Here is a 288358-nt window from a genome sequence, read left to right on the forward strand (position 1 = left end):
CTAAGGCAAGGAAATGTGCAATACATGAAATGTGAACAGCATAATGGCTTGGGAAATTTATGAAAAAACACATGAGATTCTTAGCACAAGATTTGGCCAAAAGTTGTGAGCCCATCCACCAAACGTCAAGGTAATCTCAAAACGGATGGGTACCTGAGCCGACTGCCTAGTGTGAACACTTACCTATGGCTAATAACATGGTAAAGCCTGCTTTAGGTAAGTGATGGGGTGATGGAATGGCAGCTAGATGGTATACCTTCCCACAGGTGAAGTATGTCCCCAGGGCTTCCCAGATGTGTAGGTGGTGATGATGGATGATGTAAGACGTGATGAATAACGAGGACACAAAGGTTGCAGTCTCTTTACCTTTTACTGAAGACCTCAGGGTCCACAGTCCAGAGTACCATCCACAGGGCAGGCAGAGTCCGGCCGGTCCAAAGGCACATCCATAGTTCCCTTATCCAGGTGGAAATCAGTAGCCTTCCTACTAGCACCTGTGTGTTGTAGTATCTCCCTGCTGAGCACCACGGGATAGTCCTCACAACTTTCGTGGATGTTTCTGATGTTCTCTCTCTCTGTCCCCCAGATGGTATGGATAGGGCAACCCGTATGACGGGGTAGGCCTGGAGCTTATTTATAGGGACCCTAGAGACGCCCCTCTCCGACAATTTGCCTCCGTGTCTTCTTAGGTATTTAGGTCGGGCAGCTAACTTGGAATTAACTGTCCTGCCGGTCTCTAAAGTAATACGTAGAGTCAATTACTCCCTCGGTGTTCCGGCCACCGGCTACATGCCTCGGAAGGAGGCTGCCGATCTCGGGGCAGGACTCCTCCCGGTATTATCTCCTTGTGCTGTGACTTCGTTGCTCACTCTCCACAATATACTTTCCTTTGTGTCCTTTCTTAGGATGCTGCCGCACTGGAGTGCAGGTGCAGCTCCGTAACGCTCTATCTCGTGCTTGACCTCTGTCTGCAGCTCAGATGTTCCTCCTCCTTCCCCTGTCTGCCTGACAGGTCCTATCTGGGTCTAACCCAGGTAGCTTCCGTGTGTGAGGAGTGCCCTAATAGATAGAAGCAATGCTCCCCCTGGTGGACTGGAGTGTGAAGTGTAGTGTGTGACTGTGATACCTGGCAAGGTGAACTCCTTTAGTACCATCAGACGTAATGTCACTCCCCCTGGTGGACGAGTGACATTACTGCAACGACCAGGACTTTGGGGCGCTGCACTCCCCCCTCGTTAAATCCAGTACTCCGGGACTGGGAAAAGAAGAACAACAATACAATACATGTTAGCAAAAGACATGCAAATTTTTGGAATGCTGTAAACAAATTAATTTAACAGTGCTTCCCTTTTTGGAAGGTGAGGACACTTGAACGTTGCAAACAAGAACATATTTTCATTGTGCAAAAGGCAAATTTGCAAACAGTTGCTATCTATCCATATAACCAATTACCCATACAGGTATTCTATCTGCTAAGTACAAGTACGAAACAGTATTTTTCCTTTAAGGGCGAGTACCCTCTAAAGGTATACTATAAAACTTCAAAGTGCAAATCAACATGCTATTCCTCTTTCACTTTCACGTGTGCAGGACTATCTGTCTACCCCTACAGGCCTACTGCATTTCTTTTTGTCTATTCTGTCAAACCTAATAATTACTTTAACTTCAATTTTATTCAAGGTACATCATTAAACATTTGCTATGCTTGGCTACATACTATCACTATGTAAGAACATTATTACTATCTAACTTTCTAAGGCAACATTATTACTTTTAGGCGAAGTGCAACAACTAACATTCCCTTTAAGAGGAAACCAAGTCTTTTCTGAGGTAGTGCAAACAATCAGTTTGCAAGTCAGTTTAAAGCAAGAACTTTCACGCTGTAATCAGGAACAGCCTCTTCAAAAAGCTCTTCTTTGTAAAACCAGTAGAGGGCACCTTTAAGAAGGTGTAAACTATGTACAAGCAGTTTGTAATCATGTGACTGTTCATGATCCAAATTGTTATGACCCCAATGGCAGAGGGTCTCAGGAATAATTGCTAAGTCTGCAAACACAGAAAACCAGCTCATAGGGCAGTGGTAACTGGGCTGACCATATATCTAATCCTAGCACCACAAATACCAGCAGCCGGGGAACGTGCCTACGTTGATTCTAGACGTCTCGCGCCAGCCGGAGAACTAACTAACCCTAGAAGGGAAAAGAAAGACCTTTCTTGCCTCGAGAGAATAGACCCCAAAAGTTGGATACAAGCCCCCAACAAATAATAACGGTGAGGTAAGAGGAAAAGACAAACATAAGAATGAGCTAGGTATTTAGCAAAGAGAGGCCCACTAGCTAATAGCAGAATATAGAAAGATAACTTATATGGTCAGCAAAAACCCTATCAAAAATATCCACACTGGAAATTCAAGAACCCCCGAACCGTCTAACGGCCCGGGGGGAGAACACCAGCCCCCTAGAGCTTCCAGCAAGGTCAGGAATCACATTTAGTACAAGCTGGACAAAAATGAGAGCAAGCAAATAACCCAAAAAACAAAGAAGCAGGACTTAGCTTAATTTTGCACGAACCAGGACCAGCAGATAGGAGCAAACAGAATGTGTCTGATTACAACGATGCCAGGCACTGGACTAAGGATCCAGGAGGTTTATATAGCAACACCCCTGAACTAACGACCCAGCTGGGTGCAAACTGAGGGAAGAAAATCCCAGAGTCATATCACTAGTAACCACAAGAGGGAGCCAAAAAGTCTAATTCACAACACCAAATGTTCTTTAGCAAAACAGTGATGAACTGGTGCAAAACTAGAAACAATAGGGATCCCGGGTACACAAAGGGATCCCTTTAAGTGTTAACCCGTGACGGGTTTTAAGCAGCGGGAAGCAAACAGTTAACTATTTACATTCCTTCTTCAGGATTTCGAGGTTTATTAGTGCTCTGTGGGTGGTACCGGTGGAGGCCGCCCGGCTGGGTTTCGGCTACCACTAGGTACCACGTAGAGTGCATCTGCACTCCGGATAGGGGTCTGCGTATGCACAGTTCTTTGCTCCACTAAGGCACCAGCACATCTAGAGCACAGAACATCAGGTGCTCTTTCAGGAATGGCGGCTGTTGTTTCCCTCGCCAGGCCAGATGAGGGCGCTGTTGGGCAATGTGGAGCCTCTGGTGACAACGACTCCGAGTCTCTAGGTGGCGATGGCAGGGAGTCGATGGGCACTAGGAGGGTCTCGTCGGTGGCCGGGGCAGGTTTGGATCGCTTACCTGCCGCTGCGGCGTCTCTGGTGCCGGTCTCCTCCACTGCAGGCTGCGGCTCCGTCGGCTGGCTGTGCTGCTGCTCCTGGATGCTGGCAGCTGCGCGGTACCAGGATTTCCAGAGTTGGCGGCACAGCTCCTCAACTTCCGCGCCGAGGACCTCCGGGTTCATACATGGCGGCGGGGCCTCTTCAGCTTCCGGTTGGTGAACAGCACTGCAGGTATTCTCCCCCTCCTCCTCTTCTGGAGGGCGGTTCCTTCTTCCTCCACCATCCCAGACTAGGAGGTGGATTCCTTTGGTTGATGGGCACATTTTTCTGACGTAGTAGTATCTGTGAGGGGCTGGCTCCACTTTTGCGCCGTTCTTCCAGGCTACGCCCATGATGACACTCCCCACTCCTCCTGCATGCCGCATGTCGCGATAATGGCGGCGGTTCTGGTGGGAATTTTTGGCGGTGTTTTGCAATACGCAGTCCTTAAGCAAATCACAGTTCCAACACAGTTCTTAGGCACACATGACCTGATTCTTCAGGCTTAAGTAGATCCTGTTCATGACGCCAAGATTTGGAGCGCGCCCACGTTAAGGGCAATGGGGTACTTGATACCGGGTCTATCTCTCTCTCTCGGTTCTGGGGATGTCACGGTGGCCCGACCCGGTCCGTGGCCCTTCTGAGGGGCATCCAATTAAAGGTGTAGTTTGTACGGTGTTTGTGACGCCACCTGTGGTATTCGGTCAGGGTGACCGACGCTGCTTAGGGGTCCGCTGGGGTGATGGAATGGCAGCTAGATGGTATACCTTCCCACAGGTGAAGTATGTCCCCAGGGCTTCCCAGATGTGTAGGTGGTGATGATGGATGATGTAAGACGCGATGAATAACGAGGACACAAAGGTTGCAGTCTCTTTACCTTTTACTGAAGACCTCAGGGTCCACAGTCCAGAGTACCGTCCACAGGGCCGGCAGAGTCCGGCCGGTCCGAAGGCACATCCAGAGTTCCCTTATCCAGGTGGAAATCAGTAGCCTTCCTACTAGTGCCTGTGTGTTGTAGTACCTCCCTGCTGAGCACCACGGGATAGTCCTCACAACTTTCGTGGATGTTTCTGATGTTCTCTCCCTCTGTCCCCCAGATAGTATGGATAGGACAACCCGTATGACGGGGTAGGCCTGGAGCTTATTTAAAGGGACCCTAGAGACGCCCCTCTCCCACAATTTGCCTCTGTGTCTTCTTAGGTATTTAGGTCGGGCAGCTAACTTGGAATTAACTGTCCTGCCGGTCTCTGAAGTAATACGTAGAGTCAATTACTCCCTCGGTGTTCCGGCCACCGGCTACGCGCCTCGGAAGGATGCTGCCGATCTCAGGGCAGGACTCCTCCCGGTATTATCTCCTTGTGCTGTGACTTTGTTGCTCACTCTCCACAATATACTTCGCTTCGAGTCCTTTCTTAGGATGCTGCCGCAATGGAGTGTAGGTGCAGCTCTGTAACGCTCTATCTCGTGCTTGACCTCTGTCTGCAGCTCAGATGTTCCTCCTCCTTCCCCTGTCTGCCTGACAGGTCCTATCTGGGTCTAACCCAGGTAGCTTCCGACTCGATGTTATCGGGTCGAAACCCAGTCTGCTTCTCTCTGACTTCCTATCCAACCCACCAGTTTTACCCGTGTGTGAGAAGTGCCCTAATAGATAGAAGCAAGGCTCCCCCTGGTGGACTGGAGTGTGAAGTGTAGTGTGTGACTGTGATACCTGGCAAGGTGAACTCCTTTAGTACCATCAGACGTAATATCACTCCCCCTGGTGGACGAGCGACATTACTGCAACGACCAGGACTCTGGGGCGCTGCACGCTGGCACCAGGAGTGATGGCGTCACTGTGATCTCTAGGCACAGGACCATTACGTTCTGTCATCGGGCACGCTCTCACTAGTGTATATTCTCTTGTGCGAGAGAATCCGGCCAATTATTCTAATGACACTCGACGCAAACTCTCATCAGAGTTTAAACATAGTGTCAGTTCACTGAGACCACAGGTGTGCAGAAGACGGAGAACTTAAGTTCTCCATCTTCTCCATTGTCTCTGTGTCCGTACATCGGGTTGCGCTAGGGTAACTGTTGTGAAATTGGATTTTGGGCTCCCCCGGTGGCCACTGGTGGAATTGAACTGGTGTGCATCATCCTCTCTGTTCACCTGTTTCCATCAGGATGTGGGAGTCGCTATTTAGCCTTGCTCCTCTGTCACTTCCATGCCGGTCAACATTGTAATCAGAAGCCTTTCTGTGCATGTTCCTGCTGCTAGACAACTCCCAGCTAAGTTGGACTTAGTCCTTGTTTGTTTTTGCATTTTGTTCCAGTTCACTGCTGTAGTTTCGATTCTGTGTCTGGAAAGCTCTTGTGATCTGAAATTGCCACTCTGATGTTATGAGTTAATACTAGAGTCTTAAAGTAATTTCAGGATGGTATTTTGATAGGGTTTTCAGCTGACCATGAAAGTGCCCTTTCTGTCTTCCTGCTATCTAGTAAGCGGACCTCAATTTTGCTAAACCTATTTTCATACTACGTTTGTCATTTCATCTAAAATCACCGCCAATATTTGTGGGGGCCTCTGTCTGCCTTTCGGGGAAATTTCTCTAGAGGTGAGCCAGGACTATATTTTCCTCTGCCAGGATTAGTTAGTCCTCCGGCCGGCGCTGGGCGTCTAGGGATAAACGCAGGCTACGCTACCCGGCTACTGTTAGTTGTGCGGCAGGTTTAGTTCATGGTCAGTTTAGTTTCCATCCTTCCAAGAGCTAGTTCGTATGTTTGCTGGGCTATGTTCTCTTGCCATTGAGAACCATAACAGTTTGACCGGCCTAAAAGGGTTAAATTAATTGACAGAGAAAGGAGAGAAAAGAGAAGTCTGCTGAAGATTTTTTTTTTTTTCTTTTCTCAGTTCTGAGTGTGCTTGTAATTGAATCTCTTGCAAGTCTGCCTATATTGCAGCCTTTCTCTCTCTCTCTCCTTCTAATCCTGGAATGGCTCTGTGTTCACCTGTTTAAAATGGATATTCAGAGTTTAGCTGCAGGTTTGAATAATCTCACCACGAAAGTTCAAAACTTACAAGATTTTGTTGTTCATGTTCCTATATCTGAACCTAGAATTCCTTTGCCTGAATTTTTCTCGGGGAATAGATCTTGCTTTCAAAATTTCAAAAATAATTGCAAGTTGTTTTTGTCCCTGAAATCTCGCTCTGCTGGAGATCCTGCTCAGCAGGTCAGGATTGTGATTTCTCTGCTCCGGGGCGACCCTCAGGATTGGGCTTTTGCATTGGCTCCAGGGGATCCTGCGTTGCTCAATGTGGATGCGTTTTTTCTGGCCTTGGGGTTGCTTTATGAGGAACCTCAGTTAGAACTTCAGGCGGAAAAGGCCTTGATGTCCCTATCTCAGGGGCAAGACGAAGCTGAAATATACTGCCAGAAATTCCGTAAATGGGCTGTGCTTACTCAGTGGAATGAGTGCGCCCTGGCGGCGAATTTCAGAGAGGGTCTCTCTGATGCCATTAAGGATGTTATGGTGGGGTTCCCTGTGCCTGCGGGTCTGAATGAGTCCATGACAATGGCTATCCAGATCGATAGGCGTCTGCGGGAGCGCAAACCTGTGCACCATTTGGCGGTGTCTACTGAGAAGACGCCAGAGAATATGCAATGTGATAGAATTCTGTCCAGAAGTGAACGGCAGAATTTTAGACGAAAAAATGGGTTGTGCTTCTATTGCGGTGATTCAACTCATGTTATATCAGCATGCTCTAAGCGTACTAAGAAGCTTGATAAGTCTGTTTCAATTGGCACTTTACAGTCTAAGTTTATTCTATCTGTGACCCTGATTTGTTCTTTATCATCTATTACCGCGGATGCCTATGTCGACTCTGGCGCCGCTTTGAGTCTTATGGATTGGTCCTTTGCCAAACGCTGTGGGTATGATTTGGAGCCTCTTGAAACTCCTATACCCCTGAAGGGGATTGACTCCACCCCATTGGCTAGCAATAAACCACAATACTGGACACAAGTAACTATGCGGATTAATCCGGATCACCAGGAGATTATTCGCTTTCTTGTGCTGTATAACCTACATGATGTGTTGGTGCTTGGATTGCCATGGCTGCAATCTCATAACCCAGTCCTTGACTGGAAAGCTATGTCTGTGTTAAGCTGGGGATGTAAGGGGACGCATGGGGACGTACCTGTGGTTTCCATTTCATCATCTATTCCCTCTGAGATTCCTGAATTCTTGACTGAATATCGTGACGTTTTTGAAGAACCTAAGCTTGGTTCATTACCTCCGCACCGGGAGTGCGATTGTGCCATAGATTTGATTCCGGGTAGTAAATACCCTAAGGGTCGTTTATTTAATCTGTCTGTGCCTGAACATGCTGCTATGCGAGAATATATAAAGGAGTCCTTGGAAAAGGGACATATTCGTCCTTCGTCATCTCCCTTAGGAGCCGGTTTTTTCTTTGTGGCTAAGAAAGATGGCTCTTTGAGGCCGTGCATTGATTATCGGCTTTTGAATAAAATCACGGTTAAATATCAATATCCGTTGCCACTGCTGACTGATTTGTTTGCTCGCATAAAGGGGGCCAAGTGGTTCTCTAAGATAGATCTTCGTGGGGCGTATAATTTGGTGCGAATTAAGCAGGGGGATGAGTGGAAAACCGCATTTAATACGCCCGAGGGCCACTTTGAGTATTTGGTGATGCCTTTTGGTCTTTCAAATGCCCCTTCAGTCTTTCAGTCCTTTATGCATGACATTTTCCGTGATTATTTGGATAAATTTATGATTGTGTATCTGGATGATATTTTGATTTTTTCGGATGACTGGGACTCTCATGTCCAGCAGGTCAGGAGGGTTTTTCAGGTTTTGCGGTCTAATTCCTTGTGTGTGAAGGGTTCTAAGTGCGTTTTTGGGGTTCAAAAGATTTCCTTTTTGGGATATATTTTTTCCCCCTCTTCCATCGAGATGGATCCTGTCAAGGTTCAGGCTATTTGTGATTGGACGCAACCCTCTTCTCTTAAGAGTCTTCAGAAATTTTTGGGCTTTGCTAACTTTTATCGTCGATTTATTGCTGGTTTTTCTGATGTTGTAAAACCATTGACTGATTTGACTAAGAAGGGTGCTGATGTTGCTGATTGGTCCCCTGCTGCTGTGGAGGCCTTTCGGGAGCTTAAGCGCCGCTTTTCTTCCGCCCCTGTGTTGCGTCAGCCTGATGTTGCTCTTCCTTTTCAGGTTGAGGTCGACGCTTCTGAAATCGGAGCTGGGGCGGTTTTGTCGCAGAGAAGTTCCGATTGCTCCGTGATGAGACCTTGTGCTTTTTTCTCGTGTAAATTTTCGCCCGCCGAGCGGAATTATGATGTTGGGAATCGGGAGCTTTTGGCCATGAAGTGGGCTTTTGAGGAGTGGCGTCATTGGCTTGAGGGGGCTAGACATCAGGTGGTGGTATTGACTGACCACAAAAATCTAATTTATCTTGAGTCCGCCAGACGCCTGAATCCTAGACAGGCGCGCTGGTCGTTGTTTTTCTCTCGGTTTAATTTTGTGGTGTCCTACCTGCCGGGTTCTAAGAATGTTAAGGCGGATGCCCTTTCTAGGAGTTTTGAGCCTGACTCCCCTGGTAATTCTGAACCTACAGGTATCCTTAAGGATGGAGTGATATTGTCTGCCGTTTCTCCAGACCTGCGGCGGGCCTTGCAGGAGTTTCAGGCGGATAGACCTGATCGTTGCCCACCTGGTAGACTGTTTGTTCCTGATGATTGGACCAGTAAAGTCATTTCTGAGGTTCATTCTTCTGCGTTGGCAGGTCATCCTGGAATCTTTGGTACCAGGGATTTGGTGGCAAGGTCCTTCTGGTGGCCTTCCCTGTCTCGAGATGTGCGAGGCTTCGTGCAGTCTTGTGACGTTTGTGCTCGGGCCAAGCCTTGTTGTTCTCGGGCTAGTGGATTGTTGTTGCCCTTGCCTATCCCGAAGAGGCCCTGGACGCACATCTCGATGGATTTTATTTCGGATCTTCCTGTTTCTCAGAAGATGTCTGTCATCTGGGTGGTGTGTGATCGTTTCTCTAAGATGGTCCATTTGGTTCCCCTGCCTAAGTTGCCTTCTTCTTCCGAGTTGGTTCCTCTGTTTTTTCAAAATGTGGTCCGTTTGCATGGTATTCCGGAGAATATCGTTTCTGACAGAGGTACCCAATTCGTGTCTAGATTTTGGCGAGCATTCTGTGCTAGGATGGGCATAGATTTGTCTTTCTCGTCTGCTTTCCATCCTCAGACTAATGGCCAGACCGAGCGGACGAATCAGACCTTGGAGACATATTTGAGGTGTTTTGTGTCTGCAGATCAGGATGATTGGGTTGCTTTTTTGCCTTTAGCGGAGTTTGCCCTCAATAATCGGGCCAGTTCTGCCACCTTGGTGTCTCCCTTTTTCTGTAATTCGGGGTTTCATCCTCGATTTTCTTCTGGTCAGGTGGAATCTTCGGATTGTCCTGGAGTGGATGCTGTGGTGGAGAGGTTGCATCAGATTTGGGGGCAGGTAGTGGACAATTTGAAGTTGTCCCAGGAGAAGACTCAGCTTTTTGCCAACCGCCGGCGTCGGGTTGGTCCTCGGCTTTGTGTTGGGGACTTGGTGTGGTTGTCTTCTCGTTTTGTCCCTATGAGGGTTTCTTCTCCCAAGTTTAAGCCTCGGTTCATCGGCCCGTACAAGATATTGGAGATTCTTAACCCTGTGTCCTTCCGTTTGGACCTCCCTGCATCTTTTTCTATTCATAATGTTTTTCATCGGTCATTATTGCGCAGGTATGAGGTACCGGTTGTGCCTTCCGTTGAGCCTCCTGCTCCGGTGTTGGTTGAGGGCGAGTTGGAGTACGTTGTGGAAAAAATCTTGGACTCCCGTGTTTCCAGACGGAAACTCCAGTATCTGGTCAAATGGAAGGGATACGGTCAGGAGGATAATTCTTGGGTGACTGCCTCTGATGTTCATGCCTCCGATTTGGTCCGTGCCTTTCATAGGGCTCATCCTGATCGCCCTGGTGGTTCTGGTGAGGGTTCGGTGCCCCCTCCTTGAGGGGGGGGTACTGTTGTGAAATTGGATTTTGGGCTCCCCCGGTGGCCACTGGTGGAATTGAACTGGTGTGCATCATCCTCTCTGTTCACCTGTTTCCATCAGGATGTGGGAGTCGCTATTTAGCCTTGCTCCTCTGTCACTTCCATGCCGGTCAACATTGTAATCAGAAGCCTTTCTGTGCATGTTCCTGCTGCTAGACAACTCCCAGCTAAGTTGGACTTAGTCCTTGTTTGTTTTTGCATTTTGTTCCAGTTCACTGCTGTAGTTTCGTTTCTGTGTCTGGAAAGCTCTTGTGATCTGAAATTGCCACTCTGATGTTATGAGTTAATACTAGAGTCTTAAAGTAATTTCAGGATGGTATTTTGATAGGGTTTTCAGCTGACCATGAAAGTGCCCTTTCTGTCTTCCTGCTATCTAGTAAGCGGACCTCAATTTTGCTAAACCTATTTTCATACTACGTTTGTCATTTCATCTAAAATCACCGCCAATATTTGTGGGGGCCTCTGTCTGCCTTTCGGGGAAATTTCTCTAGAGGTGAGCCAGGACTATATTTTCCTCTGCCAGGATTAGTTAGTCCTCCGGCCGGCGCTGGGCGTCTAGGGATAAACGCAGGCTACGCTACCCGGCTACTGTTAGTTGTGCGGCAGGTTTAGTTCATGGTCAGTTTAGTTTCCATCCTTCCAAGAGCTAGTTCGTATGTTTGCTGGGCTATGTTCTCTTGCCATTGAGAACCATAACAGGTAACATCTGAGTCCAGCCCGATGTCTTACATTCACTTATAGACTTGTATAGGTGCATATGGTCTGATTTGCGGAGCCACTTGCAGCATGCTGCGATTGTTTTCTCATGCCGAATTGCAGATCTTCACTACAAAATAGGTCGAGTGCTATCCAATGAAACATCACATAGCACTCGGCCATGTTATACGCTAATGTGAGCGAGCACATAAGCTGCATCTGTCAAGTGACTTGTACGATGTATCATTGTATGTTTTTCTGATGGCATACCAGGCCGCAGCTGCCCCAGAATTGGAGTATCACATTCGATGCGCCAATTCTGGTGCTTTGCTCTCCTCTTCCCTATTGTCCTGGTGCGGTGTCAATCAGGGTAACGGGGTTTGAGATTGATGTCAGCTGTGATGTCTCAAAAATCACAGCTGGCCTCTAGCTCTGGTGTTAGTAATGGAGAGGTGTCTATCAAACACCCCCATTACTAACCCAGTAACCAAAAATAAAAACACCCTCCTGCTCCCATCATTCCCCCTCTGTGTCTGACGTTTCAGCTCAGCGGGCATGATGATGGCACTTCATCACGACATGCTGTTCTGGGCAGTAGAGCTGCTGAGGAGACACGCTGTTGAGATCAGAGCAGCAGGGGAGAGGTGAGCACAGGTTTTCATTTTTTTTAAAATCAGTGACGATGTGGTGGCCATATTACTGGAGGACAATCGAGGCTGCATTATACTATATGGAACTGGAGGACTATGGGGGCTGCATTATACTATATGTACTATATGGAGCATGGATGACTATGGGGATTGCATTATACTATATGCACTATATGGAGCTTGACAACTATGGGGGCTGCATTATACTATATGGAACTGGAGGACTGTAGGGGCTGCATTATACTATATGGAACTGGAGGACTATGAGGGCCGCATTATACTATATAGATCTGCAGGACTATGGAGGCTGTATCATACTATATGTACTATATGGAACTGGAGGACAATAGGGGCTGCATTATACTATATGTACATACTATATGTACTATATGGAACTGGAGGATAATGGGTGTTGCTTTATGCTATGTGTACAATATGGAGCTGGATAACTATGGGGCTGTATCATACTATATTTACTATATGGAACTGGAGGACAATAGGGGTTGCATTATACTATATGTACTATATGAAACTGGAGGACTATGGGGGCTGCATTATACTAAATGTACTATATGGAGCTGGAGGGCTATGGCGGATGCATCATACTATATGCACTATATGGAAATGGAGGACAATGGGGGCTGCATTATACTATATGTACTATATGGAATTGAAGGACTAAGGCGTGCATTATACTGTATGGAGTACTATGAGGAGTGCATTATACTATATGGAAGAGTATGAGGAGTGCATTATACTATATGGAGGACTATGGGATGTGCATTATACTATAAGGAGGACTATAGGGCAGATTATACTCTATGAAGGACTATGGGGTGCATTATAGTATATGGAGGACTATGGGGAGTGCATTCTACTATATGAAGGACTCTGGGTGTGCATTATACTCTATGGAGGAGTATGGGGTGTGCATTATACTATATGGGGACTATGGGGCACATTATTCTATATGGAGGCCTATGTGAAGGTATTATACTATATGGAGGACTATACAGTGTACATTATACTGTTTGGAGGACTATGGGGAGTGCATTATACTACATGGGAGGATTATAGGGTATGCACTATACTGTATGGAGGATTATGGAGGTGCATTATACTATATGGAGGACTATGAGGGTGCATTATACTATATGCAGGACTAATGGGTGTATTATAGTTTATGGAGGACTATAGTGAGTGGATTATCTGTATGGAGGACTATGGAGGTGCATTATGCTATATGCAGGACTTTTAGGTGCATTATAATCTTACAGAACTATGGGGGTGCAATATGCTGCCTATTCATCGGGTGATTGAATTGTTCATGATAGAACAAAAATCATTGTTCTCGGCAGTACATTGCCCGGTGAAAACTGCACGTAAGCTCCTGATAACATCTGCTAGTGATCGTTCTGTCCCCATCATTCTTTGTCATCCTGTGTAAAGAGACTGGGAAACATGCATCGAATGACTTCAATATTGTAAATCCCGTGTGGTTTAGGGCATATGCACACGTTGCAGATTTGGCTGCGGATCCGCAGCAGTTTTCCATGCGGTGTACAGTACCATGCAAACCTATGGACAACCAAATCAGCTGTGCCCATGCTGCGGAAAATTCCGCGCAGAAACGCTGCGGTTTATTTTCCGCAGCATGTCAATTCTTTGTGCGGAATCCGCAGCATTTTCCACCAATTCCATTATAGGAATCCGCAGTTGTAAAAAGGCAGGCGAAATCCGCAGGTAAAATGCAGGTCATTTTACCTGCGGATTCTGCAGAATCCATGTGGAAAAATCCGCAATGGAATCCGCAACATGTGCGCATACCCTATACATTCTGAACTCAGCCCATGTACACTAAATGCAACCGAAATGTTTCTGTGTGATGGTGTAATATGTTAGCATTTGGGACCCCACTTTAAACTTTTGCCCAGAGACCCACTTTGTCTAAAACCAACCTTTAGAGCAAAAGGACCTTTTGTTCCCCCCAGGCTCCAGGATATGGATGCAAATGCAACCTCTTCACCTAGTGTAGTTATGCCACTGCCTTTAAGAGACTCAGTAACCATATTGCCTTTCTATGAACTGTTTTCTTTGCACATTTGTATTCCTTCCCTCTTCCTGAGTAGGGACCCCAGAATCCATTTTTACACCAAAGGCCCCCTGTATCATATATTTGCAGGCACACAGCTGTCAGATCTTCAGGAACTCCTAGAGTGAACCCACAGTACCACGACAACGAGCCTCCCAAGGGTGAGCTAATCAGGTGGACCACCCCCAATACAGGGAGCGTTAGGGGCAGGCCCGAGGGAGACTATTGCCGCTGAAGTTGATACTCGGGGACAGAAAGTAGGAGCGGGAAAGAGGCTGGATAAGCAGGGTAAAAAGAGGACAAAGAGCATGCTGAGTACGGTGGGAATACAGGACTGGCAGACTAAGGCGTAGGCACAGAGTAGTCTGGTTATGGCGGAGACACAGGGCAGAGAGGCTATGGCGAAGACACAGGCAGACTAACTATGGCGGAGAAACAAGGCAGACTAACTATGGCAGAGACACGGGGCAGACTGACAAGGGCAGAGACACAAGGCAGACTAACTATGGCGGAGACACAAGGCAGACTAACTATGATGGAGACATGGGGCAGACTGGCAATGGCGGAGACACAAGGCAGACTAACTAAGGCGAAGACGCAGAGCAAAGAGGAGACCTGGGTCAAATGAAGGCAAATGACAATCAGGCATGGAGTAGAGGGAGAGGCTACCTGATATAGGGCGAATGGCGAAGAACTTCCGTGTCAGGTAACCTCCAGGATCATGACAGACGACCAGCCAGTGGGAGTGCGCATGCGTGGTCAGAGCAGGGAGCAGGGAACCAGAATCCAGCGAGGAAGCAGGAAGCGAGGAGCCGAACACACATGCCGGAAGCCGGAAGAAGACCCAGAAGAAGCGGCAGCAGAAGCAGCGTGTCGGGACAGGTGAGTATGTAAAATTCCAGGTGCGGGAGGCGTGACAACAGCACACAGATAACATTTGCACACTACTGTGCTTTCTTTGTTACTTGTATATTGAATCTTCTAAAACAGGCATTCTCAAACTTTCACCACTTGGCTCTTCTTCACTAGACTGACCAGGGTGATGCATGGGCTTTTCATCATGGGAGGTGGAAGTTCATGCCAAAAAATATTGCCCAATTTGAAAAATAAAAAAAATTACCTAATTTACTTTTCATTTTTCTCTTGAAAGTTGTAAAAACAAAATATGTACAAATTGAGTCACTTATGTTTCCAACCCAATAATTACTGCAGGCAGAGAATGAATTGTGCAGCTTTTAATAATTTCTATGACAATTGTATAAATTTAGTGAACACTTGACAAATTAAATTGTAACCCAAACTGAACAATTAGGAGAACACACAAAGGCATAGAGTCACATAGTCTATAAATATGATGCAGGTACCAGTTTTAGATTCATATCTTCTGTATGCGAAAAAAAAAATCTGTATCTGTTTTTATAATTATGCCTCATTCTTTTTAAATTCTCTAAATAGCTCTTTTTATAGTATATTACATTTTTTTCTGAATTCTTCTCATTACAAAACATTTTGTTTGTGCAAGAAAATTGTACTAAGTGTCATTATGAATTTCCTTTGCTTTTTTTCTATTCTTCTAAATAAAATTACATTTGTGTTCAGTTGAATAAATATGTAAATTTTCATTGCGCTGCAGAGAAACAACCGAATATTGTTATGAAAGCAACTATTGCTTGTCAAAATTTGGCTTAGTTCTAAACATTTCACAAATATAAAGAAATAACCAAACAAATTATTAAATTGTTGTTCCAGCCATGTGCTATAAATACATTTCCTTGAATTTTTTCTTATTTTCCATAGGTTGAAGATCTTAAACTGAATTTCTACCCTTTTATCATCATGCAGTTTTAAGGGCTAAAATTCTATGTGGATTTAATGTTTAATGTATCTTCATAGTAATCAGTAATTTTTTTTGCTGATACAGCTCCAATTCCTTTACATAAGCATACAGAAAACTTAAAGGGAATCTGTCAACAGGTTTTTGCTACCTCTTCTGAGAGCAGCATAATGTAGAGATATAGACCCTGATTCTAACAATGTGCCACTTAGTTTACTGTGTGAAGCAGATGTGACACAATCAGAATTTTTAGACGTAGCATGTAACAGAGCTTAGAAAGCTGACCCAACCTACACCAGGCTCTCTATGTACATTGTATATTGACAGTGAGCTGCTTATAAGAGGAGGGGGCGTGGTCAGACCAAGGCTCGCTGGAGCTGTAGTTCAGGCAGTGATAATCTTCTGGTGATAAAACATTATTTGTATGGAAACCACCGCACACAGCCTAATAAGTGACAAATCACTAAATTCAGTATCTTAAGCCCCACATCATGCTGTCCTCAGATTACATAGAAAAAAACTGCAAACAAATTCCCTTTAAAACATCACCATTTAGCCTCCAGTTAGAACAAGAAGTAGAATAGAATAAATGAATAAATGGGTCTAGGAGAAGGGAAAACCTATGCCCCGCTACATCAAGAGTAGTGTTTTGCATGCTAAACTTAATGAATACTAATATGGTATGCATTATAATATTAACCCCTTTCTGACATCAGACGTAGCAATCTGTCCATGTGACCTGGGCCTGTTTGACCAAGGATGGATTATTAAGTCCGCACAATCGCTTGAGCACATGAGGGGGGGGGGGTGTAGGCAATCGCCACCGGGTGTCAGCTGATTCTGACCACTCCCGGCACTTTAACCCCTGAAATGCTGCAATCAAACACGATCGCAGCATTTCAGGAGCCGGCAGAGGGCTGACAGCCCCTCTGCCTTTGGATCGGAGACCTCGAGGTGTGATGCATGGTCCCAATTGTTGCCATGGTGACTGTGTAAGGAGGTGAAACACAAGAAGAGTCCGGGGGCGGTTACCTTCTCTGCTCCGTGCCTGGAACCATTGAGCTGTGCTACAGGTTCCCCGGGGGGCAGACTTACAGACCAGGACAGGAAGGAAGCCGGGCAGAGAGCGGGAAAAGTGCTCGCAGGTGGCAGAGCAGCGTGTGCAGCGGTCAGAGCAGGATGCAGCTGCACTCTGGGGAGGAGAGAGGGCTCCCGGTCAGAGGACAAATGCAGGGAGATTGCCCACAAAGACTGCATCTTGTGAGTACATGAAAGCAGACTCTGCTGTGACTGGAGAGGGGTGCCTTGACACCAATGCAGAGACAGTGACCCGTACAGAGACAGTGGCCCGTGCAGAGACTGTGACCCCTGGTACCCACAGTATCAGTGCAGAGCCCTTGATTCCTGTTAAGAGACTTAATAATAGACTGAGCATCATTCTCCCGGGAGAGGCTGTGCTGTTAAAGCTAAAGACTCAGAGCCAAGGGGACGCCGTTTGCCTAGCAGCCCCTCTGTCTATCACATTAACTCCCAAAACCCCAGGCTGCGGGTTCCTAGAGACTACACAGCTCACGGATAACAGAGGGATGACAAGTGCCGCTGTTTCTCGGCGCCTACGTTGGAGAAGACAACCCTACAAGCAAGTCCTCATCAGACTGATAAGTGTTTTCTCAAGAAATTCCGTTTACTACTGCTATACTGCTTCCCATATATTTTGCACCGTTATTTTATCAGTTTATATTCTACTGTTTTCTCCCTGCGAGGAGAATATTGTCCCTGTTAATAAATCCCCCTCAACAGTTGGTCTGTCTGTTCCATGGTGACATACTCTACCCTGTACTCTATTACACTTGGCGTAGTCGGCAGGATGTCACACGGTAACGTGGAAAGGGCAGACCAAGCAGTTGGGGAAGGCCCCAGGTCTAGCATCTCCCTGGGAGCCATGTTGGTTAACCTGCCAAAATTCTCGGGGAGCAATGTCATGTTGTGGAGTTGGACGGAGCACATCCGAGGGATGATGCGGATGCATCCTATGATGGCGGCTCTGCAGGTGGAAATAGCTGTGATGGCCCTAGAGGGGGATGCACGGGACTCTGTTATGCTCACACCCCCAGGTGAGAGATACCCTGGACAAAGTATTACGTATTCTTGAGGAGAGGTGTGGGATCAATTGACGTTGTGCTGCGAGACCAACTGGTGACAGGCTTGCGAGATGTTTTGATGAAACAGGGCCTATGAGAGCGCATGCGAGTAAAGCCAGATATGATCTTCTCTGAGGTCGGGAGTGAGGCACGCACGCGCGAGCAAGAGCAAGGGGTGATAGTGCCAGTGGGGAAGGTCTGGAGCAGGGAGGTAACTGCCCCTCAATGGTAGAAGACTTGAAGACAGAGGGTCCGTGAGGAAGTGGCTGAATATAAGAAGACCCCTGCTGCAGAGTACAGCCCTCCGGTGAGAGAAAGAGAGACCACTCCCAAAGTGAGACTAGTGCCACTCGGCGAAGAAGACTGCCTACATGCTACAATTGCGGAACACCCAGTCAAAATGAAGAGGAGGCGATATGGACCCGAGATTCACAGCTGAAGATAAGAAGAATTTGGGAGGAGATTGAGAGTCTGGGGAGATCCCTTACTGCCGTTTTGGGGGCCTGCGGCATATCCCGAGGCAATGTGGGGAAGCAGCCAGAGGGAAATAGAGGAGAAGCGTGCAGCATGAAGAAGGGTTCAGTGGTGGCTCCAGAGTGTCACTCCGTATCCTGGGGTGAAGAGCAACCGCAGATGAGAGATGTCTCCCACCGAGATCGACAATCCAGACCAAAGCGTTCTCCAGACAGACGCAGATGTGAGTGCTGGGCATGCAGAAGGGTGAGACACCTGTCCAGAAATTGCCCTACCCAAGAAAAGCAGTGGCAGAGATCTGTTCATCCCTCTGAGGGTCCTGCTAACTGGAGGGAACATTGCCCCTGTAGGGAATGGTACGGCAGGAAGAGAAGAGTTCCACCTAGGACAAAACAGTACCACAATGTTGGACGCCTAGGAGAGATGGAGAAGGTGTCATGAATCTCTGGAGGAATTACTGCGCTGTCCCGATGCGTGAAGGCGAGCCTGGTGGAACTCCAGCCTGGGTCTGAAGGTTTTGTCTGTGAGACTCAGCCAGGAGGAAAGAAAGGGACGTCCACTCGAGAAGACCACCGAAGTGCTTTACTACCTTGCCCAGCACGAGTTCCCAAAGAAGGAGAGAAAGTGCCAAGTGTTCCTGTGACGCTCGTTTTTGAGGTCCTCGTCGATGAGAAGGAGGAACCACTAATATTGTCCCCTGAGATGAAGAGTGTGCTGGCTGTCAGCTCACAAGATCCTGATCGGACGGAGGACATGGGACAGCTGTGTGAGACAGGGTGTGTGGTTGAGAAGCCCTGGGAAGTGATGCCCGCAGAGCCCGGCGCAGATGACAAAGAATCCGGCTTGCATGGTCTTAATTCATCTGATTCTAGTTTGGACAAGAATGCTCCTGTCAAAGAGAGGGGGAGCTATGGAGAAGAATTACTTGTACTAAGCCCCCAAACTGAGGAGCTCAAGCAAGAGGCCCCTAGAGTTTCCGATAACGACAAGGAAAAGGATGAATCATCTATGCAGACATCTGCTAGCGGCAAAGCTAAGAAGAAGAAGAAAAAGAGGACAGCAGTTGTCGATGAAGTAGAGGTGCTGTTCATGAGTCAGGTTGAGATATGCCTCCTCTACTTCATCGACAACTGCTGTCCTCTTCCTCTTTTTCTTCTTCTTCTTCTTAGCTTTGCCGCTAGCAGATGTCTGCTGTTTGGCGCCGCAGCTGCATGTGACACGGCTGTGTGACAGTTACAACACTTGTATGCAGAGCCTATTTGTTGGGTTGTCCATGCATATGTTGTGACTGTCACACAGCAGCGACGGCGCCCAACAGCTGATTATCGGGGGCGCTCCAGGTATCCGTGTTCCCAATGCAGCTATTCGGGAAGTGCTATATTCTGATAAGGACTAATCTGAAGCTATTCGCTCATCCCTACTCCCAATATCGGAAGTAGGGCTTGCATCTATCCTGAGGATAGGGGAACAATGACATTATGGCATGTTTCTGTCAGTGGACTATACATTTATTTGTGTAGGGTTCTGACAATTCCTGAGCAAGTACATTTGTGAGTTCAGTCTTATTTACTAAAACTTCAACTCCAGGATCCTTTTAAACATAAATTCAAGAGAAACTAATACAGTGTAAGTTAAAGTTGAAGTAAAATTTAATTACGCTCCTTTTTTAAGAAACGTATAATGTTGGTGATTCTGGTGAATATTTATTGCTGAGTGAACTGTTTTGTAAATTATGTTCAGTTATCTAAATATGGTAACAGTAAAAAATACTTTGATATATTGGTATGATAACATGTTTGTAGACATTTTTCTGTGTATCTTTCTGCTGGTGGTACGGAAAGAACCTTAGGGACTTCTACGCTCGTCCTAGAATTGCAGGGTAGTGTGGGATTTCTAAAGAACTTTTAAAGAAGAATAAAGAAGTCATCTAAGAGGATTTACAAACATAGACCAACCAAGATGAAACAACTCCAACTGCAAAGAGGGAGAACAGAGTTGGTCTTTGAAGATCCCTTACTGCCTTCAACTCATCCACTGAGCAATATTTCATGTATATTTCTATGTTAAGTAGTTCCAATATCTCCCCTTAGATGTTACCCCTCCTGGGTGATCTTGTTCCCTTTTATCTCCCTCTCCTTTTCCCTTATGTAGCTCTTCTTCACTCCAGTTTTCCCACAAAAGAGACAGAGAAAGTATTCTTTACTCATCCGATCACTGAATCACACGTAATATACTTCATTCAATGTTCTCAAACTTAGCACATTCATGAAGTAGGCCATTTTTTTAGGTTCTGCAGCTGGGCAGGAAATAATGTACTGTTGTACTGCTTCATATTTGTGTGGGTGTTGTGGCAAACAGCGATCATCAGTTGCAATGTAAACAGCGCAGATGGGAAATAAATGTGTGAAAAGCAAAACTGCTGAGATTTTCATTTGTTTGAAGGCAACTGCTAATACAAAAATCTGAAACCTTTACTATTCCATAAATATTCATTAAGCACGCTCCATGTTGTTCCTTGTAGACACCTTTAACCCTATAATGTCCAGGATATTTTTCATTTGTGCTCTTAGTTGTTTTCTGCCCCTTGATCCAAGAGCCACAACTTTTCAATTTTTTTTTAACTTAGCCATATGAGTAGAGATAAGCAAATCAATTTGACACATTTGAATTAGTATAGAATTCTACTCAATTTCATTGGTCAAGATGAATTCAAACAATTTGCGATTTGATTTTCATGAAACACGCACCCCCAAAAATGCAGCCAAAGTTTTTTATGCATTATAGATTACCTTAGCTACAGAAGGCTCACATGTCCTCAGATGCAATGCAGGCTTCCTCATAATGCTTTGCAGCTATCTCATCCCATGATACAATTCCAAAAATCAGAAGATACTGTCATAGGCCTGTTTCACACATCAGTGGCTCCGATACATGTAGTGACAGTTTTCTCACGTACCAGAGACACTGACACATGTAGACCCATTAAAATGAATTGGTCTGTGCACATGTCAGCGTGTTTTCACGGACCGTGTGTCCATGTGCAAAACACGCAGACATGTCAGTTTTTATCTGGACACACAGCCCGCAAAACGTGCCACACACGTGCACATAGAGAACAGTGTATACTGTCCTCCGCGTGCACAGATGGCCGCGAGGGAAGCAGCGATACTGTAAGCCGCTGTTCCCCTGTGTGTGGTGCTGAAGCTGGCTCTCATCCATTGTCCCCTGCTCTGCTGGTGAGCAGCGCGAGCAGGGGAGAATGAATGAAAGAAAAAAACGACATGGGGTCCCCCCTATATTTTACAACCAACCCGGCAAAACTCATAGGTGCGGGCTGCTGTTCTCAGGCTGGTAAGGGGCCATGGATATTGGCCCCCCCAGCCTAAAAAAAAGCAGCCCACAGCTGCCCAGAAAAAGCGTAACTATTAGATGCACCAATTCTGGAGCTTTGCCTGGTTCTTCCCACTGCCCTGTTGCAGTGGCATATGGGGTAATGAGGGGTTAATGTCACTTTCCTATTGTAAGCTGACATTAAGCAGGCTTAGTAATGGAGAGGTGTCAATAAGACACCTCTCCATTACTAATACTACAGTTATTAAAGGGTTAATAAAACACACACAGTAAGAAAAAAGTCTTCTAATGAAATAAAACAATTCACACACTTTTTCCATCTTTATTCTTCTGCTATGCCAAGCAAATCCATCATTCTCTTGTAATAAATAATAAAATAAAAAAACAATAATATACCTATACCTGTCCACCGTACAGTCAAGTCCCATGCAGTAATCCATATCCGGGGGCATTTACATTTTACAACCAGGAGCGCTGCTAATGCAACCACTCCTGGCTGTAAATGACTGGGGAATTAATGAAATCATTGGAGCGCCACCGATGCTGCGCCCCCTGGCGGCATGAACTCAAATGAACTCTTCAATGTGGGAAAATCATTTGAGTTCATGCCGCCAGGGGCGCAGCTTCGGTGATGTCACTGCTGTTCACCGATGCTCTGCTCCAATCATTTCATTCAGGAATGTAGACACTTAACTGTGAATGTATTTTTTTCACACAAGTTTTACTAATACAATTTGACTACGGTATGCACCACAACTATATTGCAGCCTGCTGCCATATTTTACTTTTGGTATAAATACAGTATCTACCTACTTAGCATTTCTTGTTATGTCTTTTGGCAAGGGTTAAATAACTGAAGTTGACAAGAGTTAATTACAATTTTGTGCAAAATGAATGGTAAAAGAAAAAGTTGCAATAACAATAGATGGGGTATAGAAAAAACCCTCATCACAGCTAAGAATATGAGAGCTGCAAGCTGCAGCAGAAGCATCACCACTGGCACCAGCTGGCTGGGCAGTAGTACTACCAATTGCAGGCTACAATATACTGCCCAATACTCACTAGTGAGAAACTCGGATGAGTCTTGCATGTCAATACCCGGCACTGCACCCGGCACTCAGATCGGAGGGGGCTGCCGGGTATTGACGAGCGAGACTCATCAGAGTTTCTCGCAGGTGAACATGAGCCCTTTGTCTACTGCTAGCGTAATATCGAGGAGGAAGCTGAGGGCGTAATTGAATAGATTGCACGTCACTGATCTTAAGGATGATGTTACCTCTGTCAGCTACACCATCAGTTTGAGTCAGTGTTATACCCAGAATGGTCTGCATGATCATAAATGACTAAGGGATTATTTTTGTGTTATGGTTTAATTTAAAAAATAAATAAAAAATATAATATGTTAGTGCACTGTGTTATTGCCACATCCCAACTGAAAGATTTTTTCCATTCAAACCATTCATGTTACCATTCAATATGTTTGTGTTTTAGGTTTTGTTTTAGTGGTGCTCATTGTGCAGCAAAAAATACCTGGAAATTTGATTATTTTGCCTCAAAGGGATTGGATATAGTTGTCCAAGACATCAAAGTGTTACACATGTGTTTTCACTGTAATTAAAGGCTTTCGGCAGTATTCTAATTACATTGAAATTGATTTACTGCTTGTCAAATTTTTGGGAAGAAATTGTCAAACCTGACAAATTTAAATAAAAAAAATGTGATCATCTCTTTTCTTTTTTTTTTGCAGGATGAGTTTCAATTTTGAATAGCACTGTTCATATTAATCTGCAATGTATTGGAAAAAAGAAAAATTCCAAGTTGTGGGTCAACTGCAAGAAAACAAAAACGCAAGTTTTTGGGGTTTTGTTTTTGCAGCATTGTGTTGCAAAAATGACATTGCAACATGATTAAGGTCAGAACTATTCTGGTAATACCAAACTTGTCCTGTTTATTTATTATTGTAGTGAAGAAAACAAAATTCAGAAATTTATGAAAAAACTTAAAATTTGTTTGTGTCACCAGTTTCTAAAAAACAGAACTTTTTCATTTTTACTTTTATGGAGCGGTTTGTGGACTTGATTTTTTTGTTTAGCTGTGCTGACATTTTTATTTATACCAATTTTAAGTACATATGGTATTTTGTTGGCTTTGTAATGCATTTGCTTTGGCAAGTTCTAACACATTTCTTCAAAAGATATGCAATTTTTTTTCTCTGAATGGAGACTGTATTGGTTAGCTAGAAAAGCTGAGCAGCCTGTGTGTTGGAGCTAAAGAGAAACATGTGGAAGCTGGAGCCTATTGAGTATGAACTCTACATGGAGTTGAACACTTCTTTTTGCTACTAGAATCTGCTGGAGCTCAGGCTGAAGGTGATGCTGAGACTAGTACGGCTGTATGTCTTGCTTGTGTAAAGTTTTCTCTGGGAGAGGACTGTTCAGGTGAGCTCCCACTGACATATATTTGCCTTCTGAATGAACTGATTATTTGCTATTACCGTATTTTCCGACCTTTTAACCCCTGAAAATCTTCTTAAAAGTCAGGGGTCATCTTATATGCCGGGTGTCGTCTTTATAGGGTGGGTGCGGACCAATGTGCATATGGCGGGGGGGAGTGGTCCCCATGACGAAGAGAAGGGCCGTCTCACAGGGAAGGTGTAAGCGGAGTATCCCCCTATTGCCTCATTGTGCCAGCGATGCTCTCTGTGGGTCTCTTTGCTGGGGGGCGGCAGCGGCGGCTCCTCTTTATGCAGCATGGGGGTTCTGTGCTGGGGCGGCGGCAGCTCTTTGTGCAGCGTCGGGGCTTCGCTGGCATTTCCTCAAAGTCCGGAGGCCCCGGCAGCTCTATTACTGCGATGCGGTGGCCTCTGGGAAAATGGCCGCTGGAGACGGCGCATGCTCAGATTCAGATCTTGTCCCGAGCAATGAGTATACTCGCTCATCACTAATGACCACCCGTTGGACCTTATTCTCTGAATCTGCCTGTAAATACTGTACATTCTGCCATTCACCAAATAAAGGTTTGGTTTTTATGAACCTCGTATCTCCTGGATTAATTGCTGTTCTAGTTCCAGAAGAATTATTCCTGGAGTCAGAAGAGGCTTGTAGTAGTAAGTGAGAAGCATCACATACTCAGTAGCGCACCAGGTCTGGGACACACCTTGTCTTTAGGATGCTAGAGCGAGTAGGGACCGAAGCTCGCCCACGACTACCAAGCTTGGGCATTTTACACGAACACCCAATTGAAGCACCTTTAAATCATGTAAGTAGTGAACAGCCTGAATTGCAAAAGTAGCTCTGAGTGCTGAAAGTCTTTAATTTTCATTGAGCCTTAGAACAACATGAAAATATTATAATCTTACCATGTATACTTTATAGTATTGTCCTTTGTAGTTTGTAGATTCTCTTGAGGAGAATTTGTAGTCTTTTATTCACTGTATATCTGGTCCACAGACCAGGAAGGTAGTTTAAGTAGTTGTATACTTAGAGTTGCAGCCCGGTCATGGGCTCTGTTTTTTTACAAGTTAGCTAGCTTTCTCTGCTACACTCTTCTTTCCTCACTTCTTTAGGCCGGTTTCAAACGTCAGTGGCTCCGGTACGTGTGGTGACAGTTTCCTCATGTACCGGAGACACTGACACACGTAGACACATTAAAATGAATGTGTCTCTGCACATGTCAGCGTGTTTTCACGGACCGTGTGTCCGTGTGCAAAACACAGGGACATGTCAGTGTTCATGGGAGCGCACGGATCACACGGAGCCATTAAAGTCAATGGGTGCGTGTAAACCTGTACCACACACGGATGCCGTCTCTGTGCGTTTTTAAAGTCATAGGGTTAAAATTGAAACAAATTGTTTCAAAACACGGACAGCACACGGACAGCACACGGATGACACATGGATGACACGCGGATGGCCTAAGTGCACACCCGGACACATGGACACGGATAGCTCCGGGACTGTTTCTTCACGTACCGGAAAAATCTGGAAGTGTGAGACTGGCCTTATACGAGAGAGAAAGAGAGATAACTGAAAGAAGACTAAAATAGCTCTGAATACCAAAGAAGATGTTGGTAAGTGAGTATATATTAACAAACTACATTATATACACATACTGTATACACACATTTAGGGAGTGCTTCTTTAAGGGGGACCTAGACTTTCAAGTAACTTTTCAGAACAAGCTGTCATTTGTGTTTATATAAGGAGTAACACTATTTCTGGTATTTATATGACGATTATCTAATTTGTAATTGACTCTGAGTAGATTGGTGGAGACTAGCTGCCATGATGTTTCCCACACACTAATGACACAGGAGAGATTCCTGCTCTTTTTCTCTTTGGTATATTAGCTGTGGATCCAATAATAGATAGGCTACATAGCTGGAATCTCCACGATTCTCACATTGTACCTCCTTCCTCCCAACACCTCATCCCTCTCCATAAACTTCCATAAAGGGAACCTGTCACCTGAATTTGGTGGGACCAGTTTTGGGTCATATGGGCGGGGTTTTCGGGTGTTTGATTCACCCTTTCCTTACCCGCTGGCTGCATGCTGGCCGCAATATTGGATTGAAGTTCATTCTCTGTCCTCCGGAGTACACAGGCAATATTGGTGTACTGACCGGGGTCAGATTGGAGAGAGAGACATTGCGTCTGGGCACCTATGAGGCCAAGGGGTGTCCAGGAACCCGTAAAAGTTGCCAACGGGTAACGGTCTGAAAACCGTGTATTATACTGACCGGGGTCAGTGAGAAATTGTGTTTGGCCTGTAAAGCCGGGTGTGTAACGGTCTGAAAACTGTGTATTATGCTGACCGGGATCAGTGAGAAATTGTGTTTGGGCTGTAAAGCCGGGTGTGTAACAGACCGGAGTCTGTGTTGTTCTGACCGGGGTCAGTGAGAGACTGTGTTTTTCTATAAATCACGTGTGCAGGTGCTTGCTGTGGACCGGCGAGTCCATGTATTTCTTTTTTTTTGTCTTTGATCAACTTGCTGTGGCTCGGCGGGGCCACGAAGACTGAAGGCGTCTGGTGGTAACTCGGCGGGGTTACGAAGTTTGCTGTGGATCGGCGGGTCCACGAAGGTGACAAGCGGCTTGCTGTGGATCGGCGGGTCCACGAAGTCTGCGGTTGAGCCGTGCAGCGCGGTTGCAGCGAGGGGTTCCGCAGTGGCAGGAGCTGCAGTGGCGGTGGCAGCAGCTTGTGATCGGCACCCGGAGGTGTCGGAGATTTGTGTCTGCAGCAGGAGCTGTAGCAGTGCCGGCAGGAGCTGGTGAAGTTTTGAAAAACAAAAACAAAACATTATTTGTGCTCCAGGTTGTGCAGACTCTTAAAGGGCTAGTGCAAGCCCAGAGACATTCTGGTGCACGCTGCGAACTGGGGTCTGATAGTACTGTTGGGTGTACCCCAGGGAAAGGGCGGTAACCCGAACAGGGGTAGTAGCCCAAAAAGGGGCGGCAATCAGTGAGGAGTCACAACTGTGTCCTTTTTGGCTTGATGGAGAGTGTGTGCGGGGGTTGATAGACCCGGGGAGAGAAGCGTCTTTGCTGGGAACCCTTCCAGGAAATTCTGTGTCACCTGGGGACACTAAATGTCTTCAGGTAGCCATTCTCTACATTGTCGCAGCTAATGTTTCCACATACCATGAGGTGGCTGTAGTCCCGAATTTGCCGTGTCCTATGGTAATAGGACAGGATTTGGAAGCACTGTGGGACTGGTGGAAAAAGGGTGAAGTGTCTGTGGAATTGATGTGTATAAAAATTAATGCAGAGAATGCACCCCCTATAGTTGACAGTCCTAAGTCAGGCATGACCAAGGAAAATGGTGGAGGGTCCCAACTTACGGACATGACGTCACCTAATGTGTGCCACAATATGACTGTTAGTGGTGTGATGGATAAAATGTGTGGAGCTGACTCCCGGAAAGAGTGTGACTTGGGGGTTCACCATACTGTGGGGTATGACACAGACTATGCTGGTGACTGTGACTCTGAGGAAGTAAGGGAGTACAGTAAAGAAGAGCCCCACCAGAAGGAAAAGTCCTCCCGTCGCCGGAGACGTAAAGGATGCAAAGAAGTGGTACCAGTTGCACCTTGTGAAGAGCTGGAGGGGGCCACCAATGGAATGGGGCCTGAAGTAGATACCACCTCACGTGATGAAAGCTCAGCCAATCCAGAGGATGGAGGGAGCGAGCTAAGCATGGTCCAAGAGGCTGTGGATACCCGTTTGAAGCAAGAGGAGCTTTGGAGATAGGCTGCTGAGTGCCGTGTGAGAGCCTAATAGAAGAAAGTCATTGGAAGGAATGGTCATGCCATGCAAGAGATGGTGGATACATCTGGAAGCTGGTGATGTTCAGAGGAAGTTGGCTCTGAAAGCTGAACAAAATGGGTGTCTAGTGACAGCTGAAGAGAAGGAGAGTTCCTTGTTCAGATGTACGATAGACGTACCTGAGGACCTGAGAGAGGCCTGTGCCAGGAAGTCTATGCATGAAGAGTTCAGGAAGGCTGTGGGGGCATGTGGGGTGAATTGGTCCCCAGAGACTAATCAGTCCATTATGCTGTCCACAGCTTATGTCACAGCTAAGAGGGTAGCTACCCTGAGTGATTTGCATCGGAGACCCGGTAGCGGACGTGATGACAAAGAGTCAGTCCAGACAGGTTGTATGGGTGTAAGGGGATTGTGACGCCAGATTGACCATGTTGCCCAAATCCGACTGACACGAGATGACAAGGTGTCGTCTTTATTAAAGGGTGTGACGTAAATGGTTGACGAATGCCGATGAAAGGGTTCAGTAACAGGCCCTGACTTTGACAGACAGTTTGACTGTCAGGGACGACAGAGAAGGATCTCTGGTCGGGTAATAGAAAGTGCCAAGCCCCACGGCTTTAGGCAGAGGGGGGGAATATGTGGCATAGCGACTGGTCATGTGATTGATGGACAGTAGGTATCGCAGAGGTGGGGGGCCCTGTGATGGAAGCCTGGGTATGTTTTGCTCAAGCAGATCTACTGCTGAGGGATTTGTTTACGTTGGGAGGCTTCCAGGTGATTGGAGAGATGGGTGGGTTCAGTCACCTACAAACCCACCCAAAGAGGCGTGTCTGAACACGTAAGATGGTTTTGTGTGTAAGGACCTGTGGTGATGTCACGCTCACCTGACTAGCCATGTGACAGGTACCTGGGTGTGGTTACACCTATGTAAAGAGGTGTGTGTAGCACATGGAGAGAGTGTGTGGGTGTGTGTCAGGGTGGACACACTTCCAGGTGTCTTGGCTGGACACTGCAGAGTGGCCTGTGTGTTGGACGGTTCCATGTGGGGACAGACGTCCTGAACAACACACAGAGACCATCTTTAGGCTGGAGAGCCTACGTGCTGGACATAGCACGGTCTGTGTGCCCACAGACGTGAGAGAGCGGAGCTCTACTATGGACATTGGGGAATCACCTGTCTGACATAAGACTGTTTACCTGTTGTTCCTGTTGCAATGTGGTTTATGGAGCAATAAACCCTGTGAACTTTTAAGGAAATGTGTCTCCTGAGTGTCATCCGCCGCACCTAAGCGAGTGTCCCCTAGACCCGTAGCGGGTGAAATGCTACAATTCCCTATCAGTTTGTCTTGGAAATGTGGGAAGAAAACAGAGAACCCAGAGGAAACCCACGCAAACACTGGGAGAACATACAAACTTCTTGCAGATGTTGTACTTGATGGGATTTGAACCCAGGACCCCAGCGCTGCAAGGCTGCAGTGATAACCACTGAGCCACTTTTCTCTGCATTTTTCAATATGCCGGGTGTCGAGAAAAATTGCACATTTTGTTCAAAAATATTGTGTATCTGGGATTTAAACTGCTCTTGGAATAAATTGATTTTTATAACTTCAGGCCACTTTTTTCATATGCGAGAGCAATCTGATAACAAATGTTTCCCAATCGTGCCCTGCAGGCCCTATCAGCAGGATGCAAGTCCCATGTACAGAAAGCTATATCCTACAATGTGAACACAGATTAACATGACCTCCTGATGGGTGTTACATTATGTTGCTGCCGCTGTAGAAAGATGTATAGTAGAATCAATGCACTAAATCTCTGGCTGGTTTTTGCCTAGATACGAACCTTTAATGTTAAATATCTATATATATATAATCGTCTAAGGGTCACTTCTGTCAGTCTGTTTGTCTGTCTGTCACGGAAATCCGGTGTCACTGATTGGTCGCGGCCGGCGGCTGGCTCGCGACGCTCCGAGCCATGCATTGCGGTCTCACGAGATGATGACGTAGCGGTCTCGCGAGACCGCTACATCATCATCTCGCGAGACCGCAATGCATTCTTGGGACCGGAGCGTTGCGAGGAACATCGCTAAGCGTCTCGCCTGGATCCGGGAGCCGCCGGAAGGTGAGTGTATAACTATTTTTTATTTTACTTCTTTTTTTTAACAGGGATATGGTGCCCACATTGCTATATACTACGTGGGCTGTGTTATATACTGCATGGGCTGTGTTATATACTATGTCTCTGTGCTATATACTACATGGGCTGTGCTATATACTACATCGCTGTGCTATATATTACGTGGGTTGTGTTATATACTGCATGAGCTGTGTTATATACTGCGTCTCTGTGCTATATACTAAGTGGGCTGTGCAATATATTACGTAGCTGGGCAATATACTACACGGCTGTGTTATATACTGCGTGAGCTGTGCTATATACTACGTGAGCTGTGCTATATACTACGTGAGCTGTGCTATATACTACGTGAGCTGTGCTATATACTATGTGAGCTGTGCTATATACTACGTAGCTGTGCAATATACATGGCTGGGCATATACTACGTGGCTGTGCTATATACTACATGGCTGTGTTATATACTACATGGCCTGTGTTATATACTAAGTGGGCTGTGTTATATACTACGTGGGCTGTGCTATTTACTGCATGGGCTGTGTTATACACTGTGTGGGTTGTGCTATATACTATGTGGGCTGTTATACACTGCGTGGGCTATGTTATATACCACGTGTGTTGTGTTATACATTGCGTGAGCTGTGCTATATACTACATGAGCTGTGTTATACACTGCGTGGGCTGTGCTATATACTGCGTGGGCTGTGCTATATACTACATGGGCTGTGCTATATACTACGTGGGCTGTGCTATATACTATGTGGGCTGTGCTATATGCTACGTGGCTGTGCTATATACTATGTGGCTGTGCTATATACTATGTGGCTGATATATATGCTACGTGGCTGTGTTATATGCTATGTGGCTGTGCTATATGCTACGTGAGCTGTGCTATATGCTATGTGGTTGTGTTATATACTACGTGGCCTGTGTTATATGCTACATGGGCTGTGTTATATGCTACGTGGGCTGTGTTATATGCTACTTGGCTGTGGTATATTTCTCTGCTGTATCTGTGCATCATGAATCCTGGTATGTGTTAAAGAGGGGGGCCCACTGAGACTCTTTCGCCCGGGGCCCTCAAAAACCAGGAGCCGGCCCTGGCTTCACTGATTGGTCATGCCCAGCCGACCGCGAACAATCAGCGACAGTCGCAGTCCGCTCGCGAATTGGTGTGGAATTTGAACCACGCTTCGCTAATTGGTCGCGCCCGGCCAGCCGAATTCTGTGTATAAATTGCATTATTCTGAAAACTTCATAAATAAACTACATACATATTTAAGAATACCCGATACATTAGATTTGGGCCACCATCTAGTATACAATACTTTACTATGTTATACTGTACTTTTCTAGAAGCACGTCACCCTTATAAAAATGTCTATGTACGTGACTGTCTATGTGTATCTGCCCATAGTGATAAATAATCTCTATTTCATAACTGAACAATCTTACAACACATCATATAATTCGGTTGTACGTGTTCAAATGGATATTTTATCGCAATTGTACACATACAAGACTTTATTCTACAATTTGTTTGTGCCACAAATCGGTACATGTGCAATCATCCCTTACATGACAGCATGCGTAGAAGTAAAAGATTGTGAAGGCACCTATGCCAATGGATCTGCTTGCAATATTAATTAGCATTTTGCATATTATTTGTATAAAATATAAAGAACTGCTACATATACTATGTACTGAGACTTATAAGTTCTTATAATCATAGCAAAAGCCCTATTATTTATTTTTTTTTCAAATTGTAGTGGCGCAATAAGAAAATAGATTGGTAATTATGGATGGGAGCACACACTGGTGGAAACCGTTACACCTCTGACCATTATGTCTAGATACTGCGTATTGAAGTAAATAGCTTGATCATAATTCATTTTGAAATAAATAACTAGTCAAGAAATTGTAAAAATAACAAAATGAAAACTCCATAGAATCTTTATAATTTATTGCAATTGCCGCATAATATTTTGTCACCATAAATATCTGAAGACATGTTTTATGGGCGAGTTACTGAGCACATTTTAATAGACACTCTAATATACAGCTGCGGGTTGTACCAGCATGTAGGAGTTTTCCTTGCAAATATTTGAATTATCTACTGTTCGCTATATAATGGGTTTTAATAGCCGTGCGTCTAGAGAGAATTCTCCATTGTATTATTATTTTGACGGAAGGCTGGACAGATCAGTTTCTCATTTGTTTTATGAAATGGAAACATATTACTTCCGTTCAATTTGCAAAGATATGTTATAAAATATAGTACACAAAACGTCAATTACATAAAATGGCAAAATATAGAAGTCATGGTTTAGAATGGTGAAAAAGGGATCAGTGACATACACATAGGAATTGAAAAACTCAACCCTTCATTATGTGTCATGGTTCCCAATGGCAGGGACTCAGGCAAAAACGGACTAGCTCTAGGAATGATGGAATCTCAGATGACCGCGACGCTGAACCTAACACGCAACTAATAGTAGTCAGGGCGTGTGCCTACGATTATCCCTAGACACCTCGCACCAGCCGGAGATCTAGTTACCCCCTAGTAGAGGAATACACAGACCTGGCTTGCCTCCAGGGAAACCCCAAAAGTGATAGTAGCCCCCCACATATAATAACGGTTAGGTAAGAGGAAAACACGTACGCAGTATGAATATAGATTCAGCAAAGAGAGGCCCTCTGACTAGATAGCAGAAAATACAAAAGAGGACTTCACCTCAAAACCCTAAACAGCCATCCTGAAATTACTTTAACTCCGTTATCAACTCATGACACCGGAGTAGTAATTTCAGATCACTAGAGCTTCCAGCAGCAAGAGAAATATAAATGCATGCTGGACAAACAAACACAAAAAATGCCAAAGATCCAACTTAGCTGAATTGCAGACTTGGAGCAGGTAGCAAGCAACAGAGGTGCTCTGGTAACATTGATTGCCGGCACTAGAATGACTGAGAAGCCAGACTAAATAGGAAACTCCCAGTTTCCTGATGGGAACAGGTGCAAGACAAAAGTCAGCCAGTACCACCAGTAACCACCAGAGGGAGCCCAAAAACAGAATTCACAACAGTACCCCCCCCCTTAAGGAGGGGGCACCGAACCCTCATGAGAACCACCAGGGCGATCTGGATGCGCCCTATGAAAGGCGCGAACCAAATCAGAGGCATGAACATCGGAGGCAGTCACCCAAGAATTATCCTCCTGACCGTATCCCTTCCATTTAACCAAATATTGAAGTCTCCGTCTGGAAATGCGAGAGTCCAAAATCTTCTCCACAACATACTCCAATTCACCCTCCACCAGCACAGGAGCAGGAGGCTCAACAGAAGGAACAACCGGTACCTCGTACCTCCGCAACAACGACCGATGGAAGACATTATGAATGGTGAAAGATGCTGGTAGGTCCAAACGAAAAGATACAGGATTAAGAATCTCCAAAATCTTATAAGGACCTATGAACCGAGGTTTAAACTTAGGAGAAGAGACCTTCATAGGGACAAAACGAGAAGATAACCACACCAAGTCCCCAACGCGGAGATGATGACCCACACGACGATGACGATTAGCAAACTGCTGAGTCTTCTCCTGAGACAACTTCAAATTGTCCACCACATGACTCCAAATCCGGTGCAGTCTATCCACCACCGTGTCCACTCCAGGGCAATCCGAAGATTCCACCTGGCCAGATGAAAAACGAGGGTGAAACCCTGAATTGCAAAAGAAAGGAGAAACCAGAGTGGCAGAACTGGCCCGATTATTGAGGGCAAACTCTGCCAACGGCAAAAAGGCGACCCAATCATCCTGATCAGCAGACACAAAACACCTCAAATAAGTCTCCAAGGTCTGATTAGTTCGCTCCGTCTGGCCATTAGTCTGAGGATGGAATGCAGACGAAAAAGACAAATCAATGCCCATCCTGGTACAGAACGCTCGCCAGAACCTAGACACAAATTGAGACCCCCTGTCAGAAACAATGTTTTCCGGGATACCATGTAAACGAACCACATTCTGAAAAAATAAAGGAACCAACTCAGATGAAGAAGGCAATTTGGGCAAGGGTACCAAATGAACCATCTTAGAAAAACGGTCACACACCACCCAAATGACGGACATTTTCTGAGAAACCGGGAGGTCCGAGATAAAGTCCATAGAGATGTGCATCCACGGCCTCTTCGGAATAGGCAAGGACAACAACAATCCACTAGCCCGAGAACAGCAAGGCTTGGCCCGAGCACAAACATCACAAGACTGCACAAAGGCACGCACATCCCGAGACAGGGAAGGCCACCAGAAGGACCTGGCCACCAAATCTCTGGTACCAAAAATTCCAGGGTGACCTGCCAACACAGAAGAATGAACCTCCGAGATGACTCTACTGGTCCATTCATCTGGAACAAACAGTCTCCCATGCGGACAACGATCAGGCCTATCAGTCTGAAACTCCTGCAAAGCACGTCGCAAGTCTGGGGAGACAGCAGACAAAATCACCCCATCCTTAAGGATACCCGTAGGCTCAGAATCACCAGAGGAGTCAGGCTCAAAACTCCTAGAAAGGGCATCTGCCTTCACATTTTTCGAACCCGGCAAGTATGAAACCACAAAATTAAACCGGGAGAAAAACAATGACCAGCGCGCCTGTCTAGGATTCAGACGCCTGGCAGACTCAAGGTAAATCAGATTCTTGTGATCAGTCAAGACCACCACCTGTTGTCTAGCACCCTCAAGCCAAGCCAATGACGCCACTCCTCAAATGCCCACTTCATAGCCAAGAGCTCCCGATTACCGACATCATAATTTCGCTCGGCGGGCGAAAACTTTCGAGAGAAGAATGCACATGGTCTCATCACTGAGCAATCGGGACTTCTCTGCGACAAAACCACCCCCGCTCCAATCTCGGAAGCATCAGCCTCGACCTGAAAAGGGAGCGAAACATCAGGCTGGCGCAACACAGGGGCGGAAGAAAAGCGGCGCTTAAGCTCCCGAAAGGCCTCCACAGCCGCAGAGGACCAATTGGCAACATCAGCACCCTTCTTAGTCAAATCAGTCAGAGGTTTAGCAACACTTGAAAACCCAGTTATAAATCGACGATAGAAATTAGCAAAGCCCAAGAACTTCTGAAGACTCTTCAGGGAAGTAGGCTGCGTCCAATCACAAATAGCCCAAACCTTGACAGGATCCATCTCAACAGAAGAAGGGGAAAAAATATACCCCAAAAAGGAGATCTTCTGAACCCCAAAAATACACTTTGAACCCTTTACAAACAAAGAATTGGCCCGCAAAACCTGAAAAACCTTCCTAACCTGTTGAACATGCGACTCCCAGTCATCCGAAAAAATCAAAATATCATCCAAATACACAATCATAAATTTATCCAGGTATTTACGGAAAATATCGTGCATAAAGGACTGAAAGACTGAAGGAGCATTAGAAAGACCAAAAGGCATTACCAAATACTCAAAATGGCCCTCGGGCGTATTAAATGCAGTTTTCCACTCATCTCCCTGCTTAATCCGCACCAAATTATACGCACCCCGAAGATCAATCTTAGAGAACCACTTTGCCCCTTTAATACGAGCAAACAAATCAGTCAATAGTGGCAAAGGATACTGGTATTTAACTGTAATCTTATTCAACAGGCGATAATCAATACAGGGCCTCAGGGAGCCATCTTTTTTACCCACGAAAAAAAAACCTGCTCCTAAAGGGGATGAGGATGGACGGATATGTCCCTTTTCCAAGGACTCCTTAATATACTCCCGCATAGCAGCATGCTCAGGCACAGACAGATTAAACAAACGACCCTTGGGAAACTTGCTGCCCGGAATCAAGTCTATAGCACAATCACAATCCCTGTGAGGGGGGAGAGAACTAAGTTTGGGCTCCTCAAAAACATCACAATAGTCAGACAAAAATGCCGGAATTTCAGAGGGAGTAGATGAAGCAATGGAAACCAAAGGTACTTCCCCATGAGCCCCCTGACATCCCCAGCTTAACACAGACATTGTTTTCCAGTCAAGGACTGGATTATGAGTTTGCAACCATGGCAATCCAAGCACTAAGACATCATGCAAGTTATGCAACACAAGGAAGCGAATCACCTCCCGATGGTCAGGAGTCATACACATAGTCACTTGTGTCCAGTATTGTGGTTTATTCCTAGCCAATGGTGTGGAGTCGATACCCTTCAGAGGGATAGGAACTTCCAAAGGCTCTAGGCTAAACCCACAGCGTCTGGCAAAGGACAAATCCATAAGACTCAAGGAAGCGCCAGAATCCACATAGGCATCCACAGTAATAGATGATAATGAACAGATCAAAGTTACAGACAAAATAAACTTAGACTGTAAAGTGCCAATTGCAAAAGACTTATCAACCTTTTTTGTGCGTTTAGAGCATGCTGATATAACATGAGCAGAATCACCACAGTAGAAGCACAACCCATTTTTACGCCTATAATTCTGCCGTTCACTTCGGGAAAGAATTCTATCACATTGCATAATCTCTGGTGTCTGCTCAGAAGACACCGCCAAATGGTGCACAGGTTTGCGCTCCCGTAAACGCCGATCAATCTGAATAGCCATAGTCATGGATTCATTCAGACCTGTGGGCGTAGGAAACCCCACCATGACATCTTTAACGGCGTCAGAGAGACCTTCTCTGAAATTCGCCGCCAGGGCGCACTCATTCCACTGAGTAAGCACAGACCATTTTCGAAATTTTTGACAATATATTTCAGCTTCATCATGCCCTTGAGAGAGGGCTATCAAGGCCTTTTCAGCCTGAATCTCCAAATTAGGTTCCTCATAGAGCAACCCCAGTGCCAGAAAAAACGCATCCACATTGAGCAGCGCAGGATCCCCTGGTGCCAATGCAAATGCCCAATTCTGGGGGTCACCCCGCAACAAGGAAATCACAATTTTAACCTGCTGAGCGGAGTCTCCAGCGGAGCGAGATCTCAGAGAAAGATACAATTTACAATTGTGCTTAAAATTCAAAAAACGAGATCTATCTCCAGAAAAGAACTCAGGTATAGGAATCTTGGGTTCTGACATAGGAGCATGTATAACATAGTCTTGGATATTTTGAACCTTAGAAGCAAAAGCACTCAGGCCTGTAGCTAAACTCTGGATATCCATTTCTCAACAGCTGAGGTCTGAGCCATTCAGGGGTTAAGAGGAGAGAAAAAGCAGTAGATTGCAATTATGGCTAGACAGAACTTATGAGTAAAAAAAAAAAAAGTGTCAGAAACTTCTTCTTTTCTCTCTTTCTTCAGCCAATACCTTTAATACATTTGTGGCCGGCAATACTGTCATGGTTCCCAATGGCAGGGACTCAGGCAAAAACAGACTAGCTCTAGGAATGATGGAATCTCAGATGACCGCGACGCTGAACCTAACATGCAACTAATAGTAGCCAGGGGGTGTGCCTACGATTATCCCTAGACACCTCGCACCAGCCGGAGATCTAGTTACCCCCTAGTAGAGGAATACACAGACCTGGCTTGCCTCCAGGGAAACCCCAAAAGTGATAGTAGCCCCCCACATATAATAACGGTTAGGTAAGAGGAAAACACGTACGCAGTATGAATATAGATTCAGCAAAGAGAGGCCCTCTGACTAGATAGCAGAAAATACAAAAGTGGACTTCGCGGTCACCTCAAAACCCTAAACAGCCATCCTGAAATTACTTTAACTCCGTTATCAACTCATGACACCGGAGTAGTAATTTCAGATCACTAGAGCTTCCAGCAGCAAGAGAAATATAAATGCATGCTGGACAAACAAACACAAAAAATGCCAAAGATCCAACTTAGCTGAATTGCAGACTTGGAGCAGGTAGCAAGCAACAGAGGTGCTCTGGTAACATTGATTGCCGGCACTAGAATGACTGAGAAGCCAGACTAAATAGGAAACTCCCAGTTTCCTGATGGGAACAGGTGCAAGACAAAAGTCAGCCAGTACCACCAGTAACCACCAGAGGGAGCCCAAAAACAGAATTCACAACAATTATGTACCAGGTTTTGCAACCCAGACTGGAAGAGTTTTGCTTATCCTTTCACCCGTTTTTTATTTTCCTATAAGCCAATTAGTTCCTTCGAAAAATAAGTTTCTTTATACAGAATGTGCCTTCCCACTAATAGAAAGGAATGGGGCAAACTAAGATAATAAACCATCTATAACTGCCCTAAAGTAGCCCAATAGACTGTCTATATGGTACATGCATCATCCTTTTTTCTTAAAAGGAGTTGCCTGGCCTTAAAGGGGTATTCCCATCTCCATTATCCTTTCCCAATATTTAGTAGGTTTAATTATAATAATACAAATCACTATGTATGGCAGAAAACTAACACTGCACGTCACCCAGCAAACACCATCCCCATCATCAAACATGGTGGTGGCAGCATCATGATGAGAGGATACTTTGCTTAAGCAGGGACAGGGAAACTGGTCAGAGTTGATGGAAAGATGGTGGAGCTAAATACAGGGAGAAAAACCTGTTGCAAAAGACTTGGGACTGGGGCATAGGTTCACTCTCCAGCAGGAGAATGACTCTAAACATACTGCTAGAGCTACAATGGAATAGATAATATAAAACCATATTCATGTGTGAATTAATTTCTTCTGATTATTCCACTCCTGATTTTGGCTTACAAATACTGATGCAAAATATTATCCAAATGCTGAGCGTGTGAACGTGGTCTTACACTTGTTACTTTGTCTTGGTATATCATATAAAATCCCAAGAACATACATTTAAGTTTGTGGGTGTAAAGTGAAAAAATGTGGAAAAGTTCAAGGGGTATGAATACTTTTTCAAGAAACTGTACATTTGTTACATCTTCTTTTTATCTTTTATTGCTGCACATTTTCTCATTTTTTTTGCAGTGTGCAGCCTTAATATTGGAAGGGGAATATGAGGTACCCATCCTTGTGGGGGTGCACGTATATAGTGTTGGATAGCCAGCCTGATCTAATAGTATGGGTGTCAGCAATTTGCTTTAAGGTTGGGGTCAACGTATGAAAAATTGGTCCGAGCCTCCCTGCCGAGAGTCGCATGAGTGTAATGAGAGTACAATCTGATTTTTCACAACTAGCATCCAACATACATCCGAGTGCAGTGTGATTGCTATCCAATTGCAATGCAATTTAAACATGAGCTTTTACATACAGCAATTCTCTGTCATTTACATATTGTTTTCAAAGGAAATATTTGTCAAACCACATACATACACACACACACACACACGTATATATATATATATATATATATATATATATATATGTTAATAGCTAGTAAAGGCTAAATATACAGCTGTGGGCTGATATTAATAGCCTGGGAAGCTCCATGGGTATTACCCCCTTCCCAGGCTATAAACATTGGCACCCAGCTGTCGGCTTTCCCTCTGCTGGTTATGAAAATTACACCAGAGCCCATGCCATTTTTTTTCTGAAAAATAATCTCTTATTAATTAAATACATGTACAGTAATTTGCACACACACTGTACTAATTGTATTTATCACTGACATCTATATATCTATCCTATATGTATTTACAGTATGTAATCCACCTCTTCTATCCTGTCAGCTCCTGCAGTGATTTTACAGAGCACGGCAGATGAATTGCTGGCTTTTCTTCTATCTATCTATCTATCTATCTATCTATCTATCTATCTATCTATCTATCTATCTATCTATCTATCTATCTATCTTCTGCCAAAGAAGGAAAAATGGTGCGCACGCCAGGGTCTGTTAAAATACTTGCTTTATTGGAACATCTATACACTGACAGACGGGCGGGAGATAACGTGCGGATAGAACAGGACTACAGCTGTTTCGCGCAGAAATGCGCTTCTACAGGTCCCAATCATCAGACTATCTATCTATCTATCTATCTATCTATCTATCTATCTATCTATCTATGTAATATATATACATGTATATATGTGTGTGTGTCACTAACATCTCTATATAATGTATATGTATTCTACGTGTATATATCTATTCTATCTATTCTATTCTGTCACTCTGTGATTTTTCTGTATGCGGCACATGAATTTCCAGCTTTTCAAAGGACATGGGTGCATAAAAATCAGACAGCACTCGCATGGTCCGAGTGCGGTGCGATTTTTTTTTTTCCTCACACCTATAGGCTTGCAATGGTGACTCTCGGGCGAGTCTCGGTGACAATCGCAGCATGCTGCGTTTTTACACGCATGCTGAATATGCCCGAGAAAATAAACGGCGATGTGAGCTGCCCCATAGATTTGCAGTGGTCTGAGTGCTATGCGATGTTTCTCGCATAGCACTTGTCTGTATTCTATGGTAGTGTGACCCCGGCCTGAGCCAGACACTATGCATTACACCTATCTGTGTGACTGCTGCCCTATGCAAGCGTCATCTATGTGCATTTATAATACCAGGTAACCACCCTATCATGGATGGTAGAGATGTGTGAGTGGTCATTTCATCAGTATTTTGCACATGTGCTGCCTCTGCCTTTATCATGGGGGCTACTTAATTTTGTAATGCATTAGTATTGTGAACAGAGCTTTTTCTGCCATTTTTTGTTATTTATTTGACATCCTTTTCGTTGAGTTGCTAAAAATTTATTGGAATACTTTTGATTCCACATTAAAATTTGATTCATGATACTGATGCAGTAATTGCCCACAGATGGTTGAAGAAACAGTATCTGATTTTATTCTATTTTTGCCTATATCTGGTATTATCACGTCATTTATTTTTTCTGTGCCACATTTTATTGTGTCCCGTTTATGTGGGAAGTGGTAACATTAATGACAGCTTGCTGGATCCCATCTGCAAGGAGAAATACACCTGCATTGTCATCGGCCGCACATCTCATTTGTGTTTGAAAGAATAAGTCTGGACAGGCAGCTCTCCCGTCTGCTATCTCTTCAAAGGAGCATTTGTGGATTCCTTAACATGACACATTTACAGAGAAAGAGATTAGGGATTTGTATTTATAATGAGACAATCACTTGTGCCATTTGCAGTCCAAGATCGTTCTCAATGCCGCACTCAGAGGGGGCTCGGAATAGATCATCTACCAATATGCTTGTTCTCAAAAACAATAAATCTGGCTAAAAATGCCCTGCTAGACAAATACTCTGTGACAGGCATGTAATGTTTATCACATAAAATGATGCCGGTCTCCATCTAGTGCTCTCTATAAATATATATGAACGAGAGATGAGCGGATCGATCTACGGAAGATTGAGTTTGTGTCGAATTTCCTGAAATTTGCAGCTTCAATCAAATTTACAAAAACACAGCAAAGGACACACAGCATTAAAAAAACATAGCAGAAAAAAGTCTGTAACTGGTTGTTTCATCAGTATTTTACACCGTTGTTTACTCCACCTTTATCTCTGCTATTTTTCACAAAAAAATTTAACATTTTTAGACTCAACTTACAGAAAAAAAAGAAAAACATACCCTCTTCCATTTCTTAAAGGCTGTACACACATTGCAGATTTGCCTTGGTTTTTTTTGCACAGATTTGTCACAAAATCTGAAGGGTTTCCTGATGCCAGCAAAGTGAGTGAGAATCCTAAATACTCACGCGCACGTTGCTTATTTTTTGACTTGGTGCAGATTTAAATTTGTAGGATGTCAATTCTTTCAGCATTTTTGCTGCAGATTTCACTCATACTAATAAGGCTAGAGATACACTAGCGAATTAAAAATCATTCCGATTTTGATGCAGGAGAGTCAGTGTAATGCAATTGTCATGCGAGTCTCATGCATTTTTTGTGCCAGTACAATCCGTTTTTTCACACCTAGCATCCGATTGCAGTGCGATTTTAACATGAGCTTTTACATACAGCAATTCTCTGTCATTTACACATCGTTGTCAAAGGAAATATTAGTCAAAACACACACACACACATATACACTCTCTGACAGAAGTTATGTCGCCTATCCATGTTATGTAAATAAAAGCTTATAACCTGACGTTAAATTCATCTATTGGTTGTATAAATTATTCTTTTGAAAGCTGAAACCCTCCAAAATGTGGTTTAGGTTAAGAAAATAAATTGGCATCAATGCAGAAATATTGATCAGTTAATGGACACAGAATGGTCAGATTTTGGCAAGACAAAAGTTTTTTCGCCCACAGAAAGTAATGTGATATTCAAACAAATAACTAACTTAAAATACAAATATATGTTGCATAACATTGGTGAATGAAGTTGTGGTGCTATTAGAGTCATATTTAATATTTTGTGTGACTTCCATGAGCTTGAAGGACTGCACCCAGGCGGTTCAACAATGATTCATACAATTTATTAATGAAGTCATCAGGAATAGCAAAGAATGCAGTCTTACATGCCTCCCAGAGTTCATCTAGATTCTTTGGTTTTGTCTTCCAAGCTTCCTCTTTCATCCTACCCCAAACATGCTCAATGATGTTCATGTCTGGTGACTGGGCTGGCCAGTCCTTGAGCACCTTGATATTTTTTGCCTGGAGGAACTTTGTTGCAGAGATGGATGTATGAGATGGAGCACCATCCTGCTGCAGAATTTGACCCCTTTTCTGTTTTAGAATATAAGAGGTAGCTAATACTGTTTGATATTTTAGGCTATTGATATTGCCTTCCACCTTGCAAATGTTTCGCACACCCCCATACTCAATGTAACCCCAGACCATGATCTTTCCACCACCAAATTTAACTGTTTTCTGGGTGTATTTTGGATCCATACAGGCTCCAGTAGGTCTCCTGCAGTATTTGCGGCGGCTGTGGTGTAATTTTACTGAAGATTCATCAGAGAAATCCATATATAGTAAGGAGGCTATCAATGGGAGATATGTGTCACCGGGATGGCTGCTCCCTGTGATGTAACCCTGAGTATTTTTCTTTAGTGCACGTAAGCACTAGGATGTTTGGTGCACCTGGGTTCGGGTAGCTATGAGAGATGTGCAGGTCTGGCTTCCCACATACCTCACCTGTGGGTGTGGTTACAGCCTACATAATGGAGGTTGTTGTTTGGCACATGGTCTGTGTCTGGGGAGGGAAAAGCCCTCCTATGTGTGTGGCTCCAGAGCGAGCCTGTGTGATGGACATTGCCCAACATGTGTGCCCACCGGCCTGAGGGAGCAGAACCCGGCTAAGGACACTTTTGTGTTGTTTTGCCAGCTCTAAAGGCCGTTTACCTTTTGTTGTTGCTGAGGGGTTTATGGATCAAATAAGACTTTTTTTTAAAGAAACGCGCTTCCTGTCTTCCTCCTGATGCACCTGAGTACGATCTCTGCAATATATACATATACATACATATACATGTTTCCTAATGATGGCTATTCAGGGAGGAAGAAAGTGGAGAGAGCACCTTATCGCAGGAGGTCACTGGAGTGGAAGTCACTGCATACACTGCCCATAGATGGGAGGAAAAGGTACCCATGATAGCGCAAGAACAAGGGGCAGGCGCGGGATTCTGGCGCCACAACTGCACGTCACATTCTATTACCTTTATGCCCATAGTAATAGTTTAAAGCATCCCAGGGGGTGACAGATTCCCTTTCATGTATGCATATTCCCTTACATTGCTGAAGCATAAGAGATTGGGCTAATGTCATTTTGCGTTGCCACACGAGCCTCCCCATGATGCCCTGTAGCTTTGACATCTAGCAGATTATCATACCTTGTACAGAGGTGGTCAGTACCTGGGCCGTCACAGATCAGCGCTTCCCAGTGGAGCACAAATTGTATGTCAGTCATTTCCCATCACTGGGTAAGGGTTCGCTCACACGAGCGTATAACTTGAACGAGTGCTGTCTGATGTTTTATCAGATAGAACCTGGCCTCATGTTATTCCATGAGCCAATGCAGATTTTTTTTTTTATCTTATACTGACATCTTATACTGATTCGGCATGAGAAAAATGCTGCAGCATGCAGGGATTTGCTGTGCAAATTGGATCGCACTCGGCCATTCAAGTCTATGGATGTGTGGAAAACATTAGACTGCACTTGGGTGACACAGATTTTCGCAGACTCACAGAATGGAGAAGATGGAGAAATTCTGTTCTCTGTCTTCTTCTTGCCTGTGCTACAATTCTCTCATATCAGAGAATCGGATCACACTAAGCTGAATCTTGGATCAAACTGTGATCAGAATTTGATCCAACTGTCATTTACATAATTGATCCGATTAACTGGCATGAGATAATCTGCCCTCATGTGAGCCAGCTTCAAGTCTCACAGGGAAATCTCTCTTCTGTAGAGTATATTGGAAGCTTTTATGGTCAGGGAGGTTCACTGTTTCTTATATACTGTAAGTTCTAATGGTCAATGGGGTTCTCTCTCTCCACGTGTATTTTCTGACCAGTCACAAGCTTTACAGTATTGAGATTTGTGCAAATTTATTTGCTGTGAAATTGGCAAATTGGAATTTCAAAAAGATTGTTTCATCTCTAATATGAACCAACTGTTCACATTATTTATACTCTAGATACCACAGAGTTGGGCCATGTATCTGTTATGGGTCCCCCTGGAGATAGGGCACTGTGTTTCTTGGCTATATCACTGATATGATTGTGTGGTGAGAAGCTGTAAGCAGAGGGCACCATGGTGGCTCAGTGGTTAGCACTGCTGCTTTGTGACGCTTGTGTCCTGGGTTCAAATCCCACCAAAGACAACATCTGTAAGGAGATTCTGTGGTTTACTCCAAAGACATACTACATTGATGATGATGTCTGTAAAACACTGGGGAAACAAATGGCTCTAAATAAGTGAGTAATATAAAAAAAGAGATTGCTTCACAGGATAATAAAAGCTAAAGGATCATGAAAAAGAGATTAGGGGTAAACAAGCACAAATTCCACCTGTATGAAGGTATTGCAATACTATTGTAACATTTTACATGATAAAAATAGTCATTCCTGGTTTTCTGCATTTATATAATCATAGAATCTTCAGCAACTTGAAGCTTTTTTATAATTTATAGTAGGATATACATTATCCCATACATAATGCATAACTCAGATATCTCACAATGTAATCAGTATTCATTAAGTGCATGAAAAAGTAGAATGATTTTCTTCAGTGCATTCTGACCTTCTGACTAATTCACAGCTGGCTAGATGCTATATATTGTTACTCAATCATGAAATTCTGCAGTCATTTTAAAATGGGGTTGACTCATTTAGACATACAAATTTATTATTGCTTACCCCTCAGAATAACTGATCATGAGGACGAGGGGGGCTAGACATCATTGCTTTGCTACTGTTACTATTGCTGGTATTACTGTGTAAGGCCTCCTTCACACGTCATGTTCATTCTTGTATGGAAAAAGCAGTACTAGTGAGGTCCATGTCTGTGTGACATCTTTATTGTACGTATGTGACATCGGTGTATCCATTTGCTGTCCATGTGTCACATCCGTGTGCCGCCCGTGTAACACATACCCCCACCTAGGAAAAGCAGTACAGTTAGCTGTTCCCAGGCGATGGGTGCTGAAGGCTGCTCCCATCATTTTTGCCTGGTCTCCCTGAGATCAGCGCTACCTGGTGGCAATGATGGAAGTTGTATTCAGCACCCGCTATGTACAACATGTGTAAAATTAAGAATCAAATACAATAAATATTGTGGACTCCCGGATAATTTTCATAACCAGCAAAGGGAAAGGCCACAGCTGTGGGTTGATGTTAATAATCTGGGAAAGGGGACAATATCCCCAAAGCTTCCCAGTCTACTAATAACAGCTCACAGCCGTTTGTTAAGCCTTTACTGATTAGTTTACTGGGGACCCTAGAAAAAAAATGAAGTAGGCTCCCCCTATAAATTCAAACCAGCAAAGGCTAAACAAACAGCTGTGGGTTGACATTAATAGCTTGGGAAGGAGCCATGGATATTGCCCCCTGCCAGGCTAGCAAAATCAGCCCTCAGCCATCCCAGAAATGGAGCATACATAAGTTGCACCAAAACTGGCACTTAGCCTCACTCTTCCCACTTGTCCTGTAGCTGTGGCAAGTGGGAAAATAGGGTTGGGGTTGATGTCACCTTTTTATTGTCAGCTGATATCAAGCCCAGGAGTTAGTAATGGTGAGGCATCTATAAGACTTATTGTCTCCTGTAAGTGAGGGTGAATGGTCGCATCATGCCACCATTCATCAAGACATCCAGATATAGCGGAGATGGATTACGATGTTGGACAAATGGATTGTCATTGTCTCCAGGTGACACTGATATAAGTGGGAGACCAGGAGACAATGATGAGAGCTGTCTTCAGCACCTGGCACATGGGATCAGCTCATACTGTACCGCTTTTTGCCAGGCACCAACACGTGTCACACAGATGACACACAGATTAGTGTGTCATACGTGTGCCTGTGTGCTGCATGCATTTTGGCCGTGTTGCGCAAAAAAAAGGACATGTCTTCAGCAGTGTGCAGTATTTTGATTGGATGCGTGTATTTCCTTTTGGAGTCGTGGTGCACTATTACTCCACTCCCAAAACCTGTCGCAGTATACTTTTAAAAGGTTTAGCAGCAAATGCAGTTGTAGTTTACAGGAATGTTTTCAGAAATGTTTTATTAAACATGATCACGACTTCATAAAATCAGATTTTTTTATTTTGCTTTTTTTGGTGTGCATTAGGTTGTGTTCATGTTTGGCCATGCCATATTAGGTTAAAGGGAATCTGTTCTTAGATTTAGCATGTAGCAGAGCATATCACAACTTTATAGTTACATTTTCTATTGATAGTGAGCTGCTTATCAGAGGAGGGGGTGTGGTTGGACCAAGGCTGATGTGAGCTTTAGCTTAGCAGTGATAATCTCCTGGTGATAAAACCTTCATTGTCTAAAAACAGCACACAGCCTAATAAGTGACACATCCCTGAATTCAGTGTCTCAGCAGCTACCTTATGCTGTCCTCAGATTACATAGCAAAAGTCTGCTTACAGATTCCCTTTAAGTATTCTTTTTTTATTTTACTCTCTATGGTAGGAGTAGAGGAGCATACAGTAATCATTTTGCATTGAAAACTATAGAAACTTTGAATAAATCCCTCAAAGTCCTCACTATAGGTTAATTCATTTGGCACTGTCTGGATATTTTTCGATATCAAATCATAGCTATGTTGCAAATGTTAACTTAGAACCTGTCTGGTTGGATAACAATATTAACTCGCATATATGGCAGCTATGGGGTTAGTCTGCAGGTAATGGCATTAGGAAAGTTCCCGAAAAGAGCGGCACCTGGGAGAAGATTTAATTTATTTCTCCTGGGAGCAACTGGCTTTCAATCTTTGTGGCTATGAGCGGCAACTGTAACCATCACCCCGGATAATTGACTGACAGCCAGATTTGGACAGATGCACTGAAGAGCAGGCTGTCAATCAAAGCCCCAGGGTGTGCTGTGTGACTGAAAGCTGGCATCTGCTGGGAGAAATAAAGTTCATCTTCTCCCGGGTGCCGCACTAGTGTTATCTTACATGTCAGATTCCTTTTAAGGGAAGAGTCAGATGGACAAGGATCGCAACACAATGCTTAGACTGGTCAACGGCTCTCCTGACCCGAGCTTGACAGCTTCATAGAAATACATACTCTCTCAGTTGGGTCAAGAGAGCTAACTGTCAGTCCTAGCATTGTGCTTCAATTCTATTCCATGTTAAGTGTCTTTCTGCCCCACCATTACTATTACTTAAGATGTTTACTAATTGTACATTTAACCACTTCTCTACCACAACATACATGAACACTGTGTCATTGTGTATGCCCAGCATTGGTCCCCACATCACCAACAGCAGAAAAGTGGCTGCAAATGACAGCTTTACTCCTAGCTTGTTAACCCTGTGATTGCCAGAGTCAACGCAAGTGCTGTATCTGTCTGGCATGTATTAAGATGAATGAGGAAGACAAAATACAAAATTTGTGTAAGTCCTTGTGTTAAATCAGTAAGTATGCCCGCATTGGTAATATACTGTATTAATTTCTACTATACTGTACAAAGTGCCAGGGCTGCAACAATTTGAAAAGCATTATCCAAACATATGAGAACAAATACTACAGGAGTTAAATGTGGCACTTGGTCAAGCATGCCTAAAGTGACCAGACCTTCTCTTTAATGTAGGACGCTTATGAAATATGTATTCTGCGCAGCCTTGCTCCATGCATATTTCATGTGTCCTAGACTGAAGGGAGACCTGGTCTGCTAGAATTATACATTATCTAGAAATTCGCTCGCAATACAATGAAATTTGGTAACATCCTCTAGTATTTAAACTAAACCTTTGTTTTGCGTCACCCGTATTTGCAAAGTTCAGCTCGCAAGTGTTTGTCAAGTAATTATATAAAGCATGGAAAATATAGACATTTTTCACACATGACATGACTGGGGGCACCCATACAGCTTTTACAAATGAAACGTTAATGGATTTTGAAAATGTGTTTCATGCTGCTGCTGGGGTTAAAGTGTCATGATTTCGGCAATATGTTTCAAAAGATTGTATGTACTAGTGCAAGCTTCACCTTTAGGGCACAGTCAGACAGTCGTATAAATCAGAACGAGATTGGAACACAATGTACGCCACTGGTCGGTGGCTCTCCTGACCCGAGCCGTAGAAATGCATGAAGCTGTCAGGTTTCGGTCAGGAGAGGCACCGGCCAGTCCTCACATTGCGTTCCGATCAAGTTCCGATTTTTAAGACCGCCTTCTCCATGCGCCCTCATGGAGAAATTAGAACAGAACAATTCCCCCATAGTTAAGGTAGACCTTTGTTCACACATATCACACCTCAAAAGCTAATGAAGAATTGGTACTTTTCCACCACTGGAGATGAAAGGGTCTCTACATCCTTCTACAAAAAGCCGGAGTATTGTAAAGCCTGCTAGACCTCATAAGTAGAGAATAAATCAATTCTCAGGACCTTGGTCCAGCAGCCACATCCATATTCCACGTCTGCCATACATGAGCCCTGCATACCAGCACCTACCTGAGGGAATCTCCATCGCCTCTATTAATTAGTGTAGTAGGAAGCCATGTGTTCATCATGCTGCAATGATGAGGTCATTACCCGCCAGACGATGCTACTGCGAATCGATTTGCTCACATCTACTTATAATCCTTATTATCATGTTAGGATAAGATAATCAAGTCGGTCTCCTGTCTTCCCATGTACTAAGGGTTTTGTGATAAAGTTCTGTATGGTTTATTGAGATCTAAAGTGTTCAGAAACATGGCAGTAGAGCATTTCATGGTCAAGTGTCAATTTAATTGGCAGCAAAAATACCATATAACCTATAGGTATTAAGAAACGTTACTGAAAACTAAAAGATGGCATGTACAGTACAGTACAGTATAACATGTAGAGTGCGGTGCTTGTCTGCCCTCATACACTACGCCAAGCGCTTTTACAAAGATACACTTACACTCATTCATCTCCATGTACAGAAAGCCATGGAACAGCTGCAGCTGAGGCTGGGAACAGGTAGAGCAGATTCAGCACCCCGGAGAGAGGCGCATCCTGAGGGATGTAATTAGTTGTCTGGAGGAGAACTGCTGCACACTTACTAGAGTCTTATTATTACCAAACCCAGCGCATGATATCTGCGCACCGAGGTGTCTTATCTTTCAGCATTGTCTCACTTATCTAACACCATAAAATGTCACCTATGTAGGGAACTGTAGGTGTTGCTGATGGCGCACATATCCTATAAAAATGAACTATCTGCTGAAAATTCTTTTTTTGTTAAGTGTGGCAAAATGTCAACTTTTTGACTTACAGATGGTAATGAACACTCTGTGCTCAAGTGTAATGTTCATCTTGTGATATTTCTTTAAAATGTGTGGATTAGATCATTCTGCCGGTGGGTAATGATTAGGTTGATGCTAACTGATGTGGCACTGCATCCTGTACTATGTACTTAAATCCGTCAGTTATTATGAATGCAGAATGTTTATGTGTTAGTTAGATCAGCCACCTACCTGAAACCATATATATGGGCACGCGGGTCTTTGAAATGTAAATCCATATTTTCCGCTAAGACCAGGCTCAATACTTTACAATAGAAGTCAATGGAAAGGATAAAAAGATGCCCAAAAGATACCCAAGCAATCAAGCATCTCTTTCAGCACTTTTGCTTCAAAAAATGCAAGTGTTTTCTTAATTGTCTTATTGAATAAAAAAAAAATAAATCTGAAAATGCGAGTAAAACGCTGCAAAGTAAAACTAATTGCTGGTGGAAAAAAAAATGAAAAAGTGCTCAGAAAATTACCAAAAAGCATTAAAAATGATGCTTCAGGTTAACAAAATTGCAGAGAAAGGGAGCGAAAAAAGGAGAAAGCTGAGGAAAATGGATGTTTTTGACCTCTGGAAAAGATGCAGTATGAACATACCCTAAGTGAGTAAACTCCTCATTCCATTCACAGGGCTAATGAGAGGGCAGTGTGCTGTCAATAGCACTCATCTGCCTTGCTTGTGATAATCCACTGCTGGTTACAGTCTCCCTTAGAAAAAAACGTTATACCGGCGAAACGCGCGTCGGGGCACATGTCCTAGTAGCTAGAATAATATGTGAGGACGTCAGAATAAACCAACATGGGAAATTGAGGCATAGTGCAGTGTCTAAGTGGATTTATTAGAATCTATGACGTGGTATTAAAACCCCTCCCCTACCCCTTCCGGCGATGAGCCCGCATCAAAGTTGGGACATGTCAGCTGATTTGAACAGCTGACATGTGCCCGCAATAGCGGCCGGTGAAATTGCGATTCACCTGCCGCTATTAACTAGTTAAATGCCGCTGTCAATTGCTGACAGCAGCATTTAACTGGCGCTTCCGGCCGTGAGGCCGGAAATGTGCGCATCGCCGACCCCGTCACATGATCGGGGTCAGCGATGCGTCAGGATAGTAACCTATATAGGTCCTTGAGACATCTATGGTTACTGATGCCGGCCTGCTGTGAGCGCCACCCTGTGGCCGGCGCTCATAGCAAGCCTGTAATTCAGCTACATAGCAGCGATCTGATGATCACTATGTAGCTGAGCCGATCCAGTTGTGCCAGCTTCTAGATTCCCATGGAGGCTATTGAATCATGGCAAAAGTAAAAAAAAAAAAGTTAAAAAAAATATGAAAAAAATAAAAAAATATAAAAGTTTAAATCACCCCCATTTCGCCCCATTCAAAATAAAACAATAGAAAAAAAATCAAACCTACACATATTTGGTATCGCCGCTTTCAGAATTGCCCGATCTATAAATATAAAAAGGATTAACCTGATTGCTAAACAGTGTAGTGAGAAAAAAATTTGAAACGCCAGAATTAAGTTTTTTTGGTCGCCGCGACATTGCATTAAAATGCAATAACGGGCTATCAAAAGTACGTATCTGCACCAAAATGGTATCATTAAAAACATCAGCTCAGCATGCAAAAAATAAGCCCTCACCAGACCCCGAAAAATGGAGACGCTACGGGTATCGGAAAATTGCGCAATTTTTTAAACAAAGTTTGGGATTTTTTTTACCACTTAGATAAAAGGTAACCTAGACATGTTTGGTGTCTAAGAACTCGCAATGACCTGGAGAATCATAATTGCAGGTCAGTTTTAGCATTTAGTAAACCTAGCAAAAAAGCCAAACAAAAAACAAGTGTGGGATTGCACTTTTTTTGCAATTTAACTACACTTGGAATTTTTTTCCCGTTTTCTAGTACACAGCATGCTAAAACCAATGATGTCTTTCAAAAGTGCAACTTGTCCCGCAAAAAAACAAGCCCTCACATGGCCAAATTGACAGAAAAATAAAATAGTTATGGCTCTGGGAAGGAGGGGAGCGAAAAACGAGAACGCAAAAACGGAAAAGGGCAAGGTCTTGAAGGGGTTCTCCAACATTTATCTACTACCAGGAATCAGTGGTTCACATTCAAATCCTTCTGTGACCCAATATACATCCATATTGGATATATGTATGTAAACTGTATACATTATTAATTTTAAATACATATGGAATAAAAGTTACATTTTAATTACACATTGATATTTATTTAATTTGAACTTTATCCATAACTTACCGGTGGTGTACACCAATTACACCAATGTGTAATTCTGTCTTTTGAGAATCGATCAATTATAAATAGTGTTGAGCATTCCGATACCGCAAGTATCGGGTATCGGCCGATAATTGCGGTATCGGAATTCCGATACCGAGTTCCGATACTTTCAGTATATCAGATACCGGAATCGGAAGTTCACATGATTCACAGAGCCAGAATTCAGCCAATGAGGACTAATTAGAAGTGTGGGCACATCCTGTTCTGCATGGTAGGCATGTAACTACTGGCATGGCTATGATTGGCTGCTGAAATGCTGTGAATTCTTTTAGGGACAGGACGCTGTGTTCTGACTGAGGGCCAGTTTAAAGATAGCGATTTGCTTCATTGTGCTTTACCCAGGATAATTTAGCAAACGCTGTGTGAGAACCTTGCTTTTGCCTTGCAGTGCTGTTTACAGCTGTCTGCAAGGTCTCTGTGTGTGTGAGTGCAGCTCACTCTGTAGTCTGTCTGCAGCCACAGTCAGTTGTAGTCAGCTCAGGGTGCGTCTGTCATGTCGGACGCTGTTCAGACCAGGTCGTTCGACAGACAGCGGTAATTCCGCTTTTGACCACTATTTGCTCATTGGCGTCGGCTAGATTTTATCTAGCTGTTCCGGGGTTAATTTACCTGATCCTCAGATTGGAAGCTGGGCCATGCCCATTGCCTTTAAATAGTTCTCCTGATCATTGGGCGTCACCGATTATAGCTTCTGTCTTGTGCGTTGTTATCTCGGTCCGGAGTGGAGAGCTGGTTGTTGCTGGTGGTGTATTTTCCTTAGTCTTATTTACTCCTTCCTATATTTGTATTTATTTTGCCCTGCACATTTATAGTGTATTCCTGAGTGACTGCGGCGTGGTGTATATTTTACTTTATCCTTGTATGTGCTAACTGTGGGTATTGGTGTATTACCTCTTCACTGGGTGGTGGGTGGTTGGTTTCAGCCTAGGGTTGAAACAGGAGACAGGGCGAGGGTCGAGGCCTGGACATGCACACCATCAGTGTAAACTCCAGGTAGAGGGTCAGTCAGGATTTCCCTAGTCTGAGGGAAATTGCAGGGGCCCGGGTTATTAGCTCTCACTCACCTAGTACCCCCGTGACAGCGTCACTGCCTCATACTGTTCAATCCATTGTCCTTTTTTTGCAATTAGTGCAGCCTGCTGCACATTTTTTTCAAATTTATCCTATTAGTGGCTTTCCATCTGTATCCTGCTAGATTGTGGAAAAACACTATATAGGATTACATAGAGGAGTTTTTTTTGGCCTTGCAGCTCCGTTTATGGCTGTCTGCATGGTCTCCGTGTGAGTGCAGCTCACTCTGTAGTTTGTTCTGCCACCACAGCCGGTTGTAGTCAGCTCAGGGTGTGTCACTGCCTCATACCGTTCCAGTGTCTGTTTTTCAAATAGTGCAGCCTGCTGCACATTTTTTCAAATTTATCCTATTAGTGGCTTTCCATCTGTATCCTGCTAGATTGTGGAAAAACACTTTATAGGATTACATAGAGGAGCTTTTTTGGCCTTGCAGCGCCGTTTACGGCTGTCTGCATGGTCTGTGTGTGAGTGCAGCTCGCTCTGTAGTCTGTTCTGCGGAAAAAACAAAAAGTTTATAAAGTTCGCCAAACACCACTTTAGAGTTGTGTAGGCCACATTAGCTCATATTAAAGTCTAGTCCACACTTGACAAAATTAGTGTTCCTTATACCTGTTACAGCTGTTCAGGAATAAGCACACTAAGCCCTTAGTACTTTTCTGTCTATCTGTATCAGTCTACCAAGATGAAGAAGGCAGGGAGTAAGGCACGTGGGCGTGGAGCAGGGAGAGGACGTGGGGATTCTGTGCCTGCTGCGGGCACCGGTGAATCATCATCCCCCAGTTTTAGCAGGGAACAGTCCTTCATGCGCAGCTTTGTAGGAGCTCGCCGTGCCCCGCAGCGCAGGACAAACAAATTGAAGTCGTTGTCGGATGGATGGCAGCTAACGCATCGACTTCAATTAGTGCCACATCCTCTCAGGCACAGAGCACTGAAGAGCACCCATCTGTCTCTTCACCACCTGCCAAATTGCCCAGGCAGTCAGAGAGCCCAGGACAGGAGCCATCACTACTTCTGTTCTCTGAATCTCTTGGCTTGGAAACAGGGGGCCAGCCAAGCAGCATTGGAGAAATGGAAGAAGAGGCAGTATGCAGTGATGCCCAACAGCTTTGTCTCTCTGACTCTGAAGAGACGGGTGGGCCAGTGCCTCTAGTCACCACACCGCAGTACGCATCTGATGATGAGACTCAGGTGCCACTTTCTGGTGCGTACTGTGCTGCCAAGATTACCCAGGAGAAGCAGTTGGTGGCAGAGGGGAGTGTAGATGATGAGGTCCTTGACCCATCATGGCGTGAGGTACAGGAAGGTGGTGGGAGCAGCTCTGAGGAGGAGATTCCCCGAATGACACAAACATGGAGAGGGAGGGGGAAGACTGCGGCACCTGTAGCCTCCACTTCGGCACCCGTTAGGAGCATGCCTCTTCCAAAAGCCAAAACGGGCGCTCCCAAGACTTGCAGTGCCTGGTCCTTTTTTGACACAGTTGCAGATGACATTTACTTTGTCAAATGCAAGGTGTGTCATCAGAAAGTCAAAAGAGGGAAAAATGTCAGCAACCTCAATACCACAAATATGTGGAAACATGTGCGGACCAAGCACGTGGTGGAGTTACAAAAACACACTGAAGAGCTAGGCCAACCTACAGCGGCAGCTACCACCTCTTCAGCTTGTGTTGCCTCTTCCTCCAGCTCACACACAGCTGGTTCGGCTTCCTCACAGGATCGCCATGGAAGAACCTCTGGCACTGTTGTCCAGAGACCCAGTGTAATTCCACCCACAGCACCACGTTTCCAGTCATCCTCACACTCCCAGCCCAGTTTACAGCCATCGGTAGCACAGGCATGGGAGAAAAGGCGGCCATTCTCGGCAAACCACCCCCGAGCACAGGCTCTGAATGCTGGCATTGCAAAACTACTGTCCCTTGAAATGCTGTCATTCAGGCTGGTGGAGACTGACAGCTTCCGTAACTTGATGGCATTGGCAGTCCCACAATACAATGTGCCCAGCCGCTTTTATTTCAGCAGGCAAGCCGTCCCTGCCCTGCACAAGCACCAGTCACCATGGACAGGGGCTATACCTTTCCCTCACTGCCCATTGGGTTAATGTTGTTGAGCCGGGTACAGATCGTGCGAGTGGCGCAGGACGTGTTCTGCCAACTCCAAGGATTGCAGGAATCCAGTCTGTACACATTGACTCCTTCTCATACTCAAGTTCCTCAGAATCATCGCTGCAGGAGCCGTCACAGTCCACCTCCACATGGACCCGTGAACGTTCACCTATTACGACCAATATGAGCACAGCCGTGGCCAAACATCAATAGGCCGTATTGAAATTAATTTCTTTGGGGAATCGAAGCCACACAGCACAGGAGCTCTGGAATGCCATCAAGCAGGAGAGCGACGTGTGGTTTGTGCCAGTGAATCTCCAGCCAGGCATGGTAGTGTGTGACAATGGCTGAAATCTTGTGGCAGCTCTGGGCCTAGGCAACCTCACTCACATCCCATGTCTGACACATGTGCTCAACTTGGTCTCATGCAGAGTTTTTTGAGGGACTATCCGGATCTTGATGCACAGTTGCACAAGGTCCACCTAGAGTGTGCTCACTTGCGGCGTTCCAGCATGGCAAGATCGCGCATTGCAGCTCTGCAGCGCCAATTCCGCCTTCCGGAACATCGCATCATATGTGACCTACCCACCAGGTGGAATTCCACGTTACATATGTTGGAGCGATTGTGTGAGCAGCAGCAAGCAGTAATGGAGTACCAGCTGAATCAGGCACAAAGAAGTCACACTGCGCGCCGTTCAGACTTCACAACCACTGAGTGGGCCACTATGAAGGACGTCTGCCAGGTTTTGCGTTCCTTCGATGATTCCATGCGGATGGTGAGTGCAGATGATGCACTAGTCAGGATGAGTGTCCCCCTTATCTGCCTGCTTCAACAAACACTGCAAGCGCTAAGGGATGATGTTGTGGAAGAGGTGGAGGATGAGGAGTTACCAATTCCATCAGCTTCTGGACAGTCAGCGCTATGTGGTTCCTCACAAAGGCCTAGGCAGGGGACACTTTGTGAGGAGGATGAGGAGGAGTCAATGGAGGAGGAAGACATCGGTCCAGTGGAGGGAGTTACACAATTCTCCAGTAGTCAGTGTGTAGAGCGAGGGTGGGTGTCATGAATCCCAATGGCTAGGGATAGCACAGGACAAGCAAAGTACAAATATATTATGGACGAGCTCTAGGGTGATGGAACCTGGGCTGACCGCTGCCCTACGCCTGACAAACGCAACTAGAGATAGCCAGGGAGCATGCCTACGTTGGTTCTAGACGCCACGCACCAGCCTAAGAGCTAACTAGCACTGCAGAGAAAATAAAGACCTCACTTGCCTCCAGCGGAATGAACCCCTAAAGATATAGTTGCCCCCCACATGTATTGACGGTGAAATGAGAGGAAGGCACACACATAGAGATGATATATATAGTTTTAGCAAATTGAGGCCCGCTGTAAACTAGAAAGCAGAACGATACAAAAGGGGACTGAGCGGTCAGCAAAAAACCCTAATCAAAAAAAGCCATCCTGAGATTACAAGAACCCATGTGCCAACTCATGGCACATGGGGAGAACCTCAGTCCACTAGAGCTACCAGCTAGCATAGAGACATAATAAGCAAGCTGGACAAAAAACCAAACAACTGAAAATCAGCACTTAGCTTATCCTGAAAGATCTGGGAGCAGGTAGGCAGGAACCAAACAGAGCACATCTGAATACATTGATAGCCGGCAAGGGAAATGACAGAAAGGCCAGGTAAAATAGGAAACACCCAGCCACTGATGGACAGGTGGAAACCAAAGGCCGCAACCCACCAAAGTCACCCAGTACCAGCAGTAACCACCAGAGGGAGCCCACAAACAGAATCCACAACAGTACCCCCCCCTTGAGGAGGGGTCACCGAACCCTCACGAGAACCCCCAGGGCGATCAGGGTGAGCTCTATGGAAGGCGCGGACCAAATCAGTCGCATGAACATCGGAGGCGACCACCCAGGAATTATCCTCCTGACCATAACCCTTCCACTTAACCAAATACTGGAGTTTGCGTCTGGAAACACGAGAATCCAAGATCTTCTCAACAACATACTCCAATTCTCCCTCCACCAGCACCGGAGCAGGAGGCTCAACCGAAGGAACAACGGGCACCTCATACCTCCGCAACAACGACCGATGGAACACATTATGAATAGCAAACGATGCTGGGAGATCCAAACGAAAAGATACAGGGTTAAGAATCTCCGAGATCCTATAAGGACCGATGAACCGAGGCTTGAACTTAGGAGAAGAGACCTTCATAGGGACAAAACGATAAGACAACCACACCAAATCCCCAACAAGAAGTCGGGGACCCACGCGGCGACGGCGATTAGCAAACTGCTGAGTCTTCTCCTGAGATAACTTCAAATTGTCCACCACCTGATTCCAAATCTGATGTAGCCTGTCCACCACCACGTCCACTCCAGGACAATCCGAAGGCTCCACCTGACCAGAGGAAAAACGAGGATGAAACCCCGAATTACAAAAAAAAGGAGAGACCAACGTGGCCGAACTAGCCCGATTATTAAGAGCAAATTCGGCCAGTGGCAAAAAAGCAACCCAGTCATCTTGATCAGCAGAAACAAAACACCTCAAATAAGTTTCCAAGGTCTGATTAGTTCGCTCCGTCTGGCCATTCGTCTGAGGATGGAATGCAGACGAGAAAGACAAATCAATGCCCATCTTGGCACAAAACGTCCGCCAAAATCTAGACACAAACTGGGATCCCCTGTCAGAAACGATATTCTCCGGAATCCCATGCAAACGAACCACGTTCTGAAAAAATAAAGGGACCAACTCAGAGGAGGAAGGCAACTTAGGCAAGGGCACCAAATGAACCATCTTAGAAAAGCGGTCACACACAACCCAGATAACGGACATTTTCTGTGAAACCGGGAGATCAGAAATAAAATCCATGGAAATGTGCGTCCAAGGCCTCTTCGGGATGGGCAAGGATAACAACAACCCACTGGCCCGAGAACAGCAAGGCTTAGCTCGAGCACACACTTCACAAGACTGCACAAAGGTACGCACATCCCTAGACAAGGAAGGCCACCAAAAAGACCTGGCCACCAAGTCTCTAGTACCAAATATTCCAGGATGACCAGCCAACACAGAAGAATGGACCTCGGAGATGACTCTACTGGTCCAATCATCCGGAACAAACAGTCTTTCTGGTGGACAACGATCCGGTTTATCCACCTGAAACTCCTGCAATGCACGTCGCAAGTCTGGGGATACGGCGGACAATATTACCCCATCCCTAAGGATACCAGTAGGCCCAGAGTCTCCAGGAGAGTCAGGCACAGAACTCCTGGAAAGAGCATCTGCCTTCACATTCTTTGAACCTGGCAGGTATGAAACCACGAAATTGAAACGAGAAAAAAACAACGACCAACGAGCCTGTCTAGGATTCAAACGCCTGGCAGACTCAAGGTAAATGAGATTCTTGTGATCAGTCAAGACCACCACACGATGTTTAGCACCCTCAAGCCAATGACGCCACTCCTCAAATGCCCACTTCATGGCCAAAAGCTCCCGATTACCCACATCATAATTGCGCTCGGCGGGCGAGAATTTTCTAGAGAAGAATGCACATGGCTTCATCACCGAGCCATTAGAACTTCTCTGTGACAAAACCGCCCCCGCTCCAATCTCGGAAGCATCAACCTCAACCTGAAAAGGAAGTGAAACATCTGGTTGACACAACACAGGAGCAGAAGAAAACCGGCGCTTAAGTTCCTGAAAGGCCTCCACGGCCGCAGGAGACCAATCAGCAACATCAGCACCCTTTTTAGTCAAATCAGTCAAAGGTTTAACAATACTGGAAAAATTAGCAATGAACCGACGATAAAAATTAGCAAACCCCAAGAACTTCTGAAGGCTCTTAACAGATGTAGGTTGTGTCCAGTCACAAATCGCCTGAACCTTGACGGGATCCATCTCAATAGTAGAAGGAGAAAAAATGTACCCCAAAAAAGAAATCTTCTGGACTCCGAAGAGACACTTTGAGCCCTTCACAAACAGAGAATTGGCCCGCAGAACCTGAAACACCTTCCTGACCTGTAGAACATGAGACTCCCAGTCATCAGAAAACACCAAAATATCATCCAAATACACAATCATAAACTTATCCAGATATTCACGGAAAATATTGTGCATAAAGGACTGAAAGACTGACGGAGCATTGGAGAGTCCAAAAGGCATTACCAAATACTCAAAATGGCCCTCAGGCGTATTAAATGCGGTTTTCCACTCATCACCCTGTTTTATCCGCACCAGATTATACGCACCGCGAAGATCTATCTTAGTGAACCACCTAGCCCCCTTAATGCGAGCAAACAAATCAGTCAATAATGGCAATGGATACTGATACTTGACTGTAATCTTATTCAGAAGGCGATAATCTATACAAGGCCTCAGGGAACCATCTTTTTTTGCCACAAAAAAAAAACCTGCTCCCAGAGGGGACGAAGATGGACGAATATGTCCCTTTTCCAAGGACTCCTTAATATAATTCCGCATAGCAGTATGCTCTGGCAGTGACAGATTAAATAAACGACCCTTAGGGAACTTACTGCCAGGAATCAATTCTATAGCACAGTCACAATCTCTATGCGGAGGGAGCGAACAGCAGATTGGATCGGCCGATACCGGCAAAATATCGGATCTCGCCGATACCGATACCCGATACCAATACAAGTCAATGGGACACAAACATCGGAAGGTATCCTGGATGGTTCCCAGGGTCTGAAGGAGAGGAAACTCTCCTTCAGGCCCTGGGATCCATATTCATGTAAAAAATAAAGAATAAAAATAAAAAATATGGATATACTCACCCCTCCGGCGGACCCTGGGCCTTAGCGATGTAACCGGCAGCCTCCGTTCCTAAGAATGCAGAGTGAAGGACCTTCGATGACGTCACGGCTTGTGATTGGTCGCATGACCGCTCATGTGATCGCTCACGCGACCAATCACAAGCCACGACGTCATCGCAGGTCCTACACTCACTGCATTCTTAGGAACGGAGGCTCCCGGTTACACCGCTAAGGTCCAGGGTCCGCCGGAGGGGTGAGTATATCCATATTTTTTATTTTTATTCTTTATTTTTTACATGAATATGGATCCCAGGGCCTGAAGGAGAGTCTCCTCTCCTCCAGACCCTGGGAACCATACACTGGGAACTTCCGATTCTGATTTCCGATATCACAAAAATATCGGAACTCGGTATCGGAATTCCGATACAGCAAATATCGGCCGATACCCGATACTTGCGGTATCGGAATGCTCAACACTATTCCTGACTAGTTAATAATTAAAAATAGAAACACTAAGGCTGGGTTCAGATTACGTTATAGGCGTCCGTTAGACGGACTACGTTACACTGCGGCATAACGCAGTGTAATGCAGTTTGTTAATGCCACCATTATTCCTATGTAGGACGCCTTGCTAGCTCACGCCCACAATGGGCGTGCGCTAGCGATGTGCCATCATTGAGTGACGGACCCTGGGACGCGGGCTGCAGCATTTCCGGGTCCGTCACTACTAGTTCAGATGGAGCATCTGCCAACTCTATCTGCGCTAGCGATGTGACATATCGGAACTTGCGTTAACAGCAGCCCGTTAACGCATGTGTTGAATGGGCTGCTGTTAACGCAATGTGAACCTAGCCTTACTATTGCTGGTAAAAATATTTAACTTAAATTGGCCACCAATTAGAAATAAATGTAATAATTTACCAGCCAGGTGGCAATGCTACTAACACCCATGCACATACAATATACAGCCCTGCCTCAGCAGTGGGCATACACTATTACAGCACTTATACATTACGTAAATTGCCATTCTTGTTGCAGCAAGTAATAACATGCTGCCAGAATATGCTGTCACTGACTTATGAGTGTTCAATAGCAATGACTCCCATTAAACATTGGAATCAAAGGCTGAATACCTTTTTATTGAAAAAAATTTGTACGAGGGAGAGAGAGAGAATAAGAGAGAGGGAGAGAAAAATACATATTGCATGTTAGCCTATACATGCAAATATATATATATATATATATATATATATATATATATATATATATATATATATACATACAATACAGTTCAAAAGCTTGGACACAACTTCTCATTTAACGATTTTTCTGTATTTTCATGACTATGAAAATTGTAAATTCACACTGAGTGCATCATCAAAACTATGAATTAACACATGTGGAATTATATACTTAACAAAAAAGTGTGAAACAACTGAAAATATAGTAAATATAGAAAAACTGACTGAACAGCCATCTAGTCTGAACTGGTGCATAACCAAAAAGTCTTACATAGCAAATAGATAATGGCTGCACTCAAGTTTATTGTGCTAAAGCAAGGAAATGTGCAATACATGAAATGTGAACAGCATAATGGCTTGTGAGATTTATGAAAAAACACATGAGATTTTTAGCACAAAATTTGGCCAAATATTGTGAGCCCATTCACCAAACGTCAAGGTAATCTCAGATCGAATGGGTAACTAACCTGTCTGCCTAGTGTGAACACTTACCTATGGCTAATAACATGGTAAAGCCTGTATTTATAGAGGAGGTTAGAACCAACTGTGTTTGGATGTAATTAAAATCACAGCATGGTGAAGGGCGGGGCGTTCAAGTCAGAAAAAGCAATACATAGTAAATATAGAAAAACTGACTGAACAGCCATCTAGTCTGAACTGGTGCATAACCAAAAAGTCTTACATAGCAAATAGATAATGGCTGCACTCAAGTTTATTGTGCTAAAGCAAGGAAATGTGCAATACATGAAATGTGAACAGCATAATGGCTTGTGAGATTTATGAAAAAACACATGAGATTTTTAGCACAAAATTTGGCCAAATATTGTGAGCCCATTCACCAAACGTCAAGGTAATCTCAGATCAAATGGGTAACTAACCTGTCTGCCTAGTGTGAACACTTACCTATGGCTAATAAAATGGTAAAGCCTGTATTTATAGAGGTTAGAACCAACTGTGTTTGGATGTAGTTAAAATCACAGCATGGTGAAGGGCGGGGCGTTCAAGTCAGAAAAAGCAATACATAGTAAATATAGAAAAACTGACTGAACAGCCATCTAGTCTGAACTGGTGCATAACCAAAAAGTCTTACATAGCAAATAGATAATGGCTGCACTCAAGTTTATTGTGCTAAAGCAAGGAAATGTGCAATACATGAAATGTGAACAGCATAATGGCTTGTGAGATTTATGAAAAAACACATGAGATTTTTAGCACAAAATTTGGCCAAATATTGTGAGCCCATTCACCAAACGTCAAGGTAATCTCAGATCGAATGGGTAACTAACCTGTCTGCCTAGTGTGAACACTTACCTATGGCTAATAAAATGGTAAAGCCTGTATTTATAGAGGTTAGAACCAACTGTGTTTGGATGTAGTTAAAATCACAGCATGGTGAAGGGCGGGGCGTTCAAGTCAGAAAAAGCAATACATAGTAAATATAGAAAAACTGACTGAACAGCCATCTAGTCTGAACTGGTGCATAACCAAAAAGTCTTACATAGCAAATAGATAATGGCTGCACTCAAGTTTATTGTGCTAAAGCAAGGAAATGTGCAATACATGAAATGTGAACAGCATAATGGCTTGTGAGATTTATGAAAAAACACATGAGATTTTTAGCACAAAATTTGGCCAAATATTGTGAGCCCATTCACCAAACGTCAAGGTAATCTCAGATCGAATGGGTAACTAACCTGTCTGCCTAGTGTGAACACTTACCTATGGCTAATAAAATGGTAAAGCCTGTATTTATAGAGGTTAGAACCAACTGTGGCTTCACAAGCCATTATGCTGTTCACATTTCATGTATTGCACATTTCCTTGCTTTAGCACAATAAACTTGAGTGCAGCCATTATCTATTTGCTATGTAAGACTTTTTGGTTATGCACCAGTTCAGACTAGATGGCTGTTCAGTCAGTTTTTCTATATTTACTATGTATTGCTTTTTCTGACTTGAACGCCCCGCCCTTCACCATGCTGTGATTTTAACTACATCCAAACACAGTTGGTTCTAACCTCCTCTATAAATACAGGCTTTACCATGTTATTAGCCATAGGTAAGTGTTCACACTAGGCAGACAGGTTAGTTACCCATTCGATCTGAGATTACCTTGACGTTTGGTGAATGGGCTCACAATATTTGGCCAAATTTTGTGCTAAAAATCTCATGTGTTTTTTCATAAATTTCACAAGCCATTATGCTGTTCACATTTCATGTATTGCACATTTCCTTGCTTTAGCACAATAAACTTGAGTGCAGCCATTATCTATTTGCTAGTTTATGACCTAAACAGATCAGCTTCATCAGAGCGTGTTGCCGCTTTGCCAATGTGCTGCTGCACAGGTCCCAGCTTGGTAGTGATGGGGAGGATACTTCAGCAAAAGATGAGGAGCAGGAGGACAGGAGAGAGGAAGTGGAATATGAAGAGGTGGAAACCCTGACAGAAGTTTAAGTGAACTAATGTGGACAACAGAATGCAGGCTGTGACCACAAAAAAGCGGGAAAATGGCCTGGTGAGCGCTTGGTAGCAGGCAGTAGGAAATGTTTGGACTACTGCTTTGCTTAGGGCACTAACCGCCTTTTTAAGTGGACTAATGTGGACAGCAGAAGATAGGCTCTGACCCCAAAAACAGCAGGGAAAATGGCCTGGTGCATGCTTGGTAACAGGCTATAGGAAATGTTTGGATTACTGCTTTGCGTAGGGCACTTAATGCATTTTCAAGTGGAGTAATGTGGACAGCAGAAGCCAGGCTCTGACCCCAAAAACAGCAGGGGAAAATGGCCTGGTGCGTGCTTGGTAGCAGGTAGTAGGAAATGTTTGGACTACTGCTTTTTAAAAGTAAGGTGCAACCAGTTTTCTTGTAGTTTTTTTTGTGAAATTAAGCTTAAAATAGTAATTAAAATGTATTAAAGCAATGTTTGCACTGTTTGCAAACATTCCTATATGAAAAATATTATATATTTTTTTACAAATATATATATTTACCACTAGGGGGAGCATTTTCAGTTTTAGATCTCAAACAGCTATAGTAAGACTTGCCAGCTTTACTGTTAGCTGGAAAATTGGGGCAGTAAATGCTAACATCACCATTTCCCTTCCCATTTGGGTGGTCTAGCATCCCTGGGGCAGAATGAAGAGTAGCATCACAGGGCAGTGCCATTTTGTGGGTGACCCTGTGATCTGCTATCACCAGCAGTTAAGGTACCGTCACACTCAGCAACTTTGCAAAGAGAACGACAACAATCCGTGACGTTGCAGCGTCCTGGATAGCGATCTCATTGTGTTTGACACGCAGCAGCGATCTGGATCCCGCTGTGCCATTGCTGGTCGGAGCTAGAAGTCCAGAACTTTATTTCGTCGCCAGGTCGGCGTGTATCGTCATGTTTGACATCAAAAGCAACAACGCCAGCAACGAGCATAGGGGGAGTCGCAGCGTCTCCTTCTAGCCAGTCGGTACACTCCAGCTGTTTGACACGGAGCTAACAACCAGCGAGAACGAGAAGTGAGTCGCCTTTACGTCACTGGATCGCTCCTGCATCGTTCTGGAGTTGCTGTGTTTGACGTCTCTACAGCGACCTAAACAGCGACGCTCCAGCGATCTAGTTTAGGTCGGCTCGTTGTCTATATCGCCGCAGCGTCGCTGAGTGTGACGGTACCTTTACTGTCTCTCTCTCACCGTTCAGTCTCACTCACCAAGATTACATGATTCTCTCACCCCCTCCACAATGTCTGGCCATTCACTGCAGACCCTTATCTAATTTTACTGAGGGATGAATCACAACTCCTGCCTGAGCAGCTGACAGCTCCTGCTTGGTAATGGTGATAATGGTACACTGCTCCTCCTTGATGTCTCTGCTATTCTACAATGCTTTTCACCTGTATTTTACTCCCCTCAGCCCTCAATCTAGGATCTGTTCTGCTGGAAGCAGTACTGCTTATGTTAGCGCATCTGAGGGCTCCATGAATATGGCAGCAGGACACTCCCACTACTGTGAATTGTGCAGCCCACAGAGGCATGCCCAGTTCACAGCAGTGACAGTTCTATTACAATAGATAGGGTCAAAGTCCGTCTGTTATCTCCTATGACCATGGGGTGCCATATTATGGCACTGATAGTGTCATGCTGCTAATGTGAAAGCAAGATGTCAGCCCCCTGTGCCTTCTTTAACCTCCTATAACACACAAAATATGTTTGAAATGCATTCAAAACTTAGTTATAACAGCATATTATGCTACATTACATTGATTTATTAATGATCTACCTTCCCTTTAAGTGGACTAATGTGGACAGCAGAAGGCAGGCACTGACCCCCCAAAACAGCAGGGAAAATGGCCTGGTCCATGCTTGGTAGCAGGCAGTAGGAAATGTTTGGACTACTGCCTTGCATAGGGCACTAACCGCCTTTTTAAGTGGACAGCAGAGGCCAGGCTCTGACCCCAAAAACAGCAAGGAAAATAGACCGGTGTTTTTTTTAAAAAAAGGCAGCACTAAATGCTAGTACTCTGTTTGCTGGAAAAATATTGCTTTGCCTCTAACAAGAGCTGTTTTAAGATGGACACTGGAAGAACACTTTAACCTCTCCCTACCTAATTCACAATCTCTCCCTCCCTGTACTCTGACTTTGTTGTGTGTCTTCAGCTATGAAAAGAGCTATTTTTTGATGGTGTTATGGAGCTAGTGACCGGCTCCTTTAAACTGTCCCTGCTCGATTATCTCTCTCTCCCTACTCTACACTGGCCTAGTATACGCTGCTGGTAGCCCTGAAAATGTCTTGTGTTATCAAAAGGCCTAAAGACTCTTCCTAGCAGCTGAGCGATCTCTCCCTATGCTTGTAGAATGCATGCTCCGGATGCAATGTGCGCAAAATGGCTGTAGCAGGGCTTCAATAGACCCTATGACGTTGGGTGCCCAGCCAATCACAGTAATGCCACAACCAAGATGTCTGCGGCATTACTGTGATTGGTTAAGAAGCCCAGCAGTTTAGTGGCTGCAAAAGAGGTGCCAAAACTGCAGGGCGGGACATCCGAATATAGCGAGGCGAGTACACAAATACTCGTAATGTAACGAGTAACCGAACACCGTACTATCCATGCGAATAGTAGCGAATACACTCGCTCATCAATAGTTAATGCTAATGTTAACTCTTTATAGCCATGATAAAATTGGACATGGCACAAGATATACAATGGATAATTAAACAAATGCAATAAAGCATTCATCATTATACAAGTAATGGTTTAATAAAACATTTTAGGACAGTGATTATAACAGGGTGGGAGGGCTGGTGGTTTGCTCCAATTTATTCAGTGCAAGAAAGAGGGATAGGCCGGGGTCACACTACCGTAGAAAACGGACTAGTGCTATGCTAGAAAACATCGCATAGCACTCAGACCAGTGTTAATCGATGTGGCAGCTCAGATCACCGTATTTTTTCTCAAGCGTATTCGGCATGCGTGTAAAATCGCAGCATGCTGTGATTTTACGCGTATATCAACCGAGACTCGCCAATGCAAGCCTATGGGTGCGAGAAAAAGTCGGACACCAAATGGACCATCCATGTGACTTGCGAGAAATACGCACACATTTGCCTCATTTCAACCCATGAGCCATTAAATTCAATGGGAAAGTCAGTGAGAAACGTAAAGCCATACATGTCATACGGATTCCATACGGATACATAGATGTGAGAAAATCACATCATTGCATTGCTAACGCATTACATACAGATGACCATACGGACAACATTTGTGCGACTCTCGGCAGGTAGACTCAGACCGATTTTCCATACGGTAAGTGTGACCCTGGCCATAGAAAGAGAGTTATTTCCTCTATATAAGCCCCACCCTCCTCACAGTAACACATCAGGCACAGACACACTGTGCTCCTTCCTCTTAAAGCAACATCACTCTTGTTTAAAGTCTACACCACTATACAAAGATTCAGGAGTTAAAGGTCCACCTTTCCAAAAGTCATGTCCTCCACTGCTTAGTGCTCTGGTGGTTTCTTTACTTCTGCATAGTTTATGGTGAAATGTATTTTCCATGTCATGAAGAAGACCAATTCTGCGAAGCACTGTAGCGATGGGTAATTATGAATGTGATGTGTGGTCATTTCTGAGTCATCCATATTTTGGCAGAATGGGTATGTCCTAACTCCGGTAGCACAGAAACGAGTAGATGAGGTGAAGAAGTAGCCATGCATGAGTGCTGTTACATTCATTGTGGTTTATGGTTGAAGGGAACCACTCGACTCTTTCAACATCTGGCATATACTACAATCTAAAGAGCTGATTGCATGGTCTTTACCTTTCTGGACTGCAAACCCATGGGAAGGGTGCGACTACGAGCCCTATAAACGGTGCCAGCGCCTGTTATATATTTATAGCACATACCTTCACTATGCAGTAAATGTCTCAGTAAGTAATACTTTGGTAATATTGCAGCACATGGGGTTGGTTTGATCCGACAATGTGCTCCTTAGATCCAAAAACGTTGTGCTTCCCTGGTCTAGAAAGGCCGTACTGGGCCCCTGGGCCATCAAGGGAGGCCGCCATGATGGGGTCGCATGGGAACATCAGGGCCACAGGGGGTTAACGGGCACTGTGGGGTTAAATGGGCTGCGATGAGTTTTTTGAATAGAGGAGGGGGAAGGACTCAAAAAAGGGGGTGGAGAAGAGGAGGTGGGGGCTGAGAGCGTGCAGGGGCGGTTAATGAAAAAACCACCAAAGAGGACACGTCACCCAGACTGCTGGAGCCTTCACTTACCGGCCGGTCTGCCAGCGTACGAAGCTCCCACCCACCCTCCCTTAATTTTGGGTTGTTAAATAAATTTTGGTAATTTTAGGTATGAGGGTTGTTATCGTTATTAATGTTTTAGGTCATTTGAGATATGTGAATTTTGTCATAGCAGTACGGCGGGGGAGGGAGGTCCTCCAAGTTGGTGGAAAGGGCGATGGTGGATTGGAAGGGGGGGGATCTATATTGGTCCTGGACTCCCCCGGTTTAGTTTAGGTGTGGATGTGGCCGATCATTCGGTGGAACGGATAATTATGGGACTTGGTATTGGTTGATTTTTGGCCGGGCTAGTCATTAGCTGCCTCCGAGCTGGTGCTTCGCGGCTGGGGGTAAGACTAAGCCTGGAGGCCAAAAAGGAATAGTTAATCGGAACATTGAAAATACTTAATTTGTGGCTTCGAGGACCACACCTTCCTAGTTGGGTTATTGTTTAATTTTTGTATTTGTATGTTAATAAAAGGCTGCTGTGGCCATTTAATCCAAATCAGGTGTAATGTCATTCTTGGGGGGGAGTGGGGTTTACAAAATGATGTTAATATGGTGTGAGGGTGGTATGGATAAGTGAACTTGGTAAGAAGGGTAAAATTATCAGAGGCCTGTGAGTCAAGCGTACCCCACACGTCAAGACACAGAAGCTTGTGGGTTAATCCTCTAATATTCCTTGATGAATTGGAGGAGAGACTATAGAAGAAACAGGGAGGCAAGAAATCACATCCTGAACTAGTCTGTAAATAAGTCACTTTTGGAGGAAGACAAAGGATTCTAGAGTTTGTGGTAAAAGGGATATAAATTATTAGTTCATAAAAGGCCTTTTTTTAATGAGCTTGGAACACAACTGCTATAAACATCCCGGATGATTTATGACCTGGGCTTCTGATGTTTCAACAGCATTTATAAAAGTCAGAGCATGGCTCCTTCTGTGGCTGGAAAATGGGAAACAGAAATCACAGTGACCATAACAGGTAAACAGCATGTATCCATGATTTATAGATCAGATACAATCAGAAAACAAGATTTGTCATAAGCGATGGAGAAGAAATAAGGATTTATGCTATAGTCTAAAATGAGATCAACATTGTATAACTGGTTTTTTTAATCAATAATTTGCTGGATGAATATACAACCTCCACACCTACAGAGGGATTTGTGCTATGCAAATGAGTGCATGAAGTGGTCACTTACATTCTACAACCCCTCATAGGGTGAGTAATTAAACAGTCCGTTTATTATACCGCCCTGTGTAATAAAAATCCCTGTGACAGAATAAACCAAATTAGCAAAGAGGCTGTAAATAAATATGGTTCTAATAAAAGTCAAACTCTAGGAGTAGCAGCTTTTAACTGGAAAGGCATTTAGTGACTAATGCTAATACGGAAAGTCTCCGCTAATAGGCTTCATGTATAGTATGACGGTATTTATACATGGTATCTGGATGGCATTTATCTGCTGTGGTGTTTTACGCATCAGAGCTATTTCTTATATGTAATAAATTCTGAAAGAAACATGACTTTTTATATATATATGTATAGTTTTGTGACCATATTTTAAAAATAATAAAAAGGCCCAAATAATATAAAATCACAAACAGAGCAATGAGCTTTTTGTGGTCACTTTTGTTAGGCACCCTTGAGGGTATCTGGTTAGGGCTCATTTCCACCTACCCAACTGACTATTTTTTTCCTGTGTACCATGCTGGAAACTAATTAAAGAACTAATTCCATAGTTATGGGATTTTTCACATAACTGAGTGAATCAGCTGTTGTGACGGACCCTCCAAGGAGATTGATCCAAAAACGCAGAATGTTGTGATTTTTTTTTACAGCTCCACTTGTTTGCAGTAGAAACTGGTAAAAACCTGGATGACATCACTTGAGATCAGCTGAGGCACAATAAAAGTGATCCTCGTGCATCCGATAAATAGAAATTACCCTTAGGCATCTCATAATTATCCAGTAAAGCAAAAATTATTAATAATTAGAGTTGGGATAATTGATACCTAGAGCAATGGTCCATTGGCCAGGTCAGTAATCTGTGAGTGCTGGACGGGAGGTCTGCGATTCTCCTTGCCTCCTGGCATTTCCAGCTCTGCTTTTGAATATCTGGGCTGGCTAATCCAAAGATTAGAGGGGAATCCATCATCGTATAGCTTTCAGCAGAATAATTAACATTCAGACATTGTGGGAGAAGGAACAGTTTTATTTTGGACGTAAAAAAGTCATCATATATTCGTCATTATCAACATGTAGGACTACAGAGAATAAATTAACTCCAAAAAACTGAGAGGTTACACAATACAGTATTAACAAACTCTATCAATGAACACAGCACCATCTGCTGTCTGCGTAACACAGTTAGCACCTGCTGCATGGAACAAGCCTGCAGCTGTTGCTATAAAAGGGTCTCACAGATCAAAGCGTAGCGCTGCGACCCCAAGGACCAGTGAAATGGGTTGTTAGTAGATTGAGATGTTCTGCATACAAACTGCATACTTTCAGATGGTGCAGGAACCCCCCAATTCACAGTTTATTACAATCACAAGGAATGAGGTAATTCATTTTATAAAAAATAAAACAGTAATTTATGATGAAATTGGCTTACCATATGTACAAGTGATACCAGGCACAACACTGTTGGAGGCACAGATGTATCAGTTACACATATGGCGCTTTACTTGTAAATTACCTTTTAGCAATATGACTTGCCTTCCCTGAATACTTCATTCATTTTATCTAGCCTTCACTTACTATAGTCCTTTCTGGTGATACCCTTGACCCGGCATGGAAAGTTCAGTATTTATTTGTTCTAACTCCCAGGTCTGACCTACACATTGCCTTCTCTCTATCACCACTTAGCCTGTGCTGTCTAAGGGTTACCTACTAACCCACATCTCTACCTTCTGTGGGATCCTGGTCGTATCCACTCCAGTTGAGCATGTTCTATCTGTAATCCACTTCTCCACACAGGGTCCTGGATGCTTCGTCTGTAATAGTCTGCCACTGGATCCAGTTACAGAATCTTCCTATCTCTGTTCTGCTTCTTCCCTTCACACACTCCTCTCTATGCGGCCTAGTCTGTCACACTCCCTGTGACTGGCTTCACCTCACTACTTATTTCTGGCTCAGTGTAACCAGGAGGAAACTCTCCTCTGAATCCTAAATATAAAAGAGAGCCAGAATAGTGGACTTCGAGTGCGCTGCTGCAATTTTGATGAAGGTGGTTTATTTGTCAACGCGTTTCAGAGTCAAATCCAAACAAAAAAACCCCTCTGTTAGATACAACTCTGTGGACGTTGCAGCAGCTGACAACTAGACTATGATTGTGGTTGTGTCACACACAACCCTTACAGTCGAGCAGTTTTCAATTAAATCTCTACCCATAATACCCAGATAGGACCATATTGCGCTTTTTATAATTTTACTGACTGACTCCCAAATAGGCCTCACCACTGCAGGACATATGCAAAATCTATGCAAGTTTGGTAGAAGAACATGTGAGGCAGAATAAAGTCCCAAACTACAGCACCACCTAAATCCATACACTGCACATTGCTTCGACCAATACTGGCGGTGCTGCATGAGATAATGAAAACGATGGCCCTGATTTATCAATGCAATTAGGCCAGAACACTGGTTTAAGTCACAAACTTTTTCTACTTTTGGTGTTTTCATTCCAATTGACCCCAGCTCTGCCAAAGTGGTCATAGCTGGAGCACGAAAGGGGTGTGACTCCACAGGACGTCTAATTCATGATAAGCTATGGTGTTCTTTACACCAGGAATCTTACTCCAATTAGTGACCTCTCCCCCATTGGTATTTGATATCTGGATATACTTTATTTTCCTTGCTCCCTAACCACTGATATTACTGTACTTTCTGGACATGTTTTTCCATTGTATATAATATTTAATCACTGAATTGTATTTTTGTTTATTTACATACCACAGTAATTAGTATATTTTTGCTGGGTGTTTCTTTTTCTCTACATCCTTCTTTTATATTTTGCCTACATTGGGGAACCTTCTGGTCAATATCTGTCCAGTCCAGAGTTTTAAGTTGTGTACTGTTTGGCTATTTTTTTTACTTTAAGTCTGTTTTTTGTTTTTCTAGATTGTTGTTGGTCGGTGTCAATAAATATATTCTACTTTAAAAGTGCAGCCATCATGTGTGTATCTTTTGGATCGCCCCCATGGGGCCGTGGGGTACTCGGTACTGGGTCCTTCGGTTCACAGGGGGATGTCACGGTGGCTAACCCGGTCCGTGGCCCCGGGATGTCCGTGTAACAGGGTCTTTAAAGAGGAAATGTTCATGACGCCACCTGTGGTATTCGGTCAGGGTGACCGACGCTGCTTTTAAGGGTCCGCTGGGGTGATGTTATGGCAGCTAGATGGTATACCTTCCCACAGGTGAAGTATGTCCCCAGGGCTTCCCAGTGTGTAGATGGTGGTATGGTGAGAGGCGCAGAGAAGAATGAGGACACAAGGTTGCAGTCTCTTTACCTTTACTGAAGACTTCAGCATCCACAGTCCAGAGCACCAGACCACAGGGCAGGCAGAGTCCGGCCGGTTTGGAGGCAAGTCCAGAGTCCCCTTTGTCCAGGTGGAAATCAGTAGCCTTCCTCTAGTGCTGCAATGTTGTAGTCCCTTACTGCTAAGCTTCTCATAAAGTCCTCACAACTGTTGTAGATGTTATGTCTCTCTCTCTGTCCCCCAGATAGGATAGGACAAACCCCTATGACTGGTGGCTTGAGGCGGTTTATAGGGAATCTATCATGCACCAGCCTCTAAGGGGTGCCACCGTGCCTCCCGGGTGCAGGGCGGACAGGTAACGTGAAATTAGCTGTCCTGCCGGTCTCTGGAGCAAGGCATAAAGATCATTACTCCCTCGGTGTTCCGGCTACCGGACTTCCGTGCCTCAGAAGGAGGCAGCCTGTGTAGGGCTGGTGCCCTTCTGATATCCACTCCTTTGCTATGACTTCCTTGCATGCTCGCTGCAACACAGTTCTGCCTTCAATGTCTGTTTCTGGGAGCTGCAGCTCTGAGGGCATGTACAGCTCCGTGTCCTTCTCCTTTGCTCTCTGACAGGATCCCACCCCTGCTAGGGACCAACAAACTGAGCGGAGCTCAGCCAGAGACTGATTAACTTTCCCTACAGGCAACCAGTTTTACCAATGTGGGGAGTGACCTAATAAATAGGAGCAAGAGCTCCCCCTGGTGGTCTGGAGTGTGAAATGTGTTGCATGTTTGTGATACCTGGATGCAGTTATCCTTCCTTGCCTCTTGCGTTACTCTCCCCGAGAGGAAAGCAATACCGCTGCGACGACCAGGACCCTGGGGCGCCACACTTTCTCCTCCTTTGTGTGTATTGTTTTTTTACACACTAGCTAGCACTCTAGATTTATTGTTATGCGGATGAACCAACCTTACTCACCAGTGATTAAGATTTTTGGGGCAAGAAGATGAATGCTACTTGTCAGGTCCTTATTCATTAAGAAACATGCAACTCATAATGATCAAGAGTGTCTGACTCCATCACGCCCTACCTTCAAAAACATCATCCAGTCGTGATGAATCGGGGCCTTTGTCTTTGTCCTTCACAAAGGCAAGATCTCATTAAACTTCTCTGACATTTGTTCAGCCATTGGTATAATAGTAAAGAGTCAGTAGGTGCATAAAGGCAACGACAATTTTTCAATGACTGGTCATTTTTTAAAATAGAAAAAGCAAAGCCAAAAAAACAATGTCGGAACTGAATTTTTTCACAGCAGGTTTATATTGGCTGCAGGAAAAGGCACCATTTCAGTTACTACCTCAGGTAGAAGGAAGGTTACAATCGACCCTGATCACATTGATATGCTATTAATTGCAATAAGAACTGTGACAAGGATCCTAGGGTTCTCCATAAGGAGATGTTGTGCCTTAAACCCCTGTCAGAGGCCTCTCATCCAGTCAAATCAAACATGTTTCTTTGCAAAGAGGAGTGGCAAACACCCCAAAAAAACATTTAAAATAGATGGTTAGGCTTTTAACCCAAGTCATGTGTACAAAGTTCATTAATGTGTCGATATAGACTTGTAGGATTGCTACTTCCAATAGGCGGAACTAGTGTTCAAGTCCTCTTCCTCTCTGAATAGACAATTTGCAATGAGAACTGAGTAATGCTTTGTTTCCCTTGTGGTGGTATTGTAATAGAACTGAACACTTGCTGTCAGGTCTCCTCATGGATTACAGCTGATTACTGAGCATCCCCTTTCATTTATAAAACAGTAAGCATGAAAAAAGCGTACCATTAACTGAGAATGAAAATAAGTAGAGTAAATGTTTCCATAGGTCCATCTTCATCATTTTATATTATGTCAGCACTCTGGTACCACATTTGCCAAATTCAGAGGAGATTAGTGTCAACCATACTGCCAGGAAACTCTTCAATCTCTTTCATCCCTAAAAAAGATTCCCTCAATGTAGCATTATTTAATAACTAGTCCATTAAATATTCAGATCCCTATGCGCTATAGCTGGATAAAGATTCAGTTCCAGGATATGATTAGTGTATAGAAAATGGAAAGAACCCCTAGTGCTCTGACTAATAATTTATACTGTTTAGTCTCCAGATGCTTTTGAAGAATCCGCAGAAATATTTAGAACAGTCTCCATGTATGACATGTTGTCTTAGCGGCACTTGTAACATCTTATAAGTGATGCTTCATCCACCAACGACAAACCTTTGAAACTTTTATAATACAGAGATATAATGTCACATGGGTCGTGGTTGGATGCGTTCTATCAGGGGCGGACATACCGCCGGTTCAACCGGTGCAACTGCACTGGGGCCCAGAGTGGGAGGGGGCCCAGACGGAGATACAAAGCAATGAGGTGAATGACAGCCGGCGGCAGTATTATTGCTAACAGGAGAAGCAGGGGGCCCGCTCTGCTGCGCACATGTGATATGACGTCAAAAGGGGCCCCCTTCCTGACCTCACCTGTTAGCATACATTTCGCTGCTGTCCGGCTGTCACTGGTGCTTCGCGGTGACAGCAGATGCAGAAAGAGAGGAGTGAGGGTCCCCCAGAGCCTCAGTGATCCGCGGGACTGGGATACACATGAAAATATGGGGAGGAGGAATCACTACTCTAGGTAGGTGAAGGGCCGGCCCGCCAGGAGTCTGTAAGGCTGAGAGCAGTGGACAGGCTCCATGTCTCCCCTGCTCATTTCCTGTGTTCTTCTGGGACGGACCAGCTCCCTGCAACTGCACTCTCTGTAGGTACACATTCCATGTGATGTATGTTGGTCTGTCTAGTGTGTGTGTGTGTATACTGCTCTGTGTGTATATAGGGCTAGTGTGTGTGTGTGTGTGTATACTGCTGTGTGCGTGTATATAGGGCTAGTGCGTGTATATAGGGCTAGTGTGTGTGTGTGTACTGCTGTGTGTGTATATAGGGCTAGTGTGTGTATATAGGGCTAGTGTGTGTGTGTGTACTGCTGTGTGTGTATATAGGGCTAGTGTGTGTGTATATAGGGCTAGTGTGTGTGTGTGTGTGTATACTGCTGTGTGCGTGTATATAGGGCTAGTATGTGTGTGTACTGCTGTGTGTGTATATAGGGCTAGTGTGTGTGTATATAGGGCTAGTGCGTGTATATAGGGCTAGTGTGTGTGTGTACTGCTGTGTGTGTATATAGGGCTAGTGTGTGTATATAGGGCTAGTGTGTGTGTGTGTACTGCTGTGGGTGTATATAGGGCTAGTGTGTGTGTATATAGGGCTAGTGTGTGTGTGTATACTGCTGTGTGCGTGTATATAGGGCTAGTGTGTGTGTGTACTGCTGTGTGTGTATATAGGGCTAGTGTGTGTGTATATAGGGCTAGTGTGTGTGTATATTGCTGTGTGTGTATACTGCTGTGTGCGTGTATATAGGGCTAGTGCGTGTATATAGGGCTAGTGTGTGTGTGTGTACTGCTGTGTGTGTATATAGGGCTAGTGTGTGTATATAGGGCTAGTGTGTGTATATAGGGCTAGTGTGTGTGTGTGTGTGTGTACTGCTGTGTGTGTATATAGGGCTAGTGTGTGTGTGTGTGTATACTGCTGTGTGCGTGTATATAGGGCTAGTGTGTGTGTGTACTGCTGTGTGTGTATATAGGGCTAGTGTGTGTGTGTATATAGGGCTAGTGTGTGTGTATATTGCTGTGTGTGTATACTGCTGTGTGCGTGTATATAGGGCTAGTGCGTGTATATAGGGCTAGTGTGTGTACTGCTGTGTGTATATATAGGGCTAGTGTGTGTGTATATTGGGCTAGTGTGTGTGTGTGTGTGTGTGTGTATATAGGGCTAGTGTGTGTGTATATAGGGCTAGTGTGTGTGTGTGTGTGTGTGTATACTGCTGTGTGTGTATATAGGGCTAGTGTGTGTGTATATAGGGCTAGTGTGTGTGTATACTGCTGTGTGTGTATACTGCTGTGTGCATGTCTATAGGGCTAGTGTGTGTATATAGGGCTAGTGTGTGTGTGTGTACTGCTGTGTGTGTATATAGGGCTAGTGTGTGTATATAGGGCTAGTGTGTGTGTGTACTGCTGTGTGTGTATATAGGGCTAGTGTGTGTGTATATAGGGCTAGTGTGTGTGTATATTGCTGTGTGTGTATACTGCTGTGTGCGTGTATATAGGGCTAGTGCGTGTATATAGGGCTAGTGTGTGTGTGTACTGCTGTGTGTGTATATAGGGCTAGTGTGTGTGTATATAGGGCTAGTGTGTGTGTGTGTGTGTATATAGGGCTAGTGTGTGTGTATATAGGGCTAGTGTGTGTGTGTGTGTGTGTGTGTGTGTGTATACTGCTGTGTGTGTATATAGGGCTAGTGTGTGTGTATATAGGGCTAGTGTGTGTGTATACTGCTGTGTGTGTATACTGCTGTGTGCGTGTATATAGGGCTAGTGTGTGTATATAGGGCTAGTGTGTGTGTGTGTACTGCTGTGTGTGTATATAGGGCTAGTGTGTGTGTATATTGCTGTGTGTGTATACTGCTGTGTGCGTGTATATAGGGCTAGTGTGTGTGTGTACTGCTGTGTGTGTATATAGGGCAAGTGTGTGTGTGTATACTGCTGTGTGTGTATACTGCTGTGTGCGTGTATGTAGGGCTAGTGCGTGTATATAGGGCTAGTGTGTGTGTGTATATTGCTGTGTGTATACTGCTGTGTGCGTGTATATAGGGCTAGTGTGTGTGTGTACTGCTGTGTGTGTATATAGGGCAAGTGTGTGTGTGTATATACTGCTGTGTGTGTAGACTGCTGTGTGTATACTGCTGTGTGCGTGTATATAGGGCTAGTGTGTGTATATAGGGCTAGTGTGTGTGTATACTGCTGTGTGTGTATACTGCTGTGTGTATACTGCTGTGTGCGTGTATATAGGGCTAGTGTGTGTGTGTACTGCTGTGTGTGTATATAGGGCTAGTGTGTGTGTATATTGCTGTGTGTGTATACTGCTGTGTGCGTGTATATAGGGCTAGTGTGTGTGTGTACTGCTGTGTGTGTATATAGGGCAAGTGTGTGTGTGTATACTGCTGTGTGTGTATACTGCTGTGTGCGTGTATGTAGGGCTAGTGCGTGTATATAGGGCTAGTGTGTGTGTGTATATTGCTGTGTGTGTATACTGCTGTGTGCGTGTATGTAGGGCTAGTGCGTGTATATAGGGCTAGTGTGTGTGTGTACTGCTGTGTGTGTATATAGGGCAAGTGTGTGTGTGTATACTGCTGTGTGTGTAGACTGCTGTGTGCGTGTATATAGGGCTAGTGTGTGTGTGTGTATACTGCTGTGTGTGTATACTGCTGTGTGCGTGTATATAGGGCTAGTGTGTGTATATAGGGCTAGTGTGTGTGTGTACTGCTGTGTGTGTATATAGGGCGTGTGCGTGTGTACTGCTGTGTGTGTATATAGGGCTAGTGTGTGTGTATATAGGGCTAGTGTGTGTGTATACTGCTGTGTGCGTGTATATAGGGCTAGTGTGTGTACTGCTGTGTGTGTATATAGGGCTAGTGTGTGCGTGCTGCTATGTATATAGGGCTAGTGTGTGTGCTGCTATGTATATAGGGCTAGTGTGTGTGTGTGTGTGTGTGTGTGTGTGTGTGTGTGTGTGTGTGTGTGTGTGTGTGTGTGTATCTTCCGCTGTGCATACGCATGTTATTATAGGCATTTTATACACAGTGTACATGCATGAGGGGGGCCTCGACGTATTTCCTGCACAGGGGCCCATTGCTGCTTGTGTCCGCCCCTGCGTTCTATATTTCTATGCTATCTGCTGGGATTTTTAGAGTAGGCTTAGGGTTAATAGACAGAGCTGTCTTTCCGGGGCTCTGGTGTCCTTTTCAGCATTTTACCCTAAATCATTTCGTATTGAAGAGTGTATGAGTAGCAGTTGAATCATAAGGCTGAATACTTGGCGAATTTTCATCTTTCCTTTGCAGTTAGCATAGCACTGATTGCAGTATTACGCAGTATTACACATGACCTGAGCCTCAATCAGGCAGTTTACGAAAGCAGGGGCATATTAAATGTCACCAGAATGCAGTACCACATTCCTTCTGGGAAGTAAGATTCTTCTTTACTCCATACGATCCTGAATATTCTAAGAACTTTGCAAAATATGTCTCAGCAGCCTACAAAGGTAATGTCCTGTTCAAAAAGATACGCTCTGGGTACTTTTTTCATCCATATCCGTCATACCCCACAAGTTAGAAATGATGCAGTATTGTTGATGTTGCGCAATTTTCGAAGTTTGTCCTCCCTCTCTGCTTCCCTAGCTCTGATGTCAGTATCACCTCCATTCTTCATCCTCTGTATCAGCCATCTTAAGATCCTCATCTCTTACAGCTGTGGTTCAGAATATTCTCTTTTTTACCTACTTCAGGTATTACAGCTACAGCTACTGTAATTGTGCATACTACAAGAATTCAGCATTAAAGGAAACCTTCTTCTGGAATCGTGCCTCCTGCAATCGCGTCAAGCTACCTGTATTTGTTTGTGTGAGTACTGGTACACACAGACATCCATAGACATGGTGTCTAAAGTGCCTTACACTCACAGCCTATTTATGGAGTAAGAATAATATCTTTGCTGGATTCCCTAATCCAGCTGTACAAGGTATCGCTTTTACTATTCCATTTCTACCTACTGAATCAATTCTCATATTCATTAATACTATATACACTGCTCCAAAAAATAAAGGGAACACTTAAACAACAGAATATAACTCTAAGTAAATCAAATTTCTGTGAAATCAAACTGTCCACTTAGGAAGCAACACTGAATGACAATCAATTTCACATGCTGTTGTGCAAATGGAATAGAGAACAGATGGAAATTATTGGCAATTATCAAGACACCCTCAATAAAGGAGTGGCTCTGCAGGTGGGGACCACAGACCACATCTCAGTACCAATGCTTTCTGGCTGATGTTTTGGTCAATTTTGAATGTTGGTTGTGCTTTCACACTCGTGGTAGCATGAGACGGACTCTACAACCAACACAAGTGGCTCAGGTAGTGCAGCTCATCCAGGATGGCACATCAATGCGAGCTGTGGCAAGAAGGTTTGCTGTGTCTGTGTCCAGAAGCTGGAGGCACTACCAGGAGACAGGCCAGTACATCAGGCAATGTGGAGGGGGCCGTAGGAGGGTAACAACCCAGCAACAGGACTGCTACCTCAGCCTTTGTGCAAGGAGGAACAGGAGGAGCACTGCCAGAGCCCTGCAAAATCACCTCCAGCAGGCCACAAATGTGCATGTGTCTGCACAAACAGTTAGAAACTGACTCCATGAGCATGGTCTGATGGCCAGACGTCCATAGATGGGGGTTGTGCTCACAGCCCAACACCGTGCAGAATGCTTGGCATTTGCCACAGAACATCAGGATTGGTAAATTCGCCACTGGTGCCCTGTGCACTTCACAGATGAAAGCAGGTTCACACTGAGCACATGTGACAAACGTGACAGAGTCTGGAGATGCCGTGGAGAATGACCTGCTGCCTGCAACATCTTTCAGCATGACCAGTTTGGCAGTGGGTCAGTAATGGTGTGGGGTGGCATTTCTTTGGAGGGTCGCACAGCCCTCCATGTGCTTGCCAGAGGTTGCCTGACTGCCATTAGGTACCGAGATGAGACCCTCAGACCCCTTGTGAGACCATATGCTGGTGCGGTTGGCCCTGGGCTCCACCTAATGCAGGACAATGCCAGACCTCATGTGGCTGGAGTGTCAGCAGTTCCTGCAAGATGAAGGCATTGAAGCTATGGACTGGTTCACCCGTTCCACAGACCTGAAGAAGACCTAAAGCTTGAAATGCTTTCAGCATTCGTCCAACAATTTTTTGTAGTTAGGGTCTTTGTTATTGCCTAAAAATTTCTCTACGACCTCTTTAAATGCAAGCCACCCTTCTTTTTGAGGATGCGTCATGGTATTGATAAACATTTGATGAGCTATAAGCCTTCTAATGTCTGGTCCGACGAACACATCTTCCTTCAATTTTGCCTCCGAGAGGCCTGGAAACTTGGTGACCAAATACTTGAAGCATTCTCCATCTTTTGGAAGTGATTTTACAAATTGCTTCATCAATCCCAATTTTATGTGGAGAGGTGGTAGAAGAACTTTATGGGGAGGAACCAAAGTTTCTCGGAGGACATTTTTTTCACCAACTGTGAGCACCCTCGGCTGCCAATTCTTCTTGATCTATATCAGCCAACAAGACTGGAACATCAGGCTCCGAAACAATCTGACTATCAAAAATTCAGGCACAACAGCATAGCCAGCCACTAAATAAATATAAAACTTAGCCTTTAATATGTATACCTAAAAACAGTTTAAATAAAACATTTGCTGAAAGTGCTCATGGTTAGCAGTGCACTAGAGAAAAAAATGGCACAATCTCACCCAATTGTCGCCTCACGATCTACTGGAGATTTCTGTAACCTCAAGATCCGGATGCAGGAGGGGGGAGGTACACTAGGTTCTACTTTCCCTGTCGTGCCCAGTGTAAAAAAACTCCCGCCCTGACAAGGGCAGTACCCAAGTGTGAGCCTGTTTTTCTATAATGCCCTTGATAGATGTAGCCACCCTGGAAAAAATGTCTCCCTTCTTCTTCCCAACGCGTTTCCTCCCCTGTTCAGGGGGTTCATCAGGGGAAGTTGTCCAGGTTAGTAAGGGTATTCTGCAGTGGCAGACATAACCTCTTTAGAATATAGGTGCCTTGGTGTAAAGGTAGAGCAAGGCACCTTGTTTACGAGGAACCAATTCCAAGTTCTCATAGGTTTCCTTGAGGTGTACAGAATGACCTACAGGGATGGAAGCATAAAAACCGCCGTTGTGGAGTAAAACTGCTTTGAGACTTCTTTTTAAAGAATCTATAAAAAGACGCCATTGCGCTGAATCATATTGGATTTTGAATTGACCCATCAAACCTTCGACATCAATGCAATAAACCAACTTATCTTCCTGGGCAAAGTAAGAAACAAACTCGTTTTCACGATGTCTGAACCATGAAAAAGACACTCCTGGCAACAATAAATTCTTGCTTTTGAGCCTTGATCCAAGTAACTCAGCGGCATCTATGGGAAGATTCAAGTCTCTTACCAAATCATTGATCTCCTCCTGGGAAAACAATTTTGGTCTTGTATCATTTTCAAAATCAGAACTTGATTCATCATCTGGTTTATCATTCAGGTATGACTCCACCTTCATCGGAGCTAGTTATCTCTTCCAAGGTAGCAGGGGCCTTGGGTACTGGTATATCTGTGCCATGGGGGATGGGACAAATTGCTGAGTGAATATTGGGGTATGAAATGGAATGCTTCCATTTTGAATTATACCCTTTCACATGGCATGAACAAAAGTAACAATCGTCACTATGGTTCTTTTGCTCTCGCCAAACCATAGGAATCCCATAACGGAAAGCTTTTTTCTTACCCTTGAACCAATTTTGGAGGTCCTCAACACACCGTTTGCACACTTTATGAGGCGCCCAAGCTTTATCTTGATCTCCAAGCTTTAGTCCGAAATAAGCGAAGTATACTTTTTTCACAAAGTTTATAATATTCAGCTGTTGCTTCAACACTGTATATTCACCACAAATGTAACAGAAACTGTCAGGCAAATTAATACACTTCCGCTGAGCCATAATGCTAATTTTGGGAAACACGGTTGAATATGACGAGCTAACACGAACTGAGATGAAAAAGTGTGAACAGGCGAAAACCAAGATAAAACAATTGAATCAAGCCCGGGCATGTCAGAGCCTGCTCGTTCAGCTTGCAACATGTTGATGCTGGTTTCATTAGCTCACTCTGAAAGTTCTTTTCTTTGAAAGTTATATTTTTTGGCATTGTATATTTTCAATGCATTGATGTGAATTAATTAATAGTAATTTTGACTTTCAAAACCCTAAGATAAAAAAAATACCAAAAATTGAGAAAAGTATACTAAATTTGAAGAGAATTTTGCATTTTGTGGCAAATGCTGATGTCCAGGATTTTTTTCAATATTTTTTTCCTTTTCAGCACACCAAAATACATGGAAATTAGATGAAAATAATCAAACAGTTTTTTAGTCGCAGACCTGTGTAATTGTTATGTTTTATTGTTATGAACACATTCCACTATGCAATGAATAAAAATTTGCAACTGGAATATTTCTTTCAGAGATATCTAGGATGTGGTATTTTAGCGTTCCCTTTATTTTTTTGAGCAGTGTATAATAAACAAAAATACACATAAAAAGCAATCTGTCACCTTGAAAAAAGCTGTCCTTGTTGTTTGCTGTTTGATCCTCTTCTTACCGACAAGACATGTCCAATCTCGTCACTGCAGGCCAGGACTTTCAGCATGATTGAGGCCTCAGATGTCAGTGTGTATCATAAGGTTGCAGTGCACATCTTAATGTCACAACGTCGCAACCTTACAACACCCAATAACCTTACAAGCCTGGATGCTGTTAGAATTCCTGCCCTATAGTGAAAAGGCCGGAGATGCAGTGTATAACAGTGAAAAGAAAAGGACCAGACAACAGGTAATGAGCAGGCGGGCAACTGGAGGGGTGAGTAATGATGTGAGCCTTAGTGGTTTTTTACTGCCTTGTACCTGTTCCAACTTACTTGCAAAATCAAGTTGCAAGAAAACTTACAGAACCTATCTAATTTGCAACCTGGGGATTGCTAGCATAGTGTTCAAGAAAATAAGAGATACATTCCAAGTATGGTGAAATGCTAAACAAAGAGGCACTTCCGCCATTGATTTTGTGGTTTCATTTTCATGACGTTATTTGTGCAGGCAAAAGGACATGGCAACAAGATTATTCAGGTCTGTATGATTACAGTGATACAAAACCTGTAATTTTTTTAGACCTGTAAGTTTTTTACTTTTCTGTCAATAGACCTTTGGTATTGCTAATTTTTATGTGATAAGTTTGTTTTTATTGATACTATTTTGGTGTACATATTACAGTTTGATGACTTTTGCTTGCATGTTTCATGGGAGGTGAGGTGACAAAAAAACAGCAATTGTGGCGTGTTTTTAAAAAATTATTTTTAAAAACTTTTTTTGTAGTTCCAATTGGGAATTTTAAGCTGCAATCATTTGATTACTGGTATTATATTCTGCAATACTGCAGTGCCAATTGCTGCTGTTAGAGGCAGATGCCGGCTATGAAACACAGCCGGTATCTGCACTGTGTGGAGAGGGCTTACCGTTTGAGCCCACTACACACACCCTATTTGCTCCATGATGTATATATCCATTAAGCATTTTAATGTGTCAAAAGTTGCTCATTATACCAGAGAGCTGGATTCTGTAAAATAACAAAATGGATCACACTCACCTGTTGTCTTCCACTTCTCTGTGCTCTGCACTGGAAGTGAACATGTAACTGTTCAACCAGGTGACTTGAACTGGATATTTTTCATCAGATATTTTTCTAGTGACCGGAGGTTAAAGTCATCTCATTGCTGTAGCCTGTCCCAAGCCATCCACCACTCCTTTGCCTGGTTTATTTCCAGTGCTAGCAAAGACCATAGAGTGTCCTGCATTAGATCCAGGATGGTGACACCACAATTCATGATGCACAGATACGGCAGAGAAATATAGGTATAGCACAATGACAAAGATTTCACTTACTTCTTACATTACATGAGTGATATCTATTGTGAATTCTACAATAGCTCAGAAACCAGACAGTATAGTCCTCCATACAGTATAATAGACCAATATATTGCTCAATGCAGATATTAAGCCCCATATATTGCTCCATACAGTACAATGGGCCCCATATATTGCTCCATACAGTATAATGAGCCACATATATTGCTCCATATAGTACAATGAGCCCCATATATTGCTCCATACAGTATAATGGACCCCATATATTGCTCCATACAGAATAATAAGTCTCATATATTGCTCCATATAGTACAATGAGCCCAATATATTGCTCCATATAGTATAATGAGCCCCATATAATGCTCCAAACAGTATATGGTGGGCCCCATATAATGCTCCATACATAATGGGCCGCATATAATGCTCCATACAAAAATGGGTTCTATATAATGCTCTGTAAGGAGGTGACAGAGGCAGTTATATGCTTCCCTCTCTTTGGATATTGTTCACATTTGATGCGTGCAGTTCCAGAGTGTTTATAAGTGTTAATGTGTGTATGTACTGCAATGTGAATGTATTTGATATGTGTCGTGTATAGAATTATTGATAGAATAGAAGGTAGTATAGGAGAATAGTGGGATTAGAACAGAGGGGGCATACTAGAGACAGGGAATAAGAGTATTAGTTTGGGTATAGGTAGCATAGGGGAGTTACAGAGTAGTGTAGTGCAGAACAGTGGGGATATAGAGAAGACACTTCCTGGTTAGGGAGCAGAACCCGGGCAGCCATGCCCAGGGCAAGTTGTGATGCAGCAGTGAATTGGGACAGTCTGACAGCCATGGGGATAAGGTGGCTTTGACAAGAAGGGGCCCCAGGCTGGGTGTCAAGCAGGCAGTCACCAGCTTAAACGGAAGCTGTGGGGCCTACTGCCAAGATTAGGTGAAGCTGAGATGGTGAATCTTTTACTTTTTCCTTTGAAACTGGATGAGGGGAATGGCAGGAAGCTGGAGGGCCTAAAGGCATGGATGGGACAGAGATTGTCCAGAAAGAGCAGTGATTGCTGGAACAGGACAGGGATTGTCCAGCAAAGATCAGTGATTGCTGGAACAGGACAGGAATTGTCCGGAAAAAGTAACAATTGTTGGAAAAAGGCAGGGATTGCCAGAAGCGAGACAGGGACTGCCAGAAGCGAGGCAGTGATTGACAAAACAAGGTAGGGATTGCCAGAAGCAAGGCAGGGATTGCCAGGAAGAACAGAGGTTGCTGGGAAGGCAGGGAAGGGGTTAGAAATGTCACTCTGTATACACTATGCCGCATCTGTACTGAAAACCTTGTTAATTACTAAAGTTGAACTGTTTGGAATGAACAATGTGTCTGGAGTGGTTTGTGAGACCCGTGGATCTGGAGCCGGAGTGACAGAAGATGAGGGGACTCAGGAAACTAATATGAGTGTCCTGTTGTGCACATTATACACACGGCAGGAGTGACATATTGCTTCATTTGTGAGGTGCCAGGGTGTCTGAACACCACTCTCGCTGCCATGACTACCACCCTGGCCGCCTTACAGCTCAAGTATATGATGGGTCCAATATAATGCTCCATACAGCATATGACGGACTCCATATAATGCTCCATACAGCATATGACGGACCCCATATAATGCTCCATAAAGCATATGATGGAACCCATAAGATGCTCCAGTATATGAAAGGCCCCATATATTGCTCTGTACATAATGGGCCCCATACAATGCTCCAGTATATGATGGGCCCCATATGATGCTCCAGCATATGATGGGCCCCATATAATGCTCCAGCATATGATGGGCTCCATATAATGCTCCAGTATATGATGGGCGCCCTATAGTGCTCCAGTATATGATGGGTCCCATATAATGCTCCAAACATAAAAAAATATATAAAATACTCACCTCTCCTCGTTGGCCGCTGCTCTGCTCCAGACTCCTCAACGTCACCATCTTCCAGCTCTCAGCACTTTGACTGTTCAGAGCAGAGGGCACACACTAGTCAAGTCATCATGCCCTCTGACCTGAAATGTCACAGAGTCAGAAGACGCGGAAGATGCGGCAGCTGTGGAGGATCAGGGAGAGGTAACTATTGCAAGTACCTAGACTGTTGTGAATTTGGATTCTGGGCTCCCCCGGTGGCTACTGGTGGAATTGAACTGGTGTCTTCATCTTCTCTGTTCACCTGTTCCCATCAAGATGTGGGAGTCGCTATATAACCTTGCTGCTCTGTTAGTTGCTTGCCGGTCAACAATGTTATCAGAAGCCTCTCTGTGCTTGTTCCTGCTCCTAGACAACTACTAGATAAGTTGGACTCTTGTCCATGTTTGTTTTTGCATTTTGTTCCAGTTCACAGCTGTAGTTTCGTTACTGTGTCTGGAAAGCTCTTGTGAACGGGAATTGCCACTCTGGTGTTATGAGTTAATGCCAGAGTTTTAAAGTAATTTCTGGATGGTGTTTTTTGATAGGGTTTTCAGCTGACCATGAAAGTGTCCTTTCTGTCTTCTGCTATGTAGTAAGTGGACCTCAAATTTGCTAAACCTATTTTCATACTACGTTTGTTATTTCATCTCAACTCACCGCCAATACATGTGGGGGGCCTCTGTCTCCTTTCGGGGTATTTCTCTAGAGGTGAGCTAGGACTAATATTTTCCTCTGCTAGCTTTATTTAGTCCTCCGGCTGGGCTGGGCATCTAGAATCAACGTAGGCATGCTACCCGGCCACTGCTAGTTGTGCGTTAGGTTTAGTTCATGGTCAGCTCAGTTCCCATCTTCCAAGAGCTAGTTTCTATATATGCTTATGCTATGTTCTCTTGCCATTGAGATCATGACAGTTTGACCGGCCCGCAAAGTGTTAATTGTTTGGGCTGAAACAGGAGAAAAAGAAGTGTTGAAGGGAAATTTTTTTTTTTTTTTCCCCTCAGAGTTTGGCTGCCTAGCCCTTAATTGCTGTCTAGCTGCTTCTTACCTCCTCTTAACCCTTGAATGGCTCTGTGTCCACCTGTTTGTAATGGATCTTCAGAGTGTAACTGCAGGTTTGAATAATCTCGCCACGAAGGTACAAAATTTGCAAGATTTTGTTTGTCATGCACCTGTATCTGAGCCGAGAATTCCTTTGCCGGAATTTTTCTCGGGGAATAGATCCGGGTTTCAGAATTTTCGAAATAATTGCAAATTATTTTTGTCTCTGAAATCTCGCTCTGCCGGAGACCCTGCACAGCAGGTCAGGATTGTGATTTCCTTGCTCCGGGGCGACCCTCAAGACTGGGCTTTTTCATTGACACCAGGGGATCCTGCGTTGCTCAATGTGGATGCGTTTTTTCTGGCCTTGGGGTTGCTTTATGACGAACCTCATTTGGAGCTTCAGGCAGAAAAAACTTTGATGTCCCTATCTCAGGGGCAAGATGAAGCGGAAATTTACTGCCAAAGATTCCGTAAATGGTCTGTGCTTACTCAGTGGAATGAGTGCGCCCTGGCGGCGACTTTCAGAGAGGTGTTGTGAATTTGGATTTTGGGCTCCCCCGGTGGCCGCTTGTGGAATTGGACTTGTCATCCTCTTTCCTGTTTCACCTGGTTCCATCAGTAGTGGGTGTCGCTATTTAAGCTCATTTCTCTGGTGGTTTCTTGCCGGTCAACAATGTTATCTGATGCCTCTCAGTGCTTGTTCCTGCTTCTAGACTACTACTAGATAAGTTGGACTTTTGTCCATGTTTTGTTTTGCCTATTTGTTCCAGTTCACAGCTGAAGTTTTGTTACTGTGTCTGGAAAGCTCTCGTTGATCAGGGATTGCTACTCTGGCGTTATGAGTTAATGCCAGAGTTTAAGGTAATCTCTGGATGGTGTTTTGTTAGTGTTTTTCTGCTGACCATGAAAGTATACTATCTGTCTTCTGCTATCTAGTAAGCGGACCTCAAATTTGCTAAGACTATTTTCCTGCTGCGTTTGTTGTTTCATCTGAACTCACCGTCATTATATGTGGGGGGCTACTGTCTTCTTTGGAATATTTCTCTAGAGGTGAGCCAGGTCTTATATTTCCCTCTGCTAGCTATTTAGGTCTTAGGCCAGAGCTGGGCATCTAGCTATAAATAGGAAATGCTACCTGGCTATTTCTAGTTGCGCGGCAGGCTTAGTTCATGGTCAGTATAGTTCCATCTTCCGAGAGCTTGTCCCTCTATAGGCTTGCTATGATCTCTGCCTGCAGAGATCATGACAGTTTGACCGGCCAATAAAGTGTTAAAGACCCAGGTTGAGAAAGGAGAGTTATAAGAAGTCTGCTGGAATTTTTTTTTTTTTTTTTTTTTTCCTCCAGTCTGCCTTGCTGCAGTCTTTTTTCTCTCTCTCCTCCTAATCTCTGTATGGCTCTGTGTGCACCTGACAATAATGGATCTCCAGAGTGTAACTGCGGGTTTGAATAATCTCATCACGAAAGTACAAAATTTACAAGATTTTGTGGTTCATGCTCCGGTATCTGAGCCGAGAATTCCTTTGCCGGAGTTCTTTACAGGGCATAGAGCTAGCTTCCAGAATTTCCGAAATAATTGTAAGCTTTATTTGTCCCTGAAGTCTCGTTCAGCTGGAGACCCTGCTCAGCAGGTTAGGATTGTGATTTCCTTGCTCAGGGGTGACCCTCAAGATTGGGCCTTCTCATTGCCAGCAGGGGATCCTGCGTTACGCGATGTGGATGCGTTTTTTCTGGCCTTGGGCTTGCTTTATGAGGAACCTCATTTGGAACTTCAGGCAGAAAAAACTTTGATGGCACTATCTCAGGGGCAAGACGAAGCTGAAGTTTTCTGCCAAAAATTCCGTAAATGGTCTGTGCTTACTCAGTGGAATGAGTGCGCCTTGGCGGCAACTTTCAGAGAAGGTCTCTCTGATGCCGTTAAGGATGTTATGGTGGGGTTCCCTGTGCCTGCAGGTCTGAATGAGTCCATGACAATGGCTATTCAGATTGATAGGCGTCTGCGGGAGCGCAAACCGGTGCACCATCTGGCGGTGTCTATGGAAAAGACGCCAGAAAGTATGCAGTGTGATAGAATTCTGTCCAGGAGCGAGCGACAGAATTTTAGACGGAAGAATGGATTGTGTTTCTATTGTGGGGATTCTACTCATGTTATATCAGCATGCTCTAGGCGTACAAAGAAGCTTGATAAGTCTGTTTCCATTGGCACCATTCAGTCTAAGTTTATTTTGTCTGTAACCCTGATTTGCTCTTTGTCATCCATTGCCACGGACGCCTATGTTGACTCTGGCGCTGCTCTGAGTCTTATGGATTGGTCCTTTGCCAATCGTTGTGGTTTTGATTTAGAGCCTTTGGAGACTCTTATTCCTCTGAAGGGGATTGACTCCACCCCATTGGCTAATAATAAACCACAATACTGGACACAAGTAACCATGCGTATCAATCCGGATCACCAGGAGATTATTCGTTTCCTGGTGCTGTATAATTTACATGACGATTTGGTACTGGGATTGCCATGGTTGCAGTCTCACAACCCAGTCTTGGACTGGAGAGCAATGTCTGTGTTGAGCTGGGGATGTAAGGGTATTCATGGGGATTTACCTTTGGTTTCTATTTCGTCGTCCATTCCCTCTGAAGTCCCTGAGTTCCTCTCTGATTATCAAGACGTCTTTGACGAACCCAAGCTTGGGTCGTTACCTCCGCACCGTGAGTGCGATTGTGCCATAGATTTGATACCGGGTTGTAAATATCCCAAGGGTCGTTTGTTTAATCTGTCTGTGCCGGAACATGCTGCTATGCGGGAATATATAAAGGAGTCTTTGGAAAAGGGACATATTCGTCCATCTTCTTCTCCCTTGGGAGCTGGGTTTTTCTTTGTCTCAAAAAAAGACGGCTCTTTGAGACCATGTATTGATTATCGGCTTCTGAATAAGATCACTGTTAAGTATCAATACCCATTGCCATTGCTTACTGATTTGTTTGCTCGTATAGAGGGTGCTAAGTGGTTCTCTAAAATTGATCTTCGTGGGGCGTATAATTTGGTGCGGATCAGGCAGGGGGATGAGTGGAAGACCGCATTTAATACGCCCGAGGGCCACTTTGAGTATTTGGTCATGCCTTTTGGTCTTTCTAATGCCCCTTCAGTTTTCCAGTCTTTTATGCATGATATTTTCCGCGATTTTCTGGATAAATTTATGATAATATATCTGGATGATATTCTGATTTTTTCTGATGACTGGGACTCTCATGTCCAGCAGGTCAGGAGAGTTTTTCAGGTTCTGCGGTCTAATTCTTTATGTGTGAAGGGGTCTAAGTGCGTTTTTGGGGTCCAGAAAATTTCCTTTTTGGGGTATATTTTTTCTCCCTCTTCCATTGAGATGGATCCCGTCAAGGTGCAAGCTATTTGTGACTGGACTCAGCCCTCCTCTCTTAAGGGTCTTCAGAGATTTTTGGGCTTTGCCAACTTTTACCGCCGATTTATTGCTGGTTTTTCGGATGTCGTTAAACCACTGACTGATTTGACCAGACAAGGCGCTGATGTTGCTAATTGGTCCCCTCATGCTGTAAAGGCCTTTCAGGAGCTTAAGCGCCGTTTTGCCTCTGCCCCTGTGTTGCGTCAGCCTGATGTGAATCTGCCTTTTCAGGTTGAGGTTGACGCTTCGGAGATCGGAGCTGGGGCAGTGTTGTCGCAGAAAGGTTCCGACTGCTCCGTCATTAGGCCTTGTGCCTTCTTTTCTCGCAAATTTTCGCCCGCAGAGCGGAATTATGATGTTGGGAATCGGGAGCTTTTGGCCATGAAGTGGGCGTTTGAGGAGTGGCGCCATTGGCTCGAGGGGGCTAGGCATCAGGTGGTGGTATTGACTGACCACAAAAATTTGATTTATCTTGAGACTGCCAGACGCCTGAATCCTAGACAGGCGCGCTGGTCTTTATTTTTTTTCTCGCTTTAATTTTGTGGTGTCATACCTACCGGGTTCTAAGAATGTTAAGGCAGATGCCCTTTCTAGGAGTTTTGACCCGGACTCTCCTGGTAATTCTGAACCCACAGGTATCCTTAGGGAGGGAGTAATTTTGTCGGCCGTTTCTCCTGATCTGCGGCGGTCCTTGCAAGAGTTTCAGGCGGATAGACCGGATCGTTGTCCGCCTGATAGACTGTTTGTTCCGGATGATTGGACCAGCAGAGTCATCTCTGAGGTACATTCTTCTGCATTGGCAGGTCATCCCGGAATTTTTGGTACCAGGGATTTGGTGGCAAGATCCTTCTGGTGGCCTTCCCTGTCACGAGATGTGCGAGTCTTTGTGCAGTCATGTGACGTTTGTGCTCGGGCCAAGTCTTGTAGTTCTCGGGCTAGCGGACTGCTGTTGCCCTTGCCTATTCCTAAGAGGCCTTGGACACACATCTCGATGGATTTTATTTCAGATCTGCCTGTTTCCCAGAAGATGTCTGTCATCTGGGTGGTCTGTGACCGTTTCTCTAAAATGGTCCATTTGGTTCCTCTGCCCAAGTTGCCTTCTTCTTCTGAGTTGGTTCCTCTGTTTTTTCAGAATGTTGTACGATTGCACGGTATTCCTGAGAATATTGTTTCTGACAGAGGTACTCAATTTGTGTCTAGATTTTGGCGGGCATTCTGTGCTAGGATGGGCATAGATTTGTCTTTTTCATCTGCTTTTCACCCTCAGACTAATGGCCAGACCGAGCGGACTAATCAGACCCTGGAGACATATCTGAGGTGTTTTGTCTCTGCTGACCAGGATGATTGGGTTGCTTTTTTGCCATTGGCAGAGTTCGCCCTCAATAATCGGGCCAGCTCTTCCACCTTGGTGTCCCCGTTTTTCTGTAATTCGGGGTTTCACCCTCGATTTTCCTCTGGTCAGGTGGAATCCTCGGATTGTCCTGGAGTGGATGCGGTGGTGGAGAGATTGCATCACATCTGGGGGCAGGTTATGGACAATTTGAAGTTGTCCCAGGAGAAGACTCAGCGTTTTGCCAACCGTCATCGTCGTGTTGGTTCTCGGCTTTGTGTTGGAGATTTGGTGTGGTTGTCTTCTCGTTTTGTCCCTATGAGGGTCTCTTCTCCTAAGTTTAAACCTCGGTTCATCGGCCCTTATAGAATATTGGAGATTCTTAATCCTGTTTCTTTCCGTTTGGACCTCCCTGCGTCCTTTTCCATTCATAACGTTTTTCATCGGTCGTTATTGCGCAGGTATGAGGTACCTGTGGTACCTTCAGTTGAGCCTCCTGCTCCGGTGTTGGTTGAGGGTGAGTTGGAGTACGTTGTGGAGAAAATTTTGGACTCTCGTGTTTCCAGACGGAGACTCCAGTATCTGGTCAACTGGAAGGGTTACGGCCAGGAGGATAATTCTTGGGTCAATGCATCTGATGTTCATGCTTCTGATCTTGTTCGTGCCTTCCATAGGGCTCATCCTGGTCGCCCTGGTGGATCTGGTGAGGGTTCGGTGCCCCCTCCTTGAGGGGGGGGTACTGTTGTGAATTTGGATTTTGGGCTCCCCCGGTGGCCGCTTGTGGAATTGGACTTGTCATCCTCTTTCCTGTTTCACCTGGTTCCATCAGTAGTGGGTGTCGCTATTTAAGCTCATTTCTCTGGTGGTTTCTTGCCGGTCAACAATGTTATCTGATGCCTCTCAGTGCTTGTTCCTGCTTCTAGACTACTACTAGATAAGTTGGACTTTTGTCCATGTTTTGTTTTGCCTATTTGTTCCAGTTCACAGCTGAAGTTTTGTTACTGTGTCTGGAAAGCTCTCGTTGATCAGGGATTGCTACTCTGGCGTTATGAGTTAATGCCAGAGTTTAAGGTAATCTCTGGATGGTGTTTTGTTAGTGTTTTTCTGCTGACCATGAAAGTATACTATCTGTCTTCTGCTATCTAGTAAGCGGACCTCAAATTTGCTAAGACTATTTTCCTGCTGCGTTTGTTGTTTCATCTGAACTCACCGTCATTATATGTGGGGGGCTACTGTCTTCTTTGGAATATTTCTCTAGAGGTGAGCCAGGTCTTATATTTCCCTCTGCTAGCTATTTAGGTCTTAGGCCAGAGCTGGGCATCTAGCTATAAATAGGAAATGCTACCTGGCTATTTCTAGTTGCGCGGCAGGCTTAGTTCATGGTCAGTATAGTTCCATCTTCCGAGAGCTTGTCCCTCTATAGGCTTGCTATGATCTCTGCCTGCAGAGATCATGACAGAGAGGGTCTCTCTGATGCCATTAAGGATGTTATGGTGGGGTTCCCTGTGCCTGCGGGTCTGAATGAGTCCATGACAATGGCTATTCAGATCGATAGGCGTTTGCGGGAGCGCAAACCAGTGCACCATCTGGCGGTGTCCACTGAGAAGTCGCCAGAGAGTATGCAGTGTGATAGAATTCTGTCCCGAAGCGAGCGGCAGAATTTTAGACGGAAAAATGGGTTGTGTTTCTATTGTGGTGATTCTACTCATGTTATATCAGCATGCTCTAAGCGCACTAAAAAGCTTGGTAAATCTGTTTCCATTTGCACCTTACCGTCTAAATTTATTCTATCTGTGACCCTGATTTGCTCTTTGTCATCTATTACCACGGACGCCTATGTCGACTCTGGCGCCGCTTTGAGTCTTATGGATTGGTCCTTTGCCAAACGCTGTGGGTATGATTTAGAGCCTTTGGAGACTTCTATTCCTCTGAAGGGGATTGACTCCACCCCATTGGCTAATAATAAACCACAATACTGGACACAAGTAACTATGCGTATTAATCCGGATCACCAGGAGATTATTCGCTTTCTGGTGCTGTATAATCTACATGATGATTTGGTGCTAGGATTGCCTTGGCTGCAATCTCACAACCCAGTCCTCGACTGGAGAGCTATGTCTGTGTTGAGCTGGGGATGTAAGGGGGCTCATGGGGATGTACCTGTGGTTTCCATTTCATCATCCATTCCCTCTGAAATTCCTGAGTTCCTGTCTGACTATCGTGACGTCTTTGAAGAATCCAAGCTTGGTTCGTTACCTCCGCACCGAGAGTGCGATTGTGCCATAGATTTAATCCCGGGTAGTAAATACCCAAAGGGTCGTTTATTTAATCTGTCTGTGCCTGAACATGCTGCTATGCGAGAATATATAAAGGAGTCCTTGGAAAAGGGACATATTCGTCCATCGTCATCTCCCTTAGGAGCCGGTTTTTTCTTTGTGTCAAAAAAAGACGGCTCTTTGAGACCATGTATTGATTATCGGCTTTTGAATAAAATCACTGTTAAATATCAATACCCATTGCCGTTGCTGACTGATTTGTTTGCTCGCATAAAGGGGGCCAAGTGGTTCTCTAAGATTGACCTTCGTGGGGCTGTCATGATCTCCATGGCCAGAGAACTAGCATAAGCCTCTATAGGAACAAGCTCTTGGAAGATGTAACTATACTGACCATGAACTAAACCTACCGCATCATCTAGAAGTAGCCAGGTAGCATGTCCTACTTTTTATCCCTATATGCCCAGCGCCGGCCGGAGAACTAAATAATGCTAGCAGAGGGAAATATAAGACCTGACTCACCTCTAGAGAAATGCCCAAAAAAAGGAGACAGAGGCCCCCCACATATATTGGCGGTGATTTTAGAAGAAATAACAAACGCAGCAGGAAAATAGTTTTAGCAAATTTGAGGTCCGCTTTCTAGATAGCAGAAGACAGAAAGCATACTTTCATGGTCAGTAGAAAACCCTAACAAAACACATCCAGAAATTACTTTAGGACTCTGGCATTAACTCATAATACCAGAGTGGCAATTCCTGATCAACAAGAGCTTTCCAGACACAGTAACGAAACTGCAGCTGTGAACTGGAACCAAAATACAAAAACAAAACATGGACGAATGTCCAACTTATCTAGTAGATGTCTGGGAGCAGGAACAAGCACAGAGAGGCTTCTGATAACATTGTTGACCGGCAAGCATCTAACAGAGAAGCCAGGTTATATAGCGACACCCAGATCTAATCAGAACAGGTGAACAGGGAAGATGATGTCACAAGTTCAATTCCACCAGTAGCCACCGGGGGAGCCCAGAATCCAAATTCACAACAGTACCCCCCCCTCAAGGAGGGGGCACCGAACCCTCACCAGAACCACCAGGGCGATCAGGATGGGCCCTATGAAAGGCACGAACCAGATCAGAGGCATGAACATCAGATGCAGTGACCCAAGAATTATCCTCCTGGCCATATCCCTTCCACTTGACCAGATACTGGAGTCTCCGTCTGGAAACACGGGAGTCTAGGATTTTTTCCACAACGTACTCCAACTCACCCTCAACCAACACCGGAGCAGGAGGCTCAACGGAAGGCACAACCGGTGCCTCATACCTGCGCAATAACGACCGATGAAAAACGTTATGAATAGAAAAGGATGCAGGGAGGTCCAAACGGAAGGAAACAGGGTTAAGAATCTCCAATATTTTATACGGACCGATGAACCGAGGCTTAAACTTAGGAGATGAGACCCTCATAGGGACAAAACGAGAAGACAACCACACCAAATCTCCAACACAAAGCCGAGGACCAACACGACGGTGACGGTTGGCAAAAAGCTGAGTCTTCTCCTGGGACAACTTTAAATTGTCCATCACCTGCCCCCAGATATGATGCAATCTCTCCACCACCGCATCCACTCCAGGACAATCCGAGGATTCCATCTGACCGGAGGAAAATCGAGGATGGAACCCCGAATTACAGAAAAACGGGGAAACCAAGGTGGCAGAGCTGGCCCGATTATTGAGGGCGAACTCCGCCAATGGCAAAAAAGCAACCCAATCATCCTGGTCAGCAGACACAAAACACCTCAGATATGTCTCCAGGGTCTGATTAGTCCGCTCGGTCTGGCCATTAGTCTGAGGGTGAAAAGCAGACGAAAAAGACAAATCTATGCCCATCCTAGCACAAAATGCCCGCCAAAATCTAGACACAAATTGGGTTCCTCTGTCAGAAACGATATTCTCAGGAATACCATGCAAACGAACAACATTTTGAAAAAACAGGGGCACCAACTCGGAAGAAGAAGGCAATTTGGGCAGGGGAACCAAATGAACCATCTTAGAAAAACGGTCACACACCACCCAGATGACAGACATCTTCTGAGAAACAGGCAGATCTGAAATAAAATCCATCGAGATGTGTGTCCAAGGCCTCTTAGGAATAGGCAAGGGCAACAATAATCCACTAGCCCGAGAACAACAAGGCTTGGCCCGAGCACAAACGTCACAAGACTGCACAAAGCCTCGCACATCTCGTGACAGGGAAGGCCACCAGAAGGATCTTGCCACCAAATCCCTGGTACCAAAAATTCCAGGATGACCTGCCAACGCAGAAGAATGCACCTCAGAGATGACTTTACTGGTCCAATCATCAGGAACAAACAGCCTATCAGGCGGACAACGATCCGGTCTATCCGCCTGAAACTCCTGCAAGGCCCGCCGCAGGTCTGGAGAAACGGCTGACAAGATAACTCCCTCCTTAAGAATACCTGTGGGGTCAGAGTTGCCAGGTGAATCAGGCTCAAAACTCCTAGAAAGGGCATCCGCCTTAACATTCTTAGAACCTGGTAGGTACGATACCACAAAATTAAACCGAGAAAAAAATAATGACCAGCGCGCCTGTCTAGGATTCAGGCGCCTGGCGGTCTCAAGATAAATCAAATTTTTGTGGTCAGTCAATACCACCACCTGATGTCTGGCCCCCTCGAGCCAATGGCGCCACTCCTCAAACGCCCACTTCATGGCCAAAAGCTCCCGATTCCCAACATCATAATTCCGCTCAGCGGGCGAAAATTTACGGGAAAAGAAGGCACAAGGCCTCATCACGGCGCAGTCAGAACTTTTCTGCGACAACACTGCCCCAGCTCCGATCTCAGAAGCGTCGACCTCAACCTGAAAAGGAAGAGTCACATCAGGCTGACGCAACACAGGGGCAGAAGAAAAACAGCGCTTAAGCTCCTGAAAGGCCTCCACAGCATCAGGGGACCAATTAGCAACATCAGCACCCTGTCTAGTCAAATCGGTCAATGGCTTAACGACATCCGAAAAACCAGAAATAAATCGACGATAAAAGTTGGCAAAGCCCAAAAATTTCTGAAGACTTTTAAGAGAAGAGGGCTGCGTCCAATCACAAATAGCTTGAACCTTGACAGGATCCATCTCAATGGAAGAGGGAGAAAAAATATATCCCAAAAAGGAAATTCTCTGAACCCCAAAAACGCACTTAGAACCCTTGACACACAGAGAATTAGACCGCAAAACCTGAAAAACCCTCTTAACTTGCCGGACATGAGAGTCCCAGTCATCCGAAAAAATCAGAATATCATCCAGATACACTATCATAAATTTATCCAAAAATTCGCGGAAAATATCATGCATAAAGGACTGGAAGACTGAAGGGGCATTAGAAAGACCAAAAGGCATCACCAAATACTCAAAGTGGCCCTCGGGCGTATTAAATGCGGTTTTCCACTCATCCCCCTGCCTGATCCGCACCAAATTATACGCCCCACGGAGATCAATCTTAGAGAACCACTTGGCCCCCTTTATGCGAGCAAACAAATCAGTCAGCAACGGCAATGGGTATTGATATTTAACCGTGATTTTATTCAAAAGCCGATAATCAATACATGGTCTCAAAGAGCCGTCTTTTTTTGACACAAAGAAAAAACCGGCTCCTAAGGGAGATGACGATGGACGAATATGTCCCCTTTCCAAGGACTCCTTTATATATTCTCGCATAGCAGTATGTTCAGGCACAGACAGATTAAATAAACGACCCTTTGGGTATTTACTACCCGGAATTAAATCTATAGCACAATCGCACTCACGGTGCGGAGGTAGTGAACCCAGCTTGGGTTCTTCAAAGACGTCACGATAATCAGACAGGAACTCAGGGATTTCAGAGGGAATAGATGATGAAATGGACACCAAAGGTACGTCCCCATGAGTCCCCTTACATCCCCAGCTCAACACAGACATAGCTCTCCAGTCAAGGACTGGGTTGTGAGACTGCAGCCATGGCAATCCCAGCACCAAATCATCATGTAGATTATACAGCACCAGAAAACGAATAGTCTCCTGGTGATCCGGATTAATACACATAGTCACTTGTGTCCAGTATTGTGGTTTATTATTAGCCAATGGGGTGGAGTCAATCCCCTTCAGAGGAATAAGAGTTTCCAAAGGCTCTAAATCATACCCACAACGATTGGCAAAGGACCAATCCATAAGACTCAAAGCGGCGCCAGAGTCGATATAGGCGTCAGTAGTAATAGATGACAAAGAGCAAATCAGGGTCACAGACAAAATAAATTTAGACTGTAAAGTGCCAATGGAAACGGATTTATCAAGCTTTTTAGTACGCTTAGAGCATGCTGATATAACATGAGTAGAATCCCCACAATAGAAACACAACCCATTTTTCCGTCTAAAATTCTGCCGCTCGCTTCTGGACAGAATTCTATCACACTGCATGCTTTCTGGCGTCTTCTCAGTGGACACCGCCAGATGGTGCACTGGTTTGCGCTCCCGCAGACGCCTATCGATCTGAATGGCCATTGTCATGGACTCATTCAGACCCGCAGGCACAGGGAACCCCACCATAACATCCTTAATGGCATCAGAGAGACCCTCTCTGAAAGTAGCCGCCAGGGCGCACTCATTCCACTGAGTAAGCACAGACCATTTACGGAATCTTTGGCAGTAAATTTCAGCTTCATCTTGCCCCTGCGATAGGGACATCAAAGTTTTTTCTGCCTGAAGTTCCAAATGAGGTTCCTCATACAGCAAGCCCAAGGCCAAAAAAAACGCATCCACATTGCGCAACGCAGGATCCCCTGGTGCCAATGCAAAAGCCCAGTCTTGAGGGTCGCCGCGGAGCAAGGAAATCACAATCCCAACCTGCTGTGCAGGGTCTCCAGCAGAACGAGATTTCAGGGACAAAAATAGCTTACAATTATTTCTAAAATTCTGAAAGCTAGATCTATTCCCTGAGAAGAATTCCGGCAAAGGAATTCTCGGCTCAGATACCGGAGCATGAATAATAAAATCTTGCAAATTTTGTACTTTCGTGGTGAGATTATTCAAACCTGCAGTTACACTCTGAAGATCCATTATTAACAGGTGAACACAAAGTCATTCAAAGATTATAAGGAGAGAGAAAAAAAAGAAAGACTGCAGCATAGACAGACTGGCAAGTGATCCAATTAAGAGCACAGAAAAAAAAAAAAAAAAAAAAAAAAAACTCTCAGCAGACTTCTTATTTCTCTCCTTTCTCAGCCAAGGATTTTAACCCTTTAGTGGGCCGGTCAAACTGTCATGATCTCCATGGCCAGAGAACTAGCATAAGCCTCTATAGGAACAAGCTCTTGGAAGATGTAACTATACTGACCATGAACTAAACCTACCGCATCATCTAGAAGTAGCCAGGTAGCATGTCCTACTTTTTATCCCTATATGCCCAGCGCCGGCCGGAGAACTAAATAATGCTAGCAGAGGGAAATATAAGACCTGACTCACCTCTAGAGAAATGCCCAAAAAAAGGAGACAGAGGCCCCCCACATATATTGGCGGTGATTTTAGAAGAAATAACAAACGCAGCAGGAAAATAGTTTTAGCAAATTTGAGGTCCGCTTTCTAGATAGCAGAAGACAGAAAGCATACTTTCATGGTCAGTAGAAAACCCTAACAAAACACATCCAGAAATTACTTTAGGACTCTGGCATTAACTCATAATACCAGAGTGGCAATTCCTGATCAACAAGAGCTTTCCAGACACAGTAACGAAACTGCAGCTGTGAACTGGAACCAAAATACAAAAACAAAACATGGACGAATGTCCAACTTATCTAGTAGATGTCTGGGAGCAGGAACAAGCACAGAGAGGCTTCTGATAACATTGTTGACCGGCAAGCATCTAACAGAGAAGCCAGGTTATATAGCGACACCCAGATCTAATCAGAACAGGTGAACAGGGAAGATGATGTCACAAGTTCAATTCCACCAGTAGCCACCGGGGGAGCCCAGAATCCAAATTCACAACATGGGGCGTATAATTTGGTGCGAATCAGGCAGGGGGATGAGTGGAAAACCGCATTTAATACGCCCGAGGGCCACTTTGAGTATTTAGTGATGCCTTTTGGTCTTTCTAATGCTCCGTCAGTTTTCCAGTCCTTTATGCATGATATTTTTCGCGATTATTTGGATAAATTTATGATTGTGTATCTGGATGATATTCTGATTTTTTCGGATGACTGGGACTCTCATGTCCAGCAAGTCAGGAGGGTTTTTCAGGTTTTGCGGTCTAATTCTTTGTGTGTGAAGGGTTCTAAGTGTGTTTTTGGGGTACAGAGGATTTCCTTTTTGGGATATATTTTTTCCCCCTCTTCCATTGAAATGGATCCTGTCAAGGTTCAAGCTATTTGTGATTGGACGCAGCCCTCTTCTCTTAAGAGTCTTCAGAAATTTTTGGGCTTTGCTAACTTTTATCGTCGATTTATTGCTGGTTTTTCGGATATTGCTAAGCCATTGACCGATTTGACTAAGAAGGGTGCTGATGTTGCTGATTGGTCCCCTGATGCTGTGGAGGCCTTTCGGGAGCTTAAGCGCCGTTTTTCCTCTGCCCCTGTGTTGCGTCAGCCTGATGTTGCTCTACCTTTTCAGGTTGAGGTCGACGCTTCTGAGATCGGAGCTGGGGCAGTGTTGTCGCAGAAAAGTTCTGACTGCTCCGTGATGAGGCCTTGTGCCTTCTTTTCCCGTAAATTTTCGCCCGCTGAGCGGAATTATGATGTTGGGAATCGGGAGCTTTTGGCCATGAAGTGGGCTTTTGAGGAGTGGCGCCATTGGCTCGAGGGGGCCAGACATCAGGTGGTGGTATTGACTGACCACAAAAATTTGATTTATCTTGAGACCGCCAGGCGCCTGAATCCTAGACAGGCGCGCTGGTCATTATTTTTCTCTCGGTTTAATTTTGTGGTGTCATACCTACCGGGTTCTAAGAATGTTAAGGCGGATGCCCTTTCTAGGAGTTTTGAGCCTGACTCGCCTGGTAACTCTGAGCCCACAGGTATCCTTAAGGATGGAGTGGTATTGTCAGCCGTTTCTCCAGACCTGCGGCGGGCCTTGCAGGAGTTTCAGGCGGAGAGACCTGATCGTTGCCCACCTGATAAACTGTTTGTTCCTGATGATTGGACCAGTAGAGTCATCTCTGAGGTTCATTCTTCTGCGTTGGCAGGTCATCCTGGCATTTTTGGTACCAGGGATTTGGTGGCAAGGTCCTTCTGTTGGCCTTCCCTGTCACGAGATGTGCGAGGCTTTGTGCAGTCTTGTGACGTTTGTGCTCGGGCCAAGCCTTGTTGTTCTCGGGCTAGTGGATTATTGTTGCCCTTGCCTATTCCTAAGAGGCCTTGGACGCACATCTCGATGGATTTTATTTCAGATCTGCCTGTTTCTCAGAAGATGTCTGTCATCTGGGTGGTGTGTGACCGTTTTTCTAAGATGGTCCATTTGGTTCCTCTGCCCAAGTTACCTTCTTCTTCCGAGTTGGTTCCTCTGTTTTTTCAAAATGTTGTTCGTTTGCATGGTATTCCTGAGAATATCGTTTCTGACAGAGGGACCCAATTCGTGTCTAGATTTTGGCGGGCATTCTGTGCTAGGATGGGCATAGATTTATCTTTTTCGTCCGCTTTCCATCCTCAGACGAATGGCCAGACCGAGCGGATTAATCAGACCCTGGAGACATATCTGAGGTGTTTTGTGTCTGCTGACCAGGATGATTGGGTTGCTTTTTTGCCATTGGCGGAGTTCGCTCTCAATAATCGGGCCAGCTCTGCCACTTTGGTGTCCCCGTTTTTCTGTAATTCGGGGTTTCATCCTCGATTTTCCTCTGGTCAGGTGGAATCTTCGGATTGTCCTGGAGTGGATGCTCTGGTGGAGAGATTGCATCAGATCTGGGGGCAGGTGGTGGACAATTTGAGGTTGTCCCAGGAGAAGACTCAGCTTTTTGCCAACCGCCACCGTCGTGTTGGTCCTCGGCTTTCTGTTGGGGATTTGGTGTGGTTGTCTTCTCGTTTTGTCCCTATGAGGGTCTCTTCTCCTAAGTTTAAGCCTCGGTTTATCGGCCCGTATAAGATATTGGAGATTCTTAACCCTGTTTCCTTCCGTTTGGACCTCCCTGCATCCTTTTCTATTCATAACGTTTTTCATCGGTCATTATTGCGCAGGTATGAGGTACCGGTTGTGCCTTCCGTTGAGCCTCCTGCTCCGGTGTTGGTTGAGGGTGAGTTGGAGTACGTTGTGGAGAAAATCTTGGACTCTCGTGTTTCCAGACGGAGACTCCAGTATCTGGTCAAGTGGAAGGGATACGGCCAGGAGGATAATTCTTGGGTGAATGCATCTGATGTTCATGCCTCCGATCTGGTTCGTGCCTTTCATAGGGCTCATCCTGATCGCCCTGGTGGTTCTGGTGAGGGTTCGGTGCCCCCTCCTTGAGGGGGGGGTACTGTTGTGAATTTGGATTCTGGGCTCCCCCGGTGGCTACTGGTGGAATTGAACTGGTGTCTTCATCTTCTCTGTTCACCTGTTCCCATCAAGATGTGGGAGTCGCTATATAACCTTGCTGCTCTGTTAGTTGCTTGCCGGTCAACAATGTTATCAGAAGCCTCTCTGTGCTTGTTCCTGCTCCTAGACAACTACTAGATAAGTTGGACTCTTGTCCATGTTTGTTTTTGCATTTTGTTCCAGTTCACAGCTGTAGTTTCGTTACTGTGTCTGGAAAGCTCTTGTGAACGGGAATTGCCACTCTGGTGTTATGAGTTAATGCCAGAGTTTTAAAGTAATTTCTGGATGGTGTTTTTTGATAGGGTTTTCAGCTGACCATGAAAGTGTCCTTTCTGTCTTCTGCTATGTAGTAAGTGGACCTCAAATTTGCTAAACCTATTTTCATACTACGTTTGTTATTTCATCTCAACTCACCGCCAATACATGTGGGGGGCCTCTGTCTCCTTTCGGGGTATTTCTCTAGAGGTGAGCTAGGACTAATATTTTCCTCTGCTAGCTTTATTTAGTCCTCCGGCTGGGCTGGGCATCTAGAATCAATGTAGGCATGCTACCCGGCCACTGCTAGTTGTGCGTTAGGTTTAGTTCATGGTCAGCTCAGTTCCCATCTTCCAAGAGCTAGTTTCTATATATGCTTATGCTATGTTCTCTTGCCATTGAGATCATGACACTAGACCCATAGTGCGCCAGTGTCCCGACAGCGAGTAGGCCCCCCTCCTACTCAGGGCCACTGCAATCGCTCGGGTGCTCCGGGTGGTGACGCCGACCCTGCACCTGTTGCCTGCCTGCCTCCAGATATGAAATTAGGCAGGATTCCGCTGTATTTCAAATGTGACCACTCATATGTATACTTGCAGTCAGATGCTGACCGACAAACTCCCTTTTCACCTCCTGCATCATAATCAATGAGAAAGGAAACTAAATTGTCCGTACAAATGATTATTATACAATTCATGTCACTGTTTATATTTAGTTTTCTTATAAGAGCCAAACAATGCACCATAAAAGGAAGGATTATTATTAGTGCCACTTATTAAGACTTTAGTGAAAGCTACAGTGCTGTTTTCGGGCTAAAAGGGATTGACTGGTAATTTATGTTTATGCTTCTAAAGGCATCTTTGGCAATGCATAAATATATTGTACACGGTGTAATGGCTAAGGAGTTTGAGAGGCTTGTGTGTCCAGGGGGTGGCACATTAATTTGTATTACCTTTTGGATTTCAGAATGTATTAGAATGGATTGACTTTTTTCTTAATACCAATCCCTTCCATCTGTTTTAATTTCTCATTTAGAATACCAATAGATATTAAACTGGCTAGCATATTTCATCTAGTCCAATTTGTGATTAAAATCCTCATTTTAAAACCTTGGCTCAGACTTGACATGAGGACCAGAATAATGAGAATATGAACACTTTCTCCTGGATAGAAACACAAGTTGGAAAGACTTTGATGAGATTTTTCTTGTGATTTCTAATTGTTGCATTGTAAGCCGGTTGTATTAGTAACAGGAGTGACTGCAATGCTGATAGAAATGTGTAAGAGTAAACATCCGGAGATGTACTCTCGGTTACAGTCAGATTTCCCTTGCAAATAGATTTGCTCCCATTTAACATTCACAACAGTAATCACAGTCTGGAGGCTCCATCCAGTCTCTCTCTGACATAGAATTGTGGTACTATATATGGGAATTTTACAATTTTACAGAAAAGACACATTATTTATTTATTTTTTTTTATTCCAGAGACAATGTATAAAATATATGAGAAAGGAATAATGTATAATAATCATTCATATTCAGGAAAAAACTTTCAATGCAATACCAGTAAATTGTCTACTAGCAAAAATAGCTTATGAAATACTATAATTGGGGGCTACGTGAAACTAGCAGCATGGGTGGACATACCATTGGTTCAAACTGTACAGGTGCCGATAGGGGCCAATTTCCATTTCCAAAGCAGCAAACCGTTTCTGTCACAGATACATAAAGGGTAGCATTATGATGAACTTTTGGATTACAGAGGATCTACATACTAGTTTCAAACAGGGCCCTCTTGGGTCTGTGTCCACCCGTGGGTTGACAAAGCTAGGTGCGAAACGTGCGTTGGGTGCAGTTCTTGTGACTGGTAAGATTGTAATATGCCACTGAGCTTGTTTACCTTTTTCCTATTTATGGGCCTTACCATTATCTTTTTGAACACTTTATGATCATCTACTTTACCTTACTTTTATTTCAGCATGTGCACTTTTTCATGATGCTCTTTCTTATGATGCTCTTTGCACAATAGCATAAGTCTGCAATACCAAGACTTTATACATTGTTATTGTTGAATTATTTATTTACAGTGGGTATGGAAAGTATTCATACCCCTTTAAATTTTTCACTCTTTGTTTCATTGCAGCCATTTAGTAAATTCAAAAAGGTTCATTTTTTTCTCATTAAAGGGAACCTGTCAAACCCCCCCCCAGGCGTTTTTAACTAAAAGAGCCACCTTGTGCAGCAGTAATGCTGCATTCTGACAAGGTGGCTCTTTTAGTTCTGTGTGCTGTAACTGCAGAAATAATCCGTTTTGCAATTTGTCATAAATACCTTTCTTCAGTCCTGGAGGCAGGCCTTTCCCCCCTGCTGCAGACGCCACACAGCCGTCACTCAAGTCTTCTTGGCGCAGTGAGCGCTGCCCGTCCTCTGTGCTCATATGCAGTCTAGCTGACTGCGCCTGTGCGGCCGCCCTGCCTGTAAATCCCAGCCCCGCAGTGTCTTCTGATTTATTCGCATTGCGGGGCTGGGATTCACAGGCAGGGCGGCCGCACAGGTGCAGTCAGCTAGATTGCATATGAGGACAGAGGACGGGCAGCGCTCACTGCACCTGCCCAAGGCATGACAAAAGAGCGCAGGCGCCGGCTGATTTCAAAACAGCGCTGGGGGGGGGGTTTGACAGGTTCCCTTTAAAGTACACTCTGCATTCCATCTTGACTGTAAAAAAAAACTGAAATGTAGTAATTTTTTAAAATTTCTTAAAAAACAAAAACTGAAATATCACATGGTCATGAGTATTCAAACCCTTTGATCAATATTGAGTAGAAGCACCCTTTTGAGCTAGTACAGCCATGAGTCTATCATTGTGTGATCATCTGCGATTTTTTTTTCCAGCTCGGAGTTTCCTGTGAACTCCCAGGACCTTTCAGACAGCACCGCGAGTGTGAGAATTTTGTCACACTCGTGATGACGTTGGTCAGGTCATAGGAGTTAACAGTGAGACACTGAGCAGCAGTAGTAGATTGAAAACTATGTAAATGACATAGAAAATTGCTTTATGTAATTACTCATGTTAAGATCTCATTGCAATCAGATAGCAAATGCAGTTGCGCTGCATTCGGATGTAAATCAGATGCTAAGTGTTAAAAATAGGATTGTACTCGCATGACACTAGTCTGACTTTGCAGGAACATAATCGGATCAATTGTAAAATCGCTAGTGTGTCTACAGCCTAACATTCTGACGTAGGTCATAGAATAACATTGGTCCACATGAGTCCCGATGTTTTGTCGGATGGCACTTGGGCCAACAATACAGTGGTTTGCATGAGCACAAGCTGTTTCAGCTTGGGCCTCTTTCTAAGGTCTGCCACATGGCCAAACAGTAGTTTCCGATGACGTATGGGGTATCTCTGTGTTCAGGAGAAATTATGTAAGAAATTGTATGTTCTATTTCATCTACCATATTATGCTTTGTGTAAAATGGAATAGGGAATGTGAGATAATAGATATTAATATTCTAATAATGTAGTCTCCCTTTATTTCGGATCTTCAGGGTTCTCAGGTATTTATGTGCAGCACGGACAAAATGCGTGCGGCACATCCGTGTGTCTTCAGTGTGACATGTACTGGCGCCTGGGAACAAGCTGTAAAGTCTCACTCTTCCCAGGCACCGGCCAGCTGTGGAAGGCAGCTCACATCATTGTCTACTGCTTGCACTGATCTCACCGTGACCAGGAAACAATGATGGGAGTTGTATTCAGCAGCTACTGTAACTCCTGTGTAAAATAATTAAATTAATAAAACGACGTGGGCATAACCAGCAGAGGGAAAGCCCACTTCTGGGGTTGATTTTAATAACCTGGGACAAGAAACAATACCACATAAGGTTCCCAGGCTATTAATAACAGCTAACAGCTGTTTGCTTAGCCTTTCCTGGTAAATTCACAGAAGACCCCAGGAAAAAATTACGTAGGGTCCCCCTATGAATTCAATCCAGCAAAGGCTGAACTGACAGCTGTAGGTTGATATTAATAGCCTGAGAAGAGGTCAGAGATCTTGCCTCTCCCAGACTGCCACAGAAATAAGATATGCCAAATCTGGCACCTAGCCTCACTCTTTCCACTTGCCCTGTGACTGTGGCAAGTGGGGTAATAGAGTTGGAGTTGATGTCACCTTTGAAATGGCAGCTGATATCAAGTCCAGAGGTTAGTAATGTAGAGGGGTCTAAAACACACCCCCATTACTAACCCCATAGTCATATTGCAAATAAAAAAAAACTGTCAGAATAAAATCCTTTATTTGAAATGAAAATCTACATCCTGTTTTACAAATGTAATTAAAAATAAAAAACAAAGTTATGCTCACATTCCGCCCATTACATTAAAGCCCTTGTCAACTGTAAAAGTCAGCAAATAATCAACAACCATGATACTCACCTTATGCCTTATCCCTTGTAAGAAAACAACCAAAAAAACAACCATATCCCTCACCTGTCTGAAGTGATAATCCATACTGTCCCATGTTGTAATCCATGTCTGCTATATGTAGAGCGCCCCCACTGCCACAGGGCTGAGGGGCACCCGGTACCGGGCCTCTGTGTCTCAGTTCTGGGGTTGTCACGGTGGCTAGGCCCGGTCCGTGACCCTGCTGAGGGGCGTCCAGTGAAAGTTGAGAATGTGATGATGTTGTGGTGCGGTGCAGGTCACGGTGAATAACGAGGACACCAGGTTGCAATCTCTTTACCTCTTTACTGAAGGCTTCAGGATCCTCAGTCCGGAATACGGTCAACCGGGCTACCTGAGTCCAGCCGGTCCGATGGCACCTCCAGAGTTCCCTTTGCAGGTGGAAATCTGTGCCTACCTTCTAGCGCTTGTGTGTTGTGGTCCTTCCCTGCTGTGCTTACGGGATAGTCCCCACAACTGTTGTGTCTGTTTCTGAAGTTCCCTCACAACTCGATTATGATGTTCTTCTTCGTCCCCCCAGATGATATGGCTAGGACGCACCCGTATGACGGGTAGGCTTGGAGTTCTTCCGGGAACCTAGAGTCGCCTGTTATGGTTCTCAATGGCGAGAGAACATAGCCCAGCATATATGAGAACTAGCTCTTGGAAGATGGAAACTATACTGACCATGAACTAAACCTGCCGCACAACTAGAAGTGGCCGGGTAGCATGCCTACGTTTTTTTATCCCTAGATGCCCAGCGCCAGCCGGAGAACTACCTAATCCTAGCAGAGGAAAAGACAGTCCTGGCTCACCTCTAGAGAAATTTTCCCAAAAGGCAGACAGAGGCCCCCACATATATTGGCGGTGATTTTAGATGAAATGACAAACGTAGTATGAAAATAGGTTTAGCAAAAATCGAGGTCCGCTTACTAGATAGCAAGAAGACAGAAAGGGCACTTTCATGGTCAGCAGAAAACCCTATCAAAACACCATCCAGAAATTACTTTAAGACTCTAGCATTAACTCATAACACCAGAGTGGCAATTTCCGCTCACAAGAGCTTTCCAGACACAGTAACGAAACAGCAGCTGTGAACAGGAACAAAATGCAAAAACACACAAGGACAAAAGTCCAACTTAGCTGGGAGTTGTCTAGTAGCAGGAACATGCACAGAAAGGCTTCTGATTACATTGTTGACCGGCATGAAACTGACAGAGGAGCAAGGTTATATAGCGACTCCCACATCCTGATAGGAGCAGGTGAACAGAGGGGATGATGCACACAAGTACAATTCCACAAGTGGCCACCGGGGGAGCCCAGAATCCAATTTCACAACAGTACCCCCCCCTCAAGGAGGGGGCACCGAACCCTCACCAGAACCACCAGGGCGATCAGGATGAGCCCTATGAAAGGCACGGACAAGATCGGAGGCATGAACATCAGAGGCAGTGACCCAAGAATTATCCTCCTGACCGTATCCCTTCCATTTGACCAGATACTGGAGTTTCCGTCTGGAAACACGAGAGTCCAAGATCTTTTCCACAACGTACTCCAACTCACCCTCAACCAACACCGGAGCAGGAGGCTCAACGGAAGGCACAGCCGGTACCTCATACCTGCGCAACAATGACCGATGAAAAACATTATTAATCGAAAAGGATGCAGGGAGGTCCAAACGGAAGGACACAGGGTTAAGAATCTCCAATATCTTGTACGGGCCGATGAACCGAGGCTTAAACTTAGGAGAAGAAACCCTCATAGGGACAAAACGAGAAGACAACCACACCAAGTCCCCAACACAAAGCCGAGGACCAACACGACGACGGCGGTTGGCAAAAAGCTGAGTCTTCTCCTGGGACAACTTCAAATTGTCCACCACCTGCCCCCAAATCTGATGCAACCTCTCCACCACAGCATCCACTCCAGGACAATCCGAAGATTCCACTTGACCGGAGGAAAATCGAGGATGAAACCCCGAATTACAGAAAAACGGGGACACCAAGGTGGCAGAGCTGGCCCGATTATTGAGGGCGAACTCCGCCAAAGGCAAAAAAGCAACCCAATCATCCTGATCCGCAGACACAAAACACCTCAAATATGTCTCCAAGGTCTGATTAGTCCGCTCGGTCTGGCCATTAGTCTGAGGATGGAAAGCAGACGAAAAAGACAAATCTATGCCCATCCTAGCACAGAATGCCCGCCAAAATCTAGACACGAATTGGGTCCCTCTGTCAGAAACGATATTCTCCGGAATACCATGCAAACGAACAACATTTTGAAAAAACAGAGGAACCAACTCGGAAGAAGAAGGCAACTTAGGCAAGGGAACCAGATGGACCATTTTAGAGAAACGGTCACACACCACCCAGATGACAGACATCTTATGAGAAACAGGCAGATCAGAAATAAAATCCATCGAGATGTGCGTCCAAGGCCTCTTCGGGATAGGCAAGGGTAACAACAATCCACTAGCCCGAGAACAACAAGGCTTGGCCCGAGCACAAACGTCACAAGACTGCACAAAGCCTCGCACATCTCGTGACAGGGAAGGCCACCAGAAGGACCTTGCCACCAAATCCCTGGTACCAAAGATTCCAGGATGACCTGCCAACGCAGAAGAATGAACCTCAGAGATGACTCTACTGGTCCAATCATCAGGAACAAACAGTCTACCAGGTGGGCAACGATCAGGTCTATCCGCCTGAAACTCCTGCAAGACCCGCCGCAGGTCTGGAGAAACGGCAGACAATATCACTCCATCTTTAAGGATACCTGTGGGCTCAGAATTATCAGGGGAGTCAGGCTCAAAACTCCTAGAAAGGGCATCCGCCTTAACATTCTTAGAACCCGGTAGGTAAGACACCACAAAATTAAACCGAGAGAAAAACAACGACCAGCGCGCCTGTCTAGGATTCAGGCGCCTGGCAGACTCAAGGTAAATTAAATTTTTGTGGTCAGTCAATACCACCACCTGATGTCTGGCCCCCTCAAGCCAGTGACGCCACTCCTCAAAAGCCCACTTCATGGCCAAAAGCTCCCGATTCCCAATATCATAATTCCGCTCGGCGGGCGAAAATTTACGGGAAAAAAAAGCACAAGGTCTCATCACGGAGCAGTCGGAACTTCTCTGCGACAACACCGCCCCAGCTCCGATTTCAGAAGCGTCGACCTCAACCTGAAAAGGAAGAGCAACATCAGGCTGACGCAACACTGGGGCGGAAGAAAAGCGGCGCTTGAGCTCCCGAAAGGCCTCCACAGCATCAGGGGACCAATCAGCAACATCAGCACCCTTCTTAGTCAAATCAGTCAATGGTTTTACAACATCAGAAAAACCAGCAATAAATCGACGATAAAAGTTAGCAAAGCCCAAAAATTTCTGAAGACTCTTAAGAGAAGAGGGTTGCGTCCAATCACCAATAGCCTGAACCTTGACAGGATCCATCTCGATGGAAGAGGGGGAAAAAATGTATCCCAAGAAGGAAATCTTTTGAACCCCAAAAACACACTTAGAACCCTTCACACACAAGGAATTAGACCGCAAAACCTGAAAAACCCTCCTGACCTGCTGGACATGAGAGTCCCAGTCATCCGAAAAAATCAGAATATCATCCAGATACACAATCATAAATTTGTCCAAATAATCGCGGAAAATGTCATGCATAAAGGACTGGAAGACTGAAGGGGCATTTGAAAGACCAAAAGGCATCACCAAATACTCAAAATGGCCCTCGGGCGTATTAAATGCGGTTTTCCACTCATCCCCCTGCTTGATTCGCACCAAATTATACGCCCCACGGAGATCAATCTTAGAGAACCACTTGGCCCCCTTTATACGAGCAAACAAATCAGTAAGCAGTGGTAACGGATATTGATATTTAACCGTGATTTTATTCAAAAGTCGATAATCAATACACGGTCTCAAAGAGCCGTCTTTCTTAGACACAAAGAAAAAACCGGCTCCTAAGGGAGATGACGAAGGACGAATATGTCCCTTTTCCAAGGACTCCTTTATATATTCTCGCATAGCCGCGTGTTCAGGCACAGACAGATTAAATAAACGACCCTTAGGGTATTTACTACCCGGGATCAAGTCTATGGCACAATCGCACTCCCGGTGCGGAGGTAGTGAACCAACCTTGGGTTCTTCAAAAACGTCACGAAAGTCAGACAAGAATTCAGGAATCTCAGAGGGAATAGATGATGAAATGGAAACCAAAGGTACGTCCCCATGAGTTCCTTTACATCCCCAGCTTAACACAGACATAGCTCTCCAGTCGAGGACTGGGTTATGAGATTGCAGCCATGGCAATCCCAGCACCAAAACATCATGTAGATTATACAGCACCAGAAAGCGAATAACCTCCTGGTGATCCGGATTAACACGCATAGTCACTTGTGTCCAGTATTGTGGTTTATTACTAGCCAATGGGGTGGAGTCAATCCCTTTCAGAGGTATCGGAGCCTCCAATGGCTCCAAATCATACCCACAGCGTTTGGCAAAGGACCAATCCATAAGACTCAAAGCAGCGCCAGAGTCGACATAGGCGTCCGCGGTAATAGATGACAAAGAACAAATCAGGGTCACAGATAGAATAAACTTAGACTGTAAAGTGCTAATTGAAACAGACTTGTCAGGCTTCTTAGTACGCTTAAAGCATGCTGATATAACATGAGTTGAATCACCACAATAGAAGCACAACCCATTTTTTCGTCTAAAATTCTGCCGCTCGCTTCTGGACAGAATTCTATCACATTGCATATTTTCTGGCGTTTTCTCAGTAGACACCGCCAACTGGTGCACAGGTTTGCGCTCCCGCAGACGCCTATCGATCTGAATAGCCATCGTCATGGACTCATTCAGACTCGCAGGCACAGGGAACCCCACCATAACATCCTTAATGGCATCAGAGAGACCTTCTCTGAAAATCGCCGCTAGGGCGCACTCATTCCACTGAGTAAGCACAGACCATTTGCGGAATTTTTGGCAGTATATTTCAGCTTCATCTTGCCCCTGAGACAAGGACATCAAGGCCTTTTCCGCCTGAAGCTCTAAATGAGGTTCCTCATAAAGCAACCCCAAGGCCAGAAAAAACGCATCCACATTGAGCAACGCAGGATCCCCTGGTGCCAATGCAAAAGCCCAGTCTTGAGGGTCGCCCCGGAGCAAGGAAATTACAATCCTGACCTGCTGTGCAGGGTCTCCGGCAGAGCGAGACTTCAGGGACAAAAACAATTTGCAATTATTTTTAAAATTTTGAAAGTGAGATCTATTCCCCGAGAAGAATTCAGGCAAAGGAATTCTAGGCTCAGACATAGGTGCATGAACAACAAAATCTTGCAAATTTTGTACCTTTGTGGCGAGATTATTCAAACCTGTAGCTACACTCTGAAGATCCATTTGAAACAGGTGAACACAGAGCCATTCAAGGATAAGAAGGAGAGAGAGAGAGGAAGGCTGCAATATAGGCAGACTTGCAAGTGATTCAATTGAAAGCACACTCAGAACTGAAGGAAAAAAAAAAAAAAAAAAAAATTTTTCAGCAGACTTCTTTTTTCTCTCCTTTCTCTGCCAATTAATTTACCGTATTTTCCGGCGTACAAGACGACTTTTTAACCCCTGAAAATCTTCTTAAAAGTCGGGGGTCGTCTTGTACGCCGGGAATCGCCTTGTACGCCGGGTGTATATGGTGGGTGGGGGGGGGGAGTGATCCTGATGACGACGAGGGGGCGTCTCACAGGAAAGTGAGTATCCCCCATTACCTTATCATAGCGCTGCAGCGTGGGGTCTCTGTGCTGGGAGCGGCGGCTGCTGTGCTGTGCTGTGCTGTGGCGGCTCCTCTTCTGCAGTGTGGGGCCTCTGGTGCTGTGGGGCGGTGGCGGCGGTGGCGTATCTTCATGCAGTCGGGGCTCCTCCGGCATCTCAAAGCCTAGAAGCCCCGCCGGCAACTCCATCGGTGTAATGCGCTGGCCTCCGGGAAAATGGCCGCTGCTTAGATTCAGATCTCGTGTCCCGAGATTTCGGGACGAGATCTGAATCTGAGCATGCACAGCCCCCAGCGGCCGGGCCACCGCATCGCACCTATTGAGCTGCCTCCGGGAAAATGGCCGCTGCTCAGATTCAGATCTCGTCTCCCGAGATCTCGGGACGAGATCTGAATCTGAGCAGCGGCCATTTTCCCGGAGGCCACCTGACCGCATTGTACCGATGGAGTTCCCGGCGGGGCTTCCAGGCTGAGATGCCGGAGGAGCCCCGACTGCATGAAGATACGCCGCCGCCACTGCCCCACAGCACCAGAGGCCCCACACTGCAGAAGAGGAGCCGCCACAGCACAGCAGCCGCCGCTCCCAGCACAGAGACCCCACGCTGCAGCGCTATGATAAGGTAATGGGGGATACTCACTTTCCTGTGAGACGCCCCCTCGTCCTCATCAGGATCACTCCCCCCCCCCCAAAAGGCACATATTCACCGGCCCTATAAGACGACATACGGTGTATAAGAAGACCCCCAACTTTTAAGAAGATTTTATTTTTTAACTGGTAAAGTTGGGGGGTCGTCTTATACGCCCAGTCGTCTTATACGCCGGAAAATACGGTAACCCTTTGTGGGCCGGTCAAACTGTTATGGTTCTCAATGGCGAGAGAACATAGCCCAGCATATATGAGAACTAGCTCTTGGAAGATGGAAACTATACTGACCATGAACTAAACCTGCCGCACAACTAGAAGTGGCCGGGTAGCATGCCTACGTTTTTTTATCCCTAGATGCCCAGCGCCAGCCGGAGAACTACCTAATCCTAGCAGAGGAAAAGACAGTCCTGGCTCACCTCTAGAGAAATTTTCCCAAAAGGCAGACAGAGGCCCCCACATATATTGGCGGTGATTTTAGATGAAATGACAAACGTAGTATGAAAATAGGTTTAGCAAAAATCGAGGTCCGCTTACTAGATAGCAAGAAGACAGAAAGGGCACTTTCATGGTCAGCAGAAAACCCTATCAAAACACCATCCAGAAATTACTTTAAGACTCTAGCATTAACTCATAACACCAGAGTGGCAATTTCCGCTCACAAGAGCTTTCCAGACACAGTAACGAAACAGCAGCTGTGAACAGGAACAAAATGCAAAAACACACAAGGACAAAAGTCCAACTTAGCTGGGAGTTGTCTAGTAGCAGGAACATGCACAGAAAGGCTTCTGATTACATTGTTGACCGGCATGAAACTGACAGAGGAGCAAGGTTATATAGCGACTCCCACATCCTGATAGGAGCAGGTGAACAGAGGGGATGATGCACACAAGTACAATTCCACAAGTGGCCACCGGGGGAGCCCAGAATCCAATTTCACAACAGTCGCCCCTCTCACAATGTTGCCCCCTGTGTCTGCTTAGGTGATTTTGGGTGAGACAGCTCGCCTAGAACTGACTGTCCTGCCGTAGGTTTGAAGTAAGGCCTGGAGCTCAATACTTCCTCGGCGTTTCCGGCCACCGGCTGCGCGCCTCAGTAGGATGTTGCCTCGTCTTACAGCACGACTCATACTGGTGTTTCTCCTTGTTGCGTTGATCTCGTTTCTCACTCAGCACAATAAACCTCGCTTCTTGTCCTTTCTTGGGGTACCGCCGCAATGAAGTGCAGGCGCGGTCCCGTAACCTTCTTTCTGTTCGCTAGGCCTCTGTCAGGATCCCACCTGTTATGACCCCAATGGCGAGGGTCTCAGAGGAACAAGTAAGTCTGCGAAGTACAAAAATCCAGCTCATAGGGCAGTGGTAACTGGGTTGACCATATATCTACTCCTAACGCCAACACTAGAAGTAGCCGGGGAACATGCCTACGTTGGTCGCTAGATGTCTCGCCCAGCCGGAGGACTAACTACCCCTAGAAGAGGAAAACAAAGACCTCTCTTGCCTCCAGAGAATAGACCCCAAAAGTTGGATACAAGCCCCCCACAAATAATAACGGTGAGGTAAGGGGAAATGACAAACACAGAGATGAACTAGGTTTAGCAAAGAGAGGCCCACTTACTAATAGCAGAATGTAGTAAGATAACTTATATGGTCAACAAAAACCCTATCAAAAATCCACACTGGAAATTCAAGAACCCCCGAACCGTCTAACGGCCCGGGGGGAGAACTCCAGCCTCCCTAGAGCTTCCAGCAAGGTTAGGATACAGATTATGTACAAGCTGGACAAAAATGCAAACAAAAACAAATAGCAAAAAGCAAGAAAACAGACTTAGCTTAATCTAGCAGGAACCAGGATCAGTAGACCAGAGCACAACAGATTAGCTCTGATTACAATGTTGCCAGGCATAGAACTGAAGGTCCAGGGAGCTTATATAGCAACACCCCTGACCTAACGACCCAGGTGAGCATACAAGGGATGGCAGACATTCCCAGAGTCAAATCACTAGTAACCACTAGAGGGAGCCAAAAAGGTAAATTCACAACAGTACCCCCCCCCTTAGTGAGGGGTCACCGAACCCTCACCAAGACTACCAGGGCGATCAGGATGAGCGGTGTGAAAGGCACGAACCAAATCGGCCGCATGCACATCAGAGGCGACCACCCAGGAATTATCCTCCTGACCATAGCCCTTCCACTTGACCAGGTACTGAAGCCTCCGCCTGGAGAGACGAGAATCTAAGATCTTCTCCACCACGTACTCCAACTCGCCCTCAACCAACACCGGAGCTGGAGGCTCAGCAGAAGGAACCACAGGCACAACATACCGCCGCAACAAGGACCTATGAAATACGTTGTGAATGGCAAACGACACCGGAAGATCCAGGCGAAAGGATACAGGATTAAGGATTTCCAATATCTTGTACGGACCAATGAAGCGAGGCTTAAATTTGGGAGAGGAGACCTTCATAGGAACAAATCGAGAAGACAGCCACACCAAATCCCCAACGCGAAGTCGGGGACCCACACCGCGGCGGCGGTTGGCAAAACGCTGAGCCTTCTCCTGTGACAACTTCAAGTTGTCCACCACATGATTCCAGATCCGCTGCAACCTATCCACTACAGAATCCACCCCAGGACAGTCAGAAGGCTCCACATGTCCCGAGGAAAAACGAGGATGGAAACCAGAGTTGCAGAAAAATGGCGAAACCAAGGTGGCGGAACTAGCCCGATTATTAAGGGCAAATTCAGCCAATGGCAAGAAGGTCACCCAATCATCCTGATCAGAAGAGACAAAACACCTCAAATAAGCCTCCAGAGTCTGATTCGTTCGCTCCGTTTGTCCGTTAGTCTGGGGATGAAAAGCGGACGAAAACGACAAATCAATGCCCATCCTACCACAAAAGGATCGCCAGAACCTGGAAACAAACTGGGATCCTCTGTCCGACACAATATTCTCAGGAATGCCGTGCAAACGAACCACGTTCTGGAAGAACACAGGAACCAGATCAGAAGAGGAAGGCAGCTTAGGCAGAGGAACCAAATGGACCATCTTGGAGAAACGATCACATATCACCCAGATGACAGACATGCCCTGAGACACCGGAAGATCAGAAATGAAATCCATAGAGATGTGTGTCCAAGGTCTCTTCGGGACAGGCAAGGGCAAGAGCAACCCGCTGGCACGAGAACAGCAAGGCTTAGCTCGAGCACAAGTTCCACAGGACTGCACAAATGACCGCACATCCCTTGACAAGGAAGGCCACCAAAAGGACCTGGCCACCAGATCTCTGGTGCCAAAAATTCCTGGGTGCCCTGCCAACACTGAGGAATGAACCTCGGAAATGACTCTGCTGGTCCATTTAGCAGGCACAAACAATCTGTCAGGTGGACAAGAGTCAGGCCTACCAGCCTGAAATCTCTGCAACACACGTCGCAGATCTGGAGAAATAGCTGACAAGATAACTCCTTCCTTAAGAATACCCACAGGTTCAGCGACTCCAGGAGCATCAGGCACAAAGCTCCTAGACAGAGCATCGGCCTTCACATTCTTAGAACCTGGTAAATACGAGACCACAAAGTCAAAACGGGAGAAAAACAATGACCAGCGGGCCTGTCTAGGATTCAGGCGTTTAGCAGACTCGAGATACATCAGATTTTTATGATCAGTCAAGACCACCACACGATGCTTAGCACCCTCGAGCCAATGACGCCACTCCTCAAATGCCCACTTCATGGCCAACAACTCCCGATTGCCCACATCATAATTTCGCTCTGCCGGCGAAAACTTCCTAGAGAAAAAGGCACAAGGTCTCATAGTAGAGCAACCAGGGCCTCTCTGCGACAAAACGGCCCCTGCCCCAATCTCCGAAGCATCCACCTCCACCTGAAAGGGAAGTGAGATGTCAGGCTGGCACAAAACAGGCGCCGAAGTAAACCGGCGTTTCAACTCCTGAAAAGCCTCCACGGCTGCAGGAGCCCAGTTAGCTACATCAGAGCCTTTCTTGGTCATATCCGTCAATGGTTTAACAACGCTAGAAAAATTTGCGATAAAACGACGGTAGAAGTTAGCAAAACCCAAGAATTTCTGAAGACTCTTAACTGACGAGGGTTGAGTCCAATCATGAATAGCTCGGACCTTGACTGGGTCCATCTCCACAGCAGAAGGGGAAAAAATGAACCCCAAAAAGGGAACCCTCTGTACACCAAAGAGACACTTTGAGCCTTTAACAAACAAAGAATTTTCACGCAAAATCTTAAAAACCATCCTGACCTGCTCCACATGCGAGTCCCAGTCATCAGAAAAAACCAGAATATCATCCAGATAAACAATCAAAAATTTATCCAGATACTTCCGGAAAATGTCATGCATGAAGGACTGAAAAACTGAAGGTGCATTAGAGAGCCCGAATGGCATCACCAAGTACTCAAAATGACCTTCGGGCGTATTGAATGCGGTTTTCCATTCATCGCCTTGCTTAATGCGCACAAGGTTGTATGCACCACGAAGGTCTATCTTGGTGAACCACTTGGCACCTTTAATCCGGGCAAACAAGTCTGACAACAGCGGCAAAGGATACTGAAATTTGACAGTGATCTTATTTAAAAGCCGATAGTCAATACAAGGCCTCAAAGATCCGTCCTTTTTGGCTACAAAAAAGAATCCCGCACCAAGAGGGGAAGAAGAAGGACGGATATGTCCTTTCTCAAGAGACTCCTTGATATATGAACGCATCGCGGTATGTTCAGGTACCGACAGATTAAACAGTCTCCCCTTAGGAAACTTACTGCCAGGAATCAAATCTATTGCACAGTCACATTCCCTATGAGGAGGCAGTGCACTGGACTTAGACTCGCTGAAGACATCCTGATAATCAGACAAATACGCCGGAACTTCCGAAGGCGTAGAAGAAGCAATAGACAAGGGCAGAGAATCTCCATGAATTCCATGGCAGCCCCAACTTGACACTGACATTGCCTTCCAGTCCAAGACTGGATTATGGGTCTGTAACCATGGCAAACCCAAAACAACCAAATCATGCATCTTATGCAGAACAAGAAAACGTATCACCTCCCGATGTTCGGGAGTCATGCACATGGTAACCTGTGTCCAAAACTGCGGTTTATTTTTTGCCAATGGCGTAGCATCAATACCCCTGAGAGGGATAGGATTTTCTAATGGCTCCAGAACGAAACCGCAGCGCTTGGCAAATGACAGATCCATAAGACTCAGGGCAGCACCCGAGTCCACAAACGCCATGACAGGATACGATGAAAGTGAGCAAATCAAAGTTACAGATAGAATAAATTTAGGTTGCAAATTACCAATGGCGACAGGACTAACAACCTTAGTAAGACGTTTAGAGCATGCTGAGATAACATGTGTAGAATCACCACAGTAGTAACACAAGCCATTCTGGCGTCTATGAATTTTCCGCTCATTTCTAGTCAGGATTCTATCACATTGCATTAAATCAGGTGCCTGTTCAGACAACACCATGAGGGAATTTGCGGTTTTGCGCTCCCGCAACCGCCGGTCAATTTGAATTGCCAGGGACATGGAATCATTCAGACCTGTGGGAATGGGAAAACCCACCATCACATCTTTAATGGCTTCAGAAAGGCCATTTCTAAAATTAGCAGCCAATGCACACTCATTCCACTGGGTCAGCACGGACCATTTCCGAAATTTTTGGCAATACACTTCAGCCTCGTCCTGGCCCTGAGACATAGCCAGCAAGGCTTTTTCTGCCTGAATCTCAAGATTGGGTTCCTCATAAAGCAAACCGAGCGCCAGAAAAAACGCATCAATATCAGCCAATGCCGGATCTCCTGGCGCCAGCGAGAAAGCCCAATCCTGAGGGTCGCCCCGTAAAAAAGAAATAACAATTTTCACTTGCTGAGCGGAGTCTCCAGATGAACAAGGTCTCAGGGACAAAAATAATTTACAATTATCCCTGAAATTTCTAAATTTAAATCGGTCTCCGGAAAACAGTTCAGGAATCGGTATCTTAGGTTCTGACATAGGATTTCTGGTAATATAATCTTGTATGCCCTGCACACGAGCAGCAAGCTGGTCCACACCTGTAATCAAGGTCTGGACATTCATGTCTGCAGCAAACACAAGCCACTCAGAGGTAAAGGGGAAAAGAAAAAAAAAAAAAAAAAAATGAGAGAGAGAAAAAAAAACTCCGAATTTTCTTTCTTATAATCCCGCTTCTGCAATGCATTTAACATGTAATACTGGCCTGGCAAACTGTTATGACCCCAATGGCGAGGGTCTCAGAGGAACAAGTAAGTCTGCGAAGTACAAAAATCCAGCTCATAGGGCAGTGGTAACTGGGTTGACCATATATCTACTCCTAACGCCAACACTAGAAGTAGCCGGGGAACATGCCTACGTTGGTCGCTAGATGTCTCGCCCAGCCGGAGGACTAACTACCCCTAGAAGAGGAAAACAAAGACCTCTCTTGCCTCCAGAGAATAGACCCCAAAAGTTGGATACAAGCCCCCCACAAATAATAACGGTGAGGTAAGGGGAAATGACAAACACAGAGATGAACTAGGTTTAGCAAAGAGAGGCCCACTTACTAATAGCAGAATGTAGTAAGATAACTTATATGGTCAACAAAAACCCTATCAAAAATCCACACTGGAAATTCAAGAACCCCCGAACCGTCTAACGGCCCGGGGGGAGAACTCCAGCCTCCCTAGAGCTTCCAGCAAGGTTAGGATACAGATTATGTACAAGCTGGACAAAAATGCAAACAAAAACAAATAGCAAAAAGCAAGAAAACAGACTTAGCTTAATCTAGCAGGAACCAGGATCAGTAGACCAGAGCACAACAGATTAGCTCTGATTACAACGTTGCCAGGCATAGAACTGAAGGTCCAGGGAGCTTATATAGCAACACCCCTGACCTAACGACCCAGGTGAGCATACAAGGGATGGCAGACATTCCCAGAGTCAAATCACTAGTAACCACTAGAGGGAGCCAAAAAGGTAAATTCACAACACCCACCCCTGACAGGGACCCCCCTGAATCTTCCCCTGCAACACCCTCTGCCACAGGATGTTGCCTGGTTCCAACCCAGTCAGCTTTCTGTCTAACTTCCTATCTAACCCCCAGTTTTACCAGATTGTGAGGAGTGGCCTAATACATAGCACCCTTAGCTCCCCCTGGAGGCGAGACTGTGAAGTGTATTGGTGTCTGTGATACCTGGTCAGGTGAACTCCTTCAGTGCCATCAGATGTACCATAGCCCCCCTTAGCGGCGGAACATCAGTACTGCAACAATCAGGACTCTGGGGCGCTGCACTCCCCCCCGGTTAAATCCAGTACTCCTGGACTGGGAAGAAAACAACAATACATGTCAGCAAAAAGACATACAATTTTTGAAATGCAATAACAAGTAAATTTGAACAGAGCTTCCCTTTATGGGAGGTGAGGACACTTGAACGTTACAAACATGGTTAAACATTTTAAATAGCATACTATAAATAACTTCTCTTACCCAACCGGGTATTCTACTTAGTGCAATTTTCTTAACAATAATTTAACATTGCCTTTAAGGACGTATACACTGAATCCATTAAAGACCTTCTTATAAAACGCTATAAGGCTAATCAACTTTTCTTCATTTTCCACCTTTACATCTGCAGTACCGCCTGTCTATCTGCCCCAGGCCTACTGCCTCTCTCTCTGTTGCAGGACCGCCCCATTCTCGCCGGACCTACTGCCTTTCTGCTACTATACACAGTATAGAACTTATCAACCTTCTCTCAGTTCAAGATCACTGAGCCATCTCCGTATGGCTCCTAGGAGGACTCACCGACTAACCCCGTACGGGTTCACTTCCTGTCCTCATTCTCTAACACATTATTAAACATTTCTTACAATTAACTAGCTAACTACATATAACTTCTACATGTAAGCATTATTCGACTTTAAGTGCTATTGGTGAACGTCCCCTTTAAGAAGGGACCAAGTCTCTCGGAGGTAGTGCAACATCTCAAGCTGCAAGTTCGTATACAGCAGGGACTCCGGTGCTGTTTCCAAGAACAGTTTCTTCGCAAAGAGTCCTTTTCTTTGTAAAACCAGTAGAGGGCACCTTTAAGAAGGTGCGAACTATTTACAATAAGTTTGTAATCATGCAGTGTTCATGATCCAGCAGTTCTTTTCAACAATGATGAACGAGAAACAAAAACAAAAAGCAAAAGTAGGGATCCCGGGTAAACGAAGAGATCCCTTTAAGAGTTAACCCTAGTCGGGTTGTAGCAGCAGAGAAAACACATAGAAAGACGAACAGTTAACTATATACAAGTGATGAAGCATTCTTGCTTACTCAGTTTCTGGCTGAGCAGGAGGCGGCCTCCTTCCGGGCCTCACCTGGCAAACAGGTCGTGGTGGTGTAACAAGGACAGGTTCCGGCCTCAGCAACGACAGGATCCCTCGTCGGGACACCCTCCTTGCTCGTGGGTGAGCACGACCCATAGCTACACGGTGGGCCTGGATTTCCTGGGGTTCCGCGGGGACAGGTTCCGGCGCTTTCCCTGCAGGAGGCTCGTCCCCCGACGTTCCGGCAGTGGCCTGGAGTGCGACGCACCGCTGGACACCCCGAGCGATCCAGCTGACCTCCCTCTTCCACCGGGTGTAGGTTACTGCGTCTCCGGGCTCCAGGTCACGATCGTGCCTTCCCCCGCAGGGCTCCACCTCTTCCCGGTCAACACGGACCTGCAGTGGCTCTCCAATTTCTTGGATAACTCCCCTTCCTTCCCGGGAGTTAAAGAACACCACAACACCCCAATGTGACGGTGGAGTCTCCTCAATGCCCTTCAAATCGACCTGGGCCGCGGATTGGGGTCTGTTCCGCCACGCCGTCATCAGGCGCCGCAGGTGTTCGGCCTCCGGCAGGATCCTCAGGCCCTATGCCGGCAGCTCGCATTCTGCCGCGGCCTGGATGGAGGAAGCAGGGGACACCGGAGACAGGCAGACCTCCGTGGGTTGGCCTAACCGAGCGATCACACGGGCATCGGCCTCCCGGCGGCGTGCTATCTGCCGGGCCTCGGCTGCGGCCACACACTCCTCAGACAGCGGCCAGTTGGGCCTGGCCATCGGTAGCTCCGTAAGGGCCAGTCCCTACAACGATGGCGCATCTGGGGCTGTGTCGGGTGGTGCAGCCTCATGCTGAGTCGGGTCGTCCCCACGCGGTGCTCCCGGCGTCGCCATCTTTGCTTCCTCTCCAGTGTCTTCTTCCCTCGGTCTCTTTCGTGGGCGGCCCCGTCTCCATGGTCTCCACCCTCCAAAGAGGATGAGAAGGCGGACCTCGGCTGCTGACGGACACGTCCTCAGGATGCAAAAATGTTTAGACTGGGCGGCCATTGTCTTTCACGCTCTTCAGCTGGTCCACGCCTACTCCACGCCCCTCTTCTCCTCCTGCGCTCTCCTCAGCGCTGTAATGGCGGCGGTTCTTGGCGGGAACTTCGGGAGGGAATAGCAATGCACAGTCCTTGCAATAAGTCACAGTCCAAGTACAATAAATCACAGTTCCAAGGCACACATGACCTGATTCTTCAAGCTTAAGTAGATCCTGTTTGTGATGCCAAGTTAGAGCGCCCCCACTGCAGCAGGGCCGAGGGGCACCTGGTACCGGGCCTCTGTGTCTCAGTTCTGGGGTTGTCACGGTGGCTAGGCCCGGTCCGTGACCCTGCTGAGGGGCGTCCAGTGAAAGTTGAGAATGCGATGATGTAGTGGTGCGGTGCAGATCGCGGTGAATAACGAGGACACCAGGTTGCAGTCTCTTTACCTCTTTACTGAAGGCTTCAGGATCCTCAGTCCGGAATACGGTCAACCGGGCTACCTGAGTCCAGCCGGTCCGATGGCACCTCCAGAGTTCCCTTTGCAGGTGGAAATCTGTGCCTACCTTCTAGCGCTTGTGTGTTGTGGTCCTTCCCTGCTGTGCTTACGGGATAGTCCCCACAACTGTTGTGTCTGTTTCTGAAGTTCCCTCACAACTCGATTATGATGTTCTTCTTCGTCCCCCCAGATGATATGGCTAGGACGCACCCGTATGACGGGTAGGCTTGGAGTTCTTCCGGGACCCTAGAGTCGCCCCTCTCCCAATGTTGCCCCCTGTGTCTGCTTAGGTGATTTTGGGTGAGACAGCTCGCCTAGAACTGACTGTCCTGCCGTAGGTTTGAAGTAAGGCCTGGAGCTCAATACTTCCTCGGCGTTTCCGGCCACCGGCTGCGCGCCTCAGTAGGATGTTGCCTCGTCTTACAGCACGACTCCTACTGGTGTTTCTCCTTGTTGCATTGATCTCGTTTCTCACTCAGCACAATAAACCTCGCTTCTTGTCCTTTCTTGGGGTACCACCGCAATGAAGTGCAGGCGCGGTCCCGTAACCTTCTTTCTGTTCGCTAGGCCTCTGTCAGGATCCCACCCCTGACAGGGACCCCCCTGAATCTTCCCCTGCAACACCCTCTGCCACAGGATGTTGCCTGGTTCCAACCCAGTCAGCTTTCTGTCTAACTTCCTATCTAACCCCTAGTTTTACAAGATTGTGAGGAGTGGCCTAATACATAGCACCCTTAGCTCCCCCTGGAGGCCAGACTGTGAAGTGTATTGGTGTCTGTGATACCTGGTCAGGTGAACTCCTTCAGTGCCATCAGACGTACCATAGCCCCCCTTAGCGGCGGAGCATCAGTACTGCAACGACCAGGACTCTGGGGCGCTGCATATGTTTACAACCTAAAGAGTGGCATGATGCAACCATCCAGGCTGTAAACCATGGGAGAATGAGATGCTGCGAGCGCAGCATCAGTGACTAGTGGTGATGTCATCAAGGTTACTGCAGATCACTGAGGCTGCGTTCTCAGGCTCACTTCACTGTGAGCTGGGATGATGAACTGCAGTGAGAATCATGGTGCTCACTGGTGATCTCATTGATGTCATTGCAGTTCATCGTCCCAGCTTTATGACGTCACCACTCGTCACTGATGTTTGTTTTGCTCGCAGAACCTCATTGTGTCCTGCTTTTCAGCGTGGACGGTTTCATCATAGCACCGTTCACATTAAAAAGCAAATATCGCAGAGATGGGTTACGGCATGGGACAGTATGGCTTATCTGCACTTCGACAAGTGATGGATATGGTTGTTTATTATTTTTCTTTTTTTACATGGGACATGGGCATCAGTGGATTATGCATATGGTGAGTATTTTTGTTGTTTATTATTTTCTGTCTTTTTTTTTTTTTACAGAAGACAAGGTCTTCAATAGAATAGGCAAAAGGTGACTATAACTGTGTTTTTTTTATTTTAAATGAAGCACTTTATTCTGGCTGTGTTTATTTCTAAACTTACTATGGGGTTAGTAATGGGGGCGTCTTTTAGACGCCCTCTATTTCTAACACCTGGGCTTTATGTCACCTGACAATACAAAGGTGACTTCTACCCCACAAAGAAGTTTCATCATGCAACCATGCAGCCTGCCATCTAGATGTAGCAGAGCTAGGACCGTAGTGGGACAAGTCTATTATCTTCTCAGCAGACAGATGAGGAATATTGTTGTTTCTTATTTTAATTCTCTTACAGGGGATAATGGCTTCACTGGAATGGGCTATGCCGTAAGTATGGTTTAATTAAAATTGATTAAAGGAGTGTGTCTGTGTCATTCTTTCATTTAAAGGACTTTACTTTGGGTATGTGTTTTCATACAATTTGACTATGGGGTTAGTTATGGGGCATCTTATAGACACCTCTCCATTACTAACCCCTGGGATTGATATCACTTAACAATACAAAGGTGACATCAACCCCACAAATATTACCCCACTTGCCTCCACCACAGGGCAAGTGGGAAGAGTGAGACTAGGCACCAGATTTGGTGCATCTTATGGATGCGCCACTTCTAAGGAGGCTGAGGGCTGATGCTGGTAGCCTGGGGGGAGCAATATCTCTGACCGTTTCCCAGGCTATTAAGGGTATGTGCACATGTTGCAGATTTCCTGCAGATCTGCAGTTTTTTTTCCGCACAGAAATGCTGCAGATCCGCAAGTGATTTACAGTACAATGTAAATAAATGGCAAAAAAAAAATGCTGTGCTAATGGTGCGGAAAAATCTGCACAGAAAATGCAGCAGATTCAAAAAAGGACCATGTCAATTATTTTTGCTGGTCTGCTGCATTTCTGCACCTATTCCATAATAGAAATCTGCAGGGCTAAAAAAAGGAAGAAGTACGCACAAAAATCTGCAATGTGTGCACATACCAAAAAAAGGCGCAGATTCTGACCAGCGTTTTCTGCCAAGAAAAGCAGACTCTGCACAGAAAATTCCACAGTCAAATCTGCAACGTGTGCATATAGCCTAATATCAACCCACAGCTGTCTGTTTAGCCTTTGCTTATAGGGGGACATTACGTCATTTTTTTTTTCTGCGGTCCCCGAAAAGACTGAGCAAACTGCTGTTAGCTGTTATTAATAGCCTGGGAACCTAATGGGGTATTGTCCCTTGTCCCAGATTATTAACATCAGTCCCCAGCCATGGACCTTCCCTTTGCTGGTGATGAAAATTGCACAGGAGCCCTTGCATTTTCATCTCAGCGCGAGCAGGAGACCATGATGAGAGTTGCCTTCAGAAGCTTGCCAGAGCCTGGGATAAGCACAAAATGTACTAGTTTTCACGAACCCACAGACATCACACACATGTCACATATGAACACATGGACATGGACCATGGATCTCACAAATACTGTTTTTTTTTTCTGTACAGGAATCACCAGGACGTGTGAAGGAGGCCTCAAACTGTATAATATCAGTACATGTCAATACATAGAACCAATGTGAGATCTACAGTATATACTAAATTATACACAATTACAATATATGAAAACACAAGTAACTTCACCCGCCCACTTATAAAGACACACACACAAACATATACACACACAGCCTTCCCCCGAACTAACAATACTAACTGTCCCTTCTCCTAAGGGGACTCAAGCATATAACACAAAGAGAGTCAGGTGTAAAAGAAGGGTTAGGGTGTAACCAGAGGAATATAGAGGAAAAGGAGTAGGGTTGATACTTTTGAGGATATGGGTCTGCATGTGCTCCAGGAGGTGATTCTGGTGGATTTTCTTCTTTCTCTGTGTGTCAGTGTCCTGAGTTCCCTAGGTGTCCTGCTCTCTGTCCACCTCCTGAGCCATCTTTTTATCTAGATTTTAGCTATTGACTATAATATATTCTGTCCTATTTGGTCTTGTCACCTTATTCCAATGGAATGTCTTTGTATATGTCCAAATAAGGAAAGTTGTAATATCCCATCATTGTATTCTGGCATAATCCCCAGGCTGCTACCATAGGCGTGAGATGGATGCACAACTGAACAAGTTTATTAAATGATAATGATCATTGTCATGTGTATTCCATCACAACTATTTGACAGTTTCACCAAGGTCCTGGGATACAAAGGTAGCCATCGAGTTGTGGATCTAGTTATTTCATGATTGTGTTGAGTGTTGTTGGCATAACATCCCTACATCTCACTAAGTGATCTTCCTTCCTCCTGGGAAAAATGTAGGAATGTTTTTTTGTATTTTGCATACTGCATATACTATGGTGGGTTTAGAAAATTTTTTTTTACATTGAGCAAAATGGTGCCTGCATTGTAGCATGTGCAGCATTATGCTTCTAATATTGCCAAGGAAAAAAAATTTACCTTCATTAAAATGGCGCCAGCAAGGGTGCATGCTCAGTAGAATCTCTTGCATTCCGATAGATCAGTGTTCCCCAACACCGATCCTCAAGAGCCACCAACAGGTCATGTTTTCAGGATTTCCTTAGTATTGCACAGGTGATTGAATTCTTGCCTGTCCAGGTGATGTTATCATCACCTGGGCAATACTAAGGAGATCCTGAAGACATGACCTGTTGGTGGCTCTTGAGGACCGGAGTTGGGGAACACTGCGATAGATGCTACTGCACAATCGCCGCTGCCAGTGCGATTTTACTGCAGTCAAATTTTGTGCAATTACCAGTGCAGTAGCATCTATTATGCTCTTATTGATGCTACTGTGCAAGACCCATCAGCGCCATTTTGCTAGAGAAAAAAAAATTGGCTGCAGTAAAATGGCGCCAGTGGCGGCGCTTGCATAGTAGCATCTATAGAAATGCGCTAGATGCTACTGCGCATGCTCCCCTGCTGGCGCCATTTTGATGAAGGCATTTTTTTATTTTTTTTTTACCTGGCAATCTTAGAGGCATCATGATACACATTCTACTGCACAGGTGCCATTTTGCTCAATGTCAATTTTTTTAAACACATCATAGTATATGAAGTTTGTAAAATAGGGGGTGACCTGTCATAAGCCCATACAGAAGCATATGTAAGCAAAGTACCACATAAAGCCCCGCCCAAAGCCCCGCCTACAGTCCGCCTCGGAGCACGAGAATCTCATTAACTGAAAACTACAAATAAAGATTAAACAACAATCACAAGACATATTTCATCAAACAAGGTATCATTTTAATCAGTATAATGGCACCAACCTGACACTGTCAGTAGTTTACTGAAAAAATCCTGCTGGCAGGTTCGCTTTAAAGTACAATGGCCTGCCCCTGATTCATCATTTGCTTTTTTTGTAAGTCACGTTTCTGTTTTTTTTTGTCTTGTGGTATTCGCTGACGATTATTGCACCAAAATCATATAAATGGTGCACGGGGTGCATGAATTTGGAGCAAAGTAAAAAAAAAAAACTTTTTTACCGTCACTAATAGTGATGAGCGAATATACTCGTTACTCGAGACTTCTCGAGCACGCTCGGGGGTCCTCCGAGTATTTTTAGTGCTCGGAGATTTAGTTTTTTTTCGCCGCAGCTGAATGATTTACATCTGTTAGCCAGCTTAAGTACATGTGGGGATTCCCTAGCAACCAGGCAACCCCCACATGTGAAAATCATTCAGCTGCGGCGATGAAAACTAAATCTCCGAGCACTAAAGTATACTCGGGAGGACACCCGAGGGTGCTCAGGAAATCTCGAGTAACGAGTATATTCGCTCATCACTAGTCACTAACCATTTTGTGACTTATGGCATAAAAAGATGTGAATAAAACCCCACCCAGGGTTTTGGCTTTTAACTTTAATAAGGTATTTGAGCAGAGAAGAAAAATATATATATTGTATATTTTCTTGCAGGCAGCATGCTTATACTGTGCACAAATTAATTTGATGGTGATGCAATAATAAGGAAAAGGGCAATATTATCTGTAGAAAAGTCAAACTGTAATGTCAACTGCTGAAATAACTGACTTCACTATTCACATGTGGGAAAACTACAATACACTTCACCAGCCTGTCACCCTTCTTACAGTTATATTTGTACCATAGGGCTACTGGCCATTAGTATAATTATTAGTGAAGGTCTGCATGTCATGTACTTGTACCTGACCAAATATCAGCAAGAAATATGTATTTCACATTTCCTTCTGAAGATCCTACTTTAAAGAATGATGATATATGATCATTTCACCATTTCACATTCTTGATTTCATGTTCCGCAAGATTTTACTGTATGTCATATGCACAGAGCCTCGAATTTGTACTATATAAAATATCTTTTTACAGATATGGATTGTCTTTAGACATATTTCTGAAATGGACTGGCACAATTTTAGATGGTGTAAATGCAAAAACAGTTTATTGCAGGATTTAGAGAACATACTAAATTTACTCTTTAATACAGGAATACTGCATGCTGCAGATGCCAATACTAGGAAAAAGGGTACCACAATAATATATATGAATATTGACATAAGAATGAAAAAAAAAATTTTCTGCAAATATTAATTCTTAATGTCAGATAAATTACAATGACGATCACTACTGGCCATATACATGAATATCACTAGATGCAATCAAAATTAGTTGGATTGCACAAAAATTATAAAATCTACCATCTACCCACAGACAGGTAAAAATAAAAACACAGCATACATATTTTTGATAGCCAGTGTCAATATAGGACTATGAGATAGTCACCTTTCCTTGCTCCAGTGATGGCCCTTGCTCCCTTTTTACATGATCTTCCCCCATTGCAGTACACTCCAAATGTATTAGATAACTCCTCTTACATCATCAACCTAGACCTTTTAGGACAGTTCAGGCAGAGAACAGGTGCTTAGGTATTAAGCAACATTGTCTATTATGCTTTAACTCCTTAGTGACAGAGCCAAATTACAGCTTAATGATCAGGCTAATTTTTAGGGTGCGTGTCCACTGTCTGGATTCACGGCGCTTTGGACGGAGTGGAAAACTCGCTCTGCCCAAAGTGCCGCCCCCTTCTGTACGCTCGGTGATTCCAGATGTGTTCATTGCACATACCTGGAATCTCCGCACCCCATACATAGGGCCCTGTAATTTACCTTGTGGAGACGGAGCATCGCTGCAAGGTAAACAGACATGCTGCGTTCTAAAAAGACGCGCCGCATGTCCGTAAATGCAGGGCCGCTGGATGTGTGTTCTCGCACATAGTGGAGACGGGATTTCATAAAATCTCCACTATGCTGTAACATCTGGACGCTGCGGGTTGAACGCTGCGGTTGTACGCAGTTCAATCCACAGCTAATCCCGATGTAATCCAGCACGTGAACACATACCCTTACAATTCTGACCACTGTCACTTTGAGGTTATAATTCTGGAACACTTTAACGGATCTCACTGATTCTGAGAATTTTTTTTGTGACATATTGTACTTCACATTAGTGGTAAAACTTCTTCGAACTTGCGTTTATTTATGAAAAAACGGAAATATGGCAAAAATTTTAAATATTTCCCAATTTTCAAGCTTTTATGCCCTTAAATCAGAGAGATATGTGCAGCGCCCCAGAGTCCTGGTCGTTGCAGTAACGTCGATCTGCCGCTAAGGGGAGTGATGTTACGTCTGATTGCACTAAAGGAGTTCACCTGACCAGGTAACACTCACACTACACTTCACACTCCGGCCACCAGGGGGAGTGGTTCTATCTAGTAGGCCACTCCTCACACTCTGGTAAAACTGGGGGTTGGACAGGAAGACAGAGAGAAGTAACTGGGAAGAGCTAGAGAGAGGACCGGTCAGGGATGGGATCCTGACAGATGCCTAAGAAAGGACAAGAAGCGAGGTTCATTGTGCTGAGTGAGAAAAGCAGGAATACAGCAAAGAGGCGATAGGACCAGAAGGAGTTGTGCTGTAAGACCGAGGCAACATCCTTCTGAGGTGCAAACAGTCGGTGGCCGGAACGCCGAGAAAGTAAGAGACTTTAAGTATTACTTCAAACCACGGCAGGGCAGCCAATTATAGGTTGTCTGCCTCACTTAAACACCTAAGCAGACAACGGAGGCAGCTGTGGGAGAGGGGCGACTCTAGAGTCCCGGAAGAACTCCAGGCCTACCCCGTCATACGGGTGTGTCCTAGCCATATCATCTGGGGGACGGAGAGAACGAAGATCAGAGACAGACAGAATAAGTTGTGAGGACTATCCCGGGGTGCTCAGCAGGGAAGGACTACAACACACAGGCGCTAGAAGGTAGACGCTGATTCCCACCTGTTAAAGGGGACTCCTGATGTGCCTTCGGACCGGCCGGTCTCAGACGGCCCGGTTAACAGTGCCCTGGATTGGACACCTCGAGACCTTCAGTAAAGAGATAAAGAGACTGCAACCTGGTGTCCTGGTTATTTACTGTGACCGGCACTTCACCACACCATAACGACATCCCATACCACCACCTTCATTGTACGCCCCTCAGCAGGGTCACGGACCGGGTCTAGCCACCGTGACAATCCCAGAGCAGAGACTCAGAGGCCCGGTACCGGGTACCCCTCGGCCCTGCGGCAGTGGGGGCGCTACAACTGTCCCACAACATAGTCAATAAATAACATTTACCACACGTCAACTTTACATCAGCACCATTTTGGAAGCAAAATTTTTTTCGTTAGGAAGTTATAAGGGTTAAAAGTTGACTAGGGATTTCTAATTTTTACAACACCATTTTTTTTAGGGACCACATCACATTTGAAGTCACTTTGAGGGGTGTACATGACAGAAAATACCCAAAAGTGACACTAAAAAACTGCACCCCCCAAGGTGCTCAAAACCACATTCAAGAAGTTAATTAACCCTTTACGTGCTTTACAGTAACTAAAGCAATGTGGAAGGAAAAAATGAGCATTTAACTTTTTTTCACAAAGGAAGAAGACCCTGGAGGCCGTGGGGGTAACCAGGAGATCCCAGGGACACGACACCATGAGGTACCGGGGGGGATCAGGGACCCTATTTCTCTCTCCTCTGATGTGCAATCACATCAGAGGAGAGAGAAATTAAACGGCAAATCAGACTTTTTTTTTGCGGTCGCCGTTATACAGTTAAAGGGAACCTGTCACACCAAAATCGATGGTGAGGTAAGCTCACCCTCATCAGGAGCTTATCTACAACATTCTGTAATGCTGTAGATAAGCCCCTGATGTTACCTGAAAGATGAGAAAAAGACATTAGATTATACTCACCCAGGGACGGTCCCGCTCCAATGGGCATCTCAGGTCCAGTACAGCGCCTTCCATCTTCATTCCATGACGTCCTCTTCTGGTCTTCTCACCACGGCTCCGGCGCAGGCATACTTTGTCTGCCCTGTTGAGGGCAGAGCAAAGTACTGCAGTGCGCAGGCGTCGGAAAGGACAGAGAGGCCCAGCGCCTGCGCACTGCAGTACTTTGCTCTGCCCTCAACAGGGCAGACAAAGTACGCCTGCGCCGGAGCCGTGGCGTGAAGACCAGAAGAGGACATCATGGAATGAAGATAGGAGGCGCCGGAGCGGACCTGAGACACCCATCGGACCGGACCGCAGCGGGGCCGCCACTGGGTGAGTATAATATAACCTCTTTTTCTCCTCTTTCAGGTAACATCGGGGGCTTATCTACAGCATTACAGAATGCTGTAGATAAGCCACTGATGACGGTGAGCTTACCTCATCATCGATTTTGGGGGGTGACAGGTTCCCTTTAACCCATTCCCGACCCATGACGCCACGTAGGCGTCATGAAAGTCGGTGCCAATCCGACCTGTGACGCCTATGTGGCGTCATGGAATGATTGCGTCCCTGCAGGCCGGGTGAAAGGGTTAACTCCAATTTCACCTGATCTGCAAGGACAGGGGGAGTGGTACTTCAGCCCAGGGGGGGTGGCTTCACCCCCCCGTGGCTACGATCGCTCTGATTGGCTGTTGAAAGTGAAACAGCCAATCAGAGCGATTTGTAATATTTCACCTATAAAAATGGTGAAATATTACAATCCAGCCATGGCCGATGCTGCAATAGCATCTGCCATGGCTGGAGACCCCGATCTGCCCCCCCACTGCCACCGATCGCCTCCCCAGTCGTCCTTTCTGCCCCGTCCTGTGCTCCGCTCCCCTCCGTCCTCCTGTCCGCTCCCCCGTCCTCCTGTCCACTCCCCCCGTGCTTTGATCCACCCCCCGTGCTCCGATCCCCCCTCGTGCTCTGATCTCCCCCCCTTATACTTACCGAGCCTCGCGGTGTCCGTCCGTCTTTTTCATGGGCGCCGCCATCTTCCGGCAGATTCGTTCCAGGAACATTTTGATCACTGTGATAAAACCTATCACAGTGATCAAAATAAAAAAAATAGTAAATGAACCCCCCCCTTTATCACCCCCATAGGTAGGGACAATAATAAAAATAAAGAAAATATATATATATTTTTCTTCCCCCACTAGGGTTAGGGTTAGAGTTAGGGTTAGGGTTATGGCTAGGGTTAGGGCTAGGGTTAGGGTTAGGGTTAGGATTAGGGCTAGGGTTAGAATTAGGGTTAGAACTAGAGTTAGGGTTAGATTAGACTATGTGCACACATGGTGCGGATTTGGATGTGGATCCGCAGCGTATTGGCCGCTGCCGATTCGTAGCAGTTTTCCATCAGGTTTACAGTAAAATGTAAACCTACTGAAAACCAAATCCGCTGTGCCCATGGTGCGGAAAATACCGCACGGAAACGCTGTGTTGTATTTTCTGCAGCATGTCAATTCTTTGTGCGGATTCCGTTTTACACCTGCTCCTCAATAGGAATCCGCAGGTGAAATCCGCGGTAAATGCGCAGGTAAAACACAGTGCCTTTTACCTGCGGATTTTTCAAAAATGGTGCGGAAAAATCTCACACGAATCCGCAATGTGGGCACATAGCCTTATGGTTAGGGTGGGAATTAGAGTTAGAGTTGGAATTAGGGCTAGGGTTGGAAATAGGATTAAGATTAGGCTTGTGGTTAGGATTAGGGGTGTGTTGGGGTTAGGGTTGTGGTTAGGGTTGGGATTAGGGTTGTGGTTAGGGGTGTGTTGGGGTTAGGGTTATATCTAAAGTTGTAATTAGGGTTTAAGGTGTGTTGGGGTTAGTGTTGGAATTAGAATTGAGGGGTTTCCACTGTTTAGGCACATCAGGGGTCTCCAAACGCAACATGGCGCCACCATTGATTCCAGCCAATCTTGCGTTCAAAAAGTCAAATGGTGCTCCCTCCCTTCCGAGCCCGACGTGCGCCCAAACAGTGGTTTACCCCCACATATGGGGTACCACCATACTCAGGACAAACTAGGCACCAATTTTATTTGGGTCCAATTTCTCCTGTTACCCTTGCGAAAATAAAAAATTGCTTGCTAAAACATAATTTTAGAGGAATGAAAAATTATTTTTTATTTTCACCGCTCTGCGTTATAAACGTCTGTGAACCACTTGGGGGTTCAAAGTGCTCACCACACATCTAGATAAGTTCCTTGGGGGGTCTAGTTTCCAAAATGTGGTCACTTGTGGGGGGTTTCTACTGTTTAGGCACATCAGGGGCTCTGCAAATGCAACGTGACACCCGCAGACCATTCCATCAAAATCTGCATTTCAAAACGTCACTGCTTCCCTTCCGAGCCCCGACGTGTGCCCAAACAGTGGTTTACCCCCACATATGGGGTACCAGCATACTCAGGACAAACTGGACAACAACTATTGGGGTACAAGTTCTCCTGTTACTCTTACAAAAATAAAAAATTGCTTGCTAAAACATAATTTTTGAGGAATGAAAAATTATTTTTTATTTTCACGGCTCTGCGTTGTAAACGTCTATGAAGCACTTGGGGGTTTAAAGTTCTCACCACATATCTAGATAAGTTCCTTGGGGGGTCTAGTTTCCAAAATGGGGTCACTTCTTGGGGGTTTCTACTGTTTAGGCACATCAGGGGCTCTGCAAATGGAATGTGACGCCCGCAGACCACTCCAACAAAGTCTGCATTTCAAAACGTCACTACTTCCCTTCCGAGCCCCGACTTGTGCCGAAACAGTGGTTTACCCCCACATATGAGGTATCAGCGTACTCAGGAGAAATTTCCCAACAAATTTTAGGATCCATTTTATCCTGTTGCCCATGCAAAAATGAAAAAATTGAGGCTAAAATAAATTTTGTGTGAAAAAAAGTACTTTTTCATTTTTACGGATCAATTTGTGAAGCACCTGAGGGTTTAAAGTGCTCACTATGCTTCTAGATAAGTTCCTTGGGGGTCTAGTTTCCAAAATGGGGTCACTTGTGGGGGAGCTCCAATGTTTAGGCACACAGGGGCTTTCCAAACGCAACATGGTGTCCGCTAACGATGGAGATAATTTTTCATTCAAAAAGTCAAATGGTGCTCCTTCCCTTCCGAGCCTTACCATGTACCCAAACAGTGGTTTACCCCCACATATGAGGTATCGGTGTACTCAGGAGAAATTGCCCAACAAATTTTAGGATCCATTTTATCCTGCTGCCCATGTGAAAATGAAAAAATTGAGGCTAAAATAATTTTTTGGTGAAAAAAAGTACTTTTTTATTTTTACGGATCAATTTGTGAAGCACCTGGGGGTTTAAAGTGCTCACTATGCTTCTAGATAAGTTCCTTGGGGGGTCTAGTTTCCAACATGGGGTCACTTGTGGGGGAGCTCCAATGTTTAGGCACACGGGGGCTCTCCAAACGCGACATGGTGTTCGCTAAAGATTGGAGCCAATTTTTCATTCAAAAAGTCAAATGGCACTCCTTCCCTTCCGAGCCCTGCCATGCGCCCAAACAGTGGTTTACCTCCACATATGAGGTATCAGCGTACTCAGGACAAATTGTACAACAACGATCTTGGTCCAGTTTCTCCTTTTACCTTTGGAAAAATAAAAAAATTGTTGCTAAAAGATCATTTTTGTGACTAAAAAGTTAAATGTTCATTTTTTCCTTCCATGTTGCTTCTGCTGCTGTGAAACACCTGAAGGGTTAATAAAATTCTTCCGAGCCCCGACGTGCGCCCAAACAGTGGTTTACCCCCACATATGGGGTACCAGCATACTCAGGACAAACTAGGCAACAATTTTATTCGGGTCCAATTTCTCCTGTTACCCTTGCGAAAATAAAAAATTGCTTGCTAAAACATAATTTTAGAGGAATGAAAAATTATTTTTTATTTTCACCGCTCTGCGTTATAAACGTCTGTGAACCACTTGGGGGTTCAAAGTGCTCACCACACATCTAGATAAGTTCCTTGGGGGGTCTAGTTTCCAAAATGGGGTCACTTGTGGGGGGTTTCTACTGTTTAGGCACATCAGGGGCTCTGCAAATGCAACGTGACACCCGCAGACCATTCCATCAAAATCTGCATTTCAAAACGTCACTGCTTCCCTTCCGAGCCCCGACGTGTGCCCAAACAGTGGTTTACCCCCACATATGGGGTACCAGCGTACTCAGGACAAACTGGACAACAACTATTGGGGTACAAGTTCTCCTGTTACTCTTGCAAAAATAAAAAATTGCTTGCTAAAACATAATTTTTGAGGAATGAAAAATTATTTTTTATTTTCACGGCTCTGCGTTGTAAACGTCTATGAAGCACTTGGGGGTTTAAAGTGCTCACCACATATCTAGATAAGTTCCTTGGGGGGTCTAGTTTCCAAAATGGGGTCACTTCTTGGGGGTTTCTACTGTTTAGGCACATCAGGGGCTCTGCAAATGGAATGTGATGCCCGCAGACCACTCCAACAAAGTCTGCATTTCAAAACGTCACTACTTCCCTTCCGAGCCCCGACTTGTGCCGAAACAGTGGTTTACCCCCACATATGGGGTATCGGTGTACTCAGGACAAACTGGGCAACAACTATTGGGGTCCAATTTCTCCTGTTACCCTTGTAAAAATAAAAAATTGCATGATAAAACATCATTTTTGAGGAAAGAAAAATGATTTTTTATTTTCACGGCTCTGCGTTGTAAACTTCTGTGAAGCACTTGGGGGTTCAAAGTGCTCACCACATATCTAGATAAGTTCCTTGGGGGGTCTAGTTTCCAAAATGTGGTCACTTGTGGGGGGTTTCTACTGTTTAGGCACATCAGGGGCTCTGCAAACGTAACATGATGCCCGCAGACCATTCCATCAAAGTCTGCATTTCAAAACGTCACTACTTCCCTTCCGAACCCCGACATGTGCCCAAACAGTGGTTTACCCCCACATATGGGGTATCAGCGTACTCAGGAGAAACTGTTCAACAACTTTTGGGGTCCAATTTCTCATGTTATCCTTGGGAAAATAAAAAATTGTGGGCTAAAAAATCATTTTTGAGAAAATAAAAATTATTTTTTATTTTCATGGCTCTGCGTTATAAACTTCTGTGAAGCACTTGGGGGTTCAAAGTGCTCACCACACATCTAGATTAGTTCCTTCGGAGGTCTAGTTTCCAAAATGGGGTCACTTGTGCGGGAGCTCCAATGTTTAGGCACACAGGGGCTCTCCAAACGCGACATGGTGTCCGCTAACGATTGGAGCTAATTTTCCATTCAAAAAGTCAAATGGCGCGCCTTCCCTTCCAGTAAAAGCTGACCTGAATCATGTTCTCTGGGGTCTCGGCTATCCCCGACAGCTGAGAGATCCCAGAGAAAATCCGACTCTGGTGGGGGCGCTATACACTTTTTCCACAGCGCCGTTAGTTTAAGTACCTTTAACTACTGCGGTCGTTAAGGGGTTCAATCTGTCAGAGTTTGCTACTACTTCAATTAGCTCAGCTTCTCCCAAGTGTCTAATTACACAGGTCTACAAAAAAATATTATTGTTATCATTGCAGGTGACTTTGTACTTTTCTGAATCATCTTTTTGTCCTGATTTAGAAAATGTATACAGTTTTTCTGTAGCACATATACTTTCCATGGAGCAGCATCATTATTATAAGGTATAGGAAATATACTGGCGACATTAAGAAAACAGTAATTTACATATCAGAAAAAAAATGCTTCACCTTACAAAACAGTTTTTATTGAACCAAAATAATTTCACATGCAAAACAGAAACCAAAATATGAAGAGAAATTGAAAGTGCTTGACATTAGACTGTTGATGATACTATTTTTCAGGGTTGTCCTTATATAACGTCCAACAGTAATCTGCCATCATTGAGTCATTCCTAAAACCCTGGTAGCCGAGTTCCATTACTTTAATGTCCTGGTGAAACTGCTCACCTTGTTCAATGCTTACATCCCCAAGATTTTGAGGGAAGAAATCGAAATGTGAATGCAAAAAGTGCATTTTCAGAGACATGCGACATTCAAGACACTGGTATGCATTTAGCAGTTCCTCAACACCTTCAACATATTCTGCAGATTTTTTTTTTCCTAAGAAGTTTTCACAGATCCACTTGAAGCTTTTCCAAGATCTCAATTCCTTATTATTTAGAGTTCCTTCAAACACATAATCTCTCCTAAGCTCTCTGATCTGAGGACCAACAAATACCCCTTCCTCATCAATATTTGCTCCACTGCACTATCACCTCTGGCCGTGCTGCTCATCCAGACCTACGGTTTAGAGAATCCATCTCATCAGGTCAGAGGTGTATCTAGCGTTTTTGGCACCCGGGGCAAGAATTCATTTTGGCGCCCCCCCCAAGGACATATGCCCCCCGTCAGCCCCATCATTGTCCTCTCCTCCTCCACCATCCCCATCATTGCTCTCTCCCCGTCAGCCCCATCATTGCCCTCTCCTCCCCCCACACACACACCATTCACTTCTCTGCACATTCCCCTGTAGCACGATGCACACACACACACCCAATACTGAGACACACACACACATACACACACTCACATACACACACACACACACATATTCACACACATTCATACACACACATACACACACATTCACATACACACACACATATTCACACACATTCACACACACACATACACACACTCACATACACACATTCACACACACATTCACACCCATAAACACACACACACATTCACACACACATTTACACACACACAGATTCACACACACACACACACACACACACACACACACACTCACACACACACTCACATACACACACATTCACACACACACCTCTCACCTCTCCTCGCGCTCTGCCGCAGCAGCTCCATCGCCTTCATCTGACACAGCCAGCCGCTGAATGATGACGTCATCCAGCGGCGCGTCTGTGTGAGAGGAAGCAGGAGGAAGCAGGAAGACAGATCGCTGGGCAGCGGAGCTGCAGGGATTTCTCCCTGCCCGCCGCAGCCACTCTGCAGGGGCTCCCCTCCACCTCTGCACACATTAGGAGCCGGCACTCTGCAGCTTCTCTGTGCCGGCTGTCAGCTTGACAGTCGGCACAGAGAACAGCTGACTCCCAGACCGGGGGCGGCAGAATGCAGCTGCCGGGGGAGACACTGCGGACTGCCGAATTAGGCGGCCCGACTGCGCCCCCCTGCTGGCTGCGCCCGGGGCACATGCCCTGGCTGCCCCCCCTAGATACACCACTGCATCAGGTGAGCCTGCAGCAGAGACAAATGTGAACCGTTTTCTTCTATTATTTTAGACACTCAACTACTGTATGTGACCAGACCAGCACATCAGTATCCTCCAATGGAACAACACTGCACATTGGAAAGCTGTTTTTCAATTAGAGAAGATAGATAGAAATGTTTCTCCACCAACAGTCATTTTGAAAAAAGGATTGATGTGCAGTGAGGAAAACTGCACTTAAAAAAGCACTCCCTTTAAGTGTTTGATTAAATGTGTGTTTATGTGCATGTAATGTAGTATGAGTGTATTAATACCACTGCTCTTTCCAGTGTCCAGCGCCGTTCCTCTCCGCCTCTCCATGATGTGACCACAATTGCGTCTATGCTCTATGAGTGAGCCAGAAGTCTCTTTACAATGAACGCCTATGGTGCCTCATTCCCTTGTTCACCATCGCTGATAAGCGTTGTCGTCAGTACCCGGTGCCTGTGAATAGCAGGAACTTTACTGCTATTCACAGTAGCTGGGGCCGGATTTGGGGAAAGTGGACTACATCGGAGCTACATGAGAACATTTTTGCTAATAAATTGGTGAACGAGGGATAGTGTACTTTTTTTTTAATTTCTGTCTTTTTATGATTTTCAGGTATCCAAAAAAGCAGACAAAATGTAAAGCGGCATGCATTACAGACTCCATTATGGAAATGCAACAAAAGTCTTTACAGTGACATGGTCCATCCATTACTATTGATGTCCATCATGTGATGGATCCACAACTGCTTTCTTAGGTCAAACTGCAGATGAAAACTTCTCAAAGAAACTAGACTTTCTGACAGTTTTTCACAGCCACTTGATTGTGAATTAGCTCTAATGCAACATACGAGAAGTAATCCACAACACAGAATCCTATAAACAGTGGTCGGTCGGTGCTCTCAAGTTTCTGAACAGATTTTTTTGGTAGGGCTTTTGAATGGGGCTTAAAAAGTTCCACTTCCATGCAGTGCTTGCTGCCAGGCTTGGACTGGCCCACAGGAGAATCCTCTGGTGGGCTCCTGTGCTAGAGTGAACCACCACTGGCACTATATATGGCTACGTTCACATTTGCGGTGTGCGCCGCAGCGTCGTCGCCGCAAGAAAACGCATGCGTCGTGCGGCCCTATCTTTAACATTGGCGCCGCATGTACATGCGTTGTCATGCGTTGTGGTGCATTGTACGCCGCATGCGGCGTTAGGGCGCACCTGTCTGGGCGCGGCAAACGCAACATGTTGCATTTTTCGGGCGGCGCCGACCTTTTAAAAAACGCATGCGTTGTGTTTGCGTCGTGTTTGCGTCGTCGATGCGCCTTTTTCCCCATTGAATTGTATTGACAACGCAGACGACGCAAGTACTTGCGTCGTTGTGCGTTGTACGACGCATGCGTTTTCCAATAAAAAATGCAAAACATTGTCTAGACTTTGTCTAGACACTAAAAAAAACACTATATATATAAAAAAAAAGGGGGGTTGCCATTGTCTTTCACAAGGCTACAGAGAGAGGATCAGAGAAGACAGAGAGAGAATCAATCTGCTTTCAAAAACTGTAAGTATATTAATTTCTCTTTTTTTTTTTTATTCTGTGTTTTATTTCTTGATTTTGATTAATTTGTGCAATGTTTGGTCTGTGCTATTGTACGGTTATGGCACTGTGGGTTGTTATTGAAAAATTGTGTTTTTATCTGGTTCTGATGTACTTGTGGCGTTATATGCTGGCGTTTCTTGTCTTCAGCCTTGCTTGGTTTTGGATTGGTTTTGGGTTGTTCTGGTGTCATGCGGTTGTTCAATGTCTTTTTTTTTGGCTGATTTTTTCTTGTTAAATTTCTGGTGCATGTATTTTTATGGTTTCTATTGTTGGGGGTAACCGTATGGCGTTTTCTTGGCTCATGTCTTGCTGTGTTTTATTATGCTGTTGGCATTTTTTTTTCTTTCCTTGAGTGTCTTTTCTTGCTGGTGGGGGGGGGGCTACATTTATGAGGTTTCATTTGTATTGTATTGTTCCGTGCGGCTATATGCCATTCTATTTTCAATTGTATTTTCCCTTTTTTTTTTTTTTTTTTCTATCTCTGATGGTTTTACGTCGATTTCCGTGTGGCATATATCTCCTTCCTTGACTGTTTGCATTGCCAAGTGTGTAGTATAGTGGTTTTTTTTGTTTTTTTTTGGTGGGGCCCTTTTTTTTTCTTTTAAGTTCATGTGTTTTATTTTCTATTTTATGGTTTATCTTTTGGGTTGCTGTATTTTGTAACAGCGGTTGTCCCGTAATGTTTATTGCTTATTATCTAGAATGGTATTTATCGCCTTTTTCAGATGTATTTCTGTGGTAGATGTCACCAGATGGTGTTGTTTTGGATCATGTCTTGTTGTAATTGTAAAGTATGGCATGCATTAGTTTGCTATTTCATTGTGCCTTTTTTTTTACCTGTAAGTTTTTTTTTTAGTAAGTTTTTATATTTAAAAATTTGGACATAGGTGTCTATTTGTTTGGGTCTATTCTTGTATTGTTTCTTCTATTGTTTTCTCTTGCAATGTATGGCGTTGTGGTGTCGCTTTTTGAGTTTGCATTGTCCTATCAGTCAACAGTCAATTGTGGTTGTTTTAATTTTTTGTGCCTATTTTATTTTATGTGGCATTGTTAGCTTTGGATGTGATTTACTGTTCATCTTTTCATTGCAGAGCAAACTTGCAAGAATGACGAGTGACTCACATGACTCGGAACATAGCCAATCGGCGCGGGGGAGTGCGGTGAGTAATTATGTCCAGTTGCTTACTATTCGCTGCCATTTGTAGCATTGACAATAATTTTTGTATACAATTTTTACAGGCTTCTTCAAGTGAGGGGGAAGGCACACAGCGGGAGCAGAGAGGTCAGGGCCAAGATGTGGCGTCAGGCCGGCGAGTGAGTATTTTTTTTTTTTTTAATCTTTTTTTTTGAGTAGCATCCTGCTGTGAGGAACATTACATTTGAGTAGCATCCTGGTTTCACTAGGGATGTTTACTAAGCTTAATTACATTATAGATTTTCAGGGCAGCAAGTATTGGGGGAAGGTAACATAAAGTTGAACTCCCTGCACACAAACATTCCAAAATACAGGTGTAGAAAACATCAATATACATACATCAAATGGCAAAGGATAGGGCAAAGGTACATATCATGCCAGGTGCTGGTGGTTGTTAATATTTTCAAATTTTTTTAACCTTTGTTTTCTAATTTTTCTAGGTTTCACAATGGGACCAAGGAGACAGTGCCATAGATGTTGACCTCCTGATCTCCAGCATCCAGGAGCGTGGCCCGTTGTGGGACAGCCGTGACCCCCGGCACATGGACCAGGTGGTGTTGAGGCGTTTGTGGGCAGAGGTGGCAAAGTCGCTGTGGGATGGCTTTGACAGTGCCTCAGCGAAGGACAAAGGCAACTTTCGTGAGTATTGCTGATACGCTGCTATGACCCATCTTGCCATGATAAACACAACCGTGTGTGATGCGATCAACGCCTAAACTTTGCATCGCACACGGTTGTTTTATCCTTTTAAAATGCAAAATATGTAACCTTTTTTTTTTCTTTGCATTCACAGTTAAAAAGTTGAGGACCAGATGGCGATCCATGAAGGACCGTTTCAATAAGGGGATCCGTGCTGCGGAGGAGCAAGCTCGGAGTGGTGCTGCTGCGTCCAAGTCGGTGCCCTACAAATACAACAGGGCACTACAGTTCCTAAGACCAATCCTTGGCCGCCGACAGTAAGTATTTTGTCCACATACCATATTGCACAGCCACATTGTACATTGCCCAGACACATAGCATATTGCACAGCCACATAGTACATTGCCCAGACACATAGCATATTGCACAGCCACATAGTACATTGCCCAGCCACGTACGTTGTGCATCCACATAGTATATTGCCAGGCCACTATATCGCAGCCACATAGTACACGTTCTAGCCACGTATCCACATAGTATATTTCCCAGGAACATAGTGTATTGGCCATCCATGTAGTCAGCGTAGCCTATTGGCCATCCACGTAACTTTTTCCCTAGTGGAATGGTATATAGCCCATTAGTATTTTTTTGGGTTAAGCGTGAGTCCTTGTAGTCCATGACAGGTTACGTTCTGAGTCAGGGTAGTTCTGATCGCAGGAATAATGATGACGTCTCGATCACATGATCCTAACGTCATGGCCGTTCCTGCGATCAGATCAGCAAAGTCACTGGTTTTTTTTTTGTTTTTTTGTTTTTTAGATGTTTTTCTTGACTTTAAATTTTATACTATTTTTGCGTCATAGGCAGCATCAAGAAAGATTTTTTGACAAAAAATTTTTTAAAACGATGACAGAGGTATGCATTGGCTTTGGCAGCGGGAATGAACAGTAATTTTCTGCCGTTGGTATGTCCATGATTGTTATCGTCAGACCTAATGGTCAGCTGGCGATAACAATCAGCAATTTATTATAGGCCACACAGACTGAGAGACAGGGGATTGTAATGTATTGATGTGTCATGTAATGTTAATTTTATTACAGGAGTTGGCGTATGTGATAGGTTATTAATTGAAGACTAATTTTTTCCTTATCTTTTCACAGGACACACAGCAGCACCCTCGAGCGAGCTCGCCCCGCAGGAGCGGACCTTCATGAATCGCCATCTGACCCGTCACAGCCCTCCCACAGCGACAGCAGGCTTGCACCACCATCTGGAGAACCGGCAGCCGGTCCATCAGGTGTTCCCCTGCCCGAGGCCTCTGGCGCACCTTCGTTCGGGAATTCCCGACAGCGCCAGCGGGCCTCGGACAGGCCAGCCATGCCTGAATTTATGCATTTGAGCACGGTTTTCCAGAACTGTTTCAAGGCGCTCAACGATAAAATGGACACTCGTCTGTCCAATATCGAACGGCGCCTTGAAAATCTGGAAGCTGAGCTCTCGAATCCGGCCAAACATTTTTTAAGTACTATTGCTAAAGGCATGGTGGAACACCTTACGCCGGAACTCCAGATTTCGGTGATGCAGTGCTGTAACAATGCCTACGTGAGGGCTCTGCAGCAGGCTCGGGTCATGCAGTCAGCGACACTGCCAGTAGTACCGTCGCTGGCTAGCATGACTCCGACTCCTGCTGCAGAGCCACTCCAGCCACCCCACCGAGGTCCATGTGCCGAGCGACGCCAACACAGGCACCATACCATTGTGCCGCCGACTCCTGCTCCTGCCAGGCCCTCATCCTCCCGTAGGCGTCATTCTGGGGGAGCTGCCGCAGGAGCTAAAAAAAGGAAAAGGAAGAGGAGACACACAGAGGCACACTGTGAGGCTCTGGCTGCTCCAGTAGAGACACCAAGTGCGCGTCGGGGCTCTAGCCACAGCAGGAGCAGCCAGGGCCAACCAAGAACCTCACAAAGGCTCGTGTTGCCTCCTCCCTCCCCTACAGAGGTGGCGGTTTCTTCCCCAGTTTACCCTGCGGAGGGTTTGGACCTGCCACCGAGCCTCCTGGACTATAGGTCATCATCCTCCTCGTCGTCATCATCCTCATCTTCCTCTCCCCATTCCCAACAAGATACATACCATTCCCCCTTGGTGGCAGAGGTTGATACCCCCTAAGTTTATTTCCCCTTTTTTTTCTGTTTCCCCCCAATAAAAAAAATTTGTTTTAAAACAACAATATTTGTTCTTATTTTCCAGTATACTTCTCGGCAAGTCACACCGTGCGCCGTCTACACATATTTTGTGCTTCAAACACCTCATTTATTCAATGTCAGACACTATTTTTACCATTTTTATTTTGCCTTTTTTTGTGTGTCTCTCATTGCTGTATGAGGTGTTTACAAACAATAAAGTGTATGAGGTGTTTTCAAACAATAAAGTGTATGAGGTGTTTTCAAACACTAAGGGTATGTGTCCACGCTCAGGATTGCATCAGGATTTGGTCAGGATTTTACATAAGTATTTGTAACCCAAAACCAGGAGTGGGTGATAAATACAGAAGTGGAGCAGATGTTTCTATTCTACTTTTCCTCTAATTGTTCCACTCCTGGTTTTGGCTTACAAATACTGATGAAAAATTGTGACAAAATCCTGATGCAATCCTGAACGTGGACACATACTGTAAAGGTACCTTCACACTTAACAATGCTGCAGCGAAACATACAATGATGCAGATCACTGCAGCATCGCTATTTGGTCGCTGGAGAGCTGTCTGTGTGACAGCTCTCCAGCGACCAACGATGCCGAGGTCCCCGGGTAACCAGGGTAAACATCAGGTTGCTAAGCGCAGGGCCGCGCTTCCGATGTTTACCCTGGTTAACAGTGTTAAATGTAAATAAAACAACAGTACATATACTCACAATTGCGTCCCCCGGCGTCCGCTACCCTGCACTGACTGAGTGACGGCCCTAACAGCAGAGCGGTCACATCACCGCTGTGCTGTGCATTCACTTTACGGCCGGCGCTCAGTCAGTGCAGGAAGCGGACGCCGGGGGACGCAATTGTGAGTATATGTACTGGTTTTTTTTTTTACATTTAACACTGGTAACCAGGGGAAATATCAGGTTACTAAGCGCCGCCTTACGCTTAGTAACCCGATATTTACCCTGGTTACCATTGTAAAACATCGCTGGTATCGTTGCTTTTGCTGTCAAACACAACGATACACGGCGATCTGACAAACAAATAAATGTTATATGGTATGGTATAAATATGTTGTTTGAAGCAGGGTAGAAAAATTTTTATTAAACAACCACATTTTAAAAACAAAGGTTTCCAATTTTTTATATAAGGCACATTACATTTGTGAACTATAGGTAGATGCCAAATTTGACATAACCAAACCAACCAAAACGGATAACATTTATTGCACATTTACTGTAGAATTAGTTTATTATCATATTATATTTTTAGCACAGTCACAGTAGAGGTATTTATTGGTGTAGTTAAAACCAGAATACAGTCCAACAGTAACATTATTACTACACCATTTGATCTTGCCATGACACACGGCCAACATCTGACACAAAATAGGCCGCAAAACGATCCCTCATCTGCGCAATTTCCACACTTGTCCTCAGAGGATGATCATGGTAGTCGGGCAATGGGTTGGCTATGGGTTCATCGAGTTCCACATTCAGTCTCTCTTTGGCCATAATATAATTGTGGAGAACCACACAAGCCTTGACCACCTCATCCACTGTCTCAGTTTTCAGATTAATGGCAGATCCTAATATCCGCCATTTGGAGACAAGGATGCCAAAGGCGCACTCCACAGTCCTTCTGGCCCTGGACAGTCTGTAATTGAAAACCCTTTTTGTATGGTCCAAGCCCCGACTGGAGTAGGGTTTCAATAGGTTGCCAGACATTTGGAATGCCTCATCCCCAACCACAACAAATGGCATCGCAGGGCCTTCAGTGTGGGGAAGAGGTCGTGGCTGTGGGAAATTAAAATTGTTCCCATATAATTTTTGGCCCATATCCGACTCTTTAAATGTGCGCGAGTCATTTGCACGGCCAAACGCACCAATGTCCACTGCGAGAAAACGGCAGTCCGCACCGGCAATTGCCATGAGCACAGTGGAAAAGTATTTTTTATAGTTGTAGAAAAGGGATCCACTTTTCGCAGGCTTGGTAATCCGAATGTGCTTTCCATCCACTGCGCCAATACAGTTTGGAAAAGAACACACTTGCTCAAATTTCTGTGCGTTGGCCTCCCAGATTTCGCTTGTAGGGACGGGTAAAAATTCCTCCCGGAGATTATCCCACAAAGCGCGGCATGTCTCAGCAATAATTCCGGAAAGAGTGGAGACTCCAATCCGGAACTGAAAATGAAGTGATCTCAAGGTCTCTCCGGTAGCCAGGAAACTGCCAAGAAGATGAAGATGAAGAAATTACATTAAAGTACATTGTAATTTATAAAAGTACATTGACCATACCAACCCACAAAAAAAATGTAAAAAAAAAAAAAAAAAAAAAAAAAGGGAAGAACATATCACAGTCATTCAAACAGCTACGTACCGTAGAGTCACCAGCAGCCGTTCCTCTGCGGAAATAGCTCTCCGGAGCTGCGTGTCCTGCCTGCTAATGGCTCCTTCCACCCGACGCAGAAGATAGCGGAAGCTGTCCTGAGACATCCTGGTATATTCGAAATATTTCTCCAGGTTGTCATTCAGTTCGCCAAACAAGCAATGGTATGCTCCACGGCTCTCCCGGACTTCCACGATAGGGTGTATCCAAAAGCGGCGACGACTCCATCTCCGTTTTTCCCTTTCCCTTTGATGAAAACAGGCGGCAGCATAGGCATGAGCCAAGGCAAATTCCATCTCCATATCCATGTAGATACTGTCCATGGGACGCTCCATCATGAATGCCAGCAAAATGGGAGGAATTCATCTCTGCCAGGGTATATATACACAATTACATAAACACCAACCCTCTTCTAGCCATTGGTGGTCCTTATCTATTGTGTAGACACTTTTTTTTGGGAGGGGGATGAAGAATGACTCACTGCACAAAAAACGCATGCGGCGCAAAACGCTGCGTTTTTTGTTCAAAACGCAACTGCGTTTACAAAAAACGCAGCGTTTTGCGCCGCATGCGTTGAACGCATGCGGCGCAAAATGCAGCGTTGTGCTTGCGTTTTGCTGCGTTTTTGTTTGCGTTGTGCATTGCGGCGACGACGCTGCGGCGCACACCGCAAATGTGAACGTAGACTAATTGAATCACTATGTACATACAAAGACAGCATCTTATTCATTTAACAATCTACCCAGTTCATTGTATACACATTTTTTTATTGAGGATAATGTCACATTTGCATGTAGCTGGGCCCTGTGGGGCCCCGAAGTTTGCTACTTACTGGTGGGCCCTTGGCATCCCGGTCCGATGCTGCTTTGCTGTTGATTCTGTTACAATCAATTAACTATATTGGGAAAAATAGTATGGATGTAGCGTCACTGTCTTTTATATTAGGAAAATAGAGTGAGCATTACTCATCCTCAAAAACTGTACATTTCCAGTAGAGAAGACAATGAAATGAAGAGGTGTGGAGGCCTATGGAATTTTCTACTGACGATATCGCACCTAATGTTTAGACATTGAAGGATTGCAGACAGCAGGGAGAGATCTTGTAATACGGCAGAGAAATAAAGGAATGATTAGAGTGTGTGGGAAGTGGAAATGTAAAGTTAAATTGTTTCCAATAAATTCTTCATCCAACCCCCCTCCCCCGCTGTGTAGTTGTCGCTCCCCCTCACAAAGCTTTATGAGCAAATGTTTAGGCTCCTTCTCTGTATAAATAAGAATTGTGTGATCAGAGAGCACAGACACCAGACCCAGTTGCTGCTCTTGCGGAAATTTATATACCAATAAACTATTTTGTAGCTAGTTTGCTGCTGAAGGTAAGATGATTTAGGGTAGGAGGGTGTTCAAGTTACTATGCATATTGAGCCACTTCAAGAATGTGTGATGCATTAACTATTACTAAATCAAACACATAAACATATACGTACTGATGAAAAGTGGGGCATTTCACTTATACTGAAAAACTCACTATAATTCAATATAAAAATAATAATTATCTTAATTTTGGAAAGGAAAGACCTTTTAGAAAATCATTATTAGAAATACCCAAATTAGAAAAACTTATAGTGACAGTAGGTAAAATTAGAAGATTTTTCTCAAATACACATCATTTGTAACTACGATGATTTTCCTCAGTATTACCAATGTAAAAGAGGGAGACGTTGTCGACTTCCCTGCTGGAGACCTTATAAGTATGAGTGTAACCTACCATTTCTGCACATAGGATGGGCATGTGCCCATCACCCTATCTTCTATTAAAAGACCAGCTGCTAGTCTCTATCTCCTCTGATGATTTGAGAAATGAAACGCGTAGGAAGCAATCTGGGGCTTTTCTAACATGGATCCCATTGAATTCTCTGTGGTGGGGTAAAGAATTAAGTCCCCCTTTTTTTGGACAACTAGGATCCTCATCTATATTGGAACATGAGCTGGTCCAACCTATGAACTCAATCGGGTGAGATTGCTCCTTGACATTTGTATATAGCATATTATATATGTATAATATCTTGTATATGTATATCAAGACACAAGCATATTCATTTTTCCAGATAGCGGTTATTGTGCATGAATGTGAGGGACGATGATCTCCTCCTAGACATGCATCACTATACTCCTGTGATGACTTCTGTATGGTTTTATTCAATATCTGTTTGTTTTGTACTGTCATTGGTCTCATTAGACAGAGAGCCTCATTATTTTAAATATTTATATTAAAATTTATATTTTATACTTCTACCTTGCGTACCGTACCTCACACCTCTTTGATTGGTAGCTGTACACAGATTTTTATAAGTAATATAATGCATTGTTCTGTTTTATATGTTGTTTTATATATTTGGCGGCCTGAAATAGTTGGTTAACCTGCAGGCAGGGTTAACTGTTGGGGCCAACCCATGGTGAGAGGGTTTAAACAGGCATAGAAGCTCAGTTCCTGTTTGTTAGGAAGTTACTGGAAAGGACAGAAAAGAGAAGACCCTATGGTTCACAGACCAGCACTGATTAGGCATGTTGAAGGACAGGAGAGGAAACAATACTCGGGTAGCAAGTTGTGGATTGATCAAGTATTAAGTGGCAGAAGGCAAGTGAAGGCCTAAGGCAAGTGGGGGCCTAAGCAAGTGTTATCAGTAGTAGATAAGAAATATCAAGTGTAGCCAGACCTGAGGGTCATAGTGAAGACTAGCCATGCTGGGATATGTGTTCTCCGAAAGTGATTGCAGCAAGTATGAACAGGTATGAAAAATGATGCAGCATACCAAGACGTGTGTGGCCCACACATTTGGAAAGTTGAGGATAGCTGTGAGGAGCTACAGCAACCCACCCCAACTCGTACAGATCTCACAAAGGAAGATGGAGGCTCCCATAATGATCTGTTTAGTTAGAGCAACATGTAGTAGAAGAAATTTGCAGTCACACATAACCGTGATGTTCCTGTCTCTGACTTGTACAAAAGATGTATGCTTTAAGTTTAATGCCTATCAGATGTATATATGTTTCAAGGTTCATTTGGTAAAACAACAGTTTATTTTTGCACTCTGGTCTCTCTTATTCATTTCTATTTTGTCCTATCGTGACCATCCAGTTCAAATAGAGGAAAAATGGCGTGTACACAGCCTACAGGTGCAGGTGGAAGGAGGTTGTGAGCCTTTGGGATATCTAGTTAGAGAAATTCACTGCACACTCCTGTGATGAATGCAATTTCTTTTTATTTCAAAATGAATGTGCAGATAGACAAAAGCCCAGAACAAGCATAAAGTGCAAGTCATAAATGCTACATAGCGTTTCAACACTATTCCGGGTCTTGTTCACAAGTTCACAAAGACACTCTTAGTGTATTGAGCTTGTCCATGGCACTCACATCAGAGACGCAGGATCACACACTACGATGCCATAGCCAAGGGCAGACTTCTTTGTTTTACCACACCAGGGATCACCAGTAGAGTTGAGCGACTTTCATTTTTTTAAGATCGAGTCGGGTTTTGTGAAACCCGATTTTGTCCAGAGTCGAGTCGAGTGCAGTCGGCCGATTATCGCTAAAAGTCGGGGATCGACCGAAACACGAAACCCAATGCAAGTCAATGGGGAAGCATAGTCGGCAGTGAGTGGAGGCCAGGAAAACACCTACAGTGCCCATTTTAATGCCAAAAACATCCATTCTTGTTTCTGAAGCTTGTCAATCTTAATTAACTTTATAATAATAGTTGGGCATAGGGAATTGGGGGTCATTTGGCAACAGTTGTGGGGGGAGTAGGGCCGGCTCAAGTTTTTCGTGGGCCCAGGAAATGCGGACTACGTCACGGCGGTGTTGCAGGGAAAGGTAAGTATTTCAACGTTGCAAGTGCTGTGATCCTGAGCAAGCAGGGGGGGCCCACTCGTTCGCATTGGCACTGGCACAGGGCCCCTCAAAGTACAGCGATGTGTGTTTGCATGGCGGGGGCGCCTCCCACCAGCAGCGACACTTTTGCGTACTCTGAGGGGCCCTGTGCCAGTGACGTCGCCAACGAGTATGCCCCCCCACCTGATGAAGGAACCTGCACTTTCATCTGCACCTTCCTCTCTGTCCCTGTGTAAGGTGGTATAACATGCGGGAAGGGGAACCTTACTTTCAGCAGGGTCAGATTCTGGCTGTGTAGAGTATAAGGGGAATGTAGTGGTCTAGGTCAATGTACCAGCAGACTCATCTAGCAGTGGCTGGGCAATGGGCAGGATGAGGAGGAAACAGATATAGGGCCAAAGAATAAAGTAGGCTAAATGCAGTTCAAAATTGGTAACAGGACTAAACAGGCGGCATTGCTTTGTTCAGTGGAGTAGCAAACCCAAGAGCAGCAGACACTGTTTCAAGGGCCTAACCACACTAGTAGGCCAAATGCAGTTTAATATCTGATAGTATAGGGCGAAAGCCAGAATGTGGAAGCTCAGCTTTGTTCAGTTGAGGACAACACCAGGCAGGGGCAGACAGACACCTTTAGTAGGCCGGAACAGCCAATTTTTTAAAAAAACAGCAGTTAGTAAGAGGCAGAAGGTAGAAGCTCAGCTTTATTCAGTTGAGGACAACACCAGGCAGGGGCAGACAGACACCTTTAGTAGGCCGGAACAGCCAATTGCATTTTTAAAAATGGTAATTTGGAACTGAAGGTTGAAGCTCAGCTTTATTCAGTTGAGGACAACACCAGGCAGGGGCAGACATTCACCTTTAGTAGGCCGGAACAGCCAATTGCATTTTTAAAAATGGTAATTTGGAACAGAAGGTAGAAGCTCAGCTTTATTCAGTTGAGGACAACACCAGGCAGGGGCAGACATTCACCTTTAGTAGGCCGGAACAGCCAATTGCATTTTTAAAAATGGTAATTTGGAACAGAAGGTTGAAGCTCAGCTTTATTCAGTTGAGGACAACACCAGGCAGGGGCAGTCAGACACCTTTAGTAGGCCGGAACAGCCAATTTTTTAAAAAAACAGCAGTTAGTAAGAGGCAGAAGGTAGAAGCTCAGCTTTATTCAGTTGAGGACAACACCAGGCAGGGGCAGACAGACACCTTTAGTAGGCCGGAACAGCCAATTGCATTTTTAAAAATGGTAATTTGGAACTGAAGGTTGAAGCTCAGCTTTATTCAGTTGAGGACAACACCAGGCAGGGGCAGACATTCACCTTTAGTAGGCCGGAACAGCCAGTTGCATTTTTAAAAATGGTAATTTGGAACAGAAGGTAGAAGCTCAGCTTTATTCAGTTGAGGACAACACCAGGCAGGGGCAGACATTCACCTTTAGTAGGCCGGAACAGCCAATTGCATTTTTAAAAATGGTAATTTGGAACTGAAGGTTGAAGCTCAGCTTTATTCAGTTGAGGACAACACCAGGCAGGGGCAGACATTCACCTTTAGTAGGCCGGAACAGCCAATTGCATTTTTAAAAATGGTAATTTGGAACAGAAGGTAGAAGCTCAGCTTTATTCAGTTGAGGACAACACCAGGCAGGGGCAGACAGACACCTTTAGTAGGCCGGAACAGCCAATTGCATTTTTAAAAATGGTAATTTGGAACAGAAGGTTGAAGCTCAGCTTTATTCAGTTGAGGACAACACCAGGCAGGGGCAGACAGACACCTTTAGTAGGCCGGAACAGCCAATGGCATTTTTAAAAATGGTAATTTGGAACAGAAGGTAGAAGCTCAGCTTTATTCAGTTGAGGACAACACCAGGCAGGGGCAGACAGACACCTTTAGTAGGCCGGAACAGCCAATTTTTAAAAAAAACAGCAGTTAGTAAGAGGCAGAAGGTAGAAGCTCAGCTTTATTCAGTTGAGGACAACACCAGGCAGGGGCAGACAGACACCTTTAGTAGGCCGGAACAGCCAATTGCATTTTTAAAAATGGTAATTTGGAACAGAAGGTAGAAGCTCAGCTTTATTCAGTTGAGGACAACACCAGGCAGGGGCAGACAGACACCTTTAGTAGGCCGGAACAGCCAATTTTTTAAAAAAACAGCAGTTAGTAAGAGGCAGAAGGTAGAAGCTCAGCTTTATTCAGTTGAGGACAACACCAGGCAGGGGCAGACAGACACCTTTAGTAGGCCGGAACAGCCAATTGCATTTTTAAAAATGGTAATTTGGAACAGAAGGTAGAAGCTCAGCTTTATTCAGTTGAGGACAACACCAGGCAGGGGCAGACAGACACCTTTAGTAGGCCGGAACAGCCAATTGCATTTTTAAAAATGGTAATTTGGAACAGAAGGTAGAAGCTCAGCTTTATTCAGTTGAGGACAACACCAGGCAGGGGCAGACATTCACCTTTAGTAGGCCGGAACAGCCAATTGCATTTTTAAAAATGGTAATTTGGAACAGAAGGTTGAAGCTCAGCTTTATTCAGTTGAGGACAACACCAGGCAGGAGCAGACAGACACCTTTAGTAGGCCGGAACAGCCAATTGCATTTTTAAAAATGGTAATTTGGAACAGAAGGTAGAAGCTCAGCTTTATTCAGTTGACGACAACACCAGGCAGGGGCAGACAGACACCTTTAGTAGGCCGGAACAGCCAATTTTTTTAAAAAACAGCAGTTAGTAAGAGGCAGAAGGTAGAAGCTCAGCTTTATTCAGTTGAGGACAACACCAGGCAGGGGCAGACAGACACCTTTAGTAGGCCGGAACAGCCAATTGCATTTTTAAAAATGGTAATTTGGAACAGAAGGTTGAAGCTCAGCTTTATTCAGTTGAGGACAACACCAGGCAGGGGCAGACAGACACCTTTAGTAGGCCGGAACAGCCAATTTTTTAAAAAAACAGCAGTTAGTAAGAGGCAGAAGGTAGAAGCTCAGCTTTATTCAGTTGAGGACAACACCAGGCAGGGGCAGACAGACACCTTTAGTAGGCCGGAACAGCCAATTGCATTTTTAAAAATGGTAATTTGGAACAGAAGGTAGAAGCTCAGCTTTATTCAGTTGAGGACAACACCAGGCAGGGGCAGACAGACACCTTTAGTAGGCCGGAACAGCCAATTTTTTAAAAAAACAGCAGTTAGTAAGAGGCAGAAGGTAGAAGCTCAGCTTTATTCAGTTGAGGACAACACCAGGCAGGGGCAGACAGACACCTTTAGTAGGCCGGAACAGCCAATTGCATTTTTAAAAATGGTAATTTGGAACAGAAGGTTGAAGCTCAGCTTTATTCAGTTGAGGACAACACCAGGCAGGGGCAGACAGACACCTTTAGTAGGCCGGAACAGCCAATTTTATAAAAAAAAAGCAGTTAATAAGAGGCAGAAGGTAGAAGCTCAGCTTTATTCAGTTGCAGCTTCTTGGCAATAATATAAAGAAGACGCGACAGGACAACACTCGGTGGATGCCATATCTGTGTTTTCAATGGAAAAAAACCTTTCAGTTAACTACTTGCAGGAGCAAGTTTTTGTAGCTGGTGGACAATTTTTTTTAAAAAAAGCAGTTAATAAGAGGCAGAAGGTAGAAGCTCAGCTTTATTCAGTTGCAGCTTCTTGGCAATAATATAAAGAAGACGCGACAGGACAACACTCGGTGGATGCCATATCTGTGTTTTCAATGGAAAAAAACCTTTCAGTTAACTACTTGCAGGAGAAAGTTTTTGTAGCTGGTGGCCAATTTTTGTACTGTACCAGTTTTTTGTTGTATGTGTTTTTGTTTTTAATGTTAAAATGTCTGCATTTGATATCTCTCCAGTATTTTCTTTTTTATAAGCAAAATACTGCAGTTTTACATCGGTTACATGGATACACAGGCAGCTTGGTGGTGAGTGGAGGAGTATTTAAAGTAGGGACCGCAGACAGGCTATCAAAGGCCTAAAATAACAAACAATAGGCTCATGGCAGCTTTACAGCGGTTACATGGATACACAGGCAGCTTGGTGGTGAGTGGAGGAGTATTTAAAGTAGGGACCGCAGACAGGCTATCAAAGGCCTAAAATAACAAACAATAGGCTCATGGCAGTTTTACAGCGGTTACATGGATACACGGGCAGGCAGCTTGGTGGTCAGTGGAGGAGTATTTAAAGTAGGGACCGCAGACAGGCTATCAAAGGCCTAAAATAACAAACAATAGGCTCATGGCAGTTTTACAGCGGTTACATGGATACACGGGCAGGCAGCTTGGTGGTCAGTGGAGGAGTATTTAAAGTAGGGACCGCAGACAGGCTATCAAAGGCCTAAAATAACAAACAATAGGCTCATGGCAGTTTTACAGCGGTTACATGGATACACGGGCAGGCAGCTTGGTGGTCAGTGGAGGAGTATTTAAAGTAGGGACCGCAGACAGGCTATCAAAGGCCTAAAATAACAAACAATAGGCTCATGGCAGCTTTACAGCGGTTACATGGTTACACAGGCAGCTTGGTGGTCAGTGGAGGAGTATTTAAAGTAGGGACCGCAGACAGGCTATCAAAGGCCTAAAATAACAAACAATAGGCTCATGGCAGCTTTACAGCGGTTACATGGATACACGGGCAGGCAGCTGGTGATGAGTGGAGGAGTATTTAAAGTAGGGACCGCAGACAGGCTATCAAAGGCCTAAAATAACAAACAATAGGCTCATGGCAGCTTTACAGCGGTTACATGGATACACAGGCAGCTTGGTGGTCAGTGGAGGAGTAGTGCAAGGAGTGTCTGTCCCAGTACTCCCAAAATATAAATAGATGTTAATGTCTCGCAAAACAACCAAAACAAAAAAAAAGGTGGCATACTTAGGTACAGGGGTGGGCTCATCTACTGAGTTTCTGACATAGTAATTTGGCAGTAACTATTTAATGGTGCCAATATAGGACACAGACACAGACTACTTTAAGTTGCATCATAGATGTCTACAAATTTGTATTGTCAGTGCCAGACATTGAATGATGTCAGCGAATAGACTAAAGATTGGTGGAGCTGTGCGACATAATTTTGCACGTGGTAGAGCACATTTTGAGCTGGGGTAGGGGGGAACTCTCTTGAGGCCGGCGGGACCGCCCCAGGGCCCCTCATGTTACAACGGTGTGTCTGACGTTGGGTGCGCACCACCACCGCCAGAGACACTACATTGTACTATGAGGGACCCAGTAGCAATGCCGTCAACCAAAAGCGAGCACACCCACCTCTTCAGACAAACAGCAGTCTCACGGGTGCTTGCGCCAAGTCGCGATACCACGGCCCCGTGTGGGGAGTTTTGCCATTTAGGGAGGTGTAAACATGTCGTATGCTGTACAATCAGCTGCAGCAAATTAGACATTAGAAAAGTAATTCACAGGCAAGAGCTTTTCATAGGAAAGCTAGGTGTCGGCCGGGCAAGGTGGGGCAAAAGATTTCGAAATCCAGTTGTGGTTCATTTTAATGAATGTTAGATCGTCAACATTTTGGGTAGCCAGACGAGTCCTTTTTTCGGTTAATATTGAACCTGCAGCACTGAATACTCTTTCTGATAGGACACTTGCTGCCGGGCAAGCAAGCTCCTGCAATGCATATTCTGCCAATTCTGGCCAGGTGTCTAATTTGGAGGCCCAGTAATCAAATGGGAATGACGGTTGAGGGAGAACATCGATAAGGGATGAAAAATAGTTAGTAACCATACTGGACAAATGTTGTCTCCTGTCACTTTCAATTGATGCAGCAGTACCTGTCCTGTCTGCGGTCATAGCAAAATCACTCCACAACCTGGTCAGAAAACCCCTCTGTCCAACGCCACTTCTGATGTGTGCACCCCTAACACTCCTAGTCTGCTGCCCCCTGGAGCTCGTGTGAGAACGATCACGTGCGCTGTGTGCTGGGAATGCCTGAAGCAAACGGTCAACAAGAGTTGATTGTTTGGTTGCTAATATTAGTTCCAAGTTCTCATGTGGCATAATATTTTGCAATTTGCCTTTATAGCGTGGATCAAGGAGGCAGGCCAACCAGTAATCGTCATCGTTCATCATTTTCGTAATGCGTGTGTCCCTTTTTAGGATACGTAAGGCATAATCCGCCATGTGGGCCAAAGTTCCAGTTGTCAAATCTCCGGTTGTGATTGGTTGAGGGGCAGTTGCAGGCAAATCTACGTCACTTGTGTCCCTCAAAAAACCAGAACCCGGCCGTGACACGCAACCAATTTCCTGTGCCCCCGGGAAAGGTTCGGCATTAAAAATATACTCATCCCCATCATCCTCCTCGTCCTCCACCTCCTCTTCGCCCGCTACCTCGTCCTGTACACTGCCCTGACCAGACAATGGCTGACTGTCATCAAGGCTTTCCTCTTCCTCTGGTGCAGACGCCTGCTCCTTTATGTGCGGCAAACTTTGCATCAGCAGACGCATTAGGGGGATGCTCATGCTTATTACGGCGTTGTCTGCACTAACCAGCCGTGTGCATTCCTCAAAACACTGAAGGACTTGACACATGTCTTGTATCTTAGACCACTGCACACCTGACAACTCCATGTCTGCCATCCTACTGCCTGCCCGTGTATCCTCCCACAAATAAATAACAGCACGCCTCTGTTCGCACAGTCTCTGAAGCATGTGCAGTGTTGAGTTCCACCTTGTTGCAACGTCTATGATTAGGCGATGCTGGGGAAGGTTCAAAGACCGCTGATAGGTCTGCATACGGCTGGCGTGTACAGGCGAACGTCGGATATGTGAGCAAAGTGCACGCACTTTGAGGAGCAGGTCGGAGAACCCAGGATAAGTTTTCAATAAGCACTGCACCACCAGGTTTAAGGTGTGAGCCAGGCAAGGAATGTGTTTCAGTTGGGAAAGGGAGATGGCAGCCATGAAATTCCTTCCGTTATCACTCACTACCTTGCCTGCCTCAAGATCTACTGTGCCCAGCCACGACTGCGTTTCTTGTTGCAAGAACTCGGATAGAACTTCCGCGGTGTGTCTGTTGTCGCCCAAACACTTCATAGCCAATACAGCCTGCTGACGCTTGGCAGTAGCTGGCCCATAATGGGACAACTGGTGTGCAACAGTGTCATCTGCCGATGGAGTGGTTGGCAGACTGCGTTCTGTGGAAGAGCTGTAGCTTCTGCAGGAGGACGAGGAGGAGGAGGGGGTGCGAACGCCTACAGCCAACTGTTTCCTAGACCGTGGGCTAGGCACAACTGTCCCTAAATTGATGTCGCCTGTGGGCCCTGCATCCACCACATTCACCCAGTGTGCCGTGATGGACACATAACGTCCCTGGCCATGCCTACTGGTCCATGCATCTGTAGTCAGGTGCACCTTTGTACTCACAGATTGCCTGAGTGCATGGACGATGCGCTGTTTAACATGCTGGTGCAGGGCTGGGATGGCTTTTCTGGAAAAAAAGTGTCGACTGGGTAGCTCGTATCGTGGTTCAGCGTACTCCATCAGGGCTTTGAAAGCTTCGCTTTCAACTAACCGGTAGGGCATCATCTCTAACGAGATTAGTCTAGCTATGTGGGCGTTAAAACCCTGTGTACGCGGATGCGAGGATAAGTACTTCCTTTTTCTAACCAGAGTCTCATGTAGGGTGAGCTGGACTGGAGAGCTGGAGATCGTGGAACTTTCGGGTGTGCCGGTGTACATGGCAGACTGAGAGACGGTTGGAGACGGTATTGTTTCCGCCGGTGCCCTAGATGCAATATTTCCTCCTACAAAACTGGTGGTTCCCTGACCCTGACTGCTTTTGGCTGGCAAAGAAACCTGCACAGATACTGCCGGTGGTGCGGAAAATGGTGGCCTTACAGTGACGGAAGGGATGTTGCGTTGCTGACTAGCTTCATTGGCCGAGGGTGCTACAACCTTAAGGGACGTTTGGTAGTTAGTCCAGGCTTGCAAATGCATGGTGGTTAAGTGTCTATGCATGCAACTAGTATTTAGACTTTTCAGATTCTGACCTCTGCTTAAGCTAGTTGAACATTTTTGACAGATGACTTTGCGCTGATCAGTTGGATGTTGTTTAAAAAAATGCCAGACTGCACTCTTCCTAGACTCGGATCCCTTTTCAGGGATTGCAGACTGAGCTTTAACCGGATGGCCACGCTGTCCTCCAACAGGTTTTGGCTTTGACACGCGTTTTGGGCCAGATACGGGCCCGGCAGATGGAACCTGTTGCGATGTTGATGCCTGCTGCGGCCCCTCCTCCACCTCCGCTTCTGAACTACTGCCGCCTGCACCCTGTTCCCCCAATGGCTGCCAATCGGGGTCAATAACTGGGTCATCTATTACCTCCTCTTCGAGCTCGTGTGCAACTTCGTCTGTGTCACTGTGTCGGTCGGTGGTATAGCGTTCGTGGCGGGGCAACATAGTCTCATCAGGGTCTGATTGTGGATCTGTACCCTGAGAGGGCAATGTGGTGGTCTGAGTCAAAGGAGCAGCATAGTACTCTGGCTGTGGCTGTGCATCAGTGCACTCCATGTCAGAATATACTTGTAATGGGCATGGCCTGTTAAATGTTTCACTTTCTAAGCCAGGGACGGTATGTGTAAAGAGCTCCATGGAGTGACCCGTTGTGTCACCTGCTGCATCCTTCTCTCTTGTTGTAGTTTTTGCTGAGGAGAACAAGGAAGCGACTTGTCCCTGACCGTGAACATCCACAAGCGACGCGCTGCTTTTACATTTACCAGTTTCGGAAGAGGAGGCAAAAGAGCTAGAGGCTGAGTCTGCAATGTAAGCCAAAACTTGCTGTTGCTGCTCCGCCTTTAAAAGCGGTTTTCCTACTCCCAGAAAAGAGAGCGTTCGAGGCCTTGTGTAGCCTGACGACGAAACTGGCTCCACAGCTCCAGACTTAGGTGGAATATTTTTATCCCCACGACCACCTGATGCTCCACTACCACTACCATCATTACCAGCTGACAATGAACGCCCACGACGACCTCTTGCACCAGACTTCCTCATTGTTTTAAAATCTTAACCAAAGTAACTTTATTTGTTGCTGTCAAACAACTTACACGGTGAGCTATAACTTCAGTATGATTTCAATATCCCTTAACAGGTTGGTGAGACCACAAGGAAAATCAGGCACAATGTTACACACTCTGTTTTCTGTGGCACAAAATCACAGAGATGACACACACGCAGGACTGTCACTCAAGCACTAATGTCAATATTAATCTCCCACCTAATTTATTTTTTTTTTTTTTTCAGGGAGACTTTAGAAACCAAATAATATTAAAAAAACCAAAAAAATAAATAGCCTTTCTATGGCCCACTGAATGAGAGAGAGAGGTGGCACACCCAGGAGTCAAGACTGGCACACAAGCTGAAAGGGCAATATTACTCTCCCACTGTTTTTTTAAGTTTTTTTTTTTTTATTTTCAGGGAGACTTTAGAAACCAAATAATATTAAAAAAACAAAAAAAATAAATAGCCTTTCTATGGCCCACTGAATGAGAGAGAGAGGTGGCACACCCAGGAGTCAAGACTGGCACACAAGCTGAAAGGGCAATATTACTCTCCCACTGTTTTTTTATGTATTTTTTGTTTTTTAAGGGAGACTTTAGAAACCCAATAATATTTAAAAAAATAAATAAATAGGCTTTCTATGGCCCACTGAATGAGAGAGGTGGCACACCCAGGAGTCAAGACTGGCACACAAGCTGAAAGGGCAATATTACTCTCCCACTGTTTTTTTATGTTTTTTTTTTTTTCAGGGAGACTTTAGAAACCAAATAATATTAAAAAAACCAAAAAAATAAATAGGCTTTCTATGGCCCACTGAATGAGAGAGAGGTGGCACACCCAGGAGTCAAGACTGGCACACAAGCTGAAAGGGCAATATTACTCTCCCACTGTTTTTTTTTTTTTTTTTTTTTTTCAGGGAGACTTTAGAAACCAAATAATAAGAAAAAAAATAAATAAATAAATAGGCTTTCTATAGCCCACTGAATGAGAGATAGCACACACAGCAGTGGCACACAAGCCCTGACTGAGGCCAATATTTTTCTACCACTGATTGATGTAGTGTTTTTGTGTTGAGGTAGATTTTAGAACACAAATCAAGGAAAAAAAAAAAATGCTTTCTATGGCCCACTGAATGAGAGAGGTGGCACACCCAGGAGTCAAGACTGGCACACAAGCTGAAAGGGCAATATTACTCTCCCACTGTTTTTTTATGTATTTTTTGTTTTTTAAGGGAGACTTTAGAAACCCAATAATATTTTAAAAAAAAAATAAATAGGCTTTCTATGGCCCACTGAATGAGAGAGGTGGCACACCCAGGAGTCAAGACTGGCACACAAGCTGAAAGGGCAATATTACTCTCCCACTGTTTTTTTATGTTTTTTTTTTTTTTTCAGGGAGACTTTAGAAACCAAATAATATTAAAAAAAGCAAAAAAATAAATAGGCTTTCTATGGCCCACAATTAGAGAGAGAGAGGTGGCACACCCAGGAGTCAAGACTGGCACACAAGCTGAAAGGGCAATATTACTCTCCCACTGTTTTTTTATGTATTTTTTGTTTTTTAAGGGAGACTTTAGAAACCCAATAATATTTAAAAAAATAAATAAATAGGCTTTCTATGGCCCACTGAATGAGAGAGGTGGCACACCCAGGAGTCAAGACTGGCACACAAGCTGAAAGGGCAATATTACTCTCCCACTGTTTTTTTATGTTTTTTTTTTTTTCAGGGAGACTTTAGAAACCAAATAATATTAAAAAAACCAAAAAAATAAATAGGCTTTCTATGGCCCACTGAATGAGAGAGAGGTGGCACACCCAGGAGTCAAGACTGGCACACAAGCTGAAAGGGCAATATTACTCTCCCACTGTTTTTTTTTTTTTTTTTTTTTTTCAGGGAGACTTTAGAAACCAAATAATAAGAAAAAAAATAAATAAATAAATAGGCTTTCTATAGCCCACTGAATGAGAGATAGCACACACAGCAGTGGCACACAAGCCCTGACTGAGGCCAATATTTTTCTACCACTGATTGATGTAGTGTTTTTGTGTTGAGGTAGATTTTAGAACACAAATCAAGGAAAAAAAAAAAAATGCTTTCTATGGCCCACTAAATAAGAGAGGTGGCACACCCAGGAGTCAAGACTGGCACACAAGCTGAAAGGGCAATATTACTCTCCCACTGTTTTTTTATGTATTTTTTGTTTTTTAAGGGAGACTTTAGAAACCCAATAATATTTAAAAAAAAAAATAAATAGGCTTTCTATGGCCCACTGAATGAGAGAGGTGGCACACCCAGGAGTCAAGACTGGCACACAAGCTGAAAGGGCAATATTACTCTCCCACTGTTTTTTTATGTTTTGTTTTTTTTCAGGGAGACTTTAGAAACCAAATAATATTAAAAAAACCAAAAAAATAAATAGGCTTTCTATGGCCCACTGAATGAGAGAGAGGTGGCACACCCAGGAGTCAAGACTGGCACACAAGCTGAAAGGGCAATATTACTCTCCCACTGTTTTTTTATTTTTTTCTTTTTTTCAGGGAGACTTTAGAAACCAAATAATAAGAAAAAAAATAAATAAATAAATAGGCTTTCTATAGCCCACTGAATGAGAGATAGCACACACAGCAGTGGCACACAAGCCCTGACTGAGGCCAATATTTTTCTACCACTGATTGATGTAGTGTTTTTGTGTTGAGGTAGATTTTAGAACACAAATCAAGGAAAAAAAAAAATGCTTTCTATGGCCCACTGAATGAGAGAGGTGGCACACCCAGGAGTCAAGACTGGCACACAAGCTGAAAGGGCAATATTACTCTCCCACTGTTTTTTTATGTATTTTTTGTTTTTTAAGGGAGACTTTAGAAACTGTTGTGAATTTGGATTCTGGGCTCCCCCGGTGGCCGCTTGTGGAATTGGACTTGTCATCCTCTTTCCTGTTTCACCTGGTTCCATCAGTAGTGGGTGTCGCTATTTAAGCTCATTTCTCTGGTGGTTTCTTGCCGGTCAACAATGTTATCTGATGCCTCTCAGTGCTTGTTCCTGCTTCTAGACTACTACTAGATAAGTTGGACTTTTGTCCATGTTTTGTTTTGCCTATTTGTTCCAGTTCACAGCTGAAGTTTTGTTACTGTGTCTGGAAAGCTCTCGTTGATCAGGGATTGCTACTCTGGCGTTATGAGTTAATGCCAGAGTTTAAGGTAATCTCTGGATGGTGTTTTGTTAGTGTTTTTCTGCTGACCATGAAAGTATACTATCTGTCTTCTGCTATCTAGTAAGCGGACCTCAAATTTGCTAAGACTATTTTCCTGCTGCGTTTGTTGTTTCATCTGAACTCACCGTCATTATATGTGGGGGGCTACTGTCTTCTTTGGAATATTTCTCTAGAGGTGAGCCAGGTCTTATATTTCCCTCTGCTAGCTATTTAGGTCTTAGGCCAGAGCTGGGCATCTAGCGATAAATAGGAAATGCTACCTGGCTATTTCTAGTTGCGCGGCAGGCTTAGTTCATGGTCAGTATAGTTCCATCTTCCGAGAGCTTGTCCCTCTATAGGCTTGCTATGATCTCTGCCTGCAGAGATCATGACAGTTTGACCGGCCAATAAAGTGTTAAAGACCCAGGTTGAGAAAGGAGAGTTATAAGAAGTCTGCTGGAATTTTTTTTTTTTTTTTTTCCTCCAGTCTGCCTTGCTGCAGTCTTTTTTCTCTCTCTCCTCCTAATCTCTGTATGGCTCTGTGTGCACCTGACAATAATGGATCTCCAGAGTGTAACTACGGGTTTGAATAATCTCATCACGAAAGTACAAAATTTACAAGATTTTGTGGTACATGCTCCGGTATCTGAGCCGAGAATTCATTTGCCGGAGTTCTTCACAGGGAATAGAGCTAGCTTCCAGAATTTCCGAAATAATTGTAAGCTTTATTTGTCCCTGAAGTCTCGTTCAGCTGGAGACCCTGCTCAGCAGGTTAGGATTGTGATTTCCTTGCTCAGGGGTGACCCTCAAGATTGGGCCTTCTCATTGCCAGCAGGGGATCCTGCGTTACGCGATGTGGATGCGTTTTTTCTGGCCTTGGGCTTGCTTTATGAGGAACCTCATTTGGAACTTCAGGCAGAAAAAACTTTGATGGCACTATCTCAGGGGCAAGACGAAGCTGAAGTTTTCTGCCAAAAATTCCGTAAATGGTCTGTGCTTACTCAGTGGAATGAGTGCGCCTTGGCGGCAACTTTCAGAGAAGGTCTCTCTGATGCCGTTAAGGATGTTATGGTGGGGTTCCCTGTGCCTGCAGGTCTGAATGAGTCCATGACAATGGCTATTCAGATTGATAGGCGTCTGCGGGAGCGCAAACCGGTGCACCATCTGGCGGTGTCTATGGAAAAGACGCCAGAAAGTATACAGTGTGATAGAATTCTGTCCAGGAGCGAGCGACAGAATTTTAGACGGAAGAATGGATTGTGTTTCTATTGTGGGGATTCTACTCATGTTATATCAGCATGCTCTAGGCGTACAAAGAAGCTTGATAAGTCTGTTTCCATTGGCACCATTCAGTCTAAGTTTATTTTGTCTGTAACCCTGATTTGCTCTTTGTCATCTATTGCCACGGACGCCTATGTTGACTCTGGCGCCGCTCTGAGTCTTATGGATTGGTCCTTTGCCAATCGTTGTGGTTTTGATTTAGAGCCTTTGGAGACTCTTATTCCTCTGAAGGGGATTGACTCCACCCCATTGGCTAATAATAAACCACAATACTGGACACAAGTAACCATGCGTATCAATCCGGATCACCAGGAGATTATTCGTTTCCTGGTGCTGTATAATTTACATGACGATTTGGTACTGGGATTGCCATGGTTGCAGTCTCACAACCCAGTCTTGGACTGGAGAGCAATGTCTGTGTTGAGCTGGGGATGTAAGGGTATTCATGGGGACTTACCTTTGGTTGCTATTTCGTCGTCCATTCCCTCTGAAGTCCCTGAGTTCCTCTCTGATTATCAAGATGTCTTTGACGAACCCAAGCTTGGGTCGTTACCTCCGCACCGTGAGTGCGATTGTGCCATAGATTTGATACCGGGTTGTAAATATCCCAAGGGTCGTTTGTTTAATCTGTCTGTGCCGGAACATGCTGCTATGCGGGAATATATAAAGGAGTCTTTGGAAAAGGGACATATTCGTCCATCTTCTTCTCCCTTGGGAGCTGGGTTTTTCTTTGTCTCAAAAAAAGACGGCTCTTTGAGACCATGTATTGATTATCGGCTTCTGAATAAGATCACTGTTAAGTATCAATACCCATTGCCATTGCTTACTGATTTGTTTGCTCGTATAGAGGGTGCTAAGTGGTTCTCTAAAATTGATCTTCGTGGGGCGTATAATTTGGTGCGGATCAGGCAGGGGGATGAGTGGAAGACCGCATTTAATACGCCCGAGGGCCACTTTGAGTATTTGGTCATGCCTTTTGGTCTTTCTAATGCCCCTTCAGTTTTCCAGTCTTTTATGCATGATATTTTCCGCGATTTTCTGGATAAATTTATGATAATATATCTGGATGATATTCTGATTTTTTCTGATGACTGGGACTCTCATGTCCAGCAGGTCAGGAGAGTTTTTCAGGTTCTGCGGTCTAATTCTTTATGTGTGAAGGGGTCTAAGTGCGTTTTTGGGGTCCAGAAAATTTCCTTTTTGGGGTATATTTTTTCTCCCTCTTCCATTGAGATGGATCCCGTCAAGGTGCAAGCTATTTGTGACTGGACTCAGCCCTCCTCTCTTAAGGGTCTTCAGAGATTTTTGGGCTTTGCCAACTTTTACCGCCGATTTATTGCTGGTTTTTCGGATGTCGTTAAACCACTGACTGATTTGACCAGACAAGGCGCTGATGTTGCTAATTGGTCCCCTCATGCTGTAGAGGCCTTTCAGGAGCTTAAGCGCCGTTTTGCCTCTGCCCCTGTGTTGCGTCAGCCTGATGTGAATCTGCCTTTTCAGGTTGAGGTTGACGCTTCGGAGATCGGAGCTGGGGCAGTGTTGTCGCAGAAAGGTTCCGACTGCTCCGTCATTAGGCCTTGTGCCTTCTTTTCTCGCAAATTTTCGCCCGCAGAGCGGAATTATGATGTTGGGAATCGGGAGCTTTTGGCCATGAAGTGGGCGTTTGAGGAGTGGCGCCATTGGCTCGAGGGGGCTAGGCATCAGGTGGTGGTATTGACTGACCACAAAAATTTGATTTATCTTGAGACTGCCAGACGCCTGAATCCTAGACAGGCGCGCTGGTCTTTATTTTTTTCTCGCTTTAATTTTGTGGTGTCATACCTACCGGGTTCTAAGAATGTTAAGGCAGATGCCCTTTCTAGGAGTTTTGACCCGGACTCTCCTGGTAATTCTGAACCCACAGGTATCCTTAGGGAGGGAGTAATTTTGTCGGCCGTTTCTCCTGATCTGCGGCGGTCCTTGCAAGAGTTTCAGGCGGATAGACCGGATCGTTGTCCGCCTGATAGACTGTTTGTTCCGGATGATTGGACCAGCAGAGTCATCTCTGAGGTACATTCTTCTGCATTGGTAGGTCATCCCGGAATTTTTGGTACCAGGGATTTGGTGGCAAGATCCTTCTGGTGGCCTTCCCTGTCACGAGATGTGCGAGTCTTTGTGCAGTCATGTGACGTTTGTGCTCGGGCCAAGTCTTGTAGTTCTCGGGCTAGCGGACTGCTGTTGCCCTTGCCTATTCCTAAGAGGCCTTGGACACACATCTCGATGGATTTTATTTCAGATCTGCCTGTTTCCCGGAAGATGTCTGTCATCTGGGTGGTCTGTGACCGTTTCTCTAAAATGGTCCATTTGGTTCCTCTGCCCAAGTTGCCTTCTTCTTCTGAGTTGGTTCCTCTGTTTTTTCAGAATGTTGTCCGATTGCACGGTATTCCTGAGAATATTGTTTCTGACAGAGGTACCCAATTTGTGTCTAGATTTTGGCGGGCATTCTGTGCTAGGATGGGCATAGATTTGTCTTTTTCATCTGCTTTTCACCCTCAGACTAATGGCCAGACCGAGCGGACTAATCAGACCCTGGAGACATATCTGAGGTGTTTTGTCTCTGCTGACCAGGATGATTGGGTTGCTTTTTTGCCATTGGCAGAGTTCGCCCTCAATAATCGGGCCAGCTCTTCCACCTTGGTGTCCCCGTTTTTCTGTAATTCGGGGTTTCACCCTCGATTTTCCTCCGGTCAGGTGGAATCCTCGGATTGTCCTGGAGTGGATGCGGTGGTGGAGAGATTGCATCACATCTGGGGGCAGGTTATGGACAATTTGAAGTTGTCCCAGGAGAAGACTCAGCGTTTTGCCAACCGTCATCGTCGTGTTGGTTCTCGGCTTTGTGTTGGAGATTTGGTGTGGTTGTCTTCTCGTTTTGTCCCTATGAGGGTCTCTTCTCCTAAGTTTAAACCTCGGTTCATCGGCCCTTATAGAATATTGGAGATTCTTAATCCTGTTTCTTTCCGTTTGGACCTCCCTGCGTCCTTTTCCATTCATAACGTTTTTCATCGGTCGTTATTGCGCAGGTATGAGGTACCTGTGGTACCTTCAGTTGAGCCTCCTGCTCCGGTGTTGGTTGAGGGTGAGTTGGAGTACGTTGTGGAGAAAATTTTGGACTCTCGTGTTTCCAGACGGAGACTCCAGTATCTGGTCAACTGGAAGGGTTACGGCCAGGAGGATAATTCTTGGGTCAATGCATCTGATGTTCATGCTTCTGATCTTGTTCGTGCCTTCCATAGGGCTCATCCTGGTCGCCCTGGTGGATCTGGTGAGGGTTCGGTGCCCCCTCCTTGAGGGGGGGGTACTGTTGTGAATTTGGATTCTGGGCTCCCCCGGTGGCCGCTTGTGGAATTGGACTTGTCATCCTCTTTCCTGTTTCACCTGGTTCCATCAGTAGTGGGTGTCGCTATTTAAGCTCATTTCTCTGGTGGTTTCTTGCCGGTCAACAATGTTATCTGATGCCTCTCAGTGCTTGTTCCTGCTTCTAGACTACTACTAGATAAGTTGGACTTTTGTCCATGTTTTGTTTTGCCTATTTGTTCCAGTTCACAGCTGAAGTTTTGTTACTGTGTCTGGAAAGCTCTCGTTGATCAGGGATTGCTACTCTGGCGTTATGAGTTAATGCCAGAGTTTAAGGTAATCTCTGGATGGTGTTTTGTTAGTGTTTTTCTGCTGACCATGAAAGTATACTATCTGTCTTCTGCTATCTAGTAAGCGGACCTCAAATTTGCTAAGACTATTTTCCTGCTGCGTTTGTTGTTTCATCTGAACTCACCGTCATTATATGTGGGGGGCTACTGTCTTCTTTGGAATATTTCTCTAGAGGTGAGCCAGGTCTTATATTTCCCTCTGCTAGCTATTTAGGTCTTAGGCCAGAGCTGGGCATCTAGCGATAAATAGGAAATGCTACCTGGCTATTTCTAGTTGCGCGGCAGGCTTAGTTCATGGTCAGTATAGTTCCATCTTCCGAGAGCTTGTCCCTCTATAGGCTTGCTATGATCTCTGCCTGCAGAGATCATGACAAGAAACCCAATAATATTTAAAAAAAAAAATAAATAGGCTTTCTATGGCCCACTGAATGAGAGAGGTGGCACACCCAGGAGTCAAGACTGGCACACAAGCTGAAAGGGCAATATTACTCTCCCACTGTTTTTTTATGTTTTTTTTTTTTCAGGGAGACTTTAGAAACCAAATAATATTAAAAAAACCAAAAAAATAAATAGGCTTTCTATGGCCCACTGAATGAGAGAGAGGTGGCACACCCAGGAGTCAAGACTGGCACACAAGCTGAAAGGGCAATATTAGTCTCCCACTGTTTTGTTTTTTTTTTTTTTTTTCAGGGAGACTTTAGAAACCAAATAATAAGAAAAAAAAAAATAAATAAATAGGCTTTCTATAGCCCACTGAATGAGAGATAGCACAAACAGCAGTGGCACACAAGCCCTGACTGAGGCCAATATTTTTCTACCACTGATTGATGTAGTGTTTTTGTGTTGAGGTAGATTTTAGAACACAAATCAAGGAAAAAAAAAAAATGCTTTCTATGGCCCACTGAATGAGAGAGGTGGCACACCCAGGAGTCAAGACTGGCACACAAGCTGAAAGGGCAATATTACTCTCCCACTGTTTTTTTATGTTTTTTTTTTTTTCAGGGAGACTTTAGAAACCAAATAATATTAAAAAAACCAAAAAAATAAATAGGCTTTCTATGGCCCACTGAATGAGAGAGAGGTGGCACACCCAGGAGTCAAGACTGGCACACAAGCTGAAAGGGCAATATTACTCTCCCACTGTTTTTTTTTTTGTTTTTTTTTTTCAGGGAGACTTTAGAAACCAAATAATAAGAAAAAAAATAAATAAATAAATAGGCTTTCTATAGCCCACTGAATGAGAGATAGCACACACAGCAGTGGCACACAAGCCCTGACTGAGGCCAATATTTTTCTACCACTGATTGATGTAGTGTTTTTGTGTTGAGGTAGAATTTAGAACACAAATCACGGAAAAAATAAATAGGCTTTCTATGGCCCACTCAGTGAGAGATGGCACACACAGGGATGGCACTGTAGCAGAAATGCCAATCTTAATCTCCCACAAAAAAAAAAAAAAAAAAAAAAAAAAACAGGGACTGTCCTACAATTACTATCTCCCTGCAGTAATCTAAGCCAGGTATGGCAGGCAGCAATAGGAGTGGACTGATGCACAAATTAAATAAAAAGTGTGGACAAACAAAAAAGATAGCTGTGCAGAAAGGAACAAGAGGATATGTGCTTTGAAAAAAGCAGTTGGTTTCCACAGTGGCGTACACACAGCAATACAGCTATCACGGAGCCTTCTAGGGCAGCCCAATGAGCTACAGCGCTGAGGAAAAAAAAAAAAAAAAATAGCTTCCACTGTTCCTGCACACCGAAGGTGGTGTTGGACAGTGGAAATCGCTACAGCACAAGCGGTTTGGTGGTTAGTGGACCCTGCCTAACGCTCTCCCTGCTTCTGACGAAGCGGCAGCAACCTCTCCCTAAGCTCAGATCAGCAGCAGTAAGATGGCGGTCGGCGGGAACGCCCCTTTATAGCCCCTGTGACGCCGCAGACAGCAAGCCAATCACTGCAATGCCCTTCTCTAAGATGGTGGGGACCAGGATCTATGTCATCACGCTGCCCACACTCTGCGTTCACCTTCATTGGCTGAGAAATGGCGCTTTTCGCGTCATTGAAACGCGACTTTGGCGCGAAAGTCGCGTACCGCATGGCCGACAAGCACAGGGGTCGGATCGGGTTTCATGAGACGCCGACTTAGCCAAAAGTCGGCGACTTTTGAAAATGATCGACCCGTTTCGCTCAACCCTAATCACCAGTGTTCTCCAAAACCTCTCATGGACAAGCTCAGCACACCAAGAGTGACTTCGTGAACAAGACCGGGGTCAAAACGTTATGTCACATTTATAACTTGCACTTTATAGCTGTTCTGAGGTTTCGTCTACCTATGCATGAATTTTAAAATAAAAGGAAATCGCATTCATCTCAAGAGTGTACAGTGAATTTGCCTGCCATGTCACGTGGCACCATGCGGTCTGCAGAGGCGAATGCTAAAGGTAAAAGCCCCACCCAGGATATCCCTTTTTTCTAGTGTTCTGAGGCAAAGAAGCGTCCCTTGGCCGGGGTGTCTCCCGGTGTTAGACTAGAATACAGGTTTTACTTAAATTTCACCAGACATGAGCTCAAAATCTGGTCTTATTATTAACTGTGAACCCCTCTGCTGATTCTATATACAATCTGAATGGTAAAGCAGATGTGCTTGTGCTCAGACCTATCAGGATTTGGTTTATGTAGCAGTTTTCTTGACTCATTGGTCCTGAGAATATAAAAGGGGTATCCTTTTTTTCACGCAATTTCAATCATTTTAAGATTCGATTTGCAAAAGAAAAAAAACCTTGTCCGGCACCATTTTCCACATTGCTGAAGATGGATGAATACGGGAAACCTTATTTCCCCTATGCCTCAGTGAGAATGTAAGCATTGTGCCACTTGTTTAATTGCATAAATGCTATAATTGCCATATCTTGTTTCTTTTTGTTATTATTTGTATAGTTTTACTTTTGTGAGTTCATGTTTACGTAATTACTGGCAAATAAGAGAAATATAGTTTTGATGTATTCTTTCAATATCCCCTGACAAAGCTTGATGCGAAACATGCATCGGTTGCATTATTTATGATATCATTACCTACATATCGTCTTTAGTATTTTAAATGTCTGATTTTGTAGGTCTAACTGATTGTTTTCATGTAACTCAATAAAGAACATGTTTTCTCTCAATGCTGAGCCTTGCATATATATTTTCCTACAGGTTTTCTATCATTTTTTGTGCACTTTGGCCCTTACCTAAAGCTAATACTTATGTATGTGTTTCACATTTATATAAATATATATTAGCACCTGCAAACTATATTTGCCTTTGAATCATCTGGAGTGTCACTGGGTCCTTCTCCAGAATCACACAATCAACAGAGCTAGAGTATAGTAAACAATTCCAAGACCTTTATTTAGGCAAAAATACTAAAAGGTCCATATACGATCCACCACACAAATGATAAAATAGTCCAAAATCCGAATGCAGTTCAGTAACAGGATAAAAGTCCAACAATCCAGCAGACAGAGGATCACATAGTCCATATACTCTTCTTTCTCTCTGAGGTGCTGCGAACACATCATCATTCCACACAGGACTGATCTGTGCACGGCGTGCGCTCTCGGACCCATTCCAGTACCTCTGCGGGGCACTTGGCAAGAAATTGTTCTATAAGGAACACCTGTATAACATCTTCCACAGTAAAGGTTTTTTCTGCTTCCAGCCATATCCGACATGCCTGGGACATCTTATGTGCATACATCCTAAACGATCCCCCCGTAGCGCATGGGAGGTCTCGGAACTTGGCCCTATATGAGTCTGGGGTGATAGCATGGTAATCCAAGATAGTCTGCTTTACAATGTTATAATCCCAATTCCGCTGTGAGTCAATGGTTTGGTAAGCCTCCGCCAGGCTACCGTTCAGGAGTCCCACTAACAAACGCATCCAGCCAGAGTCGGTCACCTCCATCACAGCACACGGCTGCTCAAAGTCTCAACAAATGGCTTAAACTCTGTCCGGGTGATCCGTACAGGCTCTCTGATTGTTGGGTTTAAATTCCACATGCGTTACTCCCTCTTTCAGCTCCATTGCTTCTGGTCTCTGCTGTCCCCGGCGGGCAGCCTCCTCCTTGTACTCCTGAGAGATGCCTGGGCCCAGAACCGCCATCTCTTCTTCGTACCACACCACCCACTGGCTTTTTGGGGTGGGGATCCCTGTCTCCAGTGCTCGTCCTTCAGACATATGGGGGGAGGTGGCCAGGCTGGCACCCACCAGTAGGTCAATTAAGGCTTCTTTAGTCAGTCCCTGGTAGTTCAGGCCCAGGTCTCTGGCTTTCTCCTGTAAACTGGATACAGTCCAATTTCTGTACTCATTCTGTGTGTGGTTCTCCATTAGGTTACGCTATGTTGATCCCACTGCTTGCCACCAGTTGTCACAGGGTCCTTCTCCGGAATCACACATTCAACAGAGCTAGAGTATAGTAAACAATTCCAAGACCTTTATTTAGGCAAAAATACGAAAGGTCCATATACGATCCACCATCACATGGAGTGTTAGGTCTTTGAGGGCATCTCTTAACAGCAAGCACTTAAAGATTTTGTCCACATTAAAAAAAAATTAGACATGTTTACAATAACAGTGTGTGTCCATGAACGGTCACTTCCATCTTGGGTTTAACTTAGAATAGAATTTCATGTGCCAGTATAATATTACTTCTTTATGTAAAGAGGGGCTGGCTGGCTAATTTCAATAGCTAAGCCAGTCCCCATCTCAATCTTTACATTGATCATGGAGGAATAACTAGGGATGAATTATTCCTGCTGAAGAAACCAGTTCTTCACCATATCCAGCTCGTGATACCTTCATTTGGATCTTCACCAACAGTGCAGAATATCCACCTACCCTTCCTATATTTTCATTGATTATTTATTACATAAATGAGGTCTTGCTTACATATTTCAAAACGTATGCAGTAAACTCCTCAAAGTTGAACCGATGCCAAATGTGTTGATATTGGGAAATTAGACCACAGTTAAAATAAAAGTCGATTGGTAATTCTGTATAATTGCATTAGGCACACATCTAAAGTTAATTTCTTTGAAGCGTAAAATCTTGTGACAGATCTTCTTTAAGGAAAATAAAAATGTAAAGATGCAATTGATGTGTATTCCCAGTTGCTCTTTGTATCTGACTCCAAAGATGTTTATTTTCTATAATTGCATTTTACTTTTAAAATTTGAGCAAGAATATACACATATGTATATAGAGAGACTTCCCACCTGATCTTCTGCCATCCATGATTCTCATTACAAGTAGAAGCTGCCGTACAAATTCACACTGACTGTACAAATGTATTCAGACTTTCATAAAACAGCTGGAGATTGATTTGTTGCTTGACACAGACTCACACAAATCACGCTCCCAAAGCACTTTTTATGCTGTTAAAAAAATCCATCCCACATCTCTGCAGCTGGAAGGGATAAAAGAAAAAGGAAAATATTTGCAAAAGCAGAGGCTGCCATTATGATTTCCCCTTGACTGTTTGTCTTTTTTTCTTTTTACTGACACACTGGTTTTTAAACCCTTTTCTTTTTTTACACCACAGTAGAGAGAAACCAGCCAATTCCAATTTTATCTCCAGAATTTTGCTTCTTCTTCGTTTGAACACACAAAAAGTGCTTTTGATTGGTGTGAATGAATAATACATGTGAAGGTTTGGAGGAGATCGTGTGAGTCTCTCCAGAAAGCTGCCTCTGTTGACATAACTTGCTTCACTGATGGAACATTTTTGCTTTGAGCCTGTCAAGCAGACATTTTATAACTAATAAGGATTTTTTTTGCTCATGCAAATTATAAAAATATATTTGGTTTTAGCCTAGCACTGTGTTGCACCATGCTTCTGAGGCAGAAAAGCTTCCTGTAAGCATAAAATATTCCTAGTTAGAAATGACTGAATCTGGATATTCAAATTTGACAAATTGGTTGGATTTTACAGGGAAATTCGAATTGCATCATAGCTATTCGCCACAAAAAAAATGTTACTTATTATGCTCTGGGGTTTTTCCTCCCTCACCGTCCTTGCATCTTGTCATCTGGTCTTCCTCGGCGCTTTTCACCTTCTTCAGTCTGTTTTTACTCTGGGTCTTCCAGCTCCATCAAGTCTCTGACATCAGTGTACAATGTCCAATGGCATATCGTGATATCAGAACGTTACGAAGTTCATTGCCCGAGGCCAAGACAGAGTGCACTGCAACGGCAGGAGCTGTCAAAAGATGGATCAATAACAATTTAGTGCAAATCATGCACAGGGAGGCATTTTCCATACAAGTCTGTTAAAAATATTGAAAAAATCTGTTATTTTCATATCTGCCAAAGAACAAATTTCACTTCATTCTTCATCTTCCCCTTAGCTCAAAAAGAGTGAATGCAGGACCAGTAATATAGTTAAACGGGTTGGCCAGCACTTTTTAACAATGGCCTATCCTTATGATAGGCTACTATATATCTCATCGACACCCAGCACCCCCTGACAATCAGCTATTACAGGCACCAACAGTTTTCAGATGATGCCAGGACATAGCAGCACTGTCTTTTCTTTGGTCGATGGCACCGGTTCTGCGGATCCACCCCTTATTGAAATCAATAGGGGGTGGATCTGAAGTGCCTGTCCATGGCCACCATAGTTTCGACAGAGCTGCTGTGTTCGGGCAACATCTAGGAACTTCCGTCTGCCACCATCAACAGTACTAATAACTTATCGGCAGTGGTGCCGGGTGTCACACTCTCAAACATCAGATATTGGTGGCCTATCCTAAGGATAGACCATCAATAAAAAAGTACTGGCCAACCTCTTTAAAACTATTTAGAAGGTATAGGGCTCCACCTATTAAAACCTCTGAGATGTTGATAGAAGCTATGCAAAAACTTTAAGAGTATTATTTGTGATGATCTGAAAAAGCAAAAGGAACAATATGTAAATATTTCTGGAGTTTTAAGGTAGTAAATTGGTTAATTGGCACATAATTGATCATCTATACATGTGAAGTTTTTATGGAAACAACACTAATATTATAGTCATTAATGTGAATAAATTTGAACTGACCTACTCACACTTGTAATGCACCAAGTCATGCTTCCATCACCTGGAATGTACATTTTGTAGTTAATATAAAATTTGCTGACATTTCCAGTGGCCGTGAAGCATAATTCCTTTGTATGGAACTCCTCACATAAGGTGGAAGGAAGCGAAGACTGGAAAGAGGATATGTACTAACATAAAGTTCGGATGGATATTATAGTGGCAGGCTGTTATTCTTACTTGTGAAGAAGAGGCGCTCTGTCAATACCCCACCCCTAAATATGCCCAGTTTAATTAAAGGGGTTGTCCTCTACTGGACAGCCTCTTCCTAATGCTATGTGCACACATTGAGTATTTGATTGCAGAAATTTCTGCAACATTTCTGCATTTCTAGGAATTTGTTGGCATCAAAAATGTAATGGAAAAAAAGTTGCTTTTTATGCTTTTTGGTGCATTTTTTGCATGCATTTTTTATGCTTTTTTGTGCAGCAATTAATACTTTTTGGAGCTAAATAAAGATATTTGAAAAAAAGGAAAAAAAAAGTTTTGTGATGTAGTTTCCCTGTTCAACACCTTCTTTTTCATGCTTATTTGCCCCGTCCCAGGCTAATAATACCAGCCCTCAGCTGCCCCAGAAAGAGCACTTCATATTTGAAGGGCCAAGTCTGGCACTTAGCCCAGGCTCTTCTGATGCCCTGGTGCAGTCACATTGGGGTAAGGGGATTAGGGGATGGTGTCAGCAGCTGTCAATGACACCAAGCCCTAGGTTTAGTAGTGAAGTGTTAGCCAGACACCCCCATTGTTAAACCTGTAAGTAAAGAGTTAAATAAACACACATACACACACACTAAGAATAAAACACTTTATTTGAAATAAGACAGACACATTCTTTAATCATTTAAATTAGCCTAATATACTCACCCCAGGTCTAACAATAATCCAAGGGTTACAGTGATGTCCCACATTGTCACCAGCCTATGTAGCAGTGTTCACAGAATGAACCTACATAGGCTGTAACCAAACAGCAACTGGCAGAACTCAGTGTGCAAAGCAATACCTGGCGGTGGTGACACCCATGCGGGTATTAGGGCTCATAATTATCTGTGAGAAAAACAGAAGAGAGCAATCGAATAAAAAATTGGAAATTGGATTGCACTCTGACCAATGTTAGTCTATGAGTTTCTGCTCATCTGCAATTATTTTATTTTATTTTTTTTGTGACTGCTCTCAAGGACAGTTGGCTACACACTGACAAGTAAGTGATTGCTCGTGTAGTGTTTAGCGCTGAGCTGCGATGAGAAAGTTCACCGTAGTTCATCAGCTGATGAGCCCCTGGGATCTTATGGCACCTCTGCTGTGTGAGAACTTTCTCACACAGTGGTGGTGCCATAAATGAGATCACTAGGGCTCATCAGCTGATGAACTCTGATGAATTATTGACCACTTTCGTCAGTGTGTCACCGGGTAGAGCTGACCACTCTGTGACCGCTCTACAAGTAATCTGAATCATTGTGGGACAATATGGATTAAGGTGGATAGGTGGTTAATTATTTTTTTCTCTCTTCTAGGTGACATGGGCATCAGGGATTAGATGTTAAGGTGTTATGGTGTTTTTTTATTTTTTACAGGAGACAATGGGCTTCAGAGATTACTGTAGGTGTAAGGTGAATATATGCTGTGTTTTTTATTTTTATGTCAATATTTATTTCTATATTTTAACTTTTTTTTTTTACTTTGCGCACAGGCGCCAGCTGATGACTACGCCCATCAGCCACCACCTGCTCCCGCTGATGGGAGTAGTAGTCTCTCATCAGCCGACTCCTGTGACCTGCGGTATGCTTTTTACAATGGGTCACAGTCACACCTGGAGGGATATGCTGACATCTGACAGCATGACCCTGCAGCGCTCTGACTGACTGTAACAATCTTACCTGCAGTAATGTTACCGCCGATCAGAGCCACTGCGCCGGTGTTTCTCACGAAGTCACATAGATGACCTGATCTGAAGTCCGTAAAAAGGCAAGACAAAACTCAGCAATCCGCAAAAATTTCTACACCTGTGTTTTTGCTGCATATTTGACTGACTGAATTTAAATCAATGGGTGAAAAACAATGCAAAAATGCACAAAGAATTGACATGCATAAATCTGGAAAGGGAAATTACTGATCATGAGTACAGCACTTCAGGATTCTCATTGAGTTTGCTGGCATAAGGATTCCCTAGCATTCTTGGGCCAATTCCATAGTGGAATAAACACCACAAAAAAGAAAATTGTGCACACAGCCTAATAGCACCGGTCAGCAGAACAAAATATGAAAAAATGCATACCTACCTCACAGGCAGGCTCCACTCTTCCAATGTCGCTGCTGTTTCTTTCAGTGGTCACATGACATTATTTTGTCATATGACCGATGCACCAAATCAGCTGCAACCTTATCCATTCCATAAGAGTGGATGTTCACTTTGATAGAATAGAGAAGGTTTCAGTAGATCAGCGGACACTGAGTGATTGGCGGCAGTGGTCACGTGACATAAGAAACTTCTGGGAGATAGGAGAAGTGGCACCAGTCCAAGAGTTAAATATGCCTTCTAGGCCACATTCGCATGTTCACACATTCATTTTACATCTGTATTTTCTAAGCCAAATTCAGAAGTGGAACAATCCGAGGAAAAGTATAATAGAAACACATCACCACTTCTGCATTTTTGGCTTACAGATACTGAGGTAAAATACTGACCAAATACTGAATGTGGCCCTATTCTGGTACTCGTCATCTCGCCTGATTCGATTCCTGGCATTAGCCCTACAAGGCAGAGTATACTGTTATATGTAAATTTTACTTTATTTCAAAATACTTTTTAACAACATTAATTTTGACAAACACCTGATTTACAATATAACATTTGATTTTATTATGTAAATTAAATACGGAAGGGGGAAAAAAGCAAAAAAAAAAACCAGCACTCAGTGGGCTTCCTTTTGATTATAGGTACTCCATTGTAAAGCCTTAAATTTTAGGCAATTTCTTGTCATTTCAGTGGTGATGCTAAAGAGAACATAAGAGGTTTAATAGCATGGCGTCAAGATAAATGCCACAAATGACTCATTTTATATACTGACGTCCCTGCTTTGTATTTAGTCCCATAAAGTCATTATCATCTGAACACATTTCCTTTCTTTTATCCAGTCTTCTGTCTTCATATTTAAACACGTAACATCGGGAATCAAGATGTCCTATGCTCTGTACCCAAATAATAGGGAAAATGTGAATATGTCCCCTTCTTACGTTATTTATTCTTCCTTCATTTGTTAAGCCATCTGCTGTCACTCCCTTTCTCTGTCTGTCTCTCCCCTTCTGACCTCTTTCTATATTTCATCAAGCTGTTTTTTGCCCTTATTTCTCTTTCAATCAGTCTGCATCTGCAGCAGTCTTGCCCGCATGGCACACACAGAACATTTAATGAGCGCTTTGCAACAAGATCCTTTTCTTGTGTCTCCCTTAATGTTGTCTGACAGACAAATGAGGTGCATGACAGGGCTGACCTGTCACCTTACAGCACTCTGTCTGCTGCTGCTCCAGACATGACACCCAGGATTGTGGCGGGAGCAGCATCTCTGCACACTAAACTATATTTTTTTTAGTGGCCTTTCTGTCATAAATCAAACTTACAATTTACACAGTACGTGATAGAAATGCTTATCAGATCTCGAAGAGAAGAGGCTGAATATATGTCTTTAAAAAAAGGTTCTTGCCATTATATTAAATGCATGAAACCTACGCTGGTTGAGGTCACTTTGTATTTTATTAAAGACAATCGAAAAACATCTTTTTGTCTTTGCATAACATTTTTTTATTTATAGTCTGCATTGTCTTTTAGACACATGCTATCATTTATTTAGCTAGGAAAATGTAGGAATTCCTTCAAACATTGGACTCTTCTGCTTATAATCATAGGCTGAATGTGAATTGTGTTGGAAATTTCAAGTTTTTGCAAAATCACGTTGATCACCTCACCGGTGAAGACTTGTGGACCAAACATTGGTTGAGGACTACTCTTCTTTTTTTTTTGTTCATGTCAAAGACATTAATGATTTTGCTTGGCAAAATCTAAACTGAAAAGCGCACCCATTTTTTAGGTTTAAAAAATGTATTACAAACTGTTCTCCACTCAACGTGTTCAATCTGATAGAAGAAAAATGGAGAAGCTTACTGTGATTGTGACAATATACAGTGGGTGAAAAATTGAACAATTCACCAATTTTCTAAGTAAATATATTTGTAAAGGTGCTATTGACTTGAAATTCACACCAGATGTTGGTAACAACAACCCATCCAATCCACACAGGCAAATAAATCAAACCATAGATGGCCATAAATTAAGTTGGAATTAGGTATTGAACACACTTATGGAAATGTATTTAATACTTTGTAGACAAATCTTTGTTGGCAATGACAGCTTCAAGATGCCTCCTGTATGGAGAAACTAGTTGCATTGTGATTTTGGCCCATTTTTCCACACAAACACAACACTCTTCAAATCCAGTAATTCCAGTGGGCTCCTTCTATGAACTTTGAGAGTTAGTTCCTTCCATAAATTTTCTATTGCACTCAGGACAGGTGATTGGCTGGGCCATTCTAGCAGCTATATTTTGTTTCTCTGAAACCAAATGAGAGTTTCCTTGGCTGAGTGTTGGGGATCATTGTCTTGTTGAAATGTTTAATCTTCATCACCCTGGTAGGCAATAGCAGATTTTTTATATTTGTCAATTCATCCTTTCCTCATTTATATGAAGTTTGCCACAACCGTATACTGAAAAACAGCCCCACACCATGATGTTCCCACTTCCAAACTTCACTGTTTCTATGGTGTTTGGGGGTGATATGCAGTGCCTTTTGGCCTCCTAGCATGGTGTGTATTATGGCATCCAAAGAGTTCAATTTTGGTCTCATCTGACTGGACTATATTTTTCCAGTATTTCACAGGCTTGTCTAAATGTTGTTGAGCAAACATTAAACTCGTTTGTATGTGCTTTTTGTTTAGCAACGGTGTCTTGCCTGGTGAGCATCCATATAGACAATGGAGGCTGAGGCCATTACTTGTAGTTTTATTTGAAACAATGATACCTGTTGATTTCAGGTTTTTCTGTAGCTTTCCACAGGTGGTCCTGGGTTCTTGGACAACTCATCTGATAATTCTTTTCACTTATGTGTCTGAAATCTTGCAGGGAGCACCTGGTCGTGGCTGGTTTATAATGAAATGATGTTCTTTCCACTTCCGGATTATCGCCTCAACAATGCTCACTGGACCCTTCAGTAGATTAGAAATTCTTCTGTAACCAATACCATCAGCATGTTTTGCAACAATAAGGTTTGAAGGTCTTGAGACAGCTCACTACTTTTATCCATCATGAGATGTTGCTTGTGTGGCACCTTGGTAATGAGACACCTTTTTTCAGGGTATCAGTTGAACCAGCTGCTATTATTTTTTCACTAAGTGGTTTCTAATTACTGATAGATGTCAGTTGGTGACATAACTTTTTGTGACTTTTTGCACCTCTCTTTCTTCGTGTTCAATACTTTTCCCTGTGTCAGAATGTTATGTCAGGTGCACCTTTAGAAATATATTTACTTAGAAAATTGGTGACGTGTTCAATGGTTTTTTTGCCCACTGTAATTGTTCTGGTATTGTCTCTAATTTGATTATTCCTTTACTATTGTTCTCCTCGAAACTCAGGGGCAGACATAGCATTGAAGCAACCTGTACAGCTGCCCAGAGGTCCGGAGGTAAGAGATCTACTTCTTTCTCCAAAATAGGAGGAAGCTTCTGTAATAGACACAGTATTGGAATGCAATGGACCATTATACTGTTCTTGCACAGGGACCTTCACCTGTTTTTTTGTTTAAAATTGTCAGTCAGTCTTTCATATTTGTATACACAGGTTTTCTAACTGACCACTCCACTCATCAGCCTACGGCGGTTTTAATCACAGCTCAATCCTACCTACCCATAGAATTGTAGGTTATTAACCCTAGGGTTGAGCGACTTTCATTTTTTTAAGATCGAGTCGGGTTTAGTGAAACCCGACTTTGTCCAGAGTCGAGTCGAGTGCAGTCGGCCGATTATCGCTAAAAGTCGGGGATCGACCGAAACACGAAACCCAATGCAAGTCAATGGGGAAGCATAGTCGGCAGTGAGTGGAGGCCAGGAAAACACCTACAGTGCCCATTTTAATGCCAAAAACATCCATTCTTGTTTCTGAAGCTTGTCAATCTTAATTAACTTTATAATAATAGTTGGGCAATGGAAATTGGGGGTCATTTGGCAAAAGTTGTGGGGGGTAGGGCTGGTTCAAGGTTTTAGTGGGCACAGGAAACGTGGACTACGTCACGGCGGTGGAGCAGTGAGAGGTAAGTATGTCAAGTTTGCAAGTGCTGTGATCCTAAGCAAGCAGGGGGGCCCACTCGTTGGCATTGGCACTGGCACAGGGCCCCTCAAAGTACAGTGGTGTGTTTGCACGGCGGGGGCGCCTCCCACCAGCAGCGACACTTTTGCGTACTCTGAGGGGCCCTGTGCCAGTGACGTCGCCAACGAGTATGCCCCCCCACCTGATGAAGGAACCTGCACTTTCATCTGCACCTTCCTCTTTGTCCCTGTGTAAGGTGGTATAACATGCGGGAAGGGGAACCTTACTTTCAGCAGGGTCAGATTCTGGCTGTGTAGAGTGCAAGGGGAATGTAGTGGTCTAGGTCAATGTACCAGCAGACTCATCTAGCAGTGGCTGGGCAATGGGCAGGATGAGGAGGAAGCAGATATAGGGCCAAAGAATAAAGTATGCTAAATGCAGTTCAAAATTGGTAACAGGACAGGACTAAACAGGCGGCATTGCTTTGTTCAGTGGAGTAGCAAACCCAGGAGCAGCAGACACTGTTTTAAGAGCCCAACCACACTAGTAGGCCAAATGCAGTTTAATATCTGCTACTATAGGCCAAAAGCCTAAAGACTGAAGCTCAGCTTTATACAGTGGAGGACAACACCAGGGAGCGGCAGACACCGTTAGTAGGCCCTAACCACCAATTTTTTAAAAAACAGCACTTAATGAGAGCCAGAAGGTTGAAGCTCAGATTTATTCACTCGAGGTCAACACCAGGGAGCGGCAGACACCGTTAGTAGGCCGTAACCAAAGTTGAAGGCCAAATGCAGTTTAATATCTGTTACTATAGGCCAAAAGCCAGAAGGTTGAAGCTCAGCTTTATACAGTTGAGGACAAACACCAGGGAGGGGCAGACACCGTTAGTAGGCCCTAACCACCAATTTTTTAAAAAACAGCACTTAATGAGAGCCAGAAGGTTGAAGCTCAGATTTATTCAGTTGAGGAGAACAACAGGGAGCGGCAAACAGAGGTATTAGGCCCCAACCACCAATTTAAAAAAAAAAAAATGAGAGCCAGAAGGTTGAAGCTCAGATTTATTCAGTTGAGGACAAACACCAGGGAGGGGCAGACACCGTTAGTAGGCCCTAACCACCAATTTTTTAAAAAACAGCACTTAATGAGAGCCAGAAGGTTGAAGCTCAGATTTATTCACTTGAGGTCAACACCAGGGAGCGGCAGACACCGTTAGTAGGCCTTAACCAAAGTTGAAGGCCAAATGCAGTTTAATATCTGATACTATAGGCCGAAAGCCAGAAGGTTGAAGCTCAGATTTATTCAGTTGAGGAGAACAACAGGGAGCGGCAAACAGAGGTGTTAGGCCCCAACCACCAATTTAAAAAAAAAAAAAAAAAATGAGAGCCAGAAGGTTGAAGCTCAGCTTTATTCAGTTGAGGACAAACACCAGGGAGGGGCAGACACCGTTAGTAGGCCCTAACCACCAATTTTTTAAAAAAACAGCACTTAATGAGAGCCAGAAGGTTGAAGCTCAGATTTAGACAGTGGAGGACAATTTGAATTAGGGACTGCAGACAGACTTAGTAGGCTGTCCCCTGTGGACCATGCATCCACCACATTAACCCATTGCGCCGTAATGGACACGTAACCTTCCGTGGCCATGCCTACAGGTCCATGCGTCTGTTGTCAGGTGCACCTTTATACTCACAGATTGCTAGAGTGCATGGACAATGCGGTCTTTTACATGCTGGTGTAGGGTTGGGATGGCTTTTCTCGCAAAAGAAGTGTCGACTGTTTAGCTTGTAGCGTGGTACGGCGTAGTCCATCATGGCTTTATTAATATTAAATAAAATATATAAATTGGCTCTATGAACTTTTAAATAGGTTCCAGGGGTACACGGGCAGCATTGGTGTGGTCAGTGGAGGAGTATTGCAAGTAGGGACCGCAGACAGGCTAACGAAGGCCTAAAATAACAAAAAATAGGCTCATGGCAGTTTTAAATCGGTTACATGGATACACAGGCAGCATTGTGGTCAGTGGAGGAGTATTGCAAGGAAGGACCGCAGACAGGCTAACGAAGGCCTAAAATAACAAAAAATAGGCTCATGGCAGTTTTAAATCGGTTACATGGATATACAGGCAGCATTGGGGTCAGTGGAGGAGGATTGCAAGGAGTGTCTGACACAGTTAGTACTCACAAAAAATAAATAGATGTTAATGTCTCGCAAAACAACAACAACAAAAAAAAGGGTGGCATACTTAGGTACAGGGGTGGGCTCATCTGCTAAGTTTCTGACAAAGTAATTTGGCAGTAACTTAGTATTTACTGGTGTTGTAGGGGACGGGGACCTGGCGAGCCGTACAGATGGGTGGAACCATTGTTGCCGGGAGTCGGGGTTCTGGGGGACGGATTTGAAGGGCGGAGGAGAAGCCAGGCGGAGGTGACAGGAGACAGAGTGACGCAGGGAGAGGGGAGGATAAAAGGAAAAGCGCGCGAAAGCAGGGGCGGAGAAGCGCGGGAGAACTCTGAGGAGAGGGAACTGCAGCGCAGTTGTCGTGTGTGTGCAGGCCGCAGTGAGACTTGCTGGAAACAGGGGGAGAACGTGCAGCAGACGCTGCGGGCAATTACCAGAGCCCCCAGAAAGCGGCGCATCCGTCGTCAGCGACCCCCAAAGCAGAGGGGTAGTGCTGATCATCTCAGGGACAGTATTACCGCGCTCCCCGGGAGTATCTTGCCAGAAAGTGCTCCGGTCCCTCCTGGGTTTGTCTCAGCTGTCACTGATACGGAGTACTCCGCTAATTCTCCTCGAAAAGACTCCTCTTTGGACTTGGAAACTGTTACCCCGGATCAACGTCCGCCTGCAGGGGGTGACGCAGCACCGCAACAGACATTCTGGTCTCGAATTTACACCTGGGCCCGTCGACGGAGGACACCTCCTTCCCCCGCCATCAGGACTACGTCGCTGACGGAGCTTCACCATCAGGACTGCATCGCTGAAACAGCGCTGATAAGTGAACTTTGTTGACTTTTCTCGTTTGGGGGTCACTAGTGAGGCACTGTCGCGTTCTGCGGGTATAGTTCAGGGCGTCTATATAGTAGATAGGATATACTGTGAAATTGTGATCTTGTACTTAAGTTCCCTGCGTGGAAAACTGTTGTTATCTTTGTTGGGTTGGAAGTTAAAGGAAAGTTAAAAAACGTTACTTGCTTTCTGGCTCCTTTTTGTCCCTGCATCCTTCTTTACCTGCGGTCTCTTCAGTGTCAATATAGGACACTGACCCAGACTACTTTAACTAGCATCATAGATGTCAACAAATTGGTATTGTCAGTGCCAGGCATTGAATGATGTCAGCGCATAGACTAAACATTGGTGGAGCTGTGCGAGATAATTTTGCACGTGGTAGAGCACAGTTTGAACTGGGGGGGTGGGGGAACTCTCTTGTGGCCGGCGGTACCGTCCCAGGGCCCCTCATGTTACAACGGTGTGTCTGACGTTGGGTGCGCACCACCACCGCCAGAGACACTTCATTGTACTATGAGGGACCCAGTGGCAGTGCCGTCGACCAAAAGCGGGCACACCCACCTCTTCAGACAAACAGCACTGTAACGGGTGCTTGCGCCAAGTGTCGAGACCACGGCCCCGCGGGGGGAGTTTTCCCATTGGGGGAGGTGTAAACATGTTGTATGCTGGACAAACAGCTGCAAATTAAGAGATTGGAACAATCAGTAAGACCAGTCCACAAGCAAGACGTTTTTATAGTAAAGCTAGGTGTCAGCCGGGAAAGGTGGGGCAAAAAAATGTGAAATCCAGGAGTGGTTCATTTTAATGAAGGTGAGATCATCCACATTTTGGGTAGCCAGACGAGTCCTTTTTTCGGTTAATATTGAACCAGCAGCACTGAATACTCTTTCTGATAGCACACTAGCTGCTGGGCAAGCAAGCTCCTGCAATGCATATTCTGCCAATTCAGGCCAGGTGTCTAATTTGGATGCCCAGTAATCAAATGGGAATGACGGTTGAGGGAGAACATCGATAAGGGATGAAAAATAGTTAGTAACCATACTGGACAAATGTTGTCTCCTGTCACTTTGAATAGATGCTGCAGTACCTGTCCTGTCTGCAATCATTGCAAAATCACTCCACAACCTGGTCAGAAAACCCCTCTGTCCAACGCCACTTCTGATCTGTGCACCTCTAACACCTCTGCCCTGTAGCCCCCTGCAGCTTGTGTGAGAACCATCACCGGCGCTGTGTGCTGGGAATGCCTGAATCAAATGATCTACAAGAGTTGCTTGTTTGGTTGCTAATATTTGTTCGAGGTTCTCATGTGGCATAATATTCTGCAATTTGCCTTTATAGCGAGGGTCAAGGATGCAGGCCAACCAGTAATCATCATCGCTCATCATTTTAATAATGCGTGGGTCCCTTTTGAGGATACGTAAGGCATAATCCGCCATGTGGGCCAAAGTTCCAGTTGTCAAATCTGCGGTTGTGCTGGTTTGAGGGGCAGTTACAGGCAAATCTACGTCACTTGTCTCACTTAAAAAAACAGAACCCGGCCTTGCAACGCCACTAATTTCTGTTGGCCCAGGAGAAGCTTCCTCATTAAAAAGTACTCATCCCCATCATCCTCCTCGTCCTCCTCCTCCTCTTCGCCCGCTAACGCGTCCTCTACATGGCCCTGACCAGACAATGGCTGACTGTCATCAAGGCTTTCCTCTTCCTCGGCTGCAGACGCCTGCTCCTTTATGTGCGTCAAACTTTGCATCAGCAGACGCATTAGGGGGATGCTCATGCTTATTATGGCGTTGTCTGCACTAACCAGCCGTGTGCATTCCTCAAAACACTGAAGGACTTGACACAGGTCTTGTAGCTTCGACCACTGCACACCTGACAACTCCATGTCTGCCATCCAACTGCCTGCCCGTGTATGTGTATCCTCCCACAAAAACATAACAGCACGCCTCTGTTCGCACAGTCTCTGAAGCATGTGCAGTGTGGAGTTCCACCTTGTTGCAACGTCGATGATTAGGCGATGCTGGGGAAGGTTCAAAGACGGCTGATAGTTCTGCATACGGCTGGAGTGTACGGGCGAACGGCGGATATGCGAGCAAAGTCTGCGCACTTTGAGGAGCAGGTCGGGTAACCCCGGATAACTTTTCAGGAAGCACTGCACCACCAGGTTTAAGGTGTGAGCCAGGCAAGGAATGTGTTTCAGTTGGGAAAGGGCTATGGCAGCCATGAAATTCCTTCCGTTATCACTCACTACCTTGCCTGCCTCAAGATGTACAGTGCCCAGCCATGACTGAGTTTCTTTCTGCAAGAACTCGGACAGAACTTCCGTGGTGTGTCTGTTGTCGCCCAAACACTTCATTGCCAATACAGCCTGCTGACGCTTGCCACTAGCTGTCACATAATGGCACACCTGGTGTGCAACAGTGGCAGCTGCGGATGGAGTGGATGTGCGACTGCGGTCTGTGGACGAGCTCTCGCTTCTGCAGGAGGAGGAGGAAGAGGAGGAGGGGGGGTGAACGCCTACAGCCAACTCTTTCCTTGACCGTGGGCTAGGCAGAACTGTCCCAATATTGCTGTCCCCTGTGGACCCTGCATCCACCACATTCACCCAGTGTGCCATGATGGACACGTAACGTCCCTGGCCATGCCTACTGGTCCATGCATCTGTTGTCAGGTGCACCTTTGTAGTCACAGACTGCCTGAGTGCATGGACGATGCGGTCTTTAACATGCTGTTGGAGGGCTGGGATGGCTTTTCTAGAAAAGAAGTGCCGACTGGGTAGCTCGTAGCGTGGTACAGCGTAGTCCATCAGCGCTTTGAAAGCTTCGCTTTCAACTAACCGGTAGGGCATCATCTCTAATGAGATTAGTCTAGCAATGTGGGCGTTCAAACCCTGTGTACGCGGATGCGAGGATGAGTACTTCCTTTTCCTAACAAGAGTCTCATGTAGGGTGAGCTGGACTGGAGAGCTGGAGATCGTGGAACTAGCGGTGGTGCCGGTGGACATGGGTGACTGAGAGAGGGTTGGAGATGGTATTCTTACCGGTGCCCTACATGCAGTGTTTCCTACTACTAACCTGGTGATTCCCTGACTGCTTTGGCCTGGCGACGAAAGCTGCACAGATACTGCAGGTGGTGCGGGAAATGGTGGGCTTACAGGGAGTGAAGGGATGTAGCGTTGCTGACTAGCTTCATTGGCCGAGGGTGCTGCAACCTTTAGGGACATTTGGTAGTTAGTCCAGGCTTGCAAATGCATGGTGGATAAATGTCTATGCATGCAACTTGTATTTAGACTTTTAAGATTCTGACCTCTGCTTAAGGTAGTTGAACATTTTTGACAGATGACTTTGCGCTGATCATTTGGATGTTGTTTAAAAAAATGCCAGACTGCACTCTTTCTACTATCGGATACCTTTTCAGGCATTGCAGACTGAGCTTCTTTAACCGGATGGCCACGCTGTCCTCCAACAGGTTTTGGTTTTGCCACGCGTTTTTGGCCAGATACGGGCCCAGTAGATGAAACCTGTTGTGATGTTGATGCCTGCTGCAGCTCCTCCTCCTCCGCTTCAGAACTACTGCCGCCTGCACCCTGTTCCCCCAATGGCTGCCAATCGGGGTCAACAACTGGGTCATCTATGACCTCCTCTTCTATGTCGTGTGCAACTTCGTCTGTGTCACCGTGTAAGCCGGTGGTATAGCGTTCGTGACAGGGCACCATAGTCTCCGCTGGGTTTGATTCTGCCTCAGTACACTGTGAGGGCAATGTTCTGGTCTGAGTCAAAGGAACAGCATAGTAATCTGGCTGTGGCTGTGCATCTGTGCACTCCATGTCCGATTCAACTTCTAATGGGCATGGCCTGTTAACTGTTTCACTGTCTAACCCAGGAACGGTATGTGTAAAGAGCTCCATGGAGTAACCTGTTGTGTCGACTGATGCATCCTTCACTGTTGTTCTGAGTGAAGGACACAAGGAAGCGACTTGTTCCTGCCCGGGAGCATCCACTGACGATGCACTGCACTGACATTTGGCACTTTCCGAGGAGGAGGCGAAAGAGCTAGAGGCAGAGTCAGCAATGAAAGCCAATACTTGTTCCTCCTGCTCCGGCTTCAAAAGTGGTTTTCCTACTCCCAGAAAAGAGAGCGTTCGAGGCCTTGTGTAGCCAGACAACGAACCTGGCTCAACAACTCGAGACTTCGGTGCTGTACTGCTTTTACCACGACCACCTGATGCTCCACCACCACTACCATCATTACCAGCTGACAATGACCGCCCACGGCCACGACCTCTTCCACTAGACTTCCTCATTGTTTGCAAAACGTAACCAAAGTAACGCTATTTGTTACTGTAAAACAACTTATAAGGTGAACTCAAACTTCTGTAGGATTTATATATACCTTTATAGGTGCCTGACACTGAAAGGAAAATCAGGCCCAATGTTACACACTCGGTTTTCTGTGCCCCAATAATTTGAGACAGATGGCACACACAGGACCAGCACTCAAGCAGAAATGCCAATCTTAATCTCCCACTATTTTTTTTTTTTCTGGGACAATTTACCCCCCCCCCAAAAAAAGGCCCAGTATTACACAGTGGTCTTCGGTGGCACACAATGAGAGACAGATGCCACATACAGGACTGGCACAGAGGCAGACTTGCCAACCTTTATCTCCCACTAATTATTTTTTTTTTACAGGGAGAATGTACCCAAAAAAATAAATGGCCAAGTATTACACAGTGGTTTTCGGTGGCACACAATGAGAGACAGATGCCACACACAGCAATGGCACAGAGGCAGACTTGCCAATATTTATCTCCCACTATTTTTTTTTTTTTAAAAGGGAGAATTTAGAAAAACAAAAAAAAAGGCCCAGTATTACACAGTGGTTTTCGGTGGCACACAATGAGAGACAGATGCCACATACAGGACTGGCACAGAGGCAGACTTGCCAACCTTTATCTCCCACTAATTATTTTTTTTTTACAGGGAGAATGTACCCAAAAAAATAAATGGCCAAGTATTACACAGTGGTTTTCGGTGGCACACAATGAGAGACAGATGCCACACACAGCAATGGCACAGAGGCAGACTTGCCAATATTTATCTCCCACTAAATTTTTTTTTTTTTAAAAGGGAGAATTTACCCCCCAAAAATAAAAGGCCCAGTATTACACAGTGGTTTTCGGTGGCACACAATGAGAGACAGATGCCACACACAGGACTGGCACAGAGGCAGACTTGCCAACCTTTATCTCCCACTAATTATTTTTTTTTTACATGGAGAATTTACCCAAAAAAATAAATGGCCAAGTATTACACAGTGGTTTTCGGTGGCACACAATGAGAGACAGATGCCACACACAGCAATGGCACAGAGGCAGACTTGCCAATATTTATCTCCCACTATTTTTTTTTTTTTTAAAAGGGAGAATTTAGAAAAAAAAAAAAAAGGCCCTGTATTACACAGTGGTTTTCGGTGGCACACAATGAGAGACAGATGCCACACACAGGACTGGCACAGAGGCAGACATGCCAACCTTTATCTCCCACTAATTATTTTTTTTTTTACAGGGAGAATTTACCCAAAAAAAATAAATGGCCAAATATTACACAGTGGTTTTCGGTGGCACACAATGAGAGACAGATGCCACACACAGCAATGGCACAGAGGCAGACTTGCCAATATTTATCTCCCACTAATTATTATTTTTTTTTAAAAGGGAGAATTTAGAAAAAAAAAAAGGCCCAGTATTACACAGTGGTTTTCGGTGGCACACAATGAGAGACAGATGCCACACACAGGACTGGCACAGAGGCAGACTTGCCAACCTTTATCTCCCACTAATTATTTTTTTTTACAGGGAGAATTTACCCCCCAAAAATAAATGGCCCAGTATTACACAGTGGTTTTCGGTGGCACACAACGAGAGACAGATGCCACACACAGCAATGGCACAGAGGCAGACTTGCCAATATTTATCTCCCACTAAATTTTTTTTTTTTTTTTTTTAAAAAGGGAGAATTTAGAAAAAAAAAAAAGGCCCAGTATTACACAGTGGTTTTCGGTGGCACACAATGAGAGACAGATGCCACACACAGCAATGGCACAGAGGCAGACTTGCCAATATTTATCTCCCACTAATTTTTTTTTTTTTTAAAGGGAGAATTTAGAAAAAAAAAAAAAGGCCCAGTATTACACAGTGGTTTTCGGTGGCACACAATGAGAGACAGATGCCACACACAGCAATGGCACAGAGGCAGACTTGCCAATATTTATCTCCCTGCAGTAATCTCAGAAAAGTACGGCAGGCAGCTATAAAAAGGACTGCTGCACACAAAAGTGTGGACAAACACACAAGATAGCTTTGCAGAAAGGAAGGAACAACAGGATTTGTGCTTTGAAAAAAGCAGTTGGTTTGCACAGTGGCGTACACGCACAGCAACGCAGCTATCAGGGTCAGGGAGCCTTCTAGGGCAGCCCAATGAGCTACAGCGCTGAGGAACAAAAATGTAGCTTCCACTGTCCCTGCAAACAAAAGGTGGTGTTGGACAGTGGAAATCGCTACAGCACAAGCGGTTTGTGGCTTTATGTACCCTGCCTATCACTATCCCTGCTTCTGACGAAGCGACAGCAACCTCTCCCTACGCTCAGATCAGCAGCAGTAAGATGGCGGTCGGCGGGAACGCCCCTTTATAGCCCCTGTGACGTGGCAGAAAGCAAGCCAATCACTGCAATGCCCTTCTCTAAGATGGTGGGGACTGAGATCTATGTCATCACGCTGCCCACACTCTGTGTCCACCTTCATTGGCTGAGAAATGGCGCTTTTAGCATCATTGAAACGCGACTTTGGCGCGAAAGTCGCGTACCGCATGGCCGACCCCACACAGGGATCGGGTCGGTTTCATGAGACGCCGACTTTGCCAAAAGTCGGCGACTTATGAAAATAAAAGATCCGTTTCGCTCAACCCTAATTAACCCAGGAGAGGTATCATATTAGGTTAAGTTCCCAGCAAAGAAGGTTGCCTTGCCGATGGCTGTTGGGCACACATGAATTGGCCAACCTATGTGCTAAATATCATCATTTTAACTTTTTTCTAGAGCAACAATGTAATTCCAATTTCATATATTCCATGTTTGCCTACTATTGAGTTACAGAGGGCAGCTTTAATTTGTTAGTTATACACGGATGTAGCTCTCTTAGCTTGCACCTGTTCATAACTGCTTTTCTCTTTGGAATTGACAGTGTAGTCTTTGATATTTATAGCACACACCTGAAGGCCACAGAGTGGTCAGTGTTGTGAATTTGCTTTTTGCTCCCTCTAGTGGTTACTAGTTTTTTGACTCTGGTTTTTCTGTCTTTCCTTTTATCCGCACCTGGGTCGTTAGTTAGGGGTGTTGCTATATAAGCTCCCTGGACCTTCAGTTCTATGCCTGGCAACGTAGTTATCAGAGCTAGTCTGCTGTGCTCTTGTCTACTGATCCTGGTTCCAGTTATATCAGCTAAGTCTGCCTTTTGCTTTTTGCTATTTGTTTTGGTTTTGTATTTTTGTCCAGCTTGTTCCAAATCTATATCCTGACATTTGCTGGAAGCTCTAGGGGGGCTGGTGTTCTCCCCCCGGACCGTTAGACGGTTCGGGGGTTCTTGAATTTCCAGTGTGGATTTTGATAGGGTTTTTGTTGACCATATAAGTTACCTTTCTTTATTCTGCTATCAGTAAGCGGGCCTCTCTGTGCTAAACCTGGTTCATTTCTGTGTTTGTCATTTCCTCTTACCTCACCGTCATTATTTGTGGGGGGCTTCTATCCAGCTTTGGGGTCCCCTTCTCTGGAGGCAAGAAAGGTCTTTGTTTTCCTCTACTAGGGGTAGCTAGATTCTCCGGCTGGCGCGTGTCATCTAGAATCAACGTAGGAATGATCCCCGGCTACTTCTAGTGTTGGCGTTAGGAGTAGATATATGGTCAACCCAGTTACCACTGCCCTATGAGCTGGATTTTTGTATTCTGCAGACTTCCACGTTCCTCTGAGACCCTCGCCATTGGGGTCATAACAGGTCAGTCAGCTGTAGACAACTACTGTAGTGATGGATGCAGGTTGAGTATTCAAGTTAAAGGGACTTTTTCGGCACAGAATGACTGTTCAAACCAAGTACAGGCGCTCGGTGCTTTATGGTATGGTCAAACATTTAAATACACCTTCCCACCTGCTTGTTTTCTCTCAATCTTCACCATCTCCTTTTCTTTGATTGGCTTTATAGAGCGAAAGAAGGGCAGATATAGATGGAAAACAAGCAAATGGGAAGGTGCCCTTAAATCATTGGCAACAACAAGAAGCACTGAGCACCTGTGCAACAGACTGGGTGGTAGAACCACTGTGCTGTGATCCAGGGAGAGCCTGGATGGGCATGACTAGGTGCCCCACCAAGTCTGACCTCGGATTCACGACACCTGTCGATTCCTTGATGCGAGGAGGGACTAGGGAGACATGGCCATGCATAGCTAATTCTAGTAAGAAGCACGACACCTCCAGAGCCAGTTTAATCACCAATAGTTCTCGATCTCCTATAGAGTAATTTTGTTCTGGAGCATAGAAGATGTTGGAAAAGCAGCTGCAGGTTACCATGTGACCAGAAGAAGACTTATGAGTAAGAACAACTCAATACAAGAAAAAGCATCCACCTCCAGAAAGCACTGCTTGTTATTATCCAGACGATGCAGGACAGGAGCTAAGCAAAAGACCTGTTTTAAAGATATAAAGGCATTCTCTGTCTCTGGAGTCCATATCTTATGATTTGCCACCTTGCGGGTAAGGGTAAAAATTGAAGCAGTCCAAGAGGAGAAATGTGGAATTAATTGGTCGTAGTAGTTCGCAAATCAGAGAAACCGCTGGATGGCTTTCAGACTGTCTGGATGGGGCCACCTTAAGACAGCGGAAACCTTCTCGGGATCCATTTTCAAATTGGTCTCGGAGATGATGTAAATAAGAAACAGAAAAGAGGTCTGCTCGAAGATGTACTTTTCATATTTGGGTACAGACAGTTCTTCCTTAAACTCTGCAGGACCTGGCAGAGGGTGAGACAGGCCCGACAGCGCATAGGTATTAACCTACTCCTAATGTATCATTCCTACTTGGAGTTCTACAGGCTCTGTCACAAATAGGATGGTTTTAGAAAGGGGTTTTCCATCCATAGAAGAAACCATCAACAGATCAGAAAGTCATTGGACTGGAAATCCATATTGTTCCACTATGGCCTGTTGAATGAGGTTACCGACGGAACCGGAATAAAGGTAGGCTGATTTGACAAAACTGATGCTGCCACAGGACACAGATACTGACAGAGTCAGTGAAGGAGAGGAGTGATTTTCAGCCAAAGTAACTTCTCCAACAAAGCCTAGGCTCAAGCATTTCCCAGTCTCTTCGGGTAGGAGCAGATTACATGCTCAGGACTGCCATAATAAACGCACTTTTCCTTGGACCAGTAGACCTCCTGATGATGCTTGGTCATCTTCACCTGGTCTACCTGCATGGACTCAGGAAAGGGTGCCGGAGCTGAGGTTTGCTGCATAACCGGTCTTTGAAAGGTGGGAGCCAGGTGTACAGGTCTTCTCTCATGGTTCAGCTACCTGGAAGGCTCCTGAAACCTTGTGTCTATCTGTGTTGCTAGAGACATCAAGTCATCCAGTGAGGTGGGTATATGACAACTGGCCAGCTCGCTCGTCTTGATTCACCTCGACAGGCCTTCCCAGAAGGTGGTGACCAGAGCCTCATTATTCTAGGCTAGTTCAGACATCAGGGTGTGGAAACATATAGAGTACTGGTCCACTTAGGGGTTTTCATGGTGCTGTCGTAGAAGAGAAGATACGGCTGAGGACGCTCAGCTGGGTTTGTCAAAGACCTTAAATAAAGCCTCTAGTAATGACTGAAGGTTTGACACTATAGGATGCCTTCTCTTCCATATGGTGTTTAAGCCACGCCAAAGTGTCAGTATTCCGGGTTTTCTACGTTACCTTGTGAATGATTTTACCCTTTGTTAAGATGGAGTTTGCTGTTTTTGTCTGCCCTACTTCCTGTTCGTTTGTTTAAAACCCGGGTCAGGTGTCAGCCTCTTTGCTGGAGTATTCTGATTCTGTTCTCCTTCAGCTCAGCTGCTGGTTCTGAGTGTGTCTCTACCTCTGGCTCTGGACATTTCCTGCATTTGTAAGCTACACTCTCTAGGTTATCATTAGTCTGCTGACTTGGAACTTAACCCTCGGTTCACTCCTTCTGGTAAGAACTGTGTTTTTGGAACTTTGTTTTGGGACTTGTTTCGGGACTGTGTGTTACTACTTAATCCTTCATTTACTCCCCCCGGTGGGAGCTGTTGGAAACAACACCAGTATAATACTTTAATATGAACCTGTTTCTGAACTTACCTGTGTTTATGCCACATCTGGGATCAACTTGTGAACTAGTTTCTGGACTTACTTACTGAACTTGTGGACTTGTTCTGGACTTCCCTGTGTTTACTTCATACCTGGATTTGACTCTTTCTGTGCCGACAGTGTTTGGATCTGCACCACGTCACCTATCACACTCACCTTGCTGAGGACTCTGCCTTAAGAACTCTGCCGATTTTCTGTATATATTTCAAGGACTCGTTTCATTTCAGGACACTGTGGGTTATCAGTATATTGTTTTGGGTGTTATTGCTGTTGTACAAATACACTATTTGCACTAAAGAAACCCGTCTCTGTCTGTTCATTGCCCCATGCTATCAGAATCCTTGAGTTCCTACAATAGTATTACACAAAGCTTCGCCAGTGAGGTGGGCCATAATGAAGGCCACTGTTATGATCCTTAGTGGCTGAGGATCGCAAAACGGACTAGCTAAGTTACTGAACATAGAAACACGCTCTAGGGAGGTGGTAACTGGACTGACCGCAAACCTGATCCTAACCAAACACACTAAAGGTAGCCGGTGAACGTGCCTAAAATCCTGGACGTCTCGACGCAGCCTGAGAAACTAGCTACCCCTAAAGAGAGAAATCAAGACCTCACTCGCCTCAGAGAAATAACCCCAAAGATATAGGAAGCCCCCAACAAATAATAACGGTGAGGTAAGGGGAAAATACAAACGTAGAAATGAAAACAGATTCAGCAAATGAGGCCCGCTAATACTAGATAGCAGAAAACAGATAGGGAACTGTGCGGTCAGTAGAAAACCCTATGCAAAATATCCACGCTGAGAATACAAGAACCCCCACACCAACTAACGGTGTGGGGGGAGAAACTCAGCCCCCTAAAGCTACCAGCAAGCGAGGAAATCACATATAAGCAAGCTGGACAAGGACTAATCACCAACCAAGAAACATATTGAACACTGGTGATCAAAAAATGAATAAACAAAAACTTAGCTTCTCTTGAAGAGACTGATAACGAAGGAATGCAGGAGAGCTCCAAATAGCACTGAATACATTGACAGCCGGCAACAACTGAAAGTCCAGGTGAGCTAAATAGGAAACCAACTACCAGATAACGAGACAGCTGATGCCAGCCACAAACCTGCAGAAAGACACAAAGAGCCACCAGAGGGAGCCCAAAGACAGCACTCACACAGTACCACTTGTGACCACAAGAGGGAACCCACAAATAGAGTTCACAACAGGCCACCTTAGCCCGATCTGTGATGAACTGATAAGCCAAGAGTTAGTGTGCACTGATTAATGAACCACTGACATAGAGCAGGATCAAAGCGAGAGTGTGGAGGAGCAGGCAGATGGTGTCCGAAGCCAGACTGTAGGGGCACATCCAACACTGTAGCAGTTTGGGTGGATGTGGCTGGAGTTGTCAGCATGTCTAGACAGCTGTTAACTGTCCACAGGTAGGATAGGATCTTGTCCTGTTTGTCTTTTTGGTGGGAGACCTCCAGGTACTAGTCAGAGATGGAGGAAGCCAGAGAGCCAGCGGATTCCATGGCCTGTGCAAACTGTAACAGACTGGATGATGGAACCACTGTGCTGTTATCGGAGGAGAGCCTGGAGGGGCCTGACTAGGTACCTCACCAAGTCCTACCTCGGATGAGGGAGGAGGGAGACAGAACCAGGTGCTACACCTCGGGTAGATGGCAGCTGACCCTCAAGGGACAGGAGGTAGGAATGGCCAGGAATGGTAGATTTAGCAAGTACTGGCTGGCACAGCTGGTATAGTGACTGGCACAATGGACACACAGGCAGGCGGGTACAGACGAGCACAACTGGTATCCTGGCAGATGGGTGCAGGCAAACATGACTGATATACAGACAGGCAGACGGGTACGGCTGGTAAGCAGGCAGGCAGATGGGCTGACATGCCGGGCAAGTATATTGGGATAGGAGCACTTGGACCTGAAAACTAGCAAGCATGTTAGAAACTCGTGTTAGTGCACAGGCATGTCCATGCAGGTGGAGGTACCTTAAATAGTATTTGTCTCAAAGGCATTGGCTGGGGACACTTTACAATGGTGCATGCGTGGCCCCTTTAAGAAGGAGGAAGCTCACGTGCCCTAAGCACAGTGACCGGAGATCTGCATACTGTGCATGTACCCCAGACATCATTAGCAGGTGAGGAGGTAGGAAGTTCCGTACCGCAGCAATGAGTGAGTTGGCCTCTCTCCCGGTGAATGGAGGCAGAGGGCAGAGACGCCGATGCTACAACCTGTGCTTGGTTTGAACAGTCATTCTTTGTTGACAGGGTCCCTTTAAACTCTAAAAAAAAAAATAGGTGGATTGACACATATACTGTAAGTGCAAAAACATCATTTAATAGTTGCTGTGTTGTCAACCTCTGTAGAAATCCCACAACTTTATAAGCAATTTATACCCTATATGTTGATGAAATTGCTTTGGACATTTATAGCGGTAAATATCATCCGGCATCTTCTGGGTATTAATAACTTACTTGACATGCTGCCATTGTCATGGATTTATCACAGCTGAGCAGATTTATTTTTTTGCAGTCTTTTATAGATAAAAATCAAGAGTTTGACTTTCTGGCAAAATGATATATATTTTTTCAGAAACAAGACGTCTTTGATTTCTAAATCGTGAAATGTAACTGTGCTTTTTAGCAGAACTTTATCGCATACTTTATGCTACTTTCATGTTGGCATGTAAGTCAGTAAACCATAGAAAAGCAATCAAGCAATCATATTATCAGTTATATGGCTTTTGCTGTTTGTTCTGAACTTTTTTCCCCCTAACCTGTGTACCAGTAAAGCGGTTTAATCATTTCGTACCATTGCGCATTCACTCCAGCCCCCATTTTATAAGTGTGAAATGCGTCGTCTACATGCATCTTACATACACAAATGCACACTAATGCATTACTTATACACAATTCATATTTCGTTTGCAGACTAAATCCTTTTGCATTACTCAGGCATACAACATAATTACACATCCTTATTCAAACGCACATAAGCATATGGCTGGCAGGCATATCTCTGCTCGCACACAGGTCTCTGCCTTGCATTCAGACATTTTGCTTGTTATCTTGGCTGGGAAGGAATAACCTATAATAATTCATCAGTGGCTTAACCTGCTGGGGAATTTCAGGTCTTTCATTTCTCACTGGGATAAAATCACAGCAGCTCAGGGGATATTAATGCTCCTCCTGTGCCAGCTTCAGGTTACAGGGAAAATAACTCACAAAGAATATTTTCCTCTGGTGGAAGTCAGAGTTGATCATTTAGCGAAACTTGTTTGTAGTGCGTTAACGCTCCAGTGCCCTGAGATAAGAGATGCGGGGAGGCGGGAGGATTGTGGCTGATATGTGGACTTGAACTATATTGCTTGCTTCATCATTTCAGAAAGCAAGTGATGCCCTGATTGGTTGTTGTTACACGATGCATAGAGTAGTAAAAGAGCATCATTTATTCCGAAGCCCGAGAAGATTACGCCTGAATCTATTTCAAAATGACTTTGCAATGGCCTGCTGATCTCCGATGGCGGGAATGAGTTAATGCTAGTGTTCTTAAATTAAAAGTTACTCTCTTGTGAAATGCAAGAAACTCTCAGTAATCGATTATTTCCCTAACTGAATGTATTCACAAAACTACCGCTCGTACAGGTTCAACGGGAACATGCCGGAACAGCACAATTCTCATGGGAAAAGGATAAATTCCATTCTAACACTGGCCACAGATGTAGATATTTTTCCTGACCACAATAAAAGAGGAGGTTTATTAACCCGTTTCCAACAATGGCTAATTTCTGTTTTTGAGGTTTTGTCTGTACTTCTTCCAAGAGCTATAACTTTCTTTATTTTTTTCGTCAACATAGTCATGTGAGGACTATTTATTTTTTGTGGGACGAGTTCTACTTTTGAATGACACTATATATTATACCCTGTGATGTACTGGAGAGCAAAAGAAATGTAAATTGTGGTGAAATTGGGAATATAGTGCAATTCCACAACAGTTTTTTTTGTTTACTATGTTAAAGGGAATCTGTCACCCCCAAAATGAATGGTGAGCTAAGCCCACCGGCATCAGGGGCTTATCTACAGCATTCTGTAATGCTGTAGATAAGCCCCCAATATATCTTAAAAGATGAGAAAAAGAGGTTAGATTATACTCACCCAGGGGCGGTCCCGCTGCTGGTCCGGGTCCAGGGCCTCCCATCTTCTTACGATGACGCCCTCTTCTGGTCTTCACGCTGTGGCTCCGGCGCAGGCGTACTTTGTCTGCCCTGTTGAGGGCAGAGCAAAGTCTGCAGTGCGCAGGCATCGGGAAAAGTCAGAGAGGCCCGATGCCTGCGCACTGCAGTACTTTGCTCTGCCCTCAACTGGTCAATGGGGCTGTATGAGGTCTTATTTTCCTTGAGCCGTAGTTTTCATTGATATCATTTTCAGATAGATACAATGTTTTAATTGTCTTTTATCTCATTTTTGTATAGACATAATTTATTTGAAATGTGTATTTTTAAACTCTATTTTTATTGGGTAAAAGGTGGATTATTTACACATATATACTGCATATATATGTAATATATAAAGCTGGATGTGTGTGTGTGTGTATGTATGTATGTATGTGTATATGTCCGGGATTGGCATCTGCACCGTTGCAGCTACAGCCACAAAATTTTGCACAGTCACACGTCTGGACCCCGAGAGCGTCATAGGCTATGTTGTGAGGCGAAATTTTAACCCTGCACGTTCCAATTCACCAAACAATTTTGCCCCTATCTACATAATGGGGAAAAAGTGAAAGGAAAAGTGTTGGAGGCAAATTTACAGCTGCCAGATGTGAACAATGGGGACTTAAAGAATGAGAGCGATGGCGCCAAAGAGTATATACCGTACAATTGCTAAGGTGGGGCCCTGACATGGGATACTCACCACACACGGGGATATAAACACACGCTAAAAATGCGCCACACACTACCACGTGCTTGAGCACATATACCACCCTCACACATTTTACCACACATATACCAACCTCGCCACATAAACGTCGAAACACAAAAGTCGCCACTCAAAACTCACCACGCGCAAAATTTGCCACATGCAAAACTCGTCACATGCAAAACTAGGCTCACGTAAAACTCGCCACACGTGCAAAACTCACCTTATGGAAAACTTGCCACACGCAAAACTTGCATACGCAGAAAAATTGCCACATGCACAAAAGTTGCAACACATGCAAAAGTTTCCTCACACAAAACTTGCACATACTCAAAACGCACCACACATAAAACTTGCCACGCGCAAAACTCGCCATGCGCAAAACTCGCCATGCGCAAAACTTGCTGCACATAACTTTCTACACTAACCTGTCACATGCAAATCGACACACAAAAAGTTGCTACACGCATGTCGCTACACAAAACTCATCTCACAAAAGTTGCTACATACATGTCGCCACACGCAACTCAACACACATAACTTGACACATGAAACTCGCCATAAAACACACACAAGTCTGGTATTATCCTTCAAAAATAAAAATCTGATTAATAAGCAGACAAACTACAAGAGCAACAAATGTACCATATAGGAAATACGGCAGCTGTCAGTCACATGACCTGTCTTTTATGTGTATGTGTGAGCTAATATATTCTGCCAGGGGGGAGGGCTTCCTGTTGGTTGGGGATTTATCAGGCTGCCAATAGCAACCAATCACAGCTTCTATTTTGCTTCAGTTAATTAATCTGAGCTCTGATTGGTTAATATAGGCAACAAAGGACATTCTCAGTATGACAAAGTTTGTGTGAGGTAATAGCATGTCAGTTAGGGTGTGTTGGTGGAAAGGCTGATGTCCGTCGCATTACCTTTATGTGAGAGGGTATAGAAACTGCCAGTTACAGACTATTTTTACCACAATAATGCCTCATAAGAAAAGGAATTCCATGGCATGAATGTCAGCTGATGCAAAAAGAAAAGATGCATTACGGGCCAATGAAAAATGTGAAGACCGAGAAACAAGGCTGACACACATGAGAACAGCAGCTTCCTCAAGAGCCAATGAACATTCTGTGCAGAGGGAAGTGAGGCTTGCAGACAAGAGAACAAGAGCTGCTTCCTCAGGGGCCAATGATTTTTCTGAGGAGAGGGAAGCGAGGCTTGCAGACATGAAAACAAGAGCTGCTTCCTCAAGAGCCAATGAACTTTCTGAGGAGAGGGAAGCAAGGCTTGCAGACATGAAAACAAGAGCTGCTTCCTCAAGAGCCAATGAACTTTCTGAGGAGAGGGAAGCGAGGCTTGCAGACATGAAAACATGAGCTGCTTCCTCAAGAGCCAATGAACTTTCTGAGGAGAGGGAAGCAAGGCTTGCAGACATAAAAACAAGAGCTGCTTCCCCAAGAGCCAATGAAATTTCTGAGGAGAGGGAAGCGAGGCTTGCAGACATGAAAACAAGAGCTGCTTCCTCAAGAGCCAATGATCTTTCTGAGGAGAGGGAAGTGAGGCTTGCAGACATGAAAACAAGAGCTGCTTCCTCAAGGGCCAATGACCTTTCTGAGGAGAGGCAAGCGAGGCTTGCAGATAAGAGAAGAGCTGCTTCCTCAAGAGCCAATTAACTTTCTGAGGAGAGGGAAGCGAAGCTTGCAGATAAGAGAAGAAGAGCTGCTTCCTTAAGGGCCAATGAATCATCTCAGCAGAGAGGAGGCATACTTGCCACTAAGAGAATTGCTATTTCTTCCACAAGGGCACAGGAAATGGTTGGAGATTTGAAACATGCTGCCTTTTGTTACCAGTCAGACTTAAACTATCAGGATAATCCCAAATTTCAGATAGGAAAAATGGATGTGCTCTGCATGTATTGCAGTACCCTGAAATGGAAAGATGAAACGCCAGGTTTATGCTGTGAAAATGGCAAGATAAAACTTCCACCTCTCCTGTCATCACCAGATCCCCTAAAGTAACAAAGAAATAAAAACACACCGGCGCTCCCAGGGGGATAAACTGGAAAGCTGCAGGTGCCTAGACAGCTACTGTGCTGACTCTGTCATATAACAAAAAAGAATAATAAGTGGATTAGGACACCGCGCTAACTAGATAGAACAGTACATGGGTATAAAAAGTGAATGACTAACTGAGCAAGACGTACAACACAATAAGAGTATAACTAATATCAGCAAACCAATGACTGATGGTAAAAACAAAAAGGAAAGCCAGTGCAAGTGCCTATTATGGCCGCAATCTCACATGAAAGTGTGTAACAAATGTGTAATATAAAGAAAGCACACTTACTGAATAATAGTATGGCTGCTGTGAAGGTGCTGGCGTTTTCCCAGCAAAGGCTGTCGCCGTCCTAATGGATGATGGAACAGGATCACGAGCGGCCCAGGTATCTAGTGGTGCAATGTCCAAAAGGGCAGCGTGGGGCGGCACAAACACCTGGTGGTATGGGGAGCGTCCTCCCTGGTGAGTGTATGCCCGCCGCACACGCCTGGAGCGCCGCTGACCGGCACACGTGGGCCGGAAAAAAGCCGCTGCAAAGAGCGGTGAAAGGAGGGGGCGTGGTTTGGGTGACGTCACCAAAACAAAGGAACAAGGAGCAAAGGACGGGTGCCGCACAGGACCACAATTGCCTACGCATTTCGAAGGTCTCCGGACCTTCTTCGTCAGGGCTGAGGGTGCCGGCGGTCTCTTGCTCCTTATAAAGCCCCAGATACCCACAAAATGCGCCGACATTTGGAACACTGCAGTACTATTGAGCCACTAATTGAGTGAAAAGGGGGAATAATTAGGTACTTAAATGTGCGATGTGCAGAATATAAACAGGATATGCCCCTAACTAAAGTGACCTTTATTTAATTGTATAAAACAAATAACCTTTATTTAATTTTATATAAACACGCATAATACGCATAAAAAGCAATAAAAAACGATAAAAACAGGGATGGGACCACCCTAAATATCAGGAGAATAAAACATTAAATAATGTGGAATGTAAAATATGATAATATATGGTAGATAATATACTATATCAATATAAGTTATATAAAAAATATATATATATATATATATATATATAAAAATATAAAAATATATATATATGTATAAAAGAGTTCCATATAGAACAAGTGGAACCCAATAAGCATAGGGTGGGGAAAAGGGGGGGGGAGAGACAAATAAATTACAAAAGAGGGGGCTAAAACACACTATAAATCAAGAATTTAACTAAAAGTGTATAGCTCAATTTCACAATTCAAACCTTTAGGAGCTAAACTGTCTAACATAAAAATCCACTTGGATTCAGTGCGTGACATTAACTTAATGTAATCGCCTCCCCTCCAGTTCCTATGTACCCTCTGAATACCACAAAAACTTAATCCTTTACTTGACCTCCCATGGTGCTCATTAAAATGTCTTGACAGAGGGTGGCCTACAAAGCCTTTCTCTATATTGTGAAAATGTTCCTTAAGCCGGTCCATAAGTCTACGTTTAGTCCGGCCTACATAGATTTTATCACATGGACATTTAATCAAATAACCCCCTTAGACCAGTGTTGGCCTAATGCATATTGATCTGTATGTATTGCAACAACTATTGTTTGTTTAATATGATGGGATTTTTATGTCTGCATGCATATTGTTCACATGTCAACAAAGTTAAAAAAAAAAAGGAGTCCTCGTTTACAGACAGGATGCTCCTCCTCCTTCCCTCTGAGCACTTTTTCTTGTGTGGAAATGAAACTGAAAGTAACAGCAGACATATCTCTCTCAGAAACCAGATTGATCCTGTTCTCATGTTGTAATGCTGGATGTTCTTAGTTCTTAATAAATGAACATTCTCTGTTGCTCGTTGTGGACATCACGCTGATTAACCCGCTGCTAACAGGTTATCGACCCAGAAGTCAAGGCAGTCCCAAACCTGCAGAGCACAGAGATATAAAGACAACAGCAAACTGAGAAGAAGTAAAATGGCCGCCAGCAGCAACTCAACAAAGTTTACAGTGCCAAGCCTGAATAACCAGAACTACCAATCCTGGAAATTCAAGGTGAAGATGCTGCTGATAAGAGAAGGTACGTGGAAATACACTCAGGACCCTAAGCTTGACCCAGTACCACAGGAATGGCTAGAGATGGATCAGAAAGCACAGAGCACCATATCACTCAGTATAGAGGATGATCAGATTGTGCATGTGTGCAAGTGTGAATCTGCAAAGGAAATGTGGGAGCAGCTGCAGAAAGTACATGAGAGAATAAATTTAAGCAATAAACTCTATCTAATGAGAAAGCTGTACCAGTCTAAGCTGCACAATGACCAGGACATGCAGGACTACATTAGAAATACTCTAGAGACTGTAGAGCGCCTGCGGGGCATTGGGGAAGATATGAAGGACTTCCGTGTAGCAGCACTATTACTTAGTGGTCTCCCAGAAAGCTATGATACGCTTGTAACAGCATTAGATGCACGCCCAGATGATGAGCTGACATTGGAGTATGTCAGAGGAAAGCTTGTAGATGAATATAAGAGAAAAGCAGAAAATATGAGCAGCAAAATATGTAACAAGGAAACTGCTTTACAAACACATGATGTGCCCACCAGCAGAATCCACCCTAAAGAGACACGTGAATGTTTTGTATGCAAGAAGCCAGGTCATTTAAAAGCTGAATGCAGAGTCTGGAAAGCTAAAATGAATCAGCTGAAAAAGCAAAGCAGCCAACAGAGAGTTAAGAGTGCTGTATCTGAAAACAATGATTCGGCAAATACTGAAGCTGCATTCACATCAGTCAATGCATTTAAATCAAAGCATGCGTGGTGTATAGATTCTGGTGCAACCAGTCACATGACCAATGGCAGAGATTTCTTTACTAAGCTTAACCAAAATAAGTCAGAGAAAGTGATAATGGCGAATGGTCAGTGCATGAACTCAGAAGGCATAGGAGATGGTTATATTGATTGTAACATCTCTGCAACACAAAGTAGAAGGATCCATGTAAAGGATGTACTATATGTGCCTAGTCTTGAAAGTAATCTATTATCTGTGAAAAAGCTCACAAAACAACGTAATGAAGTTACATTTAAGGAAGATAGCTGCATCATCTCAAAAGAGGGTCACACATTAGCAAAAGGAAAAATCAGAGATGAACTGCATCAGTTGAAATGTAAAGAGTGTACATGCACAGCTAAGCAAGAACTGCACAAGAACTGTATTCATGTATGGCACAGGCGGCTTGCGCATAGAGACCCAGAAGCAATAAGAAAGTTATTTCAAGAACAAGAACAATTAGCTGACAATATTACAATTGATTCATGTAATCAGACAATGAAGTGTTCCAGCTGTATTAAAGGGAAAATGTCCAGAAAGGCCTTTCCTAAGAAAAGTACTACAAGAACAGAACAACCACTAGATTTAGTACACACGGATATCTGTGGTCCAATGCATACTCAGACCCCTGGAAAGAAGAGATATTTTCTTACATTTATTGATAACAATTCAAGATATACAGTTGTCTATTTACTTCACAGCAAAAATGAAGTTCCAGAGAAACTTGGAATATATCTAGCTGAAGTACATAACAAGTTTGGAAGAATGCCAAGAATTTTATGTGCAGATAATGGAACTGAGTATACAAGTAATGAAACACAGAGCATTTTAAAGAAAAATGGAATCATATTTCAAACTACTGTACCATACAACCCTGAGCAAAATGGTATAGCAGAAAGAAGGAACCGGACACTCTGTGAAAGCGCAAGGAATATGTTATTTGATGCAAATTTGCCTACAGTATATTGGGGCGAAGCTATTATGACGGCTTGTTATCTTCAGAACAGACTACCAAGTAAAGCGACAGAGAAGACTCCATTTGAGCAATGGAATGGTACAAAGCCAAAACTACAACACATAAGGATTTTCGGAAGTAAAGCATTTGCACATGTTCCCAAAGAAAAACAAACTAAGTGGGAATCTCATGCCGAGGAAGGCATCCTGGTAGGCTACAGTGAAACCCAGAAAGGTTATAGAATTTTACACCCAGAGACAAACAAGGTCACAATAAGTAAAGATGTAGTGTTTGATGAAAACTTCGTGTCACCCAAGTTTTAGGACATTATGCCAGTAGTCCAGATGAAGCAACAACAACAATCTCAGTGACAATTACAAGACAGCGAAGAAAAGAATGTAGAAGTCTGGCTGGACTCTTCAACCACTGAAGGAACAACAAAAGGCCTAAGTGAACCTGAAATTAGACGCTCGTCAAGATCAAACAAAGGAATACCAGCTAAACGTTTATCCTACGCTGTAAGGACACTACCTGAGTCAGAACCACAGTCATGGGATGAAATGCAGAAACTACCCGCCCATGAAAGAACAAAGTGGATCATTGCCACGACCTAGGTTCCAAGAATTGAGAACCACTATGGGACTGACAGAATAAGTAGTTGTTGAGTGGGGGTGTTGGCCTAATGCATATTGATCTGTATGTATTGCAACAACTACTGTTTGTTTAATATGATGGGATTTATATATGTCTGCATGCATATTGTTCACATGTCAACAAAGTAAAAAAAAGGAGTCCTCATTTACAGATAGGATGCTCCTCCTCCTCCTTCCCTCTGAGCACTTTTTCTTGTGTGGAAATGAAACTGAAAGTAACAGCAGACATATCTCTCTCAGAAACCAGATTGATCCTATTCTCATGTTGTAATGCTGTATGTTCTTAGTTCTTAATAAATGAACATTCTCGGTTGCTCGTTGTGGACATCACGCTGATTAACCTGCTGCTAACAACCAGCATGATATGCTGTCTTTAATTAAGAATTCCCGAGAGCCGTCTGAGTTAAAAAATTTTAGTTGTTTGCTCTTCTTAAAATTTGTACGCACACAACAAGAGCAGGTGCCACAGGGTGTAAAACCCGGATTTTTTAGAGGTGCTTTCTTAGTGGGACCCTTTCTGGTTGTTGGAGCTATAATGTTCCCAATTGTTTGTGATTTCCTAAAAATAAACCTTGGGTATTGGGGTAGTAGGCTACCTATCACCTTATCTAATTGGAGGGTTGACCAATGTTTACGTATAATTTTAGTAAATCATCTGTGCCCATGATGATACTGCGTAATAATAGGCAGCCGATGGATTTGGTCTGTAATGTCCTCACCAATGGGTGTATTCCTAGTTGTTTTGTGTATAAGAGTGTCTCTCGATGTTTCATATACCTCCTTGCTGGCCGCCTTGATAAGATCTATAGGGTAACCTTTTTCCAGGAATTTTCCCGTCAGGTACTCAGCCTCGATTTCATAGTCCTGAATTTTAGTGCAATTCCGTCTTAGTCGGGTGAATTGACTTTTAGGGATATTAGTCAACCAGACGGGGAGGTGGCAGCTACTTATATCAATGAAACCATTAGAGTCCACTGCCTTGCGATGGCATTTGGTTAATACCTGGTCCCCTTCAATAAAAATATTCAGGTCTAAGAAATTAGCTGTTGTTTTACTGGTGGTGGCTGTAAATTCCAACCTGAAATCATTGTGGTTAAGGGTGGCAATAAATGCATCCAAATCATGTTGGGGGCCATTCCAAATAAACAATACATCGTCCATAAACCGTTTCCACATAACCAACTCAATATTGGGGCTATTAGTAAGTTTTATGTGTAGCTCCTCCCATCTAGCTACATAAAGGTTCGCATAGCTGGGAGCGAAGCAGGTACCCATGGCCGTTCCTCATGTTTGAAGGTAGAACTGGCCATCATAAATGAAATAGTTGTATTCCAAGATGAATAGAATACTCTCAATAATAAATTTAATCTGTGTATCTTTGTAAGTATTCAATTTGTCTAAGTAGTATTCCGCCGCTTCACATCCTTTAGAATGATTTATCACTGTGTATAGTGATTTAATGTCAAGTGTCCCAAGAATAAAACCACTCTCCCAGCGTATCTCCTCAAGTAATTGGAGCATATGGCTAGTGTCTTTAAGATAGGCCGGGACAATAGACATGCACTTCTGGAGATGTGTATCAATGTAGCGTGACAAGTTTGATGTTAGACAATTGACGCCTGAAATAATAGGTCTACCTGGAGGGTGCATTACATCCTTGTGCACTTTAGGGAGGTAATAAAATACTGCAGTACTAGGATTTTTGTTCAGGATGAATTGGAATTCTTTTTTGTTCAAGATTCCTAGAGATTTACCCCGTGTTGCAAGAACACTGAGATTCTTGACAAAGCGTTCAGTGGGGTCACTAGTAAGTCTCTTATAGGTGGTTGCATCAGTCAGGAGTCGAATAGACTCCTCCTGGTAAGCGGTCTTGTTAAGTACCACAATACCCCCCCTTTATCCGTAGGACGTACAATAATGCCATTATTATCTTGGAGGTCAAGGAGTGCTTTTCTCTCATGGTGGGTTAGGTTTTGGGGAATATATTTAGCATTATTGATTTTTATTTTTCGAATATCCTGTGTCACTGCTGTCTCGAATGCATGAAAGGCATTAGAATATTCATATATGGGATGAAAAGTAGAGGGATTAGATAACGACGTCTGTATATACACTGGGCATTAGTGGTGGTAGGCTGCGGGCCTTTTTTAAGGAAAAATTTTTTAATAGCCAAGTTACGTAGAAATTGTTTCAGACTGATGTATAAATTAAAAGGCTTCACCGTCATGGTAGGTGCAAACTTGAGTCCTTTCTGGAGAAGGGATATTTCATTCTCCGAGAGTATGTGGGAACTCAAGTTGAATATTTTTTGGGTAGAGGGGGGTTTTGTCACTTTCTTTTTGGAGAGTTCCCCCCCCTCTTACCTCTTTTGGTTTTGGAAGATTTACCCGAAAAAAATCCCGATTAATTGTTGATTGTGATTTAGATCCTCTCCCTCTATTAAATCAAATTAAATCACTCTACACAGTGATAAATCATTCTAAAGGATGTGAAGCGGCGGAATACTGCTTAGACAAATTGAATACTTACAAAGATACACAGATTAAATTTATTATTGAGAGTATTCTATTCATCTTGGAACACAACTATTTCATTTATAATGGCCAGTTCTACCTTCATACATGGGGAACGGCCATGGGTACACGCTTCGCTCCCAGCTATGCGAACCTTTATGTAGCTAGATGGGAGGAGCTACACATAAAACTTACTAATAGCCCCAATATTGGGTTGGTTATGTGGAAACGGTTGATAGACGATGTATTGTTTATTTGGAATGGCCCCCAACACGATTTGGATGCATTTATTGCCACCCTTAACCACAATGATTTCGGGTTGGAATTTACAGCCACCACCAGTAAAACAACAGCTAATTTCTTAGACCTGAATATTTTTATTGAAGGGGACCAGGTATTAACCAAATGCCATCGCAAGGCAGTGGACTCTAATGGTTTCATTGATATAAGTAGCTGCCACCTCCCTGTCTGGTTGACTAATATCCCTAAAAGTCAATTCACCCGACTAAGACGGAATTGCACTAAAATTCAGGACTATGAAATCGAGGCTGAGTACCTGACGGGAAAATTCCTGGAAAAAGGTTACCCTATAGATCTTATCAAGGTGGCCAGCAAGGAGGTATATGAAACATCGAGAGACACTCTTATACACAAAACAACTAGGAATACACCCATTGGTGAGGACATTACAGACCAAATCCATCGGCTGCCTATTATTACGCAGTATCATCATGGGCACAGATGATTTACTAAAATTATACGTAAACATTGGTCAACCCTCCAATTAGATAAGGTGATAGGTAGCCTACTACCCCAATACCCAAGGTTTATTTTTAGGAAATCACAAACAATTGGGAACATTATAGCTCCAACAACCAGAAAGGGTCCCACTAAGAAAACACCTCTAAAAAATCCGGGTTTTACACCCTGTGGCACCTGCTCTTGTTGTGTGCGTACAAATTTTAAGAAGAGCAAACAACTAAAATTTTTTAACTCAGACGGCTCTCGGGAATTCTTAATTAAAGACAACATATCATGCTGGTCTACGGGGGTTATTTATTTGATTAAATGTCCATGTGATAAAATCTATGTAGGCCGGACTAAACGTAGACTTATGGACCGGCTTAAGGAACATTTTAACAATATAGAGAAAGGCTTTGTAGGCCACCCTCTGTCAAGACATTTTAATGAGCACCATGGGAGGTCAAGTAAAGGATTACGTTTTTGTGGTATTCAGAGGGTAAATAGGAATTGGAGGGGAGGCGATTACATTAAGTTAATGTCACGCACTGAATCCAAGTGGATTTTTATGCTAGACAGTTTAGCTCCTACAGGTTTGAATTGTGAAATTGAGCTATACGCTTTTAGTTAAATTCTTGGTTTGTGTGTTTTAGCCCCCTCTTTTGTAACTTATTTGTCTCTCCCCCCCCCTTTTCCCCACCCTATGCTTATTGGGTTCCACTTGTTCTATATGGAACTCTTTTACATATATATATATTTTTATATATATATTTTTTTATATAACTTATATTGATATAGTATATTATCTACCATATATTATCATATTTTACATTCCACATTATTTAATGTTTTATTCTCCTGATATGTAGGGTGGTCCCCGTCCCTGTTTTTATAGTTTTTTATTGCTTTTTATGCGTATTATGCATGTGTATATATAATTAAATAAAGGTTATTTGTTTTATACAATTAAATAAAGGTCACTTTAGTTAGGGGCATATCCTGTTTATATTCTGCACATCGCACATTTAAGTACCTAATTAATCCCCCTTTTCACTCAATTAGTGGCTCAATAGTACTGCAGTGTTCCAAATGTCGGCGCATTTTGTGGGTATCTGGGGCTTTATAAGGAGCAAGAGACCGCCGGCACCCTCAGCCCTGACGAAGAAGGTCCGGAGACCTTCGAAACGCGTAGGCAATTGTGGTCCTGTGCGGCACCCGTCCTTTGCTCCTTGTTCCTTTGTTTTGGTGACGTAACCCAAACCACGCCCCCTCCTTTCACCGCTCTTTGCAGCGGCTTTTTTCCGGCCCACGTGTGCCGGTCAGCGGCGCTCCAGGCGTGTGCGGCGGGCATACACTCACCAGGGAGGACGCTCCCCATACCACCAGGTGTTTGTGCCGCCCCACGCTGCCCTTTTGGACATTGCACCACTAGATACCTGGGCCGCTGGTGATCCTGTTCCATCATCCATTAGGACGGCGACAGCCTTTGCTGGGAAAACGCCAGCACCTTCGCAGCAGCCATACTATTATTCAGTAAGTGTGCTTTCTTTATATTACACATTTGTTACACACTTTCATGTGAGATTGCGGCCATAATAGGCACTTGCACTGGCTTTCCTTTTTGTTTTTACCATCAGTCATTGGTTTGCTGATATTAGTTATACTCTTATTGTGTTGTACGTCTTGCTCAGTTAGTCGTTCACTTTTTATACCCATGTACTGTTCTATCTAGTTAGCGCGGTGTCCAGATCCCCTAAAGTCTCTGATGACAGGTACCAGTACAATATCAATGCATTTCTTGGACAACATCAGGAAGTACAACTCCTGCTTCCAAATGACATCATTTGGGGCAACAAAAGAAATGTTTACAACAGGATTTATGCGGACATTTAAAGTTCAAGGACAGGTTTACCACTCAATTGGCTCACTGCTTCCATTTCAAGGATAAGAACCTCAATTTCTTCAATTCTTCTTCATGGGAAATGCAGAAGCAGAGGCTCAGCGGAGATGCTCTTTAATTCCTAACACTCGCCTTGATATTGTCACTATTTTGCAGCAGTTCCTTTACTCCAACAATCCATATGTTTAACTTTTCAAGACTGCACTTGAATGCATGCCAAACGACGATTACAAGGTTGTCATTAGAGCTGACAAAACACCACAAGGTGAACATCAGCGACGTTTGAATGCTCCCACATTTGATGAGGTAGCCATCTTGATTGTAGGTACTGATTTTCAAAGCCGTGACATTGTGCTTCAGAAAAGGAACTATAGTTTGCAATGAGTAGCAGAAACTCACAGGTACTTTGATGGTCTGCAATATCCAATCATCTTTTGGCAGGGACAGGATGGCTATCACTTTGGAATACCTCAGACAGATCCTACAACAGGCAACCCTTCAGGAAAAAAAGTGTCTGCCATGAACTTCTATGCATATAGGATCATGACAAGATTTGCAGATCACATCTTAAATGCAAACACCACTTCCACCAATTTATTGTTGACATGTATGCAAAGATTGAGAGTGAACGTCTTTTATATATCCAACTAAATCAAAAGAAGCTCAGGGCAGAGAAATATATTCACCTTAGAGATGCTGTTGCAAATGATGCTGATCCAAAAGAGTTGGGGAAAATGGTTATTCTTCCATCAACTGTCACTGGAAGCTCACGACACATGCATGAGTACACACAGGATGCAATGACTTATGTGAGAAAGTATGGCCGTCCAGATCTTTTCATCACCTTTACTTGCAATCCTGCCTGGGAGGAAATTGGAGGGCACTTGCTCCCGGGCCAAAAAACAGTGAATCGCCATGACCTTATTTCTCGGGTTTTCAAACAGAAACTTTCAAAAATAACTAATCTCATCACAAAATCACATATTTATGGTGAGACGCAGTGCTGGATGTATTCAGTTGAATGGCAAAAAAGAGGCCTTCCTCACTCCCACATCTTGATCTGGCTGAAGCAAAAAATACAGCCTACCGAAATTGACAATATCATCAGTGTCGAATTGCCAGACCTTCAGATTGACCAATTGCTGTTTGACACCATCACAAAAAACATGATCCATGGTCCGTGTGGGAGTCTCAACAAAAATTCTCCCCATATGATTGATGGCAGGTGTTCAAAGCATTACCCACGATCCCTGGTCCAAGAAACCCAAACAGGACAAGATGGATATCCAGTCTACCGAAGAAGAAAGCCAGCGGATGGTGGTTTCACAGCAAAGCTCAAAATGCGTGTTGTATCATCACTCCAAGAGATAGAAATTGACAACAGGTGGGTAGTGCCTTACAACCCTTCCAGGCCCACATAAATGTCGAATCTTGCCACTCTGTGAAATCAATCATGTATATCTGCAAATATGTCCACAAAGGAAGTGATCAAGCAGTTTTTAAACTCCCGAAAAATGGACCTATTATTGATGAAGTGGAGGCATTCCAGATGGGCAGGTATGCAGCGCCCCAGAGTCCTGGTCGTTGCAGTACTGAAGCTCCGCCGCTAAAGGGGGCTATGGTACGTCTGATGGCACTGAAGGAGTTCATCTGACCAGGTATCTGACAGGATCTACTTAAGCCTGAAGAATCAGGTCATGTGTGCCTTGGAACTGTGATTTATCGTGCTTGGACTGTGCTTTATTGAGAGAACTGTGTGCTGCCATTACTACAAGGATTACCGCCAAAATCGCCGCCATTGCAGCGCTGAGGAGAAGCGCAGGAGAAGAAGAGGGGCGTGGAGTGGGCGTAGACAAGCTGGAGAGCGCGAAGGACAATGGCCGCCCAGTCTAAATATTTCTGTGTCCTGAGGACGTGTCCGTCAACAGCCGAGGTCCGCCTCCTTATCCTGTTTGGAGGGTGGAGACCATGGAGACGGGGCCGCCCACGAAAGAGACCACGGGAAGAAGACACTGGAGAGGAGAACTGCCCCCTGATTTGCAACGGCGGGAAAGAGGTGAAGAGGAAGCTCGACCCCGGAGAAATGGTGGAGCCCGGTGCATGCATTGCCACCGAATGTCGGACAGCGATGATGACCAGCAAGTGCCCGAGGGACGGCGAGGTGATCCCAGCTTGCCCTTACCCACCAGAGGCGGACCCGCGTCCGCCGCAGCGGGAGAATCTGAACTCCTTGGAACTGCCAGTGGAAGAACTGAGCCCACCTATCCTGACCTCGGAGCCGGCAGAGGAGGAGCCGTGGGGAGCGGAGCCGCATCCAGAGGCCACCAAGGAGGAGCCACGGTCCGGGCTGCAGCCGATTCCAGCGTCCTCGTCAACGGACCGGATCGACATCGGTGGAATCACATCAGGCGCAGGTATGGAAGGCGCCCCTGCTCCCCTGCTCGATCCCGCTTCCGCGACCGACCCTCACCCCAACAGTAACCGCTTATTCACGGTTGAGCGGGTGGTCCTCACCCCGACCTAATGGGGAGGCTGGTACCGCCACTGCCGACCAAGAGGGGAGAACCCATAGATGTGGGCCCAGACGGGGTGATCCTCCAGTGGGACACCCCCTGGATTGAGCCGGATGGGGCTCCGGGGGACGGACTCACCCTTGCTGTACTTACCTGGGAACAGTATAAGCAATGTTTAATCCAACACTGGAAAAATCGAGACGAGACCGAACAACATGATACACAACGTAGAAAGTCTGCGCACGGCAGGAAAGACGTGGTAAAGCGGGGAACTGTGCTGGCCTACCACCCGAAGAGGGGATGGGGCTCCATACAGGAACCAGGACTACCAACTGATGTCTTTGTTACTAGTTACAACGTGAAAACTCCCTGCTGCAGCCGAGACGGGGATCCATTGCAAAAAGGGGATCAGGTGACCTACACCCGTCATCGGAATGCACAAGGATGGTGTGCCCGGAACGTCCGATGGTGTGAGCCTGAGGGAGCGCCACCTGTAGCCCCGATCATGACTGATCCAGATTTGCCAGATCTTGTTACTATCACCACCGTACGCCTTGTAGCGGCTACTGGACTTGCAAGTAGGGTTAGCCTTCAAATCCAGACACCGGGTGATCTGACGGCACCTGAGAGATCAGCCACCGGTACAGACACTGAGTAAGATCTTAAAACTCTGAACATGTAAATAGTTCTTCAAACTGTTTGTTTTCTGCTATGTTGCTGCTAAAACCCGTCCAGGGTTAACTCTTAAAGGGATCCCTTTGTTGACCCGGGATCCCTATAGCTTTTCGGTTGTTTTTCTACCTTTTGCTCCGTTACTAAGAAACTGCTGGAATCATGAACGATGCATGATACAAACTCCTTGTAAATAGTTTGCACCTTCTTAAAGGTGCTCCTTACTGGTTTTACATACAACAAGGACTCTTTGCGAAGATACGGTTCTTGGAACCCGCACTTGAGTCCTTACTGTGTACGGACTGGTAGCTGGAGAAGCTGCGCTACCTCATAAAAACTTGGTCCCCTCTTAAAGGGGATGTTTATCTGTTGCACTTATGAGTAGTATTGCCTTAAAACAGTAAAGTGGTGATGATGTTTTGAAAGAGAGAGTAATAATGCTAATGTGTAGAAGTTAAAATGTAACTAACTAGTTAATTGTCAGAAATGTTTAATAATGTTGCTAGTAGATGAGGACAGGAAGTGAACCCGTAGGGGTTAGTGGTGAGTCCTCTTGGCATACAGAGATGGCTCATTGACCCTAAACTGAAAGCTGGATGTTATGTTCTATACTGTGTATAGTGGTGGAAGGGCAGTAGGCCCGGGCAGAAAGGGGCGGTCCTGCATAGAAAGGAGAGGCAGTAGGCCTGGAGCAGCTAGGACAGGCGGTCCTGCAGACTTAAAGAAGGAGAATGAAGTTAATTGCCTTATAATGTGATTATAAGAAGGTCTTTGGTGGATGCCGAGTGTACGTCCTTAAAGGCAATGTTAAATTATTGTTCGAGAATTTGCACTAAGTAGAATACCCGGTTGGGTAAGAAAAGTTATTTATATTATAAGTTATTCAAAGTATTTAACCAAGTTTGTAACGTTCAAGTGTCCTCACCTCCCATAAAGGGAAGCTCTGTTAAAGTTTACTTGTTATTGCACTCACAAAAAAAATTGTATGTCTTTTTGCTAACCTGTATTGGTGTTTTCTTCCCAGTCCAGGAGTACTGGATTTAACCGGGGGGAGTGCAGCGCCCCAGAGTCCTGGTCGTTGCAGTACTGAAGCTCCGCCGCTAATGGGGGCTATGGTACGTCTGATGGCACTGAAGGAGTTCATCTGACCAGGTATCACATACACCAATACATTTCACAGTCGGGCCTCCAGGGGGAGCTAAGGGTGCTATTTATTAGGCCACTCCTCACCTGGTGGGTAAAACTGGGGGTCAGGCAGGAAGTTAGAGAGAAAGCTGACTGGGTTGGAACCAGGCAACACCTTGTGGCAGAGGGTGTTGTGGGGGAAGATTCGGTAGGGTCTCTGTCAGGTTTGGGACCCTGACAGAGGCCTGGCAACGAGAGAGAACGTCACGGGACCGTGCCTGCTCAGCATAGCGGCGGTGCCCTAAGAAAGGATCAGAAGCGAGATATATTGTGCTGAGTGAGAAACGAGATCAAAGCAAGAAGGAGATTACCAGTAGGAGTCGTGCTGTAAGACCGAGGCAACATCCTACTGAGGCGCACAACCAGCGGCCGGAACGCCGAGGAAGTATTTCTATATATAGCTTCAGGCAATACTTCAAACCAACGGCAGGACAGTCAGTCACAGGCGGGCTGTCTCACCTAAATCACCTAAGAAGACATAGGGGGCAACCTGTGGAGAGGAGCGACTCTAGGGTCCCGGAAGAGCTCCGAGCCTACCCGTCATACGGGTGCATCCCAACCATAACACCGGGAGGGATGGATTAGCAGAACATCATCTAATCGAGTTGTGACAGCAGGGGAAGACCACAACACATAGCGCAAGCAGGAAGGCACAGATTTCCACCTGCAAAGGGAACTCTGGAGGTGCCATCGGACCGGCCGGACTTGCGCAGCCTGGTGAACCATATTCCGGATTGAGGACTCAGAGATCTTCAGTAAAGAGGTAAAGAGACTGCACCCTGGTGTCCTCGTTATTTACTGCGACCTGCACCACACCGCAACCGCACTACCACACTTTCACTGGACGCCCCTCAGCAGGGTCACGGACCGGGTCTAGCCACCGTGACCACCCCCCAGAACAGAGACTCAGAGGCCCGGTACCGAGTACCCCTCGGCCCTGCGACAGTGGGGGCGCTCCAGGTACATAAGCGGCAATGAAGCTGTTTGGAGAATACTAGGATTCTCCATTCATGAGCGCTACCCACCAGTTGTGCATCTGAGTGTGGAAAATGAACAGAGAATTTACTTTAACCCAGCAAACTTGCTGCAGCAGTTCCTAACACCACCTAAGATCACCCTCTTGGCATTTTTTGAGCTGTGTCAACAAGACCCTTTTGCAAAAACAATTCTCTACTGTGATCTACCAAAGTACTACACTTGGAATGCCTCCAGAAAAAAACACTGGAACGGAGGAAACGGGTGCTTGATATTGAAGGCTATCCAGTGGTGAAAGCAACTGATACTCTTGGTCGCGTCTACACTGTTCATCCATCAAGTGCTTCTACCTGCGCATGTTACTTCATGTTGTCAAAGGCTCTACATCATTTTCTGACTTGAAGACCATCGGAGGCCGTGTGTGAAACATTCAGGCAAGCTTGCCAAAGAAAAGGACTTCTGGAAAATGATGGACACTGGGACATGACTCTCAGTGAAGCAGCAGCCACACAAATCCCAAAGCGACTAAGACACCTCTTTGCTATTATTCTAACAACCTGTAGCATTTCAAATCCTCTTGAGATTTGAACAAAGTACCAAACTGATCACAGTGGGGACATCCTCATGCAGGTTTTGAAGGGAAAATCCTCAGCAACTCATCAACTTCACTGAGGAAATGTTCAATGAAACTTTAATGCTCCTTGAAAATCGGTGCATAGCAATGTCAGGAAAAGCCTTACAGTTGCCTGGTTTGCCTGCTCCAATAAGGAATCCTGAAGGCATCCAAATGTGTAGGGAGATTTTCATAGAAACAAACTACAATATTGATGAACTGACAGAATTTGTGTTTCAGAACGAGCCAATATTGGTACCAGATCAGAGATACGCCTATAACTACATTTTAAGTTTCAGTGAAACCAACAAAGGTGAGGTTGTCTTCCTTGATGCTCCAGGTGGAACAGGAAAGACATTTGTAATCAACTTGCTCCTGGCAAAATTTTGACAACAAAAAAAGATTGCACTTGCAGTGGTATCTTCTGGAATTGCAGCTATGCTTTTAAAAGGTGGCAGGACAGCACATTCAACATTCAAACTACCACTTAACCTGTCTCATAGTGACAGCCCCGTGTGTAATATTGCCAAGGGATCAGGACTGGCCAAATTGCTTCAGAAATGCAGTGCCATCATTTGGGATGAATGCACCATGTCACACAAAAGGACTCTGGAAGTAGTGGACAGACTGCTGTAAGACCTGCGTAGCAGCAAATATATCATGGGAGGAGTATTGTTGTTTAGGCAGGTGACTTCTGCCAAACAATACCTGTTATTCCAAGATCAACCCCTGCAGACGAACTCAATGCCTGTCTCAAAGCATCATACCTTTGGAGAAAAATAAAGAAAATGTCACTGAACACAAACATGAGGGTCTACATGACAGGCAATGTTTCTGCTGGACTGGTTTCGAACCAGCTGTTGACTATTGGAGATGGCAAGGCACCAGTAAACTTAACCACTGGACAGATCACCTTCCCAAGCAACTTTTGATGTCAGCTCCCCTGCTTTGATGCAGGGCTCCGCGGTGAGCCCGCATCAAAGCCGGGACACGTCAGCTGTTTTGAACAGCTGACATGTGCCCGCAATAGCGGCGGGTGAAATCGCGATTCACCCGCCGCTATTAACTAGTTAAATGCCGCTGTCAAACAGCGGCATTTAACTACCGCATCCGGCCGGGTGGCCGGAAATGACGGCATCGCTGACCCCCGTCACGTGATCGGAGGTCGGCGATGCTTCTCCATTGTAACCATAGAGGTCCTTGAGACCTCTATGGTTACTGATCCCCGGTAGCTGTGAGCGCCCACCTGTGGTCGGCGCTCACAGCACACCTGATTTTCGTCTATATAGCAACGAACAGCAGATCGCTGCTATTTAGCAGAGGCGATCGTGCTGTGCCTGCTTCTAGCCTCCCATGGAGGCTATTGAAGCATTTGCAAAAGTAAAAAAAAAGTTAAAAAAATGTGAAAAAAATAAAAAAATATAAAAGTTTAAATCACCCCCCTTTCGCCCCAATCAAAATAAATCAATAAAAAAAAATCAAATCTACACATATTTGGTATCGCCACGTTCAAAATCGCCTGATCTATCATTAAAAAAAGCATTAACCTGATCGCTAAACGACGTAACGAGAAAAAAAATCGAAACGCCAGAATTACGTTTTTTGGTCGCCGCGACATTGCATTAAAATGCAATAACGGGCGATCAAAAGCACATATCTGCACCAAATTGGAATCATTAAAAACGCCAGCTCGGCACGCAAAAAATAAGCCCTCAACCGACCCCAGATCATGAAAAATGGAGACGCTACGAGTATCGGAAAATGGCACAATTTTTTTTTTTTTTTTTTTTAGCAAAGTTTGGAATTTTTTTTCACCACTTAGGTAAAAAATAACCTAGTCATGTTAGGTGTCTATGAACTCATAATGACCTGGAGAATCATAGTGGCAGTTTTAGCATTTAGTGAACCTAGCAAAAAAGCCAAGCAAAAAACAAGTGTGGGATTGCACTTTGTTTGCAATTTCACCGCACTTGGAATTTTTTTCCCATTTTCTAGTACATGACATGGTAAAACCAATGATGTCGTTCAAAAGTACAACTCGTCCCGCAAAAAATAAGCCCTCACGTGGCCAAATTGACGGAAAAATAAAAAAGTTATGCCTCTGGGAAGGAGGGGAGTGAAAAACGAACACGGAAAAACGAAAAATCCCACGGTCATGAAGGGGTTAAGAACCTGTTTCCACATGTAATTGAGGCAACCATTTTGACAGGATGTGCCACAGGAGATGTTTTCATTCCAACAATTCCTCACATTCCATCTGATTTGCCTTTTGATTTTAAACGCCTCCAGTTTCCTGGTCGACTGGCATTTGCTATGTCCATCAACAAGGCTCAGGGACAGTCTGTTGACAAAGATTTGGATTATGCTCAATCCCAACTTCATTTCTGCCCTGGATCAAACTGAGAAACAATTTGGCCATCGGTGCAGATGATTTCCTCCTCTTGACTCTGAATCTTTAGAGTACACTTTTGATGCCCATGGCATACAATGTGTGAACAGATCTGCAGACTCAGCCATCTGTGGTTCCCAACAATCAGTTGGGTGGTTGGAGAGTTGTGACGTGGGGGAAAACAAGATTAATAGGGGTGCGATGTTAATGTGAAGGAAGAGGAGCAGAGGACACTTGATGCAGCACTTGCCATCTACTATAGCACATGTTCTTTCTGGCCCTCATCTACAAAGTGTACCGCTGTATGGCTGCCAAAGAAAGGGAGTGGAGTAGCCCATCCAGTAACAGAAGTTACAAAAATTCTGCACAATTGCTCACTGCAGCAAAACAAACCGACTTCTGATCCCTCATAGCATGCCTGTCTCACATCCCTAAACAGCTAATTTAATACTTTCAATTCTCTCCTGTGTCTACTAGCTCCCCTCCCTCTCCTCTCATCTCAGCTGAAGACTTTGCCTCACCAACTGTGAACTTGACACAATAATGTCCCACCTCATTCCATCCTTACAACAGTCTTCGTCCCAAGCCTAACCCACCTCTTCAACCTGTCCCTAACAACTGGTGTCTTCCCTCCTGATTTAAAAATACCTTGATCATACCCATCCACAAAAAGCCCACTCTTGACTCATCCACTGTGTCTACCTATTGCCCCATATCATTTCTCCCCATGCCTCCAAACTATGGGAACAACACATCCATTTTGAACTGTCCTCCTACCTCTCCTCTTGCTCCCTCTTTGATCGCTTACAATCTGGCTTCAGACAGCACCATTCCACTGAAACTGCCCTGATTATTGTCACCACGACCTTCTAACTGCCAAATGAAAGCAACACAAGTTTGTCCCCCTCCTTCTCTTGGACCTGGCATCTGCCTTTGACACAGTGAACCATACCCTCTTGTTACAGACTTTCTGATTTGTTGACATTACAGACTTGGCCCTTTATTGGATCTCCTCATACCTAACAGACAGGACATTCGGTGTCTACCACTCACACACCACCTCCTCATTTCATCCCCTATGAGTCAGTGTCCCCCAAGGTTCATTTGTAGGCCCGGGCACTATGCTTAGGGCAAGCACTTCCTCCCTCTTAAAGGGACCACCCACATTAACCTGATGTGTTCCCAATCTATAGCTGGGCGACACCTTCTATCTAAGGCTTCTCCTCCATTATGGAGGTGCCTGAGCTATGTTGTTAGTTTGCCTTGCATGCTTGCTAGTTGTCAGATTCCCCAGGTCCGCCCGTCTGCTATTCTCCCCTGTACCCATCTGCTCATAGCTGTCTGTGCCCATCTGTTCATTCTTGTCTGAGCTCTTCAGACTATCTGCTGGTCCAGGTCGCACCTGCCAGTGTTGATCTAATACCAGGTCCAACCTGCACCTGCCAGTGCTTTTCTGTTTCTCATCCAGTCCTATCTGCACCCGTGGTTCCAGTGTCCCTACAGTGCCTGCCTGCATTATTTATCTCTCCTTTGGGCTGTAGCAGCCTATCCGTTGTAGTGGGTCAGCTGCAACCTTCTGTAAATCAGCCCTGTAATAGCACCTGGTGCCACCTCCTTGTCCTTCCTTGAGTCGCAGTTTTCACCTGCTGCCACTTATCCAAGTTGGGATTTGGTAGGCCACCTAGTTACGCCAATGAAATCCTAGTATTTGCCATCTAGTTACGCCCCTCCAGGCTGTCCAAGGGATACGGCACAGTGGTTCCACAACCTTGCCTGTTACAGTTTACATCTGGGTTGACTGTAGTAGAAGAGGTGTTGGTCCCCACTATACTAGTTCTACGCTATTGCAATTGATGCCACTCCTGGTTGAGTCTCCTTCATGTGTGTTGCCTGTAGCAGTAGGCCTACGAGACCATCAGGCCTCCACTTCATTACTGTCAATTACCCATGTTACTACTATCCTTAGATTATTCTGACAATGGTAGTCTATAAAATCGATATTTGTGCCACCTGAATGTGGCTCTACATGAAAGCAGGTTGAGATGTATGTGGAATCAGGGCTCCCAGCACAGCAGACCTACACCTATTCCTCACCCACCTCGTCTTACTTTGATGTTCAGTTGTAAGCTGTAAGTGCTGTCCCAGACCACGATACCTCATGCATGGCTGATTGCTGCACTGCCATGCCTCAATTTGTACTGTGGGTGACTTGAGGCCACTTTCCTGGTGTCTGTCTCTCATTTGATGTCCTATGGCAGCTTTTGGGGCCGTTAGGTGTCGTGCATGCGTTTGTTTTTGCTTCCCATTGACTTGAATGGCGTTCAGTTATGTTCGACGAATATTTGACAAATAAATCGGTGAATATTGCAAATTTGGCAAACCTAATAAGAAACAAATATTGAAATATTCACTCATGTCTACTCAAAAGGCACAAGCTGAAAACTTTACAATGGCCCTCACAGTCTCCTGATCTGAAAATCATTAAATATTTGTGGCTTGACCTCAAAATAGCACGACCCAGAAATCTCACAGAACTGCAAGAATTTTCCAAGGAAGAATGCATGAAAATCCCTCAAACACGAATTGAGATTCTTGTCTGGCTACAAAGAGAGTTGACAAGCTGTGAAACTTTCAAAAGGGAGTGATGCTAGGTACTAGGCTTTTTAGAGATCATTTAATCTTCAACTTGCTTAACTATTTACAATAACAGTACTTTTGACCACGGGTGCCCAAACTTTTACAGGCCACTGTAATTAGTTAATTGAATCCATCTGTGTGTAACTTATGTATAAGTACAGCTGTTCTTTGAAGGCCTCAGAGGTTAGAGAAGATCAAACAGCATCATGAAAACCAAGGAACACACCAGATTGGTCAGGGATAAAGTTATGGAGAAGAGTAAAGTAGGGTTAGTTTGTAAAGAAAAAAAATAGCTCAAGCTCTGAACATCTCAAAGAGTAACTGTTCAGTCCATCATCCAAAAATAGTAGTATTGCAAAGCTGCCAACCTACCAAGACATGGCAGTCCACCTAAACTGACATCCCAAATGAGTAGTAAACTACTTATGCTTGGATTTTTTTTCTGAGTGCCAGTTTTTACAATATGAAATGAAAATTTTTGAAATATTTTAATCAAGAATTGGCTGGAAAATCTCCTATTTGTTATGCAATCTGTGACCACAAGGGGCAATGGAGCACCCTCTATGGCTGTGGGGTACTCGGCCAGATCCGGTGGTCATTAAATGGGTAGTCACAGTGGCCCTGGGCGTCCAAGTTAAAGGAAAGGTCTTTAAAGGGGTTGTTGTGAATAAAGAATGTTCATGACGCCACCTGTGGTGTTCGGTCAGGGTTAAAGGGGTCCACTGGTGATGTCATTGCAGCAGGTATGGTATAGCTTCCCACAGGTGAAGCCTAGTCCCCAGGGCCCCTGATGTAGTAGGCAAAGATGGTAGATGGTGTGGTGCCAGAAAGAAATAGAGGACACAAGATTGCAGTCTCTTTACCTTTACTGGTAGTATGCAGCCACAGTCCAGGGTACAGATCACAGGTGATGGTGAGGTCTGGCCAGCCTGGAAGCGATTTGGAATCCCCCTAGCCAGGTGGAGTTGGAAGCCTTCCTTACTGTGCTGTATTGTAGTCCCTTGCTGCCTAAGGCCTCACACAAGGTCCTCACTTTCTCTCTGTCCTATTAATAGGACAATATCCGTATGGCAGGCAATTCGAGCCTTTTTACAGGTCCCTATTTGCGGCGACTCCGGGCTCTATATGGTGCTGTTCCTTTGGCTGCAATGGTGGACAGAGACTTGAAATCTCCTGCCCGCCGGTTTCTGCTGTGGGGCATACAGTTATCCCTACAACCTCTGAATTCCAGCTTCCGTTTTCTTGCGCTTTATCTGGAGTGAGCACTCTCGCAGCTCCACTTCCAGTATTTTTCCTCTCCTTTGCCTCTTCTCCCCTCACAGTCTCTCACAATCTGCTCTGTCTCTCTCTTCTATTTCCAGGAGCTGCAGAACCTTGTGTCTGCATGGTCCCAGCTTTCCTCAAGACTGTCTCTCAGGAGCTGCCGAACCTCATGTCTGCACGGCTTCAGCTCTCTTCTTCACTGACTAACTAACTCCTCCTCCAGCCAGAATATATAAGGAAGCCATCCACAAACTGTATCAGAGCTCCCACTTTTGGCCTGGAGTCAGAACAGTGTTGTGTGTACGTGTCACCTGTTAAAGGGATCCTCGTAGCTTCCAAGCATGGCATCACCCTCCCATGAGGAAGGCAATACCACTGTAACAATCGGTCCTTGGGGTGTTACAGCAAGAATGGCATTTCTGTGCTGAGAATCATTGAAAGTCTCAACCAAGGTGAGCTGGCCAATGCCAGTTTGCACTTCTTATTCTCCACCAGAAGTTAAACTGAACTACACAAGTTTTTGTTGTTTTCTGAATTCAGCTCTATACTTGCTGCCACAATACAGTGTAACATGCCGATTATTTTACAGTTATCTGAAACTTGGCTTATGTAATGTAGAACATTTTTTTCTACAATATATTAGATTGTAGAAAATACTTGCTGAGAACAATTTTTTAAATGTCAAGGCTATAGAGCTGTCACGTAATACCAATCCTCCGAGAGCCTGTTCATGGCAATTGTTTAGAATAACTTGATTACCATGTAGTTGACCAATTAAGGCTTAGTGGTATACACAGTAAGGCCAGTTGATTAAGAGCATGTTAATTAAAAAAATCCTAAAAGTGTCAGGATTGTGTGCACCCATCGGACAGTATAGATTAGCAGTCCAAGTACTTGGAGGAAGGGAATGTTTTCTTGGGTAAGTGCATTAGAATGTAATTTTTCTGCTGCATAGATCATTACAAATATTAACAAGTAACAGAATGCACAGTAGGAGACTTTGTAATGAAAGCACTTCAATATGTAAGTGCTAAGAACATTTAATTTATAGAGATAGAATTTATGAAATATCGCATGCGGAATTGGCATGCATATTCCCGCACAAAACTAGCGTTTTGCAAGCATAATTAGCTTGCAGAATGCTAGCGTTTTCCAAACGATTTGTAGCATCGCTTGGAAAACTGATTGACAGGTTGCTCACACTTGTCAAACATAGTGTTTGACAAGTGTGACCAACTTTTTACTATTGATGCAACCTATGCCGCATCAATAGTAAAAGATAGAATGTTAAAAATAATAAAAAAAAATTTAAAAAATGGTTATACTCACCTTCTGCAAACAGCCGATCTCCTCAACGGCTTCCGTTCCTATAGATGGTGTGTGTGCAGGACCTTCGATGATGTCGCGGTCATGTGACCGCGACGTCATCGCAGGTCCTTCACACACAGCATCGCTGGGAACGGAAGTGGCCGCGTGCACCGCTGAGAGGCGGGAAGACTCCGGGGGCCATTGAAGGTGAGTATATCATGATTTTTAATTTTAATTTTATTTTTTTTTAACAATTATATGGTGCTCAGTCCGTGGAGGAGAGTCTCCTCTCCTCCACCCTGGGTACCAACCGCACATGATCTGCTTACTTTCCGCATGGTGGGCATAGCCCCATGCGGGAAGTAAGCAGATCAATGCATTCCTAGGTGTGCGGAATCCCGGCGATTCCGCAAATTAATGAACATGCTGCATATTTTACCACAAATCGATTCCGCTGCGGAAAAATACTCAGTATGTGCACAACATTTGCGGATTGAATTCTAATTAATAGGATGCTTAATGTGAGCATTTTTTTCATGGTTTTATAGCGTTTTTATAGCAAAAAAACCACAAAAAAAGAGCTTAGGGCGGAGCGGGTTTGCCACTCCGTCCAAACCGCCGACCATACTGAAGGTGGACACGTACCCTTATGTGTTTTTATGCATTTAATGTGTATGTGTACAATCCCTATGTAATGTGTCATGGTAATGTGTAGAATACTGGCGTTAATGCGGGGACACCATGATATTGCATAAGAATAAGTGTCTCATAAATAAAATAGAAAAGGTTATTAGCAATATACTGTAATGCTAGGAACTAGATGTTAGGTACAGGCCCACAGATGGTAGATCATTAGTGTTAATAAGAGGGGAAGCACATCCTGATTGGAGTTAGATATGAATAGATGCATAGATTAGCAACTTAATTGTTGAGGTTACGTGCAGTGGGCTGCTAAGGCCAACATGGGCTGATCACTTAGGGCAGTGGATTGCCATATAGCCATTCCATACGGATCAGTATGTCAGGCACGGAACCTCAAGACTAGTGTCTGGACCATCGGACACCCCATATCCCCAGGACTGTGGGGAAAGATGGACATGAACTCAAAGAGGCGGAAGGTAATGAAATCTGGGTGCACTGCCATCGGTGGAGAGGAATCCCTGGTGTTAGTGGAGTCAGCAGAAGGGATGCTTCATACGCTTCATACAGAACGAGTGCTAGGGTTAAAGTTATGTTTGGTACCTGAGGGAAAGACTGTAACCTGTTGTGCCCTATCCCACATGCTCCACTAGGATAACTATGAACTGTTTAATAAACATTTGACTGTTGAAAGCACTTGATGTACCCTGGATTGTGTATGGTGGTCCCGGAAGATGGAGGTCTGGAGCAAGGGAAGGCCTACAGCTCACAAGTGAGTGTGATGCACCCCACACCTAACAGCACACTGGGACTGTAGGGTGCCAGAGCGTGCTGGAGCAGCAGCTCGTCCACGACTGCTAAGCTTGGGCACTTTACTCAGACACGGGGATAACATACAAAATCCTTGCAGATGTTGTCCTTGGTGGAATTTGAACCCAAGACACAGTGTTATGCACTGAGCCACCATGCTATCCTATGTACACATTTTGTGAAAACAGTATAAGCATTCATATGAAATTCAATGATGATTAGTGATATAATAAATTGTGAAGTAGCGGTGCCTACACTGTAAGTAACCAAAATCTAATGTGAGAACACGCTGAACACATTCATCCTCTTTAATGGTGCACTCTGCCTCACTACATGCCCACGTCATGATTAGCGTCTGCATCAAGCTCATCATTTCCAGCTTAATTTTAATACTGGTAAGCAATATTTCATTCTTTTGTTATCACCACCCACTTCGATGACACATCACGCTCCATGACTGTAAATCATTAATGTCCCCCTCTCCTGATACTTAATCCCAATAAGCCATGTTTTTGTAAACCAGCAAAAGTAATATTATTCATTGCACTGATTTTGTTTTTAATGTTATAGATAATATAATAAATTCAATTGAATTCATATACACCGTAAATTGACAAACCTTACAGACAGCAGATCAGCTATCAAACTGCTTTCTTCAATCTACTGTAATAGAAAATCATATGGAAAATATAGTAGGCAGGCGATACCCCTATTACCTAAACTTATTGTTTACCATTCTTTTATTTTTATCATATATATATATATATATATATATATATATATATATACATATATATATATATATATATATATATATATATATATATATATATATATATATATATATAGTGTGTAGAAACCTATTGGGTTTCAGTCCACTTACAGCTACAGTAAATCCTTATAAAGGAAAAGTTGAATTCTTATGAACAAAATAATTTATATATTGCTTCTTATTTCTATTATGCCTTTGATTTTTCTAGGACTTTATGATTTTTTGTGTACAGTATACAATTTTTTTCATTTAGGTTTATTTGCCTGACATTTAATACAAGGGGTTAAATAAGGAAATAAAAATAGCAGCATAATCAGTGATCAGATTAACATAGGGAGTTGGTAAGCTGACCTTTATCTTCCAATGAATAGCACTCTAAAATGTCAGAACCATGCCTTCACTGCATTTTGATTGATGTAGGATGACTTAGCGCCAGTAATGACGTTGCTATAAACACACAGGCGGAGTCAGGGTAATATGGGTCCAGGTCGTTCAAAAACTGTGGTTTCCAGTTACATGATTTGGGTCAAGTGGTCAAGGGTGTCAAATGTGATAAAACATGTGACAAACACAGGTTCTCTAGTGCACATATGGGAGTCACTGAAAGGCCACCAAAAAAGTTTCACTTATGCATGGCCAAACATACATCATTTGACTCACAAACAGTATATGTTGACCCCATTTATCATGCCCCAAAATGTATAGATACTACACCCTACACAAATACAACCCACACAGAGTAATTCTACATAATAAGAGGACAAGACTATTCATAATAAGGAGGAACATTATGCTATAAGGGAAGGCACTCTACAAAGCTAAAGTTTAGACTACAAAAATTATAATTAAATAACTCAATCACAGGTAAGTCTATTTGTTCATTAAATGAGAGTGCAGCAGACAGTTGACCATAAAAGGTCATTATTTAACATAGAAAACCCTGTCCCATTTCATGCTTACAGCAATGGCACCACATGGAAGAGAAATGTCATAATACCTGAGAAATGCCTCAAGACTTGAGAAAGAAAATAGTTTCTTTACACAAAAGAGGTGAAGACAACAAGAAGAGCAGCAAAGCTTCTTATCTGTCAGACTACTGTAGCAAAATTGATACAAAAATTTAACAAAGATTGAACTGCAAGCATCTCAGAGATGTTGAGGCCGATTACGGAAGTTACCACTTAAACAATGGGGTGAGTTTTTTCTGTGGTAGAATACAGCGTACACTGCATGTCTGTGTGTTGGCCATGAAGAAAATGCACTAAAAAACAGTTTACAATTTGCCAGGGTTCATGCTAAAAAATATGAAGACTACTGTGACTGTCTACTCTGGAGTGATGAGACTAATAAATGTTTTTGGAACTGATGGCCTCAAAACTGTATGGCATTGCAAAGGTGAGGAGTACAAATAAAAATGCATGATGCCTACAGTGAGATATGGTGGTGAGTGTCCATATGTGGGGCTGCATGAGCACTGCTAGTGTCGGGGAGCTACATTTCATTGATGGTATCATGAATTCACAAACGAATTGCTCTGTATTAAGAGGGAAGATACTACCATCACTCCATGCCTTTGGTAGACGTGTACTCTTTTAACATAACAATGATCCAACACACACATCTAAGGCAGTAGTCCAGTATGATTCCTGATCTGAACCCAATCCAAAGCCAATGTGGAATTGTGAAGAGACAAGTTGAGTATCATTTTCCTTCCAGCATCCAGGCTCTAAAAGAGGTCATTCTTGAAAAATGGAAAAAGTTAGATGTTGCACTGTCGCCAACTTGTTGATGATGCCTGCAAAGCGCTGTAATGGCGATATATAAGTGAGTAAAATAAATAAATAAACTTCCAAGCCTAGAAGACTTGGTTCTATCCTTAAAAAACACAGATTTCCTGCAAAATATTAGATGTACTCGTTTTTGATATGGGGTGTATTCATTTTTGCATCAACTAGTTTGAGTAAAACTGAAAATTTTATAACAAAAGTTATATTAGTAACATTACTTTAAAATGTTCTATGAAACTTAATCTTGTCAAGGTTTTGAAAATTGTTTTATGTTCAGTGAGTTATTGATTCAAATCTTACTTTTCAAAGGGGATGTACTCATTTATGCTGAGCACTGTATGTATATATTACATTAGAGAAATGTGCTGCAGACTGCATCAGTGAATAAAAGCACCATTAATATAATTGGCCACTGTGTACCTCCCATTGAAATTATACATTAATTTGCCAGTACAGTGTGTTCATCTTATTAACTACAAGTTAATTAGTCATTTTTCCCTCACCAAAATAAAAATATAAATTAGTCACTATCTGGCCCTCCATTAAATATATAAATTCATTGCCCTCTGAACCCTCCAATTCACTTACCACTGAACATTCAATCAGTTGCTGCAAAGTAATGAAAAAAATAATTGCTTTCCTTTTGAAGATCCTGAGTAGCATCATTTCAATATTATCTCGCTGTCTGAATTATAGAGAAGGCACCAGGCAGAAAGTTGAGAATGACTTCTTGCATATGGTAGGCAGTAGAGCTTCAGGACGCTATCCTCAGCTCCTTCTTCACTCCAATGTTCTAACAATAGAGCTCAAGGTTATAATGAGAACAATCTGTCCACGAGTCCCATTTGTGCTGCAGCCCTGGGTGTTTGCCCTTAATATAATCGGTATGGTGTGTCCATCCCATGGCAGAGAGTAGGCAGAGGAGGGATAGTTCTAACTTTCCACAGTGCTCTCCATGTCGTGGCTGCAGCTATTTAAAACAAGTACACCAATTTAAACCAATTTGTCTGGAACCCCTGACCGCTGCCACCAATATGTCACGGATTCACACCATGACCATCACCCTTAAGTCACGGATCGGGGTGACTTTAGGCCGACAGACGGCTATCACATGTGCAGGGGGCTTATCTTAGTTATCCCTCTACTGCTACAATGTGATAAAAAAAAGCACACACAAGGCTATTGACCTCTTAGTTTACAGCAGGGGCTTATTTTAGGTATCCCACTGCTCTTCAATATACCATGAACTGCAGGGATCTATGAATATCCCGCTTACAGTTCGACTTAAACCTTGCAGCTCTCTGGTGCCCCCTTACTGTCAGGTCAGATTAGGTACTGCACCTAGGGTAATTAGTCGCCAGAAAGGCTGCCTGCTATGTACTGGCTATTGGGCACGCTGCAGCGACGCGATAAACTACTCCCACTCAGGTAGGAACAATAATTATCAACGCCGCAGTCGCTACAGCACCCAAAAGCCTGCACACGGTATTGCTGCCACCAGCTCCGATTAAACGGGTCTGAAGCTAACCCAACACAGTAGCATAATTCCCTTCAAGAGACAGGGTACGTTTTAGAGCTACTTCCAACAGGTGGCGCTATAGAGTTAAGTCCTCTTTTTCTCAGAAGAGGCAATTTGCATATTTAAATTCCCAGAGGAGCATTGTACGGCAAATAAGCCTCCTTACCTTGACAAGCCAGAGATAGTATGTCACTCTCCATAAGGAGAAACGATACCCCTTAGACCCCATGTCCACTGCCTCTCACCTAGCCAAATCAGTTCTCATGCGTCGCACTGATGAGGGACAACAGCCCGAAACACCGTGTCTGCGAATTGAGATACTGATTTGGCTTTTATCCTAAGTCATATTGCACGACTCGTTAGAGGGTTGATTGTGACTTGTAGGATCGCTACTTCCAACAGGTGGCGCTATAGAGTTAAGTCCTCTTTTTCTCAGAAGAGGCAATTTGCATAAGTACAATGGAAGCATTCATCTGGAAGAGAGAAGGAGAGGCAGCAGAGCGAAGACCATTAGGCTTAATGACTATACAAAGTCAATTTATAATTAAATCTAATTTAGAGGATAAGAGTCCCTTTAAAGTGGTTGTCCACCACTTGGATATCCTCTTCTGCATCCCTTTGCCCCCCCCCCCAGTAAATGAATAACACCTATACTCACTACCGGTGCCGACACCGTTCCAGCAGTGTCGGCACTGGCTCTTCCGGGATTCGCATGATATTGTTATGTAATACAATCCCTGTGGCCAATTAGCACTGGCTTCATTCTCATCTCATCTCTCCTCCATTGAGAGACAATGGGAGAAAAGCCGCAGATCTCACTTCCTTCGATTATCAATTACGTATGTAGGAAAGGAGAGTGAAGCCTGCGCTGATTGGCCTTAGGGATCTCGTGGCATAACAATGTCACACAATCCCTGGCAGAGCCAATACCAACATAACATAAATGTTATGTTTTTACTTAGTGGGAAACAGGGATTCAAAATAGGTTGTCCGTGCAGTGGTCAACCCCTTTAAGATGTAAAAATCAGTTTAAATACATTTTACTATTAATGCTTGAAATACAGCACTGTGCAAAATCTCTGGGCAGGTTTATAAAAAATACGGCAAATGCAGAAATGCTTTCAAGCATAGAAGTGTTAATAGTTTTTTTTTAAATAAACAAATCCAAAGTGAATGAAGAAAAACTGAAATCTGAATCAAATGAATATTTGGAGTGACCTGACCACCCTTTGTCTTCAAAACAGCAAAAAAAAGCATCAATTTTTGTAGGTACGCTTGCACACAGTTTGTGAAGGTGGTCAGCAGAGAGGTTGTACCAAACATCTTGAAGAACTAAGCACAGATCTTCTGTAAATGTTGCTCATCCAACTCCTTCTGTCTCTTCATGTAATCCCAGACAGACTCGATGATTTTGAGAAAAGGGCACTGTGGAGGCCTTATCATCAATACCAGGGCTCCTTGTTCTTCTTTATGCTGAAAATAATTCTTAATGACATTGGCTGGATGTTTGAGTCATTATCCTTCTGCAGAATACATTTTTAATCAATCAGACATCTCTATGATGGTATGAAATGATGGAAAAGTGTCTGTCTGTATTTCTCAGCATTGAGGTGGTTGGCCAAGGAAACTTAATGCATCTAGTGTTGGAAAACTCTGGCCAGGAGTGGATTTCATGGAAGAATTGTGGCCAAAAAGTCAAAAAAATGACATGGAAAGAAGAACTAGTGACTCAATTATGAATTAAAACATAGGAACTAGGGAATATAAAAATCACAGCAGGTGCTCTGAACTGATGAGTGAAAATGTGAAATTCTTGGCTGTAGCAGAAGTCAATTTGTTCACTGAAAGACTGGAGAGTGGTACAATAATGAGTGTCTGTGTGACTTGTCACTTCTCACGGCCAAGCCATGAGTTAGAGTCGTCAAGAAGTCCAAGGTCAGAAGCCAGGAGGGTACGTCATAAAAAGAAGGAAGAGACAAAGGTGTAGTCAGGTAACGTTCTGAGGTCAGAGTAGCAGGAGGATAACGGATCGGAGCTGAAGTGATTAAACAGGCGGATGGTCATAACAAAGTCCAAGGTCAGGCAACAGCTCAAGCAAACAGAACACAAGGCACAGGAGAGCACTAAGCACAAACCTCACAAGATGAATGTACATCTGGCAGAGTTCTGGGAAAATCAGCTCAGTTAAGAAGCATGTCCATTAAGTGGAATAGTGAACACATGAGACAGCCGACGCCTCACAGTTTCAGATTGGATAGTCAAGCTGTCAATCAACACACTGACAGCTCAGCACGCCCCCTGTATCAGATTGGATGGCCAAGCTGTCAATCAAAGTACTGACAGCTTCAGCACACCCATATAATAGATTGGATGACTGAGCTGTCAGTAACTGTATCCCAGGCACGCTGAGGGGTGGAACTGTGTCAGTCTGCAGGTGACAGTGACATATGGTAAAGCTTCCATGTAAGTTTTGGGCTGCATTTCAGCAAGTGGATTAGCAGATATTTTCTAGATTATTGGTGTCCTTAATGAGAAACACAGGCAGAAACCTTTCCCACAAGCATCACCATCAGGGAGGCGTCTGATTGGCAAAAAATGTATTCTGAAATATAATGATCCCAAGTAATGTTATTAACAACTACATTCAGCATAAAGAAGAACAAGAAGAAAGTGACGATATGGCCTCCACAGCGCCCTGATATCAACCTCATGAAGTCTGTCCAGAATTACATGAAGAGACAAAATGTTATGCACAAGTCTACAGCCATAGATGATCTGTGGTCAGTTCTTCAAGATGTTTGGAACAATCTCCCTGTAGAATTCCTTCAAAAAATTTGTGGAAATATACCTGGAAAAATTGGTGATTTGATGCTGCTTTGTACAGGGAGGTCACAACAAATATTGAGTCACACCAAATATTGACTTGATTTAGATTTTGTTTTGTGAATTTACTTTGCATTTTGTTAATTGATAAAATTAAACCAGAAACACTTCTATTTTTTAAATCATTCTTTCTTTGCAGTTTTTACACACATGCCTCAAACTTTTGCATGGTGTTGTATGTGAGCAATATCTACAGTATTATTTGTACATGAGTCTAAAGCAAATCCTCTGGTAAGAACTTTTACGTCTGAGACCCTTTGAGACCCATACATAAAGAGTACTGTAAGGAATGATATGTGGTATTACATACCAACACAACATAGAAGAGCTCTTATATGTTCAGGCTGTGGTCAACAAAGAATTACAAAACACATACGACTTGCAAGATATTGTGATTTTACAGCTTAGCTTCAATACTTACTCAGTGCATAGATAAGACTAATGATAAACTAGCACTTTCATTCGCAAGACCAGGGCTGGTTTTAGATAAAATGGGGCCTTGTGCAAAATTAAAAGCGGGGCCTCAAATTCTAAAATATTGCACCATCACACAATAGTCTTGTGAAAACTATACATAACTGGATGAACAGTATTACAGAATCCTTGAAAAAACGAGCTAGCTGGAGAGGTGATCCCCTTCTGCGGACCTAAAAGGGAATCTGTCACCCCCAAAATCGTATATGAGTTCGGCCACTGGCATCAGGGGCTTATCTACAGCATTCTGTAATGCTGTAGATAAGCCCCCGATGTAACCTGATAGATGAGAAATAAAGGTTAGATTATTCTCACCCAGGGGTGGTTCCGCTGCAGTCCGGGTCCGATGGGTGTCGCCGTCCGGTCCAGCACCTCCTATCTTCATAGGATGACATCCTCTTCTTGTCTTCTTGCCGTTGCTCTGGCGCAGGCGTACTTTGTCTGCCCTGTTGAGAGCAGAGCAAAGTACTGCAGTGGCCAGGCGCCGGGAAAGGTCAGAGAGGCCCTTACAGAGAGGCACCGCTGTAATGAAGAATCCTTAGAACCAAGATAAGTTAAGTTTTATTTCCCCAACTCATTTCAAACTAAATTAGTGTCTTTTTCAAGTGAACAAAACAATTGCAATTAGCACTCAGCTGTCTGCTTTACATTTGCTGGTTATCAAAAAATAGGGGGACTCTACATCTTTTTTTAAATTATTTATTTATTAGATTAACTCCTTAATGACTAAGCCCATTTTGACCTTAATGACCGGGCCAAAATTTTTAAATCTGACCAGTATCATTTTGTGGTTGTACTGTAACTATAGAATGAGTCAATGGTTCCCTCTGAGATTGTTTTTTCATGACATATTGTACTTCATGATAGTGTTAAAATTTCTTTGCATTTATTTGAGAAAATATTGAAAATATGGTGAAAATTTTGAAATTTCGCAATTTTCAAACTTTGTGTGTGATAAACTAGGGTTTATTAGGGTTAATTCTCTGATCGCTTCCAGAATAAGGCTGGATCACATTCTTGTATTCTGCGCTGATCATTTATGTTGGGGTTTCCATCTAAATCCCACAAAAATGTGATTCAGACAAAACCCCCAACGGAACCACCCACCATCAGCAAGATGGCGATACTTTGTACTCCGTTTAGCATCTACAATGGTGGTATTCATCTTTTAAGGCTTGCACAGATCTGTGGTCACCCATACTTGCGCATACAATGATGGGACACCGCCGGAACACAGACTAGCTCAAAGTGACTCCATCTTCCTCATAAGTGAGTGATTCCGTCTGGGGTTTTGTCTGAATCTCGGTTTTGGAGAATTTACAAGGAAACCCTGACTTAAGCATTCAGCGGAGATGGCAGGATAAATGTGAGTCGAGCCTTATTCCAATTTTTGGGACGTAAAATGTACAAATAGACAGCAATGCAAGAATAGTTCTTATTTTTATTTAAGCGTGGTTTACCATGCGATATAAGTGATAAGGCGTAATTATTCTTCGGATCGGTGCGATTGTAGCGATACCAAAATTACATAGTTCTTTTTTTCAGTTTTTAGTGCTATCACACAGTAAAAATGCTTTTTTATGAAAAGCAGTTTTTTTGTCATCATATTCGGAGAGCTGTTACTTTTTTACTTTTGTTGAACATAGCTGTATGACTGTTGATATTTTGCGGGACGAATTACAGATCTTTTTGGTACCATTTTGGGGCACATAATTTTTGATCGCTTTTTATTCAGATTTTTCATACACCGAATGAACAAAACCCAGTAATTTAGTTATTGTTTTTATTTCATTTATTTGCACCGTTCAGCGTGCAGAGCACAAGCCAAGAGCAGAGCCAAGTTGTTTGTCAGCACAGTACGATTACAGGTATACCAGATGTAATATATTTTTTTAAAGCAATGCCCTTTTTACAGACTAAAAACAATGTTTTAGCACAATGAATTTGTTCTTGCATCGCCATATTCTGAGAGCTGTAACTTTTGAATTTTTTTTGCCAATGAGCCATGTTGGGGCTTGTTTTTTGTGGGACGCGTTGGCTTTTTAATATGTAACACTTTTTTTGTTTTTTTTTGCTTTATCACAAACGGTGCCGTTTGAGTGTCGAAACAGATTTTAGTGATTTGTGTGCGATTTTTTGGGGGGAGTGTTATTTTACTTTTTTTTTCACTTTTTTTACTTTAGCAAAATTTTCAGGCCCCTATGAGACTCTGCCCATGCCACCAAAGAGTGACTGAATAATACTATGTACAAGAGAGAATACTGACACACTGAGACCAGGCCACATATTACCACCATATAGTGTCCAAATAATACCACATGTAAAGAACAAATACTGTCACACCACGACCAAACCACATATTACCACCACATGGTGATTGAATAATGCCACATACAATAGACAAATACTGCCACACCATGACCAGATTACATATTACCACCACATAGTGACCAAATAATACCACATACAAGGAACAAATACCATCACACCATGACAAGACCACATATTACCACCACATATTGATCGAATAATACCACATACAAGGGACAAGTACCATCACAACATGACCAGACCACATATTGCCACCACATAGCGTTTTTGCACAGGTAATACAGTGATCACTGGTGACATTATACACAGTAGCTCTGTACATAGTGTAAGTGTACAGATAATACAGTGATCACCAGTCACATTATATATATATATATATATATATATATACTAGACTGTGGCCCGATTCTAAAGCATCAGGTATTCTGGAATATGCATGTCCCCGTAGTATGTGATTCGCGGCAGACTGTGCCCGTCGCTGATTGGTCGAGGCAACCTTTATGACATCATCGTCGCCATGGCAACCATTATGACCTATGTCGATACTGTGCCCGTCGCTGATTGGTCGAGGCCTGGTGGCCTCGACCAATCAGAGATGCGGGATTTCCATTATGACATCATCGTCGCCAGGCTGTGCCTGTCGCTGATTGGTCGAGGCCTGGCGGCCTCGACCAATCAGAGATGCGGGATTTCCAGGACAGACAGACAGACAGACAGAAAGACAGATAGACAGAAAGACAGACAGACAGACAGACAGACAGACGGAAAAACCCTTAGACAATTATATATATAGATAAACCTCTGTTTATAGTGCATAATGCACAAGTAATGCCGTGTTCATCAGTGACATTACGCTCAGGAGCTCTGTATATATAGTGTAAGTGTAGAGGTAACACAGTGACTACCGGTGACATTATACACAGGAGCTCTCTATATAGTGCCAGTGTACAGGTAATACAGTGATCACCAGTGACATTATACACAGGCGCTCTGTATATTGTATGTAGTGTATAGTGTCAGTGTACAGGTAACACACTGACTCATCTTTCTTGTTGAAGTCCTTTATCTTTGCTTTTCTTCTTCATCCTGCTCAGACCGCCATCTCTTCTTCCAACCAGGACTCCTCTCTACAGAAATTAACACACAGTTATCTAGAGCACTGCTTCCGGAACACATTTCACACTCTGCCCCAACTAACTATAAATAGCCACTTTCTCCACTCAGGAAATATATAAATTAGTTAGCACCTGTACTTTTTCCCCCAATTCATTGAGTCACTCTCCTCCACTCCATCATGTCATCTCTCTCCCATGACCATCCTCTATTTATTATCAATTGCTGCCCCCACACTCAATACATCATTTACACTCACCTACTCTCAATTCATCATCATTTGTTGTCTCCTACCCTCCATGCTCAATTCATCCTTATTTTCTGTCCCCCATCCCTGAGTCTTAATACATCATCATTTACTCCCAGACCCTCAATTGGTCATTATTTGCTCTTCCCCCTCAAGTCATCATTTGCTCTCCCCACTTCAACCTTCAATTCATCATTTGCTGTCCCCCATCACCCACCCTCAATTCATAATTTGCTCTCCTAACTCCCCACCTTCAGTTCATCACTTGCTCTCCCCACCCCCACCTTTAATTCATCATTTTCACTCACCATCCCCCCACCTTCAATTCTTTATATGCTGTCCCCCTCCCAATTCATTAATATTTGCGCTCCCCACCTCAATACATTATTCACTGTTCCCTGTCCCACACCTCCAAATCATGAGTTGCCCTTCCTCACTTCAATACATCATCATTCACTGTCCCCTGTCACAAACCCTCAATTCATAGAATAATGGCGTGCACTCTGAAAATTAGGACCAGGTGCAGGCTGAACTTGGAATATATCCAATTAAATTGTAAGTTCAGGAAAAACAGCCGCACTCAAAATATGGATTTTCAAATGCATATCAAGCAAACATTTATTGAGGTCACCACAGTAAAACATAAGGGTGTCGAGGACACCCTTATGTTTTACTGTGGTGACCTCAATAAATGTTTGCTTGATATGCATTTGAAAATCCATATTTTGAGTGCGGCTGTTTTTCCTGAACTTACAAACCCTCAATTCATCATCATTTGCTTCCCCCACAACCATTTAATTAATTTAATCAATTTTATTGAAAAATGTTTTTCATACTTACCTCTTACCCCCTGGATTCATAGCTTGCTGCACTTCTGGAGTCCTGGCGAGTGGCGCGTGTACTTGCTGGCACGTACACGATGACGTCATTGTGTCAGGGTTATTACTTATTCACTATCATTGTTAAGAAAGGCCAGGTTATACAAATTTCCCAGCTTTATCCAAATCCAGACTCCTTTAACCTTGTGCCAAAAAGCAGCAGCCATGGGTTCTTCTAAACAGCTGCCCAACACTCTGAAAATGAAAATGGTGGAGACCCACAAAGCAGGAGAAGGCTACAAGAAGATAGAAAAAAGTGTTTTCAAGTTGCTTTTTCCTCACTTTGAAATGTAATTAAAGAATGGCAGTTAACAAGAACAGAGGAGCTCAAGATAAGGTCGGAAAGACCAAGCAAAATTTCAGTGAGAGCTGTTCATAGGATTGCTAGAGAGGCAAGTCAGAACTCCAACTGCAAAAAAACTTCAGAAAGACTTTGCAGACTCTGGAGTTGTGGTACATTGTTCTACTGTTCAGAAACACCTGCACAAATATGCAAGGAAGGAAAGTTATGGCTGATTAGGGCGCTCAGACCAAAACAGACACTTGTTAAGGTTGAAAAGAAACTTCTTTATTTGGTCATTCTACTCACAAAGCTTTTCGGTGGTGAATCCGACTTCATCAGGTCACCTGTCAGTCCTATTGTGGTGCAGGTTTATCGTGCTGGGCAGCCCGACTATTATAATATTTTGGGCGTCACTAATTGGCTGCAAACCAGACACCTTGCATCACACATATTTATGTGAATGGCGTCCTACTCAAGCCCTATTAGTGTGCATTTTTTTTCTACTAGGCAGCCACCCCCTCCATAATTTGGTATGTTTGTGAGTGGCTGCTGTTATAAGTAGGTTGCACCTTTGTTGCCCCAGCCTATATAATGGAGGCCGGCTTCATCTTGTCAGTGCTTTTGTCATCTGATTGGTCTTGGTTAGGCTGTTTCCTCATGGTATGTTTTTTGAATTTTTCTATATTCAAGTTTTTATGAAGCAGCTTGGTCTGATAATTATGTTTGTCACAAATGTAGACAAACAGAATATTACTAAACTAAAAGCACACAAACAGTTGTACAGTTCATATCTTTTTTTCAGCACATTCAGTATTCATCCACAATGCAGGGAGAAAAAGAAAGTAAACCTTTATGGTAATGACCTCTGCAAGAGCTAATTGGCAAAAAGTGTTTGAATTAAGGAAATTATACTGAAAGCATGGGTTTGACATGTATTTTTTCCAACAAAAGTGTTTTATAGTGATACATGATATTAGAAAAGGTAATAAAACATTTCTAAATTTCTGAGTGCACATCAACTAAGAGAGAAACTTTCTACAAATAGAGACAATTCGGAACAGTTCCTTCAAATGCCCCTTTCACATGTTTTGATTTTTCCGGTGCTGGAAAAACCAGTATCGGTTTTATCCATGTCCATCTGTACGTGTGTGTCATTCGTGTGCTGTCAGTGTGCACAATCCATGTGACATGTACCGGAGTAGACTGCTGAACTGAAATTACAGGTGTTTAGGTGTCAAAGATGTGCAAGGATAGATAGATAGATAGATAGATAGATAGATAGATAGATAGATAGATAGATAGATAGATAGATAGCTATGGGGTAGATAGATATCTATGAGATATATAATTAGTGTTTTGCGTGTGTAGTTTACTGTACATGTATTAAGCGAATAAATAAATAATTTAAAAAAATTACATGGAGTCCATCTATTTTTGATAACCAGAAAAGGTAAAGCAGACAGGTCTGAGCTGATATCAAGTTGGGAAGGTCCATGGTTATAGGGCCCTTCCAATCTTAAAAATACCAGCCATCGACCCCCATATTCTTTTTGATATTTTTAATAGTTACTAATAAATAATGTTTTTATAGTCCTTTCTATTATGTAGGTGTTCCTACAGGCAGTTATTTATCCTCTGTATAAGAGTCTCAGGATGGTAATTTGTATATGGAGTAAGCAGGCACAGATGGGAGTACGTAAGCTTTGGGACAGATGCAGTACTGGTACAGCTCAGATACAATTTTCCTCATTGAAAGAGGACAACAGGCACTTCTAAAAGAGGTGAGAAATAGCTCAAGGCTATAGTAAAAGACCTAATGAAGATTCTGCAAATTACAGAAAACTGTATGCTATAATTTTTTTTAGATTGTAGTATTCTATATTTGTGTCTTCAGCTATGCTCCCACAATGAGCTTTTGATGAGGTTTTAATGCTGTGTATTTTCGCTGGGTCAAAAACACGGGTTTTACAGTTCCAGCAAAGTGGATGTATTCGTCACCTAATTATATCAAAAAAGTTTTGTCAAAGCCAAATACTAGGAAGTATCAAAAACAAAGCAGCTTATTATAAAGCATGACATATCAACAAGAGACAAAAAATGCAGGATCAAAAACATGATAAAAATTCATGTTAAAATACCACACACAAACATGGGATAAAAACGCAAGTAACCTAGTTTAAATAATAGGTATAGAAATGGAGCATAAATTCTGCAACGTCAAAAACTCAACAAAAGCTCATTGTGGGAACGTAGCCTGGGATGACCGCATTCTATTAGTACAATATCCAGAGATCCTGGTAATTCCAAAGGGTTTTATAACTGTAGATTTTGTAAAATTAAAATCCACACTTCAACAATCCTCTAAGTATTGTGTAAAACTTAAGTCCAGGGTCACACTTGTGTGTGCAATGTGAGAAACTTTGGCCAATACCCAGCACTGCCCCTGGCACTTGGGACCGGAGCGTGCAACTGTATGTATTTCTATGCAGCTGAACGCTCTGGTCCGAACCACCGGCGGCAGTGCCGGGTATTGTTGGGAGAGACTCACGCGAGCCTCTCGCATTGCACATGCAAGTGTGACAGTGGCCTAAGCATGAGCTTCCTTTTTTAGTTGTTAGATTCAATGGTTATGGAAAAGCAAAACCAGATTCTCTAAAAAATAAATAAATAGTATTGGTATTAAAAATAGTGATTTTTTTTGTCTAATCTCAGTTGCATAAATTTGTTAAACTACATCCATGTATGTCACTACTCTGTACCTTCATCTGTACAATAGATGATAATTCAAGTACACTTGTCTCCTGCCATATCTACAGTAGCAGTGTTTGAAAAGGAAAGTCTTGGTTGGTGCTAAATACTAAATGAAACATTTCTGTCCATAGGAAAGTAAAATGTTTTAAAACAATAGGACACTTGGTAGCAATTAAGAGTCCGGCAGATGAAAGCTTGCACAAAGGAAATCATTGAACAAGTGAACATGTATTAAGTAAGGCAAATGTACTGGAACTGCCTGTCCTTGAACTTCTCTGTTCAGCCATTCTTCTCTAGCAATGTCTCATTCTAGTGGATGAGATTACAGTTGTGTTTCTCGCTGTAAAGGGCAAGAGGTAAATATGCTTATATGTTGCATCTTATTTAGCTAGATTGCTGCAAAAATACAGTATATTCAAGGTTGTTGTCTACAAATGATGGAAAACAGTTAAAAGTCAAACTATATAGAGCACTAACTTGGAATATTATTATTATTTATTTATATAGCACCATTGCTTCCATGGTGCTGTATATGAGAAAGGGTTACATACAAATTACAGATATCACTTACAGTAAACTAACAATTACAGACTTATACAGAGGTGTGAGGACCCTGTTCTTGCAGGCTTATGTAGCGCCCCCACCGCCGCAGGGCCGAGGGGTACCCGGTACCGGGCCTCTGAGTCTCTGCTCCGGGGTTGTCACGGTGGCTAGGCCCGATCCGTGACCCTGCCGAGGGGCGCACAGTGAATGATGTGACGGATGTAGATGGTGCGGTGCAGTATATAACGAGGACACCAGGTTGCAGTCTCTTTACCTCTTTACTGAAGATCTCTGGGTCCTCAGTCCAGAACACGGTTCACCAGGCTGCGCAAGTCCGGCCGGTCCAATGGCACCTCCAGAGTTCTCTTCACAGGTGGAAATCGGTGCCTTCCTTCTAGCGCTATGTGTTGTGGTCCTTCCCTGCTGTGCTTACAGAAAGTCCCCCACAACTGTTGTGTCTGTTTCTTAAGTTCCCTCACAACTCGATTAGATGATGTTCTGCTAATCCTCCGTCCCTCCCTGATGTTCTGGTTGGAACGGCACCCGTTTGACGGGTAGGCTCGGAGCTCTTCCGGGACCCTAGAGTCGCCCCTCTCCACAAGTTGCCCCCCAAGACTGCATAGGTGATTTAGGTTAGACAGCCCGCCTTAAACTGACTGTCCTGCCGCTGTTTGGAGTATTGCTTGAAGCTGAATGTTATGATACTCCCTCGGCGTTCCGGCCACCGGTAGTGCGCCTCAGTAGGATGTTGCTTCGGGCTTACAGCACGACTCCTACTGGTATTTCTCCTTTTGCGTGATCTCGTTTCTCACTCAGCACAATCTATCTCTCTTCTAATCCTTCCTTGGGCACCGCCACTACCCGGAGCAGGCACGGTCCCGTTACGTTCGTTCAAGTTGCCAAGCCTCTGTCAGGATCCCACCCCTGACAGAGACCCTACTGTATCTTCCCCCACAACACCCTCTGCCACAAGGTGTTGCCTGGTTCCAACCCAGTCAGCTTTCTTATCTAACTTCCTGCCTGACCCCCAGTTTACCCACTATGGTGGGGAGTGGCCTAATGAATAGCACCCTTAGCTCCCCCCGGAGGCCCGGCTGTGAAATGTATTGGTGTCTGTGATACCTGATCAGATGAACTCCTTCAGTGCCATCAGACGCACCATAGCTCCCCATAGTGGCGGAGCCACAGTACTGCAACGACCAGGACTCTGGGGCGCTGCACTTACATTCTACATCATGGTCGGGAAGGAGACAATAGGTTGAGGATTGCAGGAGCTCCGGTGTTGGTGAGGCTGTAGCTCCGGTAATGGTGAGGAGGCAAGCGGGGGTCATTGCAGGCTGTAGGCTTTCCAGAAGAAGTGGGTTTTCAGGTTACGCCTGAAGGATCCAAATGTGGTTGATAGTCGGACGTGTTGGGGTTAGAATTCCAGAGGATGGGGGATATTCGGGAGAAGTCTTGGAGGCGGTTGGGTGAGGAACGAATAAGTGTGGAGGAGAGAAGGAGGTCTTGGGAGGACCAGAGATTACGTGAGGGGAGATATCAGGAATAAAACAATTTAATTTTTTTCTTCTACAAAAATCTGCGTTGGTTATGAACATAAAAGCATAATTATAGCAATGATTTATTATGTTCCCTCCTCCACATTGGCAGGGGATGGACCTTTTGTTCCACCTTTTGGCATGTCTTTGAATTAATGTCATTTTACATATCACTGATTCAGCACCAAGTACAGTGAGGTGTGGCACTGATCCGGTCCTGATGTGACTCCTGGAGGATCTGGGATCAGAAGATCACTCTGTTTGTTAGATTGCAGGTCCTCTTTAGGTTGCATTTGTTGTTTACCTCGAATTGGAGTTGATTTACTTTCATTCTGTGCTGAAAGGATTAAGGAACCTTTCTATTCTGGCTGTGAACTTGGAGCTTGAGTACTCAGCTGCAGCCTTGTGACCACTCCCTCCCACTATATAAACCCACTGGTAGCATCATTGCTTGCTGGTTATAGCTCATCTATACTGAACACTTTGGCAAAGTCAGTCTCTGGATAAGCTGAGATGTTCGATGCTGATGCAGCAGTCAATTTTTCCTGTTTCCTGTTGGAGAATCTAATGAGTGTTATTTGTTGTGGCTTTTCCCACTGTTTGTACCTTCCTTGTGTTGTGTTATTGTAGTAGTGGGATTAGTGCTTAAGCACGTGACCACACACGGCGGGGGGGGGGGGACGCACTAGCTATCTAGGGACCATAGGGAGTGCAGCGATCAGACTCAGGTGTATTTTAGGAGGTGAACCATCTCCTTTCTCCCTTTCTCCTTATTGCCAGTGTTTACTTGTACATCTTCCCTATTGTTGTGCCACGTGCTGGGCGTCCTCTCTGCCCCAGTGTGACATTCAGGGCAGATTACTGTGCATACTCAGCTAGTGTTGACGATACCTTCCGATATTTGAAAGTGTCGGTATCGGATTGGATCGGCCGATATCCCAAAAATATCGGATATCGCCGATACCGATACCCGATACCAATACAAGTCAATGGGACACAAATATCAGAAGTGATCCTGGATGGTTCCCAGGGTCTGAAGGAGAGGAAACTCTCCTTCAGGCCCTGGGATCCATATTCATGTAAAAAATAAAGAATACAAATAAAAAATATGGATATACTCACCCTCGGACGGGCCCTGGTTCTCACCGCTGCAAGCGTCTGCCTCCGTTCCTAAGAATGCAGAGTGAAGGACCTTCGATGACGTCACGGCTTGTGATTGGTCACGTGAACGCTCATGTGACCGCTCACGCGACCAATCACAAGCCGCAATGTCATCGCAGGTCCTAAACTCACTGCATTCTTAGGAACGGAGGCTGCCGGTTGCACGGCTGAGGTCCGGGTCCGTCGGAGGGGTGAGTATATCCATATTTTTTATTTGTATTCTTTATTTTTTACATGAATATGGATCCCAGGGCCTGAAGGAGAGTCTCCTCTCCTCCAGACCCTGGGAACCATACGCACCGCACACGCCTGGGAGCTTAAAGTAACTTCCGATTCCGATTTCGATATCACAAAAATATCGGAACTCGGTATCGGAATTCCGATACAGCGAATATCGGCCGATACCCGATATTTGCAGTGTCGGAATGCTCAACACTATACTCAGCCAAACAGTCTATGGAGAATTAGAGCCAAAACTACGCATGCTCGACTGATAGCATTGGAGCCGTGGGATGGCATCATGAGGGGGAGTTTACCAAAACGGGAAACTTAAAAGTCAGTTACATTGGCATACACAAATAAACATGGACCACATACATATAATGATTTGGGGAGTACCTCTTTAAGTGAACGGCTATTGAAACGTAGCTGTTTTTGCATTGTATGTAGTTCCTAATGATAATTTTAAAGGCATTTTTTAATTTGTTATGTAAAATCGCGCACCATTAAGCCATCACATGCAGGAATGGTTTCAGCATTAAATGACATCCTTGTAATTCTAGCAAATTGTATAGTAAATCATTTATTATTATTATTAACCAGAATGGCTAGATGTTAAGAAATGTTGCTCATCTGTTACATAAAGGGGTTGTTTTGTCACATCACAAGTAGTGTTGAGCGATACAGTCCGATACTTGAAAGTATCGGTATCGGAAAGTATCGGCCGATACCGGCAAAGTATCGGATCTAATCCGATACCGATACCCGATACCAATACAAGTCAATGGGACTCAAGTATCGGACGGTATTCCTGATGGTTCCCAGGGTCTGAAGGAGAGGAAACTCTCCTTCAGGCCCTGGGATCCATATTAATGTGTAAAATAAAGAATTAAAATAAAAAATATTGCTATACTCACCTCTCCGACGCAGCCTGGACCTTACCGAGGGAACCGGCAGCGTTGTTTGCTTAAAATGCGCGCTTTTACTTCCTTCCGTGACGTCACGGCTTGTGATTGGTCGTGTGCCGCCCATGTGGCCGTGACGCGACCAATCACAGCAAGCCGTGACGTAATTTTCAGGTCCTCAATGCCTAATTCTAGGCATTCATGATTTTAAAATTACGTTCCGGCTTGTGATTGGTCGCGTCGCGGTCACATGGGCGACGCGACCAATCACAAGCCGTGACGTCACGGGAGGCAGGAGACGCGCGCATTTTTAAAATTACGTCACGGCTTGTGATTGGTTGCGTGCCGCCCATGTGACCGCGACGCGACCAATCACAGCAAGCCGTGACGTAATTTCAGGTCCTGAATGCAGAAATAGGCATCAGGACCTGAAATTACGTCACGGCTTGCTGTGATTGGTCGCGTCTCGGTCACATGAGCGGCACGCAACCAATCACAAGCCGGGACGTAATTTTAAAAATGCGCGCGTGTCCTGCCTCCCGTGACGTCACGGCTTGTGATTGGTCGCGTCGCCCATGTGACCGCGACGCGACCAATCACAAGCCGGAACGTAATTTTAAAATCATGAATGCCTAGAATTAGGCATTGAGGACCTGAAAATTACGTCACGGCTTGCTGTGATTGGTCGCGTCGCGGCCACATGGGCGGCACGCGACCAATCACAAGCCGTGACGTCACGGAAGGAAGTAAAAGCGCGCATTTTAAGCAAACAACGCTGCCGGTTCCCTCGGTGAGGTCCAGGCTGCGTCGGAGAGGTGAGTATAGCAATATTTTTTATTTTAATTCTTTATTTTACACATTAATGTTGTTTCGATACCGATACCCGATACCACAAAAGTATCGGATCTCGGTATCGGAATTCCGATACCTGCAAGTATCGGCCGATACCCGATACTTGCGGTATCGGAATGCTCAACACTAATCACAAGATATTGATTACCTATGCTTAGTGTAAGACATCAATATTAGATTAGTGGGTTTCCAACACCTGGCACCCCCTGATAAGCTATTATAAGCTCGGACTGAATATAAACACATTGAATAAAGTCCCAATCTATGAATAGCGGACATCTCCAGAAAATGCAAATCCAGTCCTAAAACAGCTTATAACAGCAGATTTTTGGGGATAGGTCGTAAGGATTGCTTTTCAATATTTTGTGATTGGAATGCGCTTTAACATTATTATTTGTTATGTTTCCACTCTATATAGCACCTGGCAATGAACACCTTCACCTTCAGCCTATTCCACCTGGCAGCGACCACCATTACCTTCAGCCTATTCCACCTGGCAGTGACCACCATTACCTTCAGCCTATTCCACCAGACAGCGACCACCATCACCTTCAGCTTATTCCACCTGGCAGCGACCACCATCACCTTCAGTCTATTCCACCTGGCAGCGACCACCATCACCTTCAGCCTATTCCACCTGGCAGCGACCACCATCACCTTCAGCATATTCCACCTGGCAGCGACATCCATCACCTTCAACCTATTCCACCTGGCAGCGACCACCATCATCTTCAGCCTATTCCACCTGACATCGACCACCATCACCCGCAGCCTATTCCACCTGGCAGCGACCACCATCATCTTCAGCCTATTCCACCTGGCAGCGACCACCACCACCTCCAGCCTATTCCACCTGGCAGCGACCATCACCACCTCCAGCCTATTCCACCTGGCAGCGACCATCACCACCTCCAGCCTATTCCACCTGGCAGTGACCACCACCACTTCCAGCCTATTCCACCTGGAAGCGACAACAACCACCTCCAGCCTATTCCACCTGGCAGTGACCACCACCACCTCCAACCTATTCCACCTGGCAGCGACCACCACCACCTCTAGCCTATTCCACCTGGCAGAAGCCACCACCACCTCTAACCTATTCCACCTGGCAGCGACAATCACCACCTCTAGCCTATTCCACCTGGCAGTGACCAACACCACTTCCAGCCTATTCCACCTGGCAGTGACTATCACCACCTCCAGCCTATTCCACCTGGCAGTGACCACCACCACCTCCAGCCTATTCCACCTGGCAGCCACCACCTCCAGCCTATTCCACCTGGAAGCGACAACTACCACCTCCAGCCTATTCCACCTGGCAGTGACCACCACCACCTCCAAACTATTCCACCTGGCAGCGACCACCACCACCTCTAGCCTATTCCACCTGGCAGCAGCGACCACCACCTCTAACCTATTCCACCTGGCAGTGATAACCACCACCTCCAGCCTATTCCACCTGGCAGTGACCACCACCACCTCCAGCCTATTCCACCTGGCAGCGATCATAAACACCTTCAGCCTTTTCCACCTGGCAGCGACCACCACCCCCTCCAGCCTATTCCTCCTGGCAGTGACCACCACCACCTCCAGCCTATTCCACCTGGCAGTGACCACCACCACTTCCAGCCTATTTTACCTGGCAGAGAACACCACCACCTCCAGCCTATTCCACCTGGCAGTGACCACCACCACCTCCAACCTATTCCACCTGGCAGCGACCACCAACACCTCTAGCCTATTTCACCTGGCAGCAGCCACCACCACCTCTAACCTATTCCACCTGGCAGCGACAACCACCACCTCCAGCCTATTCCACCTGGCAGTGACCAACACCACTTCCAGCCTATTCCACCTGGCAGTGACCATCACCACCTCCAGCCTATTCCACCTGGCAGCGACCACCACCACCTCCAGCCTATTCCACCTGGAAGCGACAACAACCACCTCCAGCCTATTCCACCTGGCAGTGAACATCACCACCTCCAGCCTATTCCACCTGGCAGTGACCACCACCACCTCCAACCTATTCCACCTGGCAGCGACCATCACCACCTCTAGCCTATTCCACCTGGCAGCAGCCACCACCACCTCTAACCTATTCCACCTGGCAGCGACAACCACCACCTCCAGCCTATTCCACCTGGCAGTGACCAACACCACTTCCAGCCTATTCCACCTGGCAGTGACTATCACCACCTCCAGCCTTTTCCACCTGGCAGTGACCACCACCACCTCCAGCCTATTCCACCTGGCAGCCACCACCTCCAGCCTATTCCACCTGGAAGCGACAACTACCACCTCCAGCCTATTCCACCTGGCAGTGAACACCACCATCTCCAACCTATTCCACCTGGCAGTGACCACCACCACCTCCAAACTATTCCACCTGGCAGCGACCACCACCACCTCTAGCCTATTCCACCTGGCAGCAGCGACCACCACCTCTAACCTATTCCACCTGGCAGTGATAACCACCACCTCCAGCCTATTCCACCTGGCAGTGACCACCACCACCTCCAGCCTATTCCACCTGGCAGCGATCATAAACACCTCAAGCCTTCTCCACCTGGCAGCGACCACCACCCCCTCCAGCCTATTCCTCCTGGCAGTGACCACAACCACCTCCAGCCTATTCCACCTGGCAGTGACCACCACCACTTCCAGCCTATTCCACCTGGCAGTGACCACCACCACCTCCAGCCTATTTCACCAGGCAGTGACCACTACCACCTCCAGCCTATTCCACCTAGCAGCATCAACAATAAAATTATATCTGGCACCAATTTAAAGAGGTTGTCTGGCCCTAAAATCCATTTTTTAATATTATCTGTGCTCTATTGTAAGTTAGAAAATCCCTATATATTTTGGTTTCTGATGTTTGTTTCTCCTGATTTTCATTTAATTGCCTGCACCCAGTTTGCTTACATGCTGCTCTCCAAACTAAGCAACTCCCTGTGCTTTTTTTCTAAGTTCACAGCCAGAGCTAGTACAGCCTGGCCTAAGTGTCCAGCACTGCCCCCTGCCCACCTTATACACAATCATTGTCTGCTAGTATCTGCCCCAGGACTGCCCGCTATCATTCATTCCAGCATTAGAACTGAGAACAGTGATCCTGTGCTAATATCTATGGCAGTACAGCACTACTATTTCTCACACCACATCCACAATGGTGATAGAGCTATCACATGTCCACTACACTACCCAGGGGCACAACGCTGTAATAATTATAGGGAATAATTCAGGAGACTCTTTGCATGGAACAAGACAACAGGACACAGTTTTATAAGTGGTAAAGTTTATATTATCACACGGTGATTCAAACAGGTGCAGAGAGAAACTCAAGTCCACAACACTTGGTGCAAATAATAAACGCAGCTTAGCAGTCAATAGGAAACTTCAGAGGTAGATGCAAACAAACAGAAAGTCTATGAATCACAGTTATTCTTGAGGAAACTTGACACGAAGAGATCCTTGACTTAGTCCAGACACAGATAGATATGCTATAAGGCAGTTCAAATGATATCCTAGCTCAACCAGGGAGGCCTGGTTAATAGTCTCAGGTTTTGCAGAGCAGCAAACAGCTTACATGTCTGTTGTGAATTCCGTTCTCGGACTCCCACCTGTGGTCATGAATGGTACTTTGGTTAGTTCTGCTCTTGGACTCCCTCTGGTGGCTTTGAGCGGAACTGCTGGTCACTGAGGTTGGCTTTGTCAGCTGCTCTCGTTTATTGCTATGCTGGCTTCCCTATTTAACTCCACTCAGATCGTTACTTCATGCCAGCTGTCAATGTTTCGGTATTGGTTCAGATCTCTCTTGGACTTCTCTGAGGACCTGTCTACTCCAGCAGAAGCTAAGTCTTTGCTAGTTCATTTGTTGTTACTGCTTCCTGAATATATTTCTTAGTACTGCTAATTTCTAGTCCAGCTTGCTATCATGATATTCCCTTGCTAGCTGGAAGCTCTGGGGTGCAGAGTGGCACCTCCACACCGTGAGTCGTGTGGGGTCTTTTTGCTTACTCTGCGTGGTTTTTGTAGTCTTTTGTGCTGACTGCATAGTTTCCTTTTCTATCCTCTGACTATTTAGTGAAGTCTGGCCTCCTTTGCTAAAACCTGTTTCATTCCTGTGTTTGTGACTTTCCTCTTAACTCACAGTCAATATATGTGGGGGGCTGCCTTTACCTTTGGGGAATTTCTCTGAGGCAAGGTTAGGCTTCTATTTCTATCTTTAGGGGTAGTTAGCTCTTAGGCTGTGAAGAGGCGTCTAGGGAGAGTTAGGTACGCTCCACGGCTATTTCTAGTGTGTGTGATAGGAGTAGGGTTTGCGGTCAGCAGAGTTCCCACTTTCCCAGAGCTTGTTCCGATTACTAGTTTACTCATCAGGTCATTCCGGGTGCTCCTAACCACCAGGTCCATAACACATGTCCAGCAAATGCAGATGGAAGTAACACGAGCAGCAGATGAAGGAGGATTGCTGAACACTGGTGTATGCAGCAGGAACTCAGAGCAGAGTGGCAGGATCTCCAACACAGGTTCACAGGAGCAGGTGCAGATGCAAGGCCAGGGAGTAATCAGGAGCTGGATGCAAAGCAGAATAATCTAGCACAGACTGAAGGCTGGGGTGGAGTTTTATAGCAGGAAGACAAGTGCACATGAGACCAAAGACGCCATGTTGGAAAAAGGTAAAAAATATTCAGAGTCCTGACAAACGCACTCTCTGCGACCATGCTGGAGGGGGTCCGCTGATGCCAGCACCTATTTCAGCTGAATGTGCATCCTCAGGCACACAATTAGCTGAAGTGTGTTGCAGCGCAAAGATTCACTGTGTCCCTGCACTACAATACAGTCCGCCTGCCAATCAGATGTCAGCAGCTGACATTTGTGTCCCAGGTATTGGCATCACATGGCAGTGACATCATTCATCGCATTAGCTGGCATGCCAATGTCAGCAGCTGGCCTCTGAGCCTGAACAGATGATGACACTGCACCTCGAGGGATTGGAGGGAGGGGAGTAGAATTTTTTTATACGCAGAAGCAGAATTGGAGACATGTGTACCAGGATGGGGGTACAATAGTACATATAGAAGAGAGGTGAATACTTATGTCTTGATAGGATTTAAAAAGGTCCATACATCTGACTAGCATATAGGGGGTGCGGGACCCAGGTCAGTCAAAACTTTACACTGTGGCCCATAAGACTCTCGATTATGCTAGTGAGTAGGGTCACATTGCGACCCCTACGACAATATGCAAGTTATGTAATGCGACCCTATTCACTTGCTGCTGTGTAATGTTTGAAATCAGGAGGATACGGAGTCTGCATGGGTCACATAGTACATTTTTATTAGTATATCGGTTAATAAGCTCTAAAAAAGTTGTTCAAAAGAGACAAGACAGACGAGCTGACAGAGGTCATAAATCCTGAATCCTCCAGGGAATCAAGAGAATATACAGGTGCTTCTCACAAAATTAGAATATCATCAAAAAGTTAATTTATTTTAGTTCTTCAATACAAAAAGTGAAACTCATATATTATATAGAGTCATTACAAACAGAGTGATCTATTTTTAGCGTTTATTTCTGTTAATGTTGATGATTATGGCTATGAAAACCCAAAAGTCATTATTTCAGTAAATTAGAATACTTTATAACTTCAGCTTGAAAAATGATATTAAAATCCGAAATGTTGGCCTACTGAAATGTATAATAGAAAAAATTGGAGTCCGGCTCAACAGGACAGGATTTCTCTTTTCTTTTTCTTTTTAAAAAGAAAATATACTGCATACAAAAGAAAAATTTACATGGTCGACATGACCTAGTCAACGCGTTTCGACTACATTAAGCAGTCTTAGTCATGAGTAAGACTTAATGCAGTGGAAACGGGTTGACTGGGTCATGTTTACCATGTACATTTTTCTTTTGTATGCATTACATTTTCTTTTGAAAAAGAAAAAGAAAAGATAAATCCAGTCCTGTTGAGCTGGACATCAATTTTTTCTATTATCCTTGATGTGAGGTCAGGGCAAGACCGGTGTCTGAGCCCCAGGTAGATGAGCATAGAGCAACTGGGTGAGCTGGAATCAAGTTTTTATTACTGAAATGTATGTTCAGTAAATGCACTCAATACTTGGTCGGGGCTACTTTTGCCTCAATTACTGCATAAGTGCGGCGTGGCATGGAGGCGATCAGCCTGTGGCACTGCTGAGGTGTTATGGAAGCCCAGGTAGCTTTGATAGCAGTCTTCAGCTCGTCTGCATTGTTGGGTCTGGTGTCTCTTGTCTTCCTCTTGACAATACCCCATAGATTCTCTATGAGGTTAAGATCAGGCGAGTTTGCTGGCCAATCAAGCACAGTGATCCTGTTGTTTTCGGTACTTTTGGAAGTGTGGACAGGTGCCAAGTCCTGCTGGAGAGTGAAATTTCCATCTCCAAAAAGCTTGTTGGCAGAGGGAAGCATGAAGTGCTCTAGAATTTCCTGGTACACGGCTGCACTGACTTTGGTCTTAATAAAACACAGTGGACCTACACCAGCAGATGACATGGCTCCCCAAACTATCACTGATTGTGGAAACTTCACACTAGACCTCAAGCAGCTTGAATTATGTGCCTCTCCAGTCTTCCTCCAGACTCTGGGACCTTGATTTCCAAATGAAATGTAAATTTACTTTCATCTGAAAACAACAACTTGGACCACTGAGCAACAGTCAAGTTCTTTTTCTCCTTGGCCCAGGTAAGCTGCTTCTGGCATTGTCTATTGGTCATGAGTGGCTTAACACAAGGAATGCAACACTTTTATCCCATGTCCTGGATACATGTCATGCCGGCTTCGGACTGTGTTCACACTGGTGGGTCTGATTTGCAGTCTTAGACCTTCCTGTTGCTCAGCCTGCGTTTAGGCATCGGCGGTGGTGTGTTCTCTGATGTTCAGGTTTGCAGGTGTTAAGTTTTTGATTAGTGTCAATTAAAGGCTGAGGCTGCTGGGAACGCTTTCTTCCTTTAAGTATGGCTCAGAACATTACTGAATGCCGACTATAGCATTTGCATGCTTCTTGCATACTGGTCCTGCATTGGAGTAGCTGTTGATACTCAAATCTTAATTTGGAGTCTGGTGAAGTATACCTAGTTTTGTCCTTTTCCCTATTTGTATTTTGTTTCTCTCACACACCCTTTGTGTCGTCCTGATAGTTTGCTTTGTGGTCCAGTTTACTCTATCCCCGTTGGTCTTTATTCGTGGTTTCCATTACGATTCACCTCCAGGGTTGGGGGCTTAGCTCAGGGCTGTACAGGAGATAGGGACAGGTCTGTGACTCGGGCCTCCCTACCATCAAGGGTACCCCTGAGTTAAGGAAAGTCAGGGCATCCCTAGCCTGAGGGGCAGTGTAGGGGTCCAGGTTCCGCAACAATACGTCTGTGTGTGGTGGCTCTTGAAGCAATGACTCCAGCAGCAGTCTACTCCTTGTAAATCTCCCCCAAATTTTTGAACGGCCTTTTCTTAACAATCTTTTCAAGGCTGCGGTTATCCCAGTTGCTTGTGCACCTTTTTCTACCACACTTTTTCCTTCCACTCAACTTTCCATTAATATGCTTGGATACAGTACTCTGTAGACATCCAGCTACTTTAGCAATGACCTTTTGTGGCTTACCCTCCTTGTGGAGTGTGTCAATGACTGCCTTCTGGACATCTGTCAAGTCAGCAGTCTTCCTCATGATTGTGGAGCCTACTGGACCTTTTTAAATGCTTAGGAGGCCTTTGCAGGTGTTTTTTGTTAATTATTCTAATTTACTTATATAATAACTTTTGGATTTTCATTGGCGGTAAGCCATAATCATCAACATTAATAGAAATAAGCATTTGAAATAGATCACTCTATTTGTAATGACTCTACAGTATATAATATTTGAGTTTCACTTTTTGTATTGAAGAGCTGAAATAAATTAACTTTTGGATGATATTCTAATTTGGTGAGAAGTACCTGTAGTAACATATAAAAATGGATAAGGAGAACCCTGATTCTATTCCCATAATGTAAAAAATCTCAAGCCAGGTGGCATAGTCCACATAAGTGACATTGGAAGGATAGAAGAAAAAACTACCTGTGCATCCAGTTCCTTTACTTTGTTCCCCAACTCTTCAAAGTCCTTGCAGATTGTCATTAGGTCCTTCCTTGCCATGTCATTGGTGCCATCATGTATCAGAAGAAATGGGTGGATGTCCTTGGAACTGATGAGCTTTGGTATCCTATCACATCCTTGATCTTCACACCTGGGAGGCAGCATACTTTTCTTGCAGTTATGTCCGGTCAGCGGATGGCTGCTTCTGTGCCTCTCAGTAGTGAGTCACCCACCACTACCACTCTTCTTCGTTTCTTGGCTGTACTTTTTGTCACTTCTGGGTGTAGGTGTGTGCCCTTTTCTTCTTTGCTTGCTGGTAGTGCCTCATCCTTAGGGTGCCGTCTTCGTCCTCCACAAGGCCTTGGTATCGGTTTCTCAGTTCTGTGGCTGGTGATGTCTCCATGGTCTTCTTGCTTCTTTTGGTCACATGCTTCCACTCATCTGCTTCTGGAGGTTCTCTGACACTTTCTTCACCTTCTATGACCAGTAAAGATGCTTCTGTTCTGTCTAAAAAGTCTTTATTTTCTTTGATGAGTTTCAAAGTTGCAATTCTTTCTTCCAGCACCGCACCTTTTCTTCTAAAAGGGCCAGTAGTCTACACTTCTGGCAGGCGAAGTTGGATTCTTCTTCTGGTCGATCTGTGAACATATATCACATGTTGCAGCTCACCATGTAAGGCTGGTTTCACACTTGCGTTGGGCAGAGCCGTGGAGGGCTGCGTAGGTCCTCCATTAAGCCCTGCCCCCTACAGCACCTCTTCCATTCAGCTCCTCCTAAGTTGGCATGCGTCCTGCGTACCGATCTTTAACATTGGGTACACAGGCCATGCGAATGTATGCGGATGCCTCCACATGCGTCGTTTTGACGCTGCGTTGACTGCAACATGTTGCATTTTGTTGCGGTCAGCGCAGCGTGAAAAAGACTGCTCTGTGCTTTCCTTCTTGTGTAATCTACTGCGTGTAACCTACTCAATCAGCCAAGCTTTATTGCAATAATGACCTAGAGGCCAAGGTTCCTGCTATACCCAACGATCTTCTTGCTGAGGTAGACTCTTCGCTTTTCCCAGAAGGTACCTGGAATATGCAAATTGCCATCCACAAGCTTCAATTCCTGGGTTTCAAAGGGCAAAGCTGGGATTTGAACCCCAGTCTCCCATGTCATAGGCTGTGCACTACACCATTACACTATACCAGCCATTATGTAACACCAAACACCTATTCCACAGAAGCCCTTGTTCTCCTGTAATAAAACTAAAATAAAAAACAACAATATCCCCCACCTCTCCGTCGTTCTATCCAATGCCGTAATCCGTGTCTGGGGGAAAAACAGTTTTCAACCTGGATGGTGCCAATCCAGGCTGAGAACCACTGGTGACTGAACTACTGCGAGCGCAGCCTCAGTGACTGGCGGTGACGTCATCGAGGTTACTTCCGGTCACTTACACTAATGCATTTACACTGGTCAATTGTGGCACCTAAATACTGTAAATGCCCTCCTGATAAATGAAGCTGATCGATAGTTGTTTAATAGCCTGTTTTGACCGACTGACTGCACTTTCATGTACACGGAACAGTCCTTAATATGATCCTTAATATCATTCAGTATGCATAGAATCGCATTGTTTTCAGCCTCACATGTTTACACAGAGTGATTTGCTGCCAAGAACAATGACATTTATGCCCTTAGATACTGAGCCAATTTTGACCTTAATGACCAAGCCAAATTTTACAATTATGACCAGTGTCAATTTATATGGTAATAACTCTGGAATGCTTCTGTTTTTGAGAATTTTTTTTGTGACAGATTTTACTTCATGATAGTATTGTGGGACGTTCTGAGATGTTGTGTCTGCTCTAAATTAAATTGTAAATTCCAAGTACATGTGCAAAGAGAAAGAACCACACTGACATCTCTTAGTATCAGAACAAAACTCTTTATAACATGTTTCGGTCAGTCTTTATATAGGTTATTAATATTCATGCATTGTAACAATATAATTGGCTCAGCGTATCTCTAAATATGTGCTGGCATTAACATACATACTTCTAATTGGCTACATTAACACTATTGACACCTAGCTTGTGGTGTAGGTGTTGTACTAGGCCCCCTGAAGGTTCTTTTCCCTCTTATTTCTATGCCTTTACACAAAGATATTCCTGAGACCCCTTATCTGATCTTAGTCTCCATCTTAGGGTATGTGCACACGTCAGGATTTCTTGCAGAAATTTCCTGAAGAAAACCGGAAATTTGCTGCAAGAAATCCGCATTTTTTTTTTTTGTGTTTTTTTCCCGTTTTTTTCGCATCTTTTTTAGCATTTTGCAAGCGTAATTAGCTTGTAGAATGCTAAAGTTTTCCAAGCGATCTGTAGCATCGCTTGGAAAACTGACTGACAGGTTGGTCACACTTGTCAAACATAGTGTTTGACAAGTGTGACCAACTTTTTACTATAGATGCAGCCTATGCAGCATCTATAGTAAAAGATAGAATGTTTAAAAATAATAAAAAAAATTAAAAAATGGTTATACTCACCCTCTGCAGACAGCCAATATCCTCAGCGGCGTCCGTTCCTAGATGGTGTAGTTCAGGACCTTCGATGACGTTGCGGTCACGTGAGTGGTCACATGGGTCTCGCGACCAATCACAAGACAGCAACGTCATCGCAGGTCCTGAACCACACCATCTATAGGAACCGAAGCGGCAGCATGCAGCGGTGAGAGGCGGGAACACTCCGGGGGCCATCGAAGGTGAGTATATGACTATTTTTTTATTTAATTCTTTTTTTTGACCAATTATATGGTGCCCAGTCCGTGGAGGAGAGTCTCCTCTCCTCCACCCTGGGTACCAACCGCATATAATCTGCTTACTTCCCGCATGGTGGGCGCAGCCCCGTGCGGGAAGTAAGCAGATCAATGCACTCCTAGGTGTGCGGAATCCCCGCAATTCCGCATTTTTAATGAACATGTTGCTTTTTTTTCCGCAATGCGATTTTTTCGCGGAAAAAAATGCAACATTTGCACAAAAAATGCGGAATACACTGTAAATAATAGGAGGCATATGTTAGCGTTTTTTTCGCGTTTTTATAGCAAAAAAAAAGCGAAAAATACTGAACGTGTGCACATGGCCTTAGGGTATGTGTCCACGGGCCGTTTTACATCCGGAATAGCAGCGGATTGAATTCTGCGCGGAGCCGCAGCGTTCAATCCACAGCGTCCAGATGTTACAGCATAGTGGAGGGGATTTTATGAAATCCCATCTCCACTATGCGTGGTAACATGCACCCGGCGGCCCTGCGATTCCGGACATGCGGCGCGTCTTTTTAGATCGCAGCATGTCCATTTACCTTGCGGTGACGCTGCGCTGCTGCAAGGTAAATCACAGGGCCCTATGTGTGGGGTGCGATGATTCCGGATGTGTGCAATGAACACATCCGGCATCATCACGTCTACAGAAGGGGGCGGAGCTTTGAGCGGAGCAAGTTTGCCGCTCCATCCAATCCGCCGGCCATCCTGAAAGTGGACATGTCCCTTTAGAAGGAAAGAGATGCATGTAAAAAGAAACTAAGATGAAGTCAGGATAGGTAAATATAAATTCTTCTCTCACACTGTTCAGTAGAATTTTCATGTTATCTTTTTTCCGTGGGTCGATATGAACTTGACAATATCACATTTATATATTTTTTTTACATAATTTGCTACTTTTGCACTAAATTGCTTTGAAAATAGAAAACAACAGCAACAACAAAAGTTTATTTGTAACCAAATTCTGACATCCATAATTTTTTTTACTGTATATTTCCATAGATGGAGCTGTATGGGGTCTTGTTTTTTACAGCACAAGCTGTAGATTTTCCTGATACTTCTTTCTTGGTACATACTACGTTTTGATCACTTTATTTGTTTTATTTGTAGTAGGCATGCACAAAAAATTTTAGAGCTGCCTTTCAGTAAGAGCCAGGAGCGCATTTACAACCACTACTCTATATACACAGAGTGGTGATTGAACTCGCGCCAGTGCCGACCCCATGACTAAGGCTGCTGTCACACTAGCAGTATTTGGTCAGTATTTTACATCAGTATTTGTAAGCGAAAACTAGGAGTGGAACAAATAGAGGAAAAGTATAATAGAAACATATGCACCACTTCTGCATTTATCACCCACTCCTGGTTTTGGCTTACAAATACTGAGGTAAAATACTGACCAAATACTGCTAGTGTGACGGCAGCCTTAACCTGCAGATTAACCCCATCTCTGCAGGTTAATAGCGTTTTTCATGTGATAAGTCCCCTTTAAATGCACAGCCTTTCATTTGAATATGCACAATTTAATGCTATATTTTAGTGGCTGCTACAAATGAATACTGCTGACTCCGGGAGTAAGGGCTCATACCCATATGTGAGAAAAAAAAACGGTCTGCTTTCTGGACCGAAAAAATGGAGGCAAAACATGCGAGTGTCAAGCGAGTGTCATGCGATGTCAATGCAATTTTTTTTTTTATCGCAACATCCGTATGACATCCATATTACATCCGTATGACATCCATATTACATCCGTATGCAATCCGTGTGCAATTCGATTTTAACATGAGCTTTTACATACAGCAGTTCTCTGACATTTACACATCGTTTTACAAGGAAATATTGTTCAAAACACACACATACACACATATATATATATATATATACATTTGTCCTGTGCTGCGTACAGTTATTGTTTTTATTATACAATTTTATTAAACTAATGGATTGTTGTTGCCACATATGGTAAATAAAAATATTGCAATATAATTCCTTGCTGTGGTTACTCTTTGGGGATCTGTAGGTTTGGTGATTGGGTTTCTCTCTCCACTAGGTGGCGTTTGTCACCGATTTACATAGTATACCACAATTTGGTGAATTATAGCATTGGGAATAATATAGATATATATATATCCCCTTTATCTGTGGTATTACTGTGTTCTAACAATACATGGTTTACATACAGTAAACCATTTCATATCCCTTATTTTTTTTACATATTCCGCACTAATAATGTTCCAAGTGTCTGTCTGCAAAATTTGGGAGCTGTAGCTGTTAAAACAAAGGGTTAATTCACGGAAAAAACTGGTGTGGGCTCCCACGCAATTTTCTCCGCCAGAGTAGGAAAGCCAGTGACTGAGGGCAGATATTAATAGCCTAGGGAGGTACCATGGTTATTGGCCCCCCCCGGCTAAAAACATCTGCCCCCAGCCACCCCAGAAAAAGCACATCTGTAAGATGCGCCTATTCTGGCACTTAGCCACTCTCTTCCCACTCCCCTGTAGCGGTGGGATATGTGGTAATAAAGGGTTAATGTCACCTTGTTAATGTAAGGTGACATTTGTTAGGTGTCAAGTTCCCACCACTGCACAGGGGGAATCTCAAATCAAGTCTTCTGTGGTCTCCCATTTTCCTCCAGCAGCAGTGGAACCAGCTCAGCAGAGACATCGGTCCCAGAGTCTGGCTCAGCCTGATACTGTGCAAATAGTTACTGCTGCCTTTCCAGGCTCTGCCTTTGTAGCCAACATTGGTCAGTGGTGAGCAGGCTTTTCTGGGACTAAGTCCTGCTTTGCATGCACTGAGCATGCCCATGGGAGGACCTCTCATTGGAGGTCAGGGGTCACATGCTCAGGCCCTGTAGAAGCTCCTATTGGTCCACCAGAAAGGTCCTGAAGAGCTGCAACTATAAAAGGTTCGCATGGCCATGCACTAGTATCAAATGTGTTTGGCTTATGCTAGTGGATACTATACCACTCTATTCATATGTGGTGTGAGGCTGTAGCTTTGGAACTGTACACTCAGGCAGGCAGCTAGCGTCAGTGGGGGCAATTAGCCTTGGCTTAGCATCTGGTTCCTTCATGTGTGCGGTTAGCACAGAAGAGTACCAGAGCAAGCACAACCCTAGTTAGGGTAATAGTTTTGTGTACAGAGTGACTCTGTGAGGCAACAGAGATCGCTTCCTGTTCACACGGGGTGAAGCTTAACCCATGTGTGAGCTCAGAGTTTATCCGCCGTTACTTTGCAGCATATATCTCTGCACAGTGGACCCCAGGCTGCGAACACACCTTGTAGCTACCTATCTATACTCTGTGCGTTCCACTAGCCCTAACAACATTAAGCCTGGTTAATAATGCAGAGGTGTCAATAAGACACCTATCCATTATTAATCCAATAGTAATAAAGGGTTAAAAAACACACACACACATTAGGAAAAAAGTATTAAAAAAATAAATAAATACACAGGGTGTTGTAATATGTTTATTATACGCTCAATCCAAATGAAGACCTATGTCTTCTGTAAAAAAAACAAACAACAATATCCCATTCCTCTCCGCCGCTACAGTTTAATAGCTCTGTATCTATATAAATAATTGTCTAAGGGTCACTTCCGTCTGTCTGTCTGTCTGTCACGGATATTCATTGGTCGTGGCCTCTGTCTGTCACGGAAATCCAAGTCGCTGATTGGTCCCGGCAAAATGCCCACGACCAATCAGCGACGAGCACAGTCCAGCAGCGAAATGGTCACTGCTTACTGCCCTGCACTCAGTGTCCCGTCCATACTCCCCTCCAGTCAGCGCTCACACAGGGTTAATGGCAGCGTTAACGGACCGCGTTATGCCGCGGGTAACACACTCCGTGAATGCTGCTATTAACCCTGTGTGACCAACTTTTTACTATTGATGCTGCCTATACAGCATCAATAGTAAAAAGATCTAATGTTAAAAATAATAATAAAAAAAAGATTATTCTCACCTTCCAACGTGGCCCACTGTTCTCGGCAGTGCAAGCGGCAGGTTCCGGTGCCAAGGATGCTATGCGAGAAGGACCTGCCATGACATCACGGTCATGTGACCGCGACGTCATCACAGGTCCTAAGCGCAGAGCAACCCTGCGACCGGAAGCTGCCGTGTGCACCACACACAGGCTTCAGGACTTCAAGGGGCCTTCGGAAGGTAAGTATATGTTTTTTTTTTATTTTAATTATTTTTTTTACCACGCATATAGTGCCCACATTGCTATATACTACGTGGGCTGTGTTGCATACTGCATGGGCTTTGTTATATACTACATCTCTGTGCTATACATGTAGCTGGGCAATATACTAAATCGCTGTGCTTTATACTACGTAACCTATGTTATATACTCCATGTGCAGTGTTATATACTACATCTCCGTGTTATATACTACGTTGCTGTGCAATATACTACTTAGCTGTGCAATATACTATGTGACTGTGCAATATACAACGTGACTGTGCAATACTACGTGGCTGTGCTATATACTACGTGCTCTGTGTTATATACTACGTGGCTGTGCAATATACTATGTGGCTGTGCAATATACAACGTGACTCTGCAATATACTACGTGGCTGTGCAATATACTATGTGCTCTGTGCTATATACTAAGTGGCTGTGCAATATACTACGTAGCTGTGCAATATACTACGTGACTGTGCAATATACAACGTGACTGCAATATACTATGTGGCTGTGCTATATACTACGTGCTCTGTGTTATATACTACGTGGCTGTGCAATATACTACGTGGCTGTGCAATATACTACGTGGCTGTGCAATATACTACGTGACTGTGCAATATACTATGTGGCTGTGCAATATACTACATGGCTGTGCAATACACTACGTGGCTGTGTTATATACTACGTGGGCTGTGTTATATACTACGTGGCTGTGCTATATACTACGTGCGCTGTGTTATATACTACGTGGCTCTGTTATATACTACGTAGCTATGTTATATACTACGTCGGTTGTGTTATATACTACGTGACTGTGCAATATAGTACAAGGCCTGTGCTATATACTACCTACATATTCTAGAATACCCAATACGTTAGAATCGGGCCACCATCTAGTTAAATATAATATATATATGTGTGTGTCACTGACATATATATATATATATATACACATATTTATACCTATTCTATGTGTATATATCTATTCTAACCTGTCAGTGTGATTTTACTGTACACCGCGCTGAATTACCGGCTTTTCAAAGAACACTGATATGTAGAAATCGGACAGCACTCGCATGGTGCGAGTGCAGTGCAATTTTTTTCTCGCATCCATTGACTTGCATTGGCGAGTCTCGTCCGAGACTCACAGCAAATCGCAGCATGCTGCAATTTTTTTCTCAGTCCGATTTTGGCTGAGAAAAAAATCGCAAATGAGATGTCACCTATTGACTAACATTGGTTCGAGTGCAATCCGATTTTTATCGGATTGCACTCGTCTGTTTTGCTCGCAAGTGAGTATGAGCCCTAAGGGTGATTATCTGATTGCAGCTAGGACTTATTTTTTTTAGAGAAAAGGTTACTGTGGTCCTTGAGACATCATGTCTTACTATGACCATAATAAAAAGAAAATAAAACAAATTACAGATCCACAGCACTAAAACCTTCCTAGCCTCTGCCACGTGTCCTGTAGAATACAGTATGTACAATCAAGGATGCCACTAGAAATTTTGGGGCCCCATACTGGCAAAATTTCTGGGGCCCCCTTGAGACTCCGCCCAGGCTCCACCCCAGCCCTGCCTCCACGCTCCACCCCTCAAACTGTCCACAGTCCCACCGCTCTCTCTTGGAAAAACTCCACTTCTCACCTATCACACATTGACAGTTCCCATCACCAGATCACACATATAGCCGGCAGCTTTTGTTTTGGCCAAAATATTTTTTAAGCCACCAAAATGACAAGGTAGACACTTTTGGCCAGGCCCTACTCTACTGTAACCTATTAAATATTTGTTAAAATATGCAATACAATTTAGGTATATTTTTATTTATTTTTCAATTTTTAAAATGACCTATAATACCACATACAAGGAACAAATACCACAGCACCATGACCAGACACCATATTATCACCACAGTGACCTATAATACTATCTACAAGGCACAAATATCGCCACACCATGACCAGATGACATATTACCACCACAGTGATCGAATAATATCAAATACAAGGAACAAATACCACAACATCATGACCAGACCACATATTACCACCACATAGTGACTGAATACTACAATACTGATCAATAATAAAAAAACCCCACAATACTATCACCATAAGTGCCATTATACACAGGAGATCTGTACTTAGTATGCAGTGTCTGTGTACAGGTAATACAGTTATCACTGGTGACATTATACACAGGAGCTCTGTATATAGTGTATAGGTAATCCAGTGATCACTGGTGACATTATACACAGGACCTCTGTATATAGTATACAGTGTATAGTGTCAGTGTATAGGTAACACTGACTCACCAGTGACGTCTCTAGGTGAAGTCCTTCATCTTTCATCCCGCACAGACCGCCATCACTTCATCCAGCCAGGACTCGTCTCTGCAGGAAATAACACAGTTATCTCGAGTTCCAATTGCAGAACACATTACTTAATTTTCCCAACTTCTACATTACACCACATGAAGAAGGCGACATAGTATCATTCTACACAGTAATAGGACCGCCCCTCCATTTAAAACAGTGTACTCAAAAAATAAAATAAATACATCACTGCAGTAATAATATCCCTTAATTAGCCCATATGGTAATAATATTCGCCATCCTAGCCCCCGTGTGTCTCATTCCTGGCGTCAGCCATATGTTCTCCCATCCTGCCCTAATGAGTATCCATTCTGCCCCATATGATCTCCCCATCCTGCCCCATCTGTCTCCATCCTGCCCCATGATCCTGCCCCATCTGTCTCCAATCCTGCCTCCAGTGTCTCCAATCATGCCCGTATCACCATTCTGCCCATCTCCAATCATGCCCCCATTTCTGCAATCATGCCCCCTGTGTCTCAATTCTGCCCCATTTGTTTCCAATCCTGCCCCATCTGTCTCCAGTAATGCCCCAGTGTCTTCAGTCATGCCGCCATGTCTGTCATCCTGCCCCCTGTGTCTCCAATCATGCCCCGTTTCTCCATTCTGCCCTGTGTCCAGCATTCTGCCCCAGTGTCCAGCATTCTGCCCCAGTGTCCAGCAATCTGCCCCTGTGTCCAGCATTCTGCCCCTGTGTCCAGCATTCTGCCCCTGTGTCCAGCTTTCTGCCCCTGTGTCCAGCTTTCTGCCCCTGTGTTCAGCATTCTGCCCGTGTCCAGCTTTCTGCCCCTGTGTCCAGCATTCTGCCCATGTCCAGCATTCTGCCCCCGTGTCCAGCGTTCTGCCCACGTGTCCAGCGTTCTGCCCCCGTGCTCCAGCGTTCTGCCCCCGTGCTCCAGCATTCTGCCCGTGTCCAGCGTTCTGCCCCCGTGTCCAGCGTTCTGCCCCCGTGTCCAGCGTTCTGCCCCCGTGTCCAGCGTTCTGCCCCTGTGCTCCAGCGTTCTGCCCCTGTGCTCCAGCATTCTGCCCCCGTGTCCAACGTTCTGCCCCGTGTCAAGCGTTCTGCCCCCGTGTCCAGCGTTCTGCCCCCGTGTCCAGCGTTCTGCCCCTGTGTCCAGCTTTCTGCCCCTGTGTCCAGCTTTCTTCCCTGGGCCGCCCGGATCGCCGCTCTCATTAAAAAAAAAAGTTCTGCTTACCTGCCACGCTCCTGCTCTCTCCACGCAGCTGAAGCGTGCACTCGCCGGCGACTGACAATGACGTCAGACGCCGGCGACATGCATGCTGCGGCTGACATCAGCTGCCAGCCTCGGATTGGCTGGCAGCGGGACTGCGGGCCCGCACGTCAATAGCATTAAACAGCTGCTGCGCCGGCCGCCGCTAAGGGCCCGGTTCAGCCTGCGGCTGTCGGTAGGGGCCCGGTGAGCAGATGAGACGGGGCCCGATACGGGCCCCCTGTGCTCACCGGGCCCCATACGCCAGTCACGGCTGTAATGCCCTGATGGCGGCCCTGTGTACAATAAAGAAAGGTAGTAATTTTTTAGTTTTTTTGTGCTCATTTACCTTCCCTAACTTTTGGTTCAGCTTATATATTGTTCATAAGTATTTGCAAACTGTATAGGGCCTCCTTCACATGTCCTGGTGATTTTGGTACTGTAAAAAACAGTACTGGTGAGATCCGTGTCAGTGTGCCATCCATGTGTATGTATGTGACATCCGCATGCTATCTGTGTCTGTGTGTATGTTTGCCATCAGTGTGCTGTCAGTGTGACATGTATGCAATGAAATGCAGCATAGAAAGAGTGTTATTAAAGATGTTCAAAGATAGCGATGAGGAGCATGATACATAGCAAGAAAGATAGAAAGAAATTAATTAAAAAAAAAATAATAAACCCTATTATCCCACTTGCCACTGCTCCAGGGCAAGTGGGAAGAGCAGAGGCTAAGGGCTAGTTTTGGCACATCTTATGGATGCACCATTTCTGTGGTGGCTGAGGGCTGATGCTTGTAGACTGAGTGGGGGGCCAATAGCGTTCTCAGGGAGACCAGGCGACAATGGTGACAGTTGTAGTTAGTGGCCCCCGTCTGTGTATAGCGCTGACTACAACTCCCATCATTGTCTCCTGGTCGCACTGATCACAGGGAGACCAATCGACAGTGATGACAGTTGCAGTCAGCGCTTTACACAGATGGTGGCCACTGACTACAACTGTCATCCTTGTTGCCTGATTTCCCTGCGATCAGTGCGACCAGACGGCAATGATGGGAGTTGTAGTCAGCGGTCTCAATCTATTTATAGTGCTGACTACAACTCCCATCATTGTCGCCTGGTCGCGCTGATCTCAGTGAGACCAGGTGACAATGATGAGAGCTGCACTCAGCACTCGGCGCCTGGGAAAAGCACAAACTGTACGCTTTTTTTCAGGCATCGGTACGTGGCATACGGATGTCATACGAGTGTCATCAGCACGCATTTTGACCATGCTGCATGAAAAAAAAGAACATGTCTGCAGGATTTTCACTTGGACACACGGTCTCTGTGAAAAACCTTACATGCGCACCACCATTGAATACAATGAGTGTGCGTGTGTCCGTACTTCCGGTTCTTAAAATACAGACGTGTGAAAGGGGCGTAAGGCAAAGAGAAATTAAGAAATTATGACTGTAAAATAGTTATGCTTTTCCTGGATCACTGCCATCTCATACGTTTCTCCTGGGTGCCCCATAGTTTGAAAACATGCTATATAGTAAATTGATATGTGAAGCTCAGCATATAGCAGGCTTCCTCCATGTGTAAAATAATTACACTGTAATAGAAGCTGGCTATTAAAGGAAGCAGTACTACACTTTAAAGCTGAAGGCTGCTTTTTCTAATTAACTGCACGGAGACACAGTGCTTAGAATTACTGAATTAAGGTACCTTCACATGAAACGACTTTGTAACGATATCGCTAGCGATCCGTGACGTTGCAGCGTCCTCGCTAGCGATATCGTTTAGTTTGACACGCAGCAGCGATCAGGATCCTGCTGTGATGTCGCTGAATAAAGTCCAGAACTTTATTTGGTCGTCCGATCGCCGTGTATCGTTGTGTTTGACAGCAAAAGCAACGATACCAGCGATGTTTTACACTGGTAACCAGGGTAAACATCGGGTTACCAAGCGCAGGGCCGCGCTTAGTAACCCGATGTTTACCCTGGTTACCAGCGTAAAAGTAAAAAAAACAAACAGTACATACTCACCTGCGCGTCCCCCAGCGTCTGCTTCCTGACACTTACTGAGCGCCGGCCCTAAAGTGAAAGTGAAAGCACAGCGGTGACGTCACCGCTGTGCTGTTAGGGCCGGAGCTCAGTCTGTCAGGAAGCGGACGCTGGGGGACGCGCAGGTGAGCATGTACTGTTTGTTTTTTTTACTTTTACGCTGGTAACCAGGGTAAACATCGGGTTACTAAGCGCGGCCCTGCGCTTAGTAACCCGATGTTTACCCTGGTTACCCGGGGACCTCGGCATCGTTGGTCGCTGGAGAGCGGTCTGTGTGACAGCTCTCCAGCGACCAAACAGCGATGCTGCAGCGATCGGCATTGTTGTCGCTATCGCTGCAGCGTCGCTTCGTGTGAAGGTACCTTTACTGCTGAGCCGCGACTAGTTAGATTCTGACCAGGGCACCAGTGACATGTAAGTTATATATTATGATACTCGTGAAGCATGACTGGGCTAAAGGCCAGAGACACAAGAGCAGAAACAGCAAGTAGTAGTTGCAGTTCTTGGATGTAGCAATAGAGATCATAGAAACAGTCTGATTAAGACAGTTCTAGGAGCTGGAGACTGGAACTAGACTGAAGGCTGGACACAATACTCAAGCAATGAGTGAATGGTCCATGTGGCTTTGAGTAGGCCCTAACAGGAAGCAAGATGGCTTCCATAGGTTCAACATCGGCCATCTTACTAAAGGGTGATTGCAGAACATAACAGCTTCCAGTGGTAAGGAGTTGAATTGCAGCATAATTTAGAAAAGGGCATAATAGCAGCCACCAGTGGTCAATCCGTCAGAAGTTGTAGTCACAAGATGGCTCCGCAGGACCAGAGCACTGCCAAGACAGCAGTGGGTAAGTACAATACTAAGGTCATGGACCTTAGATTAGTGGCACCACTCCAGTGCTGAAAAAAATAAAATGCTGGAGTGGTGCTTTAAAGTTTTGCACTTGCTCCTTTGGAAAAAAAACCCTTCTACAATGTGTGCCTGAACCAGATTTAACCTTATATAGATTGTCAGACCCAGTATTGTTTTCATATATTTAAGATGCATAAAAATGCTTCAAAACTTATATAAAACATCAGTGTTCAAACAAGCATTGCTAGGCCTGGACATTAAGAACATGTGTCCTGACTAATTCACTCAGTACAGTCTGAAAAAATGTGGCACACTCTGTATCAAGGAGCAAGGGGTGCAGGCTGAACAAACAGTCACAATGTTTACAGAAAAACAGCCGCACACATAAAACTTGAAGATTTATGCAAAAATTATGCTTTTATTTGTGCGTACAGTCATCACCAGGTGCTCAATAGCGTGTGAAGAATTTGACGGACAATAAGTTTAGGTTAACATTTCGACCAAGGATGGTCTTTGTCAAAACCTCACTTTCAGTAAAGTAAAAGGGTGTGCCAGGAAGAAAATCAGTCCAGTCTGGGCAGAATCTATAGAGGTCCAGGAGCGCTATGTCCGTCTCATCACCAATGACAAAGACCATCCTTGGTCGAAACGTTAACCTAAACTTATTGTCCGTCAAATTCTTCACACGCTATTGAGCACCTGGTGATGACTGTGCGCACAAATAAAAGCATAATTTTTGCATAAATCTTCAAGTTTTATGTGTGCGGCTGTTTTTCTGTAAATATTAATTCACTCAGTACGTCAGACGGTGGCATGGCTAAAGACTAATGTATCATCTGAAACACGTAGGCTGGATTACTAGACCTCGGTAAGTGGATTTTAATAGCTTTGGAAAAAAGTTGAACTTTTATCAACAACTCCCCTGATGTTGGACTTTTGCTTTTCTACGCTGTCACTTTGTCTTGGGACTTTTGAGAAAGGGTGAAGTCGTACAGGAGTGGTGATTTGACAATAAGTCTTTCCCCATATATAACTTTCCCTATATATAACTGTGTCAGTAATATAGCATAACACTTTCATAACTATTAATAAAGGTTCTCTCCAGGGTTATGAAAGTAAATTTTACATAACAGAGCATTTAAACTAGTCTTCATCTTCCTTGGATGCGCGGGCAGATAAATACTTTAGCCCCTGTAGCTGCAGATCTTAGGATTGGTGCTTAGGACTTAATACAATACTATATTACAAGGTTTGCATGCATCCTATTTTGCAATAAATGCAATTTATTTACAAAATCCCAGAGACAGCCCCTTCAGCTACTATATTTCTGAGACTCCCAAGGACCACACTTTGCAAAAAAAAAGTACAGGTCAACTCATCTTTTGCACTCAGTAGAGTACTGAGTAAGACAATTACTGTTATAAGCACTTACAAGATTGTATCTCAGCTGAGCTGACTGTAAGATACACACTAAAAGCTATAAGGAAAACTTGCCTGAACTGAGATTTCACATGACTTTGAGTTTAGATATTTATGATATTAAAATATCAGCCAACAGGAGGTTCAACATATAGTAGGCTTAAAGAAGCACTCCTCCTCCCATCAAAGTGTTTACCCTCTTAATATTTTGCAATCATAATATTATTTAGCACCGTGTACTTACAATTGCTCATTTTGCCTTTCTACCCAATACTTCTTCTCTTTTCCATTAGGTCTATGACATCACTTGATTAAAAACTGAAGAGAGGTAAATTTTTCCTGCATAAGTCTCATTTATCAAACTGTCTAAGCAGATTGTCTATTTTACAAATTGTAACCAATCACAGCCTAGCTTTTATTCCTCAAACCACTCTCAAACAAATCTGTAATGTGATTGGTTTAGACATTTAATTTGTTTTACATACACAACTTATCAAATGCAAAAGCTGAAAAAGAAAAACCTAGAGTATGCTGCATTTGTGAAAAAAATGTCAAAGATCAAAAAAGTTCACTACAGTTTGACAAAAGAAAAAGGCAACAAAAACACTCAATTTGTAGTGTTTCATGTTCTTCTATTGACTAAGGGCTCATTAAACATGTAGGATTTTTATGCATATTTTAATCTTTTTTCATTCAGATAATTAGCATCGTTCTAAATAGCAAAATGAGTGAGATTTCTAAAATCTCATTAAGGGCTCATTCACACGTCAGTATTTCTCCATCAGTATTTCATCAGTATTTGTATGCCAAAACCAGGGATGTCTTCAAAACATAGAACAGGTGTCAGTCTTTCAATTGTAGTATTTCTCCGTAAGTTCTGCTCCTGGCTTTGGCATACAAACACGGATGTAAAATACTGACGTGTAAATGAGGCCTAATAAAGTGTTTTTTTCTTGCATTTTTGGATCTGCTGTGCATTTTTAAATAATTCTTTTTTGGGTGTTTTTAATGTATTTTTTGCCCACTGTAATAAAAGTGACCCAGCAGGAAATAATCTATAAAAACACATGAAAAATACATTTAGGCTATATTCACATTCAGCGTTTTTTTTCTGCAGCTAAGACCTTCTCTCCATTTTACAGCATTTCTGTGGCATATTTCATTGTGCTTTTTGCCAGCTATGTTTGGGTGTGGATTACATGTCTGCTTTGTCTACAGTACATATTTAATAAAGTTCATTTTATTCATCAAAGATCCTCCAAAAACACCAAAAAAAAAGCGTGAAAAATGTATTTTTTGGCAGTGTTTTTTCACTTTCTCATTGCTTTCTATAGGTGAAAAATGCTTTGCTGTTACCTTAAAAAGCAGTTTTTAATTAAAAAAAACTCAGCAAAGTAAAGCTGCATATGAACATAGCCTAAAAATGCACCAAAAGACATGTAAGTTTTGCTGCTTTTTTTGGCCATACCTTGATTTTTTCATTAATCACATATAACCCTTACCATAAATCAAACATGTCAAGAAAGGGTCAGAGAGCTTCTTAAATATCTAACAAATTTTATTAAATCACAAAAATGACAAAATAGTAAAATACAAAGGTGACACTAAAAGCGGGGTAATTAGGAGATAATTCAGTTACATCATATGTTGCATTATAAAGTATAAATATATATAAGTATTGGTCCCATCAGGGATCCTAATGCAAAGAATTAATATAAGAAATTATAGCACAATAATTAGGGTTACTATTCACATCCCAAACAAAGGTGTGTGTAGGTGGATAGTTAAGCCTAGAGGTAGAAGATAATATTACAAGCAGCGTCCCCTATATAGGTGTGTGTGAGTAACTAATCAAACCTAAGGGTAAGAGGAATTAATGCAGGCTGCAGTGCTAAACCCAAGCTAGAAGTGCAATAGTGCATGTAATATATAAGAGCTATAAGTATTCAAATATCAGATAACTGGCTCATAATGAGCAATGCAACTTACGAATTATAATGGTAAATCAGAGATCTCAACCCGCCGCCTGATTTACCATTATAATTCGTAAGTTGCATTGCTCATTATGAGCCAGTTATCTGATATTTGAATACTTATAGCTCTTATATATTACATGCACTATTGCACTTCTAGCTTGGGTTTAGCACTGCAGCCTGCATTAATTCCTCTTACCCTTAGGTTTGATTAGTTACTCACACACACCTATATAGGGGACGCTGCTTGTAATATTATCTTCTACCTCTAGGCTTAACTAGCCACCTACACACACCTTTGTTTGGGATGTGAATAGTAACCCTAATTATTGTGCTATAATTTCTTATATTAATTCTTTGCATTAGGATCCCTGATGGGACCAATACTTATATATATTTATACTTTATAATGCAACATATGATGTAACTGAATTATCTCCTAATTACCCCGCTTTTAGTGTCACCTTTGTATTTTACTATTTTGTCATTTTTGTGATTTAATAAAATTTGTTAGATATTTAAGAAGCTCTCTGACCCTTTCTTGACATGTTTGATTTATGGTAAGGGTTATATGTGATTATTGTACATTGAGAAGCTATTTAAAAAGTTCTTTATATTCCGGTATTTGGGGATTATTGATTTACTTGATTTTTTCATGCAGAAAAACCTCCAAGTTATGCTGTATGTCAACATAACTGAATATTCTTTTTTTTTTTGCTTAAAAAGCAACAAAATGCCAAAAAACAGAAATGCAAAAAGCATGAATTTAAAAAAATTGTGAAATCACGCTGATTGCTTTAAGTGATCCAAAATTCCTCCAGACCCACGGATAATTAAATTGAAATTGTGAACTTGCAAAATGTTACTGTGGAAATAGTCAAGATGGTTTAAATGTTACATTTTCCTCAATCATTTTTAAGAAACTTTCAAATTAACAGAGCCAAGTTATTACGCATGTGGGAGCCTGTTCAGCATTTTCTGTATCTTCTAGAAATATTCAGAATGAAGCGATAGGTGCATGAAATAGGAGGGAACAGCTTGTAAAAGTCGTGAATAAAGTTCCCAAAGTTCAAGCCTATTCTACATATAGATTTAATTGTCCATTTGTTGAGATTGTATGCTTAATTGCAAGGTTAACGAGAGCAGTGGACTTGATGATTATCAAACTTCCACCCTTGCCTTATATTTATTTTACAATTCCGCACTATTTCTTGTACTTATAAAAGTAATTACTTGTATTCTACTTTATTCTACTTCAAAGATAAAGAAACTCAAATTTTACAGATCTAAAATATACATTTATATTCCTATATAAGTTACTATACATCAAATTAAAACCAAGGTAAAAGTAAATGAATATATTCAGAGAAGAAGTCGATTGCGAGTCATTGGATGTCACTATATGGTCACTGTATGGCAGTAATATGAATCTGGGATAGTGATTTATTTTCTATAACAGGGTTGTAATAATGTTCAGAAGCTATGGTAGCATGTGGTCATGATGTAATGATATTATACGGTATGGACAGAATTATTGGGACACGTTTTAATCATTTAGATTAATTTTCATTCTATCCTATTGCCAAAATTGTATTCCAAGATTCATCTCCTCGCCATATAATCGGCTCTAGTGAAAAAATGGATAATTCCAAAGAGCTTGCTGAATTTGTGTATAGTCCTGTATTAGGATTTCACTGATATAACAAGTCAGTTCATGAAACGCCTTCCCTTCTAAAAAAAATTCCATGATCCACTGTGAGTGTTATTATTGAAAAGTGGAAATGTTTTGGAATCTCAGCAATCAGTCACAAAGTAACAGACCACGTGAAGTTAGAGAGCAAGGTAAACTAGTGCATAAATGTCACGAACGCTATGCTGACTCAAAAATCTGGCAAACTTATGCACCATTATGGTTTTGGTAGATATCAGGATAATGGTACCTACCTTAATTCATTGTGCCAACTGTAATGTTTGGCATAAGAGGGATAATGCTATGGGGCTGTGTTCAGGCATTGACCTAGGCCCCTTAGTAACAGTGGAGGAAAATCTTATGGCTGGAGTCACAAAAGAGAGGAGTACGGACGAGTGCTATGCCTGATGCCATCTGTCAAGCATGGTGGAGGTAATGTGATTGTCTGGGGTTGCTTTGGTGCTCGTAAAGTGGGAGATTTGTACAAGGTAAAAGGGATTTTGAATAAGGAAGGCTATCACTCCATTTTGCAACGCCATGCCATACCCTGTGGACAATGCTTGATTGGAGTCAATTTCATCCTACAACAGGACAATGACCCAAAGCACACCTCCAAATTATGCAAGAACTATTTAGGGAAGAAGCAGGCAGCTGGTATTCTATCTGTAGTGGAGTGGCCAGCACAGTCACCAGGTGTCAACCCCATTGAACTTATGTGGGAGCAGCTTGACCGTATGGTACGCAAAAAGTGCCCATCAAGCCAAACCAACTTGTGGGAGGGGCTTCTGGATGCATAGGGTGACATTTCTCCAGATCAGTTCAGCAAATTAACTGCTAGAATGCCAAAGGTCTGCAATGCTGTAATTGCTGCAAAGGGAGCATTCTTTGACGAAAGCAAAGTTTGAAGGAGAAAATTATTATTTCAAATAAAAATCTTTTTTTCGAACCTTGTCAATGTCTGGACTAGATTTTCAATTCATTTGGCAACTCATTTGATTAATAAAAGAACGAATTTTCATGGAAAACACAAAATTGTCTGGGTGACCCTAAACTTTTGAATGGTAGTGTATATATATGTATACTGCTCAAAACAATAAAGGGAACACTTAAGCAACAGAGTATAACTCCAAGTAAATCAAACTTCTGTGAAATCAAACTGTCCACTTAGGAAGCAATACTGTGTGACAATCAATTTCACATGCTGTTATGCAAATGGAATAGACAACAGATGGAAATTATTGGCAATTATCAAGACACGCTCAATAAAGGAGTGGTTCTGCAGGTGGGGACCACAGATCACATCTCAGTACCAGTGCTTTCTGGCTGATGTTTTGGTCACTTTTGAATGTTGGTTGTGCTTTCACACTCGTGGTAGCATGAGACGGACTCTACAACCCACACAAGTGGCTCAGGTAGTGCAGCTCATCCAGGATGGCACATCAATGCGAGCTGTGGCAAGAAGGTTTGCTGTGTCTTACAGCGTAGTGTCCAGAGGCTGGACGCGCTACCAGGAGACAGGCCAGTACAGCAGGAGACGTGGAGGGGCTGTAGGAGGTCAACAAACAAGCAGCAGGACTGCTACCTCAGCCTTTGTGCAAGGAGGAACAGTAGGAGCATTGCCACTTATGCTGGCTAACAGATGTAAAACATTCAGCTGCGCTAAATTCACTAAAAACTAAAACTCCGAGCACTAAAAATACTCGGAGAACCCCCGAGCATGCTCGAGGAATCTCGAGTAACGAGTTTATTCGCTCATCACTAATGATTATCCCTAATCCAGATCCAGATGATCATACCACACAAAAATATTAATAAATGACATTTCCCTAATGGTGCCTTACATCAGCACCATTGTAAAATGTTATTTTATTTTGTTAGCATTTTATCATAGAATCATAGAATGTTAGAGTTGGAAGGGACCTCCTGGGTCATCTGGTCGAACCCCCTGTTCAAATCAGGATTCACTAAATCATCCCAGACAGATGTCTGTCCAGCCTCTGTTTGAAAACTTCCATGGAAGGAGAACTCACCACCTCTCATGGCAGCCTGCTCCACTCATTGATCACCCTGTCAAAACGATTTTTCTAATATCTAATCTGTGTCTTCTCCCATTCAGTTTTATCCCATTGCTTCTAGTCTTTTCTTGTGCAAATGAGAATAAAGATGATCCTTCTACAATGCGACAGCCCTTGAGATATTTGTAGACAGCTATTAAATCTCCTCTCAGTCTTCTTTTTTGTAAGCTAAACATTCCCAAATCCTGTAACCGTTCCTCATAGGACATGGTATGCCGACCGATCACCATTCTGGTCACTCTTCTCTGAACTTGCTCCAGTTTGTTGATGTCTTTTTTGAAATGTGGTGCCCAAAACTTGACACAGTATTGCAGATGAGGTCTGACCATAGAGGAGTAGAGGGCAATAATGACATTGCGTGATCTAGACTGAATGCTTCTGTTAATACATCCCCGAATTGCATTTGCCTTTTTTTGCTGCTGCATCACACTGTTGACTCATGTTCAGTTTATGATCTATTAGTATACCCAAGTCTTTTTCACATGTGCTGTTGCTTAGCTCTATTCCTCCCATTCTGTATATGTTTTTTTCATTTTTATTGCCCATGTGTAGTACTTTGCATTTTTCCTGCTGCCCACTGCTCCAGGTTATTTATATCTTTTTGAATCCTCTCTCTCTTCTCTAGTATTAGCTATCCCTCCTAGCTTTGTGTCATCAAAAAATTTAATCCGTGTACCCTCAATTCCTTCATCTAAATCATTGATAAAGATGTTGAACAATACAGGGCCCAGGACAGAACCCTGTGGTACCCCACCTGAGACATTCTTCCAATTGGATGTGCACCCCTTTACGACCACTCTTTGGGTACATCACTAAGCCAGTTGTGAATCCATCTAACAGTTGCCTTGTCCACTCCATACTCAGTCATTTTTTCAATAAGGATGGTGTGAGATACTTTGCCGAAGTCAAGATATACTATATCTACAGCATTTCCCTGATCCACCCAGTTAGTTATTCTGTCATAGAAGGAAATTAAGTTAGTCTGACATGACTTATTAGTTACAAACCCATGCTGGCTCTGGTTAATCATTTAATTCTTATCCAGGTACTTACATACATGTTGTTTAATAATTTGTTCAAAGATCTTTACTGGTATAGAAGTCAGATTCACCGGCCTATAGTTCCCTGGGTCCATCTTCTTCCCCTTTTTGAAGATAGGAATCACATTTGCTCTTCTCCAGTCTTCTGGGACTTTTCCTGTTCCCCAAGAATTTTCAGTGATTATGGAGAGTGGTTCAAAAATGTCTTCTGCTATCTCCTTCAGTACTCTGGGGTGTAATTCATCTGGACCTGGAGACTTGAATTCATTTATGTTAGCTAAGTGTTTCTTCACTATCTTTCTGTTTATAGATATCCTGAATTCTTCTATTCTTTTAATAAGACAGTGAAGATCAGTTGATGTTACAATTCCTTTCTGAGACAAAACAGATGCAAAATAGCAATTTAAAAGATTGGCCTTCTCAACAGCCTTTCTTACCATTTCATCATTTTCATCCTGTAAAAATCCCATAGCATCTTTGACTTTTCTTTTACTTTTGACATATCCCCAAAATCCTTTTTTATTTCTTTTGACATCTCTTGCAAGCCTTAATTCATTGTCAGCTTTAGATAATCTGATTAGTTCCCTGCAGGTTCTGCAGACAGCATTATATTCTTCTTTAGATATGCGTCCCTCTTTCCATTTGATAAACATTTATTTCTTACTTTTAAGCATGTGTTTAAGTTTTGTGTCCATCCATTTTAGAAGGTTTAAATGTAATAGTAATTTTTATTTTTTCAAGGAAATTTACAAAACTTATTTTTTTAGGGACCTGTTCAGTTTGGAAGTTACTTTTGTGATCCTACATATTGGAAACTCCCAAAAGTGATGCCATTTTAAAAACCACACACTTTCATGTATTTAAATTTGCTTTCGGGTTGTTCATTAACCCTTCAGGTGCTCTTCAGGAATTAGTGCAAAGTGGCATAACAGGAATGAAGAAATGTATTTTTACCATGTAAATGCTGATAACTTTTAAACAGGCAGCCATAGCTGCCGTTATTTGGCCGTGAATTGCCATGGCAAACATCAGGACCACACAGATCAAAATCTCAGGGTACCAATGGGGTTAAAGAGGGAGCTCCCACACTCTGTGAACCATGTTAATGCTGTAGTAACTATTGACAGCAACATTTAAGGGGTTAAACGACCATAGTCGGTGCCAACACAGATTGTGGCCGATGCAGCAAGTTGTCAGCTATAGTGTACAGCTGACAGATGTAAGGTTGTCACCCATCGGGGGTTGCTAGTCTCAGGTCAGTAAAAAGACGCATTGGTGATCACTAAGGGGTTAACCCCATACTCCTCTCCCCGGTGTTTACCTCTGTTTGTGTGAGTATATTTCTCTGATTGGTATTTTCCTTTATCGGTGTTCATATTACCTTGTTAGTTTGGTAGGTGTATTACAGTACACTTCTACTTCCCTCTTCCATGCGTGGGGGAAGGGTGCAGACTGAGAGCGGATTCAGGAGCTAAGGCGAGGCACGTGGTGCCGGCGTCTTCAACATCAGAAGTAATCCAGGGAACAGGGTGAGCTAGGATGCCCCTAGCTATAGGGACAGGAAAGGAGCTCTTGGTCTCGGGACACCTGACAACAGAGTTGTGACAGTGCCAGTGCATTCAGTGAATGGGAAGGACAGTGTGACTTTCTTCTGCTCAATAATAGACACCTGCCTAGATTTTATAAGTCACCCACACATTTTTGCTACATTTTTTCTTGCAAAAATGTGCATCATAAGTCCAAAATATACTGTAATTTACAAGTTCTCTTAGCTTTACTCATGTCTTTTATATGATAAACTGACATATCATATTATTGCATTATTCCCATGTATTCTTCACATTGCTAGACTCTATTATTTGCCCTGCAAACTGTACATAATATACCAGACGTGTGTACCAGACGTGTGTCTGAGGTACGGGATAGCTTATGCTGCTCAATAAAATGTTGGATATTTGCCATAAAAGTCCTGCTGTCCAACGTATGCCTCCATGAATAATACATGGGCTCCACGATCTATGAATTAGCACAATACGCAGCCTTGACATAATATTACAATTATTAGATCCTGTATTTGTTCTCTTAGAATTCTATTACTGGCTTTTCTCTATTACTAACCTGCAATATCAGATGTATTCCTGGGATTATATCTTTGCCAGGGAATACAGCGAGTGAGTGACAGAGATTTTAGATGACCTGGTGACCAGAGAACACAGTGTGAAATTAGATTCTAAGAGGTAATAAAGGCAGTAAAATAAAGGAGACTATGATCACAGGAGCAGGGCAGGTGGAATACTTAATATCAGTGTGTCAAATTAAATAACATTATATAATAAAGTGCAGACAATTAATTAAAAAAGTAAAGTTTTCAAAATTTTTCAAAAAAGAAAAAAAAGGTTGTGTGATAAATTAGTTTGAACTGACGAATGCTATTTAGGAATTCTTTTACGCGCCTTTTGATTTACTTTTTTTAGACATCGGCCCTACAGGGTTACCTTATTACTGCGAAAATAGAGCACTGTTATAATATCTATATTGCAATCTTGCCTGCACAAGGCACAGTATGTATGTTACAGTACATGTATGTCTCATTAAATCAGCTGCCACAGGGCGCAACAGTAGAAACCACAGGAGGCAGGATCCTACATTATACCAGTTGTCAGCTAATAAAACAAGTATGCCTTACAGGGTATATCCACTATTTTTGTATTTCCCCATTACCTCCCTCCTTAAAGGGTAAATAAGTCATTCTAGCACATGCTAAATAGATATCTATATTGATCTTACAGAGATATTGTGTTTTTTAATTTATATTATTTGGACTATTTGCATAATATAGAGGTGATGGATCAGGTTGTAGGCTCCACTGGTCCATGGACAAGGTGCTTTCGGCTAAACACCACTATTTGTATATCATGCTATGATTAGTTGATGTTTCTAGACTGTTTAGCAATGTAAATGTGCATTTCTACTGGAAGCTAAAAGAGATAATCCTGTCGAGGAAGCGGTTTCATCTATAAACTAATATATCATGAAAGAAAGTCATGAATCTGTAAAAAAATACTTTAATCCTGATACACATAAATCAACTCAACTAACTGTAACTGTAAATATGGATGTGTCCACTGTGATATGTTTCACAATTTGGTTAAAAGGGTTGTCCAGATACAATATATTGATGAGCTACCCATAGGTAAGATTACAAATTTCTGATTGGTGGGTTGTCGACACAGGGCTGTCCCAACCAATCATACAGTATGCTATTTGTCTTTCCTGCTGACGGACATAAACACTCTGTACAGAGCTTCACTGCTCAATTCAATGTGTAGCGGTCGCTGCCAGGTACTGCACAACATCTACAAAAAGAATAGGAGCTATTCTGCAGTACCTGACAGCAGCCACTGAGTGGAGCTGTGCTTTGCATCCCCATCTGGTGGTGGATTGGTGGGGTACCGAATGTCAAACCTTCACTAATTTGATATTATAGGGAACCTGTTCCTAGATTTTAAAAATATAAAGAACAGCCAGCACCTTTAAGCCGTCACTAATTAATTCCTTATGCAAGAAAACTTTTATTATGCTCACAGATGGCGTGGTCCGGTCCGATGGGCGTCTCTGGTCTTGATCTGGTGCCTTTTCTCTTCTTACAATCACCACCCTTCTTCCCTGCTTTATGTGGATGACGCATCCTACGTCCTCCACACAGTGTCCCCCATTGCGCTCGTACGCAGGTGCACTTCTCTCTGCCCTGCCGAAGGAAGAACAAAGCACTATAGTGCGCATATGCTGGCTGTACTTAGGAGTCATTGGCGCTCTTTGGCCTTTCCCAGTGCATGCGCACTACAGTACTGTGCTCTGCCCTCAGCAGACATACAGCATACTAGTATATTGTAAAAAGGGTTTACAGATGGTGTCATTACTTCATATTGTGAAAAACTGGTGATAGGTTCCCTTTAATGACTTATCCTACAGATAGGTCATCAATTCGTGATGCCCAGACAGCCCTTTTAATGACTCCTAATTTCTCACTCAACACATTCAGTACAATATGAAGACATATTAGCAAAACCCTTGAGAAGCTGTAATGTACATCACAAGCAAGGGGTGGCCGTACATACTGTAGAGACGCATAGAAGAGACGTGTCATGACAGTGCATCACAAAGTCATGTTTTCTTTAAAAGCTGACCATCTTACAACACATTTCTCAAGAGATCTTAAGTCAACAGAAGAGATAAATAAGGACACACCTGTATAACCTCTGGTCTTCTCCTTTAGGGTACTGTCACACTAAACGATTTACCAACGATCACGACCAGCGATACGAGATACGACCTTGCCGTGATCGTTGGTAAGTGGTTGTGTGGTCGTTGGGGAGCTGTCACACAGTCAGCTCTCCAGCGACCAACGATGCCGAAGTCCCCGGGTAACCAGGGTAAACATCGGGTTACTAAGCGCAGGGCCGCGCTTAGTAACCCGATGTTTACCGTGGTTACCAGCGTAAAAGTAAAAAAAACCAAACAGTACATACTCACATTCCGGTGTCTGTCCCACGGCGTTCTTCTTCTCTGCACTGTGTCTGCCAGCCGGAAAGCACAGCGGTGACGTCACCGCTGTGCTCGCTTTCCGGCCGGCGCTCACAGTGCAGAGAAGCAGAACGCCGGGGGACAGACACCGGAATGTAAGTATGTACTGTTTATTTTTTTTACTTTTACGCTGATAACCATGGTAAACATCGGGTTACTAAGCGCGGCCCTGTTTACCCTGGTTACAAGCGAACGCATCGCTGGATCGCTGTCACACACAATGATCCAGCAATGACAGCGGGAGATCCAGCGATGAAAGAAAGTTCCAAACGATCTGCTACGACGTACGATTCTCAGCAGGATCCCTGATCGCTGGTGCGTGTCAGACACAGCGATATCGTATGGATATCGCTGGAACGTCACGGATCGTACCGTCGCAGCGATCAAAGTGCCAATGTGTGACAGTACCCTTAGGCTATGATTCCACACTCAGTGTTTGTGGCGCTTTGGACCCAGCTCCACCCAAAGTGCTGCCGGCTTTTGTACGTGCGGTGATTCCACATATGTTTATTGAACACATGGGGAATCACCGAATCCTATACATAGACTGTGTAATTTATCTTGTGGAGACTGAGTGTCTTCGCAAGATAAATAAACATGCTGCGGTCTATAAAGACGAGCCGCATGTGCGTATACGCAGGTCTGCCACCAGCATCTTTGAATGCATAGTGGAGATGGGATTTCATAAAATCCCCTCCACTATGCTGTAACATCTGGCTGCGGTGGATTGGACACTGCTGCTGTACACAGCTGTGAGGGTTGCCAGGGCCGTAGTCGTGGCCCGCAATGATAGCTGCTGGAGCGCACCCTGGCCACCCGACACATAATACACTGTCCCATTTGCAGCGTTTCTTCTGTAACATCTTCTGCACTATCAGGGTCCCATCTGGTCTGCTGTGGGTTCACTCCTGCTGGTTCCACAGAAAGAGAGACAGAGTCCAGTTTCAACTTATAATAGACAACTTTACCTGAATTCTTTCGCAGTACGTCCAGCTCTGTTGCAGCAACTTCACAGGGAACATCACTGTACACATCCTTGTCTATTCCTGGGCTTTTCCCTACTTCTTCTAGAATGCTCCTGGGTCATACCGCTTCATCTGGTACCGCAGCGTTCCTCCTGTCCAGCTTTACTATCTTTAGGAATTTTCCTGTCCATTTCACGCCAGACATAAGGGCATCTACCAATGTAGTAAGCTGCCACATCTTGGGGCTGCTCTGCATTCCCCTGTTGTGGTTTCCTTCAGTTCCCAAGCCCTGGACGTCTGGGCTCTCAGCTTCAAAAGTTACGGGGCCCACTGTGTTGCCCGGGCTCTAAGACCCTACTGGACTGTCTGGTCTCCCTGGCCCCACTGACTAAAAACCAGGAAGCTTACCACCTTATCCCACAGTTGGCCCCTCCTATGTTAACTATCTACTCCACCCTGTATACTAATGTGTCCCCATCTATTGGACTTACTAAATTACTATGCTTTCCCTGAACTATAATACACGTATAGCAGCATAATGTACAAGACATTATTAGCAAAATAGGACATGCAGAACCGGGACATGTTTGGGACGTTAAGCAATTCCTGTGACCCCTTACACAGCGTCCAATCTGTAGCAAATATTGACCGTGGAAACATACCCTTATAATAAATGCAAGTTCATAGATATCATTGCGTGCACATGAAAAATCTTATTTGGGCAGTTAAGCGGTTTGGATATTAATTGATCAAATGACCATATCATGGCCAAAGGGATCAGATGAACAACTGGTATCTGGTGTTAAATTACTATGAAATTTTTTTTTTTTTAGAATTACGTTCAGTGGAAAATCTGAACAGGAATTAAAGAGGCCTGTGCACATGTTGCATATTTGTTGCAGATTTGTCACAAAACCTGAATGGTTTCCTGATTCCAGGAAAGCGAATGGGAATCCTTTAGTTTCATGCAAAGGTTGCTTATTTTTTACTTGCAGATTTGGTGCAGATTTAAATCTGCAGTAGGTCAATTCTTTCAGTGGTTTTGCTGCAGATTTCACTCATAATAATGAGTGCGGAAAAATATGCACCTTGTAAAAACAAGGTAAAAACACATAAGAAACTCAGCAAAAATGCATTTTTTTCTGTTGTGTTTTTTTCCTGCCATGGAGTCCTGATAAGTATAGAGGTTAAGCACAGTCACATCTGGAATTTTGGAATTCATGTATTTAAGATGTAGGAACGATTGCTTTCTTTCTTTCTTCCTTTCTTTTCATTTATAACCACGTCATTTTTTGCATGATACAATATATTGTTTACAAAGAACAGCAAATAACATGTTACACTGATAAATGTAAGGTTGTATGTGGGTGAAGGGAAGATATATCGCAATTATATACTGAGTAGGAAATACTGGGTAAGACGGATGTAGAAAAGTTGACTGTAAATCTAAATGTGGCAGCCAGTGACAGGCTGTTTCTGCCAAGGCGAATAATAATGAATGCATCAAGGGCATAGATGCACTTGATAAGAACATAGTGCAACACTTTATAATCAGAAAGCACTAACAATTAGGGATGATCGAATCAATCAAGGCGAATTTGAGCAATTTGCTATTTGATTCACATGAATCACCAATAAGTCTGCCAACTTTTTTCGCATTGCAAAACACTGCATCAGAAACAGAAGACTGATATGACCTCTGGCATAACTACTCAGGCTTTCCCATAAAGTCTTGCAGCTATGACATCACATGACATAACGGAACTCATCAGGAGGTATAGCCTGTATAATAGCCTAGGTAGGGAATCCAGCAGCCATTTTAGGGTTATTTAGTGAGAGGACGAGAGGTGAGAGGATGTCAGAGGTGACAACATAGCAATAGAGATAGGAAGACATAGCCCTAAAGCACTGGACAAATGCTCCAGACAGTAACTTAATGTACAACTGCAGCAGTGAAGAAGATGAGCGTAGCAATCTATGAATAATAGAGAGTCCAATGGTTCACTTGATGGGGAGAGATAGTAGAGGTGCCAGCAGCAGTGCCAGGCTTAGTGTGATTGATCAATTATAGGGTGTAAATTGTAACTGTCCTACTGCATTTGAATTACAATTACACGCTGTTTCTTTATTTTTAATGCAGCAAGGCAGATTAATATATTTTTTTAAATATTCTGAAACCAGTGTCAGTAAGAAATGGTGTGCTTTCAGTCAAAAGACTAAATAAACTGAGTTTTCGTTTTTGTGCAATTTCTTGTGCATTTACTTTTTGTGAAAAGAGAATAATTGTTTAAAAAAATCAAAAAAGAAAATTTCTCCAAATCCAGACATTTAACTGTGACACAAAGTATGAGTGACATAATAAACTTCTTTTTACGCACTTTTTAACTATTCAAATTCTAGATCTGTACATTCCACACCAATACAGGGCCTTACTGTAGGTGCTGTGAGTCAGAGGAGTCATATGCGAGGATGTATCTCCAAGATGCGCATAGAGGTACAGTGGGGAAAAAAGTATTTAGTCAGCCACCAATCGTGCAAGTTCTCCCACTTAAAAAGATGAGAGAATGAGAGAGGCCTGTAACTGACATCATAGGTAGACCATAACTATGAGAGTCAAAGTGTGAAAACAAATCCAGAAAATCACCTTGTCTGATTTGTCAAAATTTATTTTGCAAATTATGGTGGAAAATAAGTATTTAGTCATTAACAATAGTTCATCTCAAGATTTTAAGTGGGAGAACTTGCACAATTGGTGGCTGACTAAATAATTTTTTCCCTCTGTATATTGAACCCATTGGAGTGCATTGTAATTACAGTTACACTTGTGGTTGCAAGGCAGAATAAAATAGAGTATGGATTTAGTGAAACTAATTGACCGAGTCAGATTTTAGGAATACTCGACATGTGCTTTTATATTTGGAGAGATATGCAGGTTTGGCAGTGGGGCAAATCTCTTCCTCCACTGCAAGTTTTGGAAGTACCCATGTCCACAATTTATATTTAAATCTTGAGTTGAGGTTTGGGTGTGTCAGTGCTTTATTTGCAAGCCTCAGAGCAGGTGGCTCTATGCAACACTGGTCTGTGTGAGGTTAGCACAGAGCCCAGGAGAACAAATCTTCTGACGCACCAAAGAGGGATACAGCGGTGCAGTCGCTCACGGTAACAGGTTTTGTTACCAACTGTTTGGATGACCTGGCTGCAATCTGGAGAATAATGTTTACTTTACTTTGTTAATTTTGGAAATAAAGACGTCTTATGTTGAACTCTCGTGGGTCACTGCCTCTCTATCACGCTGTGTGATCATCGCTGCACTACATATGGTGGGAATGCGGGCAGTGTGAACTGAGGCATACCCCAAAGAAAGCATTCAAGTAGTTGGTCCTCACCCAGCAACAGCATAATCAGCAGCTGCTGTACCAGCAACAGCAGAAGACTAACAACCTGATTCTGCTACAGATTGAGGCTCTACGAAAGAGACCCCCACCTCTAACCCCAATTCCTTCTGAGGCCCGGGACAAGGTCAGGTCAGCACTGAGGAAGATGAGTCCTGAGGATGACATGGAATCTTTCCTCACCATTTTTGATTGCACAATGGAGCGGTAGAGTTTGCCATTTTTCCAGTGGGTCGAAGTGGTGGCCGTGTTCCTGATGGGAGATGCCCATAAGGCCTACTTTGACCTCAGTCAGGAGGATGCCCAAGACTATGAGAAACTGAAAGTGGAGATCCTTGCCCAACTGGGGGTTAATACTTATGTACGGGCACAACGTGTGTACCAGTGGTCTTTTGTGGAGACCCGACCTGTTAGATCTCAGGCGTATAATTTGTTGCAGTTAGTCAAAAAGTGGCTCTTGCCTGAGATGTTAAGCCCAGCCCAAATAGTAGAGAGGATAGTAGTTGACCAGTTGGTGCGAACTCTGCAAGCAGCCATACAGCATTGGGTAGGACAAGGGGACCTGGGTAGCCTAAATGAGATGGTTAGCCTGATCGAGCATTATACAGCCACCTAGGACTTTGTACGGGACCGACGACGGTTAGCAAAACGCTGAGCCTCCTCCTGAGACAACACCAAATTGTCCACCACATGAGCCCAAATCTGCTGCAACCTGTCAACCACAGAATCCACACCAGGACAGTCAGAAGGCTCAACCTGCCCAGAAGAAAAACGAGGATGAAAACCAAAATTACAAAAAAAAGGCGAAACCAAAGTAGCCGAACTAGCTCGATTATTAAGGGCAACTCGGCCAGTGGCAAAAAGGCCACCCAATCATCCTGATCGGCAGACACAAAGCATCTCAAATAAGTCTCCAAAGTCTGATTAGTTCGCTCGGTCTGGCCATTTGTCTGAGGATGAAATGCAGAAGAAAAAGACAAATCAATGCCCAGCCTAGCACAAAAGGCCCGCCAAAACCTAGAAACAAACTGGGAACCTCTGTCGGACACAATATTCTCCGGAATACCATGCAAACGAACCACATGCTGAAAAAACAACGGAACCAACTCTGAAGAGGAAGGCAATTTAGGCAAAGGCACCAAATGAACCATCTTAGAAAACCGGTCACAAACAACCCAGATAACCGACATCCTCTGTGAAACTGGAAGATCAGAAATAAAATCCATAGAAATATGCATCCAGGGCCTCTCAGGGACCGGCAATGGCAAAAGTAACCCACTAGCACGGGAACAACAAGGCTTGGCCTGCGCACAAGTCCCACAGGACTGCACAAAAGAACGCACATCACGTGACAACGAAGGCCATTTTGAATACCTTGTGATGCCATTCGGGCTCACTAACGCTCCATCTGTTTTTCAATCCTTCATGCATGATATCTTCCGGACTTATATTGATAAATTCTTGATTGTATATTTGGACGATATTTTGATTTTTTCCGATGATTGGAAGTCTCATGTGGAACAGGTCAGGATGGTATTTCAGATCCTTCGTGACAATGCTTTGTTTGTGAAGGGGTCTAAGTGTCTCTTTGGGGTGCAGAAGGTTTCTTTTTTGGACTTTATTTTTTCTCCCTCATCTATGGAGATGGATCCGGTTAAGGTTCAGGCCATTCATTATTGGATTCAACCCACATCCGTGAAGAGCCTTCAGAAATTTTGGGGTTTTGCAAATTTTTATCGCCGGTTCATTGCTAACTTCTCCAGCGTGGTTAAACCCTTGACTGATTTGACGAAAAAAGGCGCTGATGTGGCGAATTGGTCCTCTGCGGCTGGCTCTGCCTTTCAGGAGCTTAAACGCCAATTTACTTCTGCTCAGGTGTTGCGCCAACCAGATGTTTCTCTTCCGTTTCAGGTTGAGATTGATGCTTCTGAGATTGGGGCAGGGGCCGTTTTGTCTCAGAGGGATTCTGTTGGTTCTTTGATGAAACCGTGTGCCTTCTTCTCCCGCAAGTTTTCGCCTGCTGAACGCAATTGTGATGTCGGCAATCGGGAGTTGTTGGCTATGAAGTGGGCATTTGAGGAGTGGCGACATTGGCTTGAGGGAGCTAAGCACCGTATTGTGGTCCTGACCGATCATAAGAATTTGATTTACCTCGAGCCTGCCAAACGGCTGAGTTCTAGACAGGCTCGATGGTCCAGTT

The 288358-nt window shown here is 44.2% G+C and overlaps 1 protein-coding gene across 1 annotated transcript; it reads left to right on the forward strand.

Moving 5' to 3' along the window:
- The first annotated feature begins 18349 nt into the window (after positions 1-18349).
- LOC143817623 (uncharacterized) lies at positions 18350-145282 on the forward strand. The gene is made up of 7 exons (XM_077299114.1): positions 18350-18479; positions 20408-20481; positions 138598-138744; positions 142918-143116; positions 143271-143433; positions 144277-144638; positions 145239-145282. Exons 1-7 carry the CDS (start codon positions 18350-18352, stop codon positions 145280-145282), a joined length of 1119 nt encoding a protein of 372 aa, XP_077155229.1.
- Positions 145283-288358: the final 143076 nt, after the last annotated feature.

The sequence above is a fragment of the Ranitomeya variabilis genome, chromosome 3, assembly GCF_051348905.1.
Source record: "Ranitomeya variabilis isolate aRanVar5 chromosome 3, aRanVar5.hap1, whole genome shotgun sequence".
In the NCBI taxonomy this organism is placed as follows: domain Eukaryota; kingdom Metazoa; phylum Chordata; class Amphibia; order Anura; family Dendrobatidae; genus Ranitomeya; species Ranitomeya variabilis.

Bases quoted from the DNA above. Each gene is read 5' to 3' on its own strand.
- LOC143817623 (XM_077299114.1), top strand. From the start codon at position 18,350: ATGAAGAAGGGTTCAGTGGTGGCTCCAGAGTGTCACTCCGTATCCTGG. The intron at 138,745-142,917 runs GTCAGAGGTGTA...TAATTTTTCTAG, and splicing joins TAGAGAATCCATCTCATCAG to GTTTCACAATGGGACCAAGG. The intron at 143,117-143,270 runs GTGAGTATTGCT...TTGCATTCACAG, and splicing joins GAAGGACAAAGGCAACTTTC to TTAAAAAGTTGAGGACCAGA.